The sequence below is a fragment of the Maniola hyperantus genome, chromosome 25 (genome assembly GCF_902806685.2).
Source record: "Maniola hyperantus chromosome 25, iAphHyp1.2, whole genome shotgun sequence".
Taxonomy (NCBI): domain Eukaryota; kingdom Metazoa; phylum Arthropoda; class Insecta; order Lepidoptera; family Nymphalidae; genus Maniola; species Maniola hyperantus.
In genome coordinates, this window is record NC_048560.1 from 3591324 (window position 1) to 3879681 (window position 288358).

The 288358-nt window shown below is 37.7% G+C and overlaps 2 protein-coding genes and 1 long non-coding RNA gene across 4 annotated transcripts; 2 read left to right on the forward strand and 1 right to left on the reverse strand.

The window, feature by feature from the left end:
- The first annotated feature begins 47291 nt into the window (after nucleotides 1-47291).
- Nucleotides 47292-49172, forward strand: LOC117993974 (uncharacterized). The gene has a single exon (XM_034981851.1). It carries the CDS (start codon nucleotides 47292-47294, stop codon nucleotides 49170-49172), a length of 1881 nt encoding a protein of 626 aa, XP_034837742.1.
- Nucleotides 49173-76184: 27012 nt separating this feature from the next.
- LOC117993821 (irregular chiasm C-roughest protein-like) lies at nucleotides 76185-220468 on the forward strand. 2 transcript variants are annotated; one of them, XM_069507128.1, is made up of 23 exons: nucleotides 76185-76442; nucleotides 105065-105104; nucleotides 141658-142091; nucleotides 146026-146176; nucleotides 147315-147395; nucleotides 162558-162709; nucleotides 164659-164750; nucleotides 166178-166286; nucleotides 181750-181825; nucleotides 183125-183207; nucleotides 188453-188555; nucleotides 190076-190209; nucleotides 192950-193073; nucleotides 197431-197576; nucleotides 199006-199159; nucleotides 208707-208945; nucleotides 211004-211174; nucleotides 212223-212338; nucleotides 213701-213837; nucleotides 215210-215383; nucleotides 216428-216534; nucleotides 218917-219019; nucleotides 220003-220468. In XM_069507128.1, the coding sequence occupies exons 3-23, from the start codon at nucleotides 141933-141935 to the stop codon at nucleotides 220038-220040; spliced, it is 2649 nt and encodes an 882-aa protein (XP_069363229.1). In that variant the 5' UTR covers nucleotides 76185-76442; nucleotides 105065-105104; nucleotides 141658-141932; the 3' UTR covers nucleotides 220041-220468. The 2 variants fall into 2 exon arrangements, with proteins under 2 accessions (XP_069363229.1, XP_034837580.1); XM_034981689.2 differs by lacking the exon at nucleotides 105065-105104.
- Nucleotides 202163-205779, reverse strand: LOC138404085 (uncharacterized). The gene is made up of 2 exons (XR_011238193.1): nucleotides 204585-205779; nucleotides 202163-204496 (listed from the first exon to the last, which is right to left on the reverse strand). It is a non-coding gene; the product is annotated as an uncharacterized lncRNA (long non-coding RNA).
- Nucleotides 220469-288358: the final 67890 nt, after the last annotated feature.

Consider the following 288358-nt stretch of genomic DNA (forward strand, 5'->3'; position numbering starts at 1 on the left):
TGGCCAATGGCTCCCTCGTTTCCCAATACCAAATTCAGCACAAAAAACCTGCTTATAGTCCCCCGACTGATTGTAGATAATGACAAGGAAAAAAAAAAAAAAAAGATCCTTACGAAAATTGTAATAAGCTACCCGTGCGAAGCCGGGGCGGGTCGCTAGTTGACTTACATATTACTTCGTATGGACAGGGCTATTGAACAAACAAAATGGCACCGAGTCAGTGGTGCTTTAGCACCAATGCAACCTCAGTGACGTCTGGATTTCAAACGGGTCGTTCATTAGTATCTAAGGTGGCGCTGATTTATTTGGTTCCAAAACCGTGAAATATTTTGTTCGCTTGACCATATCTTGTCATTTATATCGATGATCATACTATATACTTAATTTTACATTACCATGTAGGTACGTATATGCTCAGCTTTTTTATATAGGTAACTACTAACTAGCTGATTCCCGCGACTTCGTACTTCGTTAGGTTTTTTAAAAATAGCCTATGCACTCTCCAGGTCTTAAACTATACCTATGCAAAAAATCACAACTCTCCAGTGCTCCGTTGTGACGTGATAAACCAACAAACAAACACACTTTCGCAGACATAATATGGGTACTGATACCAAGGAATCCTAAAATATCCTCAAAACAATGGCAGCTTCAACAACCCAAAACAAACTAATATTATTCAATACGTCATATTAGGAAAGGTGCTGCGCAAGAGTTGGCGCCATGGGAATGGACGACTCATATTTTTGTGGTGGCTTAATATGGATACGACTTCTCGAATTACCCACAAATAATACAATTAATCCAATTCTTAGGCTTCCATACACGAAGGGTGCCTTCTTCTTCTGCTTCTCCTTCTCGAGTCGACGGTCACCTCAAATACGGGCAGCCCAAAAAGCCTCAATCGTGTAGCTCCTCGTTCGTGCAGGTTGTCGGGCACGCAGAGCACAGTCATGTGCGGAATGGTCTGTCTCGGATGACCGTAGATGCACTCCGAATCATGTCCAGAGATCCCCACCTCGCTAAGTTTGCCCTAGACTTCCCCATCCCTGCTCTGAGGTCTGACTTCCAGACAATTACGAGACTGACGCCTTAAACACTAGACTGTCAATTCACAGTTTTTTTTCTAATCCGTACCCTTATATAAATGCGAAAGTGTGTTTGATTGTTGGTTTGCTGGTTTGTCCTTCAATCACGTCGCAACGGTGCAACGGATTGACGTGATTTTTTGCATGGGTATAGATAAAGACCTGGAGAGTGACATAGGCTACTTTTTATCCCGGAAAATCAAAGAGTTCCCACGGGATTTTTAAAAAATCTAATTCCACGCGTACGAAGTCGCAGGCATCAGCTAGTCGTGTAATAAGGTCCATACTAAAATCATCTTAGTAAACAAACACTACCTGCAAAACCTTGTAGAATCTGCGTAGGTGTCGCGATCCAGGTCAACTAAAGACAGATATATGGCAGCGGTCTTACGTAACACGTCATCTAGTGGATTCTAGTACGTAATATAGCTGTGAATGTTTGGAGAAAAAATACGAATCACGTAAACGAAAGTTCTTATATAAAAACCGGCCAAATGCGAGTCAGGCTCGCGCAATGAGGGTTCCGTACTACAGTCGTATTTTTTCGACATTTTGCACGATAATTCAAAAACTATGATTCATAAAAATAAATTTTATTAAAACCTGCAGTATTATTGCTAAGCTGGGGCCATTTCATCCTGTGCTAAGTGGGTGCAAGAACTCATTTTAAGTAATTTTTTATTATTCACTACTACCTACTAACCATTAATGTTAAGTTTGTTTGTACCTTAGGTATAAGATGAATAAACTAGTTTTCTTTCTTTCTTCTTCTTTCTATCTAAAACTGAGAACCTATTTTCATTATTTATTGGCATTTTCCTCGTAAAAAGTACAATTTTTAGGGTTCCGTATCTCAAAAGGAAAAACGGAACCCTAATAGGATCACTTTGTTGTCTGTCTGTCTGTCTGTCGGTCCGTCTGTCTGTCAAGAAACCTACAGGGTACTTCCCGTTGACCTAGAATCATGAAATTTGGCAGGTATAGGTAGATCTTATAGCTGACATTTGGGGAAAAATTTGAAAACCATGAATTTAGGGTTAGATCACACAAAAAAAAAATTAAATTGTGGTCATGAACTAATAATTAGTATTTTCAACTTTTGAAGTGAGTGACTATATCAAGTGGGGTATCATATGAAAGGTCTTCACCTGTACATTCTAAAACAGATTTTTGTTTATTTTTATGCATCATAGTTTTTGAATTATCGTGCAAAATCTCGAAAAAATACGACTGTAGTACGGAACCCTCATTGCGCGAGCCTGACTCGCACTTGGCCGGTTTTTGACAGCAACATTGCTCCAATCCAACAGTTTTCAGTCAGCGTAGTAGTAGACTATGATCCTTCACATTCTGAGAGGAGACCCGTGCTCAGTAGTGGGCTGGCGGTGAGTTGATGATGATACTCTGAAAAAGAAATGAAGCTTTAAGTAAAGTTAGCTACAAACTCCAGATTTGGAAACGAAGGTATTTCATCATTTAACCTTTGCAGATTGGAACGAAAACTTTTAATACAACTTTTGTTATCGATCGAAGTCAGAGAGTACCTAATAGCGAATTTACATGGATATAGAGATAACCATGCCGACAAGCGGTGATAGTATAGTGGGTACGACATCCTCCTCCTATTCGGTAGGTCGGGGGTTCGATCCCGGGTACGTAGTACGTACCTCAATCTGTTAAGTAAAATATCGCGAAGAAACCTATACGCCTGAGAGTTCTCCAGAACGTTCTCAAAGGTGTGTGAAGTCTGCCGATCCACACTTGACCAGCGTGGTGGACTGTGGCCACACCCTTCTCAGCTATGGGTTGATCATGATGATGATGCCGACAACTAAAGTCGCTCAACGTGTAATGCAGCGGTTTATGTTGGGTACGTCTCTCTGAGGGATAAAATCCGTAACGAGGAAATGCTAGGAGAACGGGACCCTATTACTAAGCTTACGCTGTTCGTCCGTCTGTCTGTCTGTCGGATGGACAGATGGACCCTTCGGCGGGCTGATTACGTCAAACGTAGCAGTAGCGAGAGCAACGCGACAGCAGTAGCAATCCGACAGTTCATTTGCTATCTCTCTTCTTCTTCTTCTTATTTTGCTTTGTGTCTATTGCTGTCTCTCTCTAGCCGGACGTTTGACAGCAATGATCGCGAGATTTACGCCTGTCGCAAGCCTGTCGCGAGATACGTAATCAACCCGCCTGTACGGAACCCTAAAAATTAACACAGTATTTCGAAAATATCTGGATTCTGGGTGTAACGTAAAGCCTCTTCCAGTGAAAAGTCCTACATCGTCGTCACCAAATTTCTCTACACCGGCAAACTGGGAAGTTTTACACTGAACTCCAATTAATTATAACGTGTAATGAGTTGACTCTGTACCCCCCACTTTTCCATTAGAGCCATGGCTTTAGGCAATGCTACAATTGGTTTTAGCCAAAAAAGCTATGTAGCCTTAGTATAAGATTTTAGATTTTTTTACCCAAATACTCAACCAGAATCGAACTCCCGACCCTCCGAAGAGGAGACTGACGTTATTAACCAAGTGGTACCCGCGTCGTATAATAAAAAAACCGGCCAAGTGCGAGTCAGGCTCGCATACTGAGGGTTCCGTACTAAAGTCGTATTTTTTCGACATTTTGCATGATAATTCAAAAACTATGATGCATAAAAATAAAATAAAATCTGTTTTAGAATGCACAGGTAAAGCCCTTTCATATGATACCCCACTTGATATAGTTATCTTACTTCGAATATTGAAAATACTAATTATTAGTTCATGATCACAATTTAATTTTTTTTGTGTGATCTAACCCTAAGTTCACAGTTTTCAGATTTTTCCCCTAAAACCAGCTATAAAACCCACCTACCTGCCAAATTTCATGATTCTAGGTCAACGGGAAGTACCCTGTAGGTTTCTTGACAGACAGGCAGACAGACAACAAAGTGATCCTATAAGGGTTCCGTTTTTCCTTTTGAGGTACGGAACCCTAAAAATAAATATGAGTTCAAACAAATACCAACGGTATTAGTTGTTGGTATTAGAACGGAATAACGGAAAATGACTATATATTTTACGGTGATCGTGTCATTTAACATGATATCGCTTATGCGACAAAGTTATGGCCCTGCGGCAAAGTTGTAGCCCAGGAGATACACGTCATTAAGTACTGTTTTCTTTCTTAGAACAAATGTTATCAGCTCAAGAAATGACAAATTACGTAGAAAAGGGATTTATAATCATTTAATTTCATCGGATACGTTTTCTAACTTTTGTAATCACTTCAGAAAGTTTGATTGCTTTGATATTTTTGCATTAGGTGCGAACAGAAATTCTCTTTACTAAACCGACTTCAAAGACAAAGTAGGTTATAAACATAAAGAGACAGTCTACTGTCCATGGTTCTAAATAATTCCCACCCTACCGGCAAAGCCGTGCCGCCAAGCGATTTAGCGTTCCGGTACGATGCCGTGTAGAAACCAAAGGGGTATGGGTTTAATAAAAACTGCCATACCCCTTCCCGGTTAGCCCGCTATCATCTTAGACTGCATCATCACTTACCACCAGGTGAGATTGCAGTCAAGGGCTAACTTGTATCTGAATAAAAATAAAAAAATAAAAAATAAAATGATAGGTATGTCCTGCTATTTTCAAAATAAGTTGAACACCTAAACTAACTCTATGTGGAGATTTTCCTTTTTTATAGTAATAATAGGAATTATTACTATAAAAAAGGAAAATCTCCACATAGAGTTAGTTTAGGTGTTCAACTTAAAATACCCAAAAACACAAAAATAAATTATTTACCTTATCTTATTTCGAAAATAGCAGGACATACCTATCATTATTTAATTTTTTTTTTTGTTTTTATTCAGATACAAGTTAGCCCTTGTCTGCAATCTCACCTGGTGGTAAGTGATGATGCAGTCTAAGATGATAGCGGGCTAACCTGGAAGGGGTATGGCAGTTTTTATTAAACCCATACCCCTTTGGTTTCTACACGGCATCGTATAACCGCTATAAACTATCTCTTTCAACACTACAAAAACCTGACCTTTCCGTGAATCTGGTGGGAACGATCCCAGCGTACGTTCTTGCTCATCGAAACGTCTCATGTTCATGTTTAATGATAAACATTACTGAGAACAATTCAAGGCCAAACATAACTGTGTTATGGAATGGAGTACACCATTGTTTTACGCTGTTTCGTTGTGGAGGTTGTAAAGTGATGGAAATGGTAATTTTTTTTTTTTGTACCAAAAACATTTACATGAAAGAGAAAAAGATAGCACAAGTGGACAGGGAAGCACTTATCTCTATAAGAGATCTCTATCAGTGACCCTTGGCAGTGTGAGAGGTTGTAAAGGGAGTAGAATATGAACAAAAAGAAGATAGAAATACTCATGAAAAGAACATAATAGATACTTTGTAAAATTATATAATACACTAGCTGACCCGTCCCTGCTTCGCTCGGGTGCAATTTTGGAAATCGAGGTGGGGGTTGAATTTCCAAAAATCCTGAAATACATATTTCTTCATTTATTACCGAAAACCCAAATACCAATTTTCATGTAAATTACTTGAAAAATTACAGACTTTCATACAAACTTTAATCCCCTGTTTAACCCCCTTGGTAGTAGAATTTCCAAAAATCGTGAAATACGTACTTTTTTTATTTTTAACCGAAAGCTGAAATACCAATTTTCATCGATGTAACTTCAAAAATGACGGACTTTCATACAAACTTCCATCCCCCATTTAACCCACTTAGGGGTGGAATTTCGAAAAATCCTTTCTTAGTGGATACCTACTCTTTACAAAGAATAGACCTTCCAAATTTCATGTCTCTAGGACCAGCGGTTTAGGCTGTGCGTTGATATATATGTCAGTCAGTCAGTTAGGACTTTGAATTTTATATATTTAGATACATAAATTAAAACAACTTACATAAGCATACATATTATATACTTATTACAAAACTATGTACATATAATATACTTAAAGTAATACATATCATCACTGCCCAGTGCCCATATTATAAATGCGAAAGTGTGTTTGTTGGTATGTTGTTTTGTCATTCAATCACGCCGCAATAGAGCCTCCGATCAACGTGATTTTTTTGCACGGATAAAGTTAAAGACCTGGAGAGTAACATAGCTACTCTACTTTTTATCCCGGAAAATCAAAGAGTTCCTATGGGATTCTTAAAAATCTTAGTCTAACCATCGTCTAAGATGATGGTATAAAAGGAAAAACTGACTGACATAGGTGTACAATTCAAGTAAGTAAGTATGCTAATACCTACCTATGTCGTTTAATCGCTGGTTGTATACGTGAATGCAATATCATATACGTCTAATATTCTCGTATGACGTAAGTATATTCTATGACGTACCTACCTAACGTAGATCTTTACTAAGAAACATGAGTTTTGAGCAATTTCAGTGGGATTTAATCCACGCGGATGAAGTCGTAGGAAAAAGCTAGTTTTTACATAATAATTATTAATGTTACTAATAATTATTTTATACTCCTGAAACACAGTTTACACTACCTCAGGAGGCAGGGCCTTACACTAAAGCTTGTTAATCTACATGTTTGTAAAGATATTAAAGATTTTATTTATTTATTTTATTATGTGCCTACAAACATTAAATAGCCGTATCCAGACAAAATAACTCTATGTATCTTAGATTCCTTTAAAAATAGGATGAACTTCGCGCTCTGGTTGCGTGCGTGGGAGAATTTGACACGTTCACGTATCACAATAGATAACATACCGCTACGCTAACATTGTAATATCAATTTCGCATTAAAAATGAATCTCAAGAGGGGTTTATTAGAAGACATAGCTCAACGGGTTGCGTAGCTGAAGTGGCAATGGGCAGGGCACATAGTTCGTAAAACCGATAGACGTTGGGGTCCCGAGGTGCTGGAATGGCGACCTCGCACCGGAAGACGCAGTGTTGGAAGACCCCCCACTAGGTGGATGGACGACATCGGACGAGTCGCAGGGAGCCGCTGGATTCAGGCGGCGCAAGACCGTGACGTGTAGAAGTCCCTACAAGAGACCTACGTCTAGCGGTGGACGTCTATCGGTTCATAATGATGATGATGATGATGATGATTTAAAAAAAACCAGTTAAATGCGAGTCGGACTCGCACACGAAGGGTTCAGTACTTTTAGTTATTCCGTAAATGCTTCCATATAATTTACTAGCTTATGCTCGCGACTTCGTCCGCGTGGACTACACAAACTTCAAACCCCTATTTCACCCCGTTAGGGGTTGAATTTTGAAAAATCCTTCCTTAGCGGATGCCTACGTCTTAATAGCTATCTGCATGCCGAATTTCAGCGTGATCCGTCCAGTAGTTTGAGCTGTGCGTTGATAGATCAGTCAGTCAGTCAGTCACCTTTTCCTTTTATATATATAGATTTCACAGACATGCAAATTATGAAACCGCCTCCCTTCTGTGGTGTTCCCAGTAAGCACTAATATAGGGTTATTATGGAGTATATAAATAGAGTCACAGGTATTAACCAGTCATAAATAACTTGCGGTTTCTCTGATTATGTACAGTTAGCGGCTGAGAATCGCGTGATATCGTTACATTAGCGCTCGCGACGGTGTAATTGAGGACATCTCTAAGGGTCTATACAGACGGCTTGCATTTATACAGTACTAGCTGATGCCCGCGACTTCGTACGCGTGGATTTAAGTTTTTAAAAATCCCGTGGGAACTCTTTGATTTTCCGGGATAAAAAGTAGCCTATGTCACTCTCCAGGTCTTAAACTATACCCATGCAAAAAATCACGTCGATCCGTTGCTCCGTTGCGACGTGATTGAAGGACAAACCAACAAACCAATAAACCAAAAACAAACACACTTTCGCATTTATAATAGTAGTGACGTACTGTCTATATGTATAGCTATACTGTAGGTATGTACTGTCTACTTATATGAAAAGCTGGCTGACTGACTGACTGATTGATCTATCACCGCACAGCTCAAACTACTGAACGGATCGGGTTGAAATTTGGCATTCGAATAGCTATTATGACGTAGACATTAGCTAAGAAAGGATTTATGAAAATTTGACCCCTAAGGAGGTAAAATAGGGGTTTAAAATGTATGTAGTCCACGCGGATGCAGTCGCGAGCTTAAGTTAGCCTTTACCTAAAACTGATTGCAATCTGCTGGTAGTCCAAATGCAACCCGTCTGTACAGACCCTATGAAAATGTTTGAATGATTATAATTATTGTTTGTGTGGATTTAATTGTTGTGATTTTTGACTGCATGTAGAAAGGTAGAAAGTATGTTTATGTTTTTAGGGTTCCGTACCTCAAAAGGAAAAACGGAACCCTTATAGGATCACTTTGTTGTCTGTCTGTCTGTCTATCTGTCTGTCTGTCTGTCCGTCTGTCAGTCAAGAAACCTACATGGTACTTCCCGTTGACCTAGAATCATGAAATTTGGTAGGTAGGTGGTATAGCTGGTATTAGGGGAAAAATCTGAAAACCGCGAATTTGTGGTTATATCACACAAAAAAAAAATTGTGGTCATGAACTAATAGTGCGGGTGAGGCGCTCCCTCCCCGATTGCCATTTGAACCTGTCACATCTATATAATAGGTATACTGGGACAACCCTCCACCTCCCATGGCCCCACCAACCTCTCGGTTATATGGGCCGAATCGCGGGAGGGCGCCCGTTCGGTACTTGCTCTTGGCATTTTCCGGGGCGCCTTCTTGACTCCCTACAAATTATTTTGTCTCTTCCTATATAATATACTAGCAGATGCCCGCGACTTCGTCCGCGTACTGGTTTCACATGAGATCTGAAATTTTCCCGCTGCAAAAGGCCTCACTGCCCTACTCACTCAGTCTCACCTTAAGACACGCAACCCAGAATACCTAAATGCCTATTTTCATATCTCTAACTTCAAAAACGTAGGATTTTCATATAACCCTTCCACCCTCATTTTACTCCCTTAGGGGGGAAATTTAGTTAGATCCTTTCTTATCTGATACCTATAGCCCCTAGAAATAGCCTACATTTTAAATTTCAAGTAAAAATAACAATTGTTAAAACTTTTCTATAAAAACATTTTCATAATCGTTTCTTAGCTGACACCTACGTCCTAGAAAGAACCTACCTTCCAAATTTCAAGTTTGAAGGCTTCATAGTTTTTGAGATTTCGTGATTAGTCAGTCAGTCAGTCAGTCAGTCAGTGAGTGAGTGGTATTTCTCTTTTATATATTTAGAAGATAATAGGTATGTGGTCACTTTGGTTCTCCCACGGATTTCCTTGTGGTAGATTTTACTATCTATACTATATATTATATAAAGTTATAAATATTTAATCAATTAAACCGACGCCTCCACGTTCATCAAATCAATCCATAAACATCAATCTACTCCCAACATAACTATGAAATTAAAATAGCGGTTAGGAGGAATAGCAATTAATTCGTTACACTTCAATAAAACCAACACGGCTGTCACGGTATATGTAATTACTCAATCTTTGAAATTGTTCTAAAAAACTAGGTAAAGACTAAACTCCACTACATTAGCTGTGCTATACTTTAAAATTTTATTTCACAGCTTCGTCTCAACCCTCTCAGCCTAAAATGTGTACTCAAAAGCAAGTGAGGTTTGATGTACTTTATTAGGAAGTTACCCGATTTACGTTGGTTGATAGCAGTGGCGTGCAGCTCATAGAAGCATAAACGCACTGCTTACCCTCATTGTGAGAAATCAATGCTTATTTTTCATTATAACCTGCCGTAAAATAAGTTCATACCTAAATGCATACCCTGTCTTGAACTCCTGTGCACGCCACTGGTTGATAGTTCTTAATGCGATTGATTGATATTTATTGATTTGTTGTCGATCAGCGATAGAGAAAACGTCTCAAGGCTTGTGTGTTTCCTAGAAAGGTGGTACCATATACAGTTGCAATGTCAGCTGTATCGAGTGGTGTCACTATACTTTATCCGCGGAATAAAGTTAGTATAGCGCTCTCTCTGTAACGTAATCCCATACAAATGATAAAGCCAAAAATCTCTGGGCGTTAACCATTTTGAACCAACTCCAACCAATCACAATCACATCAATTTCAAAAGACATTCGAAATTTAATTAGTAAATATACTTTAGCTTGTGATTAGTTGGTAACTCAAAATAGTTAGCGTCCGTAGTATTGGCCTTATCATTTTTATCATTTTTATGGGATTACATAACAGAGAAATCGCTATACTAACAGCTTATTCCGCAAATAGGGCATAAAACCTGATGTAATTATAAAAAAGGGGTTGCTTTTCACAGTGAAGTAATATTTTGGTTTTTAAGCTAGATATATTATAGCATAATCTATACAGCAGCGGCTTAAAGCTTCCGCCCGAGGCAAGGCACGTGGATGCTGATATTTTCTATGTTATGATTACATACGATACATATATTATAGCAATTTCATCATACAGCTCTGTATGATGAAATTGCTATAATACCTACCTACGTATATTTCATACATACAGGATGTAGCCAGAACGCTGTCAAAAAATTAGCGTTAAACTACCTAAACACAATCCAATACCAATAACCATTTGCCTCATTTTGTAATTTTAATGATTTAGTATTTTTCAAACCCGCAATGTATAGCGTTCAAACTGGGGTCAGTGCCCCACCTACGACGCAGCATCGACTCCGAATAGCCTACTTACGCAAAGTTCGTTGACAAAGTTCGTTCGTAAGAAAAAAAAACGTTTATGACTTACATTGTGCAACATAATATCATATTGTATAACAGCAAGGTCTGATTGCAGCCAAGCGCTAGTCTATAAATGAAAAGACCGGCCAAGTGCGAGTCAGGCTCGCGCAACGAGGGTTCCGTACTACAGTCATATTTTTTCGACATTTTGCACGATAATACAAAAACTATGATGCATAAAAATAAATACAAATCTGATTTAGAATTTACAGGTAACGACCTTTCATAATATGTTACCCCACTTGATATATCTAGTATCTTACTTCAAAAATTTGAAAATACTAATTATTAGTTCAACTAATAAATTTTTTTTTAACCACAATTTTTTTTTTGTGTGATGTAACCACAAATTCACGGTTTTCAGATTTTTCCCCTTATGTCTGCTATAAGACTTACCTACCTGCTAAATTTCATGATTCTAGGTCAACGGGAAGTACCCTGTAGGTTTCTTGACAGACCGACAGATAGACAGATAACAAAGTGATCCTATAAGAGGTCCGTTTTTCCTTTTGAGGTACGGAACCCTAAAAAAGAGCTAAGAGTTGGTTTTCCATAATTTTGAGTAGGTACATGGTTGGTAATAAATAGGTTCAAATCCTCCAAATCAGCAATAAACTGATATACTTATCTAATATTATGTTAATGTATAGGTACTGAATAGTACCTAGTACCAACCAGGTTCTGATATTTATTAGATTAGTCCCAGCTGGTCAAGTAAAACTGTAAACATAAAAAACTAACATTTAAACGTCTATTCTAGAAATGAAACGGCTCGAAATGAAGATATTAAGTTTACAGCGTTATAAACCTGCCTGTTTGTAGCAATAAAAAAACCTAGTTAATTTAGTAGCAGCAGTAAAACTAAGATGGCCGTAAAGAGAGAATAGCATGATCACCGGCGAATAACGGTGTAACTACCTAACTCGAAATATGCTACGTTACCTCAGGTTTTTAGGTGAACATAAAATAAATAAATTTGGAATGACCTACATTATTCTAAGGGGGAATGGAATCAGTATTTATTATTCAAATCAAGAATTGCTCTTGGTGGCGCCACCTGTTAGTACTTTTGGATAAACATAATTTGACAAGGTGTTCATGATTATTTTATCTACCTACCCTCCATTTTCCCCTTCGTGCACTTTTGCCTATGTTCGTGGTGTCAAATACAACGCCACGACGCCAGTATGTTCTGCGTGCTCCGCGAGACGCCCCGTTGACAATTGAGTCGCGTCCTCGTGTTCATACAACCCAATAGGGAAGGTGAATCCGTGTTCGCCGCTGTTCGTCTGAAGATACGCCCCAAAGTGTCCCGTGAAGTGAATTGTGCATTTGAGAGATACCCCTGAGTGCTTGTGCTGAGCCTGTTCCTGCTGGCAGACCGTCGAGGTTAGTGCACGAATCCTTTGTCCTTCATTTGCCCCTTTTCACCTGCGTGGACACCTTCTAAATTCTAAAACAACCCGCATACAGTCCACTCCAGCTTTCGCTGTCGAAGGTGGACAGTGGCCCACGAATTTACACCATTCTTTGTGGTCCTTCGAGCCGGATTCTCGAACTTTGTTTCGTCAACTACGTGGCGACTGCGATCTAATACTGATCCATCCCTCTGGTTTGGCTTAACAAACGCACCCGCCCTTATTAGGATTGTCTAATAAGTGTATTTTATATTATATTACCTATATATTTTATACCGCGTAGCATAATATTTGTCACGCATTTATTACGAACGTATATCGTACCTACGCCACAATAATTGAGTTGTAGGCATCCCCCATACATATATAATTATATATTTGTATAATTTAATAACATATCTTGCATATGTATCATAGAATCAGAATGAATTTTGGACGTTTACAATAATTAAAGAAAACTCCAATTTGGGTCGCAATGTTGCAATAGCTGACGCTGCCACTCGTGTCTCTAGCAATATCGTAGAGTCAGCGCTCCACTTAGGGCTATGCGATATAGAGTCAGCGCTTCACCTAGAGCTATGCGATATAACTCCTCCACCCTGAGATCAGCAACTATTTGGGAAAACTGTGACAAAATGTTGCTGGAAGCTGCTCCTGAAGTCTGCCGGGGTCTCCATCTTCTTGGTGATCCTTTTCCAGATTGGGTTTCACTCCAGTCTTGACTCCAGATGTGGTTTTACATCGGCGGAAAATTATGATGCCACTAGTGAGTGCGAGTGTACTTGATAGTGTGACGTAGAATGGTATCGTCGTGTGATAATTTGAAGAAGATTCCTCTTGGCATGATGAAGTCTTCTTTGTTGCATAAGGTGTGAACTTGCGTAGGGCGTGGAAAAGATAGGATATAGTGTCGTCCATCTAGTTCTACTACGGCTTCTTGAAAGAGGGTTGTAGTGGTTATACCGCAGTTAAGGTTTGTAGTTTGGTTTTGAAGTAATTTCTGGATGCAGTCCGATGATGTTCGAAGCTTATGACTCTTCTTTTCGCAGAGGTACCATTGATTGTTGTACTTCGGGCATTCAGCCTCTATGTACAAGAACAAATGCCTGTTGGATAGGATGTAGGGAAAGGGCGGAAAGAGAGCCTGCCTGTTCCTATTTGGGAATACAGCTAGCCTATATAAATCAAAGGACTCTACTGATACTATTGGAAAATTAAAACTATAATATTGCCTAAGCTCTAGTTCTATAACATGTTCCCTGTTATAAATGATCCTAAGCTTGTCTACCATCTTATCTATACTTAAAGTCGAATGATGCGTGTTAAAAGCTCTAATAAAATCTAGAGAGTTTAATAGCATTGTTATACTTAATTGCGTCTGTATAATCTGTGTTACCCGAGATGCTTTTTATTAACGACCCTAATCCGTCTATGAGACCTCGCTCTGAACGATTTGGCTCTAAGGTTTCTAGCTGGATCGACACATTGTCTAGCTTGCCGTAAAGATAATCGATTTTTAATTCATATAAAGCGAAGGTGTCATTTTCCAAGGATCTTTTAAAGTCGGGTAATTGGATCTGTAAACTTGAAACCTTGTTATCAATATGGTCGAGTCAGATATATTGTAAAAATGAATGATAGTGTATTACTAGTCTCGTTAGTCCAAGTTTAAACGGTACCTAGTAGTCCATGTCCATTTTCCAAGCTTTCAAGTCGTACTGTCTGAGTAACTGTTGCTTGAACTGTCAGGAGGGTCATTGGGATGCCAGTAGAAATAAGTGTCTTGTAACAATTTGTGACTCTTAGGAACTCGTTTGAGTCTATGTTTTGCGATTAGGTTTTTCTTTTTAGATGTATAGATATGGATTGGAAGGTCGGCTAGGACTTTATCCTGGATATACCGTGGAGCTAATTTCTGCTGGCTTACAGAAGGGTTGCCTATGCGGGTGTTGTCGCCTACGACTGTCAAATGTCTGTGGAATTTGTTGAATGGTTCGTCAGTTATGGGTATCTCTAGGATTGAGTTCTTCATACTAGTATGAGAAGTTTCTGTGGATGAACCTATTGAAATATGGTCCACCGAAGGATTTGCTATAAGAGAGCTAAACTCCTCGTTATGGATTTGTATTCGCGACAAGGCATCGGCATTGGTGTTTGCTGTACCCTTTTTATACACAACAGTAAAATTGTACTCACTTAATTTGAGCTTCCAACGGGTTAGTCGTGCGTTGGGTTCCTTCATGCTCATAACCCACTGTAGGGGTTTATGGTCGGTTATGATTTTAAATTTTCGACCAAATAAATACGGACGGAAGTACTTTGTTGCCCATACGATGGCTAACAATTCTTTCTCGATGGTGCTATAATTTAGTTCGGATTCGTTCAGAGTCCTTGAGGCGTAACAAATGGGCTTGTCAGAACCTACGGGACCTTGGGATAGTATGGCACCGATAGCAACGTTAGATGCGTCAGTAGTGAGGATAAAGTCTTTATTAAAGTCTGGGTATTGTAATATGGGATCATTAGTTAAAAGATTCTTACACTTTTCTAAACAATTAATATACTCAGAGTTCATGGTAATTTTATTTCCCTTTTTTAAACATTGCGTGAGGGGCTTAGTCAGTCGAGCAAAGTCAGGAATAAACTTGCGATAGTACCCTAATAGACCTAAAAATTGTTTTATCTCCTTAGTAGTTTTCGGGATTGGGTAGTGCTCTATAGCTCGAATTTTGTCGGGGTTAGGTTTAATACCTTCCCTAGAGATAACATGGCCTAGATAAGCTGTTTCTAATTTTAAAAATTCTGATTTATCCATCTGGATCTTGAAATTGGATTCCCTCAATTTTTTAAATACCTTTTCTAAGTTAACTAAGTGTTCCTGCAAGGATGTACTAAAAACGATTATATCGTCGAGATAAACTAAGCACACGGTATTCTGTAATTCCTTAAGAACGTTATCCATTACGCGCTGGAAAGTCGATGGTGAGTTTTTCAATCCCATAGGCATGCGTAAAAATTCGTAGTGTCCGTGTTCAACATTGAACGCGGTTTTAGGGATATCCTCGGGGTGCATCTCTACTTGATAAAACCCACTAGCAAGGTCCAAAGTGGTGAAGTATTGACAGTTACCGAGTTTATCGAGAACATCCGTAATGTTCGGGATAGGGTATTTATCGTCTAAGGTCTTTTCATTTAACTTCCTAAAATCCACAACTAGCCGCCATTTTGTTTTACCGGAGGCGTCTGCCTTTTTGGGGACGACCCAAATAGGTGAACTCCATGCGGATTCCGAGGGTCTTATTATTCCCTGCTCTAACATCTTTTTAATCTGATCCCTAACCTCCTGTCTATGAACAAAGGGATATCGGTAGTTTTTACCATGTACTGGGATTTCGTCACTCGTCCTAATGCGATGCTTAATCTTATTGGTGAATGTTAACGCTTCCCCTTCGATATAAAATATATCCGCGTACCTTGAACATAGGATCTCTAAATTTGCACGTTCCTCGGGGTTCAAATGCTCTGTACGAAGTCGCGATAATACTTCTTTCGCATGGGATGATAAATTAATTTTTTGAAAACTCTCTAGGTTGTAAATTTCGGAACTAATCGTCCTATCCATGGAGAAAATAACGTCATGTGGAGTCGGGTTAAAGACCTCAATAATTCCTCGATTGTTTTTAACAGCTGTAAGGCAACTATGTATGATGCAATTTGATATTACCTGCTCGGGAATTAAAACATCGCCGTCTTGACTATTAATAGGTAACCTGAGTAGTTTTGATGAATTCGCAGGTATTACGTCTTCGTAATAATTTAAATTGCGCGAGTTATACATTTCGATCGGGTTTACGGCATTTGCTGTGTATAATAGTCTGTCTTTAAGGTCTATTTTAGCTTCCCATTGTTCGAGTAGATCTAACCCTATGAGTCCGTCAAAGTAATTATGGAATTTGTATATAAAGAATTTCATATCGGTCATGTCGTTGAACTCTGTAAAGGTCGGTATCGTAATAGAATAGTTGCTACGAGTCGTCGCATGTACATTAGTTACTTCGAATGGGTCATACTCCGGTGAAATGTGGGGAAAGTATAAGGCTACAGCTTCTGGGCTAATAAAGGATTGGTTAGCTCCTGTGTCGATGAGTAATTTAATCGGGGGGTTATTAATTTGGATGTATGGAAGCTGCCTCTGTGTTTGGATGTTTACCTCTATTTTGGTCTTTTTAACGTTGAGACTTTCGGAAAATCCGATTGGGATTCACAGGTCGTAGGTTTTCTGTCGGGTTCTACGTCTGAGGGCTCGTTAGTCACGTCACAGTCGGTTTCGGGATAGTCGGTATAATATGTAGGGTAATAGTCGTCCAGTCCTGGGTCGTAATAGTATTCAGGATAGTCGTAGTAGTTTTCGTGGAAGTTAAATTCATGGACGTTCGTTTCGCGGGGATATGGTGCGAATCCACGGTTATTAAAGTTCGTGGGTGGTAGTTGCTTTGGTGTATAGTTAACAACTCCACTCATGGGCACTTGGGACTGATTCTGATTCCTAGGGGGAAGTCTAAATAAATTACTTTTAGGGTTATAATTGGGAGGCGGCGCACGGAACATTTGTTGCGTGCGAGTCGGCTGATGCTGATTCGGTCGACCTACCTGGTCGTGTCTCCAAGGCAGAGGTTGCTGCTGATGTGGCTGCGGGGGAACCTGCTTCTGTATTGGAGGCACAAACGGAGAAGAGTGGAATGCTTTTGGTATCGGTGGTGGGAACACCATGGGGTTCGCGGTAATGGGTTTCGATGCCGCGTGTTTCCTATCGTTAAATGATTCATTCCTACTTTGCATGTACGTAGCATTCAACTCTTCTTGTACATATTCCAGGGCTTTTTCGATACTGTCGGGTCGCATGCAGCGAATCCGGGAGCCGAGAGGCTCTTTTAGTCCGCGTACATACGCCTGCATAGCCAGTTTCCTATAAAGGGCGCGTTTTGCCTCTACCGTTGAGGGAAGTGCCTCATGAAGTACTACGTAAGTCATGATGGTGCTAAATAGTGTTTGGCACCTTTCGTAATACTCCTGTGGGGTACTGTTCCCCTGTGTCGCCAGAGCCAGATCATTGTAAAGCGCGGTCTCGTCGCGCTGGTCTGAGAAGTTATTAATCAGTGCTGTCCTAATCCCTGCCCAGTTCTCCGCTATTCCGTTCGAGTTTATGAACCGCGCCGCTGGACCGGTGATTTTATTGAGAATACAATTAATTAAACTTAAATTAGTGAGTTCCGACCCGGGTTCGGTCCCTATGTAGTGACCTACTAGCTGGTCGCAAATACTTATGAATCTAGGTAAAACGTGTGGGTTCCCGTCGAATTCGGGGACCACGCGTACGGCCTTAAGGATAGTATCTGGATCGTGGCTTGCCATGGTGGCTTCCCTGATCGTTTCTAACTTTCTACCTATATCTAAATTATATCTACGAGAGGTCCTACTCGATGCAGGCCCTCTTGGGTTTGATTCCCTAGGATGGAAAATCGTGGAAGCTTAAAAAATAGGGGGAGTAAGGACACAGGCTAGTTCTATGTACTTACATAAACATTTCTTCTGGGCTTGAATCGATCTCTGGATTCACTTCGGCTTGTGCTTCTAGGTTCTTTGAATGTAGGAACTTCTTGAGAGTTGTCGCGATGACTACTTCTTCCTGAGTATCCCACCCCTTAAGACTGCGCCAGTGAAGGAAGACACAGCCGGAGGGCCCAAAAAAAACTATTACTTATAATTACTTTATTAAAATAAAATTAAAACTAATTTACAATACTAAATTTTGGATTTAATGCTACGCGATGTAACAAAAGAATCAGAATGAATTTTGGACGTTTACAATAATTAAAGAAAACTCCAATTTGGGTCGCAATGTTGCAATAGCTGACGCTGCCACTCGTGTCTCTAGCAATATCGTAGAGTCAGCGCTCCACTTAGGGCTATGCGATATAGAGTCAGCGCTTCACCTAGAGCTATGCGATATAACTCGCGTCGAATTAATTTATTTGTGTTGATTAACATGGCGGACAAAAATAAAGGTTTAGGAACCGCTTCCTCAATTCCAAAAGATAGGGAGTTAACATTATTGGAGGCTAAACGAAATGTTATTTTCCAAAGAGTACAAAATATTTATGATTCTTTGAAAAACGTACAAACAGACGCAAGCGTAAAGGAAAGTTTTCTTATTGAGGATTTTTGAGGATATTTCAAAAGGAGTTCAGGGGGACCCAAGAGCTGGCAGCAACATTGGACAAAGAATTGGTTTGGCTATCCAAATCTGCCAGCATCTTGGATACAATGCCGCGCTGCGGTGGTCTCGATGAGTTTTAGATTTAATTTGATTAATTTTAGTTTTAATTTAATATATTATTTTAGTTTTAACTTTTTTTTTTTTTTTTTTTTTTAACTAGCTTATGCTCGCGACTTCGTTCGCGTGGACTACACAAATTTCAAACCCCTATTTCACCCCCTTAGGGTTTGAATTTTCAAAAATCCATTATTAGCGGATGCCTACGTTATAATAGCTATCTGCATGCCAAATTTCAGCCCGATCCGTCCAGTAGTTTGAGCTGTGCGTGATAGATCAGTCAGTCAGTCAGTCAGTCAGTCACCTTTCCTTTTATATATTTAGATTTAAATTTAAGCATTTTTTATAGAACTGTTAATTTTATTATCATACCTATTTGATTCAATACTATATTGTGTTCACATCTTCATTTTATAGGCATAAATAATTGTAAATCAAGTATTTCCCTCGAATAAGTACAAAATCTGAGGCAAAAGTGGAAGCGACAAATTGTATTACATGACATTTTTGTTTTTCAGGCTATCATTTATATTGTTGAGCTATTGAGACTACATAATTTAGTAGCAGCTCTAAAACTGAGATGGTCGTGAAGAGAGACATAATACATAATCGCCGGTGAATAACGGCGTACCTAACTAACCTAACTCAAAATGTGTAAATTTAGCTTTGGTAGATACTTTTTTGAAATAGAAATTGAGGATGGCCTAGATTGCGCCAAACAGGAATAACGATAGGTAAAAAAAAAATTTTTATTAATGCAAGACTTCTCCCCCTAAAATAAGCCCATGCATGCAGGTTTCTTCACAGACGTGACATTTCATTGCTTAAATTGATATAACTCCGAAAAGTTAAGAGGTCGTGCCCAAACCAGGGCCGGGGTTTGAATAAAAAGATGAAGTCTTTACCCTAGGCTATATCTTTGCTTAAACACCAATGACCTAATAATAAATTTAGTCCATTCCTTAGGTATATCTTAGAGCTATTGATGCCATGTAATTTAGTAGAAGCAGTAAAACTGAAATGGCCGTAAATAGAGAATTAAATGATCACCGGCGAATAACGTTGTAACTACCTAAATAAAAATACGCTACCTTACTTTTACCGTTTTTAACTAAAATTACAATCAAAATGACCTTTTTTTAAACCGATCAGCTATTATATAAAAGTGAACACTTCTAAACTTAGAACTCTGAAGTCTACCGTTGGCGTTGGCATCATCGCCTAACATTGATACTGAAGTGAAATACACCGTGCTATCAATATTTTATCAGTCGATCGCTAAATGTAATAATTTCATCGAATGTACGCCAGAAGGGGCGTTGCCTCTTTATTCTCTGTTGACAGAATAATGACACAGTTCCACTTAGCGGTAGGACACAATGTAGCATTGACATTATTAAAAACTAGGACATGGGCTCACAGCGGGACAAAACGCTGCGGTGCTCTAATTTTATTGATATGTGTCAGTAATAATACACATTCATAATTCATAAAAGCTTTTAAAAATAAATTTTTATTTAATACGTACCTCTGCAATATACTTTAAAATTAAAACTGGATATTCCATATATATTATTCCAGTCAAATAAAAAAAATAGGATATCTGTTATTTATTTATTTATTTCCACCAAAAAAAACACTTACAATATTGGTTTCTTCGTGCTCGTAAGCGCTTGGCGGCTTGTCTGAGCACTGCACATTCCTCTGTCGTTAGTAGTCTAGTATTCTAGGTAGGTGTGTGCATATTATGAACATAATGTAGGTAGTTTAAAAATATGTACGCGTAAACAAGTTTCAATTTCTGCATACGAGTTGACATAATAATGACACAGTTCCACCACAGTTCCACTTAGCGGTAGGACACAATGTGGCATTGACATTATTAAAAACTAGGGCATGGGCTCACAGCGGGACAAAACGCTGCGGTGCTCTAATAGGCTACTTGACTCATATCTAATTTCGTCCAATAAATGATTATTTATATAGTATTTTGCTTAAAACAACGAAATATATCAATAACAATTATTAAAAACGCAGGATGGATATATAAATCCAATTTAAAAAAATACAATTTTTATTTTTATTTGAAACGCAGAAAACGCTGTCAGCCATGATGTGACGTCATTAAATATGTAAACAAAGAAATGTCATTCCTATGTCACGCGGGGACTAACGTAGTATCCATATATATAAAATTTAGAGTCCTGACTAACTTATATATCAACGCACAGCCTAAACATCTAAACAGCTGGTCCTAGATACATGAAATTTGGTGAGTGTGTTCTTTGTAGGTAAAGAGAAGGTATCCACTAGGAAAGGATTTTTTGAAATTCCACCTCTGAGTGGGTTAAATGGAGGTTTGAAATTTATGAAGTCCACGCGGGCGAAGTCACGAGCATAAGCTAGTTTTTATATATTTCTAAAAACTCATAGTAAACGTAAAAAAATATCGTTTTCTCTTTATAAATTGAATAAGTTATTAAGTAAGACTTACAACAAAGTGATCTTTGCAAAAATAAATTTGGGTTGAAGTCGTTAGTCATATAGGATCCCTTTAAGCAAGTCTTTGCGTGTTACGTATATTTATTTCACTGGGCACTCTAATCCACAACTTTCCTGTGGTCTTTATCGATGCGTTTTTTACATTCTCGGATGATACAATAACGATAATTACTATATTTTTCATGTAAACTAGTATAGAAGTCATGTTTATTAAACTTTGCTCTTTAAAAGTAGGTTATGCTCAGTATATATAATGTACTCTGTGGTTATGCTGTTGTTTACAAATGCATGACGTCAGAGCACAGATAATCTATCGGCCAAATATGGCCGACAGTGTTTTCACCTGTCTAAGAAAAATATTTTTTTAAATTAAAGTTTTACGGTTTTTAGGGCGCAAAAAAATATAGTGTTAATTTTTTTGATATAATAGGACAAATATTAACCATTTAAGACCAACTTAAAAAAATTGTCAAGTAGCCTATTCTATTGATAGTTGTCATTATTATACACTTTTTTCACTGAGAAGCTTTGGCAAAGATTAGATTCAAGCATATATTATAGGCTCTACTTTGGGCTCCATCATCATTTATCTGGAAAATGTCATTCCAGTCGAACACAAGTCAATACATAATTATTTATTTAATCACTAATGATTTTAAGGCCTAACCAGAAAAATAAAAAATTTCGCCATATTGCACAAAACTAATCTTTGTAACAAGTCTTTATAATTAGTACTATTGCAATGAAAAATGCAAAAGTGGCGCCCCCAGAGCAAGTATTTTTATATTTAGCCTCAATAGCTCAACGGTTGAGGAGCGGGCTGAATTCCGAAAGGCCGGCGGTTCAAATCGCACCCGTTTCACTATTGTCGTACCTACTCCTTGCACAAGCTTTACGCTTAGTTGGAGGGGAAAGGCCTGATTAGCATGGCTAATATTCTTGATAAAAAAAAAAACTTGTCAGGCTGTGTGTACTGAGCTTAACAATACCGTATAATGAATAGTAAGTTCATCACAACAGATGGGCAGATTATGTCAATAGTATTTTATTGGGCGCATTTCAAGCTCGGTAGCTATTGATGGGGAAATCGTGACTATGCGATAGAGATCGCTATTTCAATCGCTTTTATTATTTTTAGGGTTCCGTACCTCAAAAGGAAAAACGGAATCCTTATAGGATCACTTTGTTGTCTGTCTGTCTGTCTGTCTGTCTGTGTGTCTGTCTGTCCGTCTGTCTGTCAAGAAACCTACAGGGTACTTCCCGTTGACCTAGAACCTTGAAATTTGGCAGGTAGGTAGACCTTATAGCTGACATTTGGGGAAAAATCTGCAAACCGTGAATTTGTGGTTACATCACACAAAAAAAAAATTAATTGTGGTCATGAACTAATAATTAGTATTTTCAACTTTCGAAGTGAGTGACTATATCAAGTGGGGTATCATATGAAAGGTATTCACCTGTGCATTCTAAAACAGATTTTTATTTATTTTTATGCATCATAGTTTTTGAATTATCGTGCAAAGTGTCGAAAAAATACGACTGTAGTACGGAACACTCATTGCGCGAGCCTGACTCGCACTTGGCTTTTTTTTTACAGTCTATTATGTTGCTTACTACAGTGATTTTACGGTTAGAAGTTGGCTTGGATATCGGTCATAGTTTTTGAATTATCGTGCAAAATGTCGAAAAAATACGACTGTAGTACGGAACCCTCATTGCGCGAGCCTGACTCGCACTTTGTAGTTTGTGAGTTTGCAGTAGGTATAATTAAAAAACTGTTCTTCTGTTTTAGAATGCACAGGTGAAGACCTTTCATATGATACCCCACTTGATATAGTTATCTTACTTAGAAAATTGCAAATACTAATTATTAGTTCATGACCACAATTTAATTTTTTGTGTGTGACCCTAAATTCACGGTTTTCAGATTTTTCCCCAAATGTCAGCTAAAAGATCTACCTACCTGCCAAATCTCATGATTCTAGGTCAACGGGAAGTACCCTGTGGGTTTCTTGACAGACAGACAGACAACAAAGTGATCCTATAAGGGTTCCGTTTTTCCTTTTGAGGTACGCGAACCCTAAAAAAAGTAATAGGTATGTTTCTTAGCTTGTCCTACATATAATTTAACAACAAAAGGCTAGTGAAATCTAAGCTGTGATAACTTAGTGGTTAGGACATCCGCCTTCTAGTCGGAGATCGGGGGTTCGATCCCGAACACGCACTTCTAACTTTTCGAAGTTAATGTGCGTTTTAAGTAATTAAATATCACTTGCTTTAAGGGTGAAGGAAAACATCGCGAAGAAACCTGCTTGTGAAGTCTACTATTCCGCACATGGCCAGCGTGGTAGACTATGGCCAAAAGCCTTCTCACTCTGACCATGGGAGGTGGAGGGTTGTCCCTGGTCATGAGACAGACGTACGGACATCGGAGGCTTGTGATAAGGTCCATTTGGCACCCTTGTGGTACGGAGCCCTAAAAATATCTTTCAGATATCTTCAAAATAGTCAACGTTTTTCGATAATCATAACAAAAATATAACTCCCTCAAACGTAAAAGAGCAAAAGGAAACAATACAAAGCTACTTGTATCTACAATTGTTCAAACGTTCTCCGTAATGGGACAAACAAACACACGACAGGACTGATTCTATTTGCACTATGTAGTATGTAGCTACACTCTCTGTGGTAGGGGAGCCCAAGAGGGGATTTTGGGATTTACTCGATCGTGTCAGATTAAAACAAGGCAAGTTAATTAGATACAGAAAAGTGCGTATTTCATTAATCTGACAATTTGAGCGTGACATAAGGAAATGGGAGAGTCACAAAGTTTCAAACATCGGCCATGACTTTCGGTTGCATTTTAATCGTCAGTTTTTTGAATAGGAGCTAGTTGAATGTTCACTTAACATCCCTTCTTAATATCTGACGCGCTCGATAAATATTTTTAGTTCTGTTTTCTCTTTTTTTTTATGTATAGACTCGCGTTTGGCTGCAATTAGACCTGGTGGGAAGTGATAATGCAGCCTAAGATGGAGCGCCCCCTTCTACCCCTTCGCACGACCACCCCCACCATGCAAACCAGCAGATAAATATTTTTGCGATAAAAAAAAACACGTGGGGCGCATTATACACTATTATTATCCAAAGCGCTCGAGTATTTCTTTGTGACTAAATTTTTTACATTTTTGAAAACCTGTAGAACGCGCTCTCCCCACCAGTAAAAGGGGTTACACTGTATAACCTTTTTATCATTTTAGCACCTTATTTTCACAATCCAATCCCCACGACGCTCGAGTAAATCCCTATTTAGCATCTTTGGCTCCCCTACTACTGCTCTGTGAGAGACACTAAAATGCTAAACACGACACACATCTGTTTAGATGTGAAATAACATTGCGTAACTGTAAATGTATATTTTCATCGTCATCATCATGATCAACCCATCACGAAGCACGGCGGGGTGATTACGTAAAACGTTGCAGTAGCGACAGCAGTAGCAATCCGACAGTTCATTTGCTGTCTCTCTGCTTCTTCTTCTTATTTTGCTTTGTGGCTATTGCTGTCTCTCTCTAGCCGGACGTTTGACAGCAGTGATTGCGAGATTTAGGTACACCTGTCGCGAGATACGTAATCACCCCGCGGGTCTCCTATCAGAATAAGAAGGATTTGGCCATAGTCTACCACGCTGGCCATGTGCGGACTTCACACACCTTTGAGAACATTATGCAGAACTGTCTGGCATGCAGGTTTCCTCGCGATGTTTTCCTTAACCGTTAAAGCAAGTGATATTTAATTACTTAAAACGCACATAACTCCGAAAAGTTAGAGGTTCGATAAGGAGGCGCTATTAATTAATCAGCTATAACTAAATGTTTTTATGTGGGCGGAAAGTAACTTAAAGTGTAGTAAATTGATACAGTTAATTTATTAGTACACAAGGCTATGGACCCTCACGCAACCTGTTCGGCCAATACACTATATCGATCAGCCGAGGGTAATACGCGTTAACGAACTATGAAGTGATACCATCATGCCATCGAGCTATGAACACTGAATACGGTACCTTTTTTATAAAACGGAGCGTCTAAAATTGGTAGAATCAAAAATTTGGGGTAAAATCTATTCAATTCAACGACGAGCATATTCAAAACTGGCAGGTGATGGGGGTGGGAGGAGGGGCGGGGGGTTATTACAATATCAACAGACATTTATTTTATTTTATTTAGATTTAGCCCTTAGTTTAAGATAAAAGCGGGTCAGCAAGTTACTTAAAGTTACTTAAAGTGTAGTAAATTGATACAGTTAATTTATTAGTATGAGGGCTATGGACCATGAAGTGATACCATCATGCCATCGAGCTATGAACACTGAATACGGTACCTTTTTTATAAAATGGAGCGTCTCAAATTGGTAGAATTAAATATATGGGGTAAAATCTGTTCGATTTAACGACGAGCATATTATTCAAAACGAGCAGGGGGGCTAATGACAATATCATCAGACTAAAAAGGCGAAATAGGATTGAAGTGGGTCTCATAAGAAAGCTCAGAGTCACTCAGCGGGCGATAGATAGAGCTATGCTTGGAATTTCTCTACGTGATCAAATCAGAAATGAAGAGATCCTTAGGAGAATTAGAGTAAGCGACATAGCTCAACGGGTTGCGGAGGTTGCAATGGGCAGGGTACATAGTTCGTAAAACCGAAGTGCCGAGTGAACCGAGTGCTGGAATGGCAAAATCGCGCCGGAAGACGCAGTGTTGGAAGACCCCCCACTAGGTGGACTTAGGTAAATTTCTTCAATTTACTCTTGGCATGTCTAGATAGGTACTTAGTGTCTTTCCCTATTCCGAGCAAACTAAGCGCTTTGGCAATGGTCCTGAGTATACTGTTCTGTTCTATGTTCAGTATTATAGACACTTTTAATCTAATCTGTATTATAAATTTTTTTTTGTGTTCCTCATATAATTTTTGTCAGCACTCAGCAACTTAAAGTCAACAAAATTTATTCATTTATTCAATCTAAATATATATAAAAGGAAAAGGTGACTGACTGACTGACTGATCTATCAACGCACAGCTCAAACTACTGGACGGATCGGGCCGCAATTTCTGCTGATAACTATTATGACATAGGCATCCGCTAAGAAAGGATTTTTGAAGATTCAACCCTAAGGGGGTGAAATAGGGGTTTGAAATTTGTGTGCCCACGCGGTCGAAGTCGCGAGCATAAGCTAGTATAAAATAAACGAACGTAAGGCATATTTAGTTTCTTCGCACTCCTTGTACAAACCGGGCAATAGACAGGCGGGTGGCTGAGTTTGACAAATTACTTTTATTTTTTCCCTTTGGAAGATTCCCGCGGCCAGCGCCGCGCCGGGTCGCTGTACCGCGTGAAGTTGTGTCAACTTGTGATTCGAGTTTGTGATATTATCGACACTTATAGGTTGAATACTTTGACACCGACTCGATAAAAGCGTTTAAGAGGGCGCAGGACGGTGCCTTCTTCATACAAATGTAGGAGGAATTACTACATTGCGTGTTGCCAGTGATGACATATGGATCCGGTCTATTGGTTGATGATGATGATGAATTACTACATTATTTGATAATTAGCTGATGCCTGCGAATTCGTCCGCGTGGAATTAGGTATTTAAAAATCCCGTGGGAACTCTTTGAATTTTCGGAATAAAAAGTAGCTTATGTCACTCTTCAGGTCTTTATCTATACAAAAAATCACGTCAATTCGTTGCACCGTTGCAATGTGATTGAAGGACAAGCCAACAAACAAATACACTTTCACATTTATAATAAGGGTACTGAAGTACTGATGCTGTGCCTTGTTTACACTCCACTCTGCCAGTATGCGTTGCGCCGGACTCGATAAGTCTTCAGGTAAGATCGTAATCAAAACTGTCAACAAGTCACACAACACAAACAAAAAACTAACATTAGAAGATTGTTCTTAAAACGCTTAACTTAATTTCATCCACTAACGCTTAAAAGTTAATTAATTAAGATTAAAACAGATAGCTACGTAAGTTAACATAGTTTTGTTGTGATGTTCGGAGCATAAAGAATGTTGTAACTCCAGTTGTTAACTATTTGTACTGATAAGGTTTTATAGAGGTAACAGCTTCAATACATACCTACGTCTTTTGATCGTGATTATTATCAAAATAGATAAGCTAATTTTTATTTTTAAACTAGCTGACCCGCCCCGGCTTCGCTTGAGTGGAATTTAAAAAATCGACGTGGGGGTGGAATTTCAAAAAATCCTGACACGTATTTCTTCATTTGTGACCGAAAACTCAAATACTAATTTTCATGGAAATAACTTGAAAAATTAGGGACTTTCAAACAAACTTTCATCCCCTATTTAGTCCCCTTGGTAGACTAGTAGAATTTTCGAAAATGGTGAAATAGGTACATATTTTTTTTTTTAACAAAAAGCCTAGTAAATACCAATTCTCATCGATGTAACTTCAAAAATGACGGGCTTTCATGCAAACTTCCATCCCCCATTTAACCCACTTAGGGGTGGAATTTAAAAAATCCTTTCTTAGTGGATACTCTTTACAAAGAACACACCCTCCAAATTTCATGTCTCTAGGGCTAGTGGTTTAGGCTGTACGTTGATAAAAAGTCAGTCAGTCAGTCAGTCAGGACTCGGTAAAGATTTTAAAGTGCGGAAGTTTACATCCCCTGAGGATGCTCCGGTGTCGAAGTGAAACGTAAGTTGACACTCAACTTACGTTACGTGTTGAGAAGATTAGTTGTGTGATGTGTGTTGGTGGTGCTTATTGCTTGCTTTCCTGCTTCTTTAGTAGTGGCAGGGCGGGCGGTGCGTATTGCATACTGCGCGTTGTACCATACAGATTGTATGTTTTGGCGGATTAGTTAGCTAATTAAGCTTGTGGTTTTTATACAGGATGTAACCAGAACGCTGGTAAAAACGAAAACGGGTGATACTGATAATTACCTACTGATATGTTACCACAAAAAAAAAAACGCCAAAATATCACTTAATTTTGTAAAAGTTTACGATATTTGCAAATAAAACGTCTGAATGACACTAGAGGTCAACGAACGTTGCGTAAATGGTCCACTCGGAGTCAATGCCGCGTCGTAGGCGTGGCATTGACCCGAGTTTTACACGCTGTACATTGCTGGTTTGAAAAATACTAAATCACTAAAACTACAAAATGGGGCAAATGGTTATTGCCATTGGATTTTGTTTAGGTAGTATAAAAATAACGCTAATTTTATGCTAGCGTTCTGGTTACACCCTGTATAGGTAACATCTCTCGCGGATCTATGCAACATCGTAGCACTGCTTATAGCTGAAACGTCATGACAATTAATTTCCATCATCATCATGATCAACCCACTACCGGCTCACTACTCAAAGTGAGAAGGGTTTTGGCCATAGTCTACCACGCTGGCCAAGTGCGGATTGGCAGACTTCACACACCTTTGAGAACATTATGGAGAACTCTCAGGCATGCAGGTTTCCTCACGATGTTTTCCTTCACCGTTAAAGCAAGTGATATTTTAATTACTTAAAAACGCACATAACTCCGAAAAGTTAGAGGTGCGTGCCCGGGATCGAACCCCCGACCTCCGATTGGAAGGCGGACGTCCTAACCACTAGGCTGCCACAGCTGACAATTAATTTTAATTGCATATAATTATTACAGTTCTTGCAATTCAAGAAGGCGAGTGAACTTTACCTACTTGTGGTTACGTCGTTTACATGGACATTGCGTAAGTGTGCGTGCATGTCGGACCAAACAGTTGCGAACAATCGCTCGCAAACGCACACATTTACTTAACCTTACAAATACCGATACGACTAACACAAGCATGAGCCACTCGTCTTCGTGAAATGCAAAAACTATAGCTCCAGCTAGCTGTGATAGCCTAGTGGTTAGGGAGTCCGCCTTCTAATCGGAGGTCGGGGGTTCGATCCTGGGCACGCACCTCTAACTTTTCGGAGTTATGTGCGTTTTGATTAATTAAATATCACTTGCTTTAACGGTGAAGGAAAACATCGTGAGGAAACCTGCATGCCTGAGAGTTCTACATAATGTTCTTAAAGGTGTGTGAAGTCTACCAATCCGCACATGGCCAGCGTGGTAGAGTATGGCCAAAACCCTTCTCACGCTGAGAGGAGACCCGTGCTCTGTAGTGAGCCGGTCATGGGTTGATCATGATGATGATGATGATGATAGCTCCAACGGGAATGGAATTTGATACCATTTAGAATGGCATAATTATGATGTGGTGAAGGCAAAACTATCTTAAACGTCCTTAAATTGTTTTGATTATTTCGATTGTATGTTAAACAAGGCAGTTCCTATGACCTTTATGCTTCTAGGAATAGACATAGCAAGTGACATTTGACTTAGCAAACAATTGAGCAAGCAGAAGTTCCACAATGCGTACACTATCCATACTAATATTATAAATGCGAAAGTGTGTCTGTCTGTCTGTCTGCTAGCTTTTCACGGCTCAACCGTTCAACCGATTTTGACGAAATTTGGTACATAGGTAGCTTGCAACCCGGGGAAGGACATAGGCTACTTTTTATCCCGAAAAATTTAAGAGTCCCCACAGGAATTTTAAAACCCTAAATCCACGCGTGCGAAGTCGCGGGCATCAGCTAGTAATATTATAAGTCCCGCAAATAGCTATTGCTCTGGAACCATGTCTCATTAACATCGAAATGACGTAATTTTTACGTCAGCTGAAATAAAATATACCATCAGCTCGAAACTTCAGTCTAGTGCTGACGTCACTAAAATGGCGGGCACGCACATTAGCAATTTGCGGGACTTATACTAGCTGATGCCCCTGACTTTGTCGAAGTCCCCAACGTCTATCGGGTTTACGAACTATGTGCCCGCCTATTGCCATTTTAGCTTCGCAGCCCGCTGAGCTATGTCGTTTACTCTGGTTTACTTACGGATTACGTAGAAAAATTCCAAGCTTAGCTCTCCATGCCCGCAGAAGGTCTGAAGTTTCTTATGAGGCTCGTAGTTAGCGACTATGTCTCGAACTCTCGGATCCATATTATGTCATCACTGGTAAGTGGTAACACACTGTTCGAAGAGTTTGGTCTTCAAGCACTGAGGAATTTTAGACGAGAAGACGTCTCGAAGCTCGGAAAGCTTGGAGATATCTGAACAGGACTTTAAAAATAAATATTATAGAGAGGTAAAGTTTGTAAGTTTGTTTGTTTGACGTAATCGCTGGACTACCGCACCGATTTTGGAAATTCTTGCACCAATATAAAGCTGCATTATTTTTGAGTAACATAGACTATCTTTTTATTTAAAATAAATTAGAAATCCCTACAAAAATGTAATAAGCTTCCCGTGCGAAGCCGTAGCGACTCGCTAGTAATATTATATTCTGCCTGTAGAATCAGTACCCTTATTATAAATGCGAAAGTGTATTTGTTTGTTGGTTTGTTGGTTTGTCCACGTCAATCACGTCGCAACGGTGCAACGGATTGACGTGATTTCTTGCATGGGTATAGATAAAGACCTGGAGAGTGACATAGGCTATTTTTATACCGGAAAATCAAAGGGTTCCCACGGGATTTTTAAAAAATCTAATCCCACGCGGACGAAGTCGTGGGCATCAGCTATTAACAAACCAATAAACCACCAAACAAACACACTTTCGCATTTATTATATGGGTACTGAGGTACTGATAATTAGAGATCCCTACGAAAATTATTGTAATAAGCTTCCCGTGCGAAGCCGAGGCGGGTCGCTAGTAGTACCTATTCTGCCTGTACAATGCAATTATAAACACACGGTAAAAGCGGTCAGTTACCAAACAACATATTTATTATCTTATGCACCGTAATTAATACCGACTTTTTGAGTGCCCCCAGGCCCTACCATTTATAATTGCTCAGCATTTGTATTGTTTTTGTCAGGCACTTATATTTTAAAGAGAAAAATATTACAAGCTTTATATAGCTAGACATGTATACAGGGTGTACCAGAACGCTGACAAATACGAAGACAGGTGATAGTACTGATGATTATTGAAATTTTACCACAAAAAAAAACGCTATAATTTTGTAAAAGTTTACGATATATCAATACCCTTATTAAAGCTCATGTCCTTCCCCGGGATATAAACTAACTCTTTACCAAATTTCATCAAAATCGGTTGAACGGTTGGGCCGTGAAAAGCTAGCAGAGAGACAGACAGACACACTTTCGCATTTATGATATTATTAGTATGGATTATGTCAGAAAAAATTACCCCATCTGAAAGTTTCCGTAGCGGCATTGTGTAATTCAAAGTTATACAAAAGAAATCAGTTTACGTTACAGTTAGGTACATAGTTCGTCTATTGTGCGAAGCCGGGGCGGGTCGCTATAGTTTATTATATTTTGACCATAATAATATTATGGGCGTTTGACATTATCCCGACCACAAGTTTTATTATTATTAAAGTTCAATAGGAACAGTCACACTAGTGGTCATAAATCTGAAAGTTTGTAATTAAGTTAACTTTAACTATTCCCATTCATTGGTATTGATTCTGAGCACACCCTAAAATTTAGAGTATTTGCATCTTCTTCTTATAATGTAATATGAAAAGGACAGACACAGTTTGACAGTTTTAAATTTAATTTAGAGCCGTCAAACTTCAAAGCCTATTGTTTAAATTCGTAGCGTGCTCTAAAACTTCGCTTGGGTAATATAAAAGGCGGTCACTGAAAATCAGCGTTGGGGCGTCTGGTACCTACCTCAGATATTTACTATAGAGGTTTGTGTCTGAGGGACCCGACGTTTTAACACAAGCTACCTGTTCGAGGTGTTGCACTGCTGTACAGGACGATATTGCCTACACCATGTATAAGATACCTCGAATAAACATTATTCTATAATAAGTGTAAAATCCATGTTCCGTCCTTTTTTAGCAATATTAAAAAGAAAAAGATGCAGATACACTAAATTTAGTTTACAGAAAGACAAGAGAATCGGCGCCATTGTTTCATATTTTCCGCAAACAGCTACCTACAGAACTGTTAATTGCAGTTCAATATTTATTGTAATTAGCTGCGCAGTGTTTTTGCTTCAAGCTTGTTGAAAACTCCTATTGAAATATATGACTTTATAGTTTCAATAGAGGGTTGGACTCTGGCTTCATTTATTTTAGTAAATAGACGGTCTTTCAAAGTAACTAAAAAGTAATTTAAATCGTTGATAGGTTTCAATGATTTAAATTACTTGATAATTATATTATTGATTAGTTTTGTTTGATAATTCATCATGATCAACCCATCTCCGGCTCACAACAGAACACGGGTCTCCTCTCAGAGTGAGAAGGGTTTTGGCCATAGTCTACCACGCTGGCCATGTGCGGATTGGTAGACTTCACACACCTTTCAGAACATTATGGAGAATTCTCAGGCATGCAGGTTTCCCCACGATGTTTTCCTTCACCGTTAAAGCAAGTGATATTTAATTACTTAAAACGCACATAGCTCCGGAAAGTTAGAGGTGCGTGTCCGGGATCGAACTCTTGACCTCCGATAGGAGGCGGACGTCCTAACCACTAGGTTACCATAGCTTTTGATAATTACTCCTCCGCGTGGATTTAGGTTTTTAAAAATGCCGTGGGAACTCTTTGCTTTTCCGGGATAAAAAGTCAATCGTTGAATTTGGAAGTAAATTGATGTATTAGCTGTACGTAAACTTAAAACTACAGTTTCTAGGGTTCCAAACGCGCCCTGTACTGAGAACAAGCTCATAAAAACTAAGTAAATTTATTTTGGTACAGGGATAGCTTGCGTCCCGGAGATGGACATAAGCCACTTTTTATCCAAGAAAATCAGAGTTCCCATGGATTTTTTATAAAACCTAAATCCACGCAAACGAAGTCACGGATATCAAATCCATACTAATATTATAAATGCGAAAGTGTATCTGTCTTTTCGTCTGTCTGTATGTCTGTCTGCTAATTTTTCACGGCCCATGTCATACTCTAAGACCAAGTTTAACCTATTTTGATGAAATTTGGTATACAGTTAGCTTACATCCCGGAGATGGACATAAGCCACTTTTTATCCCAGAAAATCGAAGATTCCTACGAAATTTTTATAAAACCTAAACCCACGCAAACGAAGTCACGGATCATCATCGTCATCATCAACCGATAGACGTCCACTGCTGGACATAGGTCTTTTGAAGGGACTTTCACACGCCACGGTCTTGCGCCGCCTGAATCCAGCGGTTCGATGCGACTCCTCTGATGTCATCCGTCCACCTAGTGGGGGTCTTCAAACACTGCGTCTTCCGATGCGAGGTCACCATTCCAGCACCTTGGGACCCCAACGCCTCCAGTCACGGATATCAAATTAAAAATACTTAACATTTCCAATTCCTATCGTATCATTTTCACAAGAGAAAATCGATTGACGATACGTAAGCGCCCCGTCTAACCCTTGTTATGTATCTTTAGGTGTCCCTAGGGAGCTTGAGAAATATGACGTCATTGGTTCGCCAGGTTTACTGCACACTGAAGGGTTGAGGCTAGATTGGAATACAGTAAAGTTTTTACTATTGCAATTTAGAATAGATTTTTCAATCCTTAATTTAATTAGCAGATAGAATCTTAGGCTAAGAGTAATTCTGATTATTATTTACTAGCTGATGCCCGCAACTTCGTCCGCGTGGATTGAAGTTTTTTAAAAATCCCGTGGGAACTCTTTCATTTTTCGGGATAAAATGTAGCCTATGTCCTTCCTCGGGATGTAAGCTAGTTCTGTACCAAATTTTATCAAAATCAGTTGAACTGTTTAGCCGTGAAAAGCTAGCAGACAAACAGACACACTTTCGCATTTATAATATAAAGTATGGATGTCAAATTATCAAAAATCTTAAAGAGTACTATATATCGCACTTAATTAGAGTATCTGTCATACTCTTAGACCAAGTTTAAATACCACGATCAAATATACTCGAAGAAAAACTAGACCTATTTAATATTACGCCATCACATTAATTTGAGGTCAAGATTTATTGAGAGAAAAAAGGAACAATTAAAGAAGCGGAAAGAATTAAGTAATGATAAATACAGTTCACACACGAGCGGTAATCTAATCAAATTAAGACTCAGGTTTTGTTAAGCAAAGTTTAGAGATTCTATGAAACAAACGCGAATACAAAAGTGTAAAAACCGTGCCGCCAAGCGATTTAGCGTTCCGGCACGATGCCGTGTAGAAACCAAAGGGGTTGGGTTTAATAAAAACCGGCCAATTGCGAGTCAGGCTCGCGCAATGAGGGTTCCGTACTACAGTCGTATTTTTTCGACATCTGCACGATAATTCAAAAACTATGATGCATAAAAATAAATAAAAATCTGCCTTAGAATTTACAGGTTCATATGATACCCCACTTGATATAGTCACTCACTTCGAAAGTTCAAAATAATAATTATTAGTTCATGACCACAATTTAATTTTTTTGTGTGATCTAACCCTAAATTCAGGGTTTTCAGATTTTTCCCCAAATGTCAGCTATAAGATCTACCTACCTGCCAAATTTCAACGGGAAGTACCCTGTAGGTTTCTTGACAGACAGACAGACAACAAAGTGATCCTATAAGGGTTCCGTTTTTCCTTTTGAGGTACGGAACCCTAAAAACTGCCATACCCCTTCCAGGCTAGCCCGTGGCCCTACCGCGGTTGTTTGACAGCTACAATGTCACGATCGCAATCATCTCTGATTGGTTAATGCTCGCTCACTATTGGCCACAATGCATTGTTGCAACAAGAATCGCACAAATTCAGCCAATTAGAACAATTGAGACTGTAATAATGATTGATGCAGGTTTTAGACAATCGCCCTGCAGGTTCCATCGTAGACTGCATCGTCACTTACCACTAGGTGAAATTGCAATTAAACTTTTACAAGTATTTTTGAATCGTCAGATGCGTCTACTACTGGTTCGGAATGCCTTTTCTACCGAGAAGAACCGAGCGACCTTTCCTACAAATTCCACCCGAGCGAAGCGGGGGCGGGTCAGCTAGTTTATCCTATAAATTCGCTAACGCTTAAGCATTAATTCAACCCGAAACAATCGTTCAAGAGAGCTTACAAGATATTAACGCGCTAATGTTTAACAGTTAACGAGGCCAGATATTCCTTTAATTATCCACCCAAAAGATGACCTCTTTAATTTGTTAGCGTAAAACTTGTACTATATCTCAGACAAAGAATCAAGGTGGACGTATCAGACGCGTATGCCCGAAATGGACAGAACAACAATACAAAATATCATACTTACGGTTATGTTTCTTAATTTGGGCTCGCTACGACTTTTATAAGTCCCGCAAATTGCTAATGCACGTGGTCGCCATTTTAGTGACGTCAGCACTAGACTGAAGTTTCGAGCTGATGGTATATTTTAATTTCGGCTGACGTCAAAATGACGTCAATTCGATGTTAATGCCACATTCGACATTATACAGCCGATCACACAGAAATGCACATTAAATGGCTTTCTACACACCTTCAACACTTTTAAAACAGAAAACTAGAGTCTAGCTAACGAAAGAAGAGACCGGAAAAGCGCAGCAAGTATAAAAAATATCAGTATCTCTGACATCTCTGAAATTAGTATGACAGACCGGATAACCTAATTTGATAGAATAGAAATAAAAATAAGTAATTCTAAAGTATCAAGTTAGGTTATTCCATGTCTGTCATACAAATTTTGCCATAATAATATTTTTTAAATTTGACGCACTTTTCCAGTCTCTTCTTTAGTTATGAGTTAGCCAGACTCTGAAACAGATGACAAAAAAAGCTAAATAAAAAAAAAAAGTTTTTTGTCTTTATCACTCTTTAGAGCTTTTCTACACTTAGCTTGCTCAAACAAGGTATTATTATTTTGATGTCAAGTCCACCTTGATTCTTTGTCCGGGACCTATATTATCGTACTATGATTCTGTTTCTCACGGAAGTTATTACGTAATGACTAATGATGTATCTAATGTAGGTACTTACTGAATTTATAATTAGACTGGTATTTATGTCTTTTGATTATGGACTCAAAAGATTATAATATACTAGCTTATGCTCGCGACTTCGTCCACGTGGACTATACAAATTTCAAACCCCTATTTCACTCCCTTAATGCCTTAGGGCTTGAATTTTCAAAAATCCTTTCTTAGCGGATGCCTACGTCGTAATAGCTATCTATCTTCATGCCCAGCCCGATCCGTCCAGTAGTTTGAGCTGTGCGTTGATAGATCAGTCAGTCAGTCACCTTTTATCCATACTAAGTAATATTATAAATGTGAAAGTGTGTCTGTCTGTCTGTCTGCTAGCTTTTCACGGCTCAACCGTTCAACCGATTTTTATGAAATTTGGTACAGAGATAGCTTGCATTCCGGGGAAGGGCATAGGCTACTTTTTATCCCGGAAAATCAAGGAGTTCCCACGGGATAAAAAAAAACAAAATCCATGCGGACGAAGTCGCGGGCATCATCTAGTTTTATATATTTAGATAAAAAGTTTTCTTAGTTGTAGAAATATTATGACGAGTAGGCGCATTCAACAGGTCCCAGGCATTAGTTGTAATGACGACGCCCTTATTAAGTGTCGCTTACGCCCGCAAGATTGCGTAACGGTGACACGCGTGGTTATAACTGTTATTATTTACCTACACATACCGGTGTTTGCTCATTTTTTTTTTATTCAGATACAAGTTAGCCCTTGACTGCAATCTCACCTGATGGTAAGTGATGATGCAGTCTAAGATGATAGCGGGCTAACCTGGAAGGGGTATGGCAGTTTTTATTAAACCCATACCCCTTTGGTTTCTACACGGCATCGTACCGGAACGCTAAATCGCTTGGCGGCACGGCTTTGCCGGTAGGGTGGTAACTAGCCACGGCCGAAGCCTCCCACCAGACCAGACCAGAAATTTAGAAATTATAAAATTCCAAACCCCTGCCAGGAATCGAACCCGGGACCTCCCACTAATAAGACCACAGCGCTCACCACTGCGCCAGGGAGGTCGTCATCATTTCCAGCTTGGTTATGTTCATCGAAATACAGGATGTAACCAGAACGCTAGCAAAAACTTATCGTTATTGTTATACTACCTAAACACAATCCAATACCAATAACCATTTGCCTGATTTTGTAGTTTTGGTGATTCAGTATTTTTCAAATCCGTAATGTATACCGTGCAAAAGTCGGGTCAATGCTTCACCTACGACGCGGCATTAACTACGAGTGGCCTACTTACGCAACGTTTGTTGATCTCTAGTGTCTGTCAGATGTTTTATTTGCAATATAATATCGTGAACTTTTACAAACTATAGGATTTTTATTTATTTTTCGCGTTTTATTTATGTGGTATATTATCAGTAATCATCAATACCACCACCTGTCCTCGTTTTTGCTAGCGTTCTGATTATACCCTGTATAATAATATTATCTATGTGTATATAGAATCGCTCATCAGAATACAGAATGTGTAGGTACAACGCGTCGGCCGAGTGCGACATAAAACGTTAACCTGCGGGTTGATTGGCTTACTCAGTGTCTAACACTGAATGATAGCCACCGAGCTCATTTGACATTTGTTGGTTCTACATTGCTCAATCACTGAGTGATATGAAGACAATTTTTCGTAGAAAGCCTTGGATGGATTTAAAATATATATATATATATATAAATACGATTACTATATTACGCCTTAGTCCGAAGCAAGCTCGAAACAAGCACCTGTGTCTGGCATCCGTACGAGGCAAAGTACGGGCTTATATTAGAAAAAGTACAAAAGGCCTTCCTAAGATACCTGTATAAACGTTGCTATGGATATTATCCTTTCCTATACCCAACCAAATTTCTGTTAGGTTGCTTAGGTTTCAACTCCCTGGAGGTCAGACGCATTTGCGACCAACTCAAAATTATGTGTCAAATTTTGCGAGGAGATGTTAATGCTCCAGAACTTCATAACCAACTGTGTCGCATACGTGTCCCTGAATCCAACAGTAATCTTCGTCCACGAAAAAATAAACTTTTCGTGGTCCCACATCATCGCACTATTGCTAGATCTATGTCACCTATACCCCGTTCATTAGCATCATTCAACGCGCTTTTGGACAATAATGCTCAATGGGACCCATTTAATGATGGGTCTATAATACTGGTTCGGGAGTTACTGAAGTACGCTGAGAGCATTGCATGAATATGTCATTCAATGTTCTCAGCGTACATATTCAAAATTCTTTGATCTTTTATCGTTTTGTATTTTATGTCTTTTTTCTTGTACCTTTATTTGTATTTAAATTTATTATTAATCATCTAGTTAGTGTAAGTGGCACTGCCGTTCTAATTAGATATAAAATAAATAAATAAATAAATAAATAAAAGGAAAAGGTTACTGACTGACTGACTGACTGACTGACTGACTGACTGACTGACTGATCTATCAACGCACAGCTCAAACTACTGGACGGATCGGGCTGAAATTCGGCATGCAGATAGCTATTATGACGTAGGCATCCGCTAAGAAAGGATTTTTGAAAATCAACTCCTAAGGGGGTGAAATAGGGGTTTGAAATTTTGTAGTCTACCCGGACGAAGTAGCGAGCATAAGCTAGTGTCAAATTAGCTCGGTGGCTATCATTAATTATTGTTAAACAATAAACCTATTTGGAATTTCGAAGGAAAATGAAGAAGTAAATTAAGTATAATCTAGTTCGTGTTTCAGAAGTTTTGGAAATTGCATCTTCTTGGTAATTTTCAGAAAATCCACTGGAACGAAGCCGGGGCGGGTCAACTAGTCGACTTATACGACTTAGTCGACGAAATCGCAAGCATAAGCTATTGGGCAATAAAAAACTTTCTATGGGTTAAAAATAAATGTCAAATGAGCTCGGTGGCTATCATTCAGTGTTAGGCACTGAGTTAGCGGATAGGCTGGTAGTGTCAGAAAATTTCTTTTTGAAAATATAGATATCAAATAATATAAAAAGGATTCACTATTCCTCACGCGATATAGGTGTCATTTGAATAATGGGGGGTGTTTGGTATTCTCCTCAGGGAGCCGCGAGATTTGTATACTCAGCGTTTATTTAGGAGATATAGTTACTTCCGCCACGGTATGACAAAATTTTTGAGATAAAAATATTGTTGGGATGAAGATCTTGGTGAAATTTCGAGAAAAAGGGAAAGGTGGATAAAATTGAGAACAAAAAAGTATGAAACTAAAACGTGACTAACTCTTAATAAACGCTGAAATATAGTTTGTTGTGGGCTTCTTCTCAGACCTGGGCGCGTTTGGAACCCTCGTAGCTTTAGTTTTAAGTTTGCGTTATAATTATCACCACTATATTATCTTACAAATCTAACACTATACCAGACAATCAATAAGAGTAATTTATTACCTATTTTGAATAAATCATTTGACTTTGACTTTGACTTTGACTAAGTAAAGTTTTGACGATCTCCCTTGCGCAGTGATAAGCGCTTTGGTCTTGTTAGTGGGAGGTCGCGGGTTCAATTCCCGACAGGTTATCTGCATGCTAAATTTCAGCCTGATCCGTCCAGTAGTTTGAGCTGTGCTTTGATAGATTAGTCAATCAGTCAGTCAGTCAGCTTTTCCTTTTATATATTTAGATATTCTTGTTTCAGTTACATACGTTAGTTAAGTTGAGTACTAAAACGCGAGTAACTTTTTTTTATTCAGATACAAGTTAGCTCTTGACTGCAATCTCATCTGGTGGTAAGTGATGATGCAGTCTAAGACAGTAGCAAATTTAAAATTAAAATTTAAAAAAATGAGCCAGTGACACTCGGGATGATGTAAGGATACTATCATACTAACGAAACCCCATATACATCGAAATCTGTTCAGGCATGCGAAAGTGTGTTTGTTTGTTTGTCCTTCCTTCACGCCCTGACTAAGCAACCAATCGACTTGATTTTTGGAATACAGATAGTTGAAAGGACGGAGAGTAATAGGCTACTTTTTATCTCGGAAAATCAAGCAGTTCCCACGGGATTTTTAAAAACCTAAATCCATAACACCTGAAAACATTTCACTCCTTTTTTTGGGCATTCATGTAAAAAGCATAATCCGTACATAACCATTGTAAAACTGTATGAGATACACACAAGATGTCTCGCAGGCGCCTGGGTTTGCGCGCTTTATGACATCTGTATGCATATTTTATGACTGTTTGTCTGTGTAACGGACAGAAGAATGCTAGGAGAAAGACAGGCGCGTTCAGTTTATTGATATTATTTTGTTTATGTACTAAATCAGTACCCTTATTATAAATGCGAAAGTGTGTTTGTTTGTTGGTTTATTGGTTTCTTGGTTTCTTGGTTTCTTGGTTTGTCCTTCAATCACGTCGCAACGGTGCAACGGATTGACGTGATTTTTTGCATGGGTATAGATAAAGAGCTGGAGAGTGACATAGGCTACTTTTTATCCCGGAAAATCAAAGAGTTCCCACGGGATTTTTAAAAAATCTAATTCCACGCGTACGAAGTCGCGGGCATCAGCTAGTATGTAATATTTTGTAGACTAGAGGATGCCCGCGACTTCGTACATATCTATTATCTATACAGGGTGCTATCAGAACTCTGACAAAAACGAAGACAGGTGATAGTAGGTACTAATGATTACTGATATGGTACTATCGAAAAAATAAATACAAAATCCTTTAATTTTTATGATATATTGCAAATAAAACATCTGACTGACGCCAGAGGTCAACGGACGTTACGTTAGTAGGTCACTCGTAGTCAATGCCGCGTCATAGGCGGGGCATTGACCCAAGTATTGCACGCTATAATATTGCGGGTTTGAAAAATACTAAATCACTAAAACTACAAAACGAGGGAAATGGTTATTGGTATTCTGTGTTGGTATTGGATTGTGTTTAGGTAGTATAACAATAACGCTAAGTTTTTGCCAGCGTTCTGGTTACATCCTGTATAAGGTATAGCTCCATAAGACTCTCCTATACCTACGTGTTATGTTACGAACTTTACCAGTTATTTTTAATAATAATTATCATCATCACCTTCATCGTCGTGATTAACCTATCACTGCCTACTGTGCACGGGTCTCCTCTGAATGAGAGAATGAGAAGAGTTTAGGCCATAGTCTTCCACGCTGGCCCAGTGCAGATTACCTGATTTCACACACCTTAGAGAACGTTCAATTATAATAATTAGATATGTTTCCAAGAAAAGTTTATAGTAATTATGTACAAAACATATCCTTTTATGGGACACGTAACGGTCATACGTAATATATACAATTATACATATTATTACGGGTAGGTAATTTGAGATGGACCATTTCACAGGTAGGTAGCATGTGAAAAATCACATGAAAAGTCTTTTAATAAGTAACACTTGCTATCTTACTTCAAGTAGCCTTCAGAAAATCACGAAGCAAAATCTCACCAGGTTTGAACACACTTTATTATATAAATTTACCACCCACACGGTCATCGACCCAAGCTAATAGACGCTTAAAAGCGCGCGAGCGAGAACACTCGCATTGCTGTATTTTAGAAAGTGAAAAACATTTAATTAAAATAATTAATGTAGCAAACAATTATTTGCTACATCTGTATATATAAAATTCAAAGTCCTGCCTGACTGACTGACTTATATATCAACGCACAGCCTAAGCCGCTGGTCCTAGTGGTAGTAGTAGGTATTCACTAAGAAAGGATTTTTTGAAATTCCACCCTTAAGTGGGTTAAATGGGGATTTGAAATTTATGTAGTCCACGCGGACGAAGTCACGAGCATAAGCTAGTTAATTATATAATTGAAAAAAATTCACGTTCAAAAATTTAAAGTGAATTTTCGTACTACATTGATAAGAACAAAAGTTCATTTTTGGTGAATCTTAGTTAAATTAATGACAATCAACAATTAATCATTAAAAAAGTGTTCAATGGTAGGTACCCAATTTGAACAAATAATTTGATCTTGACTTTGAAATGTACCTACTAACTAACTACCAAGTAAACGATTCTGTGCGAAAATTGAAAAACCACTTTCTCGTGAAAAATCACCTGTGAAATCACTGTGAAGAAAAATAACAATTTCACCAAATGAAAATGATTTTAAAGTAGCAATGATGCCCATCTCTACAAGTAACTCCACCGAACTACATACAAAATTGGAATACCATTACAAACTCCCGTATTAAAAACATATTCGTTGCGAACGCACCTCAGAGGCCTTTCATTTCGAGCCGCTGCTGGTTATTTTTTACTGATACCCAGCTCGCTGTGAGTTATACATCGGTAAGTTCAGTATGGAAATGGACTATCTACTATCTACCGGCGAAGAAAGAAAGAAAGAAAGAAAAGTTTTTTTATTTGATCACAATGAACACTCCAATAAACCTTAAAGCTAATATACTTAATTAACTACATAATAATAGGCTAGTTGACACTTTTTTTAAGTAGGTCTTAAATGGGTAATATTTGTCCTATTAGATCAAAAAAATTAACACTATATTTTTTTGCGCCCTAAAAACCGTAAAACTTTAATTTAAAAATATATTTTTCTTAGACAGGTGAAAACACTGTCGGCCATGTTTGGCCGATAGATTATCTGTGCTCTGACGTCATGCATTTGTAAACAACAGCATAACCTCCCAAAGTTTAATAAACATGACTTCTATACTAGTTTACATGAAAAATATAGTAATTATCGTTATTGAATCATCCGAGAATGTAAAAAACGCATCGATAAAGACCACAGGAAAGTTGTGGACTAGAGTGCCCCGTGAAATAAATATACGTAACACGCGAAGACTTGCTTAAAGGGATCCTATATGACTAACGACTTCAACCCAAATTTATTATTGCAAAGATCACTTTGTTGTAAGTCTTACTTAATAACTTATTCAGTTTATAAAGAGAAAACGATATTTTTTTACGTTTACTATGAGTTTTTAGAAATATATAAAAACTAGCTTACAATCGTGACTTCGTCCGCGTGGACTTCATAAATTTCAAACCCCCATTTAACTCACTCAGGGGTGGAATTTCAAAAAATCCTTTCCTAGTGGATAGCTTCTCTTTACCTACAAAGAACACACAGACCAAATTTCATGTATCTAGGACCAGTTGTTTAGATGTTTAGGCTGTGCGTTGATATATAAGTTAGTCAGGACTTTAAATTATATATATATGGATACTACGTTAGTCCCCGCGTGACATAGGGATGACATTTCTTTGTTTACATATTTAATGACGTCACATCATGGCTGACAGCGTTTTCTGCGTTTCAAATAAAAATAAAAACTGTATTTTTTTAAATTGGATTTATATATCCATCCTGCGTTTTTAATAATTGTTATTGATATATTTCGTTGTCTTAAGCAAAATACTATAATAAATAATCATTTATTGGCGAAATTAGATACTAGTCAAGTAGCCCATTATACTTATAGGTAAAAAATACCACATCACACTAATATTATAAAGGCGAAAGTTTGTATGTGTGTGTGTGTGTGCGTTCCGCTACGATGCCGTATACAAACAGATCAGGGTTATGAGTTTAAAAAACTGCCATAGGCCTTCCGAGTTAGCCCACTTCCATCTTAGACTGCATCATCACTTACCATCAGGTAAGATACCTCACCAGCTGCGTCCACCATATTGGATTTAGAGTGACGTCACTATATTTTTCAAATTATTCTCAGCAAGCCCTTTCATTTCATGCCCATAATGTAGAAGTAAAAATAACTACTTAATATAAAAATAAATAACTTAAAAACTAGTCCGCCATCTTGGATGTCCACCATGTTAAATTTAGAATGACGTCATACAGATAGCCATGCATTGTCATCCAAACTAAACGTGTTTACAAAACGTGTTTCAGCTCAATCGGTTGAAGATATCTGCCTCAAAATTGAGTTGCAAGATTCCACCCGAACAAACATAGGGACATACATACATTGCAAGTTAAATAAAAGCTTTTAAAATATAAAAAGCCTTTTCCATACTAAACGACCACACAGCAGAACGGAAGCTCTGATTTCGGTGTGTATAACCTATAATCAAGCACGCACACACACACGCCGCTTGACCTCGGCCAATCAGATTTATCTTGTAAATAAATAAATATAATAATACGCGCCATTACAGATAATGGTACAAAGAGGTGTTCATTTCCTTGTCTGAAAATGGTATGGTATTTCGTTAGTTGAGACATTTTGTGGAATGATAATATGACCACTGTACACTTGATAGTACCACACGTCATCATGATCAAACCATCGCTGGCTCACTACAGATCACGGGTCTCATCTCAGAGTGAGAAGGGATTTGGCCATAGTCTACCACGCTGGCCATGTACGAGTATGTGCGCTTTGGTAGACTTCACACATCTTTGAGAACATTATAGGTTTCCTCACGATGTTTTCCTTCACCGTAAAAGCAAGTGATATTAAATTTAATTAATTAAAACGCACATAACTCTGAAAAGTTAGAGGTGCGTGCCCGGGATTGAACCCCCGACCTCCGATTAGAAGGCGCACGTCCTAACCACTAGGCTATCACAGCTTTATTCTCTGTTAATATAATAAAATATTATTAATTATATTAGCTGCACTCATAGGCTACATTGTAAATCAACGATCAAAAAAAGTTAAAGGTGCATGCCCAGGATCAAACCCCCGACCTCCGGAATAGGATGCGGATGTCTTAACCAATAGATCATCACGGTATGTAGCTAGTTAGTTAGTATCTACTAATCAGCGATATTATTTTGAAACACTTGTTTTGACATACAACCAGTTTTAATTAACACACGTGAACAATATCGATCTAGTAGCGTGATAAATGAACATATTTTTAGGGTTCTGTATTCCAAAAGGAAAAAACCGGCCAAGTGCGAGTCAGGCTCGCACACTGAGGGTTCCGTACTACAGTCGTATTTTTTCGACATTTTGCATGATAATTCAAAAACTATGATGCATAAAAATCTGTTTTAGAATGCACAAGTAAAGCCCTTTCATATGATACCCCAGTTGATATAGTTATCTTACTTCGAATATTGAAAATACTAATTATTAGTTCATGACCACAAATTGTGATCTAACCCTAAATTCACGGTTTTCAGATTTTTCCCCTAAAGCCTACCTACCTGCCAAATTTCGTGATACTAGGTCAACGGGAAGTACCCTGTAGGTTTCTTGACAGACAGACAGACAGACAGACAACAAAGTGATCCTATAAGGGTTCTCTTTTTCCTTTTGAGGTACAGAACCCTAAAAAGGAACCCTTATACTATAAGGGTATTAAAAAAGACACGACAGACAGACAAGGAAGTGATCCTATCATGCTTATAATAGGATCACTTTGTTGTCTGTCTGTCTGTCGTGTCTTTTTTTTTAAATAAAAATGTCTAGCAAACGAGCAGGCCCACCTGATGTTAACTATTACCGCCGCCCATGAACATTTGCAGTACCAGAGGAACCATTAATGCGTTGTCGGCCAGAAGATGATGAAGAAACCTACAAAGTACTTCCCGTTGACCTAGAATCGAAATTTGGCAAATAGGTAGATCTTATACCACACGTAGGAGGAAAATTCTGAAAACCGTGAAAGTGTTGTTACACAAAAAAATTAAAATGTCTTGATGAACAAATAATTAAGTATTACTTTCAACTTTCAAAGTAAGACTAGTATACCAAGTGGGGTATCATAATATGAAAGGGCTTTACTTGTACATTCTTAAACATGTTTTTATTTATTTTTATGCATAATAGTTTTTGATTTATGGTGCAAAATGTCAAAAAAATGCTACTGTAGTACGGAACAATCGATGCGCGAGTCTGACTCGCACTTGACCTGTGTTTTTTTAATTTCATGCATCAAAATAGATTAAAGTTTCATCGCGATCGGCTCAGCAATTTTGAACCTTATCGCGAGGTGATAGGTATAGTGTAATATTGTGACGGATGTACGGCAATATTGATAGATATTTTATATTATTGTTTTCGTGAAAGGCTTTTAATCAGGATGGCGTAGACCTAAGACAATTTTATTACATACTAGCTGCCCCGGCGAACTTCGTACCGCCTAGCAGTCGATTCAATTTTTTTTTAATTTTTCTCTCCGTAAGAAATATCCTCGTACTTCAAGGAATATTATAAAAAAGAATGAGCGAAATCGGTTCAACTGTTCTCGAGATTTGCGATCAGAAACACATTTAGCGGTTCATTTTTATAATTATAGAGATTTATAGATCCGCGGAGAGAAACTAGTATAGCGCTTACTCTATTACTTAATCCCATACAAATGATAGAGACCAAAATCTCAGATGGCACTAACCATTTTGAGACACCAACCAATCACAAGCGAAACTATGTTTTCCAATTGAATTTCGATGTTTTTGAAAACATGTTTGTGATTGGTTAGTGACTCAAAATAGTTAACGTCTACTGAGTTAGTATAAAATTCTAGTTTTCTAGGTAGTTTGGGCTGGGCGTTGTTGGGTTAGGACTTTACCTCCCAGTAACCTCCCAGACTTAACCTCCCAGTGTGCTTGGGTGCTGCGATTCCCCTTTTGGATACGTCTGGGGGGAAGAGCAGTATTCGGGCCGGTGCGCCCCGGTAACATGGCCAATAATTCCTCTTCGAGGATATTATTGGTTATGGCTAATGACCTGGCAGGGGGGAAGGTCACTCCACGTGTCCCTCTGACCAGCAGAGGGCACAGTGGATGAGACGTGAGGGTGGGAGGAGAATCCCTCGGACGGAGAGGCGAGCTCGGTGTGCACTAACCCTGCCTCTGAGTAGGTCGTGTGGGCATTAGTCTTGCGCGGCCCTCGCTACAAATCGTAATCCCGGTAGGAGTGTTCATGGTCATGTCTCACGACCTCATACTGGGACCGAGGGTCTTGGCTTAACCGCCCGGACCGCGAGGAAGAAAACCTCTATAAAAAAATCACCCCGAATCCCAAGCGGCGGCGCACCGTGAGGGGATGCATGACTGATGGGTTGTTCAGTCGCTAGTGCGTACCTCGTCAGGGTACCGGCCGACCCCCGTGACGAGTTACGCTTAGGCTTGCTCGGGTGGAGGGGGCACCACCAGGGAAGGACCACATATTTGCCCTGTACTCGTGGGAACAAACATGCCAAACAAAAAGAAAACAAAGAGTATGCCGGAGGGAGAGAAGAATGAGAGAGGGAAAGAGCAGGCTAGGGCCGGCTCTCGGACTCGGAGTCCACTTTTTAGAGCCCCTGGCTTGGGGTCGGGGTCGGATTCAGAAGAATCGTCGAGGTCTGGCGCTACGAGCCGCAGTAAATCTTCGACCAGAGGTCGCAGCACTGGCATCGCACATGCTAGAGCCAAATTGAGGGAAGCTAAAGAGGAAGCGCGAGAGGTACAATTCAATCAGTATCTAAGGGATAGAGTTTACCGCAAGGAGACGCCTGCGGCAGTGTCGGACCCCGAAGAGGTTACTGAGGTCCACACGGAAGACCCAAGTAAGCTCAATGCTGACGAGTTGCGGGCCCTCGGCGATCAAAATGTAGCTAATATCATCCACGTCGCTACAAAGTCGGGTAATCTCAAAGGCGCCTGGGCGAAGCGCCTGAAGGACTCAGCCAACAAGCTTCAAGAGGTGGTGGACACCTTGGCCGCCAGAACCGTTGCGGAGGAGACACGCCGGCTGAGAGCCGATAACGACCGCTTGCGTAGTGAGGTCGAAACTCTCAAAACAGAGCTGAAGGCTCATCGGCGGGAATTCGTTGAAATGAAGGCCTCTATGGCAGCCGCTGCAAAGGACGCCTCTTCACACAGTCTTAGCAGCGACCTTATTGAGGAATTGAAGGTCTCCGTCGTCTCCTCGGTGGGCCTCATCTTAGACGCGCGGTTTGCTGGGATTGAAGAGCGGCTTTTGCCCGAAAGGGTACATCGACCGCCGTTGTCAGTGGACCGGAGAAAACGAGGGGTGCAAGCATCACAGCCAGCAGCTTCCTCTGTGGCGGCCCCGAATGAATCGGACACCCGGGACACCATGGCTGCCCCATCACCTGCTGGAACCACGGAGGCCACTGTGGACCCAAGCCTATCTCAGGCAACTACTGCCAATGACTGGGCTACAGTTGTCAGGAGAGGGATGAAGAGAAAGAAAGGTGCTGCCCCTGCAGCCTCGACGGCCACTCCCGCAGCTAATTCTGCAAAGCCGGCTAAGCCAAGGTTGGTCTCTCCAAAGACTGCTGCGGTCGTTATTACCTTGCAGCCGGAGGCGGCGGAGAGGGGTGTTACCTACTCCCAAGTCCTAGAGCGGGCCGAGCAGAGCATTAATCTGGAGGAGTTCGGCATTGCTGAGGGCATGAGGATAAGCCGAGCTGCAACTGGCGCCAGGTTGCTGGAACTTCCCAGAAACCAGACTCAAGAGCAGGCCGAATTGTTGGCAAGCAGACTTCGGACGGCCCTGGACGGTATAGCAAGCGTCGTTCGTCCCTCCCAATCCGCGACCCTCAGGGTTACCGGACTCGACGACTCGGTCACAAAGGACAAGGTGGCCTTAGCTGTCGCGCAAGTGGGGAATTGCCCTGTCCAATCTATAAGAGTTGGGGATGTGCAGACTGGTCCCAGGGGGATGGGATGGGTAACCGTGCATTGCCCCGTAGAGGTGGCCAAAGTATTGTCAAATGCCGGCAAACTTCATGTTGGCTGGAGCTCAGCCGAGGTTCGCTTGCTCGAGCGTCTTCCCTTGCGCTGCTACAAATGTCTTGGCATTGGACATACTAGACCTGTCTGTCCTTCTACGGTGGACCGAGGGAATCTGTGCTTCCGGTGCGGGGGTGACGGCCACAAATCTGTGACTTGCTCGAAAGAGATGCGTTGTGCAGTGTGCGCGGATGCAGGGCTGCCTGCCAACCACATAATGGGAAGAAAGAACTGTAGTCCTCCACACACAAAGGGCGGGACGGTTCCGGGAAATCGGACCACTGCCAACGCTGAATGTAGCCAAACGCAGGAGGGAGCTGGTATGTCATCATGAACCAGTTGTGCCATACCAGCTTCCTTCAGTCGAATCTAAACCACTGTGCAGCGGCTCAGGATCTCCTGCTACAGTCCATAGCAGAGTGGCAAATAGATGTGGCGGTGGCATGCGAGCCCTACTACATCCCTACCCAATCTCATTGGGTGGGAGATTTAGATGGTTCGGTGGTGGTTTTGACCGGGAACAACACCGGTACCCAACTCTCTGTGGTAGAAAGAGGCTCGGGTTATGCGGTGGCAAAATGGGGAGAACTCGTTATCATAGGCACGTATTTCTCACCCAATCGCAGCCTGGCGGAGTTCGAGACCTATCTTGACACAGTCGGAGCGGCTGTCCTCAGACAAACGGGAGGGCATGTCATCGTCCTTGGTGACTTTAACGCCAAGTCTCGGGCGTGGGGAAGCCCCTCTACCGACGGAAGAGGAAGGGCTGTGCAGGTCTGGGCTCTCCTTTCAGGTCTATCTCTCCTCAATAGAGGGGCGGTGCATACTTGTGTGCGGCAGCAAGGTGGTTCTGTAGTAGACCTATCGTTCGCCATGCCCGCAGTTGCCGGAAGAGTCACCGAATGGAAAGTGGAGGAAAATGTGGAGACTCTCTCAGACCACAGATATATCCGCTTTGAGATTTCCAACACTCCGGTATCATCAGGGTTTCCTAGGGGTCCAAGTAACTTCCCACGGTGGTGCGTTAGCCAACTAGACCGAGAACTGGCCAAAGAAGCGGCCATTGTACAGCGGTGGTCCACTTCCGGCAACAGTGCTGATGCCGGCGTTGAGGAACTCGCGGGATTGATACGCAATGCCCTTGTGAATGTCTGCGATGCAGCTATGCCGAGAGCCCGGCGACGACCTCATCGTCGCTGCGTGTACTGGTGGTCGGAAGAAATCGCAGACCTTCGCACGGCCTGCATTAGAGCCCGTAGGGAGTATGTCCGAAGCCGCAGACGGAACGGATTAGGACCGGACTTGGTGAACCGACTGCAGGATGCCTATCGCCAAGCAAAAAAAGCGCTGCAACTGGCCATAAGACAGGCTAAGGAGCTGGCCCGCGAGGAATTATTAAAGACGCTGGACAGGGATCCATGGGGGCGCCCTTATCGTATGGCGCGTAACAAACTGCGTGCCCAACGTGCACCGATCACTGAAACCCTACAGCCGAACTTCCTAGTGCAGGTGGTGGATGAATTGTTTCCGAATTCCCTGGGTCACGTCCCTCCAGTGATGGCTCCTCCGTCTAGAAGCGAATCAAGTGACAGGGACATTCCTCTTGTCACGGAGGAGGAGATGGACCTTGCCCGCGAACCTCTGCGGACTAAAAAGACGGCACCGGGGCCTGATGGTGTCCCGGGTAAGGTGGTCCACATAGCACTGGAATATCTGGCGGAGTGGCTTCGGGAACTGTTTGACAAGTGCTTGCGCTCCGGACAGTTCCCGAAGTCATGGAAGGATGGAAAGCTGTGCCTACTGCGGAAAGAAGGCCGCCCGGTAGATTCCCCTGCGGCATATAGACCGATTGTGTTGCTTAGTGAGACGGGCAAGCTTTTCGAGAGGATCCTTGCCGCACGTCTCATTTCGCATCTTGAAACGGTGGGACCAGGTCTATCCGAGGTGCAGTATGGTTTCAGGGCGGGCCGTTCGACTTTAGATGCTCTAGATGCCCTGAAGAGCCTAACCACGGAGGCGGCAGAGAGAGGGCATGTGGTCCTTGCGGTTTCTCTCGACGTCGCCAACGCTTTCAATAGTCTCCCCTTTGAGACGTTACGAGAGGCGCTTCGGTATCATGAAGTGCCACACTATCTCAGGAGACTGTTGGAGGCGTACCTTCAAGAGAGGGATGTCATGTGGGAAGGTAGCGATGGACGACTGTACCGGCACCGCGTAGGCAGTGGAGTCCCGCAGGGCTCGGTACTGGGGCCGGCGCTCTGGAACGTTGGTTTCGATTGGCTCCTGCGGGGTCCACTGCTTCCAGGGATGAGGGTGCTGTGCTACGCTGACGACACCCTGGTCACTGCCCGTGGGGAGAATTACGAGGCAGCGGCTCGCCTTGCCGAAGTTGGCACGTCCATGGTGGTGGACAGGATCAGGATGCTGGGCCTGAAGGTCTCAATCACCAAAACAGAGGCTCTCCTATTCCACGGCCCACGCAGAGGTCCACCCCGGGGTGCACAAATTACCGTCCAGGGCACAGTCGTGGAGGTTAAGGCCTGTATGAAATACTTGGGCCTTACCTTGGACGGACGATGGGGCTTCGGAGCGCATTTTAGGCAGCTCAGTCCCAGGCTTATTAACGCCGCCGCAGCCCTCGGTAGACTGCTGCCAAACATTGGAGGACCTGGGTCTAACTGCAGACGGCTGTACGCGGGAATTGTGAGGAGTATGGCACTGTATGGGGCGCCTGTGTGGGCCCACGCCTTGACTCCGCAAAATAAGATCCTTTTGCGTAGACCGCAGAGAATAATAGCTGTGCGCAATATCCGGGGGTACCGTACAGTGTCATGGACCGCTGCTACGCTGCTCTCGGGCGACCCACCGTGGGAACTACAAGCTGAGGTGCAAGCGGAGGTGTACCGATACCGAGCTGGACTGAGGGCTCGGGGTGAGTGGCCAAGTGCGGAGGAGGTTCAAAGCATGAGAGCCACTGCACACACGGTCCTGATCAGCAGATGGAAGGAGGACTTGCAAAACCCTATTGCGGGCACACTGACTGTCGAAGCAATACAGCCTCAACTAGAGCGCTGGCTGAAAAGACGTCACGGGACCTTAACTTATCGACTGGTGCAGGTGCTTACAGGACATGGCTGTTTCGGTAAGTACCTGCACCAGATTGCGAGGCGGGAAGTGACCCCAGCCTGTCACGAATGCGGTGCTCCATCCGATACGGCACAGCACACCCTGATGGAATGCGCAGCCTGGGCGCCGCAGAGGCATCTATTGTCGTTCACCTTGGGCACTGATCTATCGCTCCCAAGCGTGATAAGCGCAATGATCACAAGCGAGACTTGTTGGACGGCAGTAGTGTCTTTCTGCGAGCAAGTGCTCGCATTAAAGGAGGCGGCTGAACGAGAAAGAGAGCTGGATCCCAACGCTCATCCCATACGCCGTAAACGCCAAGGGCAAAGGAGGCGCCGATATGCTCACTACCTCGGGCCGTAAACCCGAGGAGGAAGGCAGGGGCATCCTGTAGGGAAGCCCTGTGAGGTATCTGTACCGCTGAGACGGCATAGTAGTATGCAAACTGCGTTCCTGTGCCGCCTTATCATGGCGCTGACGGGTCCGCTGGGTTTTAGTGGGTATTCTGGGTTACAGTGAGTCCCACATACCTCCCCGGAAGAAACGTGGTTCAGCTGCGTTTCTTCCGGGGAGGATGCGTAAAAGCATTTCCCAGCGAAAAAAAAAAAAAAAAAAAAAAAAAAAAAAAAAAAAAAAAAAAAAAGGACTTTTCTTTTTATTGTTTACTAGATTATGCTCGCGACTTCGTCCGCGTGGACTACTCAAATTTCAAACCCCTATTTCGCCCCCTTAGGGGTTGAATTTTCAAAAATCCTTTCTTAGCGGATGCCTACGTCATAATAGCTATCTGCATGCCAAATTTCAGCCCGATCCATCCAGTAGTTTGAGCTGTGCGTTGATAGATCAGTCAGTCAGTCAGTCAGTCATTCAGTCAGTCAGTCAGTCAGTCAGTCAGTCAGTCACCCTTTTCTTTTATATATTTAGATTTTAATATTGTTAAAATATTTTCCAGCAGGAATTACTCTATTTTTAAGTTAAAAAATTGAAAAATATTTGTCGTGTATGGATTGTGTCATTATTCGCTTTCGTTAATAATTAATTATGTAAAAATAAATAAAAGTCATGATTTTTTAATTTATCTTTAATAATGAATTCTAGCCCCATAAACTACCACTATACAAAGTCGAAGATGCTATTACTTAGAAACAATATTATAATAATTGTAGTCGAAAGTTTTAAGTAGTCGTTGCTTTATAGTCGTGTCTTAAGTCTACACTTTAACATCATAAGTCAACTATTTTTTGTAACACTCGATCGGTCTTATTAATTATTAGATTAATGATCTTAACTATTAGACAAGATCGCTGCTTTGAAGTTACCACTGGGCTGTAATACAATCGCTTATAGACCGGTTAATGATCGTTTATTGTTTCGGTGGCATCCATTGATTTATTAAGTGTGGATTAAAAAGCGTGATTAGTATCTACCTATTATTATAAATAATATCTGTCCCGGCTGTACTCACGTGTTTAGTCGACGCTAGCCCGACTAGTTTCGAACCCATCCGGGGTCCTTTTTCAAGGGAGTCAGTTCGCGCAGTCAAAACCGCGGCGCGTGCGCCAACTGACTCCCTTGAAAAAGGACCCCGGATGGGTCGACTAAACACGTGAGTCACGGGCGTCGAGATACAAGTTAGCCCTTGACTGCAATCTCACCTGATGGTAAGTGACGATGCAGTCTAAGGTGGGAGCGGGCTAACCTGGAAGGAGTATGGCAGTTTTTATTAAACCCATACAACTTTGGTTTCTACACGTCATCGCACCGGAACGCTAAATCGCTTGGCGGCACGGCTTTGCCGGTAGGGTGGTAACTAGCCACGGCCGAGGTCTCCCACCAGACCAGACCAGAAATTTAGAAATTATAAAATTCCAAATCCCTGCCAGGAATCGAACCCGGGACCTCCCACTAATAAGACCACAGCGCTTACCACTGCGCCAGGGAGGTCGTCAATATATTATTTAGTATATTAGTTATTAGTTTAGTATATTATTTATAATGGAAATCACTCACGGAAGTTTAAACGCTAAAAAAGTATCTACCTACCTGTATCTACGAGTATATTCAAGTTGAAAGTAGGAGTACAATAATTATACCTAGGGATGTAACGATACATGAATTTGCCGATACGATAACGATACCGATTATCGAGGAAAATAATCGGCGATACCGATACCGATATCGATGGCTTAGTAGTAAATACACCCAGTAAATAAAGAATGATGTACTTTATATGCATAAAACTTACTGATGTTACATAGAATAAATAGAGACTCCATTCTGTAAAGTGTGGCAAAAATGGAAATTAAAAAAAATTAAAAAAAGGTAAAATATCATATCAACATTTATTTGGGTAACATTTATCAAGGAATCAAATCCGTTGTTTTCGCGCGCTTTTCAAACTGTGTATCGGCTGTATTTAAATCGGCGATGCCGATATATCGGCCTGCCGATTATATCGGCCGATATATCGGTATCTTTATCGGTATCGTTACATCGCTAAATTTATACCTAACTAGCTGATTCCCGCGACATCGCAGTTCGTCCGCGTGGAATTAGGTTTTTGAAAAATCTCATGGGAATTTCCGGGATAAAAAGTAGCCTATTATTATTATTATTATTATTTATTTATCATTTAATTAGAACGGCCATAAAGCCAATTACACTAATTAAACTACGAGTACAAACTAACATAAACATACTTACAAAAATTGTTAAAATTATAAATTTTAAAAAGCAAAATTGTAAATTTTTACAAAAGTGCAAGATCTGACCCATGAGGTCAGCCCATTTGTCACTCTCCAGGTGTTTATCTATACAAATGCAAAAATCAAGTAAATCCGTGGCACCATTGCGACGTGATTGAAGGACAAACCAACAAAAAAACCACACTTTCGCATTTATAATAAGGGTAGTTATTGGTGTGGCCTGTAGGCTATTGTAGGACCAACTATTGGTTATACGTACTACTTATTATATTATGTGGTTTAGCCAAAACACATGCCACAAAAATGTAATAACAGAGAGTGTTTGTGCGTCCGTACGTTGTTATTGCTGTGTAGCGGACGTGTCGTCTGTGTCAATATTTCAGCTCCGCAAACGCCGTGTTTTTATGATCCAGACAGTTTTACGGGCTCTCTTACGCCCCTATAGGTACACTAGCTTCTGCTCGCGGCTTCGCCCGCGTGGCCTGCAGGAAACAGATGGCATTTTTTTATTCAGAAACAAACATTATGGGGGGGGGGGGGGGGATTTTCTCATAGTCATTTCTTACCTGCCACCTAACCTCAAGAAAAAAACCTTTCCAAATTTCAAGTAAATTAAAACAGTCCCATACAAACTTTCATCCCCTATTTTACCACCCTTGTGGGCGAATTTTCCGAAAACCCTGAAACACGTATTTCTTAATTTGTGACAGAAAACCCAAATACCAATTTTCATGCAAATAACTTGAAAAATGACGGACTTTCATACAAACTTCCATCCCCCATTTAACACGCTTAGGGTTGGAATTTCAAAAAATCCTTTCTTAGTGGATACCTACTCTTTACAAAGAATAGACCCTCCAAATTTCATGTCTGTAGGACCAGCGGTTTAGGCTGTGCGTTGATATATATGTCAGTCAGTCAATCAGTCAGTCAGGACTTTGTATTTTATATAAATATAGATATATTGCTTGGATTCTAAGATCCCCAAGAAACCTGACCAAGATTAAAACAGCTGACCACTTTTTACTTAATTTTTGTGAAAATTATATCGAATTATTATTTAAGTACTAGCTGTGGCCCGCGACGCGATTTACGTTTTCAAAAATCCTGTTCGAACTCTTTGATTATTGGGGATAAAAAGTAGCCTATGTCACTCACCAGGTCTTAAACTATACCCATGCAAAAAATCACGTCGATCCGTTGCACCGTTGCGACGTGATTGAAGGACAAACCAACAAACAAACACACTTTCGCATTAATAATATGGAAGAACTCTGTTATACATTCTCTAGAACTCAGATTTTTGTAATGCTTGAAGAATCGATGCAATTGTAGCTAAAATACATAACAAAAACAAAGAAAAAACTACATAAAATAATTTTAGGTTTGTACACCTAGTTGATATTCATGTCTACCAATCAAGGTATGAGTTTTGTTTTTCATACCTCGACCCACTTTTTCGAGACTAGTTTGAATGTACCATCGTTTTATGGAATCGAAAAAATTGGCTCGAGTGCTTCGGACACGATTAGCTTTTGCGCTTGATGAAAAACAAAATGAACGAATAAAATATCTACTACATTACTCTACTGTGTGTGTGAAGCTGTGATAGCTTAGTGGTTAGGACGTCAGCCTTCTAATCGGAAGTCGGAGGTTCGATCCCGGGCACGCACCTCTAACTTTTCGGAGTTATGACCGTTTTTAATTAATTAAATATCACTTGCTTTAGCGGTGAAGGAAAACATCGTGAGGAAACCTGCATGCCTGAGAGTTCTCCATAATGTTCTCAAAGGTGTGTGAAGTCTATCAATCCGCACATGGCTAGTGGCCAGCGTGGTAGACTATGGCCAAAACTCTTCTCACTCTGAGAGGAGACCCGTGCTCTGTAGTGAGCCGGTGATAGGTTGATCATGATGATGATGATAACATAACTCTAAGCTTAAAATTTAATCAAATAAAATAAGGCTTTAAGGATTTTTTGGACCGTACTCAGTTCGGAATCTAGCTATGCTATTCCACAGTCATCATCATCATCATCATCATCAACCGATAGACGTCCACTGCTGGATGTAGGTCTCTTGTTGGGACTGCCACACGCCACGGTCTTGCACCGCCTGAATCCAGCGGCTCCCTGCAACTCGTCTGATGTCGTCCGTCCACCTAGTGGGGGGTCTTCCAACGCTGCGTCTTCCGGTGCGAGGTCACCATTCCAGCACCTTGGGACCCCAACGTCTATCGGTTGTATGAACTATGTGCCCTGCCTATTGCCACTTCAGCTTCGCAACCCGTTGAGCTATTATGGTAAGACTATAATTCTCAGACCAGAATCCGTTCCTAGACACAGAAACCTATTAGTTTCTAAAACGTGTCTACCAAAAATAGAAACTACGTTTGTATGGAACGATTGACGGTCAGACTCCCGTAGCCAAAAACTATAATTAAATTCACTGGCTTAAAAAGTTTTTGTATAGACCCGTACCTATCAAGAGCAGGCAATAAATTTCAGCATCCATCGCTACTTTTAAGTACTTTATTGATCTGGCAATACATCCCAATCGGAAATAGATACCCGATCCAACAATAATAGGTGCATACACCCCCAAATATCACGCAAACAAATGCAAAACCTATCCACCCAATTGTGGAGTTTAACCTGTTGAAATAAAGGTCATATCCGCTTGTGTAGTTTCTCATTGTAATTGATGTGTGTGATCAAGTGTATCAGTAATAGAATGTCCGTATACGGATTCAGTTGGCGGAAATTCGTCGAATGCAATTTCCGATGTTGGCTGAGCCTGTTAGGCTCACAAGTGAGTAACGGGCCCATAGCGTGAAGCGACGCGGGATGGAAGTAGCCTATGTCCAACAGTGGACTTCAATAAGTTGAGATACGTCAATGTTCAGTTTTTAGGCTTCCGTACCTCAAAAGGAAAAACGGAACCCTTATAGGATCACTTTGTTGTCTGTCTGTCTGTCAAGAAACCTGCAGGATACTTCCCGTTGACCTAGAATCATGAAATTTGGCAGCTAGGCAGGTCTTATAGCAGAAATTATGGAAAAAATCTGAAAACCGTGAATTGGTGGTCACATTACAAAGAAAAATTAAAAAATGTTGTAAACAAATAATTAGTATTTTCAACTTATAACGTAAAATTACTATCAAGCGGGGTATCATGTGAAAGGTTCAAAATCACCTGTGCATTCTAAAACAGATTATTATGCATCATACTTTTTGAATCATCGTGCAAAATGTCGAAAAAATACTGTCAATCCGCACTTGGCCAGCGTGATGAATTATAGCCTAAGCTTTCTCCATTCTGAGAGTAGACATGTACTCACTACTCAGGTACCTATATGTTGTATAATATGCAGTATAAAATAAGGCACTGCCTCGCAGTAGCCTGCTAATTTAATAGGGAGGACATGAAAGCCTCATGACGTGCCTCAGATTGAGGCAGCTTGAGGCAACGCCCCGGCTGCTCTGGTGTATGTAATCATTTCACCATACGTCTTTGACGTGTCCAATAAACACGAGGATGCATTGTCCACCATATTGATGCATTCGGTAATTGGAACGTATCGCTTCAGTCGCACTGGGCAACGGCCATTTATAGTGAAGACAATATGTCGATGAGATATGACAGCGTGTCGATGAAATATGATTTGTGATCGAGTTGTGATTTAGAACCTCTTTTGTTTCGTTAGCGCATTGTTTGACCAAATTAATTTAGATTTGGATCTGGTTAACTTTAACTGGAGGGGACAGCTTATTTTTACGAGGCGTCACTCAAAAATTACTACGTAGGTAGTAGGTACCTATTATACTGAGTCACGCTAACAATATATTTCGCTAAGTTAGATTATAATCGATTGAGTATAATAAGAAAAACCTACATGCCTATTATTAGACAAAACCGAGAGCAAAAGTTTGAATGTTATGTAATAATTTTGGCACAGGACGTGTCCAATTAAGGTATGGATGCATTGTCCGCCATATTGATGCGTTCGGTATTTGGAACGTATTGCTTCAGTCGCACTGGGCAACGGCCATTAATAGTGAAGACAATATGCCGATGAGATATGACAGCATGTCAATGCGTCGATGAAATATGATTTGTGATTGAGTTGTGATTTAGAACCTTCTTTGTTTCGTTAGCGCATTGTTTGATGAAATCAATTTAGATACGATATTTAATATTATTATTTTATTTACCCAACCACGCATGGTTATTATTAGTGTTAAGTCCCTCTCTCATCTTTGTGTTCCTGATAACAACGAACGCCAAGTTATAAAGCTATTAACTTACAGACAGTAAAGAAATAAAATAACTGCTTGGACATTATACAGCCAAAACTGTTAAGTCTAGAAACTTAAAATTTCGCATGTACCTACGTTTACTCTATTTATATATACCTAGATCCTCAAAAGATTAAGGAAAGTACACTACGCGACCGAAAGTAATGTAGGTACATCGACCTTTAGAAGGAGATAGCAAATATTTTGTAGAGCGTTGTCCCTGTCGTTGAGACTGACAAAACGTCAGGTATGAGTGACAGAGACAACGCTCTACAAAGCCAAAAATGTCATTCTAAAGGCCGATGTACATTACTTTCGGCCGCGCACTGTAAGGGATCATTAGAAATTTAAACCAAAGAGACCTATGTCCAGCGGGAGACATCTATCGGTTCACAGTATTTATAGCGTAGTAAAGTTTAGCGTCACTTGTAACTTAAGAATGCTTATCAATTGATAGTATCCATAGACTGCACTTACCACCGATAAAAAACTCTATATCGTAACTAGCTCAAAGTACGTTTAAACAAACACCTAATTGCACATTTCACTTTATCTAAACATCGATAGTCACACATCACTAACGAGACCGCAAGTGTGGCGCTTGCGTTACATTACGATAAAACGGAATCTCGATACCACGGAATTCTGAATAAAGTAATAGATATGTTATCTGTTATCTTTGATACGAATAAGCAGTGATAGCCTATAGTGGTTAAGACGTCAAATCGCGAAATCTTGAGGTCTATACCGGGAACGGACCTCTAACTTTTCAGATTTATATATTTTTTATTAGTGAAAGTATCACAATATTATGCATTATGCTTATTACAGTTAATGCAATAAAATTTAATCTATTTTTCCGTTCTATTTTTTTTAAAGAATATTAGCCATGTTAAATGACTAATATTCCCCTTTCCTCTCCAACTAAGCGTCAAGCTTGTGCTAGGAGTAGGTACGACAATAGTGCAACGGGCGAGGTTTGAACCGTCGACCTTTCGGGATTCAGTCCACTCGTCTACCCGTTGAGCTATTGAGGCTCTCTATTCTATTCTATTCTTAAAGCTAGTCTTATCTTATTACTTAAAAAATCGTGAACGCGTGGAATGGTGCCAAGAATACTGGCTGCATTTCCGCGCTGGACAGATGAGGCTCCGAACTGGGGCAGAGCGGGTGTGCGGGGCGTTCCCTCCCCGATTGCTATCTCGACCGGTCGCCAACTATAGGTACGGAAAAGAAAACTAAACAAGAAGAACAGCAAAATAAGTAAGTATAAAATTACTAACGCACACTGATGTTAAGTCTACCAATCCGTACATGGCCAGCGTGGTAAACTATGGCCAAAACCCTTCTCACTCTGAGAGGAGACCCGTGCTCTGTAGTGAGCCGGCGATGGGCTGATAATGATGATGATGACACTGATGTTTCAATACACGTCTGTTCAACAACCTCATGCTATACAATCAGTTCTATAGAATTTCTGAATTCTCGATCGATACTCTTTCCGATTCAATACATATCGACTCGTTACAACAATATCGAGTTACCCGTATCGAGATGCTGAAATACCTGTGGTTGTATTAATGTAATTTAGAGACGGGCGGTAAATACTGTTAGGTGCCGTTCAAATGTCGGCGACATTTTATCTAATCTATTAGGTGCCTATATACCTACATAATGTGATGGTGTTGTGGCAACACTCAATAGCGTAAAGAAAGTCGATTGATTGTACTTGTTGTTTTTTTTTTTTTAACTATTCTTACTCCTAGGTTAACTTTACAATAGTTTTAGATTTATTCAATTACCATTGCACCTTGAATAATTTTTGTTTTTTGTGTTTTCACTATTTCGGAAAGTTTTAGCTACTTTTTGTATTATTATTGTACTTATATGATTAATAATTGTTCCATGTAAATTGTGTGAATGTGCATGTAGTGTTTGCTTTCAAATGATTTTACATACAACGTCATGTAATTTAACTTTATGTAATTTAAGATCATTTTTGTAAAAATCGCTAGCGAACCTTTTCATCAATAAAAATAAAAAATAAATAAAAAAAATTAAAAATATGTAATCATCATCATCAACCGATATACGTCCAATGCTGGACATAAGTCAAAAAAAGTTACGTCAAATTACGCTTTTTGATAGTCGGTTTGCATATTTTGTAAGATGATGATATAGTGGTGATAATTTTTACGCGAACTTAAAACTAAAGCTACGAGGGTTCCAAACGCGCCCAGGTCTGTGAGCCCACAACAAACTCAGCTGGGTATTATTTTTATTATCATCACTTTACAAAATCACTTTAACTTATTAGAACTATCACAAGGCTGTTAAGCAACTCATTCCCAAGCTTTTTTATCATTTAAATAATCCTTTACTCTCTAGGTCTCTTGTAGGGACTTCCACACGCCACGGTCTTGCACCGCCTGAATCCAGCGGTTCCCTGCGACTCGTCTGATGTCGTCCGTTCACCTAGTGGGGGGTCTTCCAACGCTGCGTCTTCCGGTGCGAGGTCGCCATTCCAGCACCTTGAGACCCCAATGTCTATCGGTTTTACGAACTATGTGCCATGCCCATTGCCACTTCAGCTTTGCAACCCGTTGAGCTATGTCGGTTACTACTTCTCCTACGGATCTCCTCATTTAATCACGTAGAGAAACTCCAAGCATAGCTCTCTCCATCGCCCGCTGAGTGACTCTGAGCTTTCTTATGTGGCCCATAGTTAGCGACCATGTCTCGGATCCATATGTCATCTCTAGCAATACGCACTGTTCGAAGACTTTGGTCTTCAAGCACTGCATCATAGGCTTCATAGGAATCATAGGGGTACTTTAATTTGTTAAGAACTAATAGAAAGAAAAGACACAAAGAACAACGTTTATTTCTTGAATTGTGCTGGACATCACATCTTATAACTAAGAGTTGGTTATCCCAGTGTTTCCTCCACTTGAGCATTAAACCCAACATGTATCAAGCAGAAGAAGCGCCGGAATAAACCGGGTTATGTCATGTGTGGTACAACCCAAAAAAGGTTCCAGCTCAGCATCATGCTGTACAGAAATGTAACTCTCGATAAGAGAGGCATATTTGCGCCGCTTGCCGTTTTCAGCTGTTTCTGCTGCGGCTCCCGGTCTTGATGCTGTCTCCCTGATATGACACGGGGCCAATGTGTCAACGCAAGTTGCATCCCACATTAGCGCCCGTCTCCGTTCGCAGGGAACCAGCGTCAATCCATCCGGTCTCTTGCCATCATCCCAACTAATCCCTGCCGGCTCAATGAGCAAAGAAATGTCTATGGTGGTTTAAAACTTTTAAAATAAGAGCTTTTTAAACTACTAACTATACACAAGCCCGGCCTAAACTAAATCGATCATAATAGGTACCTACTTCTATTAGGTTTTGCAAAACTTAGCACTTGGTTATCTTTGCGTGAATTAATTCGACCTAGCATGTTCTCGGAATTGAACAAGATCTGTTTATTTCGTTTCATTCCCATTTCCCACATGGAACGCGTTCTACGTATAATATATTGTGTACTTAATACATAGAAATTAGAAAAGGGAAAATACGAAACCTTTACTGATTAACGAACTCTTCTGAGAAACGAACGAATAACGTAGAGACACCTTGCCTACACGACAGGAGCTTTTAGAACATTATGGGGAGTTCTTAGGAGCTCCTCATAATATTCTAAAAGGTGTGAAGTCGGCCAATATGCATTTTGCACGCGTGGTGCACTATGGTTAAATTCAAAACCCTTCTCATTCTGAGAGGAATCCCGTGCTTAGTAGTGGGCTGGCGATGGGTTGAGGAATAAGTAAAAACCCACTTTCACTGTATCATCACTTACCATCAAGTGAAATCATAGTGAAGAACCTTTTTTTCCCAGACTCTAAACATTGCGAAATATCAATAAATTACGGCACCTATAGATTTTTGATGCCTTTTATTTTCCCCAGTCATCTCACATTCACTTTGTATGAAATACGACTCGGTAGTAGTATCCGTCTACAATATTATAATCACGGCTGTAAATAATATTGAATGATACCAATGATATACCAAAATCGACTGTGAACTGGCAACCGGTAAACTCAAACTCAATTTATTTATTCAGAACTAGATGATGATTTCGTCCGCGTGGATTTAGGTTTTTTGAAATCCCGTGGGAACTCTTCCACTTTCCGGGATAAAAAGTAGCTGTGGGAAGGAGTGTAATATTTTATAATAAAATTCCATTAACAATTTTAGACTTGCCTTTACACAAGTTTAAAAAATGTGTTAAAAGTATGCTCCTAAAAAAAGCATATTATGTAAATGATAAAAAAGCTTGGATTTGACTCGCTCCAGCAATGCACGGCGCTGCAATGGCTTGTGTAGTATGGTATAATAACATTGTAAATTGAAAAATTAAAAAGAGCAACCGCCGAGTTTCTTGCTGGTTCTTCTCGGTAGGAACGGCATTCCGAACCAGTGGTAAATTAAAACTACCTGACAATTCAAAAGCACTTTACTTGAATAAAATATATTCTATTTTTTAATTTTTAGTTTAATATATTAATTAGATTTAGATAATATTTAAGGCTTAATCTAGTGCATTAGGACTATTTCCTGTAATGCTAGATTTAAGGAGTTGAATAAATAAATAAATAAATAAATAAATAAATAAATATTCTATTCTATTCTATTCTATTCTATTCTATTCTATTCCTATGTCCTTCCCCGGGATATAAGCTAACTCTGTACCGAATTTCATCAAAATCGGTTGAACGGTTGGGCCGTGAAAAGCTAGCAGACAGACAGACACACTTTCGCATTTATAATATTAGTATGGGTATGGATGATCTGGAGAGTGACATAGCCTTTTTATCTCGGAAACTCAAAGAGTTCCCACGGGATTTTTAAAAACCAAAATCCACGCGTTCGAAGTCGCGGGCGTCAGCTATATCATTGCCTTAGGATCAGTTTTTTCGGCACGATTCAAAGGAACTGTGTATCTTTGGTTTTTTATATCAATGAATCTGGGCAATTATTTTTAACAACACTTATCTCAAACCCATAAGTGCTTCTATATTATGTATTTATGATTTCCGCTGTGCGCTACGAAATGAATCGTTACATATCTATTTATTTGATTTTTTTTTTACTTTTTTTAATTTTCTGTCTGTAACGTAGGGTGTGAAGAAAGTATTGTCGTCGCTTTTTTATGGTGTAAACTTCGGGCCTTTACAGTGTCACTCATGGGTGCTCTGGACCTCTGCCTGGGAGTGACTCTATGAAATTCGGACCGTACTTTTAGGATTCCATGTACCCGAAAGGATGCCCTATTACTAAGCGGGCTGTATCTCGTAAACCGTAATAGATAGAGAGTTGAAATTTTCTCAGAATGTGCATTTCTGTTAGCAAATAGCATTAAAACATTATTTCAAAATGGCTGCCGATAAATTTTAAAAAAATAAAGTTGAAAGACAACGTCCGTCGTCGGCGATTGCGTAGATAATCCCTTGGGAACTCTTTGATTTTCCTGGTTTTTTTTTTTTTTTTTTGGACTGAAAACCGAAAGGTCGACGGTTCAAACCCCGCCCGTTGCACTATTGTCATACCTACTCCTAGCACAAGCCTGACGCTTAGTTGGAGAGGAAAGGGAATATTAGTCATCTAACATGGCTATTATTCTTTATTTAAAAAAAAAATTGTTGAAATTAAATTGTTATTCTCTCTTCTTCTCTTCTAGATCTAGATCTTTAAATATATTCATGCAAAAAATCACGTTGATCCGTTGCGGCGTGATTGAAGGGCAAACCAATAAGCAAACAAACACACTTTCGCATTTATAATAAGGGTACTGATTATGCTTATAATTTTCTTCCATATCCAAATCGTGAGAAAGTTTAAATGCACCACGCAAATACGTATTAACTATGTACATTACATAATAATATGTCGTGGGTTTATCGCTCTATTTATTAATATTATTGGTACTTATCTACTATTAAATAGAACAAACGACTTCCCATATTATCATAGGACATGGAAAGTTTGAATAAACAAATAAACCAGTTCAGCTACTAAGATTGCCTACTAAGTATAATATATTGGCTATTAGCACAGAATCAGTACCCTTATTATAAATGCGAAAGTGTGTTTGTTTGTTGGTTTGTTGGTTTGTCCTTCGATCACGGCGCAACGGTGCAACGGATTGACGTGATTTTTGCATGGGTATAGATAAAGACCTGAAAAGTGACATAGGCGCGACTTCATTCGCGTGGGTTTAGGTTTTTTAAAATCCCGTGGGAAATCATTGATTTTTAGGGTTCCGTACCTCAAAAGGAAAAACGGAACCATTAAGGGATCACTTTGTTGACTGTCTGTCTGTCTGTCAAGAAACCTACAGGGTACATTCCCGTTGACCTAGAATCATGAAATTTGGCAGGTAGGTGGGTCTTACAGCTGGCTTTAGGGGAAAAATCTGAAAATCGTGAATTTAGGGTCAGATCACACAAAAAAAATTGTGGTCATGAAATTAGTATTTTCAATATTCGAAGTAAGATAACTATATCAAGTGGGGTATCATATGAAAGGTCTTCACCTGTGCATTATAAAACAGATTTTTATTTATTTTTGTTTTTGAATTATCGTGAAAAATATCGAAAAAATACGACTGTAGTACGGAACCCTCAGTGTGCGAGCCTGACTCGCACTTGGCCGGTTTCTTTTCGGGATAAAAAGTAGCCTATGTCACTCTCCAGGTCTTTATCTATACCCATGCAAAAATCACGTCAATCCGTTGCACCGCTGCGACATAATTGAAGGACAAACCAACAAACAAACACACTTTCGCATATTTTATGATAGGGTACTGATTCCATGTGCTCTGTTACCATAAAATAATACCGTAGTGTAGGTATTAAACGTTGTTTAATATACTTACCAAATTTTATTATATTTGGTTTTATATTATACTAGCTTCTGCCCGCGGCTTCGCCCGCGTGGCTTACAGGAAACAAATGGCATTTTTTTTTTCAGAAACAAACATTATAACATCAGGACGCGCACTTTGAACAGCACACACCTTCCAACCCCCATTTCACCCCTTTAGGGGGAGGATTTTCTCAAAGTCGTTTCTTAGATGACACCTAACATCAAGAAAAAACCTACTTTCCAAATTTCAAGTTAATTATAATATCAATAATTAAAACTTTCCCATACAAACTTTCATCCCCTATTTTACCACCCTTATGGACAAATTTTCCAAAAATCCTGAAACACGTATTTCTTCATTTGTGGCCGAAAACCCAAATACCAATTTTCATGCAAATAATTTGAAAAATGACCGACTTTCATACAAACTTCCATCCCCCATTTAACCCACTTAAGGGTGGAATTTCGAAAAATCCTTTCTTAGTGGATATCTACTTTTTACAAAGAATAGACCCTCCAAATTTCATGTCTTTAGGACCAGCGGTTTAGGCTGTGCATTGATATCTATGTCAGTCAGTCAGTCAGGACTTTGAATTTTATATATATAGAAGATCAATCGAATAAAACTGGTTTTTCTCATAATGGTCATGTGAAAAATGAGTAGATATTTTGGGGAAGAACATTAGAAAATTTTCGATAGGTAGTATTTCTGTCCATTACATGGTAGCCTTTTTAATAGGTACAATAGTAACAATAAACGTCAAACTACAATCATTGCCGGTGAAATACAACCACCTAATACTTTCCCTGGATAGGTACGTGTTCGGAACGAGTAATTAGGGTGTTTTATTCCGCACCGCAATTTTATTCCGTAACGTTGTTTTATTCCGGAACTTATTTTTTCCGTACATAAATACAGATTTCGCACGGCCTCCGTCGTTGCGGTAGGATTTATAGTGTTTACAGGGTGAACATTTTTACTGCTAATTTATTTTTTCCGATAATTTTCGTGGTGCTTAATTTTTAGGGGTTCCGTACCTCAAAAGGAAAAATGGAACCCTTATAGGATCACTTTGTTGTCTGTCTGTCTGTCCGTCTGTCTGTCTAGAAACCTACAGGGTACTTCCCGTTGACCGACAATCATGAAATTTGGTAGGTAGGTACATCTTATATCTGACATTTGGTGAAAAATCTGAAAACCGTGCATTTAGGGTTAGATCACACAAAAAAAATTTAATTGTGGTCTTGAACTAATAATTAGTATTTTCACCTTTCGAAGTGAGATAACTATATCAAGTGGGGTATAATATGAAAGGTACATTCTAAAACAGATTTTTATTTATTTTTATGCATCATAGTTTTTGAATTATCGTGCAAAATGTCGAAAAAATACGACTGTAGTACGGAACCCTCATTGCGCGAGCCTGACTCGAACTTGGCCGGTTTTTCTTTTCATTTATTATACAGCGTGAATGATCAAACTACTATTATAAAGGCGAAAGTTTGCGTGTGTCTGTGTGTGTGTTTAAAAAATCTTTAAAGTCCTCATATTATTATTATATTATTATATGATATCACGCTACGTCTACGAGGCTCATTATTTTTTAACCTACTACGGCGAAGCCCAAAGGAGGGCTATGTGTTTGACCTGTGTGTATGTATGTATGTCCGTTATTATGTCCGCTTGTAACTGCTAAACGGCTCAACCGATTTTGATAAAATATGTTACGTCATTAGAGTTGTCTTGATGACGCGAGTATCACTACGAACTAAAGAACTAAAATTCTTTGAAAATCAAAATGGCGGATTTTATACGCTTTTAAGTGCGGGTTGAAAAAAGTATACTATTAGCGAGTGGTATTTTTATTATTTATTATATAACGTTCTTTACTCATCCCGAACTAATATTCCTATCTCAACCGATCAAAATAATACACTCTCGCATTTATAATATGGGTAGCGAAAATAGCAAAATAATCATTATTATTCTCTTCTTCGTATAGTCTCTAATCTCAGTTCATCTAGCTCGCTGATTAAGCAATCATCTCGAATGAGAGCTGAAAACACACTGCAACTTAGACGCTAACACTAGGTAAGTAGATGAACTAATTTAATTGAGACAATCCCTGGATGTGCTTATGCAAGAGTGGAATAGTTTGACTTTCATAGAATTGCGTAGGAAATCTTTTTTTTTATAGACTAGCGCTTGGCTGCAATCAGACCTGGTGGCAAGTGATGATGCAGCCTAAGATGGAGCGCGCTTTGATAAAGATTTTTCTGTCTGTTACTCTTGACTTGAAGGTACCCATATTATAATTGGAGGGGAAAACTGATGCTGAAAGAGTGTTCCAAATCTTAGTGGTTCGAATTAGAAATGAGGAGAAAAAACGTTTCGTACGTATCCGAGGAATTTCGAGTACGTACCTTGGTAGTGCCTTGCAGTACGATAGTAGAAAGGTGAAGGAACCAGGTCAAAAATTTCTTCGCCACACTCTCCGAAATATATCTTGTATACATACTTGTAGTATAGGGGGTAGCGCCGTACATCAAAAATTTATTCTGTCATAATGTAAATGTATATAATTTTCTTTTGTATTTTAGTACTATTAAAATAAAATACAACACTAGAAATAAATAAATACTTCTGTCATAATAAGGTCTTTGACAGTAGTAATAAAATGATGTGATTTTTTGTATAATGGTAGTTTATGGGGCTTAAAATTCATTATTTAAGAAAATAATTTAAAAATAAATTACCAAAAGCCAAAAGTTAAGTTAAGAAATTACTCTGTTTTTATATTTAAAAATTGTCGTTTACGGATTGTGACGTCATTATTCACCATCCGTACAGCGTGACGTTCATGTTAAATAAATGAAAATCATGTTTTTTTAATTATTCTCATTAATAATAATGAATTCTAGCCCCATAAACTACCTCTATACAAAAAATCACATCATTTTATTACTACAGTCCAAGACCTACCTTAGTTTATCTATTAGCTTATCTATCTTTTACATTACAGTAAAAATAAACCAACTGATTTCAAAAAAACCCCATTGAATTAAAGAAAAGTTTGTTTTTTAGGGTTCCGTACTGAAAAGGAAAAACGGAACCCTTATAGGATCACTTTGTTGTCTGTCTGTCTGTCTGTCAAGAAACCTACAGGGTACTTCCCGTTGACCTAGAATCATGAAATTTGGCAGGTAGATAAATGTTATAGCTGACATTTAGGGAAAAATCTGAAACTGTGAATTTAGGGTTAGATCACACAAAAAAATTTAAATAGGGGTCATGAACTAATAATTAGTATTTTCAACTTTCGGAGTGAGTGACTATATCAAGTGGGGTATCATATGAAAGGTCTTCACCTGTACATTCTAAAACAGATTTTTATTTATTTTTATGCATCATAGTTTTTGAATTATCGTGCAAAATGTCGAAAAAATACGACTGTAGTACGGAACCCTCATTGCGCGAGCCTGACTCGCACTTGGCCGGTTTTATTCTATTTAGTCGGCATTGCATAAATGCGGCGCCTTCATTTGCATCGGGACAATGTATCGCCGAAGTTGAAATCCCTTCTAAGTGAAGGGTAAATTCTAGAGGCCGCGCCTCTACGTTCCTTTTATATAGGCTTAAACATTCAGAATGTGCTGGCAGTAGCTTGCCAGTACACTTGAGGACAAAAATTTTGCCACTTATTTCATCTTTAAAATTATTTTTTCATAAATTACTTTGTTGTGTAAGTTTAAAGACTACTTTCTTATTTATTTTCATTGTGAGATAAGCTTATGCCCGCGACCTCGTTCGCGTGGACTAAACAAATTTCAAACCCCCTTAGGGGTTGAATTCTCATAAATTATTTCTTACTGACTGATCTCTCAACGCACAGCTCAAACTACTGGACGGAGCGGGCTGAATTGGCATGCATATAGCTATTATGACGTAGACATCCGCTAAGAAATAATTTATGAGAATTCAACCCCCAAGGGGGTAAATAGGGTTTTGAAATTTGTGTAGTCTTCAGGGACGAATTCGCGATCATAAGCTAGTTGTTAATATTCTTGTTATAAAACATACAAAAAAGTGCTTTTTTAAATCCCTAAAATATAATCCGTTAGTCCATCTGTTGGCATGCTATCTCTTATTAGAAATGTTATTTGCCACCAAGCATATTCAGTAAGAATCTTGGTCAAACTTACTGTTTATATTGTACACTTTATTTGGCCTAAAGTGTACCAGCCAGATATTATCAGTAACCGGGATATTCAAAGAGATCTCACATCGAGATTCTACGTGACACAGTTACTATTTACTTTTGGTTTTGGTCTAGGTTCTAGAATAGCAAATACTTCTAGTTTCTACTACTCTTTCAACTAGAGGTATATTTTTGAGCAAAATCCCCCAGATTTGGCTTACTAGAAAATGACCGTATTTGATAAAATGAAAGTATGCTTTTACAGTTTTTTTTTGCGTTTAGCATGTTTTCTACTAACGAATGTAATATTTATATTTATGTGGGTATTTTTATTTTTATTTTTATTTTATTTGTGTATTCTACTATCTTTGTCATAATATGTATTATTTATATGTTAATTAATATTTCTTTGTACACCATCCCGCGTTCTGGTCATTTTATTCTTTCAACGAAGGTTGCCTTGTAGAGATTGCTTTAGCAATAAGGCCACCTTTGCAGCCTCTTGTATAGTTTCTTCTGTAGCTTATATTGTTTATATGTATGTAATATGTATGTATATATTTGTGTGTGCAATAAAGTATTCTAAATAAAATAAATAAATCAAAAACGATGAGTGTCAGATTAAATAGATAAATTTTGAACTTTCAAAAATGCAGGTCCATTTCAACAACCTACGGTTAGGGATTTCGATCAAACGAACTAGGTCATGTACGAAAGTGTTTTAATGCTTTTTTAGGGTTCTTAGTGAACCAACAGAAAATAGAAACTGAAAGTACCTATGTGTCGTAAATCTGTATACAGAATAATGATTTTAAGCTTATTTCGTGGTTTAACGACATATTTTAAGGTATATAACGGGTACATACCACGATTAATTTTCGTTTTTATTTGTCCACCCAATTGCACGGGTCGTGGGTCGGGGAGTAAGGAGGCAAACGGCAATAACATCTAGTCGACCTCAAATGCCAACCTCACCTGCACGTGGTACTCCCTGCTGGACAACGGACGAGGCTCTGGCGACCGAATGGCGGTATAACCATTCACCGAGCCGGACAACTGGCTGGAAGAGGCTTCAGTGGCCTTGGGTCTAATAAGCCCTAAAAGTCTGGTGCAGAAGGCAACGGGAAACCACTGCACTATTTTCCCAAGAGAGAAATGGCAGACACAAACTCAATGGTGATTTTGTCGGACGATCCGGCTGACGCCCGGCGCCACCTATCCGGGCAAGGTGGTGTGAAATAAAAATGGCCACCGACAGAAGCCGATGGAAACAGATAAGCCATTCGAGGGCAGTTTGCCAGGACCACGATCTTCAGCAATGAAGGAACGACCGGAGAGAGAGAGCACGGGTCGTTGTCACGACGGGACTGCCATTGCAATTGGGTTGAAATATCGACAAATAAAAACAAAAATTAATCGTGGTATGTACCCGTTATATACATTAAAATATGTATACAGAATGTTTTTCAATCACTGACCCGTACTAATACCTACCTATAGGTACGCTGGACTTGCGATTACTAACCTTTTTTTAGGGTTCCGTACCTCAAAAGGAAAAACGGAACCCTTATAGGATCACTTTGTTGTCTGTATGTCTGGGTCAAGTACCCTATAGGGTATGTTACTTGACCCACAGGTTTAATTATAATGCTGAGGTTATTATACTTTGCGACAGTAATTTAACGCTGCCCGCAATTGCGATCTCAATAAAAACTTTATCTAAAGTTTACTTTTATTTTTATTGAACTTGATAACCTGCTAGAAATCAGGTTTTGAAAGAGACGGGTAGATTCGCGTGGTGAAGAAAAGAGACATAAATATAAATAATAAATTAGTTAGAAAGGGATGGGAAATGTCGCGTGGCTGTAAAAAGAGTAATGAAGATTCTTCAGGATAGTGTAGACATTGCAATTTGTAGAAACGGGTTTTCTTGCTTTACGAGGGAAGGAGAAGTAAATATGGCAGTATTTTAAGAGTAAAAGAGAAAGATGATGTCGCGTGGCAGTAAAAAGGTTAATGAAGCATCTTATGCGTAGTTTAGACGTTGCAATTTGTAGCTAAACTAGTTTTTATAGAAATGCCTAGATTTTCTTTTTATGTTCAAAGGAATGTAGGAAGAATTTTAGCTAATTAGTTAGTATATTTTTTCCTACTGGAAGTGAAATGGATTTCAATTGAAGAATATTTTTGTATACAGTAGCACCTAATCCTACTAATATTATAAATGTGAAAGTCCATGGATGCTTGGATGTTTGGATGTTTGTTACTCAATCACGCAAATCGGCTAAGCGGATTTGGATGAAATTTGGAATGGAGATAGATTATACCCTGGCTACTTTTTATCCCGGAAAATCAAAGAGTTCCCACGGGATTTTTAAAAAACCTAATTCCACGCAAACGAAGTCGCGGGCATCAGCTAGTAATTAATAAAGTTTTGATCCTAGGATCCTAGTTACTTCTTTAAGTGAAACGTGACATTATAGCTGTCACTCTACCTCAATAGAGCAGTAGAGTGGTGACAATCTCACGTTACAATCTCAATCTCACCTTCTATACTTTTTCTGAATTCTGTGATAAAAGCCTTATATAAGTAGGGTTGCCAGGTCGCCAAACCTAATAGCCGGACAGACCAGCCAGTTTGGCCGGACATTTGGGTAGAAAGGCCGGACACCATACATTATTGAGGATTTTGTGTCTTAGTATTAATAGGTACGACAAAAAATTGTATGTAAATTATTATTATTATTATTATTATTTATTTATTATTTAATTAGAACGGCCATAAAGCCAATAACACTAATTAAAATACGAGTACAAACTAACATAAACATACTTACAAAAATTAACAACTTAAAATTATAAATTTAAAAAAGCAAAATTATAAATTTTCACAAAAGTGCAAGACCTGACCCATGAGGTCAGCCCATTTGTCAGCAAATATATCACAGCGAGGGGACTCCTTCAGCAGTGCGTTGAGCGCAGCCAAAGTGCGCGGTATGGGTGACCTGGAACGCGCTACCGTGCGACTAAACGGACTTACGAAAAATTTGGAGCGGTGGCGGAGATAGCTGTAATTAGAGGGTGCATAAACGCAGCAGAGCTTGTTGTGTAGTTCAGAATCAGTGTAAAATCAAGCTTTTTTATTATTGTTATAAATCTTGTTGTCAGGCGGCACTGCCGCCTGCGGGAGCGACCGACAGTCGACTCGCTTGCGCTCGGCGACGCTGGTTTGTGAAATGTAAAAAGCCTAACAAAAGCCGGACAAGCCGGACACCGTTTATTTTGGCCGGACATGCAATCAAAAAGCCTACCTATGTCCGGCTTTATCCGGACGCCTGGCAACCCTATATAAGTGAGCTAACAAATATAAACACAAATTATTAGTTAAAACAACTGTTTTCATTATTTTATATTCATAACATCCAAGTTAAGGCCGTAAACATGTAAACCGCTTCTGAAAAATAATTAACGCAGCCCTAAAAATATTCGCTTTAATATTTATTCGCAGGTTATGGGCCCTTTGAATCGACCACCTGCCTCGTTCAGCTTGTAAGTACTTGGATTTAAACGTGTTTTAGCGCCTTAATTCGTTAAGAGGAATTTATTCGTGCCCTATACAAACGTAGTTTAATTCTCATGCTGAAGGAGTCCCCTCGGTGTGATATATTTGCTGACAAATGGGCTGACCTCATAGGTCAGATCCTGCACTTTGTGACAATATATAGACGTCCGCTACGAAAGGATTTTTGAAAATTCAACCCCTAAGGGGATGAAATAGGGGTTTGAAGTTTCTGTAATCCACGCGGACGAAGTCGCGGTAATAAGCTTCTAACTCAAATATCTTGCAAAAAAATTTTGAAACTCGTAGGTATCTCGTAAGTAGCTTCGCTCGAAAGGGATATCAAAGTTCACTAAATTAGGTCTTATTGAACTGCAAATGGGGTAAAACAGGGGTGCGAAATTTGCGTAGTCCACGCGGACGAAGTCGCGAGCATAAGCTACTTAGTATTTTTATAAATATGTACCGTACCTATAGGTAACGAATAAACGCGATATGGATATAAATTCACATCGCCCCGTATTTATTAAAAACTTAACAAGGCATTCTATAGGAGCGTCCAATAAAAACTTTTCCTCCACACGATATTTCGCATATTTTTCACAAAAAAACGCGCCTGAAAAATATGCGTATGAAAAAATAACGCGTGACACACACAAGAAAAATTCAATATAAAACAAAAGGGAAAATGCCAGCGTACTAATAAGCTTACGAAATATATTCGTTATTCTGTGGCTAATATAAGGGAAAAATTTCTAATACACACTCTCGCATTGATAGTACGGGCGCCTCTACCTTGTTTTCGAAGCTCTGCAGTGAAGTGTGAGGGTGATAGATGTAGAGAGCTTTCATACGTTCGAGAGAGAGGAACACATTATTGCACCGGTGGTAAGGAGTGAAAGAGATCAATAATGAGAGGCCCGAGGAGTTGAAAAGGGATTTCAGATTAAGGTCGTTGTCGAGTCATAGATTAAAATTTTTGTAAACGAAAGATAGTTAAGTGGTGATTATAGTAATTGGCAAAAATAATTCAAAAGTTTTATTACGAGAGAGTATTCTATGAGTCTTTTCCATTTTATAAAGATATTAAATAGGGGTTTTCAAGTAAGATTGTCATTTTCCATTTATTACGCGTCCTGTCTCTACAATGACGTAAAATACAAAAAAAATATTTAATTAAAATAATAAAATGATATAATGTAAGTACCTACTTATATTGTGTAGAAGTAATGAGGAAAATTGTTCCAGGTACATAATATATTAGGAATATTAAACAAGACTATTAACTTTTAAAGTTTTTTTTTATAAACTTACCAGTGCAAAAAGTACATTTAGTGATCTATTTACTTATTTTTAGGGTTCCGTACCTCAAAAGGAAAAACGGAACCCTTATAGGATCACTTTGTTGTCTGTCTGTCTGTCTGTCTGTCAAGAAACCTACAGCGTACTTCCCGTTGACCTAGAATCATGAAATTTTGCAGGTACGTAGATCTTATAGCTGACATTTGGGGAAAAATCTGAAACCGTGAATTTAGGGTTAGATCGCACAAAAAAATTAAATTGTGGTCATGAACTAATAACTAGTATTTTCAACTTTTGAAGTGAGTGACTATATCAAATGGGATATCATATGAAAGGTCTTCACCTGTACATTCTAAAACAGATTTTTATTTATTTTTATGCATCATAGTTTTTGAATTATCGTGCAAAATGTCGAAAAAATACGACTGTAGTACGGAACCCTCATTGCCTGACTCGCACTTGGCCGGTTTTTAAGCTAAGATTTAACTTGTAATATCATTTTTCAATTGAATTCTTTGATTAAGAATTTTTGATTTTCCGGTATACAAATTGGCCTATGTCACTCTGCAGATCTTAGTTTGTATCCCAAAAAACCAAAAAGCTCCCACGGAATTTTAATAAACTAAATACACGAGGTCATCACGTGGAGATATTTATATTTTAATAATTAAAAACACTATCATGCAATTATATTTTCACTAACTTACTTAATATTATTATGATTGCATCGATTTCATCTTCAGTTTTGATTTGGATATTATCTAGCTCAGTTCAGTAGGTATTATAAGAGGAATGTGCAACATCCACATAAACTCAAGAGAGATTCTGAATGTCAAGCGGAAAAATGAACAATAAAAATATTGTTATGTGGTTGAAATAAAGAACTAAAGAAAAACTGATGCCTGCGAAATCGCAGGCATTAGTGTTTTTTCCTAACTAAATCCAAATTTAGTTTTTAAAATCCCGCGGGAACTTCTTGAATTATCAGTGATAAAAACGAGCCTAGTCACTTTCCACGTCTTTAACTGTATCCATGCAAAAAAAATCGTTGCTCCGTTGTGGCGTGATTGAAGGACAAACCAACGAATCACACTTTCGCATTTATAATACTGCGTAGTGATACGAAACTGGAAAAATTGATAAGGTAACGCATCTGCGTTTGCTTAATCTATGTTTTTCCAGCCTGGCCGGGGCAAGCGGAGCCTACTCTACACCCTCAGTTACTGGCCGGACGCCATCGTAGTCGCGTATATACGTGCGTACTACTACGCGAATCTCGCGGCTACACGCGGCGTTTCACTACGCGAATACGTCATTTTATGAATGTATGCTTTGTGTCTGTGAAATGACCACCTAAATACTCTATGGTAATTAATAAAAAAAATTGAGTGACTTTTGAATTTGGAAAAGCGGTAAAAACGATTCCCGTTTCAGTGTTTGTACTTGTGCGTGAATGAAAACTGTTTATGGATTTTCTGAAATTTTCGTGACGGTAAGCTTTTTCATTTTTAATGAGGTATTTTCATTTGGATTTTCCTCGTTTGCCCGAATTGTTTTGGTTTTTTTTCTCAGTTTTTTTTTTAATTTTTACGCAACGAATTGTCTGCAGTTTGCAATGCATTGCAGTGTATTATGTTTTCCTGTTATTCTATTATTTTTAATTATTAATTGTTAGGTACGCACTTTATTTTTGTATTCTTTTTGTACGTAAATAATTAATCTGTACTTTCACCTGAACGTAAAAACTTTCAGAGTTTAATGTGGTTCTGTAGGATGGAATATTATGAATTTAGTTAAGTGCGATACCTAGCGTAAAAGCTTTCATAATAAGCTTTTATAGGTTACAGTTGGTGCCTAGGCAATGTTACCTACCTACATTATACCTAGGTAAGTATAAGTTGTAGGTGTTCTATGGAAAATATTTTTTACATTAGGAAAGCTTTTACTTGATTAGCTCATGCTCGCGACTTCATCCGCGTGGACTACACAATTTTTAAACCCCTATTTCACCTCATTAGGGGTTGTATTTTTAAAAATCCTTTCTTAGAGGATGCCTGCGTCATAATAGCTATCTGCATGCCAAATTTCAGCCCGATCCGTCCAGTAGTTTGAGCTGTGCGTTGATAGATCAGTTAGTCAGTCACCTTTTCCTTTTATATATTTAGACTAGCTTATGCTCGCGACTTCGTCCGCGTGGACTACACTATTTTCAAAACCCTATTTCACCCCCTTAGGAGTTGAATGAGTCAGTCATTCAGTCAGTCAGTCAGTCAGTCAGTCAGTCAGTCGCCTTTTCCTTTTATATATATACTAGCTGATCCCCGCGGCTTCGCCCGCGTAGATTTAGGTTTTTAAAGATCCCGTATAGCCTATGTCACTCAGGAATAATGTAGCTTTCTACAGGTGAAAGAATTTTTAAAATCGGTTCAGTAGTTCTAAAGATTACCCCCTACAAACAGACTTAACGACATTACCTCTTTATATAATACAACGTTTTTGAGCCTATTCAGTACAAACAAACAAACAAACAAACAAACAAACAAACAAACAAACAAAGTTTTCCTCTTTATAATATTAGTGTAGACAACGGGCCGTGCAGCAGAAATCGTAATATTTTAATTTCGCCATAACTTCAAAACCAAACGTCCAATTTTAATCATTCAAAGACCAAATATTATCTCCATAAACTGTTCTTAGTGATGAAATCATTTATTTTGATAAGGATTAATAGCATGAGTAAAATAAACGCGTTTAAATGTAGTCCAAAAAAAATTCAAGATTTTTAAATAAAAAATGGTTGCTGTGCCTCACTCGACATAGATGGGTATAGTGTGTCGCGGACTTTTTTGTAGATATTTATAAGATCTACAATTAATTAGAACATTTTATGGTTCTATCTTTTATAGTTTAGGCAGCGTACGCAAAATAAGTAGGTAACTTTTCTGGTTGATTTTTTACACCTTGTGTCCGAAAAACCCAAATATCTTACGGAACCCTATTTTTTTCCAAAATAAAATATAGCCTATGTTACTCGTGGATAATGTAGCTTTCGAATGGTGAAAGAATTTTTAAAATCGGTCCAGTAGTTTTTGAGCCTATTCAGTACAAACAAACAAACAAACAAACAAACAAACAAACAAACAAACAAAGTTTTCCTCTTTATAATATTAGTGTAGATATATATATATTTCAAAAATCCTTTCTTAGCGGATGCCTACGTCATAATAGCTATCTGCATGCCAAATTTCAGCCCGATCCGTCCAGTAGTTTGAGCTGTGCGTTGATAGATCAGTCAGTCAGTCAGTCAGTCATTCAGTCAGTCAGTCAGTCAGTCACCTTTTCCTTTTATATATACCTATAGAAAATGTCCTGCGCTTAGTCCGCGTGCATTTAACTTTTCAAAAATCCCGTGGGAGCTTTTTGCTTTTCCGGGATAGTAGCCTGTGCCCGTCCCTGGGATGCAAGCCATCTCTTGACCAAGAAGATGATGCCCACAACTTCATCCATGTGGATTTAGGTTTTTGAAAATCCCGTGGGAACTCTTTGATTTTTCGAACCCTATATTCTTCCCCGAGATGCAAGCTGTATTTGCATACAATTAAAAAAAATACAATACAAATAAGGGTGTTAGGAATGTAATGTAAATACCTTCTATTTGTTATGGAAATAAAATAAAAATAAATAAATAAACGAAGGGGCCGTGGAAAGCTAGCAGACAGCCAGATAGATAGACAGGCACACTTTCGCATTATACAATATTAAATTAATAAATTAATAGTAGGTATGGATTTTATTATCTAACTGATAAAAGGAAAAGGATTAAGGAAAGCCATATTAATTTATCGCGATATATTTTATGTTATTATTCGTATATTAGAAGCTTAATCTAAATTCTAAACCAGTTCGATTGTAACGGTAACACTTTAATGTGGAACTTGTTATTGAAACTACATTATAAATAATTCATTGGTAATAAAACTCGTGTACAGTGAATTTTATTTAATTAAAAAAAATTAAGCACATGTAATCTAGTAGGCGTACGTCGACGCCCCGCCCACCCGCACAGTCCCCACGCTAACCCAGTGCGGGTGAGCGCGGGTGTGCGGGGCGGCCCCCCGCCTAGGATTGCCAGGTCTTTAACCCGAAAAGCCGGACAGAACAGCCAGTTTAGCCGGACATTTGGGTAAGAAGGCCGGAGAACCTTAACTTTTTAAGTCTTAGTGGGTTTATTACTTCATACCTATATCATTTACCTTTAAATCTTCTTAAATTCTAATAAAAAACAACAAAAGTAAATGAATCAGTCTTCTTTCTCAATTATCATTGATTTATACTATTGCAATTTACAATGCAATACAAAATTAAACGAAACTCAAATGAATGAACCAGTCGTATTTTACTAATCATCACTTTACTTACTATTATTGTAAAATGTAAAAAATTGACAAATTTAAGCCTAACAAAAGCCGGACAGGCCGGACACCGACTAATTTGGCCTCACATGCAACCAAAAAGCCTGACTTTGTCTGGCTTTATCCGGAGGACGCTACCCCCGCCTCATAGCCTATTGCCTAAACGTATCAGTGAATTAAAAAAAAAGCTAGAAATAGCGAGCAAACGAGCAGGCTTTGGTCGTCAAAGTGTGGTGTAAAATGTTCACTTATAAATAAATGAAAATAAAATAAATATCGCCTGCAGTGTTAACTTTACTTTAGTAATTACTCAAGCTTTCTTTATCGTTGTTATCATTAGTAGAGCTTTATCAACGTCACGAAGGAGGCGTAATATTTCCTAACTACTTAGTACTCACTTATATAAAACTAGCTTATGCTCTCGGCTTCATCCGCATGGACAACATAAATTTCAAAGCCCCATTTAACCCACTTAGGGGTTGAATTTTCAAAAATCGTTTCTTAGCGGATGCCTACGTTATAATAGCTATCTGCATGCCTTTCAGCCCGATCCGTCCAGTAGTTTGAGCTGTGCGTTGATAGATCAGTCAGCTTTTTCTTTATACAGGGTGGCCGGGGATGTGACTACTAAAAGAAAAATTTGAATACCTTATATTAAGGGGTATCCAAATCACCTCTATGTATGTTCAGCGATTTTCAGTAGTTTAGGAGATATAAATTTTTAAATGATTTTTTCATAATTTTCATTCGTCAGTGGTTTTTCTTTTTTTTCTTTTTCTATAGAACGTCTTGGGAAGTTTTTTATGTGGTAATTAGTAGCCATAAACTTAACTATCACCTAAAAAATTACGATTCAACTAGGCATTATGGAACATGACTAAAATCTTATCGAAATTTCCAAATTATTGTTCGAGCGTAGTAATTACAAAACTTCAAGACTTAAAAAAAAAATGGCGCCAATGGCATCTAAGTATTTCTAAAAACTTTTATGGACTTACCACTTCAGAAATAATTTAAAAAAACCTAACCTTAATAAGGATTTGTTTGATGTAAATGGTCTCCAAAGTGAATGAGTTAGTAGATATAATTTCAATTATAGGCTGCTACAGCATACACATTTAGACGGATAAGTCGTGCGAAAGGACTGAGAAGTAGAACTAACAGCTTATGAAAGAAAGAAAGAAGAAAAAAAAGAAATGTGATATCGCATGTCACATAATACATTACCTAAATAGCTATAACAGATATCTCTCTCTCCGGTCGTTCCTTCATTGCTGAAGATCGTGGTCCTGGCAAACTGCCCTCGAATGGCTTATCTGTTTCCATCGGCTTCTGTCGGTGGCCATTTTTACAATGTGATGAAATCCACACCTGCTGGACTCCTTTAGCTGGTCGGACCACCTAGTTGGTGAGCGGCCTCTCGGTCTTTTGTCCTCAGTGTTGCCCGTCACTATGAGCTTTTCTACTCTGTCGTCCCTCCGCCGTGTAACAGATATATAAATTTTCATAATACCTACTACCTACCTACTAGAAATATGAAAAGGAAACTGGGTCAAAATATAGTTCCTAGAATTTTTTTCCATGTTAGGCAGGTATCTGATATCGGTTGTACCCACAGACGTTTGTTGTACCCTGGGTATTCGATATTAATAAAATCAATACTGCTTTGCGATAATGACTCTCATTTCATTAATCGATGTAATTAATTAAGTTCCGTATCACATTTACTAATAATACTTTCTATTAGAAACGTAATAAGTATGTAAGTAGATTTATAGTCATCATCATCGTGATCAACCCATCGCCGGCTCACTACAGAGCACGGGTCTCTTTTCATAGTGAGAAGAGTTTTGGTCATAGTCTACCACGTTGGCCATGTACGGATTGGTAGACTTCACACACCTTTGAGAACATTATGAAGAACTCTCAGGCATGCAGGTATCCTCACGATGTTTTCCTTTACCGTTAAAGCAAGTGATATTTAATTACTTAAAACACACATGACTCCGAAAAGTTAGAGGTGCGTGCCCGGGATCGAACCTCCGACCTCCGATTAGAAGGCGGACGTCCTAACCACTAGGCTATCACAGTAATGAGAAGAACTTTCAGGCATGCAGGTTTCCTTACGATGTTTTCTTTCACTTTTCCTAGTAATAATAAAAATACATATTATTTGTATAGGTCCAAAGTCTACTCACGTAGGACCCATATGTTACACAAATCGTGTTTTTTCCTAAACACACAATAAAATAATAGGGTCAGAGTAATGGCAGCACGTAAAACTAGCCGAATATATTGTGCACTAGTTTTTCTCTCCGTCATATTTCTAGTAGGAAATATTATTACAGCGAAATTGTATTTCAGACAACTCAGCAAGTTTCAAGGGTACATTAACAGAAAAGAAACCACCTTATTTAAGTTTTTTTTACCAAAAACTAAAACATAAACATTCATCATATTATTATATCAAAATGAATCGCTGAATGTGTTACTGATCGCAAATCTCGAGAACAGCTGAACCGATTTCGCTAATTCTTTTTTATAATATTCCTTGTAGTACGAGGATGGTTCTTACTAAGAGAAATATGTAAAAAATTTGAATCGATTGTTAGGCGGAATGAAGTTCGCCAGGGCAGCTAGTTTAAAATAAATCCACTCTTCACCTCTTTCTTATGCAGAAAAGTGACAGAAAGAATGACTGTTATTAAAACCGGCTACCCACGGTACGTCAATCGGCGGATTATCCCGTCCGGACGACCATGGACGTCCTCGCACCGCACACAAGGTTCTTCCAACGTTGCGTGTCAGTCTGTATGGTTCTTGAGATTGTAAGCCATTTCGAAGTTAATCATCATCATGATCAACCCATCACCGGCTCACTACAGAGCACGGGTCTCCTCTCAGAGTGAGAAGGGTTTTGGCCATAGTCTATCACGCTGGCCATGTGCAGATTGGTAGACTTCACACACCTTTGAGAACATCATGGAGAACTCTCAGGCATGCAGGTTTCCTCACGATGTTTTCCTTCACCGTTAAAGCAAATATATTAATTACTTAAAAACGCACATAATTACGAAAAGTTAGAGGTGCGTGCCCGGGATCGAACCCCCGACCTCCGATTGGAAGGCGGACGTCCTAACCACTAGGCTACCAAAGCTCTAATTTTGAAGTTACCGACTCGTAAATCGGACCTATCGCGACGAACGTGTCTGCGCTACCATGGACGACCCCGTCCCCATGGTACGGTGGCGCGTGGTCCGCGTCCGTCCGCAATATCACGCACCGTGAGAGCCCGTTCCCACTTATCCGATCAGTCTTTTTGCCCTGAAACCGGACGCCGGACGTGGGTGTTCACATTATATCCGATCAGTCTGTTTTGCCGGAAGGTCGGTGGTTCGACTCGCCGCCAGTTTACGTTTGTATTTCGTACGCGATGGACGGCGACGATGATGTTATATTGATAGATAGATAGATAGATAGATAGATAGATTCTTTATTTTGCGTTTCACATGCATCCACTTACTTACAATAAAGACATGGAGATACATATGAGACCCTGTAAGGGTCAAAACATAGGTTATAATAACCTATGTTTTGACCCTTACAGGGTTATTAGATAATTCGCTTGTACACTTAATTCACTTTGATATGTAATATTTACAATATTCTTAAATTATAATAACAATATTACAAGAACGAAACAGCAGTTGATTTGAATTTTTAAAATTTGTATTGTGGTGGTATTTGAGACAAATGAGACGAAAAAGAAGTAGAAAACGAAGACAACATTGGGTGCGTCCTATACTTCGAGACCGATTTTCAACAGGGACATTTGATAGGTGAATTAAGGAATAATGAGGCGAAGTTCTTAAACTACTTTCGAATGTCTTTTTCCTCGTCCATTTTGCACGAGCACTGACGCCGAATGAGACTAGCGACGGCGGGGCGGAGGGGGTCTCGTCTTCAGTCTTGACGCAACGTTCGTTCACACTCATCCGATCCGGGCGTTTTGACTGATCGTCGCAGTGCCAAAACGTCCGTCAAATAACTCGGAACAGTCTTTTTTCCCGGATCAGTCATAATGTGAACAGCTTCATACAAATTGTACTGCCACTGGCACATCCGTCTATTTAGACTGACCGAGAAAAAAGACTGATCGGCTAAGTGGAAACGGGCTTTTCGAGGCAAGTATAACGGCGTGAACAAGCCGTTTCCGTCATAAAAACTGAACTTAGTAGAGAGTCGTATTTCACAAAAAGGCCTCAAGTTTTACGTCCTAGCGTGTTTCCGTGACCGATATCGCCATTTCGCCCACGTAAATACGGCGCTGGACGTAAAAATAAACGTAATTCCGTCGAATCCAAACGATTATCCGTCGTAATATTTTATTTATACAGACCATTTTCGGTTTCGCTAGCTGCTCCTTCCGTGTGTTTGAAAAACTTGGGTACAAGGACTAATAAGCTTAAGCTGGATATCCAATATTATACTCACGAACCTACAGTAGGGTTAGTATGGGTTACATCTCTCCCATGTTGAACGAATTCGATCGTCGAAACACAAACATAAAATGATTTCCTATAATCTTTAAGTAAAGAACAATTTTCTGTATTTTGCCAAAATTTTAGACTACGTAGTTTCGGAGATAAGGAAGTGGTATCGTCAATTTTCATCTATTTTCCTAAATATCTTTAAATTTTAGATATTATAAAAATTATACATTTGAGATCCTTATATCAAGCCTTTTGTTTTGGTTCAGTTTGTAAAGACTATTTTTTATTTTTTTTATTTGCGTTACAAGTACGGACTTGTAGTTTGGGTTACGGAAATTCATATTATGTGTACCTACCAAATTTCAACAGTCCACGGTCCAGTAGATTCGGGACAAATTGACTTTGACAGACGGACATATAACAGACATACGAGTCACATGAGCGATCCTATAAGGTTAGTTTTTCATTCAACTCGATACGATATAATATATTATTATACACTTTCTACAGAGAGGATATTTATTAACAGCTAACTCTGAAAAAGGTTCAGAGTATTTTCAAGAACCTATAGTACCTAAGTATACAAACTACAGTTAAACTTTATACAAGTTATTAAATCGTTAAGTACTTTTACAACCAGGAAATGAACTAAACGCATAAGGAAATATAAATCAAAGGGACCTGTTAATATTTTCTTACTAGGTATTGTTTTCACTCAAGCGATGTCACTTTGTTCGTGTTATCATGGTTTGATCGTACTTTATTACGTCTTACGTAGTTAGTTAAAACGCACGAACAATATTATAGTACGCGACAGGTTGAAATGGCAGTCGGGGAGGGAACGCCCCGCGCACCCGCACAGGCCCTTTTTATCCACGGGGAAAAAAACCGCACCCGGAGAGGCACGGTGGTTATGTCGGACTCTTACCGACTAAAACTCCACGATGTTCCACGCATCGCCTGGTGGCTGGGCTACGGGGCCAAACACGTACGCGCAACCCAGCCAGCGGCGCCTGCTGAGGACCCACCACAGGGGACCAATAAAGTCCCTACACCGTCTAAGGCGCACCAGGAACACAAAGGTGCGCCTTCCGACTCGACGACTGGTTTCTTTCCGGACGATAGACTACCCGCACAGCCCCTGCGGTTACCCTATGCGGGCGAGCGCAAGTGGCGTGCGGGCGCCTCATACCCCGATTGCCACATCAACCTGTCGCGGACTCTACCTACTTCGTTTCAGAATAAAATAAAAGAACTGACTGACTGGTTGATCTATGAACGCATAGCTTAAACAACTAGACGGATAGGGCTGACATTTTGCATGCTGGTAGCTTTATGAGGTAGAGCTCCGCTAAGAAAGGATTTTTCAAAATTCAACCCCTGAAAAGGTAAAATCGTGGTTTAAAATTTGTGTAGTCCATGCGGACGAAGTCGCGGGCTAGTATTATATTGGAAACAACAAAATTAATAAAAAAAACTGTAAACTATTTGGGCATAACAAATCAATAAAACCAACAATATAAATTCTTGAGATTAATAGAAAAAGCTCTATGGTGGTCTATTAAATTTTTTCCCCTAAATCGTGAAATCGCTCACGGTGTCTACAGGTGGGTTGATCATAGAATACGAGAATACGAGATTTTTGTGCTTCCTTCGTGATCGTAAAATAATTTGTGTTTTGAAAACACTTTAGGACTACACGATTTCAATAAATAACTACAATAAAGGATAGGTTCTTTGTCAACAAATGTTATTCAATAACCCACAATAAGTATTCTATCACGTGCTTATGTCGTGGCTTCTAAATTATAAAGATTTTTTTTGTTACACAGACTTATTGCTTTACACGTGCAGTCTGTGGGTTGACTACCCAAAAATCTATAAACGCCCTCCGAGTCCAGTATAATAACATCTTCAGAATAATGTTGGGACTGCCTCGGTACTGTAGCGCGTCCGGTATGTTTGCGGATAACTGTGACAACAGAGTGATCCTATAAGGGTTCCGTTTTTCCTTTTGAGGTACGGAACCCTAAAAATACGCGATACAATACTTAAGTATACCCATATCAATGTAGGTATTATACAGTACAGAAACTGTTATATTATCACGATACTCGACGCCCTGTGAATGAAGGGAGCACGATTGTAACTCGAGAACTTTTTATACAATAAAAATAACGAGCATGATCTCCCGACGACGCAACAAAAACGTTGCCTTTGATGTCGGCTACCAAGGGTTCTCGAACCTCGGCACGAATTTGTTATTTTGTGTTCGAGTTGGTTGTGATTGGCGATCAGGGGTTTTAATGATACGCGAGAATATTTTATTTGGTCTGAAATAAATCTAGTCTATATCTATATTATATATTATTTATATTAAAAGACTTGTCCTGAATGACTGTCAAAGTAAAATATTATTCATTGTCATTGCATATCTGGGAAGAGACTGACCCCCATGACACGGGTTAATCTAGTTTGGGGGTCGAGGGTAATTTTAAGCAAAGTTGTAATTGGAACAAATAAAGTTTTATATATTATTATTATTATTATTTACTGACCGATCTTCTGAAACTTGAAATTTTGACAGTAGCTTTCTTTTATGAGACACTCAAAACAGGATTTTTGGAAATAGGATTTAAATAGTAAATGAACATTTGTATAAAAGCTCGTTATTTTTCCAAATTCGTTTCAAGATTTTTTAGGCGTTGAAATATGAGTCCGTGATTTATTGAGTTCTATCTATAAAGTTTGGTATTTGGGCTTTCAGGCAAAAATTAAGATGTACCTACGTGCTTCCGAATAGCTAAGGTAAACTTCACTGTACAAACATGCGTAGCACCTCATAATAAAAAAAACACCTCTATAATTTAGCGTAACTTTATTATAACCTTAAGCGTAAACACCAATACAAATAAGTGAAAACAAAACCAGATTTCGACCATTAGTAACGCTACGGGATATTAAAAAGTTGGAACGGGTTTAGGGATCCCTGACTTGGGATAATTGTCCAACAGGTGCGGGGCTACCGTTGTTTATTTTGTGCGCCCAAGGGCATGGGATCGAGTTGCAGGTAGAACAGTTTGATAAGGGCGCCTACGCACGGACGACACCTGGGCGCTTAGGACCAGCGCAAACTGGTCCTAGGTATGAGTTTACTTCAAATTTTTTAACAAATTTCCACAATCAATTTTAGACTTGCATTTACAGAGATGTTGCCTCCTAGTCCGGGTCCTGGGTTGGATCCCGATCACGCATCTCTAACTTTTGGCAGTAAAAAAGATAGAAAATTACATGACGTAGGTACATTCAAAATCCTTGAATGTTTTATCGTTTTGTTTTTTGTGTCTTTTTGTGTTTGTATTTAAATTTATCATTGATCATCTATGTAGTTAGTGTAAGTGGCACTGCCGTTCTAATTAGATGTAAAATAAAGAAAAAATAAGTGACATAGTGAAGACGCACAAGAAGAAGAAGAACTGAGAGTCAATCACATCAATTTCATTCATTCACCATTGAACGTAACGAAGAAATGGCGATGACAGCAAAGGTCGGCCTTGACGTGGTCTCTGCTCGCGTAATTTTATGAGCAGGTGCACCCTACAGTTGTTTATTTTTTCGCCTGAGGGCATTGGATAGATCGATAAGGACGTACCTATATGGTAAGATGACCCAACCTTCAATAGCGGAAAGAGAGGAGAAGAAGAAAAGGCAGAAGAGTCGGTCACATGGGACGTAAAAAATCTGATGAAAATCTCTTCTCTCGCAATTTTATCACCAAGTGCGCACTACAGTTTCTCATTTTATTCGTCCAAGGGCATGGGCAGCGGCGTGCACAGGAGTTCAAGCCAGGGTATGCATTTAGGTATGAACTCATTTTACGGCAGGTTATAATGAAAAATAAGCATTGATTTATTACAATGAGGGTAAGCAGTGCGTTTATGCTTCTATGAGCTGCACGCCACTGGGCATGGGGTAGTGTTTTAGGTATAACAGCTCAATAAGAACGTATAATATGACGAGATGACCCAACATCCAATAGTGGAAATGCAGTTTCAATAAGAGTCAGTCACATCGGATGTAACAAAGAAATACTGATGACGGCAGAGGTCGGTCGGTGATTTGTGGTCGCGTAATTTTATCACCAGGTGCGAGCTTACAGTTGTTTATTTTGTTCGCCTAAGGGCATGGGATAAAGTTGCAGGTATAACAGGACGCCTACGCACGGAAGACATCTGGGCCCTTAAATTGCGTTGTTAGAATAATATTGTAAACACGTTTGGTATTGGGATATGAATCTATACTTCCATATCCATACTAATATTATAAATGCGAAAGTGTGTCTGTCTGTCTGTCTGCTAGCCTTTCACGGCTCATCCGTTCAACTGATTTTGACAAAATTTGGTACAGCGATAGCTTGCATCCCGGGGAAGGACATAGGCTAATTTTTATCTCGGAAAATCAAAGAGTTTCCACAGGACTTCCAAAAACCTAAAACCATGCGGACGAAGTCGCGGGCATCATCTAGTTATCTATACTTCTATACTAATATTATAATTGTGAAAGTGTGTCTGTCTGTCTGCTAGCTTTTCACGGCCCTTCAGCTTAACCGATTTTGATGGAATTTGGTACAGAATTAACTTACATCTTGGGGAAGGACATAGGCTACTTTTTATCCCGGGAAATTAAAGAGTTCCCACGGGATTTTTCCTGAATCCTAATCTACGCGGACGAAGTCGCGGGTATCTTCTGGTCTAAATATATAAAAGGAAAAGGTGACTGACTGAATGACTGAATGAATGATCTATCAATGCACAGCTCAAACTACTGGACGGATCGGGCTGAAATTTGGCATGCAGATAGCTATTATGACGTAGGCATACGCTAAGAAAGGATTTTCGAAAATTCTACCCCTAAGGGGTGAAATAGGGGTTTGAAATTTATTTGGTCCACGCGGACGAAGTCGCGCGCATAAGCTAGTAATATAAAGGCCTATTGATAACATTACAAAAATTAAATGCCCCAATATTATTGAGCATCGAAAATATTCGATCTAGATTATTATTAACCCACTTTAATGAGATATTTAAATAACATGTTCCCAGTACGAGTTATTAAGTGAAGTGCTTTTCAAAGTGTGGCCTAAATTATACCTTTTATGGTACATCATTGCTTTTATGTGATTAAAGTTTGGGCGCCTCGTGGTGTGGTAAACATATCGGTATCGAATACCGTTATTTATGTTACGTACTGTATAATATTATGTACCTATTATTTATTAATAGTATAATGAAGTAACACAGCCGAAAATATAATCGGTGATTCAAAATATTTATATTTCGTGAAGTAATAACTTTTTAACTGTAGTTATGTCGTTATCAAATAAGTAGTAGGTAGCTTATACATAGATGTTAGATTGAAATTGGTTTTTCTTCAACTAATTAGATCCAAAAAAAACGGCCAAGTGCGAGTCAGGCTCGCGCAATGAGGGTTCCGTACTACAGTCTTATTTTATCGACATTTTGCACGATAATTCAAAAACTATGATGCATAAAAATAAATAAAAATCTGTTTTAGAATACATACGTAAAGCCCTTTCATATTATGATACCCCACTTGATATTTACTTCGAAAATTGAAAATACTAATTATTAGTTCATGACCCTACATTCCCGGTCTTCAGATTTTTCACCTTATGTCTGCTATAAGACCTCAATACCTGCCAAATATGATTCTAAGTCAACGGGAAGTACCCTGTAGGTTTCTTGACAGACCGACAGACAAACAGACAGATAACAAAGTGATCCTAAAAGGGTTCCGTTTTTCCTTTTGAGGACTGAGGTACGGAATTTTATTTATTTAACTACGTTACTTTTAAATTTACTTTTAATATTATATGAAAAACTCCTATTGTTAATTCGAATGCATCAAAATTATTATAAACGTAAAGGGTTCTTAAGTAAAATAAATTTATTTAATAGTAGGTATCCTATTGGCCCCGATTCTCTAGTCTCTCTCTAAACTAAATTTAAAATATCTGCATCCTTTTCTTTTTACTAATGCTAAAAAAGGAACGGAACATGACTATCACATTTAAAGACTCTAAATTTTAGTGCACAATACAAATTTAAACAGTAGGTTCGCGAGTGCGTGCTAAAATCACGGGTTTTACCATCTAAAAATTAAATTTAGAAATGTCAAACTGCTTCTGTCCTTTTCATATTACAATAGTAAGAAGAGGGTGCGAATACTCTAAAATTAGGTTGTGCTTAGAATCGGTGCCATTATTATAATATATTATGTAAAACTAGAGGCTGCCCGCGACTCCGTCCGCGTGTATTAAGATTTTTCAAAAATCCCGTGGGAACTCCTTGATTTTCCGGGATAAAAAGCAGCCTATGTCCTTCCCCGGCATGTAAGCTAACTCTGTACCAAATTTCATTAAAATCGGTTAAACTGTTGGTCGGTGAAAAGCTAGCAGACAGACAGACAGACACACTTTCTCATTTATAATACAAGTAGGTATGGATAATTTTTTTATTACAAATGCTGAAAAAAAAAAAAAAAATATTATAATGCTGAATATTTAACGTTTAATTCCGTCAATAATCACCGACTAACCACTATCTAGAAAACATGCCAAATAGTCGGTTTTTCCGACTATTCGGCGTGTAGTTGACCCATCTCTAGATTCAACAAAGTAGGCACGACTAGGTACATTTCTACGATTCAAAAGCGTTCACCAGCGTGGGTGGACTAGAAACTGTATGAAACCGTATGACCGAGTTTCGCCATACAAGCCTTGCCGACAAATCTACCTAAAGCTTGAAACAGACGTCAGACTTAAGCGCAACATCGGTTTATCTATACTAATCCATACTTATATAATAAATGCGAAAGTGTGTCTGTCTGTCTGTCTATATGTCTGTCTGCTAGCTTTTCACGGCCCAACAGTTCAACCGAATGTTATAAAATTTGGTACAGAGTTAACTTACATCCCGGGGAAGGATATAGGCTACTTTTCATCCCGGAAAATTAAAGAGTTCCCATGGGAGTTTTAAAACCTAAATCCACGCGGACGAAGTCGCGGGCATCATCTAGTAATATTATAAAGAGGTAAAGTTTGTAAGTTTGTTTGTAGGAAGTAATCTCTGGAACTGTACTGAACCAATTTTGAAAATTCTTTCACCAGTAGAAAGTTTTAGTATTCCTGGGTGACATAAGCTATATATTTTTATTAAAAAAAATAGAGATCCGTATGAAAATTGTAAGTAATAAGCTACCCGTGTGAAGCTGGGGCGGGTCGCTAGTGCAAACATAAACCAATACTTTACTGATGTTACTTTGTTGGCGTGTAAGTAAACTTAGGTATTTTTCAAAGATTTTGTTATTTCGTGGAACTATTACTAGCATATTTTAGCGTTTAAACTATAATATTAATGATTATAAATATACTAACCTATTACTCAAATTCTTAATGATAGTTTTAAGTTGTCAAATAAATAAATAAAAAAAATATATGATATCGATAGTTTGTATTTTTATTTTTTTGAATAAACGTAAAATCAAATAGTAAGAACAAAATGTAGTGATTGAGAAATTAAGTTACAATATAATATGTAATCTGTTTTGGTTGCCAAATAAATTAAATTAAATTAAATTGAGATAAACGGATTGAAAGAAAAACAAAAACACAGATTAAAATTGATTGGGAAAAGCACACAATTTACAGGTAAAGCATGCGGACAAGCTCAGGCTAAAATCGCGTCTATTTTCATCGACAATTTTTGTCTTTCTCCTGCACCAGATCTTACCGACTGCCTAAATATAGCGGACGGCAAAAATAACACGCCTCTTTGAAAGCGCTTTAAAGCGGCTAGTTTTCGCTTGTGAAAAACTTCTGTGGCTGTTTCTTTGAGGCTTACGAGAGCTTCATATGAAATGATGAAGTCGCATTAGCGCTAGATCCCACTGAGGATTTTTTTTGATTCACAACTTTAAATCTTGTATGAAAATACTAGTGAACACCCACGGTTTTGCTTCCATGAGAATTTCCAAAATCTTACCTTTTTAGGGTTCCGTACCTCAAAAGGAAAAACGGAACCCTTATAGGATCACTTTGTTGTCTGTCTGTCTGTCAAGAAACCTACAGGGTACTTCCCGTTGACCTAGAATCATGAAATTTGGCAGGTAGGTAGATCTTATAGCTGACATTTGGGGAAAAATCTGAAAACCGCGAATTTAGAGTTAGATCACACAAAAAAATTAAATTGTGGTCATGAACTAATAATTAGTATTTTCAACTTTCGAAGTGAGTGACTATATCAAGTGGGGTATCATATGAAAGGTCTTCACCTGCACATTCTAAAACAGATTTTTATTTATTTTTATGCATCATATTTTTTGAATTATCGGTCAAAATGTCGAAAAAATACGACTGTAGTACGGAACCCTCATTGCGCGAGCCTGACTCGCACTTGGCCGGTTTTTTTCCTTACCACCTGATGCCCGCGACTTCGTCTGCGTGGATTTAGGGTTTTAAAAACCCCTGGGAACTCTTTGATTTTCCGCCCGCATAGCCCGCTGTGAGGGCGGCTGAAGTGTGGGAAAGGGGGAGACAGCTGCAGATCGTCTCCCGACAGTTCTTGACGATCTTCATCGCTGGCGCTAATAGTGTCCTGTCCCACGACTGATGCCATTGTCTCCCTTCGAAAGACCCCGGATGGGTTCGAAACAAGTCGAGCTAACGTCGACTAAACGCGTGAGTAAAGCCGGGTATGAGATATGTATAATGGAGCTAAATGGACTTAAAAAACGAGGAGGCAAATAGCTTTGCACACACTTTTCTTTTTATTTTTATGAGATAACTAGCTGGAAAATAGTAATTGCCCTAACTCCTATTTATTATTCACTACCTATTAATACTCAATTATTGTAACAATAAAACTACACACTTGGCACGTGGGAAGTGGGCTTTTTATGCTTTCACTAAGTATTGTTACTTTCCCTTTATTACCGGCTCATGACCGAAAATTACGATTTCACGTTGGGTACAATTAAGAGGGCTCAGGACGGTGCTTTCTTCATATAAACGTAGGACGGTAATTACTACATTATTTGATACTGTACGCTCTAAACTAAGAATTATATCGATATATTTCGTCATTATCTAGGTCTATTGATATATAAAACATTGAAAAAATATTGATTTTAAAGTTACGAACCTCAAAAGATTCCTATTTTAACTCTAAATTTATGACAACTTTGGGCGTAAATAAATAAGATTAGGGGTATGAAAATACTAAAACAATTTAACAGTAGACATAGTTTATTTATTCATTAGTTGAAATAACTATACTTTGCAAACATAAACTCAGTAGTTTTTTCTCAAAAATACTTTTCCTAAACCCTTTTCGTGCGCTTGATTTCGGTGAAAATCATCGTGCCTCTCTCATACATTGTGGCCAATTCCGTTGTACACAATCTCTAAACTAAACTAAAATGACACCTCTAAATCTATTGCTATCCCTTTTACAAAGTTGCTTGCGGCAAAGGATAGCACTAGATTTAAACCTGTCAATTTAGTTTAGTTTAGAGAGATTGTGATCAAGAGAATTGGCCCCAATGTCAAGTGAAAAGCAAACAGGTTACCCCACGTGCGCTGCCAATTTCGGTCGAACGTACTGCGTCACCTTAAGTGCTTATTCCGGTCTTAACCACAATACGAGCTTTTGCGATTAGTTTTATTGTTGCGGTAATATAAAAAGCAGTAATAGCTTAGTAGTTGACTTTGGCTTCCTAGTCGAAGGGTACGGAGTTTGATCCACGCACCTCTAACTTCTCCTTGCTTTAACGGTAAAAGAAAATATCGTAAGGAAACCTACACGACTAAGAGTTCTCCATGAGTTTCTCAAAGGTGTGTGAAGTCTGCCAATTCCTTTATGACATTAATTTATTAACTGCTGTATTTTTTCAAGTTCAATTTTATTTTTTTTAAATTCAGATACAAGTTTATTTATCATGATTCATGACCGAAAATACGAGTCCACGTTTGGTAAAATCAAGTACTTAATTGGTCTGCACTCCTAGTATGTATAAATTTACAAATCTATAAGTAGGTAACATCGGTAGATTACGAGTATCGAAATACAACGTGAAAGTAAAATGTACCTAAATTGCCTTGTTTGCGAAATATTAATCGGTAGTAACCATTGAAGTTGGAAAACCCCTTACTTCCTATGGTAGTAACTTATATAAGCCCCGCAAGTTGTTAATGCGCATTGCCGCCATTTTAGTGACGTCAGCACTAGACTGAGTATGTTTATTTCGGCTAAATGACGTCATTTCGATTCTAATGAGACATGGTTCCAGCGCAATAGCAATTTGCGGTTATACTGAATGACAAAAACATAGGACTTCATATTCATTTTATTCAGATGTTGTATTTTTCTAATTCAATTTAAATTTAATATGATTGCATAATTTATTAAAGAAATAACAATAACATTCCGTCCATTCACAAAAAAGCCGTAACATGACAAACTGATTTATTATACGAATATAAAAGTATAATACAATATTTAGTTGTGTATTTATGTAAGCCATCAGTGAAGATAACATGGCAGTAATTTGTGGTACTTATGACCCACGCGATTTTATGTTCAGGCCTAAATATTCCGTGACACACAGTTGTTATGTTCATCACGCATTTAACCCAATAAAAAAAAGGAACAAGACTAGCCTGTCAAAAACCGAACAAGTGAAATTTTTACATTTGAAAATGACGCCATACAGACCCTAATATTGAATTTTTTCGTAGACTAGTTTCGTAGAGTAGGTAGTTTTTTCGTAAAGATTCTAACGATACCCCATATCTACATCCACATCTGTTCTGGCATTCAGAAGTTATGGTGGAACAAAGAAACTCTCAAAAATGAACGCTTAAAACATTACACTCCTTTATTGGGCAGTCGTATAAGGACTTTTAAGGATTTAAGGACTAAAATCATACTTAAGACATGACAGTTGACACAATAGAGCAAAAATGGCGAGTATAATGTGTAAAAAATGTCTTCTCCCGCACCATTTTAACTTTATGTGTCAAATTTCATGTCAAAAGTACGATTTGGTCCTTATTTTAAAGGTGAACCGTATTTTTGACATGACAGTTGACCTATAAAGTTAAAATGGCGCGTAATAAGTTATTTTGTACGGACTATAAGTACTTTCTCTCTCTTCTCTGTTTTTTTCACAATTAGAAGGAGCTTTTTAAATCTTAAGACTGCCTGATATCAAAAAGTCAAATTTTATATCAAAAACATTTTTGCTAGTATAAGTACCGCAAATTGCTATTGCGCTGGAAACATGTCACATTAACATCGAAATGACGTCATTTTGACGTCGGCCGAAATAAAATGTACCATCAGGTATTGGTTGCTCGAAACTTCAGTCTAGTGCTGACGTCACTAAAATGGCGGCCACGCGCATAAGCAATTTGCGGGACTTATACACAGTGTAGTGTCATTATTGACAAGTACAAAAAACCACTTAATTCACGCGCCTTTGTGTCCCCTGAGGGGCCCATTCAAATGTTTACGCACGTAAATTGAGACATCTAACTTTTTGTATCGAATGTTCACAATTTCACAGAAAAAATAGTCTATTAAAACCAAACTTTCTATTAACTTTTTTCTTCACAAGATTCCAAATGACAAATGCAGAACTAAAATGTAAATTTATCCATCTCAATGTCGATCGGTTTTAAAACTATTTGGAATTGTAGTAAAAAGTAAAAGTAACAAGTAAGTTTTTAAATTTTAGTTTCAACTGTCATCAAATAATATATTTTGTTCACCATCAAGGTTACTTATTTTTTTTTAGATCCTGTCCCTAAACACTTTCCGAACAATTAGAAACAAACAAATAAGAACAGTCTAACTTCGAAAAACTAGACAAGTCTCTTTTAAACAGTTTTTTCCGTCAAACAATCCATTCGTCATTGATCCTTTTATTAAAAAGCACACTTTGTTAGATTTTATCGAAAATAAAATACCGTAACGATTTTCAGATGTAAATGATGTTAAACGTAAGTATATAAATCTTCCACGCAAAATATTCGAAATTATTAAATGGATAGAGTGATTCAAGAGGAAGGTTTATAGGTATAGTTTAGTATTAGTTTGTGTTAATTTGTTGAAATATATGACGACGTTTGAATAAAAGGTCGGAAAAAATAGTTTAATATTAGTTTGTGTTAATTTGTTGAAATATGACGATGTTTGAACAAAATGTCGGAAAAAATAGTTTAATATTAGTTTGTGTTAATTTGTTGAAATATGACGATGTTTAAACAAAATGTCGAAAAAAATCAAGCTTCCATCGAAAATTAACAAATATTACGCGCAACAAAACGAGACGGAGCTAAAGGCGGCGGTGGAAAATCGTATTTATAATATTAGTATGGAAGTATGGATCACTTCTCACTGACACCACATTAGTATCTACTAGCCTGATGCCCGCGACTTCGTCCGCATGGATTTACATTTTTCAAAATCCCGCGGGAACTCTTTGATTTCCCGGGATCAAAAGTAGCCTATGTTTTAATCCAGGGTATAATCTATATTCATTCCTAATTTCAGCCAAATCCGTCCAGTAGTTTTTGCGTGAAAGAGTTACAAACATACACACACACACACATACAAACTTTCGCTTTTATAATATTAGTGTGATATTGCACCCATGCGAAGCCGGGGCGGGCCGCTAGTATTTTATACATTTATAAAACAATTTAATTATTAAAAAATAAAAAAATATAATAATATTATTTAGGTATACGACGATTACGATCAAATGCAATGATAAAACTACGTTTGAGAGTGACATTAATAATTCAATTAATAATATAATTAAATGGTTAACAGAAAATAATTTAAATATTAATATTGACAAAACTAAATTTATTCAATTTAAAACAACTAATTCAAAACATCCATCCCTAAATATACAATATAACCACTGCCCAATAGAAAAATTAGATAATATAAAATTTTTAGGCATAATAATAGATAGTAAATTAAATTGGAAACCACACATTGAAGCGATTTGAGATAGAATTTGATTGCGATAGAAAAATTAATAAATTTGTTTTTGCCTTACGACGAATAAGTCAGACTTCTTCGCGAGAGGCATCCTTAAGTGCCTATCATGGATATGTGTCATCTGTGTTAAACTATGGTCTTATACTGTGGGGTAACTCGACAGATTTCGAGAGGGCATTCAAAGCCCAAAAGAAGTGTGTTAGGGCGATAACTGGCGCACATTTCTTGGATAGCGCTAAACCAATATTCAAAAAATTGAAGATCTTACCTTTGCCTTGCATGTACATCAAAGAAATTTGCATATTTGTTAAAAAATATAGCCAGTATTTTAAAACTTTGGATGATATACGCGGAAAAGGCAGCAGGCGGGGAAATAAATTAGTATGGCCAATGATTAAGTTAACATTGTATAAAAAAAATGTCTATTGTATGGCTATTCAAATTTACAACAAGTTGCCAAAATATTTAATTGACTTACCTTTGAACATATTTAAAAATAAGATTACTGACTGGTTAATGACCCGCCAATTCTATTCGGTTGGAGATATTTAAATTTTAAAATTTAAGAAATGTACATTTTTACCAGTGATAGTATCATAACTCTATGATTTTTACTAACTTATTTGACATATAACTTTTTTTTTTTTTTTTTAGTATGTACTTATTCGGACATAATAGAAATACTTGAAACTGCCCTTTTGCCATTAATTAGATTATAATAATTTTATGACTTACTTAATATTAAACTTTTTTTTTTTTTTAAATGCAAAATAATAATAATTGATTAATTATAATGAATAATATGTTAATAATGAGATATTTGAGCTATTGTATTAATAAATAATTGTTGTGTTGCCTATTGTTGTAGTAAGGATTCCTATTAATAATTCTATTTGTGTACCTATTCAAATTTGCACACCATAGTATGGTAGATTGTAGCTCGAAACAAAAATTGTAATTGACAACTTATAAATGTACCTACAATCAGCAAATAAATAATTTGTATTTGTATTTGTATTTGTATTTGAATAATAAAATTTCCAGGCTTGTTAATTTTGACATCAATATGTCTCATACTTTTCCATGGAACTTAAAGCTTTTTAGCGGATGCCTTTTAATTATTAATTAAATGCCTTTTGCGCAAACAGTTCACAAGGTTATTTACTCGGAAGTTGACCTTTACAACCGCTTCTCCTGGTATTTACTCATAATTACCACAAATAGCTTAATGACATTAGTCAAAATACCTATTTTTTATTTTATTTAAATGTTTTAGTAACATTTTGCAAAGGAAATCTATATATATAAAAGGAAAAGGTGACTGACTGACTGATCTATCAACGCACAGCTCAAACTACTGGACGGATCGGGCTGTTTGGCATGAAGATAGCTACTATGGCATCCGCTAAAAAAGGATTTTTGAAAATTCAACCCCTAAGGGCTGAAAAAGAGGTTCAAAATTTGTGTAGTCCACGCGGACGAAGTCGCGAGCATAAGCTAGCTTCTTATACATTTTTAATGGGCTATGTTGGGTGTCTCTCTTAGGGATGAAATCAGTAATGAGAAAATCCGTAGAAGAACCAAAGTAGCTAACATAGCTCAACGAAAGCAAGCTGAACTGGCAGTGGGCAGGCATGATAGGCGCTGGGCTAGACGTGTTTTTTTTTTTTTTTTTTGTTCTAAGGTGTAAGGGCACTGGGACGACCTTCGGCACCCTAGCGGCACGGCTTTGCCGCTAGGGTGGTAACTAGCCACGGCCGAAGCCTCCCACCAGATCAGACCAAAGGAAATTTTGAAATTATAAAATTGCAAATTTCCCCTGCCGGAATTGAACCCGGGACCTCCTACTGATAAGACTACAGGTCATCAAAAGCCCCATTCAGTGTAATTTATTGTGGACCCGAAATGTCAAAACTCACGTTTTTTATATATTATTTATCGCAACAGATAGTTACAAGGAAAAATTCGACGTTTATGGCCAGTATAAAAGAAATATGGCGGTAAAAACGCGTCCGAGAAAAAATAATGTACGTAGAATACTTATAATATAATAAAAAAACATAATTTACGATACAGTTTTTGCGGTACGTCGGGAAATCAATTTTATCGTTTGAACCGTAACTTAGGGCGATCATCATCATCATCATCATCATTATCAACCCATATCCGGCTCACTACTGAGCCAGCTGCAGCACGGGTCTCCTCTCAGAATGAGAAGGGTTTGCCCATAGTCCACTACGCTGTTTTTTTAATATAAAGAATATTAGCCAAGTTTATTATTCTGACTAATAATCCCCTTTCCCCTCCAACTAAGCGTAACTGAACTAAGCGTAGGTTGGCAATAGTGCAACGGATGGGGTTCGAACCGGCGACCTTTCGGATTACAGTCCGCTCCTTTAACCGGTGAGCTATCGAGGCCAAATTGTCAGACTTCCACACTTTTGAGAAAATTATGGAAAACTCTCAGGCATGCAGGTTTCCTAACGATGTTTTCTTTCACCTTCACTACAACTACAATAAAATATCACAAGCAAGCAAGTGATATTTGAAAGTCTAAAACGCCCATTATTTTGAGACAGTATTTAATTAATAAAAAATATTTAATTAGTTTTATAACTAGTGTTATTATATTTTTAATCAGAACTATAAAAGGAAAAGCTGAATGACTGACTGATTGACTGACTGAATGGCTGATCTATCAACGCACAGCTCAAACCACTGGACGGATCGAGCTGAAATTTGTCATGCAGATAGCTATTGTGACGGAAGCATCCGCTAAGAAAGGATTTTTGGAAATTCGACCCCTATGGGGGTGAAATAGGGGTTTGAAATTTGTGTAGCCCACGTGGACGAAGTCGCGGTAATAATCTACTAACTCATATAATCTTGCAAAAAAAATTCTGAAACTCGTAAGCTTCGCTCGAAAGGATTATAATATTCACTAAATTAGGTCTTGTTGAACTGCAAAAATAACTTACAAAGTATAAAAATATGAGTTTATTACAAAGAAAAGCATAAAAGATTCGCGTTTGTACGCCTCTATACAATCGGGACAATCAAAGCATAGCCTAGCCAGCTACACACTTTTATGGTCCGAGAGCCTGTGGAAATATTAAAGAGGTGCTTGATAAAAGCTAAAAGTTGTGGTATGGTCAATGGTGGTTCTACTTAGTTGCTTGTTTTCCGAAACTAGACCAGCAAATTGTTGATTTTCCGGAATGAAGTAGCCTATGTCTTTTCCTAGACTGCGAGATATCGCTTTGCCATCAAAATCGGTTAAGTGAATCGGCCGTGAAAGCTATCATACAGACAGGCGGACACACTTTCGCATTTATAATATTAGTAGGTATCTAGGTATTTAATAACATTAGAAAAGTTTTTGTCAAGCACTTTTTCCAAAATTCCAACCATATCTCAGGCTAACAAATTTATACGCCTTTATTTCGTAGTTTGAAAAAGATATTACGACTCGGCACAAAGGCTGTGAAATGACGTAAGCGATAACTTCACAATCAGTTTAGCAAATATTATTGTTTGGTGTTTTCTTTTGTGTTTGTAGAATTTACATGCGCATGAATAGTGTTTGGTAGATTTCATCTTTTCACTGGCGATCTTTTATAACTTTTGACACCTTGGCGTTTATTTGAATTTAAAAGAAATTTTCATCAATTTTGACACCTTTGTGGCTCAAATTGTTTACCATTTTGACCAGAATTATATATAATCTTTCTATATATAAAAAAATGAATCGCTGAAGGTGTTGCTGATCTCAAATCTCAAGGACAGCTGAACCGATTTCGCTAATTCTTTTTTCATAATATTCCTTGAAGTACGGGGATGGTTCTTACGGAGAGAATTTTTTTAAAAAATCTTTAAAAAGAATATATAAAAGGAAAAGGTGACTGACTGATTGACTGACTGACTGATCTATCAACGCACAGTTCAAACAACTGGACGGATCGGGCTGAAATTTGGCATGCAGATTGCTATTATGACGTTACGCATCCGCTAAAAAGAGGATTTTTGAAAATTCAACGCCCAAGGGGTTGAAATAGGGGTTTGTTGTGTAGTCCACGCGGACGAATTCGCGAGCATAAGCTAGTACGGAATAAGCCTCAAAAACAAAATTGAATACCTGCGAAATCCCAATGAGGAGGTTTCCAGGCAAGGTTTGAGAAAATTTTCATAGATGGCGCTGAATTGTACAACCACTAAAGTTGAAAAATAATACCTTCATCTATATGATCTATGCTTTAATGTTTAGGTCGTGTCAATCAATGACATAATTGAAGAGTAAGAGCTAGATTCCCACAAAATCTGTGAACTTTAATAGAAGTAATTAATTAATTTCGCATCCGATTTAAATTTAAAAAGCATAGATGTTATAGATATAGGTATTATTTTTCGTGGTGGTACTTTAGTGGTGGAAGTTTTCAGCGCCATCTATGAAAATTTTCTCGAACATTGCCTGGAAACCATCTCATTAACGTTATTAAATGCCATTAAAACTAAACTGGTATAAAAAACGAAATTACAACTCGCTATCAGATATCTTTAGAATTTCATTTCGAAATAGAAATAAAACTGAGGCGCGTGTCTATTATGAAGGGAAAAGCATTTAAAACATAAATAGTTGGCACACAAAAACTTTTGAGGCTTTTGTGCTTACTGAAATAGTCGCGGAGTTGGTAAACGATCTATCTGTTCAAAGTAACTCAACCAAATTGTCAACTCTAAGGCTCACTAATTCAAAACTACTTTTGAATTTGATTAATATTATTACTTATTACTCTCTGAGGGGAGACCAGCTAGGTGATTCTCTAACTCAGTGTCTAACACTAAATGATAGCCACCGAGGTTGGTTAGTTCTACATTGCTGCTTCACTGGGTGATATTAAAATATTTTTTCGTAGAAAACCTTCAACGGATTAAAAAATGAGCTCCGTGGCTATCATTCAGTGTTGGAAACTTAGTTAGCGAATCACCCTGCAGTTCTCTGTAGTGAGCCGGCGCGGCGATGGGTTGATCATGATGATGATGATGATGACTCTATAAACCCGTTACAAATCACTAGCCACCAAAGTAGATTATTAAAAACCTTTACCGCTAAAAGTGTTACTGATACAGTAAAAAATCTACAAAAAATCGCGCTTGTCAACTTATCAAACTTTCGACAAATTAACTTTAACAACTTCTTTAATGTGATTTCTTTTACCAAAAAACTTGTTTGTCACGCCACCATGTTGTTTATAAAACCAGCCAAGTGCGAGTCAGGCTCGCGCAACGAGAGTTCCGTACTTACTACAGTCGTATTTTTTTGACATTTTGCACGATAATTCAAAAACTATAGTGCATAAAAATAAATAAAAATCTGTTTTAGAATGTACAGGTGAAGACCTTTCATATCATTTGATAATGGGGCTAATTCTCTTGTACACAATTTCTAAACTAAACTAAATTAACAGGTCTAAATCTAGTGCTATCCTTTTCCGCAAACAACACTATGAAAGGGATAGCAATATATTTAGACGTGCCATTTTAGTTTGGTTTAGAGATTGTGTACAACGGAATTAGCCACATAGTCATCTCACTTCGAAAAGTGAAAATACGAATTATTAGTTCATGACCAAAAATTTTTTTTTGTGTGATGTAACCACAAATTCACGTTTTTAAGATTTTTCCCCGAATGTCAGCTATAAGACCTACCTACCTGCCAAATTTCATGATTATATGTAGGTCAACGGGAAGTACCCTGTAGGTTTCTTGACAGACAGATAGACAGACAGACAACAAAGTGATCCTATAAGGGTTCCGTTTTTCCTTTTGAGGTACGGAACCCTAAAAACTTTTTTTTTTTAAAACGTGGTGACTTATAAAAGTGGTGACTACATCAATTTTAAAAGTTTTTATAATCAGACCCTCCGCTATTAAACTAAATTAGTACGGAAGAACTGTAACAGAAGAGCCATTGCAAACGAAAATCGTGTTATCTGAAACTCTTTCGTCCAAAAACCGTGTTCTCACTTTGAGAGGAGACCCGTGGTCATCAAGTTGTACATAAGCAACCTTGACGACCTCCCTGGCGCAGTGGTAAGCGATGTGTTCTTATTAGTGGTAGGTGCGGGGTTCATTCCTGGCAGGGAGTTTGAATTTTATAGTTTCTAAATTTCTGGTCTATACTGGTGAGAGGCTTCGGCCGTGCCTAGTTACCACCCTACCAACAAATCTGTGCCGCAAAGCTATTAAGCGTTCCGGTACGATGCCGTGTAGAAACCAAAGGTTAAGGCTTTAATAAAAACTGCCATGCATGGGTAGGTATAGATAAAGACCTGGAGAGTGACATAGGCTACTTTTTATCCCGGAAAATAAAAAGAGTTCCCACGGGATTTTTAAAAACCTAAGTCCAAGCGGACGAAGTCGCGGGCATCAGCTATTTAGCTATAATCCACTAAACCAGATAAATCTGTATCATACATACCTAGTGCAGCATATTATGGTTTCGGAAGGGCGTTGCAGTTATATACTAACGAAATGCCTGTTTCTAGGAAAATATATAACGGGTTCCATTAATTTTGCACGCCATGCTTGGCCGGATATGTGACTGATTACCTAATTTTTAAGACCCCATGTAAATAATATTATACATGCACCTACCATATCTGAGCAAAATAAATAAATGATTATGATTATGATTTTTTTTAAACAATGAAATGATTTTTTATCTATTATACTGGTCATTAGCCCAAGAACTATTCTGTTGTTGATAAAGAATTTTCCTTTCAAAGCAACTTGACCTTTTTTCCTGAATAGATATTATCATAAAGAATGGTTTGAAATTTACTGTCTGTTTGTAATAAATAAATAAATAAAATAAATAAAAAGCTTTATTTTTATCCCTTACTAATTAATTTTACATTTTTATCTGTAGTTTAAACTTCTTCTTATTTTTATTCTTCCCAACTTACTTAATATTTACACTAAACAATTATGTAATACCAACTGGTTTTCATACCGGCAAAAATAAATTGCCTATCCCAGTCGGAGGAAAAGAAAGCAAATGTTGTGATTTGTACTTATTTTTAATAGTGAGCCAAGCAAATTTTTTTATATTTTAAATTTTTATTTTAAAATATGTAAGTAGGTACCTACCTAAAAATTTTGCTTGTCTAAAAAATGAAAAGCTCTTCTATGAACAAGAAGTATTGGAGCAGTTCACTCTCTACCTATTTAAATTACAGTTTTCAAACCTAATGTTATATTTACGAAAATAACTTATATACTACTACATGCAGATATAATAGCTAGATTATATCAGCAAAAGTATATCATAAATTTTCCCGACTTTTCTTTACACTTTATTCACTCACTCCGTCTACTTTGAAATGGATAATTTACAAAATGGGACTAGACATGTTTTTTTTTTATTCACGCAAAGTTTAACGCACCCTAGCAAAACTGGTAACAAGTGATGGGTTAAAACGTCGCAAAACAGTACATAATTTACAATGAGAAAACTCTATCCAATCAAAAAAAGCCCTCCTTCATTATGTTAAGGTTAAAAATCAAGTGTTGTATTTCGTTTTACGACATTTCTCGTCTGAGTTGAAATGTAGACAGCCACGCGAGCTTATATCGTTCGAAGAGAATTCAACTTTATGTTTATCCTATTACGGTATGAATTTGTTTGAGAGCGCTCAGTTTACGTCTGTTTTGTAAAATGTATGCAGTACTGCGTACTTTCTTGGCTATAAGGCTATAACAGGTTTGCAACGTCTACCTTTTCCCAGATGTTTCGACTTTTTGCCGATGTGACTTGCGAGCGAAATAAGAAAAGTTCTTTTTTTCATGAATGAGTCAGAACTCAGAGCTACTTGAAATTGCCAAGTACGAGATGCTCGCAACAATTTTATTCTTCAACATACTGGTACCCTAGTACCTACCTACTCGGAGAAGACGAGCACGCATAAAAGATAAAGTTGAAGCAGCTTTTTAACATGAAGTCTCTCTTGTTAGATAACAATAAGAATAACGCTTGTTACAAGTTCAGAATTTTCTCCTTTTGAATTGTAAATGTATTGTGAAAAGTTTTACTGCAATGTATTTATTTTGTTCTAGGTACGCTACGTTTGTACTTCAATAGCATCTAATTATATCAGTAAGTTATCATTTAGTTGAGACGCCATAGCCCTCAGTTGAACAAAGGATAATTGAACGTATTTATGCAAAAAGTTGATCGTGTTAACGGTGAAGGAAAACATGATGAGGAAACCTGCATGCCTGAAAGTTCTCCATAATGTTCTCGGTGGTGGGCTATGTCCTAACTCTTAGACTCACTCTTTTAGCGTTTAAACTATCGTGAGTGATTTCCATTATACATATCTCACACCCGGCTTTAGCCCGACTAGTTTCGAACCCATCCGGGGTCCTTTTTCAAAGGGACTCAGTTCGCGTAGGCACGGGTCGGGGTTTGAGACAGCGTGCCGCGAGCGCCGCTGCTCCCACAGCCCGCTGTTCTCACTCTGAAAAGAGCTGATGATGATGATGATGATGATGATCCTAATGTAGATGATGAATTGAAATTTCACCCAAATCAGTTCAGTCATTGTGGTGTGAAAGTGTAACAAATATCGGAACATCCGAACACTTACATTTATAATATTACTAGCTTAGGCTCGCGACTTCGTCCGCGTGGACTACACCGATTTCAAACCCCTATTTCACCCCCTTAGGGGTTGAATTTTCAAAAATCCTTTCTTAGTGGATGCCTACGTCATGATAGCTATCTGCATGCCCAGCCCAATCCGTCCAGTAGTTTGAGTATAGTTGTGCGTTGATAGATTAGTTAGTTAGTTACCCTTTCCTTTTATATATTTAAATATTAGAATTAAGTAGCTTGAGAAGATTCGTTTAGATAAAAATAAAGTCAAAATAAAAAGAAAAAGATTCCATAGAATGTTTAGTATAAAATTTAGTGCCCTTAGGTTCATGACTCGGAACGAATTACTAGACAAACGCAGACAAAACTCCATTTAAGTTAAAAGCGCGCAAAACGAAGCTAATTTCTAATTTGCACGAACTGCACCGCGACGCGGCGACGTTTTGACCCAACCATTTTCTAGATATTTAACTTTTAACAGGGTCTATTTAGTACCAATGTTCTAGACAAAACTTTTTATTCAGCAATAATGCTTATCTTTAAATAGTTTTCTTTTTAAAATCCTAATTATTGCTAATGCTTATAATAATAATATTAGTTCTTTTTATTTGTCAAGATAATTTGCAAATGCTGTGTACACATTTTGTAGATAGGTACATTTATCACCTGTGTTTGTATATATAAGTGTCGTAGTCAGTGGCGTGCAGGTCATAAAGGCATAAATGCAGTGCTTACCCCAGTTGTAATGGCTCAATGCTAATTTCATTATGACCTGCCAATAAACAGGTTCTCACCTAACTAATGCCTACCCTGGCTTCAAACCCTGTGCACGCCACTGCTCGTAGTGTATGTAAAATTTATGTATTATATGTGTTCCAAATAAAATAAAATAAATCCTATTTCCTCACAGCTCACGGCAGTTAGGGAACTTCTAACAACATGTCTAACATTTGAGGCTCAGTATAGCTCTAATGCTGAAATCTATAGAGCGCACTTTGACTTTGCTCAGACTTAAGACGATGTTAAAAAGAGACAGATTAATACCGTTTATATAACGCTGTCTCGTTTTAACATCGTCTTAAGTCTGAGCAAAGTCAAAGTGCAGAGCATGGGTCTCCTCTCATAGTGAGAAGGGTTTTGGCTATAGTCTACCACGCTGACCATGTGCGGATTGGTAGACTTCACACACCTTTGAGAACATTATGGAGAACTCTCAGGCATGCAGGTTTCCTCACGATGTTTTCCTTCACCGTTAAAGCAAGTGATATTTAATTAATTAAAACGCACATAACTCCGAATGTTAGAAGTGCGTGCCCGGGATCGAGCCCCCGACCTCCGATTAGAAGGCGGACGTCCTTACCACTAGGCTATCACAGCTTTAGTCCCTAAGAATTTTTCTATTCAGGGAGCATATTTTTTGATAATTATCTTGCTCTACAAATAATGTTTTTACATTAATGGGATCAGGAATTTTATTAATAAAACATTTTTCATTGGAATGTTAGGCCGTATTGAAAACTTTTTGAATATTAGAACGAGGAATTAATATTTTCGCTAGAATGTAATTTCAACAGTTCATGAAAATATGCTAATTACATTATCATGCTCAAAACATTTTAATAATTTCACGAATTAGCTATTTTCATAATTAAAACCTCAGACTTAATAACATGGTATAATTTAGTTTGTTTTTAGGTTGTATTTTATAGGCAATTTTTTTTACTTATTTCATTTTTACAAGTTAGCCCTTGACTGCTGACCTAGAATCATGAAGTTTGGTCGGTAGGTAGGTCTTATAGCACAAATCAGTACCTACCCTTATTATAAATCCGAAAATGTGTTTGTTTGTTGGTTTGTCCTTTAATCTCGTCGCAACGGATTGACGTGATTTTTTGCATGGGTATCGATAAAGACCTGGAGAGTGACATAGGCTACTATTTATCCCGGAAAATCAAAGAGTTCCCACGGGATTTTTAAAAACGCACGCGGATGAAGTCGCAGGCATCAGCTAGTGAAGGAATCCGAAAACCATGAAGTTATAGTTGTTTTACTTCTGCTATAAGACCTACCTACGTACCAAATTTCATGATTCTAGGTCAACGGGAAGTACCGTATAGGTTTGCTTGACAGACACGACGGACAGACAGACAAACAGACAGACATCAAAGTGATACTATAATTATAAGTGATCCTTTTTCCTTTTGAGGTACGGAACCCTAGAAACCCAATATGAGCTGACCCGACCCAGAAATCGAACCCGGGACCTCATCATCCGCAGTCGAATACACTAACCACTAGATCAACGAGGCAGTTAACTGCTATCTGATACTGATTCTGTGCACACCTAAATTTTAGAGTATTCGCATCCTCTTCTTACCAATGCATTTAGAAAAGGACAGATACAGTTTGACAGTTTTAAATTTAATTTAGAGCTGTCAAACCTCGTGACTTTAGCTGCCAATCGCGAGCCTATTGTTTAAATTTGTAGCGTGCACTAAAATTTAGAGTCTTTAAATGTAAAATTCATGTTCCGTCTCTTTTTAGCAACATTAAAAAGTAAAAGATTCAGTTAGTCTAAATTTAGTATAGAGAACGACAAGAGAATCGGCGCCAATATCAGGCTATGATCTCTTAAGCTGCAAGATCCGTAGAACGCGCCTCACTTAGGCCATACCCTAAATGTTTGAATCTCAGGAGATGTAGACTACGATCTACGTAATTGTATGTAGTAGAGTCTATCTCTCGAGGATGCTGTGGTGTCAGAGTGAAACGTGCGTGTTAAGTGTCTTACAGGCTCGACTTGGGAACATCTCGACTGAAACCAAACTTGTTTGAATGGGCGAGTTGCTCTTTTGGCAATTTTTGGATGGTCAACTCGACCGACTGTGAAATACTGAGGCGTTTATCTGTGTGATTTTACGGGCTGTTCACTTCTCTTGCATACATAGGCTTCTTCTCAGATTACGGCGCATTTGAAACCCATAAAATTGACTAATGTGAGTTTTTATCGGCTCACTATTTGTGTAGAAAATATACACTAGTAGCGCATGTTGCGCGTTCCGACACATTCCACTTCGCATTTTTTAACGAAAAAAATGAATTCTACGAAACTACGATTTGAGGAGACCCGTGCTCTGTAGTGAGCCGGCGATGGGTTGGTCATGATGAAATAATTATAGGAGCCTTCTCAGTCTACCGTCAACAAAAGGTTTTAAATCGACTATTGACATATTGCTGCTTGTTAATAAAATTCATCATGTTTGGTTCATGGCAAAATCATTTTTCTATTCCTCACAAATTATAGCGAAATAAACTTGCTGTTCCCATGGGCCCAAGTAATCCTTGTATAGTTTTGTAAGTATTCTAAATTATAATTACTCCCAAACACGCTAGAGTCACTGTTAACTTTAAGTTGCACTAAAGTATCCCCAACTTGCAACAAGGTCGTTATATCTAACAAGGGGTTTCCTGGGAGCAGTTTAGTACAGAATTCGACGCTACTAACTTCATGACTCGTAACGAATCACAACAAAATGCCGTCTAGCTAAAACACGCAGATGACTCTTTTTTTAGAAATAAAATGCATTAAAGCCAAGTGCATTTCATTTCTATTTTAATTTCATTCAGGATATCAACGGTGAAGGAAAACATCGTGAGGAAACCTGCATGTCTGAGAGTTCTCCAAGACTTCCACTCCAAGAGTTCCGAGACGAAGCCATGATAGCCTAGTGGTTAAGAGTTAAGACATCTACCGAAGACGACGACAAATTTTGAGGAAATTTCGAAAAGGGTTATCGAGTCAACCGGGGACCCGAGAGCTGGCAGCTACCTTGGTCAAAGAATTATTTTGGCCATCCAAAGGGGTAATGCTGCCAGCATCTTGGGTACAATGCCTCGCTGTGGTGGTCTCGATGAGGTTTTAGATTTAATTTAATTTATTTTAGTTTTAATTTAATGTTGTAAATTTTACTTTTAATTTAGATTTAAGTTTTTTTTAATATAATTGTCTATCCGTTTTTAAATCTTAATATAGTATGAATTATTAAAAATATAATGAACAGATTCATGATTAGAACCTAGAACAACAAGTTATATCACAATTTCTGTATTGGACCCCCAGGGGTTTTATAATAATCAATACTTCAGAATCAACATAATACATTCAAATTGATTTGACTAGTAAATTAGCTCTCAAGGAAATTAGTTTCTATGATCTGCATGTTTAATGAAGCAATATGAGTAATGAAATTGACAATCTAATTAATCATTCAAGCGTACTCTAATATTATTACTTTGATTAGCGATTAAGGATACCTATATATTACATAATAATACATAAGCAGAGATACCTACTAACAGTCGTACTCAGAGTCGCTTAATCGTTTCTTAAGTTTAGTTAAAACGAGACAGAGCTATCTCTCACATAAATGTCTCGTTTTAACTCAATCTTAAGTAACGATTAGCGACTGTTAGGTTATTTTAAAGTGAAATTTCTTTAAGCGCTTTGGGCGATTTTGGGATGGATAAAAATTTTAAGATCCCGTCACCGACATGCTAGGTATTTAATAAGCTTTTGAAATTTGTTCCTTAAACCAACCTATTACGGTTAAATTTTCAATGGAAGTGTGTTGATACTACATCAAAGACTTCCCACGGGATTTTTAAGAACCTAAATCCACGACAACGAAGTCGTGGGCATCAGCTAGTATGGACATAAAATCACGGCGTTTTTCCATAGCTTTCCCATCCCATTTTGGCATTTGGGCCTTGAAAATTTGGGCATTTTCCCATATACTAAATGACAGATAACTAAAAAAGTTCAACTCTGCCCTTGTTCTCAGCTAGTTTAAAGTTAACACTCAATTAAAGTATTAAACCAGCTTTAAAATTTAGCAGTAAAGTTATTTGGGTGTATTACACAAAGTTTTCAGGGAATAGTTAAATTTAGCACAGTAAAGCTCATGACTCGGAACGAATTATAAGTTAAACGTAGATAAAAGTTCACTTAGTTAAATCCTTTAACTGAAAGTTATTTCAGTACGAATTATATTGCGCTAGTGCAAAATTTTGTAGGCAGATACCTACTTAGGTGTTATTTTCTTCAAAAAAGGAGGTGGTTCTCAATTCGGCTCGTGTTTTTATGTATGTAACAGTGTACACCACAGATTAGAGAAACTAATGTGATGTACACCGATTATTATTTTTATTGGTTTTTTTAGTAACTGTAGTACGCGACAAGTCGAGATAGAAAGAGAGAGAGAGAGGGAAAGAAAGAAAGAGATCGAGACCTTAACAATTTATTAAACTATAAGGGTGTCTGGCAGGGGATTGCCACGATACTAAGTGTCTGGCAATGCATGACGTGATTTCTAATACTATTCCGAACGAAATATAAAAAATAGACTTATCATGTTTAGATAGGAGTTTAATTTATCAGAATCGCTATCGCGTCGTTGTTGCTTTGCGAGTGTGGTCTGGACCTTAAGACAGTGGGAAATTGGCATTGCTCAATACTATATTATTCAGGTCCCATAGAATACTGTATGTATGAGCCAATTAAGTGGCAACTCTCTCATGCGACGACGTAACGGATGGCGTTCAGATTATTGGTAGGTAAGAACATAGCTACATGAAATAAGACATGTTTTCTTCGGATTTTCTCCCTCAGAACTATTTTTTAATTGACGTGTTGTATTTTTTATCGCTAGTATGTTGGTAACTACATAGATAACTGTTGCTAGAGCTATGGCACCTATACCGCGTTCATTGGTATCGTTCAACTCGCTCTTGGACAATAATGCTCAATGGGATCCATTCAATGACGGGTGTATATACGAGTAACTTTGATTCGGGAGTTACTAAAGTATGCGGAGAGCATTGCATGAACAGGTCATTCAATGAGAGCCTCAATAGCTCAACCGGTAAAGGAGTGGACTGAAAACCGAAAGGTCGACGGTTCAAACCCCGCCCGTTACACTATTGTCGTACCTACTCCTAGCACAAGCTTTACGCTTAGTTGGAGAGGAAAGGGGAATATTAGTCATTTAACATGGCTATTGTGGCTAATTCCGTTGTACACAATCTCTAAACTAAACTAAAATGACACGTCTAAATCTATTGCTATCCCTTTCATAATGTTGCTTGCGGAAAAGGATAGCACTAGATTTAGACCTGTTAATTTAGTTTAGTTTAGAGATTGCGTACAAGAGAATCGGCCCCAATATTTCATTTAAAAAAATGTTCTCAGCGTACATCCAAAATCCTTGTATCATTTTGTATTTTGTGTCTTTTTGTGTTTGTATTTAAATTTATCATTAATCATCTAGTTAGTGTAAGTGGCACTGCTGTTCCAATTAGATGTAAAACAAATAAATATTAATAGGTAGTAGGTATAGGTGATAGAATGTTGAATTTAATCTAGCGCTAATCGTTCCTAGAATACTTTAGGTACAAGTAGGGTTGCCACTTGCCACTTCTTGATTTACGGGTTAGGGGGCGTCCATATATTACGTGAGATGTTTAAGGGGGGGAGGGGGTCGAGTCAAATCTCATCTAATCTTACGTTGGAGAGAGGGGGGTCTCGGTAAATATCACGCAATTTTTTTTCTGATTGAAACAAAAAAAAACTGTGCTATTTTGGTCCATTTAATCCAGATTGTACATGCTTAAGATTTAATACGGGTTTTAGATTTTTTTACGCGAGACAGTGTTTTACATAATTGTTTTTTTTAATACTTACTGTTTGAAGAAACGGCTTTTAAATCGACATAATGGCCGTAGCGTAGCCACGAATTAATTTAAGAAGTTGCGGGCCTTACACCACGTAATAAAAATTACAATCACGCCGCAACGGAGCAACAGATCGGCGTGATTTTTTGCATGGGTGTAGTTAAGGCCCTGGACTTTTTATCCCGGGAAATCAAAGAGTTCCCACGGAATTTTAAAAACCTTAATCCACGCGGACGAAGTCGCGAGCATCAACTCATCATCATCATCATCAACCAATAGACGTCCACTGCTGGACATAGGTCTCTTATAGGGACTTCCACACGCCACGGTCTTGCGCCGCCTGGATCCAGTGGCTCCCTGCGACTCGTCTGATGTCGTCCTTCCACCTAGTGGGGGGTCTTCCAACGCTGCGTCTTCCGGTGCGAGGTCGCCATTCTAGCACCTTGAGACCCCAACGTCTATCGGTTGTACGAACTATGTGCCCTGCCCATTGCCACTTCAGCTTCGCAACCCGTTGAGCTATGTCGGTTACTCTAGTTCTCCTACGGATGTCCTCATTTCTGATTAGATCACGTAGAGAAACTCCAAGCATAGCTCTCTCCATCGCCCGCTGAGTGACTCTGAGCTTTCTTATGTATTAATCCAAATTCATTCTAAATTAAGTAAGGTTAAAGTGGAATTATTCCTTTTCTTAGCTACTTGTTGAAAATACATCCTTTCAATAATATTTAAGAATATAAAGTTGTTACCTATACCTTTATAAATAATTTATTTATTTATTTTATATCTATCCTGGCTGTACTCACGTGTCTAGTCGACGTTAGCCCGACTAGTACCTATACCTATCCAAAAAAGTTTTATGTTACAAAACAAAGCTATAATAATACCTATAATTTAAAATAAAATACCTGTAAGTAAAATAAAAATACGTTAGAAGCCAAGCCGATATAATAAGGCATGACTAACATAAAGATTCAATACTCTTGAGATTCTGTAAGAAGGTAACGTCAGCAAAACAAACTTTAAAAAGTTTTTGACGATTTAAAATCTAAGAACATAATTTAAAATATTAAACAAAATTATTTCTTTTTTTTAATAACTTTAAAAAGAAATGATAGCAATTTATATGCGATTGATGATAATTTTTGCTTGTGTTTTCTTCCTAGAATTGTAAGAGAAATAAGTTGTTATATTTTTGAATCTATCTTTATAATATTAACCTATTCAAGCATTGCATAAGTATAAGATTTGACAAATGAATTTACAAACTATAAGCGAAGTATAATATAAGAAACTATCGTTTTGGGTTTCATACACTTACCTAGTAATTTGCACAGATATGTGCCTGCAAAGTAGTATGCAATCGTCAAGATAGTTTTAAAATTTCAGTTCATAAAAACACAATAAATCTAGTGATAAGTCCAATAAATAATCATCGAAATCTGAATACAACTAAGTAAATCAACTAAGTGGTTAAGACATAAGCCTTCTTTCTATTCGCGAGGTCGGGGGTTATATCCCGGGCACACGCCTCTAATTCTTCGAATTTATGTGCGATTTAAGCAATTATATATCACTTGCATTTACGGTGAAAGAAAACATCATGAGGAAACCTGTTTGCCTGAGAGTTCTCCATAATGTTCTCAAAGCTATGTGAAGTCTGCCTAAATTGAGACTATTGTCTAAACCCTTCCCATTCTGAGAGGATACCCGTGCTCAATAGTGGGCCGGCGATGCGTTGATTATGATGAAGTGAATCAAAAATAAATGTCTATTCTACATCTATGACAAATTGGCTTTACTCACGTATTAAGTCGACGTTAGCCCGACTAGTTTCGAACCCATCCGGGGTCCTTTTTCAGTTCGCGCACGCGTCGCGGCTAACGTCGATTAAATATGTGAGTAAAGCCGGTTTGTCCTACATGTATAATGTAAATCACTCACGTTAGTTTAAACGCTAAAATGTCTATTTTATTTACTTTTTCTGCTGTCGGTACAAATGAGAACAAAAATAGCGGAACGACAGGTGCAACGGACATATAACCGGCTTTGACTTGTCGGGAAGTTAAGAGACTGGTCTCAAGATTGTATAGAAGAATACCTATACATTATACATATACGTATATAATGTATAATGTGTTTTAGATAAGCCTATTTATATTCCACGCAAGGCAGGACATCCTCTTTACATTCGGGTGGAATATTTATATTATTTTTGTTACTAAATAAACCTTAGTAGAGTAACTTTAAGATTCATCAATATGATTTCGAAGATTTCATCTCTGTAGTATCTCCCCGTTTCTTCAATAGAATATAATAGAATAGAATAGAATATAATAGATTTTTATTCAAGTAAACTTTTACAAGTGCGTTTCAATCGTCAACTAGTTTAATTTACCACTGGTTCGGAATGCCGTTTCTACCGAGAAGAACCAGCAAGAAACTCGGCGGTTGCTCTTTTCAAGAGATCAATTTACAATATTATTATACCATACTGTACAAGCAATTGCAGCCCCGTGCATTGCTGGAGCGAGTCAAATCCAAGCCTTCTTATCATTTACATAGTCTTCCACTGTATAATATGCTTTTTTTAAGAGCTTGATCGCTATAACTGTGCAACATATTATTCGCCATAGGGACACATCGCGCCGTTTATACGCACATTATGGACTAAGAGCCAGCGCGTGCCAGACCTTCGTTATTTTACAAAAGCTGAAAGTTTCTCTGCGTATTGTCCCTAACACTGGGAGGAACGTTTATTTGGTTGTTTGGATCATGGTGGCTTTGGAAGACAACAGGTAATAAAGTTGTAAAAAATCTTACCTCAAAGATCTTACCCAAGGTAGAATTTGGACGTCAAATGCCTCAAATCTCACTCACACAATAATAAATGTAACACCAACAAAAAGTACATTTCATGTCACCTTTTCAATATATTATGTATACGTAGGTACGATATAAATTAAGTCTTGGCATCTCTCTCGCAATTCCAATTTAATATACCCGGTCCCCCAAGAGACTTGCATCTTGATGGAAACCTGCGGAACGCCCACGCTACAAACCCGGAGCTGAATGTAGGTGTAATGCCGGAAACATACTTGGAATCCAACCTTGTTTTGAGCTATTACGAATAATAGTATTTTTTACGCGAGGAGTCATAGTTGGTTAACACTATTATGTCGTCGTGGTGTTTAGTATGTTTCCATCTTAATCTAAATATATAAAAGGAAAAGGTGACTGACTGACTGACTGACTGATCTATCAATGCACAGCTCAAACTACTGGACGGTCGGGCTGAAATTTGGCATGCAGTCTGCAGATAGCAATTATGACGTAGGCATCCGCTAAGAAAGGATTTTTGAAAATTCAACCCTTAAGGGGGGGAAATAGGGGTTTGAAATTTGTGTAGTCCACGCGTACGAAGTCGCGAGCATAAGCTAGTTCATTATATTTTGTCTAGTTTTTGCCTGCGACTACATCCGCAGCACATTATGTAGGCTATAAAGTAGTTTTCTAATAGTAAAAGAATTATTAAAATCGGTTCAAAAGTTATAGGTTTTATCGAATAGAAACAAACAAATCTTTTCTATTTGTAATATTAGTATGGACATAGTCTGGGTCTGTATGGCACCATTTTCAAATGTGAATTTTTTAACTTTTTAGATCTGTTTTGGCAGGACATTTTAATTTTTTAGGGTTCCGTACCTCAAAAGGAAAAACGGAACCCTTATAGGATCACTTTGTTGTCTGTCTGTCTGTCTGTCTGTCTGTCTGTCTGTCCGTCTGTCTGTCAAGAAACCTACAGGGTACTTCCCGTTGACCTAGAATCATGAAATTTGGCAGGTAGGTAGATCTTATAGCCGACATTTGGGGAAAAATCTGAAAACCGTAAATTTAGGATTAGATCACACAAAAAAAATTAAATTGTGGTCATGAACTAATAATTAGTATTTTCAACTTTCGAAGTGAGTGATTATATCAAGTGGGGTATCATATGAAAGGTCTTCACCTGTACATTCTAAAACAGATTTTTATTTATTTTTATGCATCAAAAATACGACTGTAGTACGGAATCCTCATTGCGCGAGCCTGACTCGCACTTGGCCGGTTTTTTTAATTACGACATGTCTTCCTATCTGGTCCTAGTCTGTCGGAGCTCTTGGTGTGTTTCTAGTCATTCATGCATAATACTTCGATTTGATTTGATTGAAAACGCGTGGAGTGGTGTTGTAAGTGTGTTCCAAGCACAAAACCTCTTTGACAGGTTATTATGCTGGAAGATTATAATACGAATTGATTTTTTTACGACTACGGACTACGACTTCAAAATGGACATTTCGCTAAAGAGAAATCTGATGACTTCATTTCGTATTATGAGGGAGGTATGTTTCTGTAATTTGCATTTGTTTGTAATAGTCATTTCTGTTTACTGTAAAATATAGAGTCATCGTAGATGTTTAATGAGGTGTATTTCTGTAATTTACATTAATTAAATTGGTATTTTGTAAAGATATTTCACAGCCATGAAGTAGTTATATACTTATGAGTATACTGGCTTATTCTCGCGACTTTGTCCTCGTGGACTACACAAATTTCAAACCCCTACTTTATCACTTTAGGGGTTGAATTTTGAAAAATCTTTTCTTAGCGGATGCCTTCGTCATAATAGCTAGCTGCACGCTAAATTTCAGCTCGATAAGTCCAGTAAGTTGAGCTGTGCGTTAATAGATCAATCAGTCAGTCAGTCAGTCAGTCAGTCAGTCACCTTTTCATTTTAAATATTTAGATTCCTTTATTCAATCCCACAAACAATTTTAGACTTGCCTTTACACAAGTTTAAAAATCTATTAAAAGTATGCTCTTAAAAAAAGCATATTATACAGTGGAAGACTATGTAAATGATAAGAAAGCTAATCGCTCCAGCAATGCAATGGGCTGCAATTGCTTGTACAGTATGGTATAATAATATTGTAAATTGATGACTCGAAAAGAGCAACCGCTGAGTTTCTTGCTGGTTCTTCTCGGTAGGAACAGCATTCCGAACCAGTGGTAAATTAAACTAGTTAACGATTCAAAAGAACTTGTGATAAGTCTACTTGTATAAAATAAATCTATTCTATGTCTATTCTATTCTATTATTTAAGAAGACTTAAAACAAATCTTTCCAATTTATGCTTGACCGCGTTTCCTCCACAGTAGGATTTTCAAGATGCAAATAAGACCTTATAACAAAACAGTGCAGGCCTTTGTGAACAGAGCATTAGAAAGAGATATTAAGTTTTCTTTGTAATCACCATTCCTATAGTCAGTGGCGTGCACAGGAGTTCAAGCCGGGGTATGCATTTAGGTATGAACTTATTTTACGGCAGGTAAAATGAAAAATAAGCATTGATTTATTACAATGAGGGTAAGCAGTGCGTTTATGCCTCTGTGCGCTGCACGCCACTGCCTATAGTCCACGACAAGTAGAGATGGCAATCGGGGTATGAGGCACACGTCCGCAGTGCCCGCATGTCACCCGCGCTCGCCCCGCACTGGGTTAGCGCGGCGGACATATTGCCATAAGTTCAAATTTTGATTTATTTAAAACTAGCTGATCCCCGCGGCTTCGCCCGCGTAGATTTAGGTTTTTAAAGATCCCGTATAGCCTATGTCACTCAGGAATAATGTAGCTTTCTACAGCTGGTGAAAGAATTTTTAAAATCGGTTCAGTAGTTCTAAAGATTACCCCCTACAAACAAACTTAACGACATTACCTCTTTCGGGCCGTGCAGCAGAAATCGTAATATTTTAATTTCGCCATAACTTCAAAACCAAACGTCCAATTTTAATCATTCAAAGACCAAATATTATCTCCATAAACTGTTCTTAGTGATGAAATCATTTATTTTGATAAGGATTAATAGCATGAGTAAAATAAACGCGTTTAAATGTAGTCCAAAAAAATTCAAGATTTTTAAATAAAAAAATGGTTGCTGTGCCTCACTCGACATAGATGGGTATAGTGTGTCGCGGACTTTTTTGTAGATATTTATAAGATCTACAATTAATTAGAACATTTTATGGTTCTATCTTTTATAGTTTAGGCAGCGTACGCAAAATAAGTAACTTTTCTGGTTGATTTTTTACACCTTGTGTCCGAAAAACCCAAATATCTTACGGAACCCTATTTTTTTCCAAAATAAAATATAGCCTATGTTACTCGTGGATAATGTAGCTTTCGAATGGTGAAAGAATTTTTAAAATCGGTCCAGTAGTTTTTGAGCCTATTCAGTACAAACAAACAAACAAACAAACAAACAAACAAACAAACAAACAAACAAACAAACAAACAAACAAACAAACAAAGTTTTCCTCTTTATAATATTAGTGTAGATTTTCAAGGTCTTTTCAATAGATAGATTACCGTTATTAAGACAAGATTAGACGACTTTACTATTTTATCTATAAAGTAGATAATATATTGATTCCGAATATATTAATGAATGCGTGAATATTATTCCAAAAACTAATAACCGTTGAATATTAATTATATGCGACACTTTAAAACGCTGCTATAAATGTATTATCACACTTAATATTATAACGTTACGATTAACTAGCTATTAGCACATTAGCGATCTACCTACATTTTTATAGAAGTTGTTAACAGGAGATCGTGGTACTGATTCTGAGCACAGCCTAATTTTAGAGTATTCGCATCCTCTTCTTACCAATGTAATATGAAAAGGACAGTTGTAAGGAATGTAATATGAAAGGCAGTTTGACAGTTTTAAATTTAATTTTTAGATTGTAAAACCCATGTAAAACCCGTGATTTTAGCGCACAGTCGCGAGCCTACTGTTTAAATTTGTAGCGTGCACTAAAATTTAGAGTCTTTAAATGTAAAGTTCATGTTCTGTCCCTTTTTAGCATTGTTACTCTAAATTTAGTTTAGAGAAAGACAACGGAATCGGTGCCACTGTTAACAACTTCTATAACGGTAGAACTTAGTGTGCGTTGATAGATCAGTCAGTCAGTAAGTCAGTCAGTCACATTTTCCTTTTATATAATTAGACTAGCTCATGCTCGCGACTTTGTCCGCGTGGACTACACAATTTTCAAACCACTATTTTAACCCCTCAGGGGTTGAATTTTCAAAAATCCTTTCTTAGCGGATGTCTACGTTATAATCTGCACGCCAAATTTCAGCCCGATCTGTTCAGTAGTTTGAGCTGTACGTTGATATCTATCAACGCACAGCTCAAACTAAAGTCAGTCAGTCAGTCAATCAATAAGTCAGTCAGTCAGTCCTTCCTTTTTGTATATATTATAGCTTACAACACCATATTGACGGTAGGTAGGTAAACGCAACGTTATTTGCGGCTAGTATGAAACACCCTTACGTTAACAAGATTTACAATTTAAATTTTTGCCGTTTCAATAATAAATATGTTGCTAGTAAAAAAAACTTTCTCACAGAAAGCAGAGGAAATGATTTAAATCGTCGACGTTGTGGCGCCGCGCTAGTATCCAAACTTGTTCCTAATAGAACCAGTCGATAGTAAAACTAACACAGTTTGACAATCATATCATTAGTACAGTCCGTTCACAGTTAATTTACCTCTGACGTTATATTGGCACCATTGCTTTGTTTTCTTTATTCCTTAGAGCTTAGGGTTTATTGTTGTGTGATTTGCAATGGTGCCAAATATAACGTCAGAGGTAAAATAACTGAACGGACTGTAGGTGCAAGTTCTTTTCTTACCATAAAGTGACACATTTAATCCTACTATTGTGGCGACTGCGTCCATTTCTAAACGCAGTCATCACGCAGCCCGCCTAACAGTTGACGTGCAATGATTGGCGCGTTATTGGGTGACATTACTACTTACGCTAATTTCCATTGTCACATCCTAATAATCCTGAGTAATAATCCTATAATGTAACTTATGTCTCACAGTGTTAATCCCATGTTAATCCGAATAATATAATAACATGAAAACAGTCAGCACTGTTTAATTTGGACCCTTTACTTGGGGTCCACCGCCAAACTACCATCTAGCCTGTGGGCTTATAAGTAATAATATTATATTACATTAAACTTCTACTAATTATGAAATTATTAATACTTCTTTTACACTAAAGGGCCCAGAATTAAACATATCAGGCGGTTTGCCGAAAGAAAAAAAAACTAATTATGATTAATTTCTAAATCAAATTTACAGTCCAATGGACCTCACCTTAGATGCACCTTTTAAGGCACCCAGTACTTAAATCCGTAATGGCACCGATTCCGTGGTCTTTCTCTAAACTAAATTCAGAGTATCTGCATCCTTTTCTTTTTAACAATGCTAAATAGGGACAGAACATAAACTTTACATTTAAAGACTCTAAATATTAGTGCACGCTACAAATTTAAACAGTAGGCTCGCGGCTGTGCACTAAACTCACGGGTTTTACCATCTAAAAATAAAATTTTAAACTGTCAAACTGTGTTTGTCCTTTTCATATCACATTAGTAAGAAGAGGATGTGAATACTCCAAAATTAGGTTGTGCTCAGAATCAGTATCAAATGGTGAGGCGCCGCAATACACCAGAAACGCATCCTATCATGTCTTAGCAGTTTAAATTTGTTGAAATATTTGTTGTACTGGATGATTGTTAAACTATGGTAACACATGTTCAATCGGACGCTTCGAGGAAGTTCGGCGTTATTATCGAGATCCGAATTAATAATTAGATCGTCGATATGTATCATAAAATTGTAATGTTTGCTTCGAGAGTTACAACATGGTTACAACTAACTGGCTGTAAAGTGGCTAGTCATGTTCCTATAGATAACTACATATTTAATACGACATGTAACGAGAGAGTTGTAAATGTAGAACCTTTTTTTTAATTTTTTTATATTTGTATTAAAATACCTAACTAAATATTATAAAACATAATATGTGAATTGAGCCTACTCGAAGCGACCACAGCATGTATAAGAAAAAAGACGTATTAAAACTATGTGAATACATGAAAAAACCCGCAACAATATTAGGTACAATAAATGAAAAGATGATCATCATGATCATGATCAACTCATCGCCGGCTCACTACAGAGCACGGCTGCGCGATTGCGGTAGAATGACAGCTACAACGATCGCAATCACCTCTGTTTGGTTGACGCTCGCTTGCTATTGGCTGTAATGCATTGATGCAACAAGAATAGCACAAATTCAGCCAATCACAACAATTGAGATTGTAATGATGATTGATGCTCAGAGTGAGAAGGGTTTTGGGTATACTCTACCACGCTGGTCATCTGCGGATTGGTAGACTTAACACACGGTTGAGAACATTATGGAGAACTTTCAGGCATGCAGGTTTTCTCACGATGTTTTCCTTCACCGTTAAAGCAAGTAATATTTTAATTACTTAAACGCACATAACTCCGAAAAGTTAGAGGTGCGTACCCCGGATCGAGCCCCCGACCTCCGATTAGAAGGCGGCCGTCCTAACCACTAGGCTATCACAGCTAGTACGTTGATAGATCAGTCAGTCAGTTAGTGAGCCAGTCAGTCACCTTTTCCTGAAAAGGTGACTGACTGACTGACTGATCTATCAACGCACAGCTCAAACTACTGGACGGATCGGGTAGAAATATGGCATTCAGATAGCTAATAGCTATCTGAATGCCATATTGCTTATATTTTGCATGCAGATAGCTATTATAACGTAGGCATCCGCTAAGAAAGGATTTTTGAAAATTCAACCCCTAAGGGGGTGAAATAGGGTTTGAAATTTGTGTAGTCCACGCGGACGAAGTCGCGAACATAAGCTAGTATTTAGATAAACTCTATTGATTGGCCCTCTGGTCATATAATATGTAGATGTCTATTAGCATTTCGATGGCAACGGTCCAGTTGGCTGTATCAAAACAAATCAATCTGTATTCACCTGCGTGTTCAAATGATAGCTGTGTGTCAATAATGTGTTACAAGTCATTTATCATTCTGCTCTATAAACCAGTAGTCAAGTAATCATAATATCAAACTACTATCAAACATTCTGTGGGTATATAGAGATACCTAGGCCCCTAAAGATAGAGTCTGACTAACGAAAAAAAGAGACTGGAAAAACGCGGCAATTTTTAAAAATATCGGTATGGCAGCCCCAAATAAAGTATGACAGACCTGGAATAACCTAATTTGATACTTTAGAATTACTTTTTTTTATTTCTGTTCTTACAAATTAGGTTATTCCAGGCCTGCCATATTATTAGTTTTAGCTGCGATCCTGATATATTTTTAATTTGCCGTGCTTTTCCAGTCTCATCTTTCGCTAGGCACACGCTATTTGGTGTTTCACCTGCGTGTTTAAATGATAGCTGTATGTCAATAATGTGTTACAAGTCATTAATCATTCTGTTTTATAAACCAACTGTAGGTATATAGAGATACCTAGGCCCCTAAAGATAGTCTGGCTAACGAAAGAAGAGATTGGAAAAGCGCTGCTTTAAAAAATATCAGTATGGCAGCCCCAAATATAGTATGACAGACCTGGTTAGGTACTTTAGAATTACTTATTTTTGTCTCTGTTCTATCAAATTAGGTTATTCCAGGTCTGTCATATTAATTTCAGAGTTGCCATCCTGATATCTTTAAAGCTAATCTTCTATAATATAAAAATGAATCACTAAATGTGTTGGTCATAGCAAATCTCGAGAACAGCTGAACCGATTTCGCTAATTCTTTTTTTATAATATTCCTTGAAGTACGAGGATGGTTCTTACGGAGAGAAAAATTTAAAAAATTTGAATCAACTGTTAGGCGTAACGAAGTTCGCCAGGGCAGCTAGTTTACTATGAAAATCATAACAATATAATCATCAATTTAGCCGATTAATTCAAATATTAGTTATGTCATAACTCATAACTTATAATGATGGTAAGTCGTAGAGCCGATGGCCGTTGGAGCCGGAAAGTCCTTGAGTGGAGACCGCGTTTAAGCAAGCGTAGTGTGGGACGCCCTCCAGCACGATGGACCGACGATACAAAGAGGCTGGCGGGAAGTGGCTGGATGAGGAAGGCTGAGGACCGGGTGTGGTGGCGCTCTTTAGGGAAGGCCTATGTCCAACAGTGGACGTCCACAGGCTGATGATGATGATGATGACTTAGTTGCTCAAAATTTAAAAGATTGCAAAAATTTCAGAATCCAGTTTGCAGTTGTAAAGTTTTTTTTAGAGAGCAATTAGTGCAATGATTGACGGAAATCTTTATACGTTGTATTTTTAGAGACGAGAATGCCGTAATTCAATGAATTTTTAAATTGGATTGCAAAATATCACGGAAATAAAGTAAAGAAAATTCGAATGCGAACATTCCTACACCAATTGCGAATCTATCAATAGAGAAACTTAACAAAAAGAAACGACGAGTAAAAAGCATAAAACTTGTCACAGAAAAATCTGTACAAAAGTTTACAAAGCAAATTGTATTTTTCACTAAGACAATAAGACTTTCGTTGTAGCATAAAATTGAGTTGAAGGATTCGTTTTCAACAAACGGAAAACGGGCAAATAGAGTTACATACAAAAACAGTAGAAAAAAAGCATTCGACTTTATTAATAATATGATATTATAAACTAGATAAAGCCCGCAAGTTCGCCGCGTATATTCATGTGTTTTAAAAAATCCCTTGGGAATTCCATTCTATCATCTATGTAGTATCATGTACCTTTCGTCAAAATTGATTAGGTAAACGAACGGGCTGTAAAAAACTAGCAGTGAGACAGACAGACAAACACACTTTTGTATTTATAATATTAAGAGTAAAGGGCTCTTAATAAGTATTATAAATGCAAAATCATAAGTCAATGGCAAAATCACATGGACATTCTTTGATTTTCTGGGATAGAAAATAGCCTGTCACTCTTCAGGTCTTTAACTATAAGTACCCATGCAAAAAATCACGCCGATCCATTGCTCCGTGCAACATGATTGTAGGACAAACCGGGGTTATGGGTAATGACCCACTCACCGATTTCCAAAAATTTCACCAGGCGCGCTAGTCAAGTATAACAGAGTAATTATCCCTATAGTGCATGAGCAAGGTGTTGACACAATCATTGTTAACACAGTGCGTTCTGTTTCTTCAACAAACATATCCCGTTCGTTGTGCATATAGACGACATTAGCATATTGATTGGAACAGCTCACCCCGGCGGTATCACAACAAATCAATCGATGCTGACGCCGACCTGTGTGTTCAGTGATACCTACTTGTTAACCAATAATGTAATACATTACTAGTGAAGTATAACAAAGTAATTATCCCTATAGTGCATGAGCAAGGTGTGACACAATCATTGTTAACACAGTGCGTTCTGTTTCTTCAACAAACATATCCCGTTCGTTGTGCATATAGACGACATTAGCATATTGATTGGAACAGCTCACCCCGGCGGTATCACAACAAATCAATCGATGCTGACGCCGACCTGTGTGTTCAGTGATACCTACTTGTTTACCAATAATGTAATACATTACTAGTGAAGTATAACAAAGTAATTATCCCTATAGTGCATGAGCAAAAAAAGGAGGTGGCTCTCAGTTCGGCCCGTTTAAAAAAAAGTTTAGGACGTGTAGTAAACAAAATCAAAAAAGAATTTTTTGGAACTCTTTACGAATGAACTCCTCTCCGCATCGATATAAATAACAAGATAATATGATTATGTTCAAGCGAACAAAATTTTTCACGGTTTAGGAACCAAATAAATCAGCGCCACCTCTTAGATACTAATGAACGACCCGTTTGAAATCCAGACTTCACTGAGGTTGCATTGGTGCTAAAGCACCACTGAGTCGGTGCCATTTTGTTTGTTCGATAACCCTGTCCATACGAAGTAATATACACGCTGTAATGGTTGTTTTCCCGAAGCGAAATGATTTTGTCGTGGTATTACAATCGATTTATAAATATAAAAAAATATTAGAGTCAGAAATGTCAAATTTACACTCGAGAAAAACAAAAATCGAATGAGACCTCGAACCAATAGTGATACCGCGTGCGTGCAGGCCAGTTTATGCCGTATCACTACGCGCGAGAGTTTATTTTGCTCTAAACTTTTTCACTTTATTGGCAGCGCGGTTCGAGTGGATGTACCTACCTACTATTCACGTTACGCCTAGGGAGTTACTATTGTTTCTCACACTTTCGAGTTTTTAAATTATTTCAAAACAAAAACATTTTTATTTTTTAAGTTTAACTCAAAATTTCGATAGTACTAGTGAGGGCAAATCGTTCTGCCACGGGAAGACAACCACTAAAATTTCACCGTGTATAAGTCAATGCTCTCAGGTCATTCTTACAAAGATAGTTGCAATAATAATATATCTAAATCAACGGTTATACCCAAACATGTAGTAACAATACTAAGAGCGTTCTTTATCACGCTCGTAAAATATATCTGCGAGGTAAATCTTTATTTGAATAGTAACAAGAGTTTATGACCTTTGAGATATAGTACGCGACAGGTCGAGATGGCAATCGGGCAGGGAACTCCTCGCACACCCCCAAAACGCACGCGCTAACTCAGTGCAGGCGAGCGCGGATGACGTGCGGGTGTACAGGGTATCCCCCCGCCTCATACCCCGATTGCCATCTCAACCTGTCGCGGACTATACATGAAATGGTGTTGTAAAGACAATCGGGGGAACAGAGGAAATAGCAGTGTAGACAAAGAAGGTAGAACGAAGTTCTTGTTATGGATTTCATTTTGTTTTGAAGCGGGCTATATTTTATTTTTATTTTAGTTGGAAAACCGACAGTTTAAATTTATTAAAATAATCTTTTTTTTTATTCATAAAAAATACATCATATTTGATACCAAATACCTATCCTGAATCCTCGATCCTTACTTATTATGTTTTTAATAAAAATACCAAAGAAAGGTCCGTCTGGCAATTTAATAAATCTTTGCCGGTCAAAGAATTCATTTTGTTAGGTAGGTACAGAGTTTGATCATACAATAATTTCCTATCGCTGATCGTTAATCTAATGGAATTTTTATTAAATTGTGTTATTATTGTAAATTAAGCCGTCAGCTTAGATAAGAATAAGATATAGACAAAATCAGAAGCACGGACTAGTCAGTAAATAATTCACACCATCTCTACGACGACGTCTCATAAAAAAAGACTGGAAAAAATCACCGACAAATCAACAGGTTGTCGGTCGGTCGGTGGTCAGGTTTTTTCTCTTTTTATCCCTCAGCCGTTCTGGGAACGGATGTCATTGGACGTCCGTGACGCAACTCGCTTTGACTGTCTACTGTTTACTAGTTACCTTTATGGAGTAACTAGCTAAAACCCGCGATTTCATTAGCGTGGATTTAGATTTTTAAAATTCCCGTGAGAACTCTTTGATATCTCTACATAGTATAAAATAAAGTCGTTTGTATGTATGAACGCGTAGATCTTTTAAACTACGGAACGGATTTTAATGCGGTTTTCACCAATCATCATCATCATCGTCATCATCATCAGCCTGTGGACGTCCACTGTTGGACATAGGTCTTCCCTAAAGAGCGCCACCACACCGGGTCCTCAGCCTTCCTCATCCAGCCACTTCACCAATAGATAGACTGATTGAAGAGGAAGGTTTTTTTTTTAAAGAATATTAGCCATGTTAAATGACTAATATTCCCCTTTTCTCTCCAACTAAGCGTCAGGCTTGTGCTAGGAGTAGGTACGACAATAGTGCAACGGGCGGGGTTTGAACCGTCGACCTTTCGGTTTTCAGTCCACTCCTTTACCGGTTGAGCTATTGAGGCTCTGGTTTATAAGTATAGTTTAATATTGGTTTTTGTTAATTTGTTGAAATATGACGATATTTGAACAAAATGTCGGAAGAAATCAAGCTTCCATCGAAAATGACAGACACACTGTAGCATTAATAACAGAATGGAAATATGGATTATTAATCACTTCTCACTGAAACCACATAAGTATCTACATTGCACCCATGCGATGCCGGGGCGGGTCGCTAGTTCTGGAATAACAAGCCTATGTCACTCTCCAGGTCTTTAACTATACTCATGCAAAAAATCACGTCGATCCGTTGCTTCGTTGCGATGTGATTGAAGGACAAACCAACAAACCGACAAACCAACAAACAAACACACTTTCGCATTTATAATATGGGTAGTGATTTATCGGACCTTGATAAAGGAGATGTCGCTTAAATACCAATTTTTTTTAAGTACTCTCTGATAAGAATCAGAAATTCCTTCTGAGAGGAGACCCGTGCTCTGTAGTGAGCTATGATGATGATAGATTTTCCGTAAACATACCATAATTGCCACCATTCTAATATTATGTATAATAATAATAATAATAATAATAAAAATATATTTATTTAAGAAAAAATATTTACAGGTTACACAAATTCAGGTATAATCATAAACTCGAAGATTGAGTTTTTCCGTATACCGAAGCCGTTAACATTAGGTATCTACACGTCACACATATCTTATTAAAAGCTAAATAACAATACTTATAACTAACAACATTGAACCAAATGTAGGATTTTTTAAAACTTATATTTAGTAGGTAAAAACGCAATTATTAAAATTATAAACGAATGTAGGTAGGCAAGTAAAAAGTTCGTTACCGCAAAGCGGAGTACCTAGTTAGGGTGTGGTTATCGTGCTACGAGCGTAAAGGTACGGACAGACGTGCTCATTACTAGCACGAAAGCATGCTTTTATTGAGCAAGTGCTCATTAGTAGCACGTGTGTCATGTAATGAGCATGCTTATTTCGAGCATGCTCAAAAATCAACCGACGTTTGATTTTCGAGCATGCTACCTGAGGCGCGGGTAGAAGGGGGCGTGCTCCGAGCGCGTCTGAACAGGGTTTGCTTATTAGCATGTACTCAGTACAACATACAATATATAACTCTACAGTTTATTTAAGCATGCTTATTGCTGGCAAATGTGAACAGTTGCATGAGCATGCTAACATTAAGCTAGCATAAAAGCACGCTTTTTTTTAGCACGTCTGTCCGTACCTTTAGACGCTCACTCACACTACTTCATGTATGGTATTTTAAATTCTGGTACAGGGTGATTATTTTATTTAAGTTTAATATTTAACTCTTATGATATACTTATCTCTATCTTATGTAAATATAAACAATGCTAAATCAATATAAGGCGTGATATCCAGTAGGTATGATTCAATTAAATACCACTTGCTTTAACTATGCCAAAAAACATCGCGAGGAAACTTGTAAGCCTGAGAGTTCTTCATAATGTTCTCCAAGGTGTGTGAAGTCTAAAAAGTGTCAACCCGCACTTAGCATGGTAGACTATGGCCAAAACGGCCAAAACTGGAAACCCTTTTCCTTCTGAGAGGAGATCTCCGTAGTGAGTGATGATGATGATAGATTTAACGTAAACATACCAGAAGCTGTGATAGCCTAGTGGTTAGAACGTCCGCCTTCCAATCGGAGGTCGGGGGTTCGATCCCGGGCACGCACCTCTAACTTTTCGGAGTTATGTGCGTTTAAATTCAGTCAGTCAGTGAGTCAGTCAGTCAGTCACCTTTTCCTTTTATATCTAAATATATAAGACTGACTCACTAACTGACTGACTGATCTATCAACGCACTAGCTGTGATAGCCTAGTGGTTAGGACGCCCGCCTTCTAATCGGAGGTCGGGGGCTCGATCCGGGGTACGCACCTCTAACTTTTCGGAGTTATGTGCGTTTAAGTAATTAAAATATCACTGGCTTTAACGGTGAAGGTAAACATCGTGAGGAAACCTGCATGCCTGAGAGTTCTCCATAATGTTATCAAAGGTGTGTGAAGTCTGCCAACTTGACCAGCGTGGTAGACTATGGCCAAAATCCTTCTCACTCTGAGAGGAGACCTGTGCTCTGTAGTAAGCCGGTGATGGGTTGAGCATGATGATGATGATACCATAATTGCCACCGTTCTAATATTATGTAAATATAAACAATCCGGTTCTGAGCATCGCATTATGTGCTCTCCGAGAGCTCAACACACTTGTATGAGCATATTTATCAAGTTAAAATCACTAGACAGCTTAGAAAGTAGGAGCTCCATGAATATTAAATAGCAGAGACACGTGTATGTTGAAAAGTTTTATAAACGAGTGACTCGAGTTGCTTGTTGGCTTTTCAAAGCATACCTAGATAGTAGAATAGTAGATAGAAGTTTTTTATTTTAATAAAAACACTTTATTGGGCTAGAATTCATTATTATTAAAGAGAGTAATTTTATAAATCGTGATTTTATTTATTTTTAGCATGAACGTCACGCTGTACGGAAAGTGATTAATGACGTCACAATCCATAAACTACAAATATTTTTTAAGTTTTAACATAAAAATAGAGTGATTTATGCGGAAAAATATTTTTTATGTTTAAAAACCGTAAAATATTAGTCGTTTACGTCATTAATCGCTTTTCGTACAGCGTTAATAATTAATTATTTAAAATTAAATAAAAAATATTTTTTTAGATTATTATTATAGATCATGAATTCTAGCCCTAATATTTAATTAGTAACCTTTAATTTAATTAGTAAATTATCAGCGCTAAATATTTGTGTTTAAACATAAATCTTTCAAATAAACTGCTTTAGCCAAGCTTTAGTTAGTCCTATCAATTTATAAAAGAAATAGATGATGATTTTTTGGGTTCCGTACCTCAAAAGGAAAAAGGAACCCTTATAAGATCACTTTGTTGTCTGTCTGTCTGTCTGCCCTTCTATCCTTCGTGTCTGTCAAGAAAACCTATAGGGTCACCGAAATTATTAAAACGGTCAATTCGGTTAACGAATTCTGTTAAACCAAACGTAGTCAACCCATTCGGTTACCAATTTGCGATCAAAACTGGCCGGAACAAATTCGTATTCTTGGAACGTTTTAAACATGGGTCAAACCACATCTAATATGGTCACCCGATACCTAAATCAGTCTCCCAAGCACATAATCGCTTGTAGTCTAATTAATTGGATGGCAGTTAATTATAATTAACAGGATTTGATGACAAGCCGATTTCTAACCGAACTGTTGTTGCACCGTGTAATTAAGGGCTTGTTAAAGCGTACATTGGTGATTTGATAAAACATCCAAATAAATGTAACCAGGTTTATTTTTATGAGTCAGTATGTCGGATAAGACGAATTCAACAAGCTAATTAGGTACGCAGTTAAGACTATGTTAATTTGTTAATATGAATGTTTATCTGCCGAATGTCTTTATCCTCTTCTAAATATACAGAACGTTAGTTTTAGTATAAGCAAAACCTGAAAGTAGTGTGTTCAGAATCAGTAACAGAATCGATTGCAATCATTTTTACAAGGGGTTACATTTTGATCAAAAAATACATTAAAATCCTGCAAGTTTAGACACCTAGTTGAATGACCGCATGCACCAGCTGATTCGAGCCGCGCAAGCGGGAGCGCGCACGATCGACGCCAGCCGTCTCGTTCGCTCACAGCTGTTCGCTTGGGGTGACCATGTTTTCGCAATGACATCGACTCAACACAATAAGCGTATAATAGCTTCGTAAATTTTCATTAAATATTTTAGAAATTTTGTATATCTATTCTTTATGTAAAAATATTGGATAGGTTAACTAAAACTAACGTTGTATAAACACACAAAATATGTTTCTACCTGTGTCCGTTACAGACTTTGAAACAATACAATATTGCAACAATAAAGCTATACATATTTCACTGTTTGTAGTCAGTATTGGTTTTGGAAATTTATTTTGCTTTATTACATGGGTTTATCATCTCTTTATTTAAAACCCCAACGCAAAGGCTTACCCGAATCAGCGGTAATAAATAATTTATTCGAATTCAACCCTTTTCATTCACTCGTATCTTATTCAATTTTCCCAATTACGTTATGTGCGCTGAGAATATTTAATAATGTGCGCCGGTCAATTACAAAGTCCGTCGTTATTTTAGGGTTAATTGGTAACGGCATTACTTGAATCGGGTGTGCAATACAGGGTAAGGGGTAACCAGCCCCCCAAATGTGTAAGAAAAACGTATTCATCGAAATCGTTATCGTCAAAATATTCTGCCCTTTGATTGGTTGATTCGCTGTTTACATTTGTTCATAGGCAATCAAAGGGCAGAATTTGTTGACGATAACGATAACGATAAATACGTTTTTCTCACACAATTGGGGGGGCAGAACGCTGGCAAAAACGAAGACAGGTGATAGTACTGATGACTACTGATATGATACCACAAAAAAAAACGCCAAAAAAATATTAAAAAACCCGTGTATTTTGTAAAAGTTTACGATAATTATATTGCTGATAAAACATCTGACTGACGCTAGAGGTCAACGAACGTTGCGTAAGTAGGCGGGGCATTGACCCGAGTTTTGCACGCTATACATTGCGGGTTTGAAAAATACTAAATCACTAAAACTAGAAATGAGGGAAATGGTTATTGGTATTGGATTGTGTTTAGGTAGTATAACAATAACGCTAAGTTTTTGCCAGCGTTCTGGTACACCCTGTATAATATATATTATAATAGGTATGCTTTCAAAAAATTTTAATTTCTAATCATAATATTCATACTTTTCAAAGGTAACGCAAGCCGAATAATGCTGCGTGGCATTTTTTTTAAAAGAATATTAGCCATGTTAAATGACTAATATTCCCCTTTCCTCTCCAACTAAGCGTCAGGCTTGTGCTAGAAGTAGGTACAACAATAGTGCAACGGGCGGGCTTTGAACCGTCGACCTTTCGGTTTTGAGTCCACTCCTTTACCGGTTGAGCTATTGAGGCTCTAGTTATAATAGTTTTTTGGCAAACCTTGAACGAGGACTTTAGTTTTAGAATTTATTTACACTCACTCTCCTCACACTCACACTCTCACATACCCACACGGCACACACCCAGACACACATACACGCACCCATATTTCTTGGACATATTTAATTCTGCCCTCTCTTACTTCTATGACTTTTACCAGATTAATCATTGAAGATTACTGCATGTAAGTAAAATGTGGTGAAATGGCTCAAATGAAAATACTGCAGTACGTAGTTGGCAAATAACAATGTGAAACAATATCCGAACCGAATCCAATTAAGTAAGTAAGCAAATTGCAAAATAATAATCAAATTCACAAAATTAATGAAAATACATTTTATATTGGTATTCAAGTATGGATAAGTTCGTGTCGATTTCTGAAGGCCGCAAGCGTCCCAATTAATACGTCCGCGTCGCCGCCATTTTATTTGCGTACCAATCCCGAAATCGGATACATTCTCACAAAAACGAAAACGTTATTTCAATTTGTAGGCGATCGATTCAATTTCCAACCCTATATCACTTTATAATAAGTGTCATCAGCACGGACATTGAACGACTCGCCGCATTCAAAATGGCCGTATCCTTCTATATTTAAATACTGTAGGGTTAGTACCAGTTTGCACATCTCGACAACATTGATATATTTCGAGGCTCGAAACGCTACAACGTTAGAACTGAGTGGATCGAAACAGCCTTATTTCGAGCTTTGATTTCGTTCGTATACACTACGTACCTTCTTATTTTGTGCATCTACTGCCAGTGCCCCAAGCGAAAACTTTACGTAATTAAGACTAATCAGCTTTGAATTCAGCTGCCAATAAGCTGGCATAAGGATTGGTTACATTCATATAGCAACATAATTTTACTGTAACATTTTTCCTTTTGAAATTTAAAAAAAAACGTTTACTGCTGCCATTGCTTGCCGGCTGAAATCTGTTTGCCAAAAATCTGGTAGAGTTATAAATTAGCCCATATATAAAAAAATCTGAAAGTCGGCAATACTTAAAATACGAAATAAAGAACTTTGGTTCATTTTATTCTGACGTCATGGTCATGGTGTTTGAGATTCGAAATCTTTCAGCGTTTTCGAGACGTGTAACTCACGCTTAGTGTGTTGGCCTGGCATCCCATTCGACGCCCGGAAGCAGCCTGCATTCTACATGTTTTATTGACGCTAATGTCTTCAACTAATAGTCAGGATCAAGTTTACAACCTTTTAAGACGGTAATACCAGTATCAGATCAAAAACTAGTCGAAAACCGGCGGAAATTCAAATTGAAATCGTGAGCACAATAAAGGATTTTTATATAAATCATCTTCGTTGTCAATATGCATCTTGATATATGTGTGTTTTAAGTACTTTTACTTGATGGTCTTGCGCTGCATGTAAGTATACAGGATGTAACCAGAACGCTAGCAAAAACGAAGACAGGTGATGATACTGATGATTACTGATATGATTCCACAAAAAAAACGCGAAAAATTTATAAAAAAATTCCTATATTTTGTAAAAGTTCACGATAGATTGCAAATAAAATATCTGACTGACGCCAGAGGTCAATGAACGTTTCGTAAGTAGGCCACTCGGAGTCATTGCCGCGTGCGTCGTTGGCGGCGTATTCACCCCAGTTTTGCACGCTCATTGCGGGTTTGAAAAAAACTAAATCACTAAAACTACAAAATGAGGCAAATGGTTATTAGTATTGGATTGTGTTTAGGTAGTATAACAATAATGCTAAGTTTTTGCTAGCGTTCTGGTTACATCCTGTATAAAAATATGGCTTTCAACAAGAGATGGGTACAGACTCCTTTTTATTCCAAAAAAAGCCGGCCAAATGCGAGTCAGGCTGGCGCAACGAGGGTTCCGTACTACAGTCGTTTTGGTCAGTCACAAATGGTTTTCACACACGCTTTTCAGATTTTTCCCCGAATGTCTGCTATAAGACCTGCCTACCTGCCAATATCATGATTCTAGGTCAACGGGAAGTACCCTGTAGGTTTCTTGACAGACCGACAGACAGACAGACAGACAAACAACAAAGTGATCCTATAAGGGTTCCGTTTTTCCTTTTGAGGTACGAAACCCTAAAAATCAAAGCGTTCCCACGGAATTTTTAAAGAATAAATCCACGCGTACCATGTTGGAGATATTCAGTCAGTTATTTAATTAAAATGTAAAGTAAAAGCTGCTTACGTTACGGCTGCAACGTCCTTCACCTTGATCTAGAAAGTGAGACAAATGTCAGAACTTGACACAAAAATCCTACAGCGCAGTACACACTTTAAATACTTTAACTCGTGTAGTTTGCAACGATCGATACAATTTTCATAGATGGCGCTGAATATTACCACCAATAAAGACGAAAAATAATACCTATATCTATATTATGATCTATGCTTTAATGTTTAGGTCGTGTCAATCAATGACATAGATGAAGAGTAAGAGCTAGAGCGCACTGCAATTTTCCTTGTTTCTTCCCCACAAAATCTGTGAACTATAATAGAAGTAATTAATTAATTTCGCATCCAATTTAAATTTAAAAATTTAAAGCATGGATCATAATATAGATATATAGGTATTATTTTTCATCTTTAGTGGTGGAAGTATTTAGCGCCATCTATGAAAATTTTCTCGAACGTTGCCTGGAAACCTCCTCATTTAGTTTGTATCGGTGGGGCTGGCATATATGGAAAAGCCCTTCACAAAATGTCAGATTTAAAAAAAAAAAAAACTTAAACAGAGATTGTACTTACGATACACTATGACTAGATATTGCACGCGACTTCGTCTTATTATTCGTTTATCTATGAAATTCTTGTTTGACAATAAAATTCTAGCGTGTTCTATCATTAGACAGACATATAAGGGCAGTGTACCGTAAAAATAGCCCGCCATTAGACATCGGATGTAGATGACTCAGACAGCTTACTGGGGGTAAGTTAAAAATACCCACAATAGGCTGAAAGCATCTGAAAGTTTAACTTAGTAACGTTCGAGAGGTCGCCAAGACCGCGCCGTGTGTCAGTCCGTCGTCAAAACCATGTGGTTCATCTTAGGTTAACTTTTTTTTAATGAATTAGTAATTAGAAAAAAAGTTTTAATGAATGAACGAGATTCCTTTTAATTTATTCATAAGTCTTTTTGTGGTAAGTTTTTTGTGTTCATGTTATGGATTTAATTGGTTTTATTTTAATTTTTTTGGTATAAACTACAAACAGGACATTCAGGCAAAGTACGAGTAGAATAAATTATGTAGATTTTTTAAAAAAAACGGCCAAGTGCGCTACAGTCGTATTTTTTCGAAAGTGATCCTATAAGGGTTCCGTTTTTCCTTTTGAGGTACGGAATCCTAAAAATGTGTGAAGGTGTAAAATCTGCCACTCTGCACCTCGCCAGCGTGGTGCACTATGGCCTAAGTCTTTCTCAGTCATTTCCCATTCTCAGTAGTGGGCCAGCGATGGGTTGATAACACGATACTGAGTTGTTTACAGACTTTTCAAAGATCATAGGTATTATAAAATCCACGATTATTAATCGATGTTTTTAAAGTTCGATGTTCTTTATCCAGTTTCGTTGGATTAATAAATAATTAATTAATTAATGTAGAGCATTGATTAATTTGGTTAACCGGTCAAACGAGTAGCAAATGTGTTTTTAACATCATGTTTTCTTACGAGTTTTTATAGTAGGTACTTATTCTATATCTAAATATATAAAAGCGGACTAACTGAATGATCTATCAACACACAGCTCAAACTACTGGACGGATCGGGGTGAAATTTGGCATGCAGATAGCAATTATGACGTAGACATCCGCAAAGAATGGTTTTTTGAAAATTCAACCCCTAAGGGGGAAAAATAAGGGTTCGAAATGTGTGTAGTCCACGAGGACGAAGTCGCGAGCATAAGCTAGTGTATATATAAAAGCTGACTGACTGACTGATCTATCAACACACAGCTGAAACTACTGGACGGATCGGACTGAAATTTTGCATGCAGATAGTTATTAGTCCGCGTAGGTATTCTTATTTCAGTACATCTTTAACATTGTGGCTAATTCCGTTGTACACAATCTCTAAACTAAACTAAAATGATACGTCTAAATCTATAGCTATCCCTTTCATAATGTTGCTTGCAGAAAAGGATAGACTAAATTTAGACCTGTTAATTTAGTTTAGGTTTAGAAATTGTGTACCAGAGAATTGGCCCCAATTGTTTCTTTAATCTGTATTTATCCTAATGTGAAAGTTGTTGTGATGTTTGTTACTCAATCACGCAAAAACGGCTGAACGGATTTGGTTGAAATTTAGAATGGAGATACATTATACCCTGGATTAACACATAGGCTACCTTTTTACCTGTAAAATCAAAGAGTTCCCGCGGTATTTTGAAAAAAGTAAATCGAAGTAAGTTTATAAATATGTAAAGTTTATTATTAACAGAGACCCTGTACTGAAATGACTCATCCATAATGGCTTTCAAGTAATTTCAAGCTGTATAAACACTCCCCTTTTGAACCAGTTAAGCGGGAATCTTGAGTAATAATTTATCTGTGAGCTAATCAAGTCGGCGTCGCCATAATGAGACCCATAAATACGGTAATACTCCTATATTACTATGGGAATCCGCCTACCTCACATCCAGGAATAGGGTTGACAAATCACTACTAATATTATAATTTTTCACCACGACGCGCGACGGTCCGAGCTATCGCGGTGGCGGCTTTTTGGGCTGCCCATGTTTGAGGTGACCGTCGACTCGAGAAGAAGAAGAATATTTTAATTTTTAGGGTTCCGTACCTCAAAAGGAAAAACGGAACCCTTATAGGATCACTTTGTTGTCTGTCTGTCTGTCAAGAAACCTACAGGGTACTTCCCGTTGACCTAGAATCATGAAATTTGGCAGGTAGGTAGATCTTATAGCTGGCTTTAGGGAAAAATCTGAAAATCGTGAATTTAGGGTTAGATCACACAAAAAAAATTAAATTGTGGTCATGAACTAATAATTAGTATTTGCAATATTCGAAGTAAGATAACTATATCAAGTGGGGTATCATATGAAAGGGCTTTACCTGTGCATTCTAAAACAGATTTTTATTCATTTTTATGCATCATAGTTTTTGAATTATCGTGCAAAATGTCGAAAAAATACGACCGTAGTACGGAACCCTCAGTGTGCGAGCCTGACTCGCACTTGACCGGTTTTTTTCTGGTGGGAGGCTTCGACCGTGGCTAGTTACGATCCAACCCGCAAAGCCTTGCCGCCAAGAGATTTAGCGTTACGGTACGATGCCGTCTAGAAACCGATAACAGATTACCTATGGGTGTAATAAAAACTGTCATACCCACCGAGGATGGTCGTACCCGTTCCAAGTTAGCCCGTTACCATATTAAACTGTATCATCACTTACCACCAGGTGAGATCGCAGTCAAGGGCTTCAACTTTTTCTTTGAAATAAAAATAGCAAGCAAACGAGCAGGCGTGTTTTAAGTGATGTTAAGTGATTACCACCGCCTTGGTGGTAAGTGATTACATTTACCACCAATGCCATGCCGGCCTTTCAGGAACTTGATGGTCTGCCCCTTGAATAACCCCATGTTGTAATCTAATAGGAACACCGCCGAAGGCAGTTCCTTCCACAGTGTGCATGTGCGTGGAAAAAAGATCTGGCACAACGGGCGGTCGAAGTGCTCTAGACACCCAGGTGGTGAGGATGAAATTGTTTGCGGTGGCGTGCGGTGCGGTTGTAGAAAAAGGAGGGTGGAATGAGATCAAACTCTTCAGATAACTCGCCATTCTAGAGGCGATATAACTTCAACTTGTTATAAAAAAATATTTGATAACCCTATCCGAGTTCGCAGCGATAAAGCGACAAAGCGTATCAGATATTTATCTCTATAATTAAATGTATTAAAGTCAAAGATTCCCGGTTTTAGATAATACCTATTTAATTGAGTGTCAATGTACCACTTCGGCTAAAGGTTTTAATTGGTAATTGATAACGATGCCCGCTACTTTACTTAAGAGATTCTTCCTTATCTTCACTTTATCTGTGACTTCGTAAAATATCGTATTTGACGAAACCTCCATTAATTTATTCAAACAAGATAAACTTCAAAAAGTGAAACTCGACTACTAGATAATTTACTATAATAAACCACCGTGAAAGAAGAAAAACACCTACAAAGGTGTTTTTCTTTTTACTGAATATTATAATTTTATACTTTTCAATATATACAGTGGAAACTCGATTAAGCGGACTAATTGTTGTCGTTTCGAGATTCGGATAATCGAAAATCCGGATAATCGAATGTATGAAGAAAAGTGGGTTTTGTGCATATTATGTAGTTCAATATAATAGTATTTTCAATTTTCAAAGTAAGATAACTATACCAAGTGGGGTAGCATATGAAAGGGCTTTGCCTGTTTGTGTGATCTAACCCTAAATTCACGGTTTTCAGATTTTTCCCCAAATGTCAGCTATAAGATGTACCTACCTGCCAAATTTTATGATTCTTGGTCAACGGAAAGTACCCTGTAGGTTTCTTGACAGACAGACGGACAGACAGATAGACAGACAGACAGACAAAGTGATCCTATAAGGGTTCCGTTTTTCCTTTTGAGGTACGGAACCCTAAAAAAGGTATTATTAAATACTTTCCTCTACTAGGAAATCCGGATTTGAAGGAGTAAGTCAACTCAACTGCTCTAAACTATATTAGCCTTTCCTGGATTCATTTGCAAGCTCTAAATCTAGAATTCCACGGATAGTTTTAAACTTGTTCGCGCTAGAAATGTAAAGGGAATACTGTAACGAAATACGTGCTTCCATTCCACTGGTGCGGCGTTGCTATAACTATAAATTGCTTATTTTATTTTAGACGGAAAATTTCTTACGAGTAGGTATTTCTTTCTACAAAGAAAACCTTGACGACACCTCCCTGGCGCAGTCGTGAGCGCCGTGCTCTTATTAGTGGGAGGTCCCGGGTTCGATTCCTGGCAGGGGTTTGGAATTTTATAATTTCTAAATTTCTGGTCTGGTCTGGTGGGAGGCTTCGGCCGTGGCTAGTTACCACCCTACCGGCAAAGCCGTGCCGTCAAGCGATTTAGCGGTCCGGTACGATGCCGTGTAGAAACCAAAGGGGTACGGGTTTAATAAAAACTGCCATATCCCTCCCAGGTTAGCCCACTATCATCTTAGACTGCATCATCAGGTGAGATTGCAGTCAAGGGCTAACTTGTATCTGAAAAAAAAAAGAGTAGGTACTTACATGTTTTGTGGAAATGTAATTTTGTAACACAAATGCTTTAGGTACTAAGTCAGCATTAAATATGTTTCAAAGTCGCATTTGACTGTTATCATACCTGGTGATAATTTTTTTTTTTTATTTTATTTTATTTTTTTATAAAGAATATTAGCCATGTTACATGACGCCACGCTGGCCATGTATGGATTGGTAGACCTCACACACCTTTGAGAACATTATGGAAAACTCTCAGGCATGCAGGTTTCCTCACGATGTTTTCCTTCACCGTTAAAGCAAGTGATATTTAATTACTTAAAACGCACATAACTTCGAAAAGTTAGAGGTGCGTGCCCGGGATCGAACCGCTGACCTCCGATTAGAAGGCGGACGTCCTAACCACTAGGCTATCACAGATTTATTATTATTATTATCTTCCGTATCTTATCCCACGCTACGTAGGGTCGGCACAACATGTCTTTTTCTTCCACTCACTTCTGTCACACGAGTAGATATTCTAGGGATATCTACTCGTGTGCTTCTGTCATTCGTCAACGTATTATCCACCCCTTTTACACGCATATCCTCTTTCACGCAATCTATCCACCTTTTCTTTGGTCGTCCTCTCCTCTTTTTTCCTTCTACATCCATATTTAACATTCTTCAAGTGACACGGCTTGGCTATCACAGATTTAATATAGTATAATATAAATTAATCGTTCCATCTAAAAATTCAAATGAGTCATTTCACAAAATAGCACAGCGTAGATCTAGATATTTGTACTCCGAGGCGTCTCCGGCAAACAATCGCGGGCAAAACTTGAAAAGACAGCAATACAGGAAACTTGGGGAAATTATTCCTGCCCCGGCGAAGTTGGTGCCCCAACTTATTTATTTGATTAACCCAAGGGGCATTCTCTCCCTTTTATAACATGAAGTTATGTTAGCTAAGTTTCTTGGCTCTAGAATTATAGACGAGAAGTATATAGTTTTTTTTGAATAGGCAATAATTACGCATTGCTCTCCCTTCCCCTATTGTAGCAGAAACTTATTTTTATTAGTAAACTATCTCATGCCCGTGACTTCGTACGCGTGGATTTACGTCTTTCAAAATCCCGCGGGAACTCTTTGATTTTTCCGGGATAAAAAGTAGCCTATGTGTTAATACAGGCTAAAATATATCTCCATTCTAAATTTCAGCTAAATCCGTCCAGTAGTTTTTGCGTGAAGGAGTAACAAACATACACACACACACACATACAAACTTTCGCCTTTATAATATTAGTCGGGATTATCTCTTTGTAAAATGCCTTTACAGTAGCCAGCAAGAAATACTGTACATCGACCTTTAGAATGAGATTTCGGCTTTGTAGAGCGTTGTCTCTGACACTCATATCTAGTGACGTTTTGTCGGTCTCAACGACAGAGACAACGCTCTACGAACCGCTATCTCTTTTTAAAGGTCGACGTACAATATTTCCTACCGGGTACTGTAGTTTGTCTTTTTTTAATGTCTAATCTAATCTGACAAACACGTTTTCCATAAAAATAGACCCTACGAGTACTTAGTTCCAAAGTTTAAAGATTTATACGTGTACCTTTGAGACTAAATGTTTTAACGAAAATCTGGTGAACAACTGACACAGTTTTTAGGATTATCTTCAAAATTTCATTCATTTTGATTGGTTAATTCAAATGACAATCAAACTACATTTGTTTGGAGCGCACTACCACGGTAATGTTATCTATACAGTATTGTAACTCGACCGTATCTTTGAAATAAATACCTACAGCAGCGCGGTACGTAAACATGCGATAGGGCTGCCTGCCTCCGGCATTTTAATTACATTTGCTTACCTACTTTGTGTTTAAATTGTACTTGTCATTTGCCTACTTTGTATTTAAATATGTACTTGTCATATTAAATATATACTTGAACTTTTTTTTAGTGAAAAAATCGTGCGGTTATTAAAAAAACAAAACACCATCCGTTCGTCACTGCGGCACAGTCGCGACTGGCTGCACCGCGAGATCGAGGCGCGTAGGTACCTATAGCTCGCGTTTCGCCCGTTTGTATGAAGTTGGAATACTGCTATAACATTACCGTGGCACTATCAACAAACTCCTCTTAAAAATCTCGTGTAAAAAATTACTTACTAATCACCCTACAATATCTTTCACTAAAAGATTAAAAACGATCTATATTTAAATTATATTTTTGTTTGTTTCAGATCACAGCCGGAACGAATCAAAAGATAATACATCAACCGAGAACACCCTAAAAACAAATATGGCTACCAATACGTTAGAATCCAAAAATAAAACCACACTCAACACATAGGGGAAGTGTACTGTACATTTCAAAATGTAAAAGTAAAAATAAACTATAGGATATCCGGATGAATGTACCTTCAAAAGGACAGACATTTATAACAGAATATGAATGTGTGTATAAAGTGACATTATAAATTCATATGAATGTGCTCGTTCAGTGACATTGTTCATAATGTCGAACTATTATAGGATGAGGTTGACGAGTCGATGTGTTAAACCCTTGTTTCTGTTGTTGCGGACTTGGTGGTGTTGTGTTTTTGTGTTGTGTGTTTGTGTTGGTGTGTGCGGTGGTTACGTCGAACAGAAGTTCGCGATGGAGCCTCAGGATCAGGTGAGTTAATATTTTCATTCTATTCTAGTACTTATTAGTTATTAGAGTCTAGGTTATAGATTGTCACATTGAAATAACGCATAAAGAACAAAAAGCATGCCCGGTTTCCTCACGATGTTTTCTTTCATCGTTGAAACGAGTGATATTTAATTTCTTAAAATGCACATAACTCCAAAAAGTTAGAGGTGCGTACCCGGGATCGAACCCGCGACCTCCCGAACAAGAGGCGTACGTCCTAATCACTAGACTATCACGGCTCAAAGAAATATTATCATCACGATTAACTCATTGCCGGCTTGCTATAGAGCACGGGTCTCCTCTCAGTATGAGAACGGTTTGGCCATAGTCCACCACGCCGGCCAAATGCGGATTGGCAGACTTCTGCACACACCTTTGAGAACATTATTGGACAACTCTCAAGTATGCCGGTTTCCTCACGATATTTCCTTATTTAATTTCGAAAAGTTAGAGGTGCGTGCCTGGGATCGAACCCCCGACCTCCCGAATATTAGGACGTCCTAACCTAGGCTATCACGCTCAAGGAAATACAGCATAGTATATTTTACATGAGCTGATAAAACCAAACAAACTTAAAGATACCTGTCGTTTGGATAGGTACTCTTAGAAAGATCATCATCCATCATCGCCGGCTCACTACAGAGCACGGGTCTCCTCTCAGAGTAAGAAGGGTTTTGGCCATGGTCTATCACGCTGGCCATGTGCCTACGGATTGGCAGACTTCACACCTTTGAGAACATTATGGAGAATTCTACAGCATGCAGGTTTCCTCACGATGTTTTCCTTCAGGGTTTAAGCAAGTGATATTTATTTTCTTAAAACGCACATAACTCCGACAAGTTAGAAGTGCGTGCCCGGGATCGAACCCGCGACCTCCCGAATAGGAGGCGGACATCCTAACCTAGGCTATCATGCTCTAGGAAATATAGATAGTATTTTTTACATAACTCCGACAAGTTAGAGGTGCGTGCCCGGGATCGAACCGAGGAGGCGGACGTTCTAACTACTTGTCAAAGAAATATAGAAAGTATCTTTTGCGTGAGTTGATAAAACCAAACAAGCTTAAAGGTACCTGTCGTTTGGATAGGAACTCTTGGAAAAATAGCCCGCAGTAAATATTTTCACTGAGAGCGGGAAACTCAAACACAGCTGTATCGGTTCACGTAGGTTTTGTGGCGACGGGAACATGGACACGAAAATATTAACGATAGGTACAGCTTTTACTTCTAGTGATGTTTTCTATTTTATATGTAACCTTACTGCCACGTATAACTGAAGGACCTTCAAGGCAAGAGTGAGTAGGCATATCCTGCAATTAAAAAATACTTTTCTTATCATATTGTATCCTGAGTAATAAAAGCTTTTATTAATGCTCACAATAAGTCCATGATTTTAAGAGCTAGTGCATTTTAAGCAATTAAACATTACATCTATTAACGGTGAAGAAAAAAATCGCGAGGAAACTTCCATGTCTGAAAGCTCTCCATGATGTTTTTTTTAATTCATTATAGACAAATACTTGACCACAATCACACCTGATGGAAAGTGATGATGTGGCCTAAGATGGGACGCGTTTACCTAGAAGATGCCTATTCCCTCTTGTTTTAAACATGTAATTGGTACTCAAAAGCTATGTGATGTCTGCTAATCCGCACTTGGCCAGCGTGGTGGACCATGGCAATATTGGCCAGTATTGAGTCGGCAATGGTTTGATGATGATGATCCAGAATGGTACCTCAGCCTTCTGCCCTGCATCAAACACACAAATCATCATCATCATGATCAACCCATCGCCGGCTCACTACAGAGCACGGGTCTCCTCTCAGAGTGAGAAGGGTTTTGGCCATAGTCTACCACGCTGGCCAAGTGCGGATGGCAGACTTCACACACCTTTGAGAACATTATGGAGAACTCTCAGGCATGCAGGTTTCCTCACGATGTTTTCCTTCACCGTTAAAGCAAGTGATATTTAATTAATTAAAACGCACATAACTCCGAAAAGTTAAAGGTGCGTGCCCGGGATCGAACCCCCGACCTCCGATTAGAAGGCGGACGTCCTAACCACTAGGGTATCACAGCTTATCACTAAGCTAATCACTATTATTGGTATTACCTTTTATAATAAAATCCCGCAAACTATTTTGGACTTACCTTTGCACAAGTTTAAAAAATCTATTAAAAATATGCTCCTGAAAAAAGCATATTACACAATTGAAGATTATCTAAATGATAAAAGAGCGTGGATTTGACCTGCAGCTCGTTCCAGCAACGCACAAGACTGCAAATACTATTTTATACATGGCATAATATTGTACCTATATCAAATATTTGAAAAGAGCAACCGCCGAGTTTCTTGCTGGTTCTTCTCGGCAGGAAAGGCATTCCGAACCAGTGGTAGATGCATCCGACTATTCGTAAGCACTTGTAAAAGTTTATACGAATAAAAAAGATTTTCATTTTCATTTTCATTTTTCATTTTCACTAAACACACAAATATGCACATCCAAATAATTAAAGGAATCCTTCACACGTTAAGGTCGCCCGTCGCTGGCGTCACTCTCTGTTTGTGTCAAAGCCTTTAGTTATACTTTATTTGATAAATCTACACGTAAGATAGCGCTCAGATTAAAAGGTGCCCGGATGTTAAATGAAGGCGCCATTATTCTTGCGGGGAGATAAAGCCCGAGATTATGGCGTAAAAAATTAATTTCCTTTCGTGTGTAACCGTAACTGGATATTGGCACCGATTCCGTTGTCTTTCTCTAAACTTTTTTTTTTAAAATATTTAGAAACAAGTTAGCCCTTGACTGCAATCTCACCTGGTAGTAATTGATGATGCAGTCTAAGATGGTAGCGGGCTAACATGGAAGGGGTATGGCAGTTTTTATTAAACACGTTTTTATAAAATTAAATTTAGAGTATCTGGAATGCTAAAAAGGGACAGAACATGAACTTTACATTTAAATACTCTAAATTTTAGTGTACGCTACAAATTTAAAGAGTAGGCTCGCGACTGTGCGCTAAAATCACGGGTTTTGTCATCTAAAAATTAAATTTAAAACTGTCAAACTGCTGTCTTTTTCATATTACATTAATAAAAAGAGGATGCGAATACTCTAAAATTGGGTTGTGCTCAGAATCAGTACCAATGTCGTAGTGTGTGGGAGTATTTACTTGTATAAACATTCATTTGTCAAATCAAACATGGCTGATTGGTTATCTTAGCGTCTCTAACATGGATTTAGGAGGTACCTATAATACGTAGACTATAACTTACCACAGTTCACGACAGATACAAGTTACTGTACTGCAATCTTTGCATCTGGTGGTAAGTGATGATGCAGTCTAAGATGAAAGCGGGCTAACCTGAAAGGGGTATGACAGTTTTTTACTAACCCCTTTGGTTTCTACATCGGAATGCTAAATCGCTTGGCGGCACGGCTTTGCCCTTATGGTGGTGACTAGCCACGGCCGAAGCCGCCCACCAGACCAGACCAGAAATTTAGAAATTATTAAATTCCAAACCCCTGCCGGGAATCGAACCCGGAACAGGGAACACAGTTAGGGAACTTGTAACAAAACGTTGAGGCTTTCACGTCACTAGCAGGCGTCAAATGTTACTAAGCCATCGATATTAAATGACAAGATATGGTCAAGCGAACAAAATTTTCACGGTTTAGAAACCAAATAAATCAGCGCCACCTCTTAGATACTAATGAACGAACCGTTTGAAATCCAGACGTCACTGAGGTTGCATTGGTTCTAAAGCACCACTGAGTCGGTGCCATTTTGTTTGTTCAATAGCCCTGTCTATACGAAGTAATATATAAGTCAATGATAAATTGCTATCACTAGGCCATCACAGCTCAATGTGATCTAAAACAATACTTATAAATGTAATAATTTCTTTTTTCAGACTGCAGTAGTAGGATCGAGGGTGACCTTACCCTGTAGGGTGGAGAACAAGGCAGGTCAGCTGCAGTGGACGAAGGACGACTTCGGCCTTGGACTGCATAGGGAGCTCAGTGGGTACGATCGCTATAAGATGATCGGGAGTGATGAAGAGGGTAAGTGCCTATCTGTTCTATCTTAAATTCTCTTACATAATCCCCTTATTATAAACTAGCTAATGCTCGCGACTTCGTCCGCGTGGACTACACAATTTTCAAACCCCTGTTTCACCCCTTTAGGGGTTGAATTTTCAAAAATCCTTTCTTAGCGGATGCCTACGTCATAATAGCTATCTGCATGCCAAATTTCAGCCCGATCCGTCCACTAGTTAGAGCTGTGCGTTGATAGATCAATCAGTCAGTCAGTCAGTCAGTCACCTTTTCCTTTTATATATTTAGATGCCAAAGTGTGTTTGTTTGTTGGTTTTTTTGGTTTGTTGGTTTGTCCTTCAATCACGTCGTAACGGTGCAACGGATAGACGTGATTTTTTGCATGGGTATTGATAAAAACCTAGAGAGTGATAGGCTACTTTTTATCCCGGAAAATCAAAGAATTCTCACGGAAATACATGTTTTAGGATTTTTAGAAATTCCACCCCTCATCTGTTTTCAAAAGTTCCATGCAAGCGCAGCTTTGTTTGGGTCAGCTTGTATATTATTACTAGCTTGGAATAGAATTAGCTTTGTTAAAAATCCCGTAGGAACTCTTTGATTTTCCGGGATAAAAAGTAACCTATGTAACTCTCCAGGTCTTTATCTATACCCATGCAAATTTGATTTGATTGAAGGACAAACCAACAAACCAACAAATAAACGCTACTTTCGCATTTATAATAAGGGTGATAGCGTTCACCACTGAACCAAGAGGTTGTCAAAAAGGTAACCTTAAATTGAGGTTAACAGTATCGTTCACAAACTTTCGTAACGGAAACTTTTGATTGACATATTATATTAAACCGAGTTTCTACACCGGATTTAACTTTAAACTTTGGAATTACAAACGTTTGTATGTCAAAGACGTATCACATATTCCTGACGTATGAGATTTGAGGAAGTTTACGTTAATAGTGAAACTTCGAGCTTTCGAGAAGCAAAGTAATTAGATAAGGCCGGCTAAAGCTTTAAATAATACTAGATTACGTCCAGGACTTCGTCAGCGCAAACCCGTATTTTACTTACTACAAACACACTTTCGCATTTATAATAAGGGGATCCTGTTGAGGTATAAAAAGTTATAATATTGTTTGTTTTGCAGGTGATTACTCGTTAGACATCAGGGAGGTGACGCTAGACGACGATGCGAAATATCAGTGCCAAGTCAGCTCTGGATCAAGAGGTAAGAAAATATCAATCATTATTAAGTATACACTAGATTATAGTAAAAATTATACAATTGAAAACTTGACAACATTAATCACCAACAAGTCGGATCATCATCATCATCATCATCATCATCATCATCATCAACCAATAGACGTCCACTGCTGGACATAGGTCTCTTGTAGGGACTTCCACACGCCACGGTCTTGCGCCGCCTGGATCCAGCGGCTCCCTGCAACTCGTCTGATGTCGTCCGTCCACCTAGTGGGGGGTCTTCCAACGCTGCGTCTTCCGGTGCGAAGTCGCCATTCCAGCACGTTGGGACCCCAACGTCTATCGGTTGTACGAACTATGTGCCCTACTGCCCATTGCCACTTCAGCTTCGCAACCCAATCGCAACAAGTCGGATCAGGGATTCTTAATTGAACTATGTAAAAAAGTAGCTCACAAGACGATAAGTAGGAACAAAGCATAGGTGGCAATATAGTACCTATATCTTAAGTATAATTTATATTGTAAAAATTTAACAACTTAATAAAAATTTAACCCCTATGTTTTGATCTTACTTACAAATAATTTTACCAAAACGCAGAATACATTGCATAGATAAGTACTTGCTTTAAAATATCGAAATCAATAATTCTATACAAAACATTAAGAGCGGACAGTCTTCGACTAAAAATGCAAAATAGGCTCAGCGATTGAGCCATAAGATTTAATAGACAAACACACTTTTGCATTTGTAATATTATTCTCACCTCTTATTTCACCTTCTTGGGGATTTTTGAGAATTTCTGAAAATCCTGAAACACTTATTTTTTCATTTTAATCAAAATCCCAAATACCAATTTTCTTAGGTAAAACTTAAAAAATAATGGGCATACATACAGAGTTCTCAAAGTACAGTTACAATCTATGTACCTATTTTACAGAATGCCACAGCAAGGAGGCACTGTAGATGGGTGATATTAAAAAAATAAACTCAACCTAATTTACGAACCATACCGATACACGAAATCCCACAAACAAAAACCATGATCTCGTTCCACGTAATGGTTTGAAGATCAAAATTACAAAAATACATTTCTCATAACTCGACCGAGATCTCACGATATAGGATGTAATTTGAGATGTAACACAATAATTATGTAGTAGTCCGAGACCTCGTAGGTAATTTTGAAAAAGTGCTTGACAAAAACTAAAAACTGCTTCTTTTGCATTATGTGGCTATGGCAAACTAGACCTGCGAACAGGTTCGCAGTGAATTCATATATTTTTTTTTATTCAGATACAAGTTAGCCCTTGACTGCAATCTCACCTGATGGTAAGTGATGATGCAGTCTAAGATGATAGCGGGCTAACCTGGAAGGGGTATGGCAGTTTAAGAAAAAAACCTCAAAAATTGTGAACCGTTCTATTCGGAAGTCATAGTAGGTGATTAACAAGAAACCAACTGTGAAGGTTCTTGTCTTTTAATGTCATTTTTTCGAAATTACTTTTAATTACGCTTGCATTAAGGAAAATCAGCCAATTTGTTTTTGTATTCCCTTTGATAAACACCGTTATACTCTGATGCCTGCGACTTCGTCAGTCTGAAATTTGATGTTTGACATTTATTAGGATGAAAGTGTAGCATATCCTTCATCGGGATCTTTATGCCAAATTTCATCGAGTTCAATTCAGTGGTTAGACCACGGAAAAGTAACATACAGACTTGTGCATTTATAACTATGTAATTCATTAGAAATAGAAATTTCATTCAGAAGAGGTTTCATTAGAAAATAAAATTCTTCATTGAATTTAAATTCAGCTGGTAAGTCTGGTGTACCTTATAAGTTTTCCATGTTATTAAAGCACCTCGTCAAAAAAGCCTACGGTCTCTCAAACTATTATGTGAGAAGTTTGTTCAAACAGTCCCTTGTTAACTTTATTGGTAGCAGCTTGAAAAAATATAACTAGCAATTTTGGTTTCAAGTCATGAACGCTTCGTGGTAATACAAATTATGAGATCATCAAAATTATTGTTCTACGTTTCCAATGATAATAATATATTGTAATTTGTTTAGAAAGGAACTAGAAGATAACCACATCATTAATATTAATAGTTGAACAAATTTGGTTCTGGTATATTAAATTGATATACGTTCCTTTTATAGCATTGGTTTCTCCGTTAACGAACCACTTGCTTCTTATAAACTTAAAAAACTATTTAGATTATTTTAACGCTATTAATTGCGTATTATATATTATGTTGACAGATAATTCGGTTATTCGATTTTTTTTGCGCGAGGAATCAGCTTGATTTAATATTATTACTATTATTATTAGCTGATGCCCGCGACTTTGCCGCGTGGATTCATGTATTTAAATCCCGTGAAAACTTTTGATCTTAGAAATTTTATCTTATTTATTTAGAAAATCGAGGTGGAGGTTGAATTTCCGAAAACCCTGAAACACGTATTTCTTCATTTGTGACCGAAAACCCAAATACCAATTTTCATGCAAATAACTTGAAAATGACTGACGTACATACCAACTTTCATCCCCTATTTACCCCCTTGGTAGTAGAATTTTCAAATACGTGGAATACTTATTTTTTTATTTTTAACCGAAAGCTTTAATACCAATTTTTATCGATGTTACTTCATAAATGACGGACTTTGATACAAACTTCCATCCCCCATTTAACCCACTTAGGGGTGGACTTTCGAAAAATCCTTTCTTAGTGGATACCTACTCTTAACAGAAAACACGCCTTCAAAATTTTATGTCTTTACTCTCTAGGTCCAGCGCTTTAGGCCGTGCGTTGATTATAATATAAGTCAGTTAGTCAGTCAGTCATGAGATAAAATGTTGCATAAAATATGCCTGTACCTCCTCCCTCTACCTGTACCGCTTGCCTTGGATATTTTCATGTTTCGATTTTCATAAACAAACTTTAAAAAATGCTGCGTATTTGTTGCTTGAAATTACAAAAATGTTCGATTTCGCATACATTTTCAATACAAAAAGGAAAAAGTTAATTTCCGAGTGCCATTTCACGAACAGTATTGACGTGTTTTAATAAATTAGGTTATGCTTTTACAATGTTGTGTTCCAAAAGTGGTACCTACTCCTTTAAGCCGCTTATACCAGATATGCAATATGCAAAGCCTTTATTTTCTATAGAAGTGGTGATTTTATAAGTGTAAGGGTTTGATTCCCGGCAGAGGCAATATGGGAATATAAAAAATCAAATACAAAAAATCACGTCCGTCCGTCCGTTGCACCGTTGCGATGTGATTGAAGGACGGGCCAACAAACAAACACACTTATTTATAATAAGGGTACTGATGGTAGAGCTGACACGTTTACTCACATGAAATAAATATTATTCATCTAGCTTATGCCCACGACTTTGACTAGACTACACCAATTTCAAACACCTATTTTACCCCCTTGGGGATGAATTTTCAAAAATCCTTTCTTAGCAGATGCCTACGTCATGATAGCCATCTGCATGACACATTTTAGCCCGATCCATCGAGTGGTTTGAGCATTGCCTTGATAGATCAGTCAGTCAGCCAGTCAGTCAGCTTTTCCTTTTATATATACAGCTTAGCTCAGCTCATGCTCGCGACTACGTCCGCGTGGACTATACAAATTTCAAACCCCTATTTCACCCCTTAGGGGATGAATTTTCAAAAATTCTTTCTTAGCGGATGCCTACGTCTTAATAGGTATATCTGAATGCCAAATTTCAGTGCGATCCGTCCAGTAGTTTGAGCTGTGCGTTGATAGATCAGTCAGTCAGTCAATCCTTTTATATATTTAGATTGACATTGAAACTAGCACTATTCGCTAAAATCTTACGCATTGCACCAAACACCATTTTTTCTTTACACAAGTAACTATTATTTTCTTTTTTGGCCCAGTATTGCGAAATTGTGTTTGCTTTTAAGTTTTAATAAATTGAAAATCTCGCCTCTTTCCCCCGTCTCTTAGAGTAAAAACATATTATTATCGCTCCACTTCACAATGGCCGCAATAATTCATTGTTTTCAACTTTTGACAGGAAAATAACGTTGAACGTTTCCAAGTAAAGAACGTGGAAATACCTATTTCTAAAACTTTTCACGACATTATAAATTACTAGCTGATGCCCGCGACTTCGTACGCGTGAAATGAGGTTTTTTAAAAATCCCGTGGGAACGTTTTGATTTTCCGGGATAAAAATTCTCCAGGCATAAGGGTACTGAGATAAAAAGTAACCTATGCCACTCTCCAGATATTTATCTATACCCGTGCAAAAAATAACGTCAATCCGTTGCTCCGTTGCAGCGTGATTGAAGGACAAACCAACAATCCAACAAACGCACAAACCAACAAACACACACACTTTCGCATTTATAATAAGGGTACTGAGATAAAAAGTAACCTATGTCACTCTCCAGGTATTTATCTATATCCGTGCATCACGTCAATCCGTTGCTCCGTTGCAGCGTGATTGAAGGACAAACCAACAATACAACAAACCAACAAACAAACACACTTTCGCATTTATAATAAGGGTACTGAGATAAAAAGTAACTTATGTCACTCTCCAGGTATTTATCTATACCCGTGCAAAAAATCACGTCAATCCGTTGCCCCGTTGCAGCGTGATTGAAAGACAAACCAACAAACCAACAATCCAACAAACTAACAAACAAACACACCTTCGCATTTATAATAAGGGTACTGATTATTTGCTTTTGTTATTTAGTTTTTCAAGTGTCCAAGTTTTCTACGTCGTCATGTCTGATTATATCAAAGCGACTTTGTAATTGCGAGCTGAGAAAGAAACTTTGTTTGCTATCGCTTCATGTTTAAGTTAAGTTCCTTTTTTTATTACTGCAAATTAGAGAGAGTGCAATTAAATTACGATAAAATGGTTCACCAAAATAACTGTAGAGTAAAGTCCGATAAAATTATTGGTTCACCAAAATAATTTTAGAGTAAGGTTTAAAATTTGGACTAGGTATATTTTAGATCCAAAGTTGGATTTCGATGCTCATCGTCCTTTTTTATATTTTATTACATTTTATGACTCTCGCCAAATCTTTCGAAACTCTGGAGTTATACCAAAATTGAACAGAGCTGAAGATTGTAGCGAACTTTAAAATTCACCGGTATTTAGCTTTAAATTCAAGTACTGAGACAAATTATTCATTTAAAGAAAAAACCAATCAATCAGCCTGTTTGCGTCCACTGCTGGACATAGGCCTTCCCAAGAGCACGCCACCACACACGATCCTCCGCGTTCCTCATCCACCCACTTCCCGCTATCTTCTTAAGGTCGTCAGTCCAGCGGGTTGGAGGTTGTCCCACACTGCACTTGCTGATACGCGGTCTCCACTCCAGAACACGTCTGCCCCATCGGCCATCGGTTCTGCGGCAGACATGGCCTGCCAACTGCCACTTCAGCTGGCTAATTCGTTGGGCTATGTTGGTCACTCTGGTTCTCCTACGGATTTCCTCGTTACGGATTTTGTCCCTCATAGAGATACCCAACATAACCCGCTCCATAGCCCGCTGAGCGACTTTGAACTTAATTACTAACTTTAAGAAAGTATTCACAGAGTTACAAATGTTCTTAAAAATTATGAGTTACTACAAGGGCGGTGCGGTGGTCAAATCAGAAAAGAGGAGATCCGTATGAGAACTAGAGTAACCAACATAGCTCAACGGGTTGCGAAGCTGAAGTGGCAATGGGCAGGGCACATAGTTCGGAAAACTGATAGACGTTGGGGTCCCAAGGTGCTGGAATGGCAACCCAGTACCGGAAGGCGCAGCGTTGGAAGATCTCCCACTAGGTGGACGAACGACATCAGACGAGTCGCAGGGAGCCGCTGGATTCAGGCGGTGCAAGACCGTGGCATGTGGAAGTCCCTACAAGAGACCTATGTCCGGCAGTCTATCGGTTGATGATGGTGATGTCGATGATAATGAAAAGGGAATAGAAATAAGTAGATAAAGTTAAAAAGAAAACAAGAACCTGTTATGATAGACCCAATTTGTACTTTTCACTAGATAGTTTTTTTTACCGTCTGAAGACTTATGGCAGGTATCCGATAAATATCGAAAAGAGCGCATGATACATAAAATATAAGGAAAGTTAGGTGAAGATCTAGACGATCAAAGATATATACAACCAGACTGGAGCAATACCAATAACTTATAATATTTTTTGATGAAGGTAGATACATATTATACGTTATTTCGTATGTCTAAAGTGCTATGAATTTTATCTGCGAAAAGACTAGCTTATTGTGTTATTATTATATATGAGAAAAGAAGTAATATAACTAATTTTAATTTTAATCTTAAATAGAGTATGCAAAGGAAAATTACAATATGAGACCTTTTAGCTGAATATGTTTTAAAATGGAATAATATATGCTAGAAAGAAATTCATTTAAAAAATATGCTTTTAAGAGTTTTCGATGTGAAATGTTTTATTCTTGTACGGTCCGTAAGTACGAGATGACTTTTTATTTTTAAGAACCGAGACATGAAATAGGATAATTTGCTTTTTCTGAACTCTGATTTTTCACTCATTTATAAAATTATTAAAATGCTTGAGTGGTACCTACCTACCCATTTATTTTATGTTAGGTTCTAATAATAAAATGTCGAATATTTGCCAAAGCATTTGTTGTCTTTGAAAACACGTGAACACTTATATAGGAAGAAGGTATTATAGGAAGAAGTTGATCATTTGTAGAGTTAAAAAGATGAATTTTTTGAAGAATTTATTAATGTTCATAAAAATCAGCGATGTTGTATTATGATTTTGTGGTTTTAGCGTTTAAACTATCGTGAGTGATTTCCATTATATATAATATCTGTCCCGGCTTTACTCACGTATTTAGTCGACGTTAGCCCGACTAGTTTCGAACCCATCCGGGGTCCTTTTTTAAGGGAGTCAGTTCGCGCACGCGCCGCGGTTGTGACTTTGTGACGTTGTGATTTTGTGATTCATCGATATGGCTTCGAAAATGATACCAATAGATATATTACATTTTTATTTGAAGCAAGATTAGCTTGTGTTTGTTGACAATAATTATACCCGGTGAAAATCATGCGTTGTCTAAGTTAGAACATCTTGTTAAAATAAATATAGATGAAGATCTTTCAATACCAACACAAAATAATAAAGGCAATATATGTAGAAATGATAGTAGTAATAGTAGAAGTACGAAAATTCATGAGAACCAGAAGAGGGCTTTAACAATTTGGTCGTATCCATCCCCTAATCCCGTAGTAACTTTGACGATAAATAAAGATAACTTCACAAATATTTCTATTATATTACTGTTTTCTTCATAGCCTTGAGAAGGTCTTATTACTATATCAATATCGTCACAAACTCGACAAACAAAGGCTTTGTTTCCGAATTCCGTATCATAAATACCACGTGGCGTATTGTATTTAGGATTACTATGATGACAATTATGTGAATTTATAATAAGCCGTCTTAGAAATTGTCGGGCGCTCGATCCATTTAGCATCAAGTGGGTCTATTCAGAATGGAAAAGGTTCTGAAATTAATTTACATAATCTTTTGTGCGTCTTTTGATAAATTCGCGTTCTAAAGTCTGCTGAAATATTCTTATCACCGAGCGCCTCTCATGGGTATTTCGCCTTTGTTTGAAGATTTTAGTTAAACTCTGTATTTAAGTAATCGTTGCTCTTATTTCCTTTGAAGCATTAATTAAATTTGATCCCAATTGAGGAAAAGGAGCTCATTTTTCAAGGAACGCCTCATTTCACTTTTCGTGTTTTTTATTAGTTTCTTTGTCATGACTTTGTCTGGTTTCTCTTTCTTTGTTTTAATTGCCTATTCTTCTGTGTTACTAACGAAAAAAATTTCAACGCAAATTATATTATTCTCTCTCATAAATAAAACATTGAACTTTTCCTTGGCTTCAAAATTTTGTTCGTGTTTTTTTTATTTTTCCCCAGAGTACGTGCTATATTTTTCTTAAGCTACGCACTAACTAACTTTCAGTCCTAACTCCTATTGTGTATACTGTATATTTAAATGTTTAACTACTTATACTTTAAAAGACAGTATCGCTAGATAGAATTTTCGTCACATTTCATGGAAAATAAAATCACATTTTTCTCAATATGAGAATGTTTGAGCGATATAATGATAGTCATATTATTAAAGTTGAAAAGGGCGATCATAAACAGAGCTTCAAATATTTTTTATTATTGTATGTGATTCATTCTTCTCGCCATATAGTTGTAGACTGTAGTACATCTTTAAATTTTAAAACATCTGAGCTACGATTTAAATTAAACAAAATAAATTATTGAACTTATTTAATCTTATCTGCAAACTTAAAAGATTAATAAAGTTTGAATCAGGAATATCAGATCTTACGTCGAAGTTAGTTCTTGTGTAATTTAATCTAGAAAATTCAACTACTATTACAACTCAATCAGAACTTAATGACAGGCCTCAGAGTCTAACCGACTTAGAGCTAATTGGAAACTTCCTAGACGTAGACTTCATAAGTTTCAGAACTTTGACTACGATAACATACTCCACTTTAAACTACATTTTTTTGATTTTTAAATCATTTTATATCTAGATACGTTCATTTGCTTGGTTGCCTTTAAAAGATCACTTTGGTGGTAAGGCTGCCTTTGCACCCAAGCAGAATTGTTTTCATTCTTGTTTTTTTGTTTAAGTTTTTTTACAATATTCTTAGATTAAATTTCATAATTTTTTTTGAAAACGTTTAATTTGAAATACTTTTTAGTCATTGATGTATTTTCGTTTCAAGGAAATATTTGGTTGCATCAGTTTGAGGCCCGGATCAAAGAGGAAACGGATGGAGATGGTACCAATCTTATTATTGATAGATGACGTGAAAAAGTATCACGTCATAAGTAATCGGGCTTCGTGGACACAGTCATTAGCAAACACGCTAAATCCCACGAACATAGGTTCCGTCAACATGTTAACGTTGAGGCTCTCCAGTTCCTCGACTGCACGGACCTAATACAAGGACTGAGCCTTTTAAGCTAGTGTAGTCATAGTGAAAGTATACTGCTAGTGCAAATTTAAAGAACACGAGAACAAAGTGTCTTCCAATAAAAACTCTTAAATCTAAATATATAAAAGGAAAAGGTGACTGACTGACTCACTGACTGATCTATCAACGCACAGCTCAAACTACTGGACGGATCGGGCCGAAATTTGGCATGCAGATAGCTTTTATGACGTAGGCATTCGCTAAGAAAGGATTTTTGAAAATTCAACCCCTAAGGAGTGAAATAGGGGTTTAAAATTTGTGTAGTCCACGCGGACGAAGTCGCGAGCATAAGTTAGTCTAAATCTAAATATTATATAAAAGGAAAAGGTGACTGACTGACTGACTGACTAATCTATCAACGTACAGCTGAAACTACTGGATGGATTGTGCTGAAATTTGGCATGCAGATATATATTATGACGTAGGCATCCGCTAAGAAAGTATTTTTGAGAATTCAACCCCTACGGGAGTAAAATAGGGGGTTGAACTTTATGTAGCCCACGCGGACGAAGTCGCGAGCATAAGCTAGTGTAAACTAAGATAAGTCAATGGACCGATTCTTAGGTATAAGTACGTTTATAAGTTTAGGTTAATATAATATTATTTATTAGCCTCTCTTATAGGCTAGATTGTAATGATAGTAAAGTACTGTTGTCAGCACTTTATGTTAAAAAACCGGCCAAGTGCGAGTCAGGCTCGCGCAATGAGGGTTCCGTACTAGAGTCATATTTTTTCGACATTTTGCACGATAATTCAAAAACTATGATGCATAAAAATAAATAAAAATCTGTTTTAGAATGTACAGGTGAAGACCTTTCATATTATGATACCCCATTTGATATAGTCACTCACTTCGAAAGTTGAAAATACTAATTATTAGTTCATGACCACAATTTAATTTTTTTGTGTGATCTAACCCTAAATTCACGGTTTTCAGATTTTTCCCCAAATGTCAGCTATAAGATCTACCTACCTGCCAAATTTCATGATTCTAGGTCAACGGGAAGTACCCTGTAGGTTTCTTGACAGACCGACAGACAGACAGACAGACAGACAGACAGACAGACAACAAAGTGATCCTATAAGGGTTCCGTTTTTACTTTTGCGGTACGGAACCCTAAAAAAGCGATATCAAAGTGAAAGTAGGTTAGCGAAAAACATAAAAGCGTCCGAGAGTAAAAACAAGAAACATCCAACCTAAGAATCTATTACCAACTTCAACAAAACGTAGATACAATAAAGGGGGTTAAAATGAAGTAAGAATTTACCTTCAGCGCAAGGAAGTTATCAAAGGAACCGTCGACAAAGAAACCAGACTAGAAAATGTTATTCTTAATTAAGTACAAGTTAGTAATCAGCACAAATTAAGAGAATTTCTCCACAAAGGTAGCTGAAAATGAGTGCTCGAAGATCTTCAAGTTTCTGAAGAGCGAACAACGTTGAAGTAAAATAGAAGTACCCTCATCCTTTATAAAGATTTACATAAAAGTAATGGGACGGAACAATGTTTTCTTTAGGGTTCCGTACCTCAAAAGGAAAAACGGAACCCTTAAAAGATCACTTTGTGGTCTGTCTGTCTGTCCGTCTCTCTGTCAAGAAACCTACAGGGTACTTCCCTTTGACCTTGAATCATTATTGGAAAATCTGAAAACCGTGAATTTGTGGTTACATCACACAAAGAAATAATAATTAGTATTTTCAATTATTATCAAAGTAAGATAACTATATGAAGCGGGGTATCATATGAAAGGGCTTCACCTGTGCATTCTACAACAGATTTTTATTTATTTTAATGAATCATAGTTTTTGATTTATCGTGCAAAATGACGTAAAATACGACTTTTTTTTTTCTTTTTTTTTTCTTTTAAAAAGATTATTAACCATGTTAAATGGCTAATATTCCCCTTTCCTCTCAAATTAAGCGTCAGGCTTGTGCTAGGAGTAGGTACGACAATAGTGCAACGGGCGGGGTTTGAACCGTCGACCTTTCGGTTTTCAGTCCACTCCTATACCGGTTGAGCTATTGAGGCTCTACTTTACTACGGAACTCTCGGTGCGCGAGCCTGACTTGGTCGGTTTTTTCTTATCTAAAGGCAAGCAAGCACAATGGACAACTAGCTAGCGGCTAAATTGTACAACTTTTCACTATTTAACTTTTGTAACTTGGGTGCGGAAAGTTTCCTGAACAGAAACTCTCTGACGGCAACTCGGGCCTTAATTGTCTTTACACCACCTCGCACATGAGCGCTCTACTGTTGAGGAATTTGAGATGAACCAGTGTATGTTGAGATTATTGCGGTAAGCTGAGCCCTACCTACGTATCCACACCAATCTAAACTTTAGAAATGCGCAAGTATAGTACGCGACAGGTCGAGATGGCAATCAGGGTTTGAGGCGGGGGTATGCTCGCACACCCGCACGTCACCCGTGCTGGCTCGCACTGGGTTAGCGCCAGTGGCGTGCAGCTCATAGAAGCATAAACGCACTGCTTACCCTCATTGTAAGAAATCAATGCTTACTTTTTCATTATAACCTGCCGTAAAACAAGTTCATACCTAAATGCATACCCTGGCTTGAACTCCTGTGCACGCCACTGGTTAGCGCGGGGGCTGTGCGGGTGTCCCTCCCCGATTGCACTCTCGACCTGACGCAGACTATATCTGTCCAAATTTTTCCTGAATTGATCTCGCGAACAACTTTAAACCAAAATATTATGTAGTAGAATGAGCTTGTAAGTATACCAAGTAACCAAACTAATGTCCTCTCAACCGAATTTCATTTCCGGATTGGCACTTCACACACCTTTGAAACATTATGGAGAATTCACAGGAACGCAGCTTTTCTCCTGTGTTTTCCTACTCCATAGCAAGTGTTTAAAATGCAATTTATTTTTTTATTTTTAAAGAATATTAGCCATGTTAAATGACTAATATTCCCCTTTCCTCTCCAACTAAGCGTCAAGCTTGTGCTAGGAGTAGGTACGACATTAGTGCAACGGGCGGGGTTTGAACCGTCGACCTTTCGGTTTTCAGTCCACTCCTTTACCCGTTGAGCTATTGAGGCTCTATTTTGAAAAGTCCGAGGTGCTTACCTAGAACAAAACCCCATGAACAACAACAGGAACTTAACCACCACCTCTCTTCTGTCTTGGAATAGTTATTCGTATATATTTAACATCCCTTCTTGTAAGTTTATTAAGACGTCGACCCCTGATATTAACACTAGCATCTGTAGGTAATCGTTAACCTTAAGTGAAAATTATTCCACTACAAATATTGGTTCTGGGTATTATCATAACATCTAATGATAATAGTTTATCTAAGGTAGAACATTATATGCCGATGTTGATGTCTTGCAAGAACCTCATTAAGGATTATTAAGAATCCATACGAATGGGGTTATACAACTGATATTTCTTTAACTAATCTAACGAATTCCCTGACATATTGGTAGGTGCTACTAGTTTCCTAGGGTCCCAGATTCGATTCCAGGCAGAGACAATTTGGGAATTTATATTGTCTGGTTTGGTTGATAGGAGGTTTCTAAAAAAGCAACGGATTGACGTGATTTTTTGCATGGATATAATTGCAGACCTTGATGTCACTACATAGGCTACTTTTTATATTGGAAAATCAAAGAGTTCTCACGGGATTTTTAACAACCTAAATCGACGCGGACGAACTCGCAAGCATCACCCGGTCTTTAAATAAAAATTAAAAACCGGCCAAGTGCCAATCAGACTCGCGCACTGAGGGTTCCGTAGTATAATCGTATTTTATCGACATTGCACGATAAATCAAAAACTACGTACTAGATCTCGTTCAAACCAATTTTCGGTGGAAGTTTGCATGGTAATGTACATTATATATTTTTTTAAGTTTTATCATTCTCTTATTTAAGAAGTTACAGGGGGGGTGGGGGGGACACAAATTTTACCAATTTGCAAGTGTCTCTCGGGCAAACTATTCAGTTTAGAAAAAAATGATATTAGAAACCTCAATATCATTTTTGAAGACCTATCCATAGATACCCCCACACATATGGGTTTGATGAAAAAAATTTTTTGAGTTTCAGTTCTTAGTATGGGGATGGGGGAACCCCAAAATTTGTTGTTTTTTTTCTATTTTTGTGTAAAATCTTAATGCGGTTCACAGAATACATCTACTTACCAAGTTTCAACAGTATAGCTCTTATAGTTTCGGAAAAAAGTGGCTGTGACATACGGACGGACAGACAGACAGACAGACAGACATGACGAATCTATAAGGATTCTGTTTTTTGCCATTCGGCTACGGAACCCTAAAAACAATATTGAAAAACATACCATTTTATTGTATAGAAAGTTTAGGTAAACTTCACAATCCCAATTTCTGTAAGAAGAAAACTCGTATATGAAGCAGTTATCTTTGTCAAACCGCCAATGTTCGAACTTTGTTATCTCACTAGAACAGTTTCTTGTTTTAGAAAAGTTTACGGGCGCTGATTACCTACGCTCGGTTACACATTTCTGACGTGAAAACTTTGCGAGCGACGATAAAGTTTCATCTATAGCAAAGGTCTGGACAGACATAAAGCGTGGCGGTGTCTGCATTGCAGAAGCTCGTAGCTTTAGTTTTAAATCTACGTCATATTAAAATTATCACCAGTATCATCTATAACCCGACTATTATGGAGAACTCTCAGGCGTGCAAGTTTCCTTGCGATGTTTTTCTTCACCGCTAAAGCAAGTGATACGTCTTAATAGTTGTTTCAAATCCACATAGTTTTTGGTTTATCGTACAAAATGTAGAAAAAATACGACTGTAGTACGGAACCCTCGGTGCGCGAGACTCGCACTTGGCCATTTTTTTTGTTCTAAATGTCTCGTCTTGAATTACATGGAGATTGTAGTTTTGCCTAGTAACCACTTTTTAATCCCATGCTTTTTGTACGAGAGTTTCATATAATATACATTTTGATCACATTTAGAAAAGAAGTTTCACTTCAAAAATAGGTCATGATAAAAATAGACACGTTACCACCGCGCTTTCTATCTGTCTGTACCTTTATTGTATCGTTAGGGCGATGAACTTTTGTTACGGATTAGCGTGCGAAACACTCTTTAGCGCTAAAATTTTCAAAAGTTAGTAACTTCATGACCGACAAAGCCGCACCTCGTTATAAAGGGACGTGATTATATTTTTAGCGTGTATCAAAGCAAGTACGGTGTTACCGTGAGCTGCAAAACATAAAACATGTGAGTTTTTGAACGTCGTCGAATTATACGAGAGTTTTATACAATATGCATTTTGATCCCATCTAACGCCGGTAAAGAAGTTTCACTTCAAAAATAGGTCACGTTAGAAACGTGCCCTTCGCGCTTTCTGTCTGTCTATACCTTTATTGTATCGTTGGGGCGATGAACTTTTGTTACGGATTAGCGTGCAAAACACTCCTTAGCGCTAAAATTTTCAAAAGTTAGTAACTTCATGACCGACAAAGCCGCACCTCGTTATAAATTTAAGGGACGTGATTATATTTTTAGCGTGTGTCAAAGCAAGTGCGGTGTTACCGTGAGCTAAAACATGAACCATGTGAATGTTTGACACGTCGTCGAATTATACGAGAGTCTCATACTATACTTATACATTTTGATCCCATCTAACGCCGGTAAAGAAGTTTCACTTCAAAAGTAGCTTATGTTGGTATCCACCCTCAGGTAGGCGTATGGCAGAAAATCTATATGCGTACATTGAAGTAGGAATGAATTGGCATCTTTTAAGCACATTCGCCTTAAATTGCATCATTACTCATAACGTGATAGCTGCCATACAAAATCATATCATCATCATTATCATCATCATCATCAACAACCAATAGACGCCCACTGTTATTTTAATAGTTCTAGTTAAATAGTACCTATATACGTTACAAAGTCGAATGTTTGCCTATCGCTAAACGAATTAAACGGGTTTAGAAAAATAAAAAGTTTTTTAAAACTATTCCCACTAGAGAGAAGTGCTAAAAACAACACGTTGAAAAACTAGCGCTGGCGCTAAAAAGTATCAATTCTCAACAACTATATGCCATGTATACACCGCTGAAATAAATTAAAACTCTTTGTACAGGTGAACCCGCAATTAGGTCACGCTATGCCCGCCTCACAGTGCTAGTACCGCCGGAACCGCCAAAAATACTGCAAGGGAATTTCTACTCTACCCCAGAAGACAGAATAATCAAATTGGAATGTGTCTCCGTTGGAGGCAAGCCACCAGCTGAAGTGAGTAATGATTTTAATGCTCAAAATGTTACGGTGGATAGTGATCTTTATTGCAATTAAGCTAAGTTAAAAGAGACTATTTTTAATTGAGATAAAGTATCTGGAAATTATGAAAGACTGCACTATGTAGTATTAGAATATAAGTTTTCGGATGGCTAGAAAAATTGCCATCCTATCATTGTTGAGTTCGACTCAATAATGATCCTTGAATTTTCTTAATCCTTTATTTTCTTTTTTTTTTAAAGGGATAGACAATTATATTAAAAAAACTTAAATCTAAATTAAAAGTTTAAAAAATAGAAATGTAAAATTCACATAATATTATTTGCTTAAATTAAATAGAGTTTAAAAAATATCAGATTCAAAGTTCGCAAATCTCATTTGTCCGTGCACAGTACCTACTCCCTATCTTTTTAGAGCATCTTTATTTCAAAGGAGTGTGTTTACAAGTAATTAATGTCTGAATTTTAGGAGAGCCGAGTAAATGACTTGCTAACATTTTTGTGCTTAAATTAGCGAGACTTTAAATACAAATGGCCAAACTTCTACCCTTTCCAAACTTTGCCCTTGCAAGATTTATTAATTGTTTTACTTTTTGTTTTCTAGCTATTAAAACCTTATTTTGTCTTTTTTACTTTAAGTACCCTATCCCTCAAATCTCTTTTTAACTTACTTCTTAAATAAAGTTAATCGTACTTTTAAAGCGTTAACGTTCCAAACACTTGTAGTTCGTTTTTAAAAGACTGTTAAAGTTATTTATTATTTTTTGTGTTATCGTCGTCGCTATAAATTACATTGAAAAATTTTGCCACTTTACACGTTTTAATTTCAATTTTTCCTTTGGGACATTTTCCATAATCCAATTTGTTTAATCCGACGATTGTGCCCAAATAATTTGTACAAAATAAATCGCAACGTTTTATTTAATATATTCAAATTGAGTGAATAGGTATGTCACTCGTGGGGCGAGACACAATTAGGAGTAAAATTGAATATGATGTCGCGATGAGACGGGAGGGGCCCTGGAGAGAATACAGCTTTTAGCTTGAAATATTTACAGTTAGCAAACAGACCAACGGCGAATGTGGTTTTCTTTATTTTATCTACTTGTTTAATACCCTTGTACCATGCGAGTGTTCAAATAAATTTTGTATGGACTTCAATTACATTATTTGTTTCTGTGTGCCAAACTATTTCGTTTAATTTCAGAAATGTAGGAATTTGGTTCACCAACTCTGCTTCTGTACGACCAATTATATTTTAATCAAATATTTTGCTATTCAAGAATTCTTGTATGTCGCCAACTATATGTTTGATTTAATTTCAATTTCCTTGTCGTTCATATACTGTGATAGACAAGTTGTTAATAAATACTGAATAATTTCTATAATCCAAGAAGTATACGACTTGATACGACTCATTGCGATGTTATCGGTTGACAAGTCAAAGCTTACTATCCTTGAATAAAATATATCACTAGATACACGTAATTGCGTAAAAGAAAATTCTTTGAACCAGTTTAAAAAAATCTGCAAACCAATTTAAAAAGTCAACTTAGTTATAGACCATATTGTGTATAATGTTATTGTCTAAAAATATTAATCGCTAATGATTTGTCTTCTGAATTCATGAATGAATATATTCGTATAAGCAAGTAAACATTTTAGGTTACTTTACATTTAATCACAACCATATTCGAATAATACGATACGAGACGGTACGATACGGTACGGTAGGATGGGATGGGATGGGATGTGAAAGGATGCGTTTGAACCGTCAACTTTGTTAATTTACCACTGGCTCGGAATGCCGTTTCCATTTTCATGTATTACAAATACATTTTATTTACCCGCCTCTTTTCTTAGTACCATCAATACTAATCTTGCAACTCAAGATGGTGCCGAAACTTGAGATGGTTCACGTACATCATTAATATTGTCTAATTTTAGATCACGTGGGTGGACAGCAACGCAGGAGTTTTGACGCAGGGCGTTACGACCACCGTCGAACCTTTGTCGGATGGACAGAGATTTACTGCGAGGTAAGTAATTTGCCTGTCAACTGGACCATTGGTATTATCTTTATAATTTGCTGTGATGGGTGCGAATTAAGGTTTCTGCACATAGTTTCCTTTTGTATTGTATTGTCTTGCATGTTTGTTTATGTTGGCTTCTTTTATCCGCCCCTTAAATAACTACAATTTTGATGTCGTAATCCGCACTCTAAATATAATATAAAAGGAAAAGGTGACTGACTGACTGACTGACTGATCTATCAACGTACAGCTCAAACTACTGGCCAGATCGGGCTGAAATTTGGCATGCAGATAGCTATTATGACGTAGGCATCCGCTAAGAAGGGATTTTAAAAAATTCCATCCCTAAGTGGGTGAAATAGGGGTTTGCAATTTGTGTAGTCTACGCGGACGAAGTCGCGAGCATAAGCTAGTAATATTATAAATGCGAAATTATGTCTGTCTGTCTGTCTGTCTGCTAGCTTTTCACGGTTCAACAGTTAAACCGATTTTGATGAAATTTGGTATAGAGTTAGGTTACATTCCGGGGAAGGACAGCCTACTTTTTATCCCGGAAAATTAAAGAGTTCCCATGGGATTTTAAAAAACTAAAATCCACGCGGACGAAGTCGCGGGCATCATCTAGTATTATATAATACCTGACTGTTTTATGTTAGCGGATTTCTTCTATTTTGTCATAGTCTTTAGGTATCTATCTTCAATGTATACATATAAAACGAAAATCTGACTAAATGACGTTTATGTTACAGTAACTACCGTTTCTAGAAATTTGCCATTATTTTGTATGTATGTTTTCTTTCTCGATGTATGTCCAAAAGGATTTTCAGACTTCTACCCCAAAAAAGTTGGGGCGGAGCAGCTACTTTCTTATAACTGTATTATGTATGACTACATTATGAAATAAAGACTAAAGCTTATTTCACACTACGGGACTGCGGGATATAAATTATATGTATTATAGTCCGGTCAATATTGGCGTTTCCAACATACAAAAACAACAACTGGACTTTAATATAATTTATATCCCGTAGTTTGATATAAGCTTTATTTTGTTAAAAGTTTCATGTGTTGTATAATTTTTCGCAATTTTTGACAATCTTCCTTTTTTCTTATTCGTGCGACAGATAATAATTAATAATTTTAATTTATATGAAAATATAAATACTAGCTTATTCGCCGCGACTTCGTCCGCGTGGACTACACAAATTTCAGACCCCTATTCTACTCTTTTAGGGGTTGAATTTTGAAAAATCCTTTCTTAGTCGATGCCTACGTCATAATAGCTATCTGCATGCCAAAGTTCAGCCCGATCCGTCCAGGAGTTTGAGCTGTGCGTTGATAGATCAGACAGTCAGTCAGTTAGTAAATCAGCCCGTCAGTCACCTTTTCCTTATATATATATATATATAGATGAACTTCTGTTTGTTCACCAGATCCATCATCAGGATGGCTCCTAAACAAGAGCACAACAACCAAACGTTCACATGTCAAGCACAAAACACCGCAGACAGAGCGTACAGAGCTGCAAGTATACTAATCGAGGTAAGTTTCTTTTTTTATTTATTCAGACACAGGTTAGCCCTTCACTGCAATGTTACCTGGTGGTAAGTGACGATGCAGTCTAAGATGGAAGCGGGCTAACCTGCCTACCAGTACCTATTCGCTAACTCAGTATCTAACAATGAATGATAGCCATCGAGCTCATTTGACATTTATTTTGAAGCCATTGAAGATTTTATTATGAAACAAAAAAAAAAAAAAAACATTATTTTAATATCACTTAGTGAAGCAGTAATGTAAAACCAGTCAATGTCAAATGATCTCAGTGACCTCCAAAATATTTCTGGAAAAAAAACTGTCTGCCAAAAAAAATGACGTTGAAATACCTGTACAAAATCATAGCAGTACACTACAATAAATCATAATTTGCTAAAATATCTTTGTCCATTAATTAATATAATACATAACTTTTGGAAGACAATAGACACCTAAATCCAAGTTATAATTGGATTGATATTATGAACGAAGAAAATATATATACAGATTTAATTAATTTACCGGGAACTTTGGGATGACTTTAACAATAAAGGTATCTCAGTTTGTATTGTTTTTTGACTATTGGATTATGTTCTTGATTAGATTGTACCAAGTCGTAGAATATTTAAAGGCCAAAAGTTTGAACTTGATCTCGAATTCTTAGATTAGTTATTTATAAAGGTTAATAATTTAATCAAGTAGGTATGTGTCAGAAAACGTAAGGTAAGGACTAGGGTCTACATGTCACCCCCCGTTCGCACTTGTCGTTTGTCGGGCCTGGATTTAAATCGGATGTTCCAGTGGCAGAACATTTTATATGAAGCTGTTCACACTTGTCGGAAACAGATTTTGTGTCAAAATGTACTGCCACTGGAATATCAAACGAGAAACGATAAACGACAAGTGGGAACGGGGGGTTGATGTAAGTTAACTTCAGTCGCGGTGGACTCTAGTCATTCTGAACTCCGTCCAAAATAATCTCGTTTTTCGTTGACGTCGCGTTGACTGCGGTGGTGCAGTGGACAAACGCCCCAACTGCCAAACCGGGACAATTAACTTACTGACCGGGACACCGGGACACAACGCTTCAGACCGGGACATGTCCCAGTGTACCGGGACGTATGGCAGCCCTAGGCTAGGTACATTTACGTTTCGTGTACAGATATACAATCCATAGAATATGTTAGCCCGTTGGATATAGGATTGAAACCTAAATCCCGGTTAGGACATCCAATATCATGACAGTCAGTGCAATATGCAGTACGCAGTGAACATCGATTTTTATACTCATCCCTCTCTATTCACGTCTTTCTATCGCGTAGATTCATATCTCGACAAATATGAAATAACATTACTCGGTATGTAACAAGAATTTTAATATGATGTCTGATTTACTTTTGCTACAAGAATTTCTACGTAGGTACTTGGTTATATGAAGCAACGGATAAGGAGTATACTTACCTTTTATTCTGTTCTATATTTTGCGTATACAGCACTAGCTATGTAGGTAGCAGACTTGCTCCGGCTTCACATAGGTGGATTTATTACTCTACACACACATTCATATCATATTCTTCCGCAGAGAAGACAATGTTAGGTACGGTGTATGTATGTAGGCATATTGTTTATTCTTCTTCTTCTCGAGTCGACGGTCACCTCAAATACGGGCAGCCCAAAAAGCCGCAACCGCGATAGCTCGGTCGGTAGCGTCGTGCAGCTCCTCGTTCGTGCAGGTTGTCGGGCACGCAGGGCACCCAGTCATGTGCGCAATGGTCTGTTTCGGATGACCGCAGATGCACTCCGTACCATGTCTAGAGATGAAGCCCCATCTCGCTAAGTTTGCCCTAGACTTACCCACCCCTGCTCTGAGGCGGTTGAGCGACTTCCAGATAGGCCAGATGAGGTTGTATCCTTCGGCTAGTCTCTCCTTCACGCTGGTGTTCGGGTTCGGGGTACCTAGCCGTGACCTCCACATAGCAAGACGCGTAATTTCAGCGGACTGGTTGAGAGGCTGCACTGAGTGTAAGAAGCTATTCCTGAAGCGTAACCGTGGAGCGTATTCTTTATTGCACCACAAAACACAAATAACAGGTTACAAAAAATGAAATCTTAGAAAGTAAATACAAAAAGGTGGTCTTATCGCTAAGTAGCGATGTCTTCCAGACAAACTTAACGCTAGGGAGAAAACGAACAAATGGACAATGGGAGGTAGTGTATATAATAAACCTAAATACTATAATAACTAAACAAACTAAACCATATCTATGAGTCTGGAACTAGTTACTTAGGATTTTGCATGTATAGTCCGCGACAGGTTGAGATGGCAATCGGGGTATGAGGCTGGGGACGCCCCGCACACCCACACGTCACCCGCGCTCGCCCGCACCGGGTTAAACCGTCCCTTCCCCGATTGCCAATGCAACCTGTCGCGTAATATTTAATCCGGGTTCGTAATCTTTATGTATATGAAAGGAAAAGCTGACTGACTGATCTATCAACGCACAACTCAAACTACTGGATGGATCGGGCTGAAATTTGACATGCAGATAGCTATTATGAAGTAGACATCCGCTAAGAAAGGGTTTTTGAAAATTTTATCCCTCAAGGGGTAAAATATGGGTTTGAAATTTGTGTAGTCCACGCGGACGAAGTCGCGGTAGGTAATAAGCTAGTGGAATATAAGATAAATGTAGGTCTGTATTTTTTTAACTGGTTACTACGAATCGACCTAATTTTAATCTTATTCCGTTACGAACCCGGATAAAATATTCTTTATCAATAACCAGTTACGCAAAAGCTGTGGTAAAAAAAAAGCTGTGGTAGCCTAGTAGTTAGGACGTCCGCCTTCCAATCGGTGGTCGGGGGTTCAAAACCTCTAACTTTTCGGAGTTATGTGCGTTTTAAGTAATTAAAATATCACTTGCTTTAACGGTGAAGGAAAACATCGTGAGGAAACTTGCATGCCTGAGAGTTCTCCATAATGTTCTCAAAGGTGTGTGAAGTCTGCCAATCCGCACTTGGCCAGTGTGGTAAACTATGGCCAAAGCCCTTCTCACTCTGAGAGGAGACCTGTGCTCTGTAGTGAGCCGGTGATGGTTTGATCATGATGATGATGATGAACCAGTTACGAAAAGACGAAGTAATAAGATTATGTCGTAGCTGGGAACGAAAAAAATAGTTACGGATTACCTATAGGACGAAACCGCGTAGCCACGGGTACAGTACTGTACCCGTAGTAGGTACAAGATTTTACGTCTCACCAAACAAAAGCAAACCAAATTCGAGAGTCGAAATACTTCCGCGTTACAGTAAACTGGATCTTAAGTGCCTTGTTTTAAAGCTCAAGTTTGTCTACACTTCTACAGCCAGTGCTCCAAGCGGAAACATTGCGAAATTAAAATCAGTGGCATTGAATATTTGACTTCAATGCAAGGCTGTTTAGGTCAATTTTACTGTAACGCGGAAGTATTTCGACTCTCGAATTTGGTTTGGTTTGGTGAGACGTAAAATCTTGTACCTACTACGGGTACTGTAGAGCCGCGTAGTAATGGAATAAAAACGCCTCTATCAACCGACCCTCATAAAGCTTTCAGGTAACGTCGTCAAAGATGTACATATAAGGTAACTGTTTACGAAAACATAATATATATAAAGTATTTCTCTAATTGGCGTAACGGGCACCCACGTACGACTAGCATAATGTATTGTTCTACGCCTGCTTATTTATTCTGAGCCCGTATTTTTGCTACGGGCGCCCTTTTCTAAGGTGTAGGGGAGTTAAGAAATTCCGTGTGCATGTATACCCAAAAACATTGGTCAAGTGAGTAAGGCAGTGGGAATGTCAGTTCTGTAGTCATAAAAACGAAGAGATAGAGAGCAGAGAAATTAAATTGAAATACCTGCATATTTCCTTTCATGTCATGCGTAATGTAGGGTTCTGTACCTAATTAATCCAATAAAAAAAGTGATGGTAAAGCAAAATTCTTTTTGCTATAGACATTTCTTTAATTCTATCAGTTTTTTTAAATAGACGCTCATATTTTGAATAGCATATTCATCATTATCAACTGATAGAAATCCATTGCTAGACATAGGTCTCCAACTTCTATGTATTTGAAAAAAATGTATTGACATTTTCGACTTGTAAATACATCACAAATACAGGGTGTAACCAGAACGCTAGTAAAAACTTGGCGTTATTGTTATACTACCTAAACACAATCCAATACCAATAACCATTTGCCTCGTTTTGTCCTTTTAGTGATTTAGAATTTTTCCAACCCGCAGTGTATAGCGTGCAAAACTCGGGTCAATGCCCCCATACGACGCGGCATTGACTCCGAGTGACCTACTTTCCCTACATTCGTTGACCTCTAGCGTCAGTCAGATGTTTTATTTGCAATTTATCGTAAACTTTGACAAAATAATAGAATTTTTAATAGTTTTTTTCGAGTTTTTTTGTGGTATCATATTATCAGTATCATTAGTACTATCATCTGCCAGCGTTCTGGTTACATCCTGTCAGAGATAATTCATTTATTATCTCTGATCCTGTATAGATGATCCAGACTGTACTCACGTGGTTAGTCGAAGTAAGCCCGACTATTTTCTAAATGTAAATGCATGCCAAAGATATAAAGGTTTCTTATTTGGATACAGAACTCTAAATAAGGGTGTGAGTAGGGGTTTGTACATTATTTATGTAGTCTTAAAGCATTGGAAAGCTGAACTCTGCGGGTCGATAATGTTTGAGAATTCTCTTTGACCTCTGCAAGTGTCTTTCACCTACGAAAGTTCTTATATGTTCTAATACTAGCTGATGCCTGCGACTTCGTCCGCGTGGAATTAGGTTTTTTTAAATCCCGTGGGAACTCTTTGATTTTTGGGGATAAAAAGTAGCCTATGTCCTTCCCCGGGATGCAAGCTATCGCTGTACCAAATTTCGTCTAAATCGGTGGAAGGGATGGGCCGTGAAAGGCTAGCAGACAGACAGACGGACAGACAGACAGACACACTTTCGCATTTATAATATTAGTACCTATGGATTTCTCTCTCAGCGTCCTCTGTGCTGAGGGTCATAACCTCTTTTCTTTAACCAGTAGACACATAATAGTATTTGGGAAAATAATATGGTGGGTTTCAGATCTTTTCATATAAGATCGATGGCATTAAACTATGCCTTAAAGGTGTAATCTGTATAAATTATAAGATTCTAAGTGAAAGACAAGATATACACACGTCCTCGTTTATAATAATTAGTAGATATGGTCAATTATATCATACAGCTACATAATATCTCAGCGTTAAGATGAGATGTGTAGAATTACTGTCCTTTCGCCTAATCCACACAAAGTGATACAAACAGCCATATAAACTTAGCACCACCATTGCCCCAAAAAAAATTCTCATTGCATACATACGAATGGCAAAAGCCATCACAATATCCAAACGATATCACCGGTCCATCTCGATCATAAAAAGTAATTGGGTACCCCATAAAAAGGGTTCTTATTTTACGGCCAACGAAAATACATGATAAACAAACCGCCTTTTTTCGCCATAACAAAACGTGGATGGGGTAAAACTGGATATGGAATGAAAACGGGAACAAATTAGAAGGTCGTCGTGACTCGGTCAGAATACTTGACCGTAAAGAACTGAATATATTCCGTTGGCTGCTGAATAAATTCATGATTTACTGGTGAATATATTTGGGAAATACCAAGCTTTACTTCCATATAGTATATTCAAAAGATATCCGTCTATATTGGGCTGATTAAGGAGGTAAGATTAAAAAATGTCATCGAAAATAAATGATAAACAAACACCCTTTTTCGCTATAACAAAACGTGGATGGGGTAAAACTGGATATGGAATGAAAACGGGAACAAATTAGAAGGTCTTTGTGACTCGGTCGGAATACTTGACCGTAAAGAACTGAATATATTTCGCTGGATGCTGAATAAATTCATGATTTACGTAGAATTTAGAAGATACCAAGCTTCTCTTCCATATAGTGTATTCAAGAGATATTCGTATACATATATAGTGGGCTGATTGAGGCGGTCAGGATTTAAAATGTTGTCGAAAATACAATATGATAAACAAACCGCCTCTTTTCGCCATAACAAAATGTGGATGGGGTAAAACTGGATATGGAATGAAAACGGGAACAAATTAGAAAGGCGTCGTGACTCGGTCGAAATACTTGACCGTAAAGAACTGAATATATTTCGTTGGATGCTGAATAAATTCATGATTTACGTGGAATTTGGAAGATACCAAGCTTCTCTTCCAAATATTACTAGCTGATGTCTGTGAATTCATCCGCATGAATTTAGGTTTTCAAAAATCCCGTGCAAACTCTTTTATTTTCCGGTCTAAAAATTAGCTTGTCTCACTTTCCAGATTTAATTATTTTCATGCAAAAAATCACGTTGATCCGTTGCGGCGTGATTGAAGAACAAACCGACAAGCAGACACTTTTGTATTTTTAGAGTACTTATGGTGTAGTAGTGATTCAATTGGTATCCGTATATAACGAGCAAAATATCCTTCCTGGGTTCAGATTCCACCTTAACATTTATAGAAATCATAAGGGTTCCAAACGCGCCCTAGTCAAAGAAGAAGCCCCAAGCTAAAGTCCCCACTTAGAACCTTTTTTTTTCAAATTTCAAGCAAAGGGCCACATCCAGGTTTCCTATTTCCTTTAACAGTACAATAATATCCTTTAAACGAGTTTGAAGGACAATAACTTTTATAATACTACGTGGCATCCATTGATAGTATCGTATTTTACTTTTATGGAGTCCGTACGCTTTCAAATGTTTCGTGAGATGTAGCAATCAAATATCGTCTTTGTGGTCATAGTAAGAGAGGTGAAAATAATAAGATGTACATGAGCTTAGAATGAAACATAATAGAGGGTATGTTATAAGTAGGATATGTACATTGTACATACATAATATACGAGTATTTTATTTCTAATAAGAATATAAGCTTGGAGTTTCTCTACGTGATCCAATCAGAAACTAGGAACGTAGGGAACCATAGCTCAGCGGGTTGCGAAGCTGAAGTGGCAATGGCCAGGTCACATAGTTCGAAAAACCTAAGCAATTAAGTATCACTTGCTTTAACGATGAATTAAAACACCGTGAGGAAATCTGCATCCTAAGAGTTCTCCATAATTACTTAAAACGCACATAGCTCCGAAAAGTGCGTGCCCGGGATCGAACCCCCGACCTCCGATTAGAAGGCTGACGTCCTAACCACTAGGCTACAGCTTCGTTTGTGCGGGATACGTAATTTTATTTTCTACCAGCGGAAAAAAAAGTCATGTACTGAGTACTGGATCAGCAATGGGTTGATGATGATGATGAATTCAAAGAGATCGTGTGGTTAATACCTTTACAAGTTCTCAAGAGTCAGAGTAAACCGATCCCTTCCTGTCAACTGACCTTTCAACCTAATTAGCCAGGTGAGTTCCCCGAAGAGGCTATTACAGTTACAACTTAGGTTCTATACTGAAGTTTTATGTTCCCGGTAAACTTAAAGTAATACGGAGTACGGTAAAGTTCAAAGTATACAGGGTGTAACCAGAACGCTAGCAAAAACTTAGCCTCATTGTTATACTACTTAAACCTAAACACAATCCAATATACCAATAACCATTTGCCTCATTTTGTAGTTTTAGTGATTTACTAATTTTTCAAACTCGCAATGTTTAGCCTGCAAAACTCGGGTCAATGGCACGCCTACGATGCGGCATCGGCACGAGTCCGAGTGGCCTAGTTATGCAACGTTCGTTGACCTCTAGCGTCAGTCAGATGTTTTATTTGCAATACATTGTTTAGCACCATTAAAAAACAAAATAGCGAGCAAACGAGCAGGCGGCTCACCCGATGAAAAGTGATTGCCGCTGCCTATGAATATTTGCAGCACCAGAAAAACCGCCAATGCGTTGCCGGGTTTTCAGGAATTTGTTGATCTGCCCCCATGAATAACCCCATGTTGCCATTTTCAAATGTACACCAGTGGAAACCGCAGTCGGGTTTTTCAAAAACTTTTTAAAGTTCTTGTATCGCTAGAAGTAACTTCGCATACGTAGGCACCCTATCCATAATTTTGAAAAAAAAAATGTAAAACTTTTATTTCTTGTATCGCCAGTAGTACCTTCGCCAGCCTATCCATAATGTGGGCAGTGCTTGTACGCCTCTATGACGTGCACACGACGGGTTGTATGGTTATTTGCGAACAGGGTGAAATATTGCTAGTTTGAAAACGATTAATTGCTATTGAACCTACCATTAGCTCGACCAGAGGCTATAAATCTTCAATGGGCAACCCTATATTTCAAGTGTTGGTAATATGCGTGTACCCTTTGTAACCCGAGAGCACTTGGAAAGTTTTGAGGAGGCGTTTGATTTGAGCTGAAAGATGTCCTTTATGTTAACTGTATGCACAGACCCAATGGCGTAGCTACCTAGGGGCTAGGCGGGGCAGTGCCCCGGGGCCCTCAAGCTCAGGGGGCCCTTGAATCCTCACCAGAAACTCTCGATCAAACTGAACTTTTGAAAATTCCTCCCATTTTCAAAATAAATATAACAGGTTGCAACCCGTCTTTAGTCATGGCAACTCAGTTGAAAGAATTTCGAAAGTTATACCTAGGGGATTCCCCTAAATTCTTCCTGTGGGTTGGTAGTGTTGTCAATTTGACGGATTCTGTGCCAATACCTACCGAGTATTAATTGTAATTTATGCTGTTATTGTTTAATATTTTAATTACCTGCCCTGCAGTGCACGAAAAAGGGCTGATTATAAAGTAGCTTAGCATTTTTAAAGTATTTGTATATTTAATATTTTTACTTCACAAAACCTAACCAGTTTAGTGGGGGCCCCACTGATTTGATTTGCCCCAGGGCCCTTGGTTACCTAGCTACGCCACTGCACAGACCACCACCTATAGACGCCTAATAGCCGGACACCCGCAATCGCCAAGCTTAGGCCGTTGCTTAGCATTGTACGGGAGCGGTGTGCGGGCTCGACTGTACCAAAGGGAGATCTCCCACCGAGCGGTTGCTTGTGCTCGGTAGCGACACAGCTGGGTCGACGACGGTTGTGTCTTGAAACTTCTATCTCCATCTCCAGATTGCAGAAAACACTGTTAGTGCGAGTACTGTCGGCGGTACATTTGTTCGGGACAACAAGAAATAACACCTTTTTTTAATTTTTATGGCAGCCATTTTGCACTTTTTATTATTTGTTGTTATAGCGGCAATAGAAGTATACATTATATAAAACTAGCTGATGCCCAAGACTTCGTCCGCGTGGAATTAGGTTTATGAAAATCCCGTGGGAACTTTTTGTTCCAAACCTTTTTGAGAAAATGATACTCTCCAGGTCTTTATCCATGCAAAAAATCACGTCAATCCGTTGCACCGTTGCGACGTGATTGAAGGACAAACCAACAAACAACACACTTTCGCATTTATAATAAGGGTACTGATTCAACTCTCTGCCTATTAGGTACGGTTCACGAAATACAGCCCGCTGACAGACAGACGGACGGACGGACAAAAGAGACTTAGTAATAGGGTCCCGTTGACACCCTTCGGGTACGGAACCAAAAAAGCTTCAGTTTGCTTCTTTGACATCCGACAAGAGTAATTCCATTACCGAAAACCCGTTAAACGGTTTGTTTGTTCTTTAACTAGATTAAAAAAATAACTTTTGTACCAAAAAAAGTTCGTAACAGCTAAATTGCATAATCTCCATTTTCACGGAACACCGAGCGAGTTTAATTTTTTGGTAAAAATCTGCAACTAACCAAAAAAGGCAATCAATCGGTATTTATTGTGTGTCAAATAATATAAACAACATGTCAAACGCTTCCCGAAGTATCCTATTCACATTCAGACAGAAAAAAAAACCGGCCAATTGCGAGTCAGACTCGCGCACCGAGAGTTCCGTATTACAGCTATATTTTTTCGATATTTTGCACGATAATTCAAAAAATATGATGCATAAAAATAAATAAAAATCTGTTTTAGAATGAACAGATAAATCCCTTGTATATGATATCCCACTATACATAATATGGTATAGTAATCTTACCTTGAAAGTTGTAAATACTAATTATTAGTTCATGAACACATAATATTTTTGTGATTTAACCGCAAATTCACGGTTTTCAAATTTTTACCTTATTTCGGCTATAATACCTACCTACCTGCCAAATTTATTTAATGATTCTAGGTCAACGGGAAGTACCCTATAAGTTTTCTTGACAGCTGATACGAAGGATAGACGGTCAGACAGATAACAAAGTGAAAGAGTACGGAACCCTAAAAATGTAGTTCACAAGCGTTCATACAATTTAGTATTTGGTAATATTGTAGCTCAACGGGTGGCGAAGCTGAAGTGGCAATGGGCATCGCACATAGTTCGGGAAACCGATAGACGTTGGGGTCTTAAGGTGCTAGAATGGCGACCTCGCACCGGAAGGCACTGCGTTGAAAGACGAATGACAAGGAGCCGCTGGATGGTGGCGCAAGACGTGTGAAAGTCCCTACAAGAGACCTATGTCCAGCAGTGGACATCTATTGGTTGATAATGATGATGAATATTGTTGCTAAACCGGTCCGTGAACAAAGCTCCGAATCGGTGATATTCTCAGTTTTGGTAACATACAATCGACTGAAATTGATTGGAATGAATCGAGAATTGAAGGAACCAAAAGCTTAATTTTCTATAATCCGCTGAAAAAGATAAATCTGTATGGTGCAACATGAAGCATGCGATATGTATTGCCCCCCTCCCACTGCTAAACATGTAGGAAAAACCAGCCACCAAGCAAGCACCACCATACAGCCTAAATATTGGATTATTTCTAGGATTGGGAACGGATGCAGTGCGAAAAGGGTATAATAAATTCTTGATAATAAGCTCAGCTGATTGCTAGTTCCATGATAAATACAAAATAGCAAAAGAAAACTGTAATAAATTCAAATATCGTCTAACAAAGTGATCCTGCAGAGATCCATTTTTAGCTTTTTAGTACGGAACCATAAAATATACTAGCGCCAGCCAGACGAACAATAAACAAAATTCATTACAGTATGAGGGTAGAAATAAAAAAAATGCCATAAATAAACAGCGGAACAGCAAACGGGCTATAAACTGGGCGGAAATATATTTTGGACTGCTTTTTTAATAGCTCACGTTGCGGGAAAACTAAAGTGTCGATAACACAGACAGACTTCCAGAGTTCTGGGGGGCTAGCACGGGAGTAAGTTACGATCGCCATAATTTTGATTTTCTACCTGTATGTACCTAGATGTACACAGAAATCTGGACTTTACAAGCCTCAATAGCTCAACTGGTATAGGAGTGGACTGAAAACCGAAAGGTCGACGGTTCAAACCCCGCCCGTTCCACTATTGTCGTACCTACTCCTAGCACAAGCCTGACGCTTAATTGGAGAGGAAAGGGGAATATTAGTCATTTAACATGGCTAATATTCTTAAAAAAAAAAATCTGGACCGATTTGCGTAATTTTTATTTTAATCGATAGAGAAAATTTGCGACATTATTCCATAAAAAAAAATTGATTCTCCTAAACTGAACTCCTTAAATTGGAACTCCTTAATCCTGATGCTGTACAGGACCTGACCACCAAAACTGATGGCATTTGGAAACTGTTGGTTATAAATTGATATTGGAGGTACCTACCAAGTACCAAGTAAAGACTTTTTCAACTCAAGCATCCAACTCCTCAGCCCTGACCTGATGCTGTAAGGAATTGCATTCCTAAATCGTAGTGATCCTACGGGGTTTTTAAAGAATCATGCGTTTAAATGTTTTTGCGAAATTTGGTACTGAGATATCTTGCATCCCGCGGACGGGCTTCTACGGATAGGCTACTTTTTGTCCTGGAAAACCAAAAGTTCCCACGGGATTTTTAAAACCCTAAATGCACGCGGGCATTAGCTAGTTTATAATAATAAATAGTTTATAATAATTTGACAACCTCCCTGGCGCAGTGGTAAGCGCTGTGGTCTTATTAGAGGGAGGTCCCGGGTTCGATTCCTGGCAGGGATTTGGAATTTTATAATTTCTAAATTTCTGGTCTGGTCTGGTGGGAGGCCTCGGCCGTGGCTAGTTACCACCCTACCGGCAAAGCCGTGCCACCAAGCGATTTAGCGTTCCGGTACGATGCCGTGTAGAAACCAAAGGGGTATGGGTTTAATAAAAACTGCACTACCCCTTCCAGGTTAGCCCGCTATCATCTTAGACTGTATCATCACTTACCACCAGGTGAGATTGCAGTCAAGGGCTAACTTGTATCTGAATAAAAAAAAAGATTATCTGCGCATAGTGTGATGGGGATCACAGGGAAAAATCATCAGGGACGACGAAGTTTAAATAATCGTGGCGTTGTACCATCTTATCTTTTAGAGTGTAGAGTGCCAGAGACGTCACAATACGTACTAACCCTTACAGTAGAAGGTTGCAGGGGGTGGTATGACCTATTAAAACCAGGCCATACCTACCACCCTCAATGCCAGTTATACCTACCTAGGTACTAATTTAACTATTTTAAAACAGCAATTAAACTGTCTATACATAATCGTTAGAAACAAGGTTAACGGTAAACATGTTACACAATTAATAATAAGAAAACAAATGATCTGTGGGGCATTTCCGTTAACGTTGTGAAATCATTAATTGATATTGTTGCACCCGAGTTAGCATTAATATTCAATAATTGTGTTGACTGTGGTGAGTTTCTAGACTTAATGAAACATAGTAAAATAATTCCATTATTTAAATCAGGTAGTACTAGTGACCCCACTAACTTCAGACCGATATCTGTACTACCCACTTTTAGTAAAATCTTTGAAAAAATAATTTTAACTCAACTGCTTAATTTTTTCAACATTAATGATTTATTTCACACCAAACAGTTTGGTTTTACACGGGGTCGCTCAACAACCGATGCTGGTGTTGAGTTAATACTAAATATATTTGAAGCCTGGGAGGAATCACGTGATGCGCTTGGCGTTTTATGTGATTTATCCAAGGCTTTCGACTGCGTTGATCATGAAACATTGGTCGCGAAATTGCACCATTATGGAATTAGGGGTGCAGCATTGGAATTGATGAGTTCTTACCTAAATGATAGAATACAAAGGGTAGACGTGAATGGAAAGCGATCTCCCGGATCCGTTGTAAAAATGGGGGTGCCACAAGGTTCCATCTTAGGACCTTTTCTGTTCCTTATTTACATCAATGACCTTCCTTACCTCGCTAAGGACAATTACGGGATAGTCTTGTTTGCTGATGATACATCACTTTTATTTAAAATCAATCGATACTTAACAACTTTTGATGAAGTAAACAATTCTCTCACCAAGTTAGTACAGTGGTTCGAAGCTAATAACCTGCTTCTCAACGGGAAAAAGACAAAGTGTATTAAATTCACTTTACCAAATGTTAAGCAGGTGAAAACCACTGTGCAACTTAATAATGAGGAATTAGATTTAGTGGATACCGCTATTTTTCTTGGAATAACGTTAGATGCAAAACTTCAATGGGGCTCTCATATAAATAACTTATCGAACAGACTTAGTTCTGCCGCATATGCGGTAAAAAAGATTCGCCAGTTGACAGACATAGAAACTGCGAGACTAGTATATTTTAGTTACTTTCACAGCATTATGTCATATGGTATATTATTATGGGGTAATGCTGCTGATATTAATTCTATTTTTGTGCTGCAGAAAAGGGCTGTTCGAGCCATATACAGTATGGGGCCACGAGAGTCGCTGAGAACTAAATTTAGGGAAGTTAAAATTATGACAGTGCATAATCAATATATTTTTGAAAATTTACTGTACGTACATAAAAACATAAATAAATTTAAAAAAAAAAGTGACTGTCATAATATAAATACTAGAAATAAAAATAAACTTGTAATTCCCGCCTCTAGGCTCAGTAAAGTTAGCAATTCATTTGCTCGTAATTCCATACGTTTCTATAATAAGCTTCCAGAAGACATATTGGAGATGTCTCTCAACAAGTTCAAAGTTTTCATAAAACGTAAACTAATTGAAAAATCCTATTACAATGTAAAGGATTATTTAAATGATAAGCAAGCTTGGGAATGAGTTGCTTAACGACTTTGTGATAGTTCTAATAAGTTTCAATAAATTTGTAAAGTGGTGATAATAAAAAGAATACCCGGCTGAGTTTGTTGTGGGCTCTTCTCAGACCTGGGCGCGTTTGGAACCCTCGTAGCTTTAGTTTTAAGTTTGCGTTATAATTATCACCACTATATTATCTTACAAATCTAACACTATACCAGACAATCAATAAGAGTAATTTATTACCTATTTTGAATAAATCATTTGACTTTGACTTTGACTTTGACATGTTATTGTCTAATTATCCTAAACGGTTTATTTAAACGGTTAGAGACTTGTTTGTCTAACCTAGCCTAGATTTTGTAGACCTAGAGTTAATGAAAGGGTTATTTAAGGTATTTTACTGTGATTTATTTAAAAGGTAATAGAAATGTAGGCCCTTATTATCAGTACCTTTATTTGAGTGCCCTTATTATAATTTCAGTACCCTTATTATAAATGCGAAAGTGTGTTTGTTTGTTGGTTTATTGGTTTGTTTTATTGTGTACTGATGTAGAGAGCAGTAAGATTATACTAGCTCATTCGCCCCGGCTTCGCACGGATGGGCATGGATATACCTTTTTATTATAGTTATTATTTCGTGTTTTACATAATAAATCTTCATCGTGAAATTTCCTAATGATGGCGTAACCCGCATTGTAATTCTCCAGGAAGTTTAGAATTTAAGCGATTATACAGACAATGGTTGATTGCGACTTTGTCTTATCCGATTTGGAGATAATAGCGCCTTACATTATTAATTTATGATAAGAAACGATAAAAGAGAAGAGAGATAACTGATAAGAGGGGCAAAATAAATTAAGGTAATGAAATAACTAAGACTTAATTAATTTTTTAATTTATTAAATTTAGGTACACCCTTGCGATGCCTTTTCCACAGCCGCGAGAACTCTTTTTGAATTTATTTTAAGGATAATAGAAACGTAAGAATATTATGTACTAAGTTAAAAAATAGAGAGAAGTGTAATTAGGTTATTATGGATCTGACATAGTCACATAGTGATTAAAAGATCCCAAAAAATTAAGATGAAAAAAAAAACACGTATCCTATGGAGTTTTTGATACGTGCTTATCCTTCTTGCAGTTCTTGCATCTACGTTGGTTATTAGTAGTGTAACGCTAGACGTATTTTATAAATATGCTTCCACCCTAATCCTCTAACTCCAGTATATAAACAGCTTCCCCTGAATAAGCTCTTATTTCCTTAGGGTTGTAACTTGTTTCTCTGAATAATTAAGTTGAAAATTGATTTTCTTTGTTCGCAGGTGAAATACGCGCCGAAAGTGAAGATACGGATTAAATCCGGGCGAAGGATACCCGAAGGACAAGACGTCGTTATAAGTGAGACTTGATTTTTGATTAATTTAAAATTAGATTGTATGGATTTTGAGATAAAGCACTGTATGAAATTCTATATAATTGGGTATTGAAACACTCGTGTATTTAGGTACTATATGTCCCGCAAATTGCTATTGCGCTGGAACCATGTCTCATTAACATCGAAATTACATCATTTTGACGTCAGCCGAAATAAAAATATACCATCAGCTCGAAACCTCTGTCTAGTGCTGACGTCACTAAAATGGCGGCCACGCGCATTAGCAATTTGCGGGACTTATATTAAAAATTTTGCCTGCGGCTTCGTTTTTAAAGTCACACTATCTAAAAACAGGATGCATTTAGAACGGTGTTAGAAAGGAAGACAGCAGACAGTACTGATGATTACTGATATTATGATACCACAAACAAAAATGTGAAAAAAAATAGTAAAAGTTTACGATATATTGCAAATACAACATCTGACTGACGCTAGAGGTTAACGAACGTTGCGTAAGTACGCCACTCAGAGTCAATCCGCGACGTAGGCGGGGCATTGACCCGAGTTTTGCACGCTATACATTGCGTGTTTGAAAAATACTAAATCACTAAAACTACAAAATGAGGCAAATGGTTATTGGTATTGGATTGTGTTTAGGTAGTATAACAATAACGCTAAGTTTTTGCTAGCGTTCTGGTTTCACCCTGTATATTTTTCTGAGATAAAAGTAGGTATGCCCTTCTCTGGCAGCCGAAATATAAAGCTCTTGGGGTAAAAGGCAGTGTTTAAACGTTGTGCCCGTTGAAATCGGTTGAGAAGAAAAAAAACCGGTCAAGTGCGAATCGGACTCGCGCACTGAGGGTTCAATCAAAACTATTATATATAAAAATAAATAAAAATCTGTTTTAGAATGTACAGGGGAAAGCCCTTTCATATGATACCCCACTTGATATAGCAATCTTACTTTGAATGTCGAAAATAGCAATATCTGTTCGAAACACATTTTAATTTTTTTCTTGTGATGTGACAAAATGCACGGTTTCAGATTTTTCCCCTAATGTCTGATAAAAGCCCTACCTACATGGTTCTAGGTCAACGGGAAGTACCCTGTTGGTTTCTTGACAGACCGTCAGACAGACAGACAAACAAGGGTTCCGTTTTTCCTTTTGAGGTACGGAACTCTAAAAAAGTACAAACAAACTATAATTATACACTTTCGAATTCATACTCATAATATTATTAAAGTACGGAAGTATGGATTAATTTGAATATGAATTGAATTTTTTTAGTTTAAGTACTCACGGTATTTTTTTATTCCACAGGCTGTACGGCTGATGCAAATCCGGGCAATCTGACTTTCAGATGGGTTATGAACGAGTCAATTATTGGGAATAGTTCGGAACTGGTGAGTTATTGAAATATTTTTAAGTGAAACTTCTTCACCGGCGCGGTTAGGAGACAGAAAAATTGGTATATCTTTATATTATATAAAAAACCGGCCAAGTGCGAGTCAGGCTCGCGCAATGAGGGTTCCGTACTACAGTCATATTTTTTCGACGTTTTGCACGATAATTCAAAAACTATGATGCATAAAAATAAATAAAAATCTGTTTTAGAATCTACAGATGAATACCTTTCATATGATACCCCACTTGATATAGTTATCTCACTTCGAAAGTTGAAAATACTAATTATTAGTTCATGACCACAATTTAATTTTTTTGTTTTCAGATTTTTCCCCAAATGTCAGCTATAAGATTTACCTACCTGCCAAATTTCATGATTCTAGGTCAACGGGAAGTACCCTGTAGGTTTCTTGACGGACAGACAGACAGACAGACAACAAAGTGATCCAATAAGGAATACGGAACCCTAAAAATAAAAATGAATCGCTGAATGTGTTGCTGATCGCAAATCTCGAGAACAGCTGAACCGATTTCGCTAATTCCTTTTTCATAATATTCCTTGAAGTACGGGGATGGTTCTTACGGAGAGAAAAATTTTAAAAAAATCCTGATATCGACTGTTAGGCGGTACGAAGTTCGCCGGGGCAGCTAGTTATAAATAATAATATAAATCTTATTATAAATGCGAAAGTGTATTTGTTAATTGCGTTGTCCTTCAATCACGTCGCAACTGAGTAACGGATCGACGTAATTTTTTGCATGGGTGTAGTTTAAGACCTAGAGAGTGACACAGGCTACTTTTATCCCGGAAAATCAAAAAGTTCCCACAGGATTTTTAAAAACCTTAATGCAGGCGTATGAAGTCGCGCGCACCAGCTAGTACAATAATAATTATTATATTAATTAGCATGATGGTAGGTTTTAAAAGAAGTAGCTCTAGTGATACCTTCTAATTGGGTGACCAGGGGTTTGATCCCGGGCACGAACCTCTAACTTTTCGGAGTGAGGTAGGGTACAAATGTGCGTTTTAAGCAAACACTTAAAAATTTCCTTTAATGATGGAGGAAAATATCGTGAGGAAACCTGCATGCCTGAGAGTTCTCCATAATGTTCTCAAAGGTATGTGAAGTCTTTTTAGGGTTCCGTACCTCAAAAGGAAAAACGGAACCCTTATAGGATCACTTTGTTGTCTATCTGTCTTTCTGTCTGTCTGTCAAGAAACGTACAGGGTACTTCCCGTTGACCTAGAATCATGAAATTTGGCAGGTAGGTAGATCTTATAGCTGAAATTTGGGAAATAATCTGAAAACCGTGAATTTAGGGTTAGATCATACAAAAAAATTAAATTGAGGTTATGAACTAATAATTAGTATTTTCAACTTTCGAAGTGAGTGACTATATCAAGTGGGATATCATATGAAAGGTCTTCACCTGTACATTCTAAAACAAATTTTATTTATTTTTATGCATCATAGTTTTTGAATTATCGTGCAAAATATCGAAAAAATACGACTGTAGTACGGAACCCTCATTGCGCGAGCCTGACTCGCACTTGGCCGGTTTTTTTTAAATAGAGATAGCGAGCAAACGAGCAGGCGGGTCACCTGATGTTAAGTGATTACCGCCGCCCATGAACATTTGCAAAGGAACCGCCGATGCGTTTTTAGGAATTTGTTGGTCCGCCCCTTCTGCTAATCCGCACGGACGATGGTCTAACTGTTATTATAGGTATTTAGTGCACCTAGTCCACGCGGACGAAATCACGGCCATAAGCTAGTTCTGAATAAAACCAGTTATCAAGTCCTTCAACTAAATTTTCTTGCAGAACTTGTCAAGATGTTGTTAAGAGATTTTACACTCGAAGAAAAATCCGCCCAGAGAATTTCATTTAGCAATTATACGTTTAATGCCTTGACTTCGCGACTTTGTTTTATTTGGATTTTGGGTGTTATACGAATATTTAAACAGTAATATTTCACCTTTATAATGTGTATTTGTTAACTTGTAATCCATATTATAAAAGCGAATGCGCGTCTGTCTGTCTCCTAGATTTTCACGGCCCATCCGTTAAACAGACTTTGATGAAATTTGGTACAGAATTAGCTTGCATTCCATCAGGGAAAGACATATTAAGATAATGTTGTCTCGGAAAATCACAGTTTCCCCGGGAGTAGAAAATCTAAATTCACTTGTACTTAGTCGTGGGTATTGTATATTTACAAGTATGATAAAACGGCTTTACTCACGTATTTCGTCGACGTTAGCCCGACTAGTTTCGAAGCCATCCGGGGCCGTTTTGTTTTGGGGTCTCAACCGTAACGCGTGCGCGAACTGAGTCCGATGAAGAAGGCCCCCGGATGGGCTCGAAACTAGTCGGGCTATTAAAAGTAGCCTATGTCATTCTCCAAGTCTTTGACTATACCCATGCAAAAAAGATTTGATTATTTGATTTGAAAAAATCACATCAATCTATTGCTCCGTTGCGACGTGATTGAAAAACAAACCAACAAACAAACACACTTTCGCATTTATAATAAGGGTACTAAAGTACTAAATAATTTATTTATAACTCGGACTTTCAAACAAGAAAAATAAACAATTCTTGGAATCCAATGTCTTCCCTTGAGGCTTGTACAATTAGGCAAACATAAAAGAAAGGAAAATGATTTAGGAAAATGATTTCAGAGATCTGTCAGTTAAAAACAAAAAGCTTTTCCCTAATTGAATAAAACAGTTCTCAAATGTACGCTGCCCAACTAAGCCTTCTTACGGGGGACTTGACAACTCGCCGCTATTACGAGATTGAGATTTAAACTCGAAAATTCGCCACGAGAATTTCATTTAACAATTAAAGTTCTTATATTGTAGTTTCCATTTACTTATATATTACTTAGTATGGACAGGGTTATTGAACAAACTAAATGGCACCAACTGAGTGGTGTTTCGCACTAATGCAACTTCAGTGACGTCTGGATTTCAAACGGGTCGTTCATTAGTATCTAAGAGGTGGCGCTGATTTATTTGGTTTCTAAACCGTGAAAAATTTTGTTCGCTTGACTATATTTTGTCATTTATATCGATGGTAGTTTCACAATTCTTCTGTATTATTTTCAAGTTTTTTTATACTTTATATATGAGTATTATATTATACTAGCTTATGCTCGCAACTTGTTAGCGTGGACTACACAAATTTCAAACCCCATATTTCACCCCCTTAGGGGTCGAATTTTCAAAAATCCTTTCTTAACGGATGCCTACGTCATTATAGCTATCTGCATGCCAAATTTCAGCCCGATCCTTCCAGTAGTTTGAGCTGTGCGTTGATAGATCAGTCAGCCAGTCAGTCAGTCAATCAGTCAGTCAGTCACCTTTTCCTTTTATATATTTAGATGTACCTACTTGAGGATTGCGTCAGAATACATTGCGATGCAATACGACACAAACCTTCGAGCATTTCGGCAATGAAAGTGTATAAATTTGTTAGTGATTCTCTCAAATTGATATAGTTTTAAATTTATTTATGTAGTTTGATTTTAATTTGGTTTGTAACGTTGGGGCTGGCATACAGACTATCTGTAAAAGCCCCTTAAAAATATCAGATTGAAAACAAAAATGCTTTTTAAAGATAAAAACAATGGATTTACCCTAATTGAATAAAAATAAAACAATTTCCAAAGGTATTTTCCTGAACTAAACCGTACTACGGAAGTTGTCAAGTTGTCGCTAAAGAGATTTAAACTCGAAAAATTCGCCGCAAAAATTCTATTTAGCAATTTATAAGCACTTTTAATTTCTCAGTTTAACAGTTTTGCGAACTTGTTTTTTAATATTTTATGTACTTTATTCCTCGATTACTCACTTTGCTACTACTTTGTACTATAAATAGTGTATTTTTTTGGAATTTTCAGAAAATAAATAGCCTTAATAAGCCTTAATTCTTAAATACTAACTAAGCTAATGTATTTCTGAATCTTTTTCGAATTCTTCTTCTTTTGCTTACCTTATCCCACGCTACGTGGGGTCGGCACAACGTGTCTTCTTCTTCCACTCACTTCGCCAACGTACCCCACTATCCACCCCTTTTTTTCAAATTCTAATCGTTTGTTTATGTAGCCCAAAAGTTCTTGACTTGGAATTTAATGTTTAACTTTTGTTAAATGATAATCTCTACCCATATTATTATGAATGCGAAAGTGTGTTTGTTAGATGGTTTATTTGTTTGTTTGTTGGGTTGTCCTTCAATCACGTCGCAACGGAGCTACGAATCATTGTGATTTTTTGCATGAGTATAGATAAAAATCTGGAGAGTAATTATGGTATGGCTACTATTTATCCCGGAAAATCAAAAGGACGGGATTTTTGAAAACCTAAATCCACGCGTATGAAGTCGTGGGCATCAGCCAGTATGAGTATAAAAAGGAAAGCTTGACTGACTTACTGACTGATTCATCAACGCCCAGTCCGAACTCGTGAACCTAGAAATCTTGATTTTTTAGAAATCCTCTCGAGAATGAAGCCACGGTTGATCGCTAGTCTATCATCATCATCATGATCAACCTATTTCCGGCCCACTACTGAGCAAAAGCAAAAAATCTCGTATGAATATTTTCAACATCTAAATTTATATAAAAGGAAAAGGTGACTGACTGACTGACTGATCTATCAACGCACAGCTGAAACTAGTGGACGGATCGGGCTGAAATTTGGCATGCAGATAGCTATTATGACGTAGGCATCCGCTAAGAAAATTTAATTTAAAAAAAATATTAATTGTGATCAAATTGGAGACCATTAATCGTGGATATTTTGTTAGTTATATTTTGTTAAGTAGTTATATCTATATTTTTCTTTAAATTTAAATTCCTTTACATATTTAACTATTTTATTTTTACCTACTGTTAATCTGTCAAGTTACTCTGTACGTTATTAAGTCTGCCTGTTATTAAGTTAATCTATACTTTAATCTGTTAGTCTGTAAGTTAGTGCATGTTAGTTTATAAGCAAAGTTTCACCTGTAATTGACGACCATACTGTTTATTGTATGTATTTAAATGTGTGGTCTTTTATGTATGGAAGTTGTCGGTGATAAATAAATAAAATAAAAAAAGGATTTCAAAAATTCAACCCCTAAGGGAGTGAAATAGGGGTTTCAAGTTTGTGTAGTCCACGCGGACGATGTCGCGGGCATAAGCTACTTTTAAATATATGTTTTCTGTTTTAATAACGCATGTTATTTTGTTCCAGAAAATGACGAACATTTCCCGTGCTTACAACGGGGCAGTCCTGAAGTGTATGGTCTTCAACGAGGTCGGCAAGAGCGAGGAGACGGAGATCCTCGAGATTACTTGTGAGCTTTTTTCCTTATGCGTTTTCCAAGAAATTAAATAAAAAAAGAGAAATTTAATTTTCTGTGTCGCGCTTAAAAGGTTCACCTTCATATTTTTATTATTCCGTTAAAACTGCTAATTAAGTTTTTAGGTATCTAACTAAACACAAGACGAATTCAAGCATAATATTTTAATTTTGTAACTAAACCCACAGACTTCTGGCGCTTTTAAAGTAAAATTCAAATACATCTTTTAAATATTCTGTTGGAACTGGCTGTAAACTAAATTGTTTATATTTAAATATATTCTTATTCTTATTCTTTCTAAAATCCTTTGTTTTACGTTCGATGACTTATTAACTTACTTCAAATATATATCTCAAACAGGACGTCCAAGTTTTTCCTTTTACTGATATTTTTCCTATAAAATCAAAATATTCCAACATATTCAAAAGTTACAGATTTAGTCAAAATTTATTTAATTTATTTATCTTACCAAATTTCACTTCCTCATCCACACCTTGCGAGCTATCCTATTTTTTTTTCTTTATTATACAAAAAAAAAAACTATCATACAATTTTCCTATTCTTACAATTTACAACATCTATTTCAATGTTTTATATCTTCTTATTTCTTCTTTTATGCCCTAAATCACTTCAAAATAAAAAACTTTAAACACTTTATTTCATTTTATATATCCATTTACTCGCCAACTTTATATATTCTATGCCACTGACGTTTGTGTAGTATTTAAAAGGCGGTCACTGAAAATCAACGTTGAGGCGTCTGGTACCTCAGATATTTGCTATAGAGGTTTGTGTCTGAGGGGCCCGACGCCAACGTCTCAACACAAGCTGAGTGGCTTACCTGTTCGAGTTGTTGCACTGCTGTACAGGACGATATTGCCTACACCATGTACCACCTATATACCTCAAATAAACATTATTCTTTTCTATTCTATTCTAAACCAGAATAAACGCGTCTGAGATCCTATTTTGCCTTAAAACCGTAACTCCTACATCATCATCTTAATCACTTACAGGCATGCAAAATTCCTCGTGATGTTTTCGTTCATCGTTAAAACCCCACTGGCTTCATTTACCTAACAACCATACCTTCAAAAAACAAATACGGTGAGCGCACCAGTGCATACATAATCCCTCTCCTAATAAATACTTTAGATAACAACATTAGAAATGAACTAACTAGATGTAATTTAAAATATAAGCTAAAATCCTATTAAATTAACAAATTGTAATGATCCACATTTTTGTATGAAATGTAATGTAATAAGTGTTTCTATAAACAATGTAAATTGTTTATAGAAGCACTATTATTATATATTAAGAAGTAGACGGAATGACACACTTTTTAAACCTTCGTGGTTTTTTGCTGTGTCCAAATTGGATTTGTTAAACATTCTTTGTGGTGGTAATTTAAAAAAAATATATAATAGCCAAAATGCAGACAACTTTGAACACACCACTGCGCTTTGAAAATTGATAAAACCAAACCATAAAACAATTCCATTTTTCCATAGATCCCCCATCATTTAGGAGCCTCCCCAAAGACGTAGAAGCGGAAGTGGGCAAACAAGTAACACTGAGCTGTGATGTCGACGGGTTTCCTGCACCGGAAATAAGATGGCTGCATTATGAAGAAGACACTAATCTAGTAAGTATTTAAAGCACTAGATGGATGTCCATGTCTTAAGACGTCCACGTGGATTTAGGTTTTTTGAAGCATTGGTGCAGTTGGACCAATGTATTGTTATGTTTTTTTTTTTAAAAAAAGAACATTAGCCATGTTAAATGACTATTCCCCTTTTTCCTCTCCAACTAAGCGTGAAGCTTGTGCTAGGAGTAGGTACGACAATAGTGCAACGCGCGGGGTTTTAACCGTCGACCTTTCGGTTTTCAGTCCACTCCTTTACCAGTTGAGCTATTGATGCTCTAATATATCTGTTTGTATACCTGTATCAGCAAAAAAATAAAATTTAATTGAATTGAATTGAAAAACTCGTGGGAGATCTTTGAATTTGTGGTACAAAATCTACACTAATATGAACGCAGGCAAAAACGAAGACAGGTGATAGTACTGATGATTACGATATGATACCACAAAAAAAAACGCAAAAAATGCAAAAAGTCCTATATTTTGTTAAAGTTTACGATATATTGCAAATAAAACATATGACTCACGCTAGAGGTCAACGAATGTTGCGAAAGTGGGCCACTCGGAGTCAATGCCGCTTCGTAGGCGGGGCACTGACCCGAGTTTTGCACGCTATACCTACATTGCGGTCCACTCCTTTACCCGTTCAGCTATTGAGGCTTATTAATATTGGATTGTGTTTAAGTAGTTTTTGCTAGCGTTCTGGTTACATCTCGTATGCACTAGATGATGCCCAGTTTCGGCCACGTGGACTAAGGTTTTTTGGAAATCTTCAATATTTTTGTGGGATAAAAATAGATAAGCAATATAATTTATACACAACTTAGTTATAATATCAATATCAGTTAAACAGAGATCAGTGAATAGCCATTAAAAAGCAGGATACAAAAAAAAACTAGAACATTTAAATCGATATCTACGTAGATATCGTAATAAGATCGTTCTGAGCTAATAAGCAACATGCTTGACTAGGTACTAGAAAATTAATGAGTGCCTATTACGTCACGAGTGCCAGTTCAGTTCCGCTCCAATAATGCTGCAATGTGCAAATTGATAACTTCCAGAGAGTCTCCATTCAATATCGGAGATTTATTACCAGCAGACATACGTCATATCGTACCTTGGATTTCAAAAGAGCTTGTATTGGTATTTGACACAACTTTAACCTGCGAACTGGTCCTAACCTTCTTCGTTAATATTATAAAAGGGTTTTTGAAAGTTTGTAGACAGTCATTTCCGAAACTAATCATTCGATTTCAGAAATTGTTTTATCAAAAGACTGGCTGATGCCCGCGACTTCGTCCGCGTGGAATTAGGTTTTTAAAGATCCCGTGGGAACTGTTTGATTTTCCGAGATGAAAAGTAGCCTATGTCACTCTCCATGTCTTTATCTATACCCATGCAAAAAATCACGTCAATCCGTTGCACCGTTGCGACGTGATTGAAAGACAAACCAACAAATCAACAAACCAATAAACCAACAAACAAACACACTTTCACATCTACATATATAAAAGGAGAAAGTGACTGACTGACTGACTGACTGACGGATCTATCAACGCACAGCTCAAACTACTAGACAGATCGGGCTGATAGCTATTATGACGTAGGCATCCGCTAAGAAAGGATTTTTGAAAATTCAACTCCTAAGGGGGTTAAATAGGGGTTTGAAATTTTGTAGTCCACGCGGACGAAGTCGCGGGCATAAGCTAGTTTATAATAAGGGTACTGAAACCAACAAACAAACACACATTCACATTTATAATAAGGGTACTGATCAGAACCAAACCACGTTTGTCTGGAAACCGCTACGAATAAACTTCTCGTAAAACACTACCTTTGTAAATTGTTAGGTACCTACATCAAAAGGGTAAAAATTCATAACTCTATAAACATTATTCACTAGTTAAGATTGCATTATTTAAAAACCTTATCTACAAAACAAATTATAGAAAATAATAGGCTGCCTAAAACTAAACATGACTTTTTAACTACACGATCACTACCTGACATTCACTTAGGAGTGTTATCAAGATTTTCCTGGACACGCCAACGTCATTTTTTTCCACTTATGAGGTACAGTAGGCATTTACCTACTTGAATTATAACATAATAGACTAAGAGCCCGTGTGGGGCAGACCTATATTTATTTTATAAAAGCTGAAAGTTTCTATGCGCATTGATCCCAACACAGATAGAAACGATGAGCGACTATGAAGTGGCTTTGGCAATGACGTGATTTCTAATACTATACCGAAGAAATTAAATAAATTAAATTAGGTAGGTAATACTTTGACGAAATATTTTGTACATCTTTGTTACGAGCCAAAGCCACGATCATCCAAATAGTCTTTATAGTCGCTTATCGTCCCTACCTGTGTTGAAGACAATACGCAGATAATCTTTCAGCTTTTATAAAATAACGAAGGTCTGGCCCTTATAGACTCTCTCTCTATAGTGACAGTATGAACATAGACTTAAGACAAGAGCCTCAATAGCTCTACCGGTATAGGAGTGGACTGAAAACCGAAAGGTCGACGGTTCAAACCCCGCCCGTTGCACTATTGTCGTACCTACTCCTAGCACAAGCTTGACGCTTAATTTGAGAGGAAAGGGGAATATTAGTCATTTAAAAAATGGCTAATATTCTTTAAAAAAAAAAAAAAATCCTTCCTATAAAATTAGAGTGTGTTCAAAATTTTTGTTTTTGTTCATACGTCTAAAAAACCGTTTGTTTCAGCGAGTGGGCCGGACGCCAAACCTGACGCTTACCGTGGACACGCACACTTCAGGGCGGTACCTTTGTAAGGCGAGCGTGGAAGGATACCATGAAATCGAGGCCGAGGCGTCTATATTTATCAAAGGTGAGAAATAGAAACTGAAGCTCTAATGACGTTTTATTTTTAGTCCACTGTAAAGGTGGGTTTATAAATAAACTATGGAATGATGTATAGCGCTTTTTCTGTTTTTAGGGTTCCGTACCTCAAAAGGAAAAACGGAACACTTATAAGATCACTTTGTTGTCTGTCTGTCTGTCTGTCGGTCTGTCAAGAAACCTACAGGGTACTTCCCGTTGACCTAGAATCATGAAAATTGGCAGGTAGGTAGTTCTTATAGCTGGCGTTAGATGAAAATCTGAAAACCGTGAATTTGTGGTTACATTACACAAAAAAAATTAAATTGTGGTCATAAACTAATAATTAGTATTTTCAATATTCGAAGTAAGATAACTATATCAAATGGGGTATCATATGAAAGGTCTTCACTTGTACATTCTAAAACAGATTTTTATTTATTTTTATGCATCATAGTTTTTGAATTATCGTGCAAAATGTCGAAAAAATACGACTGTTGTACGGAACCCTCGTTGTGCGAGCCTGACTCGCACTTGGCCGGTTTTTATAATTGAATCAAATCATGAGTTTTGGAAAGAGAAAGGTTTTAGGTTACAATCTTTTCGCCACTATCACGTAGAATAACAAAATACACCCATGTTCAATTTCTGTCATGGGGAATTGGAGCGAACTAAATGACTTGGATCTTCGTTCCTAAACTTGCCAATCGTACCGTAAAGACCTGGGCAAACACAACGTGTTATTGCAACGTATCTTACGTCATTTTTTTTATTGTGAGATAGGCGTGCGCTTGATGACAATACGGTATTTGTCTATGTCAAAAATAAATTACTTCTCAGTGATTTTTAAATAGATGATCTTCCAAAATACGTAAAATCCACGTCCTTTGTTAGTTTTAAGTGTAATAACCATTTTAATCACCGATTAAATTAAAAAGTGCGTCAAATCATTGTGACATCACATGCCAGTATTTCATAGAAATCCTGGCATGCGTCACACAAAACACTAAGCGCGTGTTTTGACGTTTGATAAAAAGATACTGATTTGACTAGTGACAAATAGCGAATTATGATCATAAGAAACAGAGCAATGATAAGATTTAGGTTGGAGCGCGCTTGCTTAGAAGACGCTTATTCACTCTTGCCTAGAAGGTATTTAAGTTACACTTGCCAGGAAATTCAGATACCGGAAGGGCATTCCAGACCTTAGCGGTTCGTATCAGAAACGTTGAGCATAAACGCTTCGTACTTCGCCAGTTTCTAGAAGATATAAATTATAATACAAGGAACTTTATGAAGCACGCCATTTTGCGAAGTCTTCGAACAGTCCGTGGTTGCCGTGTTTGACGGATCCATTTAAAAACAATATAAGAAAACTCAGAATCACTCAGCGGGCGTTGGTAAGAGCTATGCTCGAAGTAGAATAATAATTATTAGAATGGCTAACACAGCCTTGGCTTTAATGAAACTGTCATATCCCTTCCAAGTCAGCCCGCTTCCATCTTAGATCATCATATACCACCAGGATAGTTTAGATTCATCATTTACCACCAGGTGAGATCGTAGTCAACAGCTTTCTTATATCGGAATAAATAAATAAAACCAACAAGCGGCTCCTCTGGTGCTGCAAATGTTCATGGGCAGCGGTAATCACTTAACATCAGGTGACCCGCCTGCTCGTTTTCTCGCTATATCTATTAAAAAAATAAAATAAAAAATCTTGGAGCCGCGTTAGACATACCGTTGTCGCGCGTTGTATGACCAGGGCTTAATAATATACGGCAAAACTAGGCCACCCTATTTCGGAATTGTAATACACTTATTGAATACAAATATCATTGGTATTTAAGGAAATGGAATCTAGGACAAATTAACCACGTTTCCTTTCCACATTCGTGAAAAAACGTTTTTATTCGAGTATTTCTAAAGAGGCAATATAATTGGGACCATTTCTTTCACATTTCTTTCTTTAAAAAATTCGAAGTAAGACCGACCTCGATTTAATATTTATTCCCAACTACAATATCAATATAACTTTGATATTGTTTATTTAAGACAATAACCACTTTTTACATTTTTTATAATTTTTATTATTGTATCTTTTAAATAATAAAAAGCCTGTACGCCTACTAAAAATGTACATCATATTATTTTGTATATTACTACCATTTTTTTCGAAATTTGGATAACTTCTTGCAAGGGAAAAAATTCAACTCCAATGGGGCAATCCAAAGTGTCTTCAAAGATTTTATTGATTCTCGTCCGAATGGTTTTTTAGGGTTCCGTACCTCAAAAGGAAAAACGGAACCCTTATAGGATCACTTTGTTGTCTGTCTGTCTGTCTGTCAAGAAACCTACAGGGTACTTCCCGTTGACCTAGAAATTTGGCAGGTCTTATAGCTGTGACATTCAGGGAAAAATCGGAAAACCATGAATTTGTGGTTACATCACACAAAAAAAATTAAATTGTGGTCATGAACTAATAATTAGTATTTTCAATTTTCGAAGTAAGATAACTATATCAAGTGGGGTATCAAATTATGAAAGGTCTTCATCTGTGCATTCTAAAACAGATTTATTTTTATTTTTATGCATCATAGTTTTTGATTTACCGTGCAAAATGTCGAAAAAATACGACTGTAGTGCGGAACCCTCGGTGTGCGAGCCTGACTTGCTCTTGGCCGGTTTTTTAGTAGAGGGATCAATGAACTACCTATACGATAGCAAAAGTGCATAGATAGCAGCATCAGCAATGGGACACACTTTGATTAAATAAATATATTATATTAAAAAAATCGACTTTATGTTCCTCCCTTACAAATCGCCAATTTCATATTATGTAAGTATCTAATATTATAGATTAGCGCTTGATGATACAGCCTAAGATGGAATATTTTTTTATTTTTTATTTTTATTTGTTTTATATCTTATTAGAACGGCAGTGCCACTTACACTAACTAGATGATTAATAATAAATTTAAATACAAATAAAGGTACAAGAAAAAAGACATAAAATACAAAACGATAAAAGATCAAAGGATTTTGAATATGTACGCTGAGAACATTGAATGACATATTCATAATATTATGTATACAATATATCGAGAGAAGTCGGGCGGATCAGTTATTATAAACTATTTTAATCTGATCAAATTAAAACTATGCTAACTATTAGTAAACATGAGAACCTCCTAAAATATAAAGCAACCTCAATAGAGAGTAGAATTTCATCAACACAATACAAAGGTGAAATTGATGAGTTGAAAGTTAATAACTTTGATATTAACACTGATTTATTGGAACTAGAAATGATAAGTATTCTTTATTTAATTAATAAATTGATTAGAATTGAAGAAGATAATGTTTCCAACAGTTAAAATAATTATTGTAATATGAGTGTATTCGATATCCAATCATGTTTCAAGTGAATAATTGATAATTGTGATGTAAATTTAATTGATGAAAATAATTTAATATTAATAGTCATTTGGGACGAGGACGGCTGGTCCAAGCCCGTAATTCAGGCTTTTTCATGGTTCCGTACCCAAAGGTTACCAATGGAGCCCAATAGGGTCCATCTGACCGTCCGTCTGTCCGTCAGCGGGCTGTATCTCATAAACCGTAATCGGTAGAAAAAATAAGTAATAATAGTAGATAAATTAGAATGGCGAATTGCTAAATGACCACAGTACAGTTACAGTACGCGGCAGAAAATAATGTACATAGACCTTTAGAATTAGATTTCCGCTTTGTAGAGCGTTGTCTCTGTCATTCTTACCTATATGACGTTTTGTCGGCCTCAACAACAGAGACAATGCTCTACTAAACAATCTCTTTTTAAATGTCGATGTACATTTATTTTCTGCCGCGTACTGTACGATGGTACAGTAACCTTCGTGTGCTAGTTCGACTCGCACCCAGGATCACATCTGATGGAAAGTGATGAGGTCATCATCATCTTCGTGGTGATGAAGATTGCTTTCATAATGTTAGTCACGAAGGATAAGCCCGGATTTATCAAAATAATACAATAAAAGAGACGCGAAAAAAAAGTCTTATATTTTGTAAAGATTCACGATAATAAAATAAAACATCTGAGTGACGCTAGAGGTCAACGCCGTTGCGAAATTAAGCCACTCGGAGTAGATGCCACGTCGTCAGGGCATTGACCCAAATTTTACACGCTATTCATTGCGGGTTTGAAAAATACTAGATCACTAAAACTACAAAATGAGGCAAATAGTTATTGGTATTGGATTGTGTTTAGGTAGTATAACAATAACGCTAAGTTTTTGCTAGCGTTCTGGTTACACCCTGTATTATACCTAATGTCTTGTAAAGTTGTAAACTGATTTGTTTTGTTTCAGGTCCACCAAAAATCATCTCCAACCACACACAATTTGGTTCACAAGGTGACACAGTGAACATAGAGTGCGCTGCGTTCTCCATACCAAGAATAGACACTATCGTCTGGACTTACGAAGAAAAAGAAATTGACACTGTTCACGATCATGTAAGTTTATAAACCATTTTAATAAATAATGATCTTCTGACTTTTCAATCGATAGACGTTGGGGTCCCAAGTTGTTAGGGTGAGGCCACAACACTGCGGTGCGACATCGTATCGCAAAAACGATGCCGCATCACAATGCGATCTGTTGACGCAACGCAAAAATTTCATCGCTTACGGCATCGTATGAGAAAACTCTGACCATAAATTTCTAGTGAGCCATGGACCGCACTACACGTATCCTACTTCTACTTGCGTTAAGACGCATCAAGAAACACACACACAGCACAGATCTGCACACAGAGAGGTGTGGACACCGACTGAACGGGAATACGTCGTCACATCGCAAGTTTATAGGGTGCGGTACCGTATCGGAAATTTGCACAGTGCAGTGTGCGACCTCGTAGATTTTTACGACCCAACGTCGCATCGCAGTGTTGTGGTCTCAGCCTTAGAATAGTGACCTTGCAACGGAAACTCTTTCCGTTGGAAGACCCATCACTAGGTAGGCAGACGACGTCAGACGGAGAGTCGCTAAATTCAGGCGATTCAAGACCGTGGCATTTGGAACTTGTGTACATAAGACCTATGTCCAGCTGTGGACTTATATCGCTTGACGATGATGATGATGACTTTTCAAATTAAGTGTCCTATCTACTGTGACTTCAGCTTCGCAACCCGTTGAGCTTGTTGGTTATACTGGTTCTTCTACGTATCTCCGTAAAAACTCAAAGCATAGCTCCTTCTTTCGTCCACTGTGTGACTTTGAGCTTTCTCATGAGGTCCATATTTAGAGCGATCACGCACTCATCACCTCCGAATCCATGAAAATATGGATATAAAAATATCTACGTCATAAGCTACCATACAAATTTGTTCTATGACAACTTCGGAACGTATTTTCACGGACTCGGATCGGATGAGTGCGTAACCGCCGTTGGCGACCATGTCTCAGATCCATTTGAATAAATTATACGAAAATTAAATTTTCATTTCCAATATTTAAAAATACGAATTGAAAGATAAATAATTAATTACGTGTCCAATTACGAGAACAGAAAATTTGATACAATACAATATGATAGGTTGATGTGAGTTACTGTAATTAAGTTATTAGACAAGGGTAATTTGTAACAATGGTAATCAATATTGAAAGGGATGATTAATATACTGGCTAAATCTTGACCTGATTTCGGGCTTGTAAAATATTCACCAAGGAAAATTAATATTTGAACGGATGAGATGTAACTTTGTCCATGCTAATAATTGGGTTAGTAAACTGACTCATAGGGTTGCGAGGCTCAAGTGGCAATGGGCAGAGTACAATTCGAAAATTTCGAATTCGTTTTGAATGTGAGCTAGTGGAAGTAGTATCAGCATTTCCACTAGGCCTACATTTGATCGCTGATTTAAATCTCTCATTTCTATGCAGGATTACTTGTTCCGTGAAGACTTACAACCGGGTGGTATCGTTAACTCCACTCTGACCATTCGTGAAAGCCAGTCCAGGCACTTCGGCGTTTACAAATGCAACGTCTCCAATGACTATGGAAGTGATACCTTGGAGATCGTGCTGAGGCCCACCAGTGAGTATGGGATTGCATTCCGATAATTTGATAGCTACAGTGCGACAAGGCTCTTTTGGCACTTGAATGACATTGACAGGGAGGCGCTGTTGGAGAACAAAGGCTTAGACTATTCAAACACGAACAAAGGGGCCACTTGACGGCAACGTTGGTACCGATTTTTGCCACGCGCCAAAAGAGCCTTGTCGCACTGTACATTATGTTTCATTATCCAACAAACCAACAAATCAACAAACAAACACACTTTCGCATATATAATAAGGGTACTGATAGATGGACGAATTCAAGCTTAAAAAAATGGCTGTTTAGGTTCGCTTTACTTTGACGTTACGGGTTTCCGGATTTCGATATTCATTTATCAACATTTTCGATATGTGCAAACTTGTACTAAGCCTACAGGTAGGGAATATTATGCGAATAAATTATAATATTCATGTCACCATTGGTTAGGCGTCATCTCCACAGACAAGATAATCGCCGCGCTACCAAATAGTGTCTTGGACGGTAGTAATAAAATGATGAGATTTTTTGTATAGCGGTAGAATAGAATAGAATAGAATGTTTTTTTATTCATGTAAACTTTTTAAAAGTGCTTATGAATAGTCAGGTAGTTTTAATTTACCACTGGTTCGGAATGCCGTTCCTACCGAGAAGAACCAGCAAGAAACTCGGCGGTTGCTCTTTTTAATTTTTCAATTTACAATGTTATTATACCGTACTATACAAGCCATTGCAGCCCCGTGCATTGCTGGAGCGAGTCAAATCCAAGCTTTTTTTATGGTACTGGAATTCATCATTAAAGAGAATAATTTAAAAAATATAATTTTTATTTATTTTTAACCACAGAGAACTGTGTTCTTTACATAATTAGATAATTATTAACGTGACCGCTGCATGTACGGAAAGCGAATAATGACGTCACAATGCGCTAACGACAAATATTATTCAATTGTTAAACACAAAAATAGAGTAATTTCTGCTTGTTACGCAGGCATAGTCAGGCCGCAGCGCTAGACGTGCCTGCTTAATGCGTTCCCACGGTCGCCGCGAAAACCAACACCTGCTGACGCGGCAGAAATCGCTAGCACCGTGCGATAGGACTGGGGACCGACACATCACATTTAGCTATAGAAGCCTCCGCCACAAATCGGCGGAGCAGTTAGGATAATTTTATATAATAGTTAATATAATATAATATGTAAATTTTTAGTAATAAAATTAGGTTAAGGAAATGCTCTTTCCTTTCGCAACCCCTGCAGTCGCCCCTTATATAACTTGCTGGAAAATATTTGTTATGTTAAAAAATAGAAAAATATTTGTCATTACTGCGTTTTGTGACGTCATTTTTCACATTCCGTACCGCTGTCGTGTGTCAAAAATAAATAAAAATCATATTTTTTTTTAAATTATTCTCTTTAATAATGAATTCTAGCCCCATAAACTACTGCTATACAAAAATAACTTCATTTTATTATAAGTCCCGCAACTTGCTATTGCGCTGGAACCATGTCTCATTAACATCGAAATGACGTCATTTTGACGTCAGCCGTAATAAAAAAATACCATCAGCTCGAAACTTCAGTCTAGTGCTGACGCCACTAAAATGGCGGCCACGCGCAATAGCAATTTGCGGGACTTATACTACAGTCCAAGACCTGCCCCCAATTGTGTAAGAATAACCATTTCATGGCTATCGCAATCGTCAAGAATTCTGCCCTTTGATTGGCTGTGAAAAAATGTAAACAGCGAATCAACCAATCAAATGGCAGAACTTCTTGACGATTGCGATAGCTATGAAATGGTTACTCTTACACAATTGGGGGGCTGATCTATTATCGTTGTACCGTGGAGATTACTCGACGATAGTACGACGGACTCATTGCGATTCTGTCGTCCATAGAGATGGCGCCTTAGTGTGTTAGGCCTTTCATTCACGGTGACTTGTTATGCAGATAGGGGTAATTGTGATATACCTAATACTATTGAATATTATAATATTGGAATTGCTATACGAATAGCTTCATTTCGTATGCGACTGGGTTTCAGTCGTGATGAAATCAGAGCTATGCTCTGTGTATGCTATGCGAAGCATAATATTCTCTCAACGCCAAATATACGGTGTAATACCTTTTTTGTTCTAAATCTACCTGGCTGGCTGATATTGTAAATCGAGTCTGTGAAAAGAGCAACCGCCGAGTTTCTTACTTGGTAGATACTTTTTGATAGGAAGGGCATTCCGAACCAGACAGTGGTAGATGAATTTGACGATTCAAAACTATTTGTAAAAGTTTTTTGAATAAAAATCTTTCTTTCTTTCTATGTCACTATAGATACCTAATATTTGAGACGACTTTACTTTGTCTAAGGGTGAGATCTATAGAGCGCACTCTGCCTTAGCTTAGACTTAAGATAGAGTAAAAACGAGACAGAGCTATATTATCTTTCACATAAATCTGTCTTGTTTTAACTCAATCTTAAGTCTGAGCAAATTCAAAGTGCGCTTTATATAGATCTCAGCCTAAGACACAGCCAAAGTTTCTCAGGGATATGTTTTGCCTTTTACGCTTTCAAAAATGTCTAATTCTGCTTCCTCACTCAAAATTCACTGTGTTTTCCAATCGGAAACTTCTAGGAAATATTTATAAATTTATCGGCAAGAAACTTTTTCAATCGGGCTGCAGATTTAAGTTGAACGCTTGAAATCAGAACGTATTTTTAGGGTTCCGTACCTCAATAGGAAAAACGGAACCCTTATAGGAGGACCCTTACACTTTGTTGTCAGTCTGTCGGTCTGTCAAGAAACCTACAGGGTACTTCCCGTTGACCTAGAAGCATGGAATTTGGCAGGTAGGTACTTAGGTCTTATATTGGGGGAAAAAGCTGAAAAACGTGAATATTTGTGGTTACATCACACAAAAAAAATTGTGGTCATGAACTAATAATTAGTATTTTCAATTTTCGAAGTAAGATAACTATTGTTGTGTTTCTTGTTTAATTAAACTCTTTATAATATTTAAGTAATTTATTTTAGATTTTCTTATTACATTTATAAACTTATTCAAGACATAACGTGACACCAAAAGACCCCGAGCTAAGAGCAAACACAGAAACCTTATCTATGAATGTCATAGACAACATCTTACTTTTACTACATCTTTCCCTTTTAAAATGTATACAAAACAAATTGAATGCAAGTAGAAATACATACATACCTATGTACTACATAAAAACTTATCATGCTATTAATATTTTCTTAAAAAAGAAGAATTTCTACGATAAATTGCATCATTTAAATCTTTTACAAAGTATGACCTAGGAGTGGAATGTTTACCGACTATTTGTCCCTGAACCCATACCTTCCCCTTCTTTAACATACAATTATCATTGATTTCAAAATCACCTTTTTCTTTACAATTTCTGTTATAATAATTAGCATAAGTTACTTGTCTTTTTAATAAATTTTCTGTTACATTTGGTACAATTTGTGGTTTTAACAACTCATTACAAATAGGTAATTTAGTCCTAGTTCTTCGATTCATTAATAACTGAGAGGGTGAAGCATCTAATACAGGGAGGGGCGTGTTTCTATACTCTAACAATGCCTCTGATATGTCTTTTTTATCATCATAACATTTTTTAAGCATATTCTTTGCAGTCTGCACACTCTTTTCAGCTAAACCATTTGATTTAGGATATAATGGACTACTAGTTATTATTTCAAAATTCCATTCTTTTGAAAACTGTATCATTTCTTGTGATGAAAAAGGCATATTATCCGCTATCAAAATTTTTGGGATACCATGAGTTATAAATATATTTTTTAATGTTTGAATTACAGTATATGAAGTTTTATTGTTAATCTGACATATTTCTATCCACTTAGAATAGTAATCCGCCAAAATTAAATATGTTTTATTTCTTAGTTCACACAGATCAACACCTACTTTATTAAAAGGAAGGTTTGGTATCTCATGGCAAATCATTGGCTCTTTTTGTTCATTACTCATATACCTAAGACATATTTTACAGCTTTTTATGTAATTTTCTAAGTCTGCATTAATTCCATACCAATAAAATAATTCTCTAGCTCGAGATTTTGTTTTATTTATTCCTAAATGTGATTCATGAATTAATTTCATTGTTTGGAGTTTTAGTTCAGATGGTATAATTAATCTATTATTGAAAAAGATCAAATCATCTTCTATGAACAGATCAGACCTTATATTATAGTAAAATTGTAATTCTTTTGATAAGTGCTGTTAATTTGGCCACCCATCGACAATGAATCTTTTTAAATTAACTAAATTATTATCATTATTAGTGCAAACTTTGTACTTATTCAACAATGCAGTAGGAATTTCTAAGTATTTGGATACACTGTGAACAACTTCATTTATAAAGTAGTCATGTTTATCATTTAAATTTTTATTATAAGAGCGTGACAAAAGATCAGCGATATACATGAACTTTCCAGGTAAATATTTTAAAGTAATATCATATTTACATAATTTTAATTTTATTCTTTGTAACCTACTAGACATCACTTTTGAAATATTTTTATCCATTATTGAAACAAGGGGCTTATGATCTGTATGTATTTCAATTTTTTGCCCATAAACATAGTGATGGAATCTCATAACTGAAAAGTAAATAGCGAGAAATTCTTTTTCAATCTGACTATATCTCTTTTCAGTTTCGGTTAAGCTACGTGAAGAGAAAGCTATTGGTTTATTATTCTGCATTAAGCAACAGCCTAGCCCATCTTTACTAGCATCACATTGTATAATTATTGGAAGCTTAGGATCAAATGTAGATAGTACGGGAGCGTTACATATTAACTGTTTCAATTTACCTAATGCCTGACTATGTATATGAGACCAGTGCCACAAATTATTCTTTTTTAAAAGTTCTCTTAAAGGAGAAGTTATTTCTGACATATTAGGAATGAATTTATGCAAAAAATTGGCCATGCCCAATATACGCTGTAATTCAATTTTATTTTTAGGCTCTTTTATCGATTGAATTGTATCAATTAATTCTGGATCTGGTCGCATACCATTTTGAGAGAAAATATATCCTAGATATTTTATTTCTAAACATTTTAACTGTATTTTATTAGGATTAAACTTCAAATTAAACTGTTTAGCTCTTTCTAGAACTTCACATAAAGTTTCATCATGGGTTTGTTCATCTTTAGCACAAATCAAAATGTCATCAAAGTACACTATCACATTATTAATTCCTCCAAAGACTTTTTCACTTATTTTTTGAAATATTTCAGGAGCACAACTTAGGCCTTGAGGTAATCTTAAATATCGGTAGCATCCAAAGGGTGAGCTGAAAGTACATAACTTACTTGAGCTCTCAGAGAGTTTTAGCTGAAAAAATCCATCTTTTAAATCCATTACTGTATAATATTTCATACCTGTTAACTTAGGTGCAATTTCTTCAATTGTTGGGATCTGAACGTAGCTTCTTTCGATGACTTTATTGAGATCTTGAGGATCAATACATATCCGAAGCGACGAGTCAGGTTTTTCTACTACGACCATGTTGCTAACCCAGCCAGAAGGTTCATTTTCTTCTATTATTATATTATTTTGCACCATTGATGTTAATTGTTGCTTTACTTTATCATTTATGGCTAGAGGTATCCTTCTGGGTGGTCTGGCAACTGGAGTTGAATCGGGCTTTATATTTATGTTTACTTCGGGTTCATAACATCCGAGGCCTGTAAAGACTTCACTATATTTATTTAATATCTTGGAGTGAATTAAATTACAACGCCGAATGAGTCCAAGCTCCTCACATGCCTCTCTTCCTAGAATCGGCATGGTATTCATGTCAACAATAACAAAATTTAAATTTTTAGATATATTATTTACTTGAGCAAGCAAGGTTGCTTGACCCAGGGGCTTGTACTTAGCTCCTCCATATGCTTCTAAGACAATGAGCGTGTTCTTGAGGTTACTTTTATTTTTAAGAGATTTCCATGTGTTGTTTGAAATTATATTGACATCCGAACCAGTGTCTAATTTCATTAGTAAACTTGTGTCGTTAATTTTTATATTTTGAGTCCAGTCTGAGGATGTTGAACTATTCACTGTGAGAACTGCTATTTTATTGACTTTTTTAAATTTGCATCCAATACTGAAATGATTTGGCCGCTTGCAATTATGACAGATTTGATTATAAGCCGGGCACTTTCGGGCGGGATGTTTTAACCCACATTTTTTACAGTCATATTGAAATTCAAGGTTATTACCCATTGATATATTATGTTGCTGTTGATTATTATAATTAGATTTAGTTTCAGTTTCATTTTGTTTTCTTATATTATTCCTAGGCTCACTTGATGATTGATTATTATTGTTGGTTCCGTTTTTATCTGTCTTTGAAATCTGCAAAACATTTTCAAAGTTTTCCTCGTTGTTATTTAAAGTTTTTAGGTGTTGCTGACTTAATTCATAAGATTTGCATATCTGTATAGTTTTATCAAAGTTTAAATCCTCAGTTTGTAATAATTTTTCTTGTAGTTTTCTAATATTTATACCTTGTACAATACGATCACGCAACATTTCATCAACGTTCTCATATTCACATGTTTTTGCTAAATGTGTGATGTTTGTAAGGTATTGATCAAAGGTTTCATCAGTTTGTCGATTGCGAGAATTGAAAATGTACCTTTCTACTACAACATTACGTTTAGGTTCAAAATAGTTTTTAAATGCGTGAATCAAATCATCAAATGTACATTTCTCCGGTAATTTGAATGTTTCGGCCAATTCAATGGCGTCTTCGCCGGCTACGTTTAGCAATATTGCTTTTTTGATTTCATCAGACTTTTTCGAGTATCCTGATGCAGTAAAATATATCTTAAATTCCCGATAAAACTTCTTCCAATTATTAGCTACGTTACCTGAATAGTCTATTCGTAGTCTTTCAGGGATTCTTACAAAATTTTCCAAGTCAGCCATGTTATCGCGTGCACGTACCTAAAAACTTTTCAGTTTTAAATATCGTTTTCGGCAAAAAACATTATGAATCCAGTTTTTTCGGCTGCGCCATGTTGTGTTTCTTGTTTAATTAAACTCTTTATAATATTTAAGTAATTTATTTTAGATTTTCTTATTACATTTATAAACTTATTCAAGACATAACGTGACACCAAAAGACCCCGAGCTAAGAGCAAACACAGAAACCTTATCTATGAATGTCATAGACAACATCTTACTTTTACTACAACTATGTATATCAATTGGGGTATCGTGTGAAAGGGCTTCACCTGTGCCTTCTAAAACAGATTTTTATTTATTTTTATGCCTCATAGTTTTTGAATTATCGTGCAAAATGTCGAAAAATTACGACTGTAGTACGGAACCCTCGTTGCGCGAGCCTGACTCGCACTTGGCCGGTTTTTAGTTTTAAAATCTAAAAGTTTATTCTGCGATTGTGTATTACCCTCGGGACGCCCGGCACGCCCCCCTCCATTCTACCATTGTATAACTTTTATTGCACTGAGATATAAATCTTTCCTTTCGTGACTTTTCAAGATTTTTGTATCAAACATTGTGTATACTTAACATATTTTAAAAATCCCATCTTTTTCACTGAGGTTTTTGTATTTTTTTATAGTTTTTAGTTCGCGTGGACTTAGGTTTTTAAAAATTCCGTGGGAACTCTTTGATTTTCCGGAATAAAAAGTTTCTTATGTCAGTTCAAATTTCCTATAAATTGGTTAAATTGATAGGCCTTTAAAATTCCCGTGGGAACTCTTTAATTTTCCGGAGTAAAATGTAGCCTATAACCTTCCCCGGGATGTAAGCTAACTCTTTTAGCGTGAGTGATTTCCATTATATACATATATCTCTCAACGGCTATAAGTACTCACGTATTTAGTCGACGTTAGCCCGACTAGTTTGGGTCCTTTGTCAAGGGAGTCAGTTAAACTGACTCTCTTGACAAAGAACCCAAACAAATCGAATAAATACGTGAGTAGGTATAGGCCGTTGAGATATATTATATAATATAAGCTAACTCTGTACCAAATTTCATCTAAATCGGTTAAACTGCTGGTCCGTGTAAAGCTAGCAGATGGAAAAACAGACAGGTAGACACACTTTTTCATTTATAATATTAGTATGGATATTCCGATCAGGATTTTCGTCGCCTTCGTTAAACGCGGTCGTAAAACCGAATACATCTTTGGGACTAGTTCGTGGACATCAGGGGCATCAGTATTACCCCCTAGACGTTGACGGGGACCCATTAAGGGCCCAACGACCACACATTATCGTAAATGTATTGTCGTTTGAAGTTTACGCCCGGCACATAAAAGGAGGCATCTATCACTATCTGCCCTGAAAATATTTGTGTATTTGTCGACCGACACATTTTTTTAGGTTAATAACTTCCTATATTTATCCCACATCCCTGAAATTTCTCAACGTTTTCTTCATATTTTTTTGTAAAATATTAAATTTTGAGAATATCAGAGTACTAGCTGATGCACGCGACTTCGTACACGTGGATTTAGGTTTTTAAAAATCCCGTAGGAATTCTTTGATCTTTCGGGATAAAAAGTAGCCTATGTCTCCCTCCAGGTCTTAAACAGCTATACCCATGCAAAAAACACATCGATCCGTTGCTCCTTTGCAACGTGATTGAAGGACAAACCATCAAACAAACACAGTTTCACATATATAATATGAGTACTGATTTAACGACCGCCACTTTTTTTAGTTTAATAACTTCCTAAGTATTTTAGCCGCATATTCAAAAAAATCTGAACATTGTCTTCATATTTTTCGGTAAAGGCCAGTACGTGGGATGCAATAAATTAAGAGTTTGTTTTTATTATATCCCTCGTTTATGTTATAAATAGGTAATCACTAGAAATATAATATCCTGAGATTATAATACCGAAATGGACCAAATAAATTGATGAGGGTCTTTGGGAACTTTGAAAGCACATTTGTTGCTTTTGTTTTCATATTGACTAAATAAACCTGATGTTTGTATTTTACAAGACTTTGATTATTTTGATTGAATTATCGAGCTAGGTATTTACAGATCACTTGAATTTGGCAAAGCAAGTACTTAGACGATCTGCTTTCTACTAGGGCAACGGGAAGTACCCTGTAGGTTTCTTGACAGACCGACAGACATACATACAGACAGACAGACAGACAGACAGACAGACAGACAGGCAGACAGACAGACAGACGCACAGACAACAAAATCTAAATATATAAAAGGAAAAGGTGACTGACTGACTGACTGACTGACTGACTGAATGACTGACTGACTGACTGATCTATCAACGCACAGCTCAAACTACTGGACGGATCGGGCTGAAATTTGGCATGCAGATAGCTATTATGACGTAGGCATCCCAACCCCTAAAGGGGTGAAACAGGGGTTTGAAATTTGTGTAGTCCACGCGGACGAAGTCGCGAGCATTAGCTAGTGATCCTACAAGGGTTTCGTTTTTCCTTTTGAGGTACGGAACCCTAAAAATTATTTAAAATGCTCTATTTGTTTATAGAAACATTTCCACTACTGCTCATCCTGTTTGGAGTGACATCGGGAACTATAATGGTGGCAGCTGTTATAATGCTAGTGATCCTATGTCAGAGGAAGCAGAGGAAGAACAAACAAGCGCAAGTAACAGAAAAGCCAGATGTCACTGTTACTGCTGAGGAACTTTTCAAAGAAAACGATAGAAATTCTAATATAAGCGATCTGAAACTGGAACTTCGACAAGCGAATGGCAGTTGTGAAATTGTAAGTACTGATTTTATTACAGCTTCTCGTATTGACAATGGAGTTTAACTTAATGCTTATTTTTTTTTCTCTCCGAAATATACTTAAATCTAAAAAAAAGTTTGATTTTTGTTTTTTTAGGGTTCCGTACCTCAAAAGGACAAACGGAACCCTCATAGGATCACTTTGTTGTCTGTTTGTCTGTCTGTCTGTCTGTCTGTCTGTCTGTCTGTCTGTCTGTCTGTCTGCTGTCGGTCTGTCAAGAAACCTAGAGGGTACTTCCCGTTGACCTAGAATCATGAAATTTGGCAGGTAGGTGGGTCTTACAGCTGGTATTAGGGGAAAAATCTGAAAACCGCGAATTTGTGGTTACATCACACAAAAAGAATTAAATTGTGGTCATAAACTAATAATTAGTATTTTCAATTTTCTTGGGGTATCATATGAAAGGTCTTCACCTGTGCATTCTAAAACAGATTTTTATTTATTTTTATGCAACATAGTTTTTGAGTTATACTGGAAAATGTCGAAAAAATACGACTGGAGTACGGAACCCTCATTGCGCGAGCCTGACTCGCACTTGGCCGGTTTTTTAATTATTCTCTTTAATAATGAGTTCTAGTCCCGTAAACTACCACTATACAAAAAATCACGTCATTTAATTACTACAGTCCAAGACCCTATTAAGGATACTCCGAGCCTAGTGGTTAAGACATCCGCGTGCTATTCGGGAGACCGGGAGTTCGATCCCGGGCACTTCTAACTTTTCGGAGTTATCTGCTTCTTGAACAATTAAATATCACTTGCTTGGTGAAGGAAAAGCCCGGCAAAGCCGTGTCGCCAAGCGATTTAGCGTTCCGGTACGATGCCGTGTAGAAACCAAAGGTGTATGGGTTTAATAAAAACTGTCATACTCCTTCCAGGTTAGCCCGCTTTTTTTTTTTTACCTACCTTAGACTGCATCGTCACTTACCATCAGGTGAGAATGCAGTCAAGGGCTTACTTGTATCTGAATAAATAAATAAAATAAAAAAAACATCTGAAAGTTCTCCATCATGTTTTCTCAGGTGTGTGAAGTCCGCCAAACCGCACTTGACCAGCGTAGTGGATCATGGCATAAACTCTTCTCATTCTGAGAGGAAACCTGATGTGCTCAGTAGTGAGCCGACGGTGATCATGATGATGATGACGATACTACTGATATTATTATGTAATTTATCCAATTTAATAGAATAGCATCCGATAAATTAATACAGGATTGTAAATTATCCATTGAACTAAATTAGGTTAAGTACATAGCAGTTGTTGTAATTATCACATTTTCGCTATCAAACTAGCTTTATTTTGGTACTAGCTGATAAGCGCGACTTCGTCTGCGTGGAATTGGGTTTTTAAAAATCCCGTGGGAACTCTTTGTTTTTTCGGGATAAAAAGTAGCCAATGTCACTCTCCAGGTCTTTATCTATACCCATGCATAAAATCACGTCAATCCGTTGCACCGTTGCGACGTGATTGAAGGACAAACCAACAAACCAACAAACAAACACACTATCGCATTTATAATAAGGGTACTGATTGTGATTATCGAATTTTTTTCACTACTATTTGTTCCAAACAGCTGTGATAGCCATGGCCATGTGCGGATTGGTAGACTTCACACACCTTTGAGAACATTATGGAAAACTCTTAGGTATGCAGGTTTCCTCACGATGTTTTCCTTCACCGTTCAAGCAAGTGACATTTAATTAGATTTTTAGATTTATTTAGAGCCTCAATAGCTCAACGGGTAAAGGAGTGGACTGAAAACCGAAAGGTCGACGGTTCAAACCCCGCCCGTTGCACTAATTGTCGTACCTACTCCTAGCACAAGCTTGTCGCTTAGTTGGAGGGGAAAGGGAATATTACTCATTTAACATGGCTAATATTCTTTTAATAAAAAAAAAACGACTTGAATAACACCTGTTTTGATGCTCACTCAATTAATACATTTAGGAACAAAAGAAAAAAATATGTTCCCAATCATTGTTCTAAAAACCTTCGTCAAAAAAGGGATGGCCATTAACGATTCTACGTTTACAGGATTATTCAAACACTGGATCGGATAGTACATTATGTTCCAACGCCAAATTGGGGAGCGGCATCCCCCTGGCCGGGTCCGTGCCGTTGTCTGCGATAAATCAATCCAACGCCTATCAGCCTTATAGGTATAGCAATGATTATACCGATCCTGCTTATGTCGACTCTTATAAGGTGAGTGTTTTTGATCTACTTTGATTATTTTTCATTCGCTTATACCTAGCCATACTTTACTAGTTTTTAAAGTTACAAGAGTTTAAAAGAGTTACGTCATCAAAAGAAAAATTAGTGGGATATTTAACCTTATCAAGATAATAATATAATACATACATATATCGTTTTGTTTTTTGTGTCTTTTTGTGTTTGTATTTAAATTAATCATTGATCATCTAGTTAGTGTACGTGGCACTGCCGTTCCAATTAGATCTAAAATAAATAAAGAAAAGTAATAAATAAGCTATCACCTATAGAGTGGATGAGGACTGACTTCGGTTCCGAAGGTTCGACTAATCGGTGATATTTTTCTTTCTTCGAAAGCATTAAAAAAATCGCCATAAAGTTATTGTGGCGGAAATTTTTGAATTTCAAGATTTTATCTGTTGAACTGTCATATTTATGGTATAAATCCATAGAGTTATGATACTATAAATCCATTTAAAAGATAACCAAACCAAGTCATTAAAACCAAGTAGATATTAATAACGTAATTTCTTACTATGGTGTGCACTAGGTTTATTTTTTTCATCTTTAAGAGCAATGTTTCTAGCATTAAAAAATATGTCGCCTACTGTCTTCTATAGATAAAAATACTTTAATAACATCGATATAAATGACAAGACATGATCAAGCGAACGAAATTTTTTAACCGAATTTTTTTGTTTAGAAACCAAATAAATCAGTGCCACCTCTTAGATAGGTACTAATGAACGACCAGTAGGGCGATTGTCTAAAACCTGCATCAATCATTATTACAATCTCAATTCTTCTGATTGGCTGAATTTGTGCGATTCTTGTTGCAACAATGCATTGTGGCCAATAGTGAGCGAGCATTAACCAATCAGAGATGATTGCGATCGTGACATTGTAGCTGTCAAACAACCGCGGTAGGGCCACCGTTTGAAAACCAGACGTCACTGAGGTAGTATTGGTGCCGAAGCACGAAGGAGTCGGTGCCATTTTGTTTGTTCAATAACTCTGTCCATAACGCTTTGTTTTTATCTAGGTGAATGGGTTTACTAATGGCTACCAGACCTATGTACACTACGGACATGACTATACACCGGGCTCTCTGAGAGTGCAGTCACCTACTCTAGGAAGCGAGAAACTTACACCTAACAGGTATTATTACTTCTTATACACGCTGAAATTTTAGTGGTTGTCTTCCCGCGGCAGAACGATTTGCCCTCAGCAGTACTATCGAAACATCGAGTTAAACTTAAAAAATAAAAATGTTTTTGTATTAAAATAATTAAAAAAATCATCAACTCGAAAGTGTGAGAATTAATAGTTATTCACTAGACATAACGTGAATGGTAGGTACATTCCACTGGATCGCCCTGCCAATAAACTAAAAAAGTTTAGAGCAAAATAAGCTCTCGTGCGTAGTGATACGGCATAAACTAGCCTGCACTCACGCGGTATTACCATTGACTCGAGTTTTGTTTTTCTCGATTGTAAATTTGCCATTTTTGACTCTAATAATCTTTTTTATATCGATAAACCGATTGTAATACCATGACAAAATCATTTTGCTTCGGGATAACAACCATTGCATTGCAGATTGCAGCGTGTATGTTACCTTATGAAAACTTTCAAGAAACAGCAATCAGTAAGCCACAAGCTTCATTCATAAACTATAATGAAATCCGGTGGTTATTTTACCATTAGCAGCGTAATTTTTGTTATTCGCGTATAACTTCGGTTCATTATGCAGAATTTGTTTATACAAATTTTCATGGCGTTAATTTTCTGATTAAATCACGTGTTACTTTGTGTTGATTGAGATTTGTTCAGAAAATTGTTTACCCAAATTTTAAAGGTATAAATATATTTTTTTCTTGATTAAATGGAATTGTCATTTTAGCATTCATTTGTCTGTTTATTTATGAATAACTGATTATTCTAATTTGGTTAAAATAACATTTATTTATTTCAACGTGCGTATTCATTTAAGAGAATAAAATGTAAATTCTTGAGGTGGATTTTTCAATTTTTTGTTACTCACATTTTGTAGTTTAGTTGCGTCATAGTTTAAAACCGAACCTCCTAAGTTTCTTCCAGATGCCTTAGTTCTCTTTAAAAGTTACTTATCAAGATTCCGCCGCTAAAAGTTCGAAGGTTTAACTATATTAAACAGTTTTAAATACATATCAAAAATTTCAGAACCAGCAGGATTCGAACCTGCGTCTCCTGGGATCGCGCCCGACGCTCTTACCGACGAAATTTTTGATATGTATGTTCACTCAGTACTGAAGCGACTGTTAATGCCATCTAGTAGCGACACTTTGCAGTTATTGAAATTACTTTCAAAGGGCCATATTACAATGCAGCTCTTTGAACTTTTAAAAATTATTTAGAAATTTCCTTTCGAAGTTTAGGTAAAAACACTATCATAAAAAATATAAAGATATATATTAAAATCTATTTGTAGACTGCAGAATGTACAGGCATTATAAATTAATTTAAAAATGCTTTACCTAGGTCAATAAATGGCAGTTTACCCAGAAGCGTGGACACACCATCATCAGCACAGTACAATGCAAGTAACGGCTCGCAAAGTAACTCTTTGCAGCGAGCAACCAAGCGGCCGGACAATAGTAACACATTGCCAAGTGAAGGTAACTTTAAATTACTTTTATTAATTCAGGTTGAATAAAATAATTTTTTGACGACCTCCCTGGCGAAGTGGTGATCGCTGTGGTCTTAATAGTGGGAGGTCCCGGGTTCGATTCCTGGCAGGGGTTTGGAATTTTATAATTTCTAAATTTCTGGTCTGGTCTGGTGGGAGGCTTCGGCCGTGGCTAGTTACCACCCTACCGGCAAAGCCGTGCCGCCAAGCGATTTAGCGTTCCGGTACGATGCCGTGTAGAAACCAAAGGGGTATGGGTTCAATAAAAACTGCCATACCCCTTCAAGGTTAGCCCGCTATCATCTTAGACTGCATCATCACTTACCACCAGGTGAGATTGCAGTCAAGGGCTAACTTGTATCTGAATAAAAAAAAAAAAATGTTCACGAAGCAACTCATTTGTACAAAACATTGCTAGTAATGTCTTGCAAAGTAATAGTTTGCAAAGAGTAACTAAACCGCGGCATACAGCAGAAATGATTTAAATAATACATTGCAAAGTAACGGTAACGGGAGGATATTTTTATTTGCTCCTAAAATCTTTTCAATTATAGCTCTCAATATATTTCTAATACAACGCAAGTAACGGTTCGCAAAGTATTTTATTTATAAGTTATTATCAAATAAAAAATATATTTTAGCATATCTGTTAAATATTTATAGCAACAATTAGACGTTTTTATGGATTTTGTAACCATTTTTAGGGCTCTATACCCCAAAAGGAAAAAAAGGAACCCTTTTAGGATCACTTCGTTGTCTGTCAAGAAACCTACAGGGTACTTCCCGTTGACCTAGAATCATGAAATTTGGCAGGTAGGTAGGTCTTATAGCACGCGTAAGGGGGGAAATCCGAAAACCGTGAATTTGTGGTCACATGTGGTAAGATTGATATACCAAATGGGGTATCATATGCAAGGGCTTTACCTGTACATTCTAAAACAGATTTTTATTTATTTTTATGCAAAATAGTTTTTAATTTATCGTGCAAAATGTCGATAATATACGATTGTACGGAAACGTCGGTGCGCGAGTCTGACTCGCACTTGGCTGGTTTTTCACCATTAAAAACCGTCTGGCGAGTTTCCATCCTTATGTCGTCGACATTCCATCTACACGCACGAAACGTTTTGCGTCATCATTCGTCATACGTATGGCTAATGTTTGGAATACTCCTCCGCGATATGTGTTTCCTACCAATTAGAACCCGGGTATCTTTAAAACAAGAGTGAATAGACATCTTCTAGGTAAACGCGTCCCATCTTAGGCCACATCATCACTTTCCATCAGGTGTGATTGTGGTCAAGCGTATACCTATAATGAATAAAAAAAGGCAATTATTTAACTTTTTTTCTTACTCCTAGGTGCGAGAGTGCCAAACGGCGGTATAATTCAAGGCGTAGACGTGCGGTATGCGGCCACTTACGGCAATCCGCACTTGAGAACAGGACTAAGCACCGTGCACACTGCGAAGCCTGCTTCGACACCCGCACCACCACCTTACTCCTCTGTTAGGAACTCTGTTATATTACCGTCAGGTAATGTACCTTCCTTATGGGCAGCGTTCAGGAAGCTTCGAGATGTCTTCTTGTCCTAAATTCCTTAGTGCTTGAAGACCAAAGTCTTCGAACAGTGCGTGTTGCCAGTGATGACATATGAATCCGAGACATGTTAGGCTAACATGCCCACCACGAGAAAATTTTGTCTACGTATTTACTCGTCTTATTTGTATGAAGAAACACGAGATAATGCGTAGACAAAATTTTCTCGCGGGGCGCATGTTAGGCCTGATGGTCGCTAATTATGGGCCTCATAAGAAAGCTCAGAGTCACTCAGCGGGCGATGGAGAGAGCTATGCTTGGAGTTTCTCTACGTGATCAAATCAGAAATGAGGAGATGCGTAAGAGAACTACAGTAACCGACATAGCTCAACGGGTTGCGAAGCTGAAGCGGCAATGGGCAGGGCACATAGTTCGTACAACCGATAGACGTTGGGGTCCCAAGGTGCTGGAATGGCGACCTCGAACCGGAAGACGCAGCGTTGGAGACCTAGACACCCCACTAGGTGGACGGACGACATCAGACGAGTCGCAGGGAGCCGCTGGATCCAGGCGGCGCAAGACCGTGGCGTGTGGAAGTCCCTACAAGAGACCTATGCCCAGCAATGGACCTCTATTGGTTGATGATGATGAGGATTATGATGATGATGATGATGGTGAATGTACCTTCTGCTTTATTGATTTACAACTATTAGCTAGTGTGTAGTTAACCTAAGCTTTTGAGTTCTGTATTAGTGAAAGATAAAAATATAATATTAAGTATCTATCATTTAAAAATGTATATATTTATTTATAATATGCTTAATAGTTTTTTATTTATCGTGCAAAATATTGAAAAAATACGAGTGTGGTACGGAACCCTCAGTGCACGAGTATGACTCTCTCTTCCGATTTTTTAGAATGATATATCTTTTCCACTTATCTCTTACATATACTAATCTTATTATCTAGTATCTTTTACATACTAATCTGCCTTGTTCGCGAAATATTCTCCTACCTCTATTAAATCTAGATCTCTTTTAGGTACGTCATCACACTCGATAACGTCGCCTACGAGTCTCGCGTCGCCTCAGTGCGCCACAAGTCCTATCACCAACTCTACGATATCGACGGACAGTGCACAGCCGGCGGTAAGTTGATATTTTATTTAGTTTATGGCTCCTTTTTAAAGGTTCCGTAGCCGAAGGGTGCCTACGGGACCCTATTACTAAGTCCGTCCGTCCGTCCGTCTGTCTGTCTGTCAGCGGGCTGTATCTTGTGAAGGCTAATAGGGAGTACCCTAGTAGGGAGCTGAAGTTTTCACAGAATATGTATTTATATATATATATATTTTTAATAAGAATATTAGCCATATTAAATGACTAATATTCCCATTTCCTCTCCAATTAAGCGTCAGGCTTGTGCTAGGAGTAGGTACGACAATAGTGCAACGGGCGGGATTTGAACCGTCGACCTTTCGGTTTTCAGTCCACTCCTATACCGGTTGAGCTATTGAGGCTTATATTGCCGCTATAACAACAAATAATAAAAATTACAAAATGGCCGCCGTGAAAATAAAAATAAATAAAAGGTTTTATTTCTTGTAAGATTGTATAACCCTTCGTGTGCGAATCCAACTCGCACTTGACCGGGTTTTTAAGGTTCCGTACCTCAAAAGGAAAAAAGGAACCTTTATAGGATCACTTTGTTATCTGTCTGTCCGTATGGAGATAGTGTACTTCCATCTTAGACTATGTACTAATGTGATAGAAAAAGGAGCTATCGTATTTTTACTTGTTTGTGGTGGTACAATAAAAGTCTATTAATTCACTCAAAATAAAGAGTAAGTTACCTACTACAGAGTACAGATTTCAGTTTGTATGTGAGACAGATTACTCGATGTGTGGAGATTAGAGCATGCATGCTATGACGTCATCGCCTGACTGATTACTCAGAGGCCTGTCGTAATCCCTTAAGCATCCAATCTCCATGTAGTTTGGGAGTTTGGACGGTCGCTATGATTTGGTTCATTCAACACGAATTGGGATATTTTCTAAAATATCCATTCAAGCCCTACTTTGCATACTAATACAGGGTATAACCAGAACGCTAGCAAAAACGAAGACATGTGATAGTACTGCTGATTACTGATATCATACCACAAAAAAACGGGAGCAGTATGGGGATAGAGGAGATGATCTAGGTAGGGGTTAGGTTAGCCTCGCCTACTAGTTAGATCTATAGAGTCTCATGCTATTCTATGAATTCATAACATTAGTGACAAACTAAAAATAAAACTGCGGTACGTTCACAGAGATCGTTTGAACTCTCACACAATTCCCGTTTGGTTCAGATTATCTAAAGTTGTCACGCTAAGCATTCTGTACGTGCTGGATTTCACTGATTGTACGAGCAAAGATTTATTATTGAAAACGCAGATTTTTTTGTCTTTGACATATTATTTGCTCTAGATCCCGGTTTTTTATTCTTTTTTTTTTATTCTCAGCGATTACCTGATGGTAGATAAGTGACATAGAATTCAGAATTAGAGTTCAGGATATGAAGCGGGGAAGTGTACAATTATTATTTGCTTGAAATAAAGTAAAAAAATTGTCTCGTCCGGTTGTAGAATGGGAATCCTACTATGAGAGTGAGGGAATGGAGTGTGCAGCTGTGCTTGCACCACCTCCTCCCATCCTATCTCCTGCGCAGTATTCTAATTCTCCATTGAGACCAAAATTCGATCAGGAGAACATCTGTTTAATGTATATAAATAAATGTTTGTGTGCTCTTATATAATTATCATCTCGCATCGTTCGTCCGATTGAGTTGAAACTTGTACAGTTGTTGTTGGCTCTTGCGTAAAGGTTTCTGACAATACTATTATAGCTAGGGCGCGAATTGTAAAATTGAAAGAGGCATTGCAAAGCATGGCGCACATTTTAGTCGGGCATGCTTTGTTCTTTATTGCTTTATTCTTATAGCTAATAGCTAACTAGCGACCCGCCCTGGCTTCGCATGGGTGCAGTGTAGATACTAATGTGGTGTCATTGAGGTGTCATTGCCTCGGAAAATCTCAAATGAGAGGATTTTTTTCCGACCTAATTCACTTTATTTCAATTTCTCTAGGGATCTCTAATTTTTTGAGAATTAAGCTATAGCTATAAACCTTCCTCTTGAATCACTCTATCTATTGGTGAAAACCGCATTAAAATCCGTTGCGTAGTTTAAAAGATCTACGCGTTCATACATACAGACAGCGGGAAGCGACTTTATTTTATACTATGTAGAGATGCTATGGGTGTACCGTTTACTAAGACGGACGGTTCGTAAGATACCGTATATAGTACGCGACAGGTCGAAATGGCAATCGGGGAAAGAACGCCCCGCTCACCCGCATGCCACCGCGCGCTCCCGCACCGGGTAAGCGCGGGGGCTGTGCGCTTGTGCGGGGCGGCCCCACCCCGATTGACATCTCGACCTGTCACGGACTATAGTTACACCTACTAAGTATGTTGTATCCTATGTAACAGGTGGGAGTTGTGACGTCATCCGGCACACCTCAGTCACCAAGTTCGCACTACATACTGGCGCCGTCGAATCGATCCCTCGCCAATGCGACGGTTACAAAGAAAGGTGAGTTTGAATTCATTCATTCATTTATTAGGGTTCCGTACCTCAAAAGGAAAAATGGACCCTTGTCAGTCTGTCTGTCAAGAAACCTATAGGGTACTTCCCTTTGACCTATAATCATGAAATTTGGTAGGTAGGGTAGGTCTTATTTCACACTTAAAAGGAAAAGTCCGAAAACCGTGATTTTGTGGTTACATCACAAAAAAATTGAAAAATGTTTTCATGAACAAATACTTAGTTAATATTTTCAACTTTCAAAGTAAGATAACTATACCAAGTGGGATATCATTTGAAAGGACTTTACCTGTACATTCTTTTTATTTATTTTCATGCATTATAGTTTTTAATTTATCGTACAAAATGTCGAAAAATACGACTGTAGTACGGAACTGTCGGTGCGCGAGTCAGACTCGCATTTGGCCATTTTTATTTAGATGATTAAACTTTTAGGTAACCCCTGACTTTCATGTGGGGATCTGTTAATGCTGCGTTTTCCAGTGCTAGCTCCAGCAGGGACCTCAAAGACCAGCCTTACCACCCGTTGTTTTTAGGGTTCCGTACCCAAAACCCGTAAAACGGGACCCTGCTACTAAGACTCCGTTGCCCGTCCGTCTGTCTGTCCGTCTGCCACCAGGCTATATCTCTATCTATATCGCGATAGTTAGACAGTTGAAATGTAAGTTCACAGATGATGTATTTCTGTTGCCGCTATAATAACAAATAGCTACTAACAAGAATTAAATAAATAAATAAATATTAGATAAAGAATATTAGCCATTTTTAATGACTAGTATTCCCCTTTCCTCTCCAACTAAGCGTCAAGCTTGTGCTAGGAGTAGGTACGACAATAGTGCAACGGGCGGGGTTTGAACCGTCGACCTTTCGGTTTTCAGTCCACTCCTATACCCGTTGAGCTATTGAGGCTATTATTATTGATATCGATTCATTATTATTGATGAGATTCTAATTCTTACTTTCTTTTACAGGTAACAGTCATCAGCAGCCGCTAGCGACTCATGTGTAAGCGTTCCTACAAACTTGTTTATGTAGTGTCAAAAAGTTTTTCCAAACTAAAACTAAGTGTTATGAATTTAGTAAAAGTTAGTGAGTTTCCATAGTAAAAATAAATAAAAATACTTTCTGGTGAAAAACACTTTTGTACGTGACTGTGCGGCATTTTAAGGACGGTCCGCAAAAAAGACTTTTTAAATTAATTTATTTTACTCGAATTAAATGTAAATTAATTATATTAGTGTAACGTAGAATTTAGTTTCAATAACGTGATTTGTTACTGTTTTATTTAATTTTTTTTAGCATTTTAACAGTTTACACTTATAAATTATAGAAGGCCTACATTTATGCAACGCATTTTTCGGATGCATTATTTTAATTTTTGAAAAATAATAAGTAAATTATATTCATGTTATTAAAATATTTTTCGGATGCATTTTTTTTTAATAATATGTACGTAAATTATATTCATAATAATTATTAAAATGTGTTATTTTTAACTTAAAGAAGAGTACTTCTCAGTTTTTATTGAAATGTATCATTATATTGTTATTTTAGGAAAGTGTTAGAAACTTTGTTTTATATAATAGTTTAAAACATTAAAATTTTAAAATTAGTCATCTCATTGTTATATAATTATGAATTATCGTCAATTTCGAATCGCCCCATTTGAGACTGGTCTTTGCTATTGTAAAAACTATTATAATAATATTATATCGTATCAATATCTTAAATTTTCTATGTTAGGTGGTGAAAAGTTAAGTGAATATCAATTCGGTCATATCATGGGTGGCCACTTGAATTTTTTTTTAAGAATATTAGCCATGCTAATCATAAATAATATTCCCGTTTCTCCTCTAACTAAGCGTAAAGCTTGTGGTAGGAGTAGGTACGACAATAGTGCAATGGGTGGGATTTGAACTGCCGACCTTTCGGATTTCAGTCCGCGCCTTGACCTCGTCCTCCTAACCGTTGAGCTATTGAGAAACCTGAAACATACTTAACTTGCAACTAGCACGGCGCTATACCAATGTTTTATTTTCATTCAGATACAAGTTAGCCCTTGACTGCAATCTCACCTGGTGGTAAGTGATGATGCAATCTAAGATAGATCTTCAAGGTTTACCTAGAAGGCATCAGAAGATGCCTTACCTAGACCTTACCTAGAAGACGCGTTTACCTAGAAAGGTAAACGCGTCCCATCTTAGGCCGCATCATCACTTTCCATCAGGTGTGATTGCGGTCAAGCGTTTGCCTATAATGAATAAAAAAAAAAGATGCGGGCTAACCTGGAAGGCGTATGGCAGTTTTTATTATACCCATACCCACTTTGATTTTATGCGACCAATAGTAATATTGGTCACATTGATATAGATACATTCTATCTAAATTTATAATAGGAAAAGGTGACTGACTGATTGACTGATGTATCAACGCACAGCTGAAACTACTTGACGGATCGGGCTGCAATTTGGCATGCAGATCGCTATTATGACGTAGACATACGCTAAGAAAGGATTTTTGAAAATTCAACTCCTGTAGGGGTAAAACAGGTGGTTGAAATCTTTGTAGTCCACGTGGACAAAGGCGCGGGCAGAAGCTAGTCTTTCATGTGATATGTTCGCACATTGTTCAAGTGATGTTGTCCTATCGTGAAATTTTATTCGTACATATCGCACGAGGAAGTGTTAATTAAGTATGTTTCAGGTTTGAATAATCTAAATATATAAAAGGAAAAGGTGACTGACTGACTGACTGATCTATCAACGCACAGCTCTAAACTACTGAACGGATCGGGCTGAAATTTGGCATGCAGATAGCTATTATGACGTAGGCATCCGCTAAGAAAGGATTTTCGAAAATTCAACCCCTAAGGGGGTGAAATAGGGGTTTGAAATTTGTGTATTCCACGCGAATGAAGTCGCGATCATAAGCTAGTTTTTACATATGAATCACTACGTGCGATGAAGCGCGTTTAGCCTTCTATCTTGGTTGTAATCACGTTAAGTACCTATAGTATGAATTAAAAAAAATTAACATCCAACAATCTAGAGTCTACATATCAATAAAATACGGTCTTGGACTATTGTAATAAAATGAAGTATTTTTTTTGTATAGCGGTAGTTTATGGGGGTAGTAGCACACGAATAGATAAATATAGCAGAGGGGAAGCTTTATACTAGCAGCTGGCTGACGCGGACGGTTCACTCACTCTAGCGCAGCTCACGCACACCACGACGTGTCACGCACGGTCCGTTTGCCGCCAAACTGGGCGCACGGAGCGTCCGTGGCACGTCGTGGTGTGCGTGAGCTAGTGTGAAGCTTCCCCTCTGGTCTATAATATCTACTCGTGTGGTAGTAGGTTCTGTTTAATTATGAATTCTAGCCCCATAAATTACCGCTATACAAAAAATCTCATCATTTTATGACTACAGTCCAAGACCATATTATACCTAGTGGATTCAGAACTCCGGATCATAGGTTATAAGATCGACGCCTAATTATGCTTACTTAAAATTTCAACAATAAATAATAATTTTTGTCTAGTTAAACATATCTAATATTTATGCATATCGTCATTTTTTATTATTTTAATGTAAACATAGGAATAAAATTGAAAATATTTTTTATTTTACCGAAGTGTTTTAAAGTAGGTAGTAAAAATTAACCTAAAGTTTTTTTACTTGTAAAGATTTGAAAAAAATATATTAGCAACGATAGATTTTTTTCAATAGTTTTATCAAATTACTTAATCGTATTTTATTTTATTTTAAATAGTATGATTATAATATAATAGCTTTAATTCTTATTAAAAATGTGCCATTATCTAACATATCAAGTTGGTGTTACAGTGTACGGCCATTACATTCAGGTAAAAACTATAGTTCGTCTGTAATCTTGAAGTTTTTAAGACCTAAAACATAAATATTTACTTAAAATTTTTCAAATTGATACAACAAAATTTTATTTTTAAAAAACTTAGAAAATGACGACCTATAGTTTTCAAATATCATTCATACTTCTTAAAAACTTAATTATCTGCTACTTATGATACCTACCTACTTATTGTAAAAATTGCACTGTAAATGTTAAATCAGGATAATTATAAAAACCAAAATAATTAACAATTTTAGTGTCAATTATTATAAAAACTTGTACAATTATTTTAAAACATTTTGTGTTTAATATAAAAACCAGTTAGATAATTAATTAAAACGAAAATTATTATTCGTTCACTAATTAACCACTACATATGACTAGAAAAATATAATAAATTATAGCTTTTCACTAATGCTCAAATTACTCTATAGATTACTTTTGTTTATTAAGGCGCGTTCACACCTAACGAATTGTCAGCGGCCGACCAACGCTCGCAGCGTTACACAGTTTACTGATTTTCCATACCCATTCAACTATTCGTTCACACCAAACCGACGATATGCAATAGTATAATCGGTAATAATCGGTAATCGGTACATCGGTATGGTGATAACCATGCGTAGCCGCTGACTCTCGGCGGCCTATAATACTACGCCACTGGACGCTACGGACGCTACTGACGTAGATTGGCTACGAGCTACAGCACAATTAACGACAGTACCCGTAGTACAAGATTTTACGTCTCACCAAACCAAACCAAATTCGAGAGTCGAAATACTTCCGCGTTACAGTAAAATGGACCTAAACAGCCTTGAATTGAAGTCAAATATTCAATGCCTCTGATTTATTTTCGCAATGTTTCCGCTTGGAGCGCTGGCTGTAGAAGTGTAGACAAACTTGAGCTTTAAAACAAGGCATTTAAGATCCAGTTTACTGTAACGCGGAAGTATTTCGACTCTCGAATTTGGTTTGGTTTGGTGAGACGTAAAATCTTGTACTACGGGTACAGCACAGAGAATTCAACCTCAAGAGTACTACGCATAAGGTTTTGCATGAAAACAAAATCGTAAAATGTTGGCGGGGGACAGGGGAGAATGCTTTGTTGTGATTGGTGGGCTCAAAAGTCACTTAATCAAGACAATGTACGGAATGAGGGTACCGAACGGGCGTGGGTCGATTTTTATGTTAAGCAACTGCCTAAGCTTCGTGATCGGGGGTGTACCTACGGCTATTAAGGCGTCTATATGTGGTGGTCTGTGGGAAACTTGGAACAAAACGTCAAACGAACGTTTCATCTACACTGGCAGGTGTCAAATGTTGCCTACTTTGACGCTAGAGAGGCTATGCAACTACTAGGTAAGGGAAACGCTGGTATAGTCGTCAATGTACCGATACCCGTCAGATTGTAAAAAATGGTCAGCTATTAATTTCTAGCAAAAACTAAATGAAAACTTTTTATGGCAACATATTTGTGATAGTATTTTCCATAAATTAGTATAACAACATTTAGTCCAAACCATAATAGAGTTGGAGAAAAACGCATTCAAAGTTAGCATTTTCAAAATTTGTGTTTTTTGCCAGGTTTAGTTACTCAATCGTAGTCCTACATGCTAGTATTCGAAGAAAGTTTTGAAACATCTGTTGGCCACTGTGGTAAATCTGATTATTTTATACAACAGTCAAGTTAATTTTCTAACGAAATAATCTATAAAACTGTGTTACTTTTATTATTATTTTTGATTTAAGGCATGTGACATCTATTGGTACTTTGAAATCCCTACTTGACCCAATACTCGTCAAAATTCATACTATTTTGACGGTTACTGGGACACACTAGAAAAATGAACGTAATACCGACACTGTTCAATTTTAAACCTTATTGCAACGTGATAAGAATTTCAGTTGCGGTACACAGACAGTGACAGTTTTGGACAGTTAATCTGTACTTGAATTGACCTTTAAATTGAAGATGCAATGTTTTTATTTTTAAACCTGACTACGACGAAGTTAAAGTTTTATAATTATGCAATGTTTTTATTTTTAACCTGACTACGACGAAGTTAAAGTTTCATTATTAACATTATAAAACTTTAACTTCGTCGTAGTCAGGTTAAAAAATAAAAACATTGCATCTTCAACAGCCACACAGATACGGAAATATATATTTGACCAAGCGAAGTGAGGTCTCTGAGTCTACTTGAGTGAAATGGCACTTGTCCGTCTGTCCATCAGAGCCTTATAACTTCTGAATTACTGAACGTAATTACTTCAAATTTTAACATAAAATGAAAACTGACGGCCTTCAGACGAATATTGCATACAAAAATATAAAAGCTTTATTTCAGCGGGGCTCTCATATGAAATAAGGAGTTTTAAAGCGGCGATTGAATTCGACGCTATATGTCAAAAACGGCGACATATTAGAAGCTGAAACTTGTGTATAATTTCAGTTACATCGTGTACTTGAACAACAAAAATTAAAATCAGATGGGCATCAGTATTTTTAACATAACTTTACAATAATCTTAATATATTATATGGCACTGTTATGGGATAATAGAGTTATGGGATACCACGAGTTCTTAGTTCGGAGAGGACCACCGACCACTAGTTTATATATACCTAGCTACCTAACATCCTCATGATCAATCCATTGCCAGCTCACTACAGAGAACGGGACTCCTCTCAGAATGAGAAGGGTTTTGGCCATAGACTGCCACGCTGGCCAAGTGTAGATTGGCAGACTTCACAAACCTTTCAGAACATTATGAAGAATTCTTAGGTGTGCCGGTTTCCTCACGATGTTTTCCTTCACCGTTAAAGCAAGTGATTTAATGATTTTAAGCTTATTTCGTGGTTTAACGACATATTATAATGTAGATAACGGCTACATTCCACGATTATTTTGTTAATTTTATTTGTCGATATCTCGACCCAATTGCACGATATTTGCAATTGGGTCTAGGCGATGGAGAGACTCTGAGTTTTTAAGGAAGTTCATAGTTAGCAATCATGTCTCGGAACCATATGTCAACAGGTATATATACCTACTCGTCTACAATGTCGAGTGCAGAGCTCTTAATGATTACTGGGTGGGGCAGGAAATGAGCCTTAGTCATGATTTCTGTCTTACTCATGTCCATTTCTAGGCCCACCTGTTCTGAAGCTCTGCTGTCATTGAGCATTGCATTAAGGTCTTCCAGAGTCTCTGCAATAATAACTATACATTGTCATCGGCAAATCAAAGGTGAGTGATGTACTCGCCATTAGTGTTAATGCCAAGTCCGTTCCAATCCTGAAGCTTAAAACAGTCTTCTAAAGCAGCGGTAAAGAGCTTCGGGGGAGCTTCCTTCCCTGGTCCTCAATGCGGACTGACATCGTGGCGGTTTTCGTACAAGCACTTCAGCACTTGAATATGCCAGTAGTCGATTTGGCACCTCTATGGCGATCTCAATACAGCCTATGTTTCCAAGGAATCGAAGGCTTTTTCATAATCTAAAAACGTTAAACAAAGTGGCCGATTATATTCTTCAGTCTTCTATATAACTTGCCGCAGCGTGTGGATGTGATCCAGGTCCTGAAGCCTTTTCGGTATTTTTTGCTATCGCATTGAGTGGAGTTTCAAATGAAAGAGCGAGAAAATTTGGGGTTCATAAATATAAATATTAAAATATAACAAGCAACAGAAAAACAATTTTGAAAAGATGCCTATTTGACTAGTAGTCATCATCCCTATTTGAACAATAGGTATCTAAAAACAACTTGAACAATATAGTAGGTAATGCTACCTAATACTCGTAGGTGGACCCCCCACTACGTGGACGGACGATATCATTCATTTGGATTCAAGTGACGCAAGACTGTGGCGTGTGGAAGTCCCTACAAAAGACTTATGTCCAGCAGTGGACGTCTATCGGTTGATGATGATGATATATCATAGACAACGTAAACGGCCAAGGACGAGGCGCGGATTTCCCGCCATGGCTTGAAAGCCCAGAATCCAATAGTTTTCCATTTAAAACGACTAGTTAAATTTATATTTTAAACATTTTCTCAGCTCGAGTGGCGATGTAAAAAAAATCACAACTTGAAAAAGAAATTAAAATAAACCTTATGTCTAAGGCAATAGAGTTTAAATTATTGTTAAAAATTTACGAGTTCTGGGACGTATTGACGATAATTAGGACAAATCTGACGGATACTGGTACAAATCACTCATTTTTGTATTTTCTAATTATTTAATAACATTAATGAAATTAATTCCAAAATTATATGTAATAAATACATTATAATATCTGCTTTCTTGTCATGTAATTTGTTTTGTTCTAAATTAAATAACAGCGACGTGGCAAAGCTGCAAAGTCAGCTAAATTGAGAAACCGACGAGTATTGGGACATTTCCCTTAATATCTTTGATTTCACGTCACCCCTAGTCTAATATTTGACATATGACAGAATACTATCAACGTTGGTGAGACATAAAACCTCGTACTAAGCATACAGCTCACAGTCGCCGGCTGACGTAACGTTAGGTGTGAACGCTCACTAATATTTCGATCTAAGACTGATTAGATTAACAACTATACAAACATGTCACACACAATAATTGTTTTTTTTTAATTAGAAATTGTGTTTTTGAATCTATGACGATAATGAAATTACTTATGGTTCCATGAATTTAGCAAGACTAAAGAATCGAAAATCGTTATAAAATTGGCGCAGATTTAAAACTAGAGGATGCCCACGACGCCTTCCGCTAGACAGCTTGCATCACCGAAAAGGATATAATATACAGGGTGTAACCAGAACGCTAGCAAAAACTTAGTGTTATTGTTGCTCGTATACTACCTAAACACAATCCAATACCAATAAGCATTTGCCTCATTTTGTAGTTTTAGTTAGGTGTTTAGTATTTTTCAAACCCGAGTTTTGTACGCTATAAATGTATAGCGTACAAAACTCGGGTCAATGCCCCACCTAATAGGATTTTTTTAATATAAGTATTTTTTCGCATTCTTTGTGGTACCATAATATCATCTGTAGGAATGATCACCTGTCTTCGTTTTTGCCAGCTTGTATGATCCTTTTTACCCGGGACAATCAAAGAGTTCCCACGGGAAATCCCAGCGTTCAAATTCGCGGGCTTATATCTAGTAAATAATATAATAAAGTAATTTTAAATAAAACGTTAAAATAAACAGACAATTAAATGAAATGTAAATGCTGTGTACATAACAAATTTAATAAGCCATCATGTAACCTAATTATTCGTTTATAAAACCATTTTATTGTTATTCTGAATAATATTTTCGGGATTCGTTGGCTGCGAGTATCATTTTATTCAAGTGTTTTTTGGTTAAATATGAGGGTCATTATCGTTTATGTTTCATAGGCCTTCTGTTTTAAAGTGGCCTAAGTCACTTTTTATTAAAATTATAATTGAAGAGCTGACGAATAAAATGTACACCGCTTTTAGGGTACCGTACCCGAAGAGTGTCTACGGGACCGAAACGGCTCCGCTGTTTTATGGTACGATTACACCTACCGAGTAGTTAAGCGAGACTAAAATGACACTCGGCCGAGACAGTGTTGTGGCTGAGAAATTGGTGAAATTGCATTCGTTAAAGTGTTTATACCAACCGAGTACTCGGCCGAGGACACTGACTCGCCACTGTACTCGTTAGGTGTAATCGTACCGCCGTAAGCCGTAATAAATAGGGAGTTAACATTTTCATTGTTATCTTTTTTTTATATCGCTGGGAAATGCGTTTACGCAGCGTGGAGAAACCTCGCCCCTGCCAGGTCATTAGCTATAGCCAGCAATATCCCCGAAGAGAAATTATTAGCCATGTTACCGGGGTGCACTGGACCGAATACTACTCTTCCCCTCGGATGTATCCAAAAGGGACCAGCAGCACCCAGGCACACTGGGAGGTTACCTGGCTGGCACCCCACATAGTGTTATTCTAGTACAATCGTACGGAACTCTTCGTTTGCGAGTTCAACTGACATGAAAACATGCCATCAATCGCATATCTAGCGCACTAATCATAAGCACTAATCTAAATATATAAAAGGATTGACTAACTGACTGATCTATCAACGCACAGCTCAAATTACTGAACGGATCGGACTGAAATCCGACATGCAGATATCTATTATGATACAGGCATCCGCTAAGAAAGGATTTTTGAAAATACAACACCTAAGGCGGTGAAATAGGGGTTTGAAATTTGTGCAGTCCACGCGGACAAAGTCGCGAGCATAAGCTAGTTATATCTATGAGTGTATTCTATTTTCTACCTATATTTCGATACAAAATTCACGCTCCTATTTCGGAGATTAACCTCGAACATATCGATTAACTGTCGCCCGGCCACATCATTAAAATTGATACTATGGTAGGTATCCATTAAACGGCCTTAGGACAATTAGACAACCTACCAGACTTTAATAATAGCCACACCGCAATTAAATATCAATAATTTAAACCCTTTTCTATTGAATACTTATAATTATTATGTTCTTTTCATGAATACTTTCTTCTTCTTTTCGTAACTGTTCTACTCCCTCTATAACCTCTCGCACTGCCAATAGGGTCACTGGTAGAGATCTCTTATAAAGATAAGTGTTTACCTGTCCACATTTACTCTCTTTTTCTCTTTATCCATACTTAATACTAGCTTATGCTCGCGACTTCGTCCGCGTGGACTACAAAATTTCAAACCCCTATTTCACCCCCTTAGGAGTTGAATTTTCAAAAATCTTTTCTTAGCGGATGCCTACGTCATAATAGCTATCTGCATGCCAAATTTCAGCCCGATCCGTCCAGTAGTTTGAGCTGTGCGTTGATAGATCAGTCAGTCATTCAGTCAGTCAGTCAGTCAGTCAGTCACCTTTACCTTTTATATATTATATAGAAGATTACAGGAAAACTTATAAGAAATCTGTGGTCTAAAATAATAATTATACCAATTTCAAAAGGTTTTCGATTCTTTATAACGAATCTTCTATTATACGCACAAAAACTCGCAATTACATTTTAGTATACACTTTTATTGCTTGTATAATTTATTTCAACGCTAAACGTGACACTTCTTACACTTAAGACGTTGACTATTTATAACTTAAACTTGAAGATAGGCGAAAGTAATGCTATACATTATAGAAAAATAGATTGAAATGATTACTAGAAAATGATTCCAGAATATACAAAATTAACGGCCTAGAACTTTAAGAAAAATAACTCTAAAAACTAGTAACTATTACTTAGAATCATCTCATCCGTCTTTAAAATAATTACTATATTATTATGATTATTATTATTTAGATAAAAATTATTTTTCACTTCGTGATTCCTCATACTAATAATATTACCTATCGTGTCCTTTTTTGGAAACAATAGATTTAATTTTTTTAGACGACAATATTGTATTATTAACTCAATTTTATACCATATTTATGTACTTGTGCATTACATTATTCTTACTGTATACAAATCTAACTCACCTGGTCCGGCTTTGCTAGGATAGAATTCCTGAAAATCCTTTTGGGATCTACCGTAAAGAGAAACCAAATTATATGCAAAATCACAAACTTCTAGACTTGTTTGAGCCGTATGTACGTTGATATATTATAATGTCAGTCCGTCAATTTATCTCTATATATTGTTTTATAAGAAAAAGTTCAATTATACACGTAATAAAAAATATTGAAACAGATTTGTCAATTAGTACCCAAAATCACATTGAGGAATCACAGAGTTATGTTTCATTGCTAGATAACAAAATTGTAAATAGAAAAAAATTGCTTATACACTTGCTATAAACTTTATTAGAAAATGTTAAATTGTTTGTGTAAAGGGTACTTATATCATCCTTATAAAATTCAAACATAAATCTTTATTAAGAATTTATTGTTATTGTGTATGTTATAATTATGTGAAGTTAACCTACTTAATAAAAATTACATCGTAATAATGTTTTCCAAAACAAAAAAAAATGACTATGATATTTAAATTCGTACTGAATGTAATTTTTATTAGTCGGTGTACTATAACTAAACTAATCTAGTAGTACTATGTGTTAAATTTATCATTCACAGCTATTTACGATGCGTATAATTTTATGTGCAGCGTTTTCAGTTGTCAATTTGACGAACAACAGCAAAATGACAATACCTTTTTAATAAAGGTTTGCAACAAGCTGTAAATGATATTTTTATACTGTGTATAATTATTTTTCTGTGATACATAGATTAAAAGTGTGTGTATTTTGTTTTTGTAAATATACTAACTATACTATTAATAGTACTATAGTTCAATTAAGGAAATTGTACATAAGTAATGTAAAGCTTTGAATTCGAAAACTAATTTAGTAAATAGGGTTGATGCGTTTTTGTGGAGTGAGATTATCCTAGATAGTGGTGCGGTGAGAGTGTTATAAATTTGCAAAAATGAAACATTGTAAGTTAGTGAAATTGTACAAATTACTTTTCTAAATAAAACGAACTTTGGCCTATGTACTTCGTGTTTTAATTCCCTACCAAAGCAACAAAATATTGATCGGAAACCAAACATAAGCTTTCAAATAGCATTTATGAAATGTATAAGATCATAAAACGTAATTATTGTATAGTAGTACAAGTAAGAGAATGGACTGTCGAGAATTATTTCATGTACGTTACAAGAATTTTTAAAACCCGCAAAGTGGCTATGAGGCGATCGTGATTCTTCTATTATACCATATACACTGATAATGTGTAGCCGTTACATCCATGCCATGAAACGAGCTATTAATACTTCTAAATCTACGTATTTAATAAAAAGATTCATGTTTTATTTATACTGTGTCTCAAAAATTGATTCTCGCGTCAAATGGCCCAAGGGCTAACACATATTATTAGCAAAACACCTGAGCCAGGGAATCCAGAGAGGCAATAACGCCCGTGTCTTGGACCTGTACTCAGAAATGATCACTCAGATCGAATGGTGTATATTATACGTTTTGACTAATTATAATAGAAAGTTAATAAGCTCAAAATCTTTTTAAAAGGGCCGAAAATAGTTATCAACTGTTAATAATTGCATTCGCTGTGATGGAGTTCCAGAAGATATTGCTGTAAATAGTACATAGAAGGTTTCGTAAGTATAATAGTGAAGAAATGTCGAAAAAAAAAGTGTAATGTACTAATAGTCTTTTTATACAATAAAAGGAAAAGGTGACTGACTGACTGACTGTTCTACTGAACGGATTGGGCTGAAATTTGGCAAGCAGATAGCTATTATGACGTAGGCATCCGCCCGCTAAGCATTTTTGAAAATTCAAGGGGGTGAAATAGGGGATTGAAGTTTATGTAGTCCACGCGGACGAAGTCGCGAGCATAAGCTAGTCTTTTTATACAATAACACATGCTGATGTTTGACTCTCTTTCCACTTGATACTTCACAAGTAAAATTCAATTAGCAATAAATTATAGCGTATAAAGGATAAGCTTATAAATATCTCTACTTTAATGGCCCCAAAAATGATATCAGAATGTATGGCCCGAATAAAAATACGCTACGCTTCAGTTATTGGTTATTTCAGCTTTATTTTAGCGTTTTGTTCATGCCAACCTAGTTCCAGTACGCTTAGTATAAGATTTTACGTCTCACCAAACGTTGCTAGAATTCGAGAGTCGAAACGAAAATTGACCTTAAATTGAAGTCAAAAATTCAATGCCGCTGATTTTAATTTCGCAACGTTTCTGCTTGGAGCGCTGGCTGTAGATAAGTAGACAAACTTGAGCTTTAAAACAAGGCAGTTAAGATCCTGTTTACTATAACGCGAAAGAGTTTCGACACTCGAATACTATCAACGTACTAAGCGTTCCAGACCTTTATTGGAATTTATAACTGGGTGAATAACACAACTTCCCGCCCCGATATCGTTTTCTGATACATTGTATATTGAAATTGTTACATTAATTAGATCAAACTAGGAATTCGATAGTTCGCGGTGCAGTTTACGCTTTTTCCATCGGGAAGTTAATTTAAAATCTGTGTGCTACGATCAAACTCCCATGAGATCAAAATAGACTTGTTCCCGCTATCCGCTAATGCCAGTTTTCGTTTTTCGAATAGGTATGATGAAATATTTAAAACTAGCAATAACGCCCATCTCTAATCATCACTTTATAGAAGCACTATTATTATGTAGGTACTAGATGATGCCCGCGACTTAGTCCGCTTGGATTTAGGTTTTCAAAAATCCCGTGGAAACTCTTTGATTTCCCGGGATGAAAAGTAACCTATGTCCTTCCCCGGGATGCAAGCTATCTCTGTACCCATCAAAATCGGTTGAATGAATGGGCCGTGAAAGGCTATCAGACAGACAGACAAACACACTTTCGCATTTATAATATTAAGTATGGATTAATAAGTAGGCGGAATGACACACTTTTTAAACCTTCGTGGTTTTTTGCTGTGTCTATATTGGATTTGTTAAACATTCTCTGTGTTGGTAATTAAAAAAAAAAACTTAAAAACTAAATGGGATATACATTTATTTATTTATTTTTTATTTTTTACATCTTATTAGAACGGCAGTGCCACTTACACTAATTAATAATAAATTTAAATACAAATAAAGGTACAAGAAAAAAGACATAAAATACAAAACGCTAAAAAATCAAAGGATTTTGAATATGTACGCTGAAAACATTGAATGACATATTCATGTAATGCTCTCAGCGTACTTCAGTAACTCCCGAACCAGTATTATAGACCCATCATTAAATGGGTCCCATTGAGCATTATTGTCCAAAAGCGCGTTGAACGATGCTAATGAACGGGGTATAGGTGACATAGATCTAGCAACAGTGCGATGATGTGGGACCACGAAAAGTTTATTTTTTCGTGGACGAAGATTACTATTGGATTCAGGGACACGTATGCGACACAGTTGGTCATGAAGTTCTGGAGCATTAACATCTCCTCGCAAAAATTGACACATAATTTTCAGTTGATCGCAAATGCGTCTGACCTACATATAGCATTGACTTAAGTACAAGCTCTTAAATTGTTTGTTTCCATGTTTATTTACTTTCAGAATGTTTATACAATGATATCTATCAATAAAAGGAAAAGTGACTGACTGACTGATCTATTAACGCACAGCTCAAACTACTGGACGGATCGGGCTGAAACGAGATGGGCAAAATTTGCCCCAGGCTGAAACTATGTCTATCATGAACTTAATGCCACGACTGCAAAACAACATGCGACTTTTTTTTTCTTAAAATAGAATAATTTTATTATAAATAATATCTGTCCCGGCTGTACTCACGTGTTTAGTCGACATTAGCCCGACTAATTTAGTAGAAGATTTTTACTATTAAATGGCAGATATATCATTTCTGTACCCGTAGTACAAGATTTTACGTCTCACCAAACGAAACCAAATTCGAGAGTCGAAATACTTCCGCGTTACAGTAAAATGGACCTAAACAGCCTTGAATTGAAGTCAAATATTAAATGCCACTGATTTTAATTTCGCAATGTTTCCGCTTGGAGCGCTGGCTGTAGAAGTGTAGACAAACTTGAGCTTTAAAACAAGGCTTTTAAGATCCAGTTTACTGTAACGCGGAAGTATTTCGACTCTCGAATTTGGTTTGGTTTGGTGAGACGTAAAATATTGTACTACGGGTACTGTACATTTATTTAATTATTATCATCTCTGTACATTCTGGGGCACGGCTCCATACAATTTTTGTCCATCTCCTTTGGCATGCAGATAGCTATTATGACGTGGGCATCCGCTAAGAAAGAATTTTAGAAAATTCAACCCTTAAGAGGATAATACAGGGGTTTGAAATTTGTGTAGTCCACGCGGACGAAGTCGCGCTAGTAGTACTATAAAAGCTTATTCGATGTACCTAAGTGGGTTGTTTCGTGAAATAGAAAAGCTCTCGTGAAAAGACTTTTACCGATGCTTTCTAAACAATCTTGCGTTTGAACACAATAGAACTAGTCTTATTGTTTAAATAATCCTTTATTTTTATACACAGACGCTTATAAGCTTAACCCGATTTCTGAAATGGGTTACAGTAGAGTCAGATTGGATGGACTGGATTAGAACGACTGGAATGGAAAAAAGAAGTTTGTATGAAAATCTGTCATACATCAATGTGCTATTTAGGCTTTCGGTAAAGAATAAAAATCATGTTTCACGGTTTTTGAAAATTCTACTACCAAGGAGGTAAATAGGGGATGAAAATTTGTATGAAAGTCCGTCATTTTTCAAGTTATTTCCATAAAAATTGATATTTGGGTTTTCGGTTACAGAAAAAAATACGTAGGTAGGTACCTATTTCAAGGTTTTTGAAATCTCTACCCCCCACGCTGATTTTCTAAATTCCACCCGAGCGAAGCCGGGGCGGGTCAGCTAGTAATATAAAAATAAAATAAACAGGAAGCGAGGATCAGCTTTTGTGTACATTAACACAGAACAGCAGCAAATTAATGAACGCATTTGTAAATAAATTAGTTCACGCCGCAGTCCGAGCGGCTCTTTGAAATGATATAAGCACCTAAATAAATAAGCGTGTTCGTAAATGAGTACTTTACTCTAGCTGTACTTCATGTACATGTGGAGGTAATTTACACATAGCATTATTATGACATTATTTACAAAGCTTGCTTTGTGATTGAGTCAAGCATTTACGTGCTTGACGCGTGAATGATGCGATTTTATATTTTTCACAGATATCCTACAACTAACTAGCTCCTATAACTAGCTGTATATGCTAGTTGCATATACAGCTAGTTGCATATCTGTATATGCAACTAGCTGTAGCGTTGCCTCCTCAGTCCCTCTCGCTCAAGCAGAGGTACTTATTTATGGTATGTTATTATTCCTTGTATTTTACGTTCGCTTCGGCTATTATAGCCTAGTATACTGCAATCCAACATTGCACAATAACTTCAAATACAAAAAAAAACCGGCCAAGTGCGAGTCAGGCTCGCGCAACGAGGGTTCCGTAATTCAGTCGTATTTTTTCGACATTTTGCATGATAACTCAAAAACTTTGATGCATAAAAATAAATAAAAATCAGTTTTAGAATGTACAGATGAAGACCTTTCATATGATACCCCACTTGATATAGTTATCTTACTTTGAAAATTGAAAATATTAATTATTAGTTTATGACCACAAATTATTTTTTTTGTGTGATGTAACCACAAATTCACGGTTTTCAGATTTTTTCCCCTAATGCCAGCTATAAGACCCACCTTCCTGCCAAATTTCATGATTCTAGGTCAACGGGAAGTACCCTGTAGGTTTCTTGACAGACAGACAGACAACAAAGTGATCCTATGAGGGTTCCGTTTTTCCTTTTGAGGTACGGAACCCTAAAAACAAATCAATTGACTATTTCTTTAAAATACTTGAGTCAGCATAACTTAACTTCACGTTGTTTGTCAAGATCTCACGTAGAAATACATCTTGACAAATAAATAAAAATGGATTAAGTAGTTACAAAATTTTACGGAAAAGGAAAAATCTATAAGCTTTTTGTATTGTTCGTTTCGCATACCAAATCCGAAAGAATTCAACATAACAGTAGATACATAGCACTTTAACCAAGCGCGTAGTATCTATTTTTAAGGCTTTTGCTCCCAAAAAGCCTTTTGATAGTGTCTTCTATGCATTGTTCCGGTAATTTGCATAATGTTAGGGTTTGAGAAAGTCTGCCTTTGTAGCTATATAGATTGTCTGCTGAAGGTTTTTGAAGTTTCGAGGGATTTGCCAACTGGAAAAAAGTTAACAACAATTGAATAGAAATAAAGATTGTGAAAAGTATGCGAATTATCGTAACCTTGAATGTCTATTTTGACCGGACTATAATATAGTTTATATCCCGTAGTATGAAATAAGCTTTATACTTCGGAATTTTGTCATAAGCAATTCTCACTTACCAGTAGGTACCTACAGTCAACAAAATATTCATCCATCAACTATACCGCTAAAACTGTGGGAACAAAAAACGAATCATCAACCATACACAATTGCGATTTTTTTTCGTGTACAACCTCCACAGTCATCCAAAAACAAAAAAGTTTTCATCGAAAACTCGCTTCTAAACTTTGGTAATTAAGGCCGAATTCCCTTGAGGCGGACACGAGGGCCAAACTTATAATGTGGCAGTTCGTATTTCGGCGTCGTGTAAAGTTCTTTTTATGTTCAAATGCGGCTCTCGTAAAGATAGGACGTGATGTTTTTGACAACACATCCTTATGGACTAAGAGCCAGTGCGAGCCAGACCTTCGTTATTTAATAAAAGCTGAAAGTTTATTTGCGTATTGTCCCCAACACTGGGAGCAAGGTTTGTTTGGATCATGTTGGCTTTGGGAGCTAACAGGTAATAAAAATGTAAAAAAATCTTACCTCAAAGTAGGCATAAAGTCTATTTTTTTTATATTTTCTTCGGAATAGTATCTATTAGAAATCACGTCATGCATTGCCAGGTACTTAGTATCATGGCAACCCACTGCCAGACACCCTTAAAGTTTAAAAGCTTAAGGGGGTCTGGCAGGGGGTTGCCACGACACTAAGTGTATGGCAATGCGTGACGTGATTTCTAATACTATTCCGAAGAAACTATATAAAATTTAGACTTTATACTTTGAGGTAAGATTTTATACAACTTTATTACCTGTTATCTCCCAAAGCCAACATGATCCAAACTAACGTTCCTCCCAGTGTTGGGGACAATACGCAGAGAAACTTTCAGCTTTTATAAAATAAGGAACTATTAGAGTGTATATGTTTTATATATACCTATATACCTATATATACACCTATATATATATATATATATATATATATTTATAGCTGCATAGCTACATACATTACATACATCCCCGGCTTACAGTTCTATAAGTTCTTAAGTATGGGTTGCCTGGAAGAGATCACTTTAGTGATAAGGTCGCCCTTTGTTTTTCAAGTGTATCTTGTATTCTTACTCTCTGAAAATCTATTAACAATAAAGTTGTTTTAATTTTAAGTTGGTAAGGTTTATTCAAGTTTGTATGTTTTATTTTAATATTTTTAAGTACTTTTAATTTAGATTTAAGTTTATTTAATAGAATTGTGTTATTATTATTTTTTTTGTTTTAAATTAAATTAAGGAAGGTTTGGCACGCGCTGGCTCTCTCTCTCTCTGTATTAGGAATTTTCGTGGGCGAAATGAAATGTTAAACATCTGTTGGATATGTTTTGCTGAGTTAAACAGATGGACGGTACTTAGAGAAAGGTTGTATTATATATGACACATATGTATATTGCGGGAGGCATTTGATAAAAGTTAGTTAATACCCAATTGTACCTATTGTACACTAGCTATATTTACCGATACCTCAAAACTCTTTGTTTTTAGGGTTCCGTACCTCAAAAGGAAAAAAGGAACCCTTATAGAATCACTTTGTTGTATGTCTGTCTGTGAAGAAACCTTCGGGTCCCGTTGACCCTAAATTAAAAACTATTATGAAGAAACCATTAAATTATGTTTGGTAGATGAAAAATATGTGGTTAAATCACAAAAAAAACTTAAAATGTGTTCATAAAACAATATAATTAGTATTTTCAACTTGCAAAGTAAGATGTAACTATACCATGAGAAGTATCATCTAAAGGGCTTTATTTGTACCTACATTTTAAAATTGGTTTTTAATTATTTTTATATATAATAATAGTTTTTGATTTATCATGCAAAATGTCGAAAAAATACGACTCTAGTACGGAACCCTCGGTTCGCTAGTAGGCATTCTGAACTTTTGACGATTCAAAAGTACCTACTCATACAAGTTTATTTTGATTAAAAAAAAAATTTCATGCTTCATCAATAAGTAAATCAATATCGATTCCCTTCGAGAGAAATTTAAGGAAATAGATATCCTTACTGTAGCCTCGCAATATATTTATAATAACATAATTTTTGTAAGACAAAATATTCTTAGTTACAAGAAAATTAGTGATCTACACAATAGGCTAACTAGAAACAGAGACAAGCTTGCAGCTCCTACCTTCCGCCTCAGGAAAGTCCAAAAGGCATTTGTGGGTATATGGGTATTACCTTTTATAATAAAATCCCGCAAACTATTTTGAACTTACCTTTGCACAAAAATCTATTAAAAATATGCTCCTGAAAAAAGCATATTACACAATTGAAGATTATCTAAATGATAAAAGAGCGTGGATTTGACCTGCAGCTCGTTCCAGCAACGCACAAGACTGCAAATACTATTTTATACATGGCATAATCTTGTACCTATATCAAATATTTGAAAAGAGCAACCGCCGAGTTTCTTGCTGGTTCTTCTCGGTAGGAAAGGCATTCCGAACCAGTGGTAGGTGCATCCGACTATTCGTAAGTACTTGTAAAAGTTTATTCGAATAAAAAAGATTTTTATTTTATTTTAATAAGTTTCACTACTAACGACAACTCCGAACACACTTTCGTAAGTAAGTAAGTAAAAAAACACCGTAGTTTAGGATTAAAATAGTAAAGTAGGTAGGTATATGGATTATGGATATGCCTTTGAGCATTTTTGAGGCTTCTCTCGTAAACCTCGTTGGACCCAACAAGGTTTGAAGTGCTCCTATTTTATAGTTCATTGGAAAAATGGAAAAATATTTTTGTTCGACGGAATACTAGAGTTATGGTACGGAATCGAAGGCTTTTTTACGTACCGATAAAATAAGCCAGTACCTACTAAAACTTTTGGAATTAGGTCAGGTTGGGATAGCATAGCTGGGATTAATTAGGACTTGTTATCCAACAACGGGAAGGTTTACAAACTAAGTATTTATTAGATTTTAATAATATTAGTTGCAGTGGTTAGTCTATTGTGGCATCGAACTCCTATGTATATTATTTAAGTAATTTATCTGCGTTTTAAGCAATTAAATATCACTTGCTTTATCGGCGAAGAAAACATCGTGAGGAAACCTGCATGCCTGAGTGTTTTCCTTATGCGTGGAATTTTTGAATTTCTAAATTTCTGGTCTGGACTGGTGGGAGGCTTCGGCCGTGGCTAGTTACCACCCTACTTACTGGCAAAGCCACGCCAAGCGATTTAGCGTTCCGGTACGATGCCGTGTAGAAGCATGGGTTTAATAAAAACTGCCAGTGCCACAGGTGAGTTGGTAAGTGATGATGTACTCTAAGGGCTAGTGTGTATCTGAATAAATAAAGATTTTCAGAACCGACACGAGTGGGAGAAAATTTTTTGAGCTCCTGTTTTATAGTTAATTGGAAAAACAAAAAGTTTACCTATGGACGCTGCTCGGAGCAATTGACTGGCCTTTTTACGAACCAATAAAATGAAGCCAAGCACTAAAATTCCTGGAATGAGGTCAGGCTGTAATAAAGAAAGGCAAGTGCCAATGGAATAGTTCCTTTCAGACTAGTATTTATCTACAGCAATTTCTAAATCATCATCAACATCACCATCGTAAATCGAAGAAGTCCACGGCTGGACGTAAATAAGCATTCATCATCATTATGATCAACCCATTACCGGCTCACTACAGAGCACGTGAGAAGGCCATAGTTTACCACGCTGGCCATGTCCGGATTGGTAGACTTCACACACCTTTGAGAACTTTCAGGCATGCAGATTTCCTCACGATGTTTTCCTTCACCGTTAAAGCAAGTGATATTTAATTACTTAAGACGCACATAACTCCGAAAAGTTAGAGGTGCGTGCCCGGGATCGAGCCCCCGGCCTCCGATTAGAAGGCGGACGTCCTAACCACTAGGCTATCACAGCTTTAAGCAAATAAGCATTAATATAATATAATTAATTACACCTAATTCCATCAACATCATCGTCAACCCATCACCGGCCACTACTGAGCACGGATCTCCTTTTAGAATAAGAAAGGCTTAGGCCATAGTCATAGTTAAAGACCACTTGGACGGCGTATTATATTTTTTGTAAGTATCAATTTTTGTGCCATTTTTTTGTAGGTACTACTCGTGCGCAATAAGTTGAGACCTGGGGGGCGGTGACGCCACAGACGCGTGGTTGTACTGTAGACAAAAATCGGAGCGCGTCGTCGTTGCGTGACGTGTAAGCAAGTACGAGACTAAGATGTTTAAAAAAATGGCGTTGTCTACAGTACAACACGGGAGCTTGAGGGGAAGTTACAGAGCAAGCGGGCGGAGGGTTGCATTCCAGGCGAGTCTCAACTTATCGCGCACGGGTAGTACTTACCTAAATATTTTATTTTTTTGTACTTACTTATTTATTTATTGTGACCAATAAATAAATAAATAAGTTTAGAGCAGCTCCAATAATGAGCAGAATCCGAGGTAGTTCCAACGGTATTCTGAAAACCTTATCTGAAAAACTAGATAATCCATTAATTATGAGACACTGGGGACTCAGTGTGTCATAGGTGGTAGATTCCTAGACAAATAAAATGGTTCATAAAACAGCCTACTTACTAACATAGTCATAAGCAATTAATTTTATTACTAACAAAATGGATGTAATATTTGAAATAAAGATGATATTATATTATTATTATATTCCAAAAGTGTTTCGTCGTTTTTTAGCAAGTCATCACGCAATAATCACATTTTGTTGACTAGTCTACTTAGAAAAGTAACAATTCACGTCCCACTAAAAGCGTAGGTATCATAATTTGGGGGATCACGCCAAATGAAATAACCGAGGCTTTAAGAGGGCTCCTTAGATCTTATCAAACCAATTTTTCCATCCGATTTGGCCAACGAAGATATTTCGCGCTCAATTCTTGAAGGTCGGCCAATAAAAGGTAGAAAATTGAATTTACGTTCCGTTACGCCGAGGCAAATTCGCTTTCATCCATTTGCATAATAAAGTAGGCGTTGCCTTGATTCTTAGGTCGCGTTTATATAAGGAGGCATATCATTATCATCATCATCAACCGATAGACGGTCACTGCTGGACATAGGTTTCTTGTAGGGACTTCCTCCACACGCCACGGTCTTGCGCCGCCCTGGATCCAGCGGCTCCCTGCGACTCGTCTGATGTCGTCCGTCCACCTAGTGGGGGGTCTTCCAACGCTGCGTCTTCCGGTGCAAGGTCGCCATTCCAGCACCTTGGGACGCCAACGTCTATATAAGGAGGCATTAGGTAGTTTAATTTACCACTGGTTCGGACCAGTGGTAAATTAAACTACCTGACGATTCAAAAGCACTTGTAAAAGTTTACTTTAATAGAAATATATTCCATTCTATTCTATTTCATAGTGATGTATTAAATACTAGATAAGGCCTGCTACTTTATCCGTGTGGATTTACTTATTAGGCAAACGTGATATGCGTTAGCGACCACATTTGGGATAGTATGGATTATAATAAATACCGGCCAAATGCGAGTCAGACTCGCGCACTGAGGATTCCGTACTACAATCGTATTTTTTTGACATTTTGCACGATAAATCACAAAACTATTATGCATAACAAAATAAAAATCTGTTTTAGAATGTACAGGTAAAGCCCTTTCATTATGATATCCCACTTGGTATAGTAATCTTAAATTGAAAGTTGAAAATACATATACAACATATAGTATAATACATATTATTTGTTCATGACACACATTTTAACTTTTTTGCGATGTAGCCACAAATTTACGGTTTTCGGATTTATTCCTTTGCTTGTGATAAAAAAATGAAAAAAAAAACATTCATGATTCTAGGTCAACGGGAAGTACCCAATAGGTTTTTTTGACAGAGAGACAGATAACAAAGTGATCCTGTAAGGGTTCCTTTTTTCCGTTTGAGGTACGGAACCCCAAAAAGAAGATGCCTAACACGTATCAGTCTTTGAAATATGACATCCATTGTGTTCGAGTCCTAAGTATTGTACATAAAGACTACAGTTTGCTTATTGCTAATATAAAAAGGAAACATTAGGACGTCTGGCTTCTGCTCGAGCTCCGAATTATTGGCTCTAGGAATAAGAAAACTGAGGCCAAAGCATGGCCTAAGCCCTAAGTCGTTAGTTATGGCCGACATGCGAGCAGAACAATAAAGTGTTTTATTTTTACTTTATGTTTTCCTAAGCCTAGTGTATACTTACGTGTATATTTTGACGACCTCCCTGGCGCAGTGGTAAGCTCTGTTAGTGGGAGGTCCGGGGTTCGAGCTCCGAATGATTGGCTCTAGGAATTAGAAAACTGAGGCCTAAGTCGTTAATTATAGCCGACATGCAAGCAAAAATATAAAGTGTTTTATTTTTTCTTTATTTTTTCCTAAGACTAGTGTATACTAGGTGTTACTGTCACCGTCGTGAGCGCACTCCACTTTGAAAACGTGACGTGTGACAATGACAAAAACTTTAATGTCACGATGACAAAAGTAACCCATGCGCGCTAGCCCTTACTTGCTCATAGCTGTCTATGTCAGCACTCAGCATATCTTCGTCACTTACCACCAGATGAGATCGGACTTAAGAGCGAACCAACTTCTCATGAAAAAAAAATTAACTACGCCAACATTAAATTAAGCTGCTCAAGTATTTTCAACGAATACAGCACCCCGATAAAGTTTTTTAAAAGTTTAAAAAACTTCCACTCCAAGAAAGCGTCCATTTGCACCGCGAAGTGTTCTAAATTAAAAAAAAAGAACTGCAATTTTGAATTTCGAATTCGAACGTCAGTCGCCATCGAACCGTGCTAGGATTAGCACGTTTTAATGAAGTGCATTTATTAGATGGCGCCTCGTAAGCGTAACGAATTTAAATGAATTTCCTCTTTCTCCAGTGAGATTTAAATAAAGGGTAGAGCATCGATCTATTTCATAATAATACTAGATGATGCCCGCGACTTCGTCCGCATGGATATAGGTTTTTAAAAATCCCGTGGGAACTCTTTAATTTTCCGGGATAAAAAGTAGCCTATGTCCTTCCCAGGGATGCAAGCCATCTCTGTACCAAATTTCGTTAAATTGGTTGAACAGATGGGCCGTGAAAAGCTAGTAGACAGACAGACAGATAGTCAGGTAGATAGGCTACTTTTTATACCAGAAAATTAAAGAGTTCATACGGGATTTGTAGAAAACCTAAATCCACGCGGATGAAGTCGTGGGCATCATCTAGTATAGGTTATTCGGATGAGCTGTGAAAAGCTAGTTGACAGACAGACAAACATACTTACTTTTGCCTTTATAATATTAGTATGAAAATATGGATTAGGTATTGTATAGACGGAAATCTGTTTTTGTTGACATTTTGCCGCTGAAGAAATACACTATTGTAAGGTTCTAAAAGGTCCATTTTTGGGGATCCGTACCCATAGGGAATCAACGGAACTCTATTACTAAACTTTCACTGTCCGTCCGTCCATCTGTCTGTCAGCGGGCTGTATCTATCTCGTGAACCGTGATAGAATATTCGCACTGATGATACAATACTGTCGTAACTCAAAATATGTCAAATTTGAGATAAGACCATATTCAAACGTAAAATTCAATTCCCTACACGCCAATAATACCGTCGTTAGAATAGTGTAAGAAACAAATAAGATATGGCGACATGAGTCAGTGTTCATGATTGACCAACTGTCGTGGTACCCTAACCAATATTGCATCATCTTTAGTTACATCTAAATTCGACGAAAAAGGACGTGACACTTTACGGCTTAGACCGCTTTAATTCTAATTGGAACGATATTGTTGAATCAGGTATGTAAAAGTTCAACTATTAATTCGAGTTAATACATTATAGCTGATTTAAACCTAAATAGATATTTCTAGTTTGTAGGTGTATTTCTAGTTATTACACTATTATCGATTCACAGAAATGAAATTTAAAATAGTATTTTCACTTACGACGTCCTTGTTGGTTTAGAAAGTAATTTTAGACTTAATACTGTTTTGTTGAAACATTTTAAATAGGTTGTTTTTTGTGATAATTTGTTAATATTTAAACAAATACTTATTTGTTAATTACAGCATTTAAAATGACGTATTCGAACATATAAATGTAAAAATGAGAATATTGTCATTTACCGGTTTTTTTTTAATAATTTTGAGTTACTACATTGTAGGTGACATACAATATTTAAGGTGTTTTACTCAATTAATATTTGTTTTTTTTGTAGAATCAGTATGCATTGTGGGCGATTGCTTGTTGATAATATGGTGATAAAAACAACGTCAACCAATCACCAGAAGAAGAAAAACGATTAAGCTATTTTGAAATTGGAAGTCTCAAACTGAATTGGAAGAATTGGGACTGAAATGGAAGTTGCATATAGAAAAAAATACACAGGCTAATCTCCTTACACTTCCGCAGTACAAAAAATGAATGTTAAAGTATAACTCATAAATTTCTGATTCGTGGTCACTCTCAAAACGAGGGTGACAGCGTTATAGAAAAGCAAGTAAAGTGCTTCCTTTCATCTGGATCAATCTATCTCCCACTAATATTATACCTTAATTCAGACCGCTTAAAAGACAGGACAACCCTATAGAGTCAGTGAAATGACTTATGATAAATTTTTTGACCTTAAATCACTTCAAGAACAGTAGGGTAGTAATTTTAATGTGAACACGGATAGGAACCAAGTATAATGGCAAGACATTAAGATGTTTGTATGTATATTTTTTATTGCACTACAAAAACACAAATAACAGGTTACAAAAAAAGATCTTAAAAAGTAGGTACAAAGATGCTTTGCATTGAAAAGGAACATCCAAGTACTTTTTTCTACAAGACTTCTTACGAAGATAAAAATTACTAAAATGTTTTAGTACGTAGTACATGACGAGCTGGAAACCAAACGTTATTATTTTCTGTTGCTTTGACACCAGCATAAACAATTAAATCAAAATATAAAAAAGACACGAAAGAACTGCTCGACAAAAATATGATTCCCAGGACCTATTATGAATCATACTTTCGAGATTTGACTGGTTAATTATTTTAAGTACTTAAATAAAAAATATTACTGCCATTTTGATGCTAATTATTAGTAACAGACTGGTGTATTAAGTATACTATTATTTGTTTTGCCTAGCTCCAATTTGGTGAATACGTACAATTACAGTGCAGTTACAAAAATAGCTCATTATTTAAGTAAAACAATAAATATTTTGATTGGCTCTGTTTTTTTGTATTCAAGACAAATTTTGTTTATTGTTTTGGAAGGTATATTTTGTTATTTTTTGTTGAAAAAGGCACAAATTGGTGAAATAACAATTTGGTTATTACTTTTTATAAATAAAAACTGATTATCTGATTGTTTTTTCTTGATTATCTGGTTTTATTTATGAATTTCCAAACCTAAATGTGAAAATTATTATGTTGGAGGGAACTATAAAACTTAAAACTAAATTTAAAAATTGTTGTAACTACAAAATTTTACTCAAAACCATACGGAAAAAGTCACCTATTATTTGTAGTAACTCAAAAATTTTCAACAATAACTATACAACTAAAAATAATTACTCTTTCTGAAAACTCTTTTTTCAGAAATACAGTCTTAACTCAAAAATTGCGAATTACAGTTACTACTTGTAATTTTTAAAATGATTGATAAAAGATAATTGCGTTAATTTTATTTATAAACCTTATAAAGTATTTACTTTTTTATTATTTATAACAGGAAGTGAATAATCAGTTTTTCGTCGATTCTGAAAAAAGTCATTTTTTGAGTTACGACAGTATTGTATTATTAGTGCGAATTATGACTTTGGTCATTTTTTCCCGTCTGTTTCTAATATAAAACTTAAATATCTATGTTCTACCCTCGGTTTTGTATCCCGAGTATTATTCAGACCTCTTCTTTCCCTTATCTGGAGGATAGAGACGTTTCATTATATCCTTTCGCCTCCTTTTATTTTATCGGCGCCATTCGTCACACTGTTGATTAAGAACTTTTGTTCGAACTCCCTTGGAGTGGACATTTTCTTTAAAAAAACCGGCCAAGTGCGAGGCAGGCTCGCGCATCGAGGGTTCCGTTCTAGAGTCGTATTTTTTCGTCATTTTGCATGATAAATCAAAAACTATTATGCGTAAAAATAAATAAAAACCTGTTTTAGAATGTACAGGTAAAGCCCTTTCATATGATACCCCATTTGGTATAGTAATCTCACAATGAAAGTTGAAAATACTAATTACTTGTTCAAAACACATTTTAATTATTTTCTTGTGATGCGACCACAAATTCACGGTTTTCATATTTCATTTCTGATAAATTTCATGATTCTATGTCAACGGGAAGTACCCTGTAGGTTTATTGACAGACCAATAGACAGACAGACAGACAACAAAGTGATCCTATGAGGGTTCCGTTTTTCCTTTTGAGGTATGGAACCCTAAAAATCCGCAATTTTTCAGTTTCACCGTCCACTTTTAATATAGGTACCTTCAAGTCAAGAGTGAAGAGGTTTTTTCTAGGTAAGCGCTCTCCATCTTCGGCTGCATCATCACTTCATGGTTTGAGCTGTGCGTTAATAGATCAGCCAGTCAGTCAGTCAGCTTTTCCTTTTATTATTTATTTAGGTACTAGCTGATGCCCGCGACTTCGTTCGCATGGATTTAGTTTTTTAAAATCCTGTGGGAACTCCTGTGGGATTTAGTTTTTAAAAATCCTGTGGGAACTCCTGTGGGATCCTGTGGGATTTTCCGGGATAAAAAGCAGCCTATGCCACTCTCCAGGTCTTGAACTATACCCATGCAAAAAATCACGGCGAACCATTGTTCCGTTGTAGCGTGATTGAAGGACAAACTATTGAGGGTAAACAATTGGTTGAAACGTGGGCCTCCTTTTCGGGTGCTTAAAGCAATTAAATATTACTTAGTAAAGGAAAACATCGCGAGAAAACCTACATGTCTGAGAGCTCTATATAGTGTTCTTAGAGGTGTGTAAAGTCTGCCAATCCGCAATTGCACAGCGTAGCAGTGTCCAAAACCCATCTAAGAGGACACCCATGCTTAGTAGTGAGCCGTCGATGGGTTAATCACGATGAACCTGCTGATGGGCTTGCTGAACACACCTCCGCTCCGCTTCAATTAAATGGACAGGCAGCCTAAATTATTCAGTCCGGAAAGCCTTTTGTCAACTATAACAAATATTCAGAATCGGGAAACCCATATTAATAATCAAAAATGCTTGCATCAGATATTATTTCACAATAGCTTCCAGATTTTCCGTTTTATGGTTTCCACTTTCCTAGTAGTAGATTTCCATTTATTATAGTGAAAAACAATGATTGTTTTAGTAATGCCAAGTATACACTTTTAGGGTTTCGTATCTCTGTTTAAAGAAGCAGAAACCCTTATTGAATCACTCGATTCTGTCTGTCTGTCCATCACAGCTAATTTTCCCCTAATCTACTGAACCGATTTAAGTTGTAATTGGGTACACATGTTATGAATTACTGTGATCCAAACAAGAATGGTAAATAAATGAAATTTGAATACAGAAGTCACTTTTGAAGGGAAAATCAGAAAATTTAAAAACAAGATTAGCAAACTGTACAGTGGGAGTGGGACACATCACATAAAAGGGTTTATTGTGAGGGTCTCAAATAATTTTATTATAATTTTTTAAAAATAGGGGAAAATACCATTCTCTCTCCTCTCCTCCCTTTTCCCTATTTTATTTAACTGATTTTACGCCTCTGGGTTCTAGCCCTTTTCAGTCATTTCCTAAACTAGTGAGCCTAAAACTTAGAAAAAATACACAAAATACTTAGTTCTCTATTTCTAGATTACGGGAAAACCTATTAGAAATCTATTAGATCTTAAAATAACATGGTAAATCTCTCAATATTGTGCGTACAGACATATTCATCGTATGGAACCCTCTTACCCACGAATACAACTCGCACTTATCCGGTCTTTTACTATTAAATGACGACAATGATTTTTATCTCAACAAAGGAAAATAACTAACCTAGTATTATACGGTCGCAACAACAGAATCACTTTATAGGCAAACGGCGCGCGGGGCAAAGTTTGAACACATTTCAAACAAAAGCACTTCGAATGCTATTCAGCCTCGGTGCAGATAATATCAATAAAAACCGGCCAAGTGCGAGTCAGACTCGCGCACTGAGGGTTCCGTACAACAATCGTATTTTATTGACATTTTGCACGATAAATCAAAAACTTGTATACCTAAAAATAAATAAAAATCTGTTTTAGAACGTGAAAACAAAGCCCTTTCATAATATTATGATACCCCACTTGGTATAGTAATCTTACTTTGAAAATTGAAAATAGCAATATTTTTTCATGAACACGTTTTTATTATTTTCTTGTGATGTAACCACAAATTCACGGTTTTCAGATTTTCCCATAATGTCTGCTATAAGACCTACCTACCTGCCAAATTTCATGATTCTAGGTCAACGGGAAGTACCCTCTAGGTGTCTTGAAAGACAGACAGACAGACAACGAAGTGATCCTATAAGGGCTCCTTTTTTCCTTTCGAGGTACAGACCCCTAAAAACGGGGGAAAACTCGTAAAATTTAAATAGGTACACTTTAAAAACATCCGTAGTAAAATGCTTCGCTTAAGTGTACATATTGGCGTTCCTTAGTATATAAAAAGATATATTTTTGTATTTTATTCTTAATTCTTTATTTTTTGCGTTTACCATGTAATCCACTTAAAATAATACATGAGGTATATATGAGACCCTGTAAGGGTATAGCAAAATATACATTTTAATTACTAGACAATTCACTCAGCTATGTATCAAATCGTGCTCGTGACTTCGTCCGCGTGGACTACACAAATTTCGAACCCCTATTTCACCACCTTGGGGGTTAAATTTTCAAAAATCCTTACTTAGCGGATGTCTACGTCATAATAGCTATCTGCATGCCACATTTCAGCCCGATCCGTCCAGTAGTTTGAGCTGTGCGTTGATAGATCAGTCAGTGAGTCAGTTTTTCCTTTTATATATTTAGATTATGAACGTAACATGTCTATGCGCTGCCATAATGTGACATTGGATGTAAAATAGATAACTAATATTCCTAACATTATTTATCAAAAGTTCCCATTTTATAGCGGCACTTCAAGCCAACTAAGTAATTTCAGGTGTAAAATTCTCCGAAACGGCTTCAACCCTCCAATTAAGTCGCGGAAAATTGCCAAAGTTGCATTTCCAAGAGTCGACTTACTTCAAAAAGTGTCACTCTTCAAATCCACACATGAAACCGAATAACGAGCCAAGTTTAAGTACTTAGAATCACTTAGTTCCTACTTCGTATCCCTAGTTTCATAATAGAGAATGTTAACCCGGTTTCTGATTTCAATTTGAATTTTCAAACTCTTGACTAGGAGGCTAGTTGGAGAGCCCATGGGATATTTTGAAGAAGTGCTGGAAACTGATTACTTGTAAGGTTCTTATGCATTACCTGAATGTGCTCAGGAACTTTTCGATCTTGTCCCCCCTTCACCATTTTACCACCGCACCGCAAGACGTCGGGCGAGTTTCCATCCTAAAGATCTGTACGCACCTGAGCTGCGCTGCGCGTCGCTTCAGTCCGACTGCAGAAAGCGTCACTTCGGGCCGCTCACAGTACCTACCGCACTACAACTGCAGTACGCGGCAGCTCGCGTCACTTGCGCGTCACTTCTATGCCCGATCGCGTACGAACAACAACGTCGCAAGATGAGTGACATTGAAGAGGGAAAGGGTGGAAGCCGACATCCTAGGGGTTAGGAATTTTGAGGATATACTTTTAAGAACCCGTCATGTGCCAAAAATTAAAACTACGTTATTTATTTTGAGGTCTATCACGCCTATACATTAAATACTTAACTCGATGCGCGTGTATCTTATCCGAGCGCTGTACGCATTCTGAAGCGACGCGACGCGCCGCTGGGTATGTCGCACTAGCGTCGCTGCACCGCGCGTCGCTTCGCTGCGCTTCACAATATTCTCCCAGCGGCGACGCGCGGCAACGCGCGGTGAAGCGCTGTGCAGCGCCGCTCTAGTGCGATGTGCGCCATACAAAATGATAGAAATAATATTTTGACGCTCTGTGCGCAGTGACGCGCAGCGCAGCTTAGGTGCGTACAGATCTTTATGTCGTCGACATTCTATCTACACGCACGAAACGTTTTGCGTCATCATTCCTCATACGCATGGCTAAGGTTTGGAATACTCTTCCACGATATGTGTTTCCTACCAATTACAACCCGGATATCTTTAAAACAAGAGTGAATAGGCATCTTCTAGGTAAACGCGTCCCATCTTAGGCCGCATCATCACTTACCATCAAGTGTGATTGTGGTCAAGCGTTTACCTATAATGAATTTAAAAAAACCTGTGTATACTAAGCTAGATCATACTGTAAGCAGATTCGCGAGCTATGAGGTCTATTTTTTTTTAAATAAAAAAACCATCCAAGTTCGAGTCCGAGGGTTCCGTACTACAGTCGTATTTTTTTGACATTTGCACGATAAATCGAAAACTAATATGCATAACAATAAACAAAAATCTTTTTTTGAATGTACTAGGTAAAACCCTTTCATGTTATATAATATAATACACTAGTTGATATAGTTATCTTTGAAAATTGAAAATACTAATTATTTGCTCATGAAAACATTTAATTTTTTTCTGTGATGTAACCACAAATTCATGTTTTTCGGTTTTATTCATTTACTTGTGCTATAAGACCTACCTACCCACCAAATTTTATGGTTCTAGGTCAACGGGAAGTACCCTATAGGTTTTCTTAATAGACAGACTGTGGCGAACCAGTGGTAGATGCATCCGACTATTCGTAAGTACTTGTTAAAGTTTATTCGAATAAAAAAGATTTTTATTTTTATTTTATTTTAGACAGTAGGTATATTTCGTTGTATAGTAGTTTTCTGGAAAATAAATAACACATGTCATATCACCTATTTTTATGTCATGTAGTAGTATGAGGTACCTATTGTTTAATGGCAGAGGATAAAGGCCATCCGAAATCCCTAGCAATTTTAAAACTTGCAGCTTTTGTCCAACTATCGGTTCTTAGACTAGGAGGTCGTCGACTGTGTTGAATTTCATTAACTAGATTGTTGGGAGGGGGTCAGTTGACCTTATTCTGTTACAACTTAATCGTCATATCAGCCCAGCAGAGCTGTACCGTAAGATATTATTCGCCGTAGAACCCAATTTGGGGTATCGAGCGGTGTTATTAACTGTCATATCTTTTAGTGGACCTAGAACCGAAATTTGAAAGCTACAATGTGATTATCGCAATCCTTTTCAATCACTATTAAAATACATATATAAAAATGAATCGCTAAATGTGTTGCTGCACCCCGGTTGCCATCTCGACCTGTCGCGTACTATACTTGTCGGTATATATTATATTTGTACTACAAAAACCCAAACAAAAACAAATAAAGAAATTACTGAATAATAAAAATACTGGTGCTGTTACATATATGGTTATTGCCACAAACAGTAAGTAATATAAAATTGTTATGAACTCATATTATTGTCCACAGAGATGCCATATTATTAAGTACTGGAGGAACAAACTAAGTACCCAGTGATTATAATACTGGAAACTTAATAATATAGGAGGAATAAACAACCTGTAAATTATAAAGACGTAAACTGGAAACTTTAATAATCATTATTTTTAATTAAACAAATTACCTAAGGGCCAGCGCAGACCAAGCGTTCCGAGTGACCCCAAGTGGAGTCAGGTGGTGCGAGTGGTGGCGAGTATAAAAGTTGTTGCATTAAATAACAAATATAGTTTTATTGTTAAATGAAAAAGTAAAAACAAGCCAAGCAATAATTTACCGTACGACAAAAAAACTCAATTAGTGTCCTAGTTTAGGTATTATAACAATAGTGTAGGTATTATAACAATAGTTTTTGAGCCTCAATAGCTCAACGGGTACAGGAGTGGACTGAAAACCGAAAGGTCGACGGTTCAAACCCCGCCCGTTGCACTATTGTCGTACCTACTCCTAGCGCAAGCGTGACGCTTAGTTGGAGAGTAAAAGGGGAATATTAGTCATTTAACATGGCTAATATTCTTTTTTTTTAAAGTTAAATTGAGGCCATTTTGCGAGACTGCACTCTCTAGTAATACGACATCTCTCTGTAATATTATGGCCATTTGTTTGATTATTTAACAACTTATGGCCATTTATTTGATTATTTAACAACTTAACTGGTCGTAACGTAGCTACCCTGCGTAGCTTTCAAATTGGAGCTTATTTTGTGATAGCTAGAGAGAAAAAAAAATACGATTATTTTTATATACCTACCTAATGGATTTACTTTCCATATGGCTGTCGTAGAGATTTCACTAAAGAATTCAGACTTAATACAGGTGTAGAACGCTGGCAAAACTTAGCGTTATTGTTATACTACCTAAACACAATCCAATATCAATAACAGTAAAGTAACATGTCCAGTATTTCTGAAAATTCCACCCCTTAAACGATTTTCAAAAATACAAACCGGGGCGGCATAGCAAGTAGGTATTATTATGTAACTAGAGTCGGCACGTTTTCGTATAAATACTACCTTGAACTCAAAATATTTCGTAAGTTTTCTTTTCCTATATTTTCTTTTCCTACTGGAATGAAACATAAGCAATAAGAATTCGTATAAACTCTGTAAGAGAAACTTGGAGTTCTTGGGAAATTTTGATTTCCGCGAGCTCATAATACTTCGAAAAATTATTTATTCGAACATTTATTTTACCTACAATACCAATTCGGAAGAGCCGTGATGTTCTAAACAAATTGTGATAGCCTAGGCCCTAGTGGTTAGGACGTCCGCCTTCTAATCGGAAGTCGGGGGTTCGATCCCGGGCACGCACCTCTAACTATTCGGTGAAGGAAAACATCGTGAGGAAACCTCCATGCGTGAGATTCCATAATGTTCTCAAAGGTGTGTGAAGTCTGCCAATCCGCACTTGGCCAGGCCAGCGTGGTAGACTATGGCCAAGACCCTTCTCTCTGAGAGGAGACCCGTGCTCTGTAGTGAGCCGGCGATGGGTTGATCATGATGATGATATAGGTGCATATAAAAATATAGGTAGGTACATCGCAAAATTTGAAATAAATATGCGAAAGTGGAACTCAATTTAAATAAATGTTTGATAATGTCATTCATATCAATAAAGGCTTTAAACGCCGGAGTTTGTTCCCAATTAAAACTACAAACAAACAAACAAATATAAAATTATAATTCTATTCGTATTAATTAGATCACTAATTGACATTAATTTTGTTAAACAATAAATGAATAATTGTGCAATTCATTTTAGCATAAATCTCATTGCAGACGACCGAAAATAATGTGAAGAGAGTTAGTAAAGCAATGACGGAGTTATAGAGTAAAATCGATGAAAAGTTTGATCCCGAATCCTGAAGAATCCCTAATTTTTTCGGAAAAAAACTAGCCTATATGCAAATCCGACCTATCAGCTATCATTGTACCAATTTTCATTAAAATCTGTTAAGTAGTTTTCGCGTGATGTGGGCACAGGCAGACAGACAAAAATTCCAATTTTTTTTTTTTGAAGTAACCATAGATGATCGTAAGCTTCAATGGAATGCTTTTATAGATAGATAGATAGAAATGCTTTATTGCACACAAAAAATATTACATAACTATTACAAAAACTGTTTACTTTGTGTTGTGTGCAATAAAGTGTCAATAAAAATAAAAAATAAAAAAACTAAAACTAAAAAATAATTGTATGCAAAGGCGGCCTTATTGCTCACAGCAATGCTTTTATTTTTGTCCAGAGACGCTTGCACGAAAAATTAGATAATTTACCGAATTGTATCTGCATTCCAAACTGATAAAGCATCACAACGTTGCATAAGAGACACTAGCTGTTGTCCTACATGAAATAAATAAATATTGATTTTTATTTAATTTTTGATTTTTAATAATAGTCGGTGCGGCAATATTGATCTTTTCGTGATCCATCCGGCTAATCGATTTTGGCAACATTTAGTACAGAAATAGCTTGCATCCCAAAAACGGACATAGGTTACTTTTTATCCCGGAAAATCAAACAGTTCTCACGTAATTTTTAAAAACCTAAATCAAAGGACGAAGTCACTGACATCATCTAGTAGATGATATAAAACGGGAAAATAATTTATTCAGAGACCATGCCATAAACTTGCTTATTTCCTCTTACACAAAGGTCTTCATTACTAGCTATCAATGCCTTAATAACTTATCCTCCATCCCTTTTTAACGCCCGACAAAAGCGGGACAGCAAAGGTTTCATTAAAGAAAATGTCCGTCCTGAATGATTCGGACAAGAGGTTTTAATTAACAGTTTGACGGAACGCCAATAAGGTAAAAGGGAAGTGAAAGGATATAAAACGGCTCAATCTGCAAAATGGTGAAATAAAAGTGAAAGAAAATAGTTTTAAGTAAGTCCTGTAGTTTTAAGTCGTACTACTATCAACATGTTGCTCGACAAAATGTTGTTACTTAAGACAATACTAGCTTTGTATTATGGATATTGTTACGTGCTAGGGGTACGGATTAAAATGCCAGTTTCCGAAACAAGAACATTTATTCACACTCTTAGAAACGCTTTCACTTGTTATTCACTTCGATCGCTCTTAGAACTGATCTGTACTGAACTTCGCGGAGTCGATCCGCGGCATCGCTATTAATATATGGTTTCCCCACCTGCCTGTCGAATGTTCCTTTAAATTCGATGAAACGTTGACTAACAAACAAACAACCCTGGGACTTTACAAGTGGCCGAAATGGAGTAAACAACTGAATATTCTGAAAAGTTGCGAGAACAATGAGTATTTGTTCCAAAGGAAGTACCCGTCTCGACCCAAACACGCAGGTAGGCCGAAGCTTCCAGACCTCTAGGCATTTCTAACAATATCATTTTCATAATCAACACCCCAATATAACTCAAAATTAGCACTCTTATAAGGTATTTTTTTTTAACTTGATAAACAAAAGTCTATTGAGTATTATGCTAAAATGCTTTAAAGAAACTAAGTATTTAAATAAGTAAAGTTCTTGATTTCCGGGACGGACGCCATCTGTTAAATGCACTTCATTAAAACATGCGAACGGTAGCAAAGCTCACCGACTACTTACTGACTTTCATTCACCAAATTTAAAAATGTAAATGCGGCGTCCTTTTTTCAAATTTCGAACGCGTCAGTGCGCGAACCGTGTTCCTTTTTCCGTTCAAAATTAAGATTCCATTCTTGCTTTGAAACTTCGGATTTTATGCAAATATTTTAATCTGAATAAAATGCTGGATGGATGAGTTGAAAGAATTAAATGTCATCTTTTACATAATTATTTTTGACATTCTTAGTGAATAATTATTAAATTAAAAACATTGACTTATGTATTACTTCGTATGGACAGGGTCATTGAACAAACAAAATGGCACCGACTTATTGGTGCTATAGCACCAATGCAACCTCAGTGACGTCTGTATTTCAAACGGGTCGTTCATTAGTATCTAAGAGGTGGAGCTGATTTATTTGGTTTCTAAACCGAGAAAAATTTTGTTCGCTTGACCATATCTTGTCATTTATATCGATGATTAAAAATCATTTTTCTTCACACAATGACATAACTACTACAGATAATATGTTACTTACTTATATGGTGGATACATTTGCATGCTCGCTGATGAGTAAGACAGCAAATACAAAACGCACAAAAGTAGAAGAGATAACGCTCTATTAATGTGACACTATTAATAATATATGATATCTAAGCCTTCATTTTACACATTCTTTTTCAGATAATATAATAAGATGACGTATAAAGAGAGTTTTGGTTAAAAATATAATCCTTCCAAAAGCTAAATTCTCTTGAAAATTCAAAGTTCTCGATATTTTGATTTCGTAAAGCAAAACTGCGAACTGACTTTGAAATGTTGTATTTCTTTGCGAAAACTCCCTTTTGTAACTTCCCGCTTGTCTTTTCAAAGAAAAACATTTGATTTCCCCGGGCTTTATGTTAATACTTTGTGTGTTCGTTGTCATGCTCTTATACTGGCAATCAATTCTAAACTTTGTTATTTCGAATAAACTTTAGTCATTCTATCAACGATCTTTACAATATGCTTACTACAAGATTCTTTTGTTCAACGCGTCATAAAGAATTTCCGCAACGAAACTAAAATCGAACATCGAACTACATGGAGACGCCAAATAAATAAACAGCTGTGAAAATGGAAAGACTTTTTTCTATTATTGTTTTCCAAGAGTTATCTATGGGATTAGCATATCTATATACCTATATATAAAAGAAAAAGGTGAGTGACTGACTGACTGATCTAGCAAACTACTGGACGGATCGGGCTGAAATTTGGCATGGAGATAGCTATTATAACGCAGACATCCTAAGAAAGGATTTTTAAAAATTCAATCCCTAAAGGGATAAAACACGAGTTTGAAATTTATGTGGTCACGCGGACAAAGTCGCGGGAATAAGCTAGTCAATGTATAAAATAAAATATATATTTACAATGGATTGTCCAAGCTAAAACTGTAAAAGTAAAAAAAGGAAGCGAATTTTTTCTTATTGTTTTCCTACAGCGCATCAAAGTTTAATAGATAAACCAAAAAAAATATGTAGTTATAATGGATTATCTAAGCTTATACTGGAAATGTCACGAACTAAAACTTGTTAATGGACAGATCAGACTATAAAGTTCTTTTGTTCAACGCGTCATAAAGAATTTCCGCAACGAAACTACAATGGAACATCGAACCACATAGAGAGGCCAAATAAAAAAAACAGTTGTGAAAAGGTAGCGAAGTTTTTCTTCTTATTGTTTTTAAAAAAAGAGCTGCGTTGTGAACACATCATTTTATAAAATAAAATATATCTTTATAATGGACTAGCTGATGCCCGCGACTTCGTACGCGTGGATTTAGGTTTTTAAAAATACCATGGGAACTCTTTGTTTCTCCGGGATAAAAATAGCCTATATCACTCTCCAGATCTTTATCTATACTCATGCAAAAACCATGCCAATCTGTTGCAATGTTGCGACGTGATTGAAGGACAAACCAACAAACCAATAAACCAATAAACAAACACACTTTCGCATTTATAATACTGATTGTCCAAGTGAATACTGGAAAAGTCACGGATAAAACTAGTTAATAGATAGATAGTGAGCGGGCTATAAGATTCTTTTGTTCAACGCGTCGTAAAGAATTTCCGCAACGAAACAACAATGGAACATCGAACCACATAGAGACGCCAAATAAATAAACAGTTGTGAAAAGGGAGCGAAATTTTTCCTATTATTGTTTTGCAAGAGAGAACCGCCGCATTAACACATCAAAGGTTATCACGCGATGCCTTTGGCAATATGAGAACCAAATATTTTACGTAAAATGCTGGAAATAAAATGTTCTTGAGGTTTTTATAAATAAACATGGATTTCCGAGAGTTTCTCTGTATTTTTTTTTGTCGGTTTATTTGCAATGGAGGTATTGGTCACGTTTTTTTATTTTGAACAATTCGATCTTTTTTTTTCAGTTACAAGTTAGCTCATGACTGCAATATCACTCGGTGGTAAGTGATGATGCAATCTAAGATGGAAGCGGGCTAACCGCGCCACCACACACGATCCTCTGCCTTCCTCATCCATCCAACTCCCGCTACCTTCTAAAAGTCGTCAGTCCAGCGGGTTGGAGGTCATCCCACACTGCGCTTGCCGATACGCGGTCTCCACTCCAGAACACGTCTGCCCCAGCGGCCATCGGTTCTGCGGCAGACGTGGCCTGCCCACTGCCACTTCAGCTGGCTAATTCGTTGGGCTATGTCAGTCACTTTGGTTCTCCGACGGATTTCCTCGTTACGGATTATGTCTTTCCAAGAGACACCCAACATAGCCCGCTCCATAGCACGCTGAGCGACTAATATACTAAATAATATATTTAGATAGATATAATTTCAATAAACAACCACGATACATGAGGAAAATCACAGATATGTTAAGCGGATAAAAGATACAGTAGGTAGGTATGATAATCAGCTTATCCGTAGTGGGTTTTTTAGAGTTCCGTAGCCGAATGGCAAAAAACGGAACCCTTATAGATTCGTTATCTCTGTCTGTCTGTCCGTCCGTATGTCACAGCCACATTTTTCCGAAACTATAAGAACTATACTGTTGAAACTTGGTAAGTAGATGTATTCTGTAAACCGCATTAAGATTTTCACACAAAAATAGAAAAAATAAACAATAAATTTTGGGAGTTCCCTATACTTAGAACTGAAACTCAAAAAAATTTTTTTCATCAAACCCATACGTCTTCAAAAATGATATTGAGGTTTTTAATATCATTTTTTTCTAAACTAAATTGTTTGCGCGAGAGACACTTCGAAAGTGGTAAAATGTGTGTCCCTCCCCCTGTAACTTCTAAAATAAGAGTATGATAAAATTAAAAAAAATATAATATGTTGTACATTACCATGCAAACTTTCACCGGAAATTGGTTTGAACGAGATCTAGTAAGTAGTTTTTGATTTATAGTGCAAAATGTAGATAAAACACGATTGTAGTACGGAACCCTCAGTGCGCGAGTCTGATTCGCACTTAGCCTGTTTTTTATTTTGCGCAAATATCTTCAGTGTTCGGCGTAAAAGGAAAACAATATAGCGAGCCGAGGCAGGCGGAAAATAGAGTGTTATCCCGAAGCGATGGGGCTAGGACAGAATCAATTATATGGGATGGGGATATATCTTAGCTATCTACTGCGATGTATCGACTTGGGCAATCTTCGATCCATGTAGCTGTACTGAAATAGAATGAGAATGAGTACAGTCCGTAAAAAATGACTCCTCACGCGCCATTTTAACTATTAGGTCAACTGTCATGTCAAAAGTACGGTTCACCTTAAAAAGAAGGACTAAAATCGTACTTTTGACATGGACACAAAAAGTTAAATTGGCGTAAATCCTTTGGGTACAAAACCCATAAACTAATAATCATCTTTATTGCAGACTAGCTTATGCTCGCGACTTCGTCCGCGTGGACTACACAAATTTCAAACCCCTATTTCACCCCCTTAGGGGTTGAATTTTCAAAAATCCTTTCTTACTTAGCGGAAATGTTTACGTCATAATAGCTATCTGCATACCAAATTTCAGCCCAATCCATCCAGTAGTTTGAGCTGTGCGTTGATAGATCAGTCAGTCAGTCAGTCACCTTTTCCTTTTATATATTTAGATTTTATTTGTCTAGGAATCTACCACCCATGAGACACTGAGAGTGCATGTGCAAACCAACCCAGTGTCTCATAAATCAACTAAGCTTAATCAATTTAATCAACAAATCCAAGAATGTTGGTAGAGCATTAGTATCTGGTAAGACTGAAGTATCCATTTATATTCCGACCGGGTCTAATGGCACTCTCTTAATTCAATTGTAGCCGCCGTTCGTAATGGCCCAACTATAGGTATTATTATAAATTTCTTAGCCACTGTATGAAGCTTATGAACAAAAGCATATAAAAAAATAAAAAATAAAAATAAAAACCTTTTTTATTCGAATAAACTTTTACAAGTACTTACGAATAGTCGGATGCATCTACCACTGGTTCGGAATGCCTTTCCTACCGAGAAGAACCAGCAAGAAACTCGGCGGTTAGGTATAGAGTAGGATGAATATAACAAAAGCTAGTAGGCAACTAAAAATTGCAAATTATTTAGCACCAATGCAACCTCAGTGATGTCTGGATTTCAAACGGGTCCTTCATTAGTATCTAAGAGGTGGAGCTGATTTATTTGGTTCCAAAACAGTGAAAATTTTGTTCGCTTGGGCATATCTTGTCATTTATATCGATGTATCAAATCTAATTATTACGATGTTATTACGGTAGCGACAGAACTAGCATTCCTACTTTCTTTTAATATTTTCGTTATAAAATAACGAAGGTCTGGCACTCGCGGGCTCTTAGGCTGAAATCTATAGAGCGTGCTTTGACTTTGCTTAGACTGTTAAAACGAGAAAGATTTACGCCAGCTATATAACGCCGAGCTGTAGGAGCCTAGTGGTTAGGACGTCCGCTTTCTAATCGGAGGTCGGGGGTTCGATCCCGGGCTCTAACTTTTTTTTTTTTTTTTTTTAATTCAGATACAAGTTAGCCCTTGACTGCAATCTCACCTGGTGGTAAGTGATGATGCAGTCTAAGATGATAGCGGGCTAACCTGGAAGGGGTATGGCAGTTTTTATTAAACCCATACCCCTTTGGTTTCTACACGGCATCGTACCGGAACGCTAAATCGCTTGGCGGCACGGCTTTGCCGGTAGGGTGGTAACTTTTCGGAGTTATGTGCGTTTTAATTAATTAATTGGGTATGGGTTTAATAAAAACTGCCATACCCCTTCCAGGTTAGCCCGCTATCATCTTAGACTGCATCATCACTTACCATCAGGTGAGATTGTAGTCAAGGGCTAACTTGTATCTGAATATAAAAAAATAAAAAAAAAAAAAAAATATCACTTGCTTTAACGGTGAAGGAAAACATCGTGAGGAAACCTACATGCCTGAGAGTTCTCCATAATGTTCTCAAAGGCGTGTGAAGTCTACCAATCCGCACATGGCCAGCGTGGTGGACAATGGCCAAAACCCTTCTCACTCTGAGAGGAGACCCGTGCTCTATAGTGAGCCGGTGATGGGTTGATCATGATAATGATGAAATAACGCTGTCGTTTTAACCGTGTCTTAAATCTGAGCAAAGTCAGAGTGCGCTCTATAGATCTTACCCTTAGTCCATAATTGCAAAGTTTTAGTGTAGTTTTTATACCAAAGCACCCAAAGCTAAGTATCATACATTGTCAGCTGCATAAATCAGGCGGCTGAACCGACTGGCTCGAAGCCAGGTGTCGCCAACTTTAACATCAGTTAATCTAACACACGCTTTTGGCGCAGATTCAACCCTTTTTTTTACTTCAGGGCAATATTCGTAAAAACCTGATTGTCTTTATTATTTTGACCCTTATTAGTTGATTGCTGATTTAAAAAAAAATCGGCCAAGTGCGAATCGGACTCGCGCAATTTTCGGTGGAAGTTTGCATGGTAATGTACATGATATATATTTTTTTTGTTTTATCATTCTCTTATTTTAGAAGTTACAGGGGGGGGGGGGGGCAGACACACATTTTACCACTTTGGAAGTGTCTCTCGCGCAAACTATTCAGTTTAGAAAAAATAATATTAGAAACCTCAATATCATTTTTAAAGACCTATCCATAGATACACACGTATGGGTTTGATGAAAAAGAAACTTTTGAGTTTCAGTTCCAAGTATGGGGAACCCCAAAATTTATGGTTTTTTTTTTCTATTTTTGTCTAAAAATCTTAATGCGGTTTACAGAATACATCTACTTACCAAGTTTCAACAGTATAGATCTTATACTTTCGAAAAAAAAAGTGGTTGTGACATACGGACGGACAGACAGACATGATGAATCTATAAGGGTTCCGTTTTTTGCCATTCGGCTACGGAACCCTAATAAACACATTGATTCACACACCTCTGAGAACATTATAAAGAACTCTCAGGCATGCAGGTTTCCTCATGTTTTCCTTCACCGTTAAAGCTAATTACTAAAAAACCGTTGATTACTCAAAAAGCACATAACCCTGAAAAATCAGAGGTGGCGTGCCCGGGATCGAACCTCCGACCTCCGATTGGAAGGCGGACATACTAACACTCCTAAGCACTAGGCTACCATAGCTTAATTTGTTACAATCCGCTGAAACAGACAAATCTGTATGGTGCAACATGCAGCATGCGATATGTTTTCCTGCATGTCTAGTAGTGGGAGGGCGGGCGGTGCATATCGCATGCTGCATGCAAAAAAAGTTTTTTTTTTCTACTTTTATTTAAGAATGTCGACGGATCCCGCAGGACAAAAGTAATAAAATCAAGACTACAATACCCGTTTCCGATAGTAATGTTGGTGTAAACAAACAAAAAAAACAGTCAAGTGTGAGTCTGACTTGCACAAGAAGGGTTCTGTACCATCGTACAAGATAAAAGATGTACATCATTATCAACCCATCACCGACTCACCACTGAGCCGGGTCTCCTTTCAGAGTGAGAAGCGCTTAGGCCATAGTCTACCACGCTGGTCCAATGTGGATTCGCAGACTTCACAGACCTTTGAGAACATGGAGAACTCTCAGAGAATAAAAAGATGTATGTACTTTTTTAACATTTTTAATTTGCATGACGACTATTTTGGTTTGGTTTATTAATTACTAGCTGATGCCCGCGACTTCGTTTTAAAATCCTATGGGAACTCTTTGATTTTCCGGGATAAAAAGTAGCCCATGTCACTCTCCAGGTCTTTATCTATACCCATGCAAAAAATCACGTCAATCCGTGGCACCGTTGCGACGTGATTGAAGAACAAACCAACAAACCAACAAACCAATAAACCAACAAACAAACACACTTTCGCATTTATAATAAGAGTACTGATTCTTATTCTTATAGTGGCAATAGAAACACTCTGTGAAAATTTTAACTCTGTACATCTGTTCATCAGATACAGCCCTCTGACAGACAGACCGGCGGACAACAGAGGCTAGTAACAGAGACCCTTCGGGTACGGAACCCTAAAATACTAAGGGAAATCAAACGAAAATTCGACATTAAGAATTTAGTACACCTCCTCGACCCCTGGAGAAATCATAGGGTACCCTGGCGGAGAAGCGTGCAATTCACCGGTTATAAGTGTAAATAATTGATGCTATTGCGACAAACGCGGCCGCATTTCTTAATAAATATGTTATTTATTTTTTTAATCAGAAAAACCCCTGATATTTATTGTTTAGGTTCCTCGAATGTAAAGTTTTCATTAAGTGTTATAGTTTTGGGAATATTAGAAATCACTTCGTACATTCGCTTCGCTCTTGCTTAGTTGCGCAATTTTTGTTTGTATGTAAAACAGGCATTACACTCAGCTGAAATTTAACGCAGTTATTCAACTTTATACCGGTACTTAAACTCCTGTTATTTTGTTATACCTGTGAGTTTATGGCGGTATCAAACAATTTTTATTTCTATGTAAAACAGGCATTTTACTCAGCTGAAATTTAACACAGTTATTCAACTTTATACCGCTACTTAAACTCATGTTATTTTGTTATACCTGTGAGTTCAAACAATTTTTGTTTGTATGTAAAACAGGCATTTTACTCAGCTGAAATTTAACGCAGTTATTCAACTTTATACCGCTACTTAAACTCCTGTTATTTTGTTATACCTGTGAGTTCAAACAATTTTTGTTTGTATGTAAAACAGGCATTTTACTCAGCTGAAATTTAACGCAGTTATTCAACTTTATACCGCTACTTAAACTTCTGTTATTTTGTTATACCTGTGAGTTCAAACATTTTTTGCTTGTATGTAAAACAGGCATTTTACTCAGCTGAAATTTAACGCGGTTGTTCAACTTTTTACCGCTACTTAAACTGATGTTATTTTGTTATACCTGTGAGTTCAAACAATATGCACTCCTCAAATTCCGAGAGTACCTGTAACATTATTATTGCGCCAAGACGTTGTGTTTGCTCGTAGAGTTTAATATAGCACGTCTGTTTATGTGCTGTGCGATCTTCAGTCTTATATGCTGGTACAAGTTACAAGCAGAACGATGCCAATAAATGCACTTTTTTGCAAAATTGTGAGTAAATAGTATTAGATATAACAGATAGTTAGACCCGAATACGACCTACTGCCGCAGATAGTAATTAATTTAAATTAAGTACATTAAAAAATAACAAAATTTAGTCAAATTAAAAAAAACACAATAACAATCAAATTTCAAAATTAGTCTTTTAAGTAAGTCAGAAATATGACCAAAATTTTTGAAAATTCACTATCGTCTAAGTATTCAAATGAATAAATACCGTGTAATTTTTCTTGTTTAAAATGTCAAAAATCACACGTATAAATTTTACAAATGGCAGATTTTTATGACAGTCTGGAAGTTTATTAAATAAACTTATCGAGATTTTTCTGTACTTATTGGCGGATTGGTTCCTTGGTTTAAATCTTAGAAGTTTATTTAACTTCTAAGATTTAACCAGGAAGGTTTTTAGGACTGACATCGCTTAATCTAATACCTTGTACCACACATAAAGTATACCAAGTCACACCAGTTAACTGCCCACCCGGGCTTCGCCATGTGGGGTTGTGAAATTTGAATTTTACCATGCACTGTGCAAATTGCAGTCGACTGTACGGTCATACTGTATGGTAATGAGCTTAGGCTATGATATGCAAAGCTTATACATTGTGGCGTGACGTGGCCTCCATACTATATTATAAATGCGAGACAAAAGTCAACCTACATATTATGTCCTTCTCCGGGATGGACATAGGCTAATTTTTACCACGGTAACACGTACCAAATTTCGTCAAATCCGTTTAAACGAGTGGGCCATGAAAAGCTAGCAAATAGGCAGACAGACAAATTTTCGCATTTATATTATTAAGTATGGATATGGATAACATGGATGTAAAAGAGTAAATCCCCTCCATCGTAGTCGGGTAAGCAGAAAATGAAAAGATCATAGTCAACTTAGCATTTATATTAAAATAGACGTTTCTTTGAGAAAAACCAGTACAAGGTCCGTTATTAGAATATTGCAGCTTGCTATGATCTCAGACTAAAGAAAAATAGACGGCAAGTGGCAACTTAGATGTCGATTAGAAAACAAGCAAAGAAAGCTGGCTTCAATAAATTCAATAAACGAAGGTAAGGAAGGATGACTAATGTAGGAGTCATCACAATATTATAACTTCTGTGTCTCTTGACGCTGCTAAAAATACAAACTAGATCTACATACGTAAGTATATAATAGTTAAACAGAAGCTCGTATTTAGATACGCCTTAAAATTCATTCTTTGAAAAAATAAAAGTAAACCTTAAAGTCAATTACGTTGTATAGTAACTATTATGACGTAGACATCCGCTAAGAAAGGATTTTTGAACATAAAACCCCTTACAGCGATCATGCACTCATCCGATCCGAATCCGTGAAAATACGGATATAAAAAATATCTACGACATTATGTCAGAACGCTACCATACAAATAGTTCGTAAAACAAAAAGAAACGTATTTTCACGGACTCGGATAAGATGAGTGTGTGATTGCACTTAGGGAATAAAATAGGTGTTTGAAAGTGTAGTTCACGCGGTTACCTCAATTGCGGGCATAAGCTAGTCTGTCTATAAAGTTCCTTTAGTCTGTGCTGCCTCTAAGAGTCTTCCGCTTTGAGATAATATTTCTGCATGTATAATGCAAAAAGTATCTTCTTCATTTGTAGTTTTAAGGACTTCTTTTAGTTTCATATATTTTTTAATATTTCAAAGTGTTTTCCCTACATTTGAGCTTTTATTTAAAACGTTATGCACTTGAATTTTACTAATGATATCTCGTTCCCCTAACTAGTAGTACTAGTAAGTTATGAGGAGATTTTTACGACCTCCCTGGCGCAGTGGTAAGCGCTGTAGTCTTGTTAGCGGGAGGTCCCGGGTTCGATTCCCGGCAGGGGTTTGAAATTTTATAATTTCTTAATTTATGGGTCTGGTCTGGAGCACCCGTGGTAGCCGGAGGGTAAAGGCCAAGTGATTTAGCGTTCCGATACAACGCCGTGTAGAAACCAAAGGTGTATGGGTTTAATGAAAACTGCCATATTCTTCCCAGCCTAGCCCGCTTCCATCTTAGGCTGCATCTTTTGGTCTGGTGAGAGGCTTCGGCCGTGGCTAGTTACCACCCTACCGGCAAAGCCGTGCCGCCAAGCGATTTAGCGTTCCGGTACGATGCCGTGTAGAAACCAAAGGGGTATGGGTTTAATAAAAACTGCCATACCCCTTTCAAGTTAGCCCGCTATCATCTTAGACTGCATCATCACTTACCATCAGGTGAGATTGCAGTCAAGGACTAACTTGTATCTGAATTTAAAAAAAAAATCATTACTTAATTACCATTAGGTGAAATTGCAGTCAAGGACTAACTTGTATCCGCAAAAATAAATATACTGAAAAAGCACACACAGCCGACTGAAAAACAGTATCTATGGCCCAAAGTCAGGAGTCGCCAACTTTTAACATCAGTTAATCTAACCCAGTCCGCTTCTGGCAACGAGTCAAGCTGGTTTTTTTTAATTTGGCACTCGCACAAAATAAAAACCGGGCACCTTAATTGTTGTGACCCGAATTGTCTCTTCCTTTGCATGGCTTTGCGCTAATTAAAAAATAAATTAAATCGTTTAATGGGAACACTGCACTGTGCGTGTTTTTAAACGGATTTTCTTATTAGGAACTAGAGGATGCCCGCAACTTCGTCCGCGTGGATTTCGGTTTTTTAAAATTCCGTGGGAACTCTTTGATTTTCCGGGATAAAAAGTAGCCTATGTCCTTTCTCATGATGCAAGCTATCTCTGTACCAAATTTCGTCAAAATCGGTTGAACGGTTGGACCGTGAAAGGCTAGCAGACAGACAGACAGACAGACACACTTTCGCATTTATAATATTAGTATGGAAGTATGGATTTAGAAAATGAGGGATAAAAATATAACGATGTCCGTGGTCCCATCGCCTTGATCCGCTGATGGGTACCCCCAATGGGGATATACTGTAAACCCATCAGCGGGTCAAGGTGGCGGAGGCGGGACACCCTGGCAGAGTGAACTAGAGAAAAGGAACTCTCGATTTATGTCAAATATAATATTGACATATTATATGACGATATTATGTCAAATATGAGGCTATGGATGACGTGAAATCAAAGAAAAATAGGCTACCTAGCGTCAAATTTAGGAACATTTGACGCCTGCCAGTGACATCGAAGCCTTTTTTTTACATTTATTTAGGTGCAAGTTAGTCCTACTAGGTACTACTTCCATGTATGGTAACCCGGTGATGGATTGATCATCATGATCAACCCATCACCGGCTCACCACAGAGCACGGGTCTCCTCTCATAGTGGGAAGGGCTTTGGCCATAGTCTACCACGCTGGCCATGTGCGGATTGGTAGACTTCACACACCTTTGAGAACATTATGGAGAACTCTCAGGCATGCAGGTTTCCTCACGATGTTTTCCTTCACCGTTAAAGCAAGTGATATTTAATTATTAAAAACGCACATAGCTCCGAAAAGTTAGAGGTGCGTGCCCGGGATCGAACCCCCAACCTCCGATCAGAAGGCGGACGTCCTACCGACTAGGCTATCACAGCTTTTTTATGGTCAAATATTACTCCCAAGTCCTTTACATTAGTTTGTCTGGGCAATTGAACTCCTTTTTTTAAAAAAATGAATATTAGCCATATTAAATGACTAATATTCCCCTTTCCTCTCCAATTAAGCGTCAGGCTTGTGCTAGGAGTAGGTACGACAATAGTGCAACGGGCGGGATTTGAACCGTCTACCTTTCTGTTTTCAGTCCACTCCTATACCGGTTAAGCTATTGAGGCTTATTTTATACGGGAAGAAAACTGGCACCTTCCGCGTATACCTACTACCTACCTATGTCGGAACTTTGAACTCTAAAACTCAAGCTGTGGGATCGATGCCCAAGTGAATGCTCTAACCACTTTGAAGGTATGATAACAATTCCCAAGAACGCAATCTTAATCAGGTTTAAAGGTGCATCGGGCGCACGGAGCTCCAGTGAATTTGTAGAATTTTCACGAATAGCATTACTTAGGTCTTGAAGTCATGAAATAATTTTACATTAATGGATGCGGCTTATAATATTTTTAAAGAAAACTCGCAAAATAAGAACTTTTTTTAAATTTTTTGAATTTATAGACTAGCGCTTGGCTGCAATCAGACCTGGTGGCAAGTGATGATGCAGCCTAAGATGGAGCGCGCTTGCCTAGAAGATGCCTATTCACTCTTGACTTGAAGGTACCTACCCATATTATAATTGGAGGGGAAAATTGATGCTGGAAGGGTGTTCCAAATCTTAGCCGTTCGAATAAGAACTAAGAATAAAGAAGTAAAACTAATGGAACAAATAATGGTGATGTTAGTTGTAAATTAAATACATATTATTGTTTTATTTAATTTTATTGTTTTATTTAATTTGTCACATCTGCACAATAAAACTTCTTCATACATCAGAATATTCTCGGCGCCTGCACTTTATCGCTTTTCAGGCAAATCCCTTCGTTTGTTCATTGCTTTAACTATTTTTTGGAAGGAAATTAGGTGCAGATACCCTTAACGAAGCTTCCTTGTCGTCGCCTCATCGTGTGAAAGACTATTGCTGGACTAGAGTACGCTAAGGGTATTTTTTCGGGATACTCTCGTTCCCTCTGGTAGGAGAGGTACTCTGTCTCGTTTTAACTAAACTTAAGTAACGATTAAGCGACTCTGAGTACGGCTGTAAAACTTGTTATACTTACATAAAAATACTTTAGTTTACGCAGATATAGTACGCAACAGGTCGAGATGGCAATCGAGGAAAGAACGCCCCATACACCCGCACATCCCCCCGCGCTAACCCATTGCGGGCGAGCACGAGTGACGTGCGGGTGTTCGGGGCGTCCCTCCGCCTCATACCCTGTCGCAGACATAATCCACCCTACACTACAGGGTGAAAATGTAGACAAAATATTAGTAAATATCTAAATGAAATTACAGCACCCGTCTAGCACTAAATATTTTAAATTTATTACCGAGAGATAAGGCGAGGTTATAACAGGGATTATTTTAATACTTGGGGATAAGACTTAGCTAGGTATTATTTATACCGCCGACTACCTTGAGCATAATAAAATAAGTTGAAAATTAGTTGCGCTTTTACTGTGCTTAGATCTTTTATCATAAACACTATTTTATAATAGGCTAGATGATGCTCATGACATCATCCGCATGGATCTAAGTAATAAAAACTTTTTGATTCCATGGGATCATGAGAACTTTTTATCCTTCCCCAGGATACACTATCTCTGTACCTACCAAATTAATGTTACCCGTACCCATGGCCGTGGGCAGTGGCGTGCAGGTCATAGAGGCATTAATGCACTGCTTACCCCAGTTGTAATAGCTCAATGCATATTTTTCATTATGACCTACCAGTAAACAGGTTCCTACCTAACTAATGCCTACCCTGGCTTCAAACCCTATGCACGCCACTGGCCGTGGGCCACAGATATATGTATATATGTATTATGTAGATATGCAACTAGCGTGGCCCCTCAGTCCCTCTCGCTCAAGCAGTGGTACTTACTTGAGAAAATATGTTATTTCCTTCTATTTTACGCTCGCTTCGTCTATTGTAGCCTAGTATACTGTAACCCACCATTGAACAATAACTTCAAAAACAAAAAAACAAATCAATTATTTCTCTAAAATACTTGAGTCAACATTACCTCACTTCACGTTGTTTGACAAAATCCCACGTACAAAATACATCTTGACAAACGAAAAAGTGGCCACGGTGATAAGGACAAAAAATAATCATTTTGTCACGTTCTAATAAGAGCTTAGATGCATTTAGTTATCCCTTTTTAAATGTAAGAGTCACAAGAGTAGGGCTACTTCACACCTAGTTCACACGTTTTTTTTCTTTTTTTTCTTTAAAACTCCCAACTCACCCTTGACGTTTTAAATTAGTAGGCGAGAGATAATAGCAGAAGGTAGCCGGGGGCGAGATTGTGTTCATAATTAACGGATAAGACGTCTTATTTATAGCAGACGCTGACTACGGCGAGCGGGAGATAAACTCGTTTGATATCAAATATTTTATATTTTATACTGCAAAAGAGCAAAGTATGAGTTTGTATAAAGGAGCAGGTCATCATCATCAACCGATAGACGTCTACTGCTGGACATAGGTCTCTTGTAGGGACTTCCACACGCCATGGTCTTGCGCCGCCTGAATCCAGCGGCTCCCTGCGACTCGTCTTCCAAAACTGCGTCTTCCGGTGCGAGGTCGCCATTCTAGCACCTTGGGACCCCAACGTCTATCGGTTTTACGAACTATGTGCCCTGTCCATTGCCACTTCAGCTTCGCAACCCGTTGAGCGGTTACTCTAGTTCTCCTACGGATCTCCTCATTTCTGATTTGATCACGTAGAGAAACTCCAAGCATAGCTCTCTCCATCGCCCGCTGAGTGACTCTGAGCTTTCCTGAGGCCCATAGCGACCATGTCTCGGATCCATACGTCATCACTGGGACAAGGAGCAGGTGCCTACCTACTTTTTAATATTATTACTAAGCCTCCACTGTCCATCCGTCCGTCTGTCTCTCAGCGGGCTGTAGCTCATGCACTTAATAGGTAGAGTTGAAATTTTCACAGTGTTTATTTCTATTGTCGCTATAACAACAAATCTCTGGTGGGAGGCTTCGGCTGTGGCTAGTTACCACCCTACCAGGCAAGCCGTGCCGTCAAGCGATTTAGCGTTCCGGTACGATGCCGTGTAGAAACCAAAGGGGCATGGGTTTAATGAAAACTGCACTACCCTTTCCAGGTTAGCCCGCTTCCATCTTAGACTCCATCATCACTTACCACCAGGTAAGATTGCAGTCAAGGGCTAACTTGTATCTGAATAAAAAAAAAAAAAAAAAAATTGACTGCCGGGAATCGAACCCGGGACCTCCCACTAATAAGACCACAGAAAAGATAGAAAGAAAATGCATTTATTTGTTGTTGGTGTCACAGATAAAACAAAGTACAAAATGTAACATTTTCCTATGTGACACCACCCCAAATGGGTGTACAGCTCAGCACGTAGATATAATAATAGGTAGATGTAAGTACTATGTAACCGCGTATGAGATAGCGATAGCACGACGTAACGATGAATAACACGACAATTACCATTGTTTAGTAGTCAATATTTGTACTAACCGATCAACAATATTCAAGTATTAAACGTTTTTTATGTGAAAACAAGTAGATAACTCATGAGAAATACAATTACGCCACGAATTCTCAAAGTTTGTTTTGCAACTTCTTGTATGCAAGTTGTATGTATTCTTGAAAAAAACCAGTTACACGATAAGGGACAAAATATAGGATAGCTGCGTCTCTGTTTATCACATTAGTAACTTTATCTGTGCTCTCTTTTTCGTGCGAATGAGAAAGCAAACGTTCCTGCATCTGCCTTTATTACTCTATCTACGGCTCAGCATAATGTCCTGCATCATATTATGCGTTAACACACATAACATGCAGGACGCTGATTTTTAGCTGTGACCCGGGTGACGTCACAGTTACAACTGTAAATTATAAATATATAAAAGGAAAAGTTGACTAACTGACTGACTGACTGACTGACTGACTGACTGATATATCAACGCACACCTCAAACTACTGGACGGATCCCGCTGAAATTCGGCATGCAGATAGCTATTATGACGTAGGCATCCGCTAAGAAAGGATTTTTCAAAATTCAACCCCTAAAGGGGTGAAATAGGGGTTTGAAATTTGTGTAGTCCACGCGGACGAAGTCGCGATCATAAGCTAGTTATAAATATAACAGAGAGAGCTTACCACTACGACAGTAGACGTTTTAAAATCATTTCCGAAATTAGTAAAAGGTGTCAAAACGCTAGTAAAACAAAATCGGTGGCAAGCCATACGTTATTTGTCGGTTTATAACCGAACGAAACTAATTATTTACCGTCGCATCGACGATAAAGGTCGGAACATTAAACGATATGAACTTATAAATAAATATATTTTCTTACTTATATGAAGCGGTTAATTGATTAAATATAAAATTGAGATGCCGAATCACTTTCTCGTTTATTTTGAACTAGCTGATGCCCGCGACTTCTTCCTCGTGGACTACAAAAACTTCAAACCCCTATTTCACACCCTTGGGGGTTGAATTTTTCAAAATACTTTCTCAGCGGATGCCAACGTCATAATATAGCTATCTGCATGATCCATCCAGTAGTTTGTGCTGTGCAGTGTGCGTTGATAGATCAGTCAGTCAGTCACCTTTTCATCCATACTAATATTATAAATGCGAAAGTGTGTCTGTCTGTCTGTCTGCTAGCCTTTCACGGCCCATCCGTTCAACCGATTTTGACGAAATTTGGTACAGCGATAGCTTGCATCCCGGGGAAGGACATAGGCTTTTTTTTATCCCGGAAAATCAAAGAGTTCCCACGGGATTTTCAAAAGCCTAAATCCACGCGGACGGAGTCGCGGGCATCAGGTTGTATCTTATATGTAAGTACTTATATTATGATCGAAAGCTGAACGTATGTCATGTTCGATTTCATGAACTCACCTATGGTCTCGCACCACGGACGTAAGGTATCTGTACCCGTAGTACAAGATTTTACGTCTCACCAAACGAAACCAAATTCGAGAGTCGAAATACTTCCGCGTTACAGTAAAATGGACCTAAACAGCCTTGAATTGAAGTCAAATATTCAATGCCACTGATTTTAATTTCGCAATGTTTCCGCTTGGAGCGCTGGCTGTAGAAGTGTAGACAAACTTGAGCTTTAAAACAAGGCACTTAAGATCCAGTTTACTGTAACGCGGAAGTATTTCGACTCTCGAATTTGGTTTAGTTTGGTGAGACGTAAAATCTTGTACTACGGGTACAGTTGAGCACAAAATAAATATTCAGCAAAAAAAAACCTTCGCTGACAATACTTTCGTCCCTGCCACGCTTGAAGCAGAGAGAGTAAATTAAAAAGGTTTCACCGCATTAAACTTAATTTCTGGGCGCCGTTAAGTGTCTGTATTCAAATTGTAGTACCACTGATTTAATTAATGTAATCAGATTGATGCGCAAGAACCAGTTGCGTCGGTTGCATCTCTCACTATACTGATGTAAAGGTATGTCTGCATCATGGAAATCTTCTTCTAAATATATAAAAGGAAAAGGTGACTGACTGACTGACTGACTGAATGACTGACTGACTGACTGACTGATCTATCAACGCACAGCTTAAACTACTGGACGGATCGGGCTGAAATTTGGCATGCAGATAGCTATTATGACGTAGGCATCCGCTAAGAAAGGATTTTTGAAAATTCAACCCCTAAGGGGGTGAAATAGGGGTTTGAAATTTGTGCAGTCTACGCGGACAAAGTCGCGAGCATAAGCTAGTAATTTATAAAGTACTAGCAGATGCCCGCGACTTCGTCCGCGTACTGGTTCCACATGAGATCTGAAATTTTCCCGCTGCAAAAGGCCTCACTTACCTACTCACTCAGTCTCACCTTAAGACACGGAACCCAGAATACCTAAATGCCAATTTTCATATCTCTAACTTCAAAAACGTCGGATTTTCATATAACCCTTCCACCCCCATTTTACTCCCTTAGGGGGGAATTTAGTTAGATCCTTTCTTATCTGATACCTACCCCCTAGAAATAGCCTACATTTCAAATTTCAAGTAAAAATAACAATTGTTAAAACTTTTCTATAAAAACATTGCCCCCCTATTTTACCACCCTTAAGGGGAGAATTTCCCAAATTGAATTATACAGATTTTTATTATTTAAAGCTAATAACCTAAATGTCGATTTTCACGTCTCTAACTCTTAAAACATAGGACTTTCATACAACCTTCGACCCCCCCTTTCGCACCCTTAGGGGGGGGGGGGGGGGTTTTTCAAAATCGTTTCTTAGCTGACACCTACGTCCTAGAAAGAACCCACCTTCCAAATTTCAAGTTTGTAGGCTTTATAGTTTCTGAGATTTCGTGATTAGTCAATCAGTCAGTCAGTCAGTCAGTCAGTGAGTGAGTGGTATTTCTATTTTATATATTTAGATGCTTATGCTCGCGACTTCGTCCGCGTGGACTACAAATTTCAATCCCTATTTCACACCCTTAAGAGTTGAAATTTCCAAAATCCTTTCTTAGCGGATATTTACGTCATAATAGCTATCTGCACGCGGCATGTCATATTTCAGCCCGATCCGTCCAATAGTTTGAGCTGTGCGTTGATAGATCAGTCAGTTAGTCAGTCAGTCATCTTTTCCTTTCATATATTTGGACTAGCCTATGACCGCGACTTCGTCCGCGTGGACTACACAAACAAACCCTATGATTTCACCCCTTGAAATTTGGGTTGAATTTTCGAAAATCCTTTCTTAGTGGAGGCCTACGTCATAATAGCTATCTGGATGCCAAATTACAGCCTGATCCGTCCAGTAGTTTGAATGTGCGAAAGTGTGTTTGTTGGATGGTTTGTTGGTTTGTCCTTCAATCACGTCGCAACAGAGTGATGGATCGACGTGATTTTTTGCATGGGTATAATTTAAGACCTGGAGAGTAACATAGGCTACTTTTTATCCCGGAAAATCTAAGACTTCCCATGGGATTTTTTTAAACCTAAATCCACGCGATTCAACGTGATTGAAGGACAAACCAACAAACCCATAAACCAACAAACAAACACACTTTCGCATTTATGATATGGGTAGTGATAATTATTAAAAGTACTAACTTTCATTGTATGGTTCAGAATGTTGGGCGGTAAAAGGGACGGATGAAAGGCGAGTACATGCGACTGAAATGCGAATGTTGAGATGGATGTGTGGTGTGACAAGGATGGATAAGATAAGAAATGAATATATAAGGGGTAGTTTGAAAGTAGTGCCAGTGGTAGAAAAGATGAGGGGTAATAGGCTGGCATGGTATGGGCATATAATGCGGAGGGAAGAAAGCCATGTCACTAGAAGAATGTTAAGTATGCATGTGGAAGGAAAAAAGAGGAGAGGACGACCAAAGAAAAGGTGGATGGATTGCGTGAAAGAGGATATGCGTGAAAAAGAAGTAGATAATACGTTGACGAATGACAGGAATGAGTGGAAGAAGAAAACATGTTGTGCCGACCCCACGTAGCGTGGGACAAGGTAAGGAAGAAGAAGACTAACTTTATAACGCTTTATCGAGAAAGCATTATCATACTATTAATGCTTGGCCTGCTGGGTAAGAAGCAGCCATAATCTAGCGGTAGCTACAAAGGAATATGGTACAAAAGCTTTCAAAGCCTGAAAACACAAATGTACAACGCACCTAACATTATCCTGTGTCAACGATAGCGGTTCATTAGACGGAAATCGTCTTGACATAGACTAATCAGCATCGATGCATAAGTCCGATAGTGTGAGGCTGCGCTTCCACCGGCTGCGTGACTTATAATAATTGCCACCGTAAGGAATTTCACCATCCCACTAGATTTCAACATGGTCTTATTCAAGGGGATCAACAAATTCCTGAGAGGCCGGCAACTTATTAGCGGTAAATGGGGGATGGAAGTTTGAATGAAAGTCCGTCATTTTAGAAGCTACATCGATGAAAATTGGGATTTAAGGTTTCGGTTAAAATAAAAAAAAAACGTATTACACGATTTTTTTTAATTCAACTAACAAGGGGGTTAATTAGGGAATTAAAGTTTGTATATCAGTCCGTCATTTTTCAAGTTATTTGGATGAAAAATGGTACTTGGGTTTCGGTCACAAATGAAGAAATACATGTTTCAGGATTTTTGGAAATACAACCTCCATCTCGATTTTCTAAATTCCACCCAAGCGAAGCCGGGGCGGGTCAGCTAATAGGCTATAAAATTATGTCACGCGGGGGAAATGGCGGTAAAAAAGAGCTAAAAATATTATACAGAGGCAAAAATTTGTTTGCATGCAATGCTAAATTATATCCAGCGGACGAAGCTGCGGTCGTGAGATAGTAATAGACAGAGTCCGTAGAATAGACGGTGGGAGTGCAACTTTACGGACACCGTCACAACGTGTGGCGTCCGTGTGTTTACACCTACGGGAGCTCGTATCGGCTAAAGTGCACCGAGACGGGGCAATATATTGATGCTAATCTCTACACGAATTAGTTGAAGACAGCCGTATAAAACATTAACATAATTCAATTATACAGGGGCTCGGATACAGGGTAAAAATAAAAACCGGCCAAGTGCGAGTCAGGCTCGCGCAATGAGGGTTCCGTACTTCAGTCGTATTTTTTCGACATTTTGTACGATAATTCAAAAACTATGATGCATAAAAATAAATAAAAATCTGTTTTAGAATGTACAGGTGAAGATCTTTCATATGATTCCCCACTTGTTATAGTCACTCACTTCTAAAGTTGAAAATACTAAATAGTTGAAAATACTAACTAGACAGACAACAAAGTGATCCTATAAGGGTTCCGTTTTTCCTTTTGAGGTACGGAACCCTAAGAACATCAATTTTTCATACGAGAAAAAAACTTTTATATATTTCATAACAGGCGGGGAAAACTATAATTCCTAAAACCCACGTCAACTCGCATTCCACTTTGCGGAGGCAATTTTTCTCGGAAAATCCAATACAAGTCCCGAGTGCTAAGTTTTCTCTCCTCTGTTAGATTGTGTGTAGGTTGTACCTACGTACTTTTATAAATTATATTATTTCTAACTTTTTTATTTATGTGCCCCGTCTTTTATTGTTGGAGATAGAATAGGATTTATAAAATACTAGTTGCTCCGGCGAACTTCGTACCGCCTAACAGTCGATTCTTTTTCAGGCAATTTTAAAAAAATTCTCTCAGCCACATACAGCCGTATTTTTTCGACATTTTGCACGATAATTCAATAACTATGATGCATAAAAATAAATAAAAATCTGTTTTAGAATGCACAGGCGAAGACCTTTCATATGATACCCCACTTGATATAGTCACTCACTTCGAAAGTTGAAAATACTAATTATTAGTTCATGACCACAATTTAATTTTTTTTGTGTGATCTAACCCTAAATTCACGGTTTTCAGATTTTTCCATAAATGTCAGCTATAATATCTACCTACCTGCCAAATTTCATGATTCTAGGTCAACGGGAAGTACCCTTTAGGTTTCTTGACAGACAGACGAGCAGACAGACAGACAGACAGACAACAAAGTGATCCTATAAGGGTTCCGTTTTTCCTTTTGAGGTACGGAACCCTAAAAAAGCTTTATTAAGTTACGTATAAAAATGCCCACTTTGCCTAAACGAATTTAAATGAAAACAAAAACGAAAGCACCAAAAAGTCAAACGTCCGCGTAAATAACGAACGGAACGTGTTTCACTATTCATTCATCACAGTAATTTTCCAAAATCACCCAAAATATGACTTTAATGCTGTCAAAATAGAGTCGTAATTCTAACGGCAAAATAACGCCATCGAATTCCATATGCCTTCAAAAAAACTCATCCCACTAAAAGTCCTTTGGGCACTATAATAAAAACTCGTTGAGTTTCGAAAATTTAAAAAGGAGAAGATTTTTCGTGCTGTCCCTACCGGCCTAATTACATCCGCCGTGTCGCCTGCGAGGTCATTTAATGCTATTATTTTAGAGACTTTTTTTGCTGACTGTTCAGTCTGAGCACGGCTATAGAGATACTTTTTATTAACAGGACATTTCCAACTAGATTTTCGTGTCATTGTTTATGTCAGAAAAAAATATTCCAGACTCGCTGATGCCCGCGACTTCGTCCGCGTGGAATTAGGGTTGATCAAACATCCGATATTATATTCTATTCTATTCTATTAAAATATCACTTGCTTTAACGGTGAAGGAAAACATCGTGAGGAAACCTACATGCCTGAGAGTTCTCCATAATGTTCTCAAAGGTGTGTGAAGTCTGCCAATCCGCACTTGGCCAGCGTGATAGACTATGGCCAAAACCCTTCTCACTCTGAGAGGAGACCTGTGCTCTGTAGTGAGCCGGTGATGGGTTGATCACGATGATGATGATGATGATAGAATTAAGGTATTGATGATATTATTTTGCAAGGCTAGAAGACTCGCTTCTTCCCCCTTTCATTCAGCTTCGCCGACTTTATTTCATTTCATTCAGATACAAGTTAGCCGTTGACTGCAATCTCACCTGATGGTAAGTGATGATGCAGTGTAAGATGGAAGCGGGCTAACCTGGAAGGGGTATGGCAGTTTTTATTGAACCCATGCCCCTTTGGTTTTTACACGGCATCGTATCGGAACGCTAAATCGTGTGGTAACTGGCCACGGCCGAAGCCTCCCACCAGAGGACCTCCTTTGCTAGCTTCTGACTTTGCGCTTTCCGAAAACAAGCTAGAGGTAGAAGAGACAACACTATTCAACGTCGTTTGTCAAAAAAGTTTGGTCTGTTTTTTAGGGTTCCGTACCTGAAAAGGAAAAAATAAACCCTGTTTTCACGGGATTAAAAAAAACTGAATCAATGCGAGTGAAAAGGCGAGTTTCAAATAACCATCTCCGACTATTTTATCGGAAAACCTCTGATTCTTGTTCGTGTTTTCAAATAGCCTTACAGAATTTTATCTAGGGGCCTCTTCATTTGTCAACGTCGACAAGTCCGAGATATATTGGTCGCGACAAATCGTGCGATTGCTATCTATTGATTGTAGTGATTCGCATAGTTATAGTACGCGACAAGCCGAGATGGTGTACATTCTAAAACAGATTTTTATTTATTTTTATGCATAATATTTTTTTATTTATCGTGCAAAATGTCGAAAAAATACGGCCGTAGTACGGAACCCTTGGTGCGCGAATCTGACTCGCACTTGGCCAGTTTTTTCTACCCATACTGATTTCATACTGATTAATAATTTGCCTTGTGAACTCTCGATCAACTCTCAGAAGCATCCAATTATTTTATAAGACGCTTAGATTTACGATAATACTTTGATAGTCGATTCTAAATCAGAAGCATGCATTAAATGCTAATTTTACTGCGAATTTATTCATTGGATGCATTTTACTTTTATGTGCGTTATTTTATTCTGATACTAGTTTAAGACGCTAGATGGTTTGCTAAGTGAACCTTTTGATATTGGACGTTTTAGGACACTGGAGATTGTGGGACTGGACAGACAACAAAGAGATCCTATAAGGGTTCCTTTTTTCCTTTTGAGGTATTGAGGAGGTTTGGAGGTAGGTTTCCTAAAAATCTAAAACATAGGAATTTTTAAAAAATATCTATGTCCAGAAGTGGTTAGTGGAAGTCCCTCGATCGAGAGCCGAGATGGAATCGAGTGATAGCAGCATTTGTTGTAACTAATAAACCCACGACGGGCTGACGTTGACAAATGACGGGCCGCGCTAATCGATGTGTTCGCAAGCCGATATGCCTTTTGATAACATCTACCTTCTTAGGGTGCGTTGATCTGACCAAGACCATTTACATGTAACTAGATGATGCTCGCGACGGGTTTATACAGGCTGTAACCAGAACGCTGGCAATTTGATTTTCCAGGATAAAAAGTATCCTAATGTCACTCTCCAGATACCCATGAGAAAAATCACGTCGACACGTTGCTCCGTTGCGACGTGATTGAAGGACGAACCAACAAACCAACAAACCAAGAAACCAATGAACCAACAAACCAACAAACAAACTCACTTTCACATTTATAATATGGGCTGACGTTGACAAATGACGGGACGCGGTAATCGATGTGTTCGCAAGCCGATATGCCTTTTGATAACATCTACCTTCTTAGGGTGCGTGGATACTGGCCAAGACCATTTACATGTAACTAGATGATGCTCGCGACGGGTTTATACAGGGTGTAACCAGAAGGCTGGCAATTTGATTTTCCGGGATAAAAAGTATCCTAATGTCACTCTCCAGGTCTTAAACTACTCGTATACCCATGAGAAAAATCACGTCGATACGTTGCTCCGTTGCGACGTGATTGAAGGACAAACCTACAAACCAACAAACCAAGAAACTAATAAACCAACAAACAAACACACCTTCAACATTTATAATATGGGGTGACGTTGACAAAATTGACGGGACGCGCTTTCCTATGTGTTCGCAAGCCGATATGCCTTTTTATAACATCTACCTACCTTCTTAGGGTGCGTGGATACTGGCCAAGACCATTTACATGTAACTAGATCATGCTCGCGATGGGTTTATACAGGATGAAACCGGAACGCTAGCAAAAACGAAGACAGGTGAATGCGGCCAAGTGCGAGTCAGGCTCGCGCAATGAGGGTTCCGTACTACAGTCGTATTTTTTCGACATTTTGCACGATAATTCAAAAACTATGATGCATAAAAATAAATAAAAATTTGTTTTAAAATGTACAGGTGAAGACCTTTCATATAGTCACTCACTTCCAAAGTTGAAAATACTAATTATTATTTCATGACTACAATTTAATTTTTTTTGTGTGACCAAACCCTAAATTCACGGTTTTCAGATTTTTCCCCAAATGTCAGCTATAAGATCTACCTATCTGCCAAACTTCATGATTCTAGGTCAACGGGAAGTACCCTGTAGGTTTCTTGACAGACATACAGACAGACAGACAGACAACAAAGTGATCCTATAAGGGTTCCGTTTTTCCTTTTGAGGTACGGAACCCTAAAAACACGCAAAATCCATGTATACAACGTAACCATACGCCTTCACTCGCCATCGTGAATATCAGACCTGTAGCACGGACTGTAGCAAGTTTCTATAAGTTATTTTAAATAGATCCCACGCGACCGACAATGTAGGTAACAAATAATGTTTAAAAGATAATCGAGATTAAATCTGAAAATATCAAACGTATCAATAAATTATAAGCCAATTTTTCCACAAATGACTCAATATTTTTTCCATAATTTACTTATTCCTGGAAACCCTCCTTGTTTATAATATCATAACGCTTCCCGTCGTCCCGCCTCGTGCTATTCCATGGGGTATAATAAGGAAAATCGGGTCATTATTATGTTTTGGTATAATCCTATAACTTTCGGGCACAATCCGGTATCCCCTTGTCTGGGTTATTTATTGACAATATTTATTTTTCTGTAGGTATAAGCTTTCAGTGGTGATAGCGCCTAATTGTTCAGACGTCGGCATTTTATTCGGAAGGTCGGGGGTTTAATCCTGGGCACACAGTTCTGACTTTCAGAGTTATATAACATGCGTCCAGTATAGCTCAACGGGCTGCGAAGATTAAATGGCATGTTTGGCTTTCAGCTCTAAGATAACGTCGTCACATTGAAACAGGTAGGTTCGTCCGCGTGGACTACACAAATTTCAAACCCCTATTTCACCCCCTTAGGGGTTGAATTTTCAATAATCCTTTCTTAGCAGATGGCTGCGTCATAATAGCTATCTGCATGTCAATATTCAGCCTGATCCGTCCAGTAGTTTGAGCTGTGCGTTGATAGATCTGTCAGTCAGTCACCTTTTTCTTTATATATTTAGATTGCATATTATCGAACCCTGATCCTTTCGCTTACAAAGCTAGATATTCCATCATTTGCAACACGGAAGTCTTTATTCGAGTGAAATATTATTTATAATAGAGGTAGGTAGATATGAACAATGCAATTTTTCCGTTATACGGAATTTCCACCACCAAATTTTCGCCTCATACACTCAAAGTAACCATCTAAACACAAATTTACGGCGCTAACTTTGCACCGCGCCGAGAGAATTCGCCTGCCAGCAGCTTTAAGATCATCGCACACTACCGTAAGAGCCGCAAACGCCAAAAAACTACGTGTCAAGTTTTTACAAAACAAATTGTGTTTCGTGCGTCAGCGCCTCTTATTCAAATCTCATCGTCTGGCCAGCGTTATGGACTATGGCCACAATTCTTCTTATTCTGAAAGTAGTAGAGTGGTCCGTGGCGATGGGTTTTTGACTATGATAATGATGAATACTTATTTAACCTAGTCTCTTAATATTCAGGTAAAGAACACTCTATGAATACCTAAACTTCGATTTAGTTTCCGCGCGTTTCTGTTAATTCATTTTGGGACATGCGAGTCACTAGCGACATAAGATGGCTCTGGCGACTCTTTCCTTGCAATTAATTATTCAATACTAAGAATGCGCTGACGTACGAAGCACAATTCAATCGCATAATGATCCACACTGCTGCTGAGTCCTATGTATGAAATAAAGAAAAAAAGAGAAAGTGTTTTAATATCATAGACAAAAAAGCATATAAGTAAATGTAAAATTTTCATCTGTGACACTACCCCAAATGGGTGTAGGTACTGCTCAGTATAATGTCTCGCATCATATGCACCAACATGCATAAAATGCAGGACACCGATTTTTAGCTGTGACCCGTATGACGTCACAGCACAGTATGAGTTACTTCCATGTGTCCATTGCAGTCGACCTGTTGCTTCATTCATGCATCATTCTTAGAACTGAAAAATGCTTTGCAATTCACCCTTTGGCCTTCATCCGTTTGTAGCTTTTACAGATCTTGTGCCAACGGCTCTTGCAGCAATGTGTGCCATAACCTAATGCGAACTTTCCTAATGGTATTTACCCTCCAACGTAAGGGAAGTATTTTGACTGTTAGATTTTACGTAACAAGACTTACACGTATAAGTTTACAAAGCTTATAATATCTTAGCGTAAGGAAAACTTTCGAGTTGCTAATTATTCACGATATCTAATTATGTATTTTAATATATACAACGGGTTAATAATACTACGATTAATTTAAAGTTTTTATTTGTCGATATTTCAACCCAATTGTACGGGTCGTGGTCACAACGGGACTAGGGTACTCAAATCAAATCAAATCAAATGTTTTATTCAAAATAGAAAATAAATTACCATTTTTGAAAGTCCGTTTTTGCATTTGTAAGATGATATAGTGGTGATAATTTTTACGTGAACTTGAAAACTAAAGCTACGAGGGTTCCAAACGCGCCCAGGTCTGCGAGAGTAGAAGTTCGAGCTGTCATGGGCAGTAGCGAACTACCCTCTTTCTTGTTCTTTTCGCTGGAACGCGCCTTTGTATGCGTGGATTGTTGTATTTTTAAAATCCCGTGGGAACTCTTTAATTTATCCGGGCTAAAAAGTTGCTAAAAAGTGTTCTTCCCCAGGATGTAACCTATCTCTGTACCAAATTTCATCAAAATTAGTTAAGCTGTTGGACCGTGATAAGCTAGCAGACAGACAGACAGACACACTTAAGTATTTATAATATTAAGTATGGATTTTACCGAGCTAAGTCGGGACGAGTCATCAGTCAGTACTCATAACGACATATTATATTATATACATAATATAGTAAGTATGTATATATTTTATATACTAAGTTTATGCTAACTTTACGTTGCTTGAATGGTAATAAAAACTTTAGTACCGTATTAAAATAGATAAAAAAATAATTTAAATACATAAAACTATGAATAAACCTCGAATTAGTATACAATACAGAATGATTTCAAACATTTGAAAACGTACCGTATTCTTCGTCAGTTAGAGTACAATTTCAATTGCATATTCAAAATCATTGTCCACTTCAGATAACAAAGGTTGAATTTGCATAGAAATAAACAAGGGATGATTTCGGACGATTTATGGACGTTAGGTATGTTCTATGTACAGTGTAGAATATAACAGTAAGTCAACGAGACCGTGCGAATATGTGCTGCCAGCGAGGTAGAGTTAAATCGTCGCTGGGTCATAGTTCCCGATAGTTAGGGAATGTGTGACAAAACCTCGAGGCTTCGACGTCACTGGCAGGTGTCAAATGTTATTTGATGCTAGTAGGCTATGAAACGAATATTTTTCTGATAGTTAAGGGAAGTTCTAGCAAAACGTCAAGGCTTCGTCGCCACTTGTAGGGATCAAATGTTACCTACATTTTACGAAATTTTACGCAAAGTTACGCATTTCAGCGAGAAGCTACTTGTTTACCTTTAAAGTAAAACTAAAGAAAACTAAGGAAAACTAAAATAGGCACCTTAGATTTTTTTATAAAAATGGCGAGCAAACGAGCAGGCGGGTCACCTGATGTTAAGTGATTATCGCCGCCCATGAACATTTGCAGTACCAGAGGAACCACCAATGCGTTTCCGGCCTCTCAGGAATTTGTTGGTCTGCCCCTTGAATAACCCCATGTTGTAATCTAAAGGGAACACCGTCGAAGGGAGTTGATTCCACAGTTTGCATGTGCGTGAAAAAAAGGATCTGGCATAACGGGCGGTCGAAGTGCTCCAGAAACCCAGGTGGTGAGGGTGGAATTGTTTGCGGTGGCGTGCGCTGCGGTTGCAGAAAAAGTTAGATACTGACATTTGGACTTTCTGATGTTTCTACACTGTGCGAAGCGGCTTTGTTTTGACCAAACTAACTAATGACTATAAATGCCCGATAGTATCGGATCTCGTGCGTGAATTTTGCTATAATTTGAGGCTGAACATGGATTTATTGGCCAGTCATCGGATAGCCTTGTTAACATAGTTTAGACTATATTATTATTTAATACAATCAATACTAATATTGATGACACATGGATCTGAGACATATAGCCGCACTCAGAGTCGCTTAATCGTTACTTAAGGCATTCCTTATCCATACTAATTTATTTAACGATTAAGCGACTCTGAGTGCGGCCGTAAGAGTACTAAGTAAGCAATATTTGTGTGTAATTCTTGCTCAAGAGGTTCCTCGTCAATTCCGTGATTTCAACACAGTTTTTTCAGAATTATTGCCTACTTTTCTAAGAAATACAAACACAATTCAATCGTTATAAAAGTTCTGGAATTCCGTTATATATGCAAGTTGTTACGATTTTGTCACTTTTCGTTATTCTCAAGATGTTTTGTCACGAAGCACCTACCAGGGTGGCATAAAATTGAAGAGCTGTCTCGAGTTTTGACTGTAATTCTGCCCACGTGACCCGTAATTTGGCGTACGGAAACGTTATCAGCTACGCTTCCTTGCCAACTACGTACATATTATGCGACTCTAAGAAAACTACAGGAAATGCCTTTACATTAGAAATACTTAGAAAGATTTTTTTTTCAAAAAAACTTACAATTTCAATAATCTAAATATATGTCGGAGAACAAGAGGATGGCCGATAATTATCTTTAGCCGACATCAGAAGGTAGTAATTAATAAGTAGGTACTTTAATCCATGTTCTTTACAAATAGTTCTCAGTAACGTATCGCACATGGAAACCATCAACGTAACACAACCGGATCACCCTAACCTAACCCTACCTAGGTCGCCTCCAACCACCCCTCACAGCGACCCCTCACCTCACTCTAAACTAATCTCAATATCATCATCATCATCATCATCATCACATCATCATCATCATCATCATCATCGTCATCGTCATAACTCATAACCAAAGCATGTCTCAACCAAAGCATGTCACACTCAATACAAGTCACAAACAAAGCTAGTGTGGGAATAATTTTCAAAAATGTGGGCATAGATCGTGTATCCCACATCTGATGTCGGAGAACAAGAGGATGGCCGATAATTCCGATGTCTCCGACATATATAAAAGAAAAAGGTGACTGACTGACTGACTGATCTATCAACGCACAGCTCAAACTAAACTGAACGGATCGGGCTGAATTTTGGCATGCAGATGGCTATCATAATGTAAACATCCGCTAAGGAAGGATTTTTGAATATTCAACTCCTAAGGGGGTGAAATAGGGGTTTGAAATTTGTGTAGTCCACGCGGACAAAGTCACGAGCATAAGCTAGTTATCAAAAATATCGAAGTCAAAGGTGTCTAGCAAGTGCCAAAAAGAATTACGAATGTGCAAGAGTGCAATGTAAGAGGCGATGCGTGGAGCGCGTGGTATGTTATTACATCAAAACATAAACTTAAAAAAAACAATTTAATTCACTTAGCCTATGCTAAACTGAATTTCTTAGGCTTATTAACCACCAATGACTTTTTTGCCGTAATGCGTAAAAAAGCGGCATATATCCTGCAGCGCTTACGTGCCAGCGACTACGGCATCCTAAAGGTAATTGCTACCAGGCCCGACTGTCCCGTACTACACCACTGTATGAAGGTAGTTTTGGGTTAGTATAATAAAATTAACTGTACTTACCTATTAATGAACTAACAATACTAACTTACTAATTAAGGAAAAATTGTAACTAACTTACCAGTCTATGGATGGTGTTGTATATGTGTGTAACTATTGTACATGTGTGCGATGTTGCCTCATCGTTATGTTTGTTATTTTATTAAAGCAGTGTGACCTCACGAGTAGATATTACACTACTAGATCACGACTAGATATTACTACACATCGGACAAAATACTTTAGGAATTCCTTCACGGTCACTGCTATCTGTTTAAGGAACGAGCTTCCCTCGCAAATCTATCGTGCTGAATCCCTTAACAAATTTAAAATTGACGTCAAAGATCATTACCTATCTCTTTGCTATCATCAGTAACGGCATAGTTTATTATTTAAATCTATGTGTATATATATCTATGTAGTCTTATGTATGTCTATTATATTTTATTTGTATGTATTAGTGTATTAACAATATGTATTTTATATTCTTATTATATGGTTTAGTTTATTTAGCTATTGGTATTTAGGTTTATTTTACACCACCTCCCATTGTCCATTTGTTCGTTTTTTCCCTAGCGTTAAGGTTGTCTGGAAGAGATCGCTATTTAGCGATAAGACCGCCTTTTTGTACCTACTTATTAAGATTTCTTTTTGTAACCTGTCATTTGTGTTTCTGTGGTGCAATAAAGTATATACATACATACATACATATTATAGACCAGAGGGGAAGCTTCACACTGGCTCACGCACACCACGACGTGTCACGGACGCTCCGTTTGCGCCCAGTTCGATGGCAAACGGCGGCAAACGGAGCGTCCATTGATGTTGGAACGTCCGTGACACGTCGTCGTGTGCGTGAGCTGCGTAATGAGTGAGTGAACCTACAGCCAGCCGCTAGTATAAAGCTTCCCCTCTACTCTATATATCTACTCGTGTGGTGTGACTATAGCTACCGTGCGTTTCATTCGTGTTTTCCCGATGTTACAAATGGAAACGTCTGAAATAAACGTTTATTATTTATTTATTTATTTATTTATTATCATTAATCCTGTAGCTTCGGTTTCGGCGATAGCCAATTCTTCGGCTTTGACCAGAAATCTTGGAAGAGGCTCACCTAGCACCGGAAAGAATGGCGCGTGTGGGCTCCATATAAAATACTGCAGATAAAATAAATCCCAATAGATTTAGAGGTATCCCACTATGTACGCGGATTCCAAGATTTATTCTGTCCACGTAAACAAGGCGTAGGCAAAAATACACCGACAGCGATGTGGTCTGACGTTGCATCTTGACTTTAAAATGTTGAGTCGTCTATCTTCCTTGCCTCTAGGAATTTACGAGTGGGTTGGTGGAAACGCTAAACAATAATAACTGGGTAATTTTGAAATACCAGAGCTTTCAGTAAATGTTTTTGAGCAAAGAGGAAACGACATATGAAAATGAAATGAGACTAAGCATTGGCAATGTGTGCGTGTGCGTGTGTTAACAATGGAGTGGATGTTCAAGCCATTTTTATCTGGATGCTATTCTCTAATCTCCCAATCCGCACTTGACCTGCGTGGTGGACTATGGCCTAAACCCTTCTGATTCTCCGTGTTCAGTAGTGGGCTGGCGATGGGTGGTTGATGA

Excerpts from the sequence above, each read along its gene's own strand:
- LOC117993974 (XM_034981851.1), top strand. The coding sequence starts at position 47,292 with ATGCCAAACAAAAAGAAAACAAAGAGTATGCCGGAGGGAGAGAAGAAT.
- LOC117993821 (XM_069507128.1), top strand. The coding sequence starts at position 141,933 with ATGTCGAACTATTATAGGATGAGGTTGACGAGTCGATGTGTTAAACCC. Across the intron at positions 147,396-162,557 it reads AGTCAGCTCTGGATCAAGAG|GTGAACCCGCAATTAGGTCA; the intron begins GTAAGAAAATAT and ends CTCTTTGTACAG. Across the intron at positions 166,287-181,749 it reads CTGCAAGTATACTAATCGAG|GTGAAATACGCGCCGAAAGT; the intron begins GTAAGTTTCTTT and ends CTTTGTTCGCAG.